This window comes from Stomoxys calcitrans, chromosome 1 (assembly GCF_963082655.1).
Source record: "Stomoxys calcitrans chromosome 1, idStoCalc2.1, whole genome shotgun sequence".
Lineage (NCBI taxonomy): Eukaryota > Metazoa > Arthropoda > Insecta > Diptera > Muscidae > Stomoxys > Stomoxys calcitrans.
In genome coordinates this window covers 156,933,614-157,221,971 of record NC_081552.1, presented here as the reverse complement: position 1 = coordinate 157,221,971, position 288,358 = coordinate 156,933,614, and the positions used below count along the sequence as shown (strand labels likewise).

At 39.1% G+C, this 288,358-nt stretch overlaps 2 protein-coding genes and 1 long non-coding RNA gene across 4 annotated transcripts; 1 reads left to right on the top strand and 2 right to left on the bottom strand.

Annotated features, from left to right (window-relative positions):
- Positions 1-27,923: 27,923 nt before the first annotated feature.
- LOC106082364 (uncharacterized) lies at positions 27,924-30,604 on the bottom strand. The gene is made up of 4 exons (XM_059367605.1): positions 30,539-30,604; positions 30,146-30,443; positions 28,667-30,070; positions 27,924-28,480 (listed from the first exon to the last, which is right to left on the bottom strand). The coding sequence occupies exons 1-4, from the start codon at positions 30,602-30,604 to the stop codon at positions 27,924-27,926; spliced, it is 2,325 nt and encodes a 774-aa protein (XP_059223588.1).
- Positions 30,605-55,816: 25,212 nt separating this feature from the next.
- On the top strand, positions 55,817-181,684 carry LOC131997640 (uncharacterized). 2 transcript variants are annotated; one of them, XR_009398358.1, is made up of 4 exons: positions 55,817-56,246; positions 72,065-72,187; positions 72,283-72,423; positions 181,522-181,684. It is a non-coding gene; the product is annotated as an uncharacterized LOC131997640 (long non-coding RNA). The 2 variants fall into 2 exon arrangements; XR_009398341.1 differs by lacking the exon at positions 181,522-181,684 and adding an exon at positions 73,104-73,176 and having other exon boundaries at positions 72,283-73,032.
- Positions 65,631-97,909, bottom strand: LOC106082365 (uncharacterized). Its single transcript, XM_059367729.1, has 3 exons — positions 97,559-97,909; positions 70,510-70,578; positions 65,631-70,380 (listed from the first exon to the last, which is right to left on the bottom strand). The coding sequence occupies exons 1-3, from the start codon at positions 97,559-97,561 to the stop codon at positions 66,121-66,123; spliced, it is 4,332 nt and encodes a 1,443-aa protein (XP_059223712.1). The 5' UTR covers positions 97,562-97,909; the 3' UTR covers positions 65,631-66,120.
- Positions 181,685-288,358: the final 106,674 nt, after the last annotated feature.

Genomic DNA, 288,358 nt, shown 5'->3' with positions numbered 1-288,358 from the left:
CCCGATATTCTCATGATGTCTGATTTAGGGGTGTTTTCGGTTGAGGTGGTCCCCCAGACACTTGGCCCTGAAAAAATATCAGCACCGTTCTAATCTCAAATACCTTTCATTTGAGCCACATATTGGCATGGGGGATGTTTTGGGGAATACCAAATACCTTTATTTGAGCCCCATATTGCGATGGTCAGTAAAAAATTGTTGTTTGTGGGGTATTTTGGGAAAAGACCACTTGGTCCCGAAAGTGGGTATCAATTCTTGCTCTACCCTCCAAAACCTTTCATTTAAGCCCCACATTGTCATGGTCGGTAAATATGCCCGATTTAGGGACGTTTTGGGCAGTGAGTTGGTGCCCCAAACACTAAGCCCTGAAAATATTTTAGCAACGTGCTCTTATTTCATATATCCATATACCATTTATTTGAACCCCATATTGCCATTTGCCTCAAAATTGGATATCAAATTCGTTTTCTAATCTCAAATACCATTCATTTAAACCCCTTATTGCAAAAGCCAGCAAATATGTCCGGTTTGGGGTATGGGCCCTAAAAACTATGAATATCGAGCTCCACTGTCTTGAGTGTCCACTGTCCTATTTGGGAGTTGTTATGGTGGTGGGACGTCATCAAGACAGTTGGTCCCGAATATTAATATCAGATTCATGGTCTACTTCCAAATAGCTTTCATTTGAGCCCCATTTGTTCATAGTCGGCAAACATGACAGTTTTGGTGATTTGGCTTTGAAAATGTATATCAGATTCGCGTTCTACTCTAATACTATTTGGGTGGTGTTATGGAGGTGAGGTGGCGCCATAGATACTTTTCCCGAGTATTAATATCAGATTCGTGCTTTACATCCAAAGACCTTTCATTTGAGCCCCATATTGCAATGGTCGCAACTTTGTCCTCTTTGGGGGATGTTCTCTGGGATGGGCGGCCCCCGAAACACTTGGCACACATCCGGATATCAAATTCGTATTCTACACTCAAATACCTTTCATTTAAGCCGCATATTGCCATGGTCAGTAAATAAGTCCTGTTTGGGGGGTGTTTTGGGGAAGGGGTGGACCTCCAGAGACTTGGTCCCACATTTAGATATCACATTCGTATTCTGCTCGCAAACACCTTTCATTTGAGTCCCATATTGCCTTGGTCGGTAAAAATGTCCGATTTAGGGGTGTTTTGGGGGTTGGGGTGGTCCCCCTAACACTTGGTCCGACAATTGGATATCAGATACGTTTTCTTATCCTAAATACCTTTCATTAGAGTCCCATATTGACGTGATTGGTGTATATATATATATTTGGTTTGTTTTGGGGGTGGGCGCCCCCCCTAGGTACCCCATCCGAAACTTGGATACCAAATTTTTGTTTGTAGGTTTCTATATGATAGCACACAAAAGTGCGCTTAAATCGCACCACCCATCTCCGAGATCTGGCGTTTCTGAAAATTGGGGTAAAGGGGAGGGTCCGCCCCCTTCAGATATCAAAAAATGTAGTACCCTATTTTCAGTTTTGGGGGTTGGGTCGTGTTGTGGGGGTGGGGTGGCCCCATAGACACTTTTCCCGAATATTGATATCAAATTCGTGCTTTACTCCCAAAGACCTTTCATTTGAGCCCCATATTGCTGTGGTCGTAAATTTGTCCCCTTTGGGGGATGTTTTTGGTGAGAGGTGGCCCCCAAACGCTTGGTCCGATATTTGGATATCAGATTCGTATTCTGCATTCAAATACCTTTTATTTAAACCCCATATTCCCATGGTCAGTAAATAAGTCCTATTTGGGGGGTGTTTAGGGAAAGGGGTGGACCCCCGGAAACGTGGTCCCACATTTGGATATCAGTTTCGCATTCTACTCGCAAATACCTTTCATTTGAGTCCCATATTGCCATGGTCGGTAAAAATGTCCGATTTAGGGGTGTTTTGGGGGTTAGGGTGGTCCCCCTAGCACTTGGTCCGACAATTGGCTATCAGATACGTTTTCTAATCTAAAATACCTTTCATTTGATTCCATATTGACGTGATTGGTGTATGTATATATTTGTTTGTAGGTTACTATATGAGAGCACACAAAATTTCGCTTAAATCGCACCACCCATCTCCGAGATCTGGCGTTTCTGAGAATTAGGGTAAGGGGGAGGGTCCGCTCACTTCAGATATAAAAAAATGTAATACCTTATTTTCACCACGGGATCATTATGCACAATCTGTGAAAATTTCAAGAAAATCGGTTCAGCCGTTTCTGAGTCTATGAGGATACAAAACAAACATACAAACAAACCTACAAACAAATACAAATTGATTTTTATATATAAGATATAGCAACCATATTAACCGATCTTGGGTCTTGACTTCTTGAGCTTCTAGAGTGCTCTATTCTTACCAAGTTTGCATATCTCGTTTTGGTATGACTTCCAACATCATTGCCATGTAAATCGGTTCATAAGCTGACATAGCTGCCATATAAATTGATCTCCCAATTTGACTTTCTGAGACTCTTGAAGGCGCAATTATTACTCGATTTGCCAGAAATTTTGGAGGTGATATTTTAATATGACTTATACGGCATGACAAATACGGTTAATATCGGTCAGTGACTTGATATAGCTCATACACACCAAACCAGCAAAGATTTAAGCTTCTACGAACCGAACAAGCATGATCGACAGACCGGTTTACATAGGTATCAGGTTATAGACTGACTTTGACCGTACTTGGCACAGTTGTTGAAAGTCATAACAAAGCACTACATGCTCAATTTCAACTAAATCGGATAAAAATTGTGGCTTGTAAGGGCTCAAGAAGTTAAAGCGGGATATCGGTTTTATGGGAGCTATACCAGGTTATAGACCGATTTGGACCGTAATTGGCACAGCCGTTGGAAATCATTACAGATAACCAGAAGCAAAATTTCAGTCAAATCGGACAAAAATTGCAGATTCCAAGGGCTCAGGAAGTCAAAGCGGGAGATGGGTTTATATGGGAGCTATATCTAAATCTGAACCGACATGGCCCATTTGCAATCCCCAACGACCTACATTAATATAAAGTATCTGTGCAAAATTTCATGCGGCTAGCTTTGCGCGTTTGATCTCTTTTGTGATTTCGACAGACGGAAGGGCGGAAGGACATTGCTAGATCGACTCAGAACGTCGAGACGACCAAGAAAATATATACTTTATGGGGTCTTAGACGAATATTTCGAGGTGTTTCAAACGGAATGACTAGATAATTATACCCCCATCCTATGGTGGTGGGTATAACAAGTGAAAGCGTGCTAAATACCACTGGGTTGAATCTTATATACCCTCCATCATGGATCGCATTTGTCAAGTTCTTTGAATGATTGATCCCTCCAGAGGCTCAGAAAGTCAAATTGGGGGATCGGTTTATATGGCAGCTATATCGGGTTATGAACCGATTTGAATAATACTTTGCATATATTGGACAAGAACTGTGCCCTCTAGAGGCTCAAGAAGTTAAATCGGGATCATTGGATAAAAATTGTGCCCTCTAGAGCATCAAGAAGTCAAATCGGGAGATCGGTTTATATGGCAGCTATATCAGGTTAAGAACAGACAAGAGTATGAATACATTTTGGGGTCTTAGCCGCATATTTCGAGGAGTACAAACAGAATGACGAAATTGGTATACCCCTATCCTATGGTGGAGGGTATTCAAATTGGAAAAACTTGTATATCATACGCTTGTAAAATTGAAAGACAAGATAGAGTTTTTATATTTTTTTAAATATTAATGACTATTTTGAACTTTTTTAACATTTTACCAATTGAGAACAGTAGAAAATGTGTGTTATTTTAGCAAAAAACTACTGCTATCTCATTTCCAGTTGACTTTCGGCTGTTACAGCTAAAATTTTTGTTGTTTTACCAACAAATTTCACTGAGTGTACCTTATACATTCCAGGTGAACTGGAATCTGTGGGAATGCCTCTAGCGACATGTAAACCTAGCTTACATGTCGCTAGTATCAGTATCAGGCCCGAAGGACAACAAATGATTGATGGTCACAAAGGTGGGGTTGTGAATACTTCAAAATTTTGTGGCCTTATCTAGACTTGAAGAGATCTACAGCTTTGCTGTCGCTGTCTAGAACGGACGTCTTAGTCATTGTGTCCGTCATGGCAGGTCACTGTCTGATCAGAAAACATTTGCCGAAGCTGTGAGGACGTCGATGAAAAAGAGAATATAGAATATCTGCTGTGTGTGTGTCCCGCACTGGCAGTTAGAAGGAGTTGCAATTTAGATTCTCATTTCTTTGAGAACTTGTCTGGTATAATGGATGTAAACATTAGCAAGTTGTTGGGTCTTTTACAGCGATCTGGATAGTTCAATGGTAGGAACTAGAAGGCATCTTCCTAGCCATGTCCGTCCGTCTATCCATTCGTCTATGGAAATCACGATAGCAGTCGAAAGCGTAAAGCTATTCTCTCGAAGGATAGGTTGCATCATTTACAGTCCAAATCGGCTTATAACCTGATATAGCTCTCGTATAAACTTATCTCCCAAATAGACACCTAAAGCCTCGTGGAATTCGCATGGAATTGTTGTCCGATTTGGCTGTAATTTTGCACGTAGTGTTTTGTTACGACTTGTACCAGCCATGGGGAGTATTGTCCCAATTGGTCTGGAACCATTTAAACCGATCTCACGGTTAGCCTTTTATGGCTCCAAGAAGTTTAAACTTTTGCCTGGTTTGGCCGAAATTTGGTTGCTAAACTTTGATTGCTTGCCAAAACTTTGCATGCTTTGCCGATTAGATTTATGGTGATTTGGATTCTAATAAAAATGTTTCACTAATGTTACACGTATACGGAACAACATTTTGCAAATGTGATCCCAATCCTCTTATAGTGTTGAACTTTTTGCCGATTTTTTCCAAACATTCAAACATTTTTGTCTTCTATAATAATTGCCTTCTAAAGAGTCATTTTCGAAGAGCTATAGGAAAGTTCTCAAAAAAAAAAACAAGTAAAAGCGTGCTAAGTTCGGCCGGGCCGAATCTTATATACCCTCCACCATGGATCGCATTTGTCGAGTTCTTTTCCCGGCATCTCTTCTTAGGCAAAAAAGGATATAAGAAAAGAGTTGCTCTGCTATTAAAACGATATCAAGATACGGTCCGGTTCGGACCACAATTAAATTATATGTTGGAGACCTGTGTAAAATTTCAGCCAATTCGTATAAGAATTGGGCCCATTGGGGCTCACGAAGTAAAATAGAGAGAACGATTTATATGGGATCTGTATCGGGCTATAGACAGATTCAGACCATAACAAACACGTTTGTTGATGGTCATGAGAGGATCCGTCGTACAAAATTTCAGGCAAATCGGATAATAATTGCGACCTCTAGGGGTCAAGAAGTCAAGATCCCAGATCGGTTTATATGGCAGCTATATCAGGTTATGAACCGATTTGAACCTTATTTGACACAGTTGTTGAAAGTAAAAATAAAGTACGTCATGCAAAATTTCAGCCAAATCGGATAGGAATTGCGCCCTCTAAAAGCTCAAGAAGTCAAATCCCCAGATCTGTTTATATGACAGGTATATCAGGTTATGGACCGATTTCAACCATACTTGGCACAGTTGTTGGATATTATAACAAAACACGTCGTGCGAAATTCCATTCCATTCGGATAAGAATTGCGCCCTCTAGAGGCTCAAGAAGTCAAGACCCAAGATCGGTTTATATGGCAGCTATATCAGGTTATGGGCCGATTTGAACCATACTTGGCACAGTTGTTGGATATCGTAACAAAACACGTCGTGCGAAATTTCATTTCAATCGGATAAGAATTGCGCACTCTAGAGGCTCAAGAAGTCAAGACCCAAGATCGGTTTATATGGCAGCTATATCAGGTTATGAACCGATTTGAACCATACTTGGCGCAGTTGTTGGATATCATAACAAAACACGTCGTGCAAAATTTCATTCCAATCGGATAAGAATTGCGCACTCTAGAGGCTCAAGAAGTCAAGACCCAAGATCGGTTTATATGGCAGCTATATCAAAACATGGACCGATATGGCCCATTTACAATACCAACCGACCTACACTAATAAGAAGTATTTTTGCAAAATTTCAAGCGGCTAGCTTTACTCCTTCGGAAGTTAGCGTGCTTTCGCAAGACAGACGGACGGACGGACCGACGGACGGACATGGCTAGATCGACATAAAATGTCACGAATATCAAGAATATATATACTTTATGGGGTCTCAGACGAATATTTCGAGTAGTTACAAACAGAATGACGAAATTAGTATACCCCCCATCTTATGGTGGAGGGTATAAAAACACCTTAAATTCAGAAAAATTTTAAAAATCTTGATTTGAATGGATAGTATCTTCCATATAATTTAATGTTTGAAGATTATTTCATTCAAATGTTGACAGTGACTGCGCCTCAAATGGTCCATCCGCTTAGTTCAGTTTTGGCATAATCTTTCCAAAATTTAAGCCGGTATCTCACGAATTAATGCACGATCTAGGCGGCCAATTGACCAATTGACGGTCCCGAACGTGTGTCACTGAACTCGCCTCTCAATAAGTCCATTGTTACGCGTGCTTGGTAGCATGTGGCAACGTCTTGTTGAAACCACATGTCATGCAAGTCTAGCTCTTGCATTTTGGGCAAAAAAAAGTTGGATATCATCTCACAGTAGCCCTCACCATTCACAGTTAGGTTACGATTCGCATCATCTTTGAAGAAGTAAGGTCCAATGATGCCACCAGCCCATTACCGCACCAAACTGTGACATTTTCTGGATTCATTGGTAGCTCTTGAATGTTTCTGGCTGATCTTCTCTCCAAAATCGACCATTCTGCTTATTTACGTATCCATTCAGCCAAAAATGAGCTTCGTCGCTCAATAAAAGAAGAAGCGCGTGATGAACTTTCTTAGCAGAGCGCACATTTTGATATACAATTCAATAATTTGCAAGTGTGGTTCGTTTGTAAGACGATTCATGGTTAAATGGAAGACCAAACTGAAGATGTTTGCACGAAACGTGCGTGGGCTGTTTAAACCAGTGTTGCCAAAATGATAATAGCAACAAAATCAGCCTTTATAATAATCGGTGAACACCGTTTTTTCGGTGTAGGTGCCTATGAAATGATAGCAGCTGATTTAAAGTGCGACACTCTACACCATAGATATGACACGGTGTAGGAAATGCAACGTTTTCCACTCTCTGTCGGCAACACCATTACGAACGAAAATTACACCCGGTGGTGGGGTTACATATTTTGGAGAAACAAACACAAAATTCCGATTTCATTGCGTCATGTCGAAAAATGTTACACTTTTTTGCGCAATCGAAAACAACATTAGTAATACACATACACCACTGAGTTACAGGCTATTATAACTTAGTGCATTTGTTTGTAACATCCAAGAGGAAGAGAAATAGACCCATTGATAAGTATACCGATCGACTAAGAATCGACTTTCTGATTGGAATTAGATTTTGCATGAGATGTTTTATTTACCGTCCCAACACGTGTGCAAAGTTTGATTAAAATCGGTTCAGATTAAGATATAGCTCCCATATACATTTCTAATACGATGTGGCCTTTTAATGCAACTTTTAATGCTGAAGAAAACACAATGTAGGTCCGATATTGATAAAATATATATAGGACACAACAAGCCGATTACTGGGTTAGGTGTATGTCCATAGTGGCATGGGGCGGATTAATATACGAAACCTCTTTTCAACCTAAGATGCTTTTGAAGAAAATATGTTATGACCTCTTAGAAAAAAGTTTGCTGCAAATAGTAAACACTGTCTGCTGAATATAAGTAGTTAATTTTGCTGCCAATATAGTAGTAGTTCTGCTATTACAGTAGTTGTGCTGCAATTGGCTGAAATTGAATGCTGCCTAGTTATGAATGGGATGTTAGAACAAACAAGTAAAAGCGTACTAAGTTCGCCCGTGCCGAATCTTATATACCCTCCATCATGGATCGAATTTTTTCGAGTTTTTTTCCCGATATTTCTTTTTAGGCAAACATATGATAAAAGGAAACAATTGCTATGATATTGGAGCTATTCGAATAAAAATTGCGCCCTTAATTGACTCAAATCCGATAATAATTGCGACCTCTAGATGCTCAAGAAGTCAAGATGGCAGCTATATCAGGTTATGGACCAATTAAAACCATATTTGGCACAGTTGTTGGAAGTTGTAACAAAACACCTCTTGAAAAATGTCAGCCAAATCTAGTGGCTCAAGAAGTCAAGTTTTAAGATCGGTTTATATCGCAGCTATATCAGGTTATGGACCGCTTTGATCCGTACTTTGTGCAAAATTTCAAGCGGCAAGCTTTACTCCTTCGAAAGTTTGCGTGCTTTCGACAATCAGACAGACGGACAGCCATGGCTAGATCGACTTAAAATGTTATGTGGATCAAGAATATATATAGTTTTTGGGGTTTTAGACGCATATTTCGAGGTGTTACAAACAGTATGACGAAATAAGTATATCCCCATCCTATGGTGGAGGGTATAAAAAAATCCACAAATCTACAAAAGACATATATATATATATAGAAATGTTATCTTTCTGCATAAAAGATACAAGATTTTTTAGATGCGAGGACAAGGTATACGAGCAACGCAAGGGAATGCCCATGGGATCTGGCATCACCTATCATCGCGGACATCGTTACGGAAGTATTTTTTAACTCTGTGATACAAAAGTTGACCCATAAGCAGAAATTTTTGACGAAATACATAGACGATTTGTTTTGCATTTCTGCATTTTGAAACGAGGAAAAATGCAAAATACATAGACAGATTTAAGCACATTTGACAAGCAGATACAATTCACAATGAAACAAGAAGTTGATAACCAACTGTCTTATTAAGACGCAATCATAATTAGAATCGATGGTAAAATAAGACTTAAATCGTCCCGGAAAACTACGGCTTTGGGGAGAGTAATAAACTTTAACGCAAAACATCCCAGGCGGGTCATTATTAACACGGCCAAATACAATATTTCATAAAACGGGCTATAGGGATCAGCGATGGGATGTTTCATGAATCAAACATGGGGAAAAGTTATGAAATTGTAGTGACTTCCCCAAAAGAATAACCGACGAGTTAAAACATCGAAAAGTTGATGATGCCAAAAAAGATCGAAAGTTTGATGTTTATTTCGGTTTTCTCAGAACGGTTAAAAAACTCAAAAGTGTTTAATAAAGAGAAGGTACAATTTTCCCTATGAACGGGTAACACTGTAAACAGGTTATTTAGTAAAACAAAATCTTAAATTAAGAAAGGGGATAAATCTACGTAGTATATAAAATGAAATGCAACGGAGACAAATCTAAAGTATGCCAGAGAGCATACGCGGCGACTACAAATTCTAAATTAAAAACTAGACTATCTGGACATAAATCAGACCAAAAAGCGATTGGAAAACCGATGTAGCAGAAAACAGAGTTGGTAGCACACTATACTGTGACGGGCCACAGTCAAAATGTTAGTGACGTGGAAATTTTGAGGCAGGAAAAGAACTGTAAATAAAGATACACCTTAGAAACGTTATAAAGGGTGATTTTTTTGAGGTTAGGATTTTCATGTATTAGTATTTGACAGATCACGTGGGATTTCAGACATGGTGTCAAAGAGAAAGATGCTCAGTATGCTTTGACATTTCATCATGAATAGACTTACTAACGAGCAACGCTTGCAAATCATTGAATTTTATTACCAAAATCAGTGTTCGGTTCGAAATGTGTTCATTCACCGTAACGTTGCGTCCAACAGCATCTTTGAAAAAATACGGTCCAATGATTCCACCAGCGTACAAACCACACCAAACAGTGCATTTTTCGGGATACATGGGCAGTTCTTGAACGGCTTCTGGTTGCTCTTCACTCCAAATGCGGCAATTTTGCTTATTTACGTAGCCATTCAACCAGAAATGAGCCTCATCGCTGAACGGTGAATGAACACATTTCGAACCGAACACTGATTTTGGTAATAAAATTCAATGATTTGCAAGCGTTGCTCGTTAGTAAGTCTATTCATGATGAAATGTCAAAGCATACTGAGCATCTTTCTCTTTGACACCGAGTCTGAAATCCCACGTGATCTGTCAAATACTAATGCATGAAAATCCTAACCTCAAAAAAATCACCCTTTACATCTTTAATGTACCAGGCAACAAAAGAATTAACTATAAAACGGATGCGGATCACTGTGTACATATCTACAGAACCACAATACAAAAATACAGACAAAAACCATCATGGCTTTAGTTGTAAAATAGCTCTTTGACAACCCTCCACCATAGGATGGAGGTATACTAATATCGTCATTCTGTTTGTAACTCCTCAAAATATTCGTCAAAGACGCCATAAAGTATATATTCGTGATCGTCATGACATTTTAAGTCGATCTAGTCATGTCCGCCTGTCTATCGAAAGCACGCCAACTTTCGAAGGAGTAAAGCTTGCCGCTTGAAAATTTGCACAAATACTTCTTAGTAGTGTAGGTCGGTTGGGATTGTAAATGGGCCATATCGGTCCATTTTTTTATACAGCTGCCATATAAATCGATCTTGGGTCTTGACTTTTTAAGAAACTAGGGGACGTAATTCTTATCCGATGAAATTTAGCATGAGTTTTTTTTATGACTTCCAACAACTGTGCAATGGTTGAAATCCATGCATAACCTGATATTGTTGTCTTATAAACAGATTTGGAGTCTTGATTTCTTCAGCTTTTAGAGGACGCAATTCCTATCCGGTCTGGCCGAAAATTTGCACGACGTGTTTGGCTATGACTTCCAACAACTTAATATGGTTTGAATCGGACCATAACCTGATAAAGCTGTCATATAAACCGATCTGAGATCTTAATTTCTTGATCCTCTAGAGGGCGCAATTATTATCCGATTTGGCTGAAATTGTATAACGGCTTCTTCCATGACCTTCAACATACGTGTCAAATATGGTCTGAAGCGGTCTACACATTAACCGATCTCCCAATTTTATATCTTAATCCCCAAAAAGCGCTCTTCTTATCCGAATTGATTTTACACAATGATATATTGTGTATATATAATTAATCGACTCGACATTATAAGTCGATCTAGTCATGTTTGTCCGTCCGCCCGTCTGTAAATTTTGTACAGATACTTAATATTGACGTAGGTTGTTGGGGATAACAAATGGGCCCTATCAGTTCAAATTTAGATATAGCTCCTGTATTAACCGATTTGCCGATTTGATTTCTTGAGCCCCTAGAAGCCTTAATTTTTGTCCGATTTGGCTGAAATTTTGCATGTAGTGTTTTATTATGACCGCCAAGTACGGTCTGTATCGGTCTACAACCTGATATAGCTCCCATATAAACCGACCTCCCGATTTGAATTCTTGAGCCCTTACCAGCTGTAATTTTTGTCCGATTTGGCTGAAATTTTCCATGTAGTGTTCTGTTATGACTTCCTACAACTGTGTTTAGTACGGTCCAAATCGGTTCGAAAATCGCCAAAATTCTTGTTACAGTGAAATTGGTAAAGATACCTCAATTTTTTGTTTTAATTGTGGTCGCTATTTGGTGCAGGAGCTGAATTTTGCACTGATTGCCAACACAGTGCAAATATCTTTTGGAAGTTGTATTAATGGCGATCGCTCAACAATGGCAACGGCTCCTGCTCCGTGTGCACAGGTTCGAATTTACGACGAAAAATACCCATGAATAGAGCTGCCTTAGAAAAATTCTAGCTCGAGTTAGGAAAGAGGTATGGTAATGACATTTTGATTGGCGTAAGTAGACGACTGAAATCAGTAACAATAATTTTTCCCGCCATGTTTTGGGGGGTAAATTGGATTGTCGAAAGTCAAAAAATTTTTATATCCCAAAAATCAAACAAAAAAATTTCTCAAAATTCTTAGGAGTGAGATTTCTGGAATTCATTTTAATTTCTAGTTGCATTTGATGGTTTCTATAAAAAAAATCATTAGCACTAATCCTATTTCTTTTGAAAACAGTTTCTATTTTATGCCAAAATCATAAATTCCAGCTTTCTTCGCTAAATTGTCGTAAAATATTCAGAAAGTGATTTTTTTTTTTTGTTGTAGGAGCTTGAGAATTAAAAAGATTTTTTGTCAAAAATTCTAGTCGGCCGATAAATACTGTCAGGGTGTAACGGTACCCAAATTTTGAGATCTTCAGCTCAATCCGTAAATAAAGTACCATTTTGTACGTTTCAGTACCTAAAAATTCAAATTTTGCCCATGAACATTCAATTCTCACATATCAATGAGTGCAGTCAGATTCAAATTTTAGCTCAATGATAAGGGGCCTCCTTTTTATAGCCGAGTCTGAACGGCGTGCAGCAGTGCGACACCTGTTTGGAGTGAAGTTTTACATGGCATAGTACCTCACAAATGTTGCCAGCATTAGGAGGGGAAAACCACCGCTGAAAAATTTTTCTGATGGTCTCGCCAGGATTCGAACCCAGGCTTTCAGTGTCATAGGCGGACATGCTAACCTCTGCGCTACGGTGGTCTTCAGTCATCCGTTACATACTGCCAAGATGTACCTGTATCCCTAATTTCACAGATGTAGCTCAGTTTGTAAATTAACGAATATCAATAAATCTTCTAGTCGCTCGGTACATAGTGCATAGATGTAACTGTATTCCATCTTTCAGAGCTGTGGCTCAATCCGTAAAAAAGGTGCCATATTTATTTTTCAGCAAACAAATATTTCTTGGTAGAATCTATATGTTAAATTTCAGAGCTCTAGTTAAATACTTAAAGAAAGTTTTAAAATGGTACCAAATACGGTACTAAATGTAGGTTTCTTCAGTTTCCATCACTATTTTTCATATTTTCTATCAACCACATTCATTTCGCTACAACAATCATTTAAGCCAAAATTCGAAGTTCTAGCTCTACCCGTTCGCCCTATGCAAAGTTCACCTATTTCGAACCTTTTTTCAATGTTCCTAAATGTTCAAAAGTAAAAAAAAGCTCTTTTGGCATTCCAATTAAGGTTGCCATAGTGTCAAAGCTCTAGCTCAATTAACAAACAAGGTACCAAAATGTACCAATTGCGGTACTATACGTACCGTTTATCCCACTTCCGGTACTATTTTGGGAAATTTATGTCATCAAATTTTATTTTTTCTTGACGTTTTTTATACCCACCACCGAAGGATGGGGATATATTAATTTTGTCATTCCGTTTGCAACACATCGAAATATCCATTTCCGACTCTATAAAGTATATAGGCAGGTTAAGTTCGAAGATGAGCTATTTTGGACTATATCTTGATATACATAGACCGATAACTCGATTTAAAGTCTTGGCCCCATAATATGCACATTTATAATCCGATTTTGTTAGGCACCATATACAAAATTTCAGCCAAAACTTGCGGCTTCCAGAGGTTCAAGAAATAAAATCGGGTGATCGGTTTATATTGGAGCTATATTATGTTCTTGACCAATTTGGAGCGTACTTAGCACAGTTGTTGGATGTCATAACAGAACACTATGTGCAAAATTTCAGCCAAATCCGATGTATCCAGGGGCTCAAAAAGTCAAATCGTTAGATCGGTTTATATGGGAGCTATATCAGGTTATGGACCGGTTTTAACCGGTGTCGAGGTAAACCGGGCATAACCCAAATTTTGCCTAAAGAGAATTTTACACTGAAATTTTATCTTAGAAAAAATTGCATTCAAATTTTGTCCAAATATTGTAGAAATAATTTTATTGAAATTTTGTCTTTAGAGATAATTTAACTTCATTCTGTGTTCAGAAACGAATCATTTAAATTGTGTATGCAGAGCAAATTTGATTACTATTTGGTCTTTAAAAAAAATCTCTAAATTGTATCTTTACAAAAAATTCATTAAAATAAGGTTATAAATAATTATTTTATTATTTTAACTTTCATTTAGATAAAATATTATTAAAGTTGTGTCCACACCAACATTTTCTTTATATACATGTCATTAAAAAATTTAAATTCTTTGTAATTTGAGCGAAAATTTCATGAAAAAAGTGTGCCTGGGAAATTTCGTCATTAAAAGAATATTAGTCTTGTCTTTAGAAAAATATTAAAAAAATCTCAAAATATTTTTATACGGGGCATAGTAAGCTGAAGTTCCAATCATCGGCTATGCCTTCTTCTAGCCATATTGTGCAGATAAGCTGATGCATACGCATTATCAGCGTTTCGCCTCCGGTCTTAAATAGTTCAGCGGGTAACTCGTCGGCTCTTGTTGTTCTTCAGTCGGGTCACTGCTACTTGCTACTGACTACGTTAGGTTGAAAAGAGGGTGCAAATATTAATTCGTCCCATGGCACTATGGACACCTAAGTAATCCCCTTGTTCTGCACTCTAAAACTATAAAGTAATCTTTAAAAAGAAAATGTTTACTTAGGAATTCCGTGCTACTTACAAAATCCTTAATTGTTTTCAATACAACTCCCCTAAGATGGTTTCATATCTGGTACTGTGTCTCCACCTAAGTGCCGGTATCCGTTAGAAGCGAAAGCCGAGCAATGACAGAAGAAATGCTTCAACGTCTCATCATCTTGCCGCATGCCCTACACATGCTATTACTTGCCCCACCGATTTCACATAAGTGAGCTCGTAGCTCCTTCTTGTTCGTAGCTCCTTCTTGCTTCATTTCAGTAATAGTATCGTCTTCTTACGATCTGGATCCAGCCATAGGATTTTCGCCGTCCTACCGACCGTTTCGCTGTTGCTCAATGTTGCATGGGCATTCGTCGCCCACTCCTTTAACTCGGACTGAGTCAACCCGAAAGGCTTCGGGTTAACCAAGTTTATTGACGCCAGTCCTCTGGCCTTCACCTCCAAATCGTTTGCCCTTTCATTTCCCCTTACTCCGTTATGGCCCGGCACCCAAACGATGCGGATTTTGCCATCCTCAGAGAAGACGTTAATCTCCTTCTTACACTGCTAGACTGTTCGCGACCTTACCGTCCTGGTTGTTATTGCCCTTATGGCAATTTTCTGTCGGTAAAGATGTTCAAACTCGACATATTCGCGTTAGCACATCACCACTTCATTCCGGGATCGCCCGGATCTCCGCCTGCAGGACCGTATTATGGTCAGGCAGTCTAAAACAGATCTCAGTCCTTGGGTTCTCAATGTAAACCCCAGGCCCACTCTGTCATCTAGCTTTGATCCATGCGTGTAACATAATTTTCCAGATGGCAATACTAGATTCCGTCAATCCAAGACTGTGCCGATGGCAGCAATGCCTCGCACTCGACTTCAAGGTTCATCTCAGGTATCCGACCAGAAACCTCTTCTCTTCCTTCCAGGTTTACTATCTTCGCCTCGATTATACCCCGATGGTATGAGCTGCTCCCATCCTCAAGTCATTCTCCCATCTCCTTAAGTCTCATAGCCGCAATGGCTGCCTCACACATAATCTCTATGTCAATGGGTCAGATATCTAGAATAGTCTCCAGTGTCTCAGTGGGCGTGGTTCTTATCGCTCCGCCTTTGCCAAGACAACATGTTCTCTGAACCTGTTGTATAGTCCTTATGTTGCACTTTTTCTCCATTGCAGTCCACCAAACTACTGAGGCGTGAAGTAAGTATTGGTCTAATCACGCTCCTGTAAAGCCAGTGGACTATCCTCTGATTCAGGCCCCATTTCGAGCCTACTGCCCGTCTACATAGTGCCCAACATCTGTGAGCCTTCTCAGTACGCTCCTGAATGTGACACTTCCAATTCAGTTTCCTGCCCAAGATTACACCTAAGTATTTGACCTTGTCAGATATCGAAATCGTCTTATTGAGGAAATTTGGTGCGTTAAATTGGCCCACCTTCGTCTTCCTCGTGAACAGGCATATTTCAGTCTTCTCTTCTTCTTCTCAAGACCCTTTCGGACCTTCTGCAAAGCTCGTTCGGATCCTTACCCCTTAGAAGTATTATAACATCGTCTGCGTAGCGTAGACGGGTCCAAATCCCTCCTCAGTCATCATCCGTAATAGGTCATTTATGGTGGTCACCCATAGGAGTGCCGATAAAATGGCCTCCTGTGGCGTGGCCTGTGCCACATTCTCCCTTATATTTATGCCATGGGACTCACCACCTGTTCCTTAGCATATGGTTTATCCAGTCTCCGTTCCTTAGCATATGGTTTACCCAGTCTCTAAGGACCGGGTCCACTCGGTGGTGGTCTAAGGATTGGATTAGTGTGTCGCTCCGCACATTGTTAAAAGCCCCCTCGATGTCAATACATACCGCCAGTGTGCACGTTTTGGCATCGAAGTATTCTTCTATTTTATGCACAACCTCGTGCAGGGCAGTCTACACCGAATTTCTCTTGACATAGGCATGCTGTTTGTATTTGAGCAGTTCGCTGGATGTCATACTCTTTATCATGATGTCCAGAATACGTTCCATGGTTTTGAATAGCAAGGATGTAAGGCTTATGAGTCTGTAGGCCTTTGGTGTCGCATAACTTGCCTTGCCGGGCTTGGGTATAAACACCACCCTTGCTTCCTGCCAGGTTTTCGGAGTATATGAAAGTCCTATGCACGCTGTGAAAATTTTGGCCAGACGAAGCGCCAGATAGTCTTCCTCTTTCTGTAGTAACGCCGGAAATATTCCATCAGGTCCGGGTGACTTAAATGGTTTGAAGCTCCTCAAGGATTCCTTCACCATAAATTTCGTAATTATAAACCTTCGATCAACGTCATAATTTCAAGATTCCGGTGTCTCCGTATCCTATTCTAAACCTAATGTAGTGATGGTCAGAGAAAGAGTGTACCATGGAGACCCTGCAATCCTGAACATCACCGATTAGATTTTGCGAACATATCGTCACATCTAATACCTCCTCCCTAATCCTATTAACAAAGGTAGCGGTGTTACCAATATTAAGTGTTATTAGGTCCTTAGTATTCAAGAACTTTGCCAGGGCTTGGCCCCGCTTATCAATGTTGGTGCTACCCCACGAAATGTGGTTAGAGTTCGCATTGCACCCTATTAGCACCAGCCATTGCAGCTCCGACGTTGATGGCAGTGACGGAGAGTCGAAAGGCACGTAAAGTGATGCCAGGTATGCTCCACCGTCTCCCTGTCTCACCACTGTTGCATCCGAAAATATATAATTCAAATTTCTATGACATAGAAATAATTAGTTGTTGATATGGTTAAGTCCAGAGACTATGTTCCGAGTCGTCCATGGCTCCTGAATTAAGGCAATATGAATCTTGCCCTTGCTGATTTTCTCCATCAGAGCGTGTGTAGCAGTCTCGATCCGGTGGAGATTTATCTGGATTACCTCAATCATTGGTCCTCCAGTAAATGGGCATCTTGGGAGTAGGTGATGATCTCATCGTCTGCTCCCTGTTCTTTAGACTGCATTGACTTTCCTGTCACTGCACCGCCTGATGTCATCGTTTTAGGTTCAATGTCTAGTCTAGTCTTCCGAATTTTTATAAAGTCGGTAATGGTTCCATCGTCTGGTCCCTGTTCGTTAAGCTTTACTGGGTTTCCATTCCCTGTCCTGCCTGTTGTTTCAATACTAGGATCTTTGCCTATCTTAGCCTTCCAAATCTTAAGTAAAGGGCGTCCTGGGAGTAGGTGATGGTACCATCATCGGCTCCCTGTTCGTTGGGTTGCATTGAGTCTCCTGTTGCTGCGCTGCCTAATGTTTCAATATTAGGATCTTTACCTATCCCAGTATTCCGAATCTTTAAGGCGGTGATGGGTCTGTCGTCGGGTTCCTGTTTGTTAGGCTGTGTTGGGTCTCTCGCCACTGCACTGCCTGATATTTTAGTATTAGGATCTTTGCTTCTCCAAATCTTTTCAATATTGAGAAATGCCGTGATTGTCTCGTTGTCGGCCCCCTGTTTGTTGGGAGGTGTTGAGTCACCTGCCACTGCATGGCCTGATGTCGCAGAATGAAAATGTATGCCTATCCTAGTCTTCTCAATCTTGAAAAAGACTGTTTGCTCCCGTAGTGCGACATGGCTTTAGTCTTAGCCAAACTTGTCACGGAGACTTGATCAGTGCCAACCACAAAGAGAGTTCATTCCTCCTTCTCTTCCCTGTGGAAGACCTCCCACTTCTCTGCGACCAAACCTTCATTTAGCTTGTCCAAGTATCCCAACTTGCGTTCCGTCGCAAATTTACTGCCCCATCCCTTAATGCAGACCGTAGCCTTCGTGATCTGGGGGATATCCATCTTTCTTACCTGGTCGAGCTTTGCGCCCTCCCGAGGAGCGTAAATACCTCTGACGAGCTTTTTGACGGTATCAATACATTCCGCCGACGCAAAACGCAGCGCAAATATGTCCCCTTTAAACTCGCACCATTTGTATGGGTGGACCCTCTACAGAGTTCCACACATGTTCATTCTGACTATGAGGTAAACATTCTATATTATCATCAGGGATTGGTTCTGCGGTATCCTCTTCGCCGCCATCATCTAACACTAGCAGTTGGGTAAAATGCTCTTTCCATATCCTCAGCACGCAATCTGTGTCAGTTACCAGATTTCCTTCATTGTCTCTGCCAAAGGATGTGCCTGTACCAAAGCCATCGGTATAACGTTTAAATCTTTGGTAGAATTTCCGGACTTCATTCTGACTCCTGTACATCTCAATTCACTCACACTCACGTCTTTCGATTTCCTTTTTCTTTCTGTGGAGTAGACGTTTCTCCTCGCTGCTTTTCTCCCGATACCTCTCCATAATCTGGCTCGTTGCTACTGATTGCGGGGTTGCTCTATATGCCGGATTCTTGGCTTCTGTAGCATCTCGACACTCTTGGTCGTACCATGGGTTTCTTGGGGGAGTCTTCCGGTAGCCAAGTTCTGATTTCGCTGCATTTTCCATGGAGTGGGAAATGGTTTGCCACTGCGCCATTATATCATCGGAACAGGTAGTGCTTTCATCAAGCAGTTGGGTCATTCGAGTGGAGTATGCCGTTGCCATCTGTTGTGTTTGCAGCTTTTCAATGTCCTGGTTCCGTGCAGATTCAGATAGTAGTCAAACAGGTGTGCAACTTTGCTGCAACAAGGTAATGATGCGAATCTATATTCGCCCCACTGATCGATCACATATCTAACACGCTGGATGAATGACTTCCATCTATCACAACGTGATCATTTTTGTTCCTCGTGTTTTGATCAGGTGACAGGCTTGTGGCTTTGTGAATTTTTTTATGTTGAAATCTGGTGCTACTTACTATCATGTTTTTTGCCGCGGCGAAAGCTATTAGTCGCAACCCATTATCGGACGCTATCTCGTGGAGGCTAGACTTTCCCAATGTTGAATCGAAGATGTCTCCTTCCCTATCTTCGTATTTAAATCTTCCAGAACGATTTTAATGCTATAGGCGGGGCAGCGGTCATATCCTCTCTCTAGGCGCTCGTAGAAAATATCCTTGGTCTGTTCGTTCTTGTATTCCGTCGGGCATGGGCTCAAATAAGGCTGATGTTAAAGAACTTGATTTTTATGCGGATTGTGGCTAGCTCTCATCCACCGGAGTATAGTATATTTCGTCACCGTTTGGTGTTGTAGTGACGCCATTCCCAGTCCATCGCACTTTCTGTAAAGCGGCATATCAGCGCGTATACTGCACCTCATGGTCCATTTTTTTCGTTTACATGGGTCGTCAACCTTTCTCCTTTGTTTCTCAGAGTGATTCTTATAGTTTTCCGAGGGCGGGTTAGTGGCCCAGCGCCCCAAACGCATGGGTAGCCAGCATTAGTAAGGGGATAACCACCGCTGATATAAACCCTCTGAAATACCGATACCCACATATGACTTCTTAAGAACATATTGTAGAAGTCGCAACCAATTCCTGATTTGATTGATGCTGAATAATTTAAATACTAACTGAGTATATATAGGTAAATTTTTAGCGGAATCCATGGTGATGGGTACCCAAGATTCGGCCCGGCCGAACTTTGCAAGTTTTTACTTGCGTTTAAGCTATCTGCTGTAGTAAGTATAAAATTATTTGTACTGCAAATGTAGCATACCTTAAGGCTGCTTACAAACATCAATAAAATTTTTAATATTAATAAGCAGTGGAACACGTGCAATAAAAGGGTGATACATGCAAAAAACTTTGGGAATAAATAATAAAACAAAACATTAGCATATATTTAGACTGATTGTTATTTATCCATTACACTAAACAACAAAGCACCTCGAAGCCCACAATAGCACTAAAGTTTCAAAATGCAATTTTGCTCATGAACATGGCATTAAGAAAGCAAATATCAATCAGAGCTGTCTGATTCAAGTTTAAGGTGAACGATAGGAGACCACCTCTTTATAGTCGAGTCCGAATGGGGAGCCATAGTGCGACACCTCTTTGGGGAGATGTTTGTCATGGCAAAGTAACTCACAAATGTCGCCAGCATTATGGGTTAATTTTTTTTTAATCAACGTTGAATCAAAATCGACAATTCTGCTTATTTACGTACCCATTGAGCCAAAAATGAGCTTCGTCGTAAAATGGAAGAAGCACGCGATGAACTTTCTTAAAAAAGCCCGCATTTTGATAATAAAATTCAAATGTTGTTCGTTTGTAAGACGATACATGATTAATTTATAGAACAAACTGAAGATGTTTGGCAGTGAAACAAAACACGAAACGTGCGTGGGCTGTTTAAGCCAGTGTTGCCAAAAAGATGATAAAAAATCACCATTTATAACGTAAAATGTTAGGATATTCTCTTTGGGAGAGGGACATCGTTGTACTTTAATTAAAGACACAGAAAAGTTTTTAATTTTATTTCAAAAAGTATTTATTTGTTCATCAATAACTATATAAGTAATATTAGCATTGTCCTTTCGTTTGTAACTCATCGAAGTAGTGATCTAAGACCCAACAAAGTACACAAGGTCTGATCATAAAATAACCTTTCAATTTTTTTAAAGTTATTATTTATTCATGAATAACTATCTTGTCCCCTTCAAAGCAGTTCGGCATTTTTTCCTTTTTTCCCAATCGTTGAAACACTTCTGAAACGAGCTTTTTCGTTACACAAAACTTAATACAGTATCATTGATCCGTTTTTTCGAATAGTAAAGAATCGAAAAACACACCAAAGCACGACTAATCTTTTATCTGTCAAAAACAAACTGACAATCTAAAATTGCTGATATAACCAACATATATTAATAACATTCATGTGTACCAACAAAACAGAAAACAGGTAAAAGCGTGCTAAGTTCGGCCGGGCCGAATCCTATATACCCTCCACCATAGATCGCATTTGTAAAGTTCTTTGGCCGATGCCTCTTTACTGGCAAACAAAGGATATTGGATAAGAATTGTTCTGCTATTTGAGCTATATAAGGCTATGAACCGATTTGGGCCATACTTGGCTTGGATGTTGGAGACCATAGTAGACACAACTCTGCAAAATTTCAATCAATTTGGATAAAAATTGTTAATTATTGAGGCTCAAGAATTAAAATCGGAAATCAGTTTATATGGGAGCTATATCCGATTATGGAGCGATTCAGACCGTATTTGGCACTGTTATTGAAAGTAAAAACAAAACACATCATGCTAAATTCCAACCAATTCGGATAAGTATTGCGCCCTCTAGCGGCTCTAAAATCAAGATCCCAGATCGGTTTATATGGCAGCTAGATCAGATTTTTACCATACTTAGCACAGTGGTTGAATGTCAAAACAGAACATGTCGTGCAAAATTTCATACAAATCGGATAAGAACTGCGCCCTCCAGAAGCCCAAGAAGCAAGTTCCAAGATCGGTTTATATGGCAGCTATATCAAAACGATATGGCCCATTTACAATTCCAACCGACCTTCACAAATAAGAAATATTTGTGCGAATCGAATAATAATTGCGTCCTCTAGTGGCTCAAGAAGTCAAGACCCCAGATCGGTTTATATAGCAGCTATATCAGGCTATGGACCGATTTGAACTATTCTTAACACAGTTGCTGGAAGTCATAACAAAACACTTCGTTCAAAATTTCAGCCAAATCGGATAATAGTTGCGTCCTGTAGTGGCTCAAGAAGTCAAGACCCCAGTTCGGTTTATATGACAGCTATATCAGGCTATGGACCGATTTGAACTATTCTTAGCACACTTGTTAAAAGTCATAACAAAACACCTCATGCCAACTTTCAGCCAATTCTGATAATAATTGCGTCCTCTAGTGGCTCAAGAAGCCAAGACCCCAGATAGGTTTATATGACAGCTATATCAGGTTATAGACCGATTTTAACCAGGTTATGGACAGATTTTAACCATTGTTGAAAGTCATAATAAAACACCTCATGCAAAATTTCAGCCAAATCGGATAAGAATTGTGCCCTCTAGCGACTCAAGAAGTCAAGATCCCAGATTGGTTTATTTGGCAGCTATATCAAAACGTGGAGCGAATATAGCCCATTTACAATCCCAACTGACCTTCACTAATAAGAAGCATTTGTGCAAAATTTCAAGCGGCTAGTTTTACTCCTCATCAACATACGTGTTTATTATGGTCTGAATCGGTCTATAGCCTGATACAGCTCCCATATAAGTCGACCTCTCTATTTTACTTCTTGAGCCTAAAGGGCACAATTCTTATTCGAATAAGATACACATTTCTCCAACATATAATTTATTTGTGGTCCGAACCGGACCATATCCGGCTCTAATAACAGTGCAAAGCTTTTCTTTTATCCTTTTTTTTTTGCCTAAGAAGAAATGCTGGGAAAAAAACTCCACAAACGCGATCGATGGTGGAGGGTATATAAGATTCGGCCCGGCCGAACTTAGCACGCTTTTACTGGTTTATATCCTACATCACAGGGTTTTATAACTTAGTACGTTTGTTTGATACACTCGGAAGGGAGAGTGATAGACAGGGATTCGGAGCGGAGCGGTTTTCAATCTCAAAATCAGCTCCGCTCCGATAAAATAAAAACCTTTTAAATACACATTTTTATACCCACCACCGAAGGATGGGGGTATATTCATTTTGTCATTCCGTTTGCAACCCATCGAAATATCCATTTCCGACCCTATAAAGTATATATATTCTTGATCAGCGTAAAAATCTAAGACGATCTAGCCATGTCCGTCCGTCTATCCGTCTGTCTGTTGAAATTACGCTACAGTCTTTAAAAATAGAGATATTGAGCTGAAATTTTGCACAGATTCTTTTTTTTCCATAAGCAGGTTAAGTTCGAAGATGGGCTATATCGGACTATATCTTGATATAGCCCCCATATAGACCGATCCTCCGATTTAGGGTCTTAGGTCCATAAAAGCCACATTTATTACCCGATTTTGCTGAAATTTTGAACAGAAAGTTATGTTTGACCACTCGACATCCTTCCTTAATTTGGCCCTGATCGGTTCAGATTTCGATATAGCTGCCATATAGACCGATCCGCCAATTTAGGGTCTAAGGCCTATAAAAGCCACATTTATTATCCGATTTTGCTGAAATTTAGGACAGAGAGTTATCTTAGGCCACCCAACATCCTTCCTCAATTTGGCCCAGATCGGTTCTGATTTCGATATAGCTGTCATATAGACCGATCCGCCAATTTGGGGTCTAAGGCCCATAAAAGCCACATTTATTATCCGATTTTGCTGAAATTTAGGACAGAGAGTTATGTTAGGCCACTCGACATCCTTCCTCAATTTGGCCCAGATCGGTTCAGATTTCGATATAGCTGCCATATAGACCGATCCGCCAATTTAAGGTCTAAGGCCCATAATAGCCACATTTATTATCCGATTTTGCTGAAATTTGGGTCAGAGAGTTATGTTAGGCCACTCGATATCCTTCCTCAATTTGGCGCATTTATTGTCCGATGTCGTCGAAATTTAGGACAGTGAGTTAAGTTAAGGCCCTTGACATACTTCTGCAATATGGCATAGATCGGTACAGATTTGGATATAGCTGCCATATAGACCGATCTCTCGATTTTAAATTTTGGGACATAAAAGGCGCATTTATTATCCCATGTCTCCGAAATTAGGGACAGTGAGTAGTGCTAGGACCTTCGACATCCTTCTTCAATTTGGCTCAAATCGGTCCAGATTTGAATATAGCTGCCATATAGACCGATCTCTAGATTTAAGGTTTTGGTTTAATAAAAGGCGCATTGATTGTCCGATGTCGCCCAAATTTCGGACAGTGAGTTGTGTTGGGCCCTTCGACGTTCTTTTTCAATTTGGCTTAGATCGATACAGATCTGGATGAACTTGCCATATAGACCGATATCTCGATTAAAGGTTTTGGGGTCCAAAAAAGTCGCATTTATAATCCGTTTTCATCGAAATTTGAGTTATGTTAGGCTCTTCGAGTTTTTTCTGCAACTTGGCCCAAAGCGGTGCAGATTTGGATTTAGCTGCCATATAGTCTTGGCCACATAAAAGGCGCATTTATAATCCGCTTTCACTGAAATTTAACACTGTGACTTATGTTAGGCTTTTCGACATCCGTGTCGTATATGGTTCAGATCGGTTTATTGAACAATGATTTGTACTTCCTAGTATTTGGTTCAAATCGGAACATATATCGATATAGCTGCTATGGGGCATAAGATATGCATTTTTCAACGAATTTTGACGAAAGGTGTTTTACATATATACCCGAGGTGGTGGGTATCCAAAGTTCGGCCCGGCCGAACTTAACGCCTTTTTACTTGTTTTGGTAACGAACTTGTTATTTTAGTGAATTGGAACAAAAATTTAAAATTATTAATTAACACGAAATAACTTAAGAGTTAACTTTGGTAAAATCGTTATCGAAAACATATAAGAGAACCTTTTTCAACCAATTTTAAATGGTTTCGTCTTAAAGTCAAAACATGTAAAAACGAGAACTGAACATGCTCCAGATCGGACTACATTTAGATATAGCTGCCATATAGCCCGACATGTTGATATAGGGTTTTAATCTCATAAAAAGCCGCATTTAGAACAGTGAGTTGAACTTAAATTCCTAACTGACCGAGCCAAATTTGTTCCAGATCAGACCATATTTTGCTATAAATTTGGAACATGCAGTTGCGATAGAGCATTCGGTATCCGAACCGATTACGGTCCATATCAGACCATATTTGCATAAAGCTACTAAATGAACCGATCTGTGATCATTAGCCATAAAGTGCTCATTTATAACCCGATATCCCTGAAATTTCAAACTGTGTCCTGTATAAGGCTTCTCGGCACCTGAACCGAATATGATCAAAATCGGCCTATACGTCGGATATTTATATAGATATAGTAGGTTTATAATGAAGTAGGATAATAAATAAATCCATGGTGGTAGGTATCCTAAGTTCAGCACTGCCGAACTTAATGCGGCTTTTGCAAATGCAAATTTTGCCCATGAACATTTCACTAAGGAACAGGGGCAAAATTCTCACATATCAATGAGTGCAGTCCGATTCAAGTTTAAGCTCAATGATAAGGGGCCTCCCTTTTATAGCCGAGTCCGAACGGCGTGCCGCAGTGCGACACCTCTTTGAAGAAAAGTTTTACATGGCATAGTACCTCACAAGTGTTGCCAGCATTAGGAGGGGAAAACGACCGCTGAAAATTTTTTTCTAATGGTCTCGTCAGGATTCGAACTTAGGCGTTCAGCGTCATAGGGGGACATGATAACCGCTGCGCTACGGTGGTCTGCGGCTTTTAATTGTTGTTTGTTATAAATTTGGTTACGAATTGCGTGTATATTGCAGCATATGCCTAAGAAGTAATGTCATAAGATCCGTTAATATGGGAGCAGTATAGGCGTTGGAGGTTAAAGGAGAAATATTTCAGTCAAATCGCATATTTTTGCGCCATCCATTGGCATAGAAGGTAAAATTGGGAGGTCGGATTATATGGCGTTACAAAGAGTACAATCGGGAGATCGGTTTATATGGACCAATTGAGACTATACTTAACAAGAATGTTGGAGGTCATTAAATAAATCGGTTTGCGAAATTTCAGCCAATTCAGATGACAATTGCATTCTCTAGAGGCTCAAAAAATCAATGCGCTAGACTAGTGGTTTATATGGGCGTTTTACAAAGATATTGTTCGATATAGACGTCGATCAAGTTGAAAATTGTTGGATGTTGTATATGTAAGACAAAATTAAAATATGGCTTGCCCTATGACAATGTAAACTAGGAAAATTGAAAAAAAAAACAGTAAAAGCGTGGTAAGTTCGGTCGAATCTTAGGAACCCACCACCATGGATTCTGCTAAAAATTTATGCAAAATAAATTTAGTTGAAGGGCATAATTTTTATCTACATAGCAAAGTTCAGTCAAACCAACAAAAATTAAAGGTTCTAGGAACCGAACAATAATGATCGAGAGAGAGGTTATAGGAGGTCATAGGCTGATGTGGACCGTATTTGCCACAGTTATTGGAAGTCGTAACGGAACACCGCATGCAAATTTCAGCCAAATTGGACAAACATTTCAGTCGGTTTATATGGGAGCTATGGCATGTTACAGGCCGATTTGGACCGTACTTGGCACAGTTCTTGAAATTCATACCAAACACTACGTGCAATATTTCAGCCAAATCGTACAAAAATTGCGGATTTTAAGGGCTCAAGAAGTAAAATCGGGAAATCGGTTTATATGGTAGCTAAATCAGGTTATGGGCCGGTTTGGACCGTACTTGGCACAGTTCTTGAAATTCATACCAAACACTACGTGCAATATTTCAGCCAAATCGTACAAAAATTGCGGCTTTTAAGGGCTCAAGAAGTAAAATCGGGAAATCGGTTTATATGGTAGCTAAATCAGGTTATAGACCGATTCGGACCGTACTTAGTCAGTTGTTGGAAGTTATAACAAATTTTTACATGAAAAATTTCAGCCAAATCGGACAAAAATTGCGGCTTGTAAGGGCTCAAGTAGTCAAATCGGGGGATTGGTTTATATGGGAGCTATATCTAAATCTGAACCGATATGGCCCATTTGCAATCCCCAACGGCGTACAGCAATAGTAAGTATCTGTGCAAAATTTCAAGCGGCTACTTTTACGCGTTCGACCGCTCATTGTGATTTCGACAGACAAACGGACGGTCGGACATGGATAGATCGAGTCAGGATGTCGAGACGATCAAGAATATATATACTCTATGGGGTCTTAGAGGAATATTTCGAGGTGTTACGAACGGAATGACTAGACTAGTATTCTATGGTGGTGGGTATAAAAATATTCAATTCAAATGCAAAGGAACGGGAGCGGGAGCGGTGCGGAAAAAGGTCGCTGATGACAGACCCATAATTATGCGGTTCGATTTAGCTATATCCGGCTGTCTGTCTGTCCACATTAATTTGTGCGCAATGTACGAATCGCAATGTTAATCCGATCGTCCTAAAATTTGGCACAGACGTTTGTATTGCCTACAACAAAGCTTGCAGCAATTAGAAGAGATTGGTTCGGTCTTCTCCAATGACTTTTACTATGTGTACCGACTTTGGTCGAAATCGGTTCAGCTTTAGTTATAGCTGCTATATAAATGTTCGTCCGATTTTGACTAATACTGCAATAATTTGATCATACGTTAAGCGATCCTTACAAAATTTGCCACAAAATTACCATTGTGAATATTCAGATCACAATTGGATTTCATAGTCCCAAAGGGACGGTTTTGTGCGACGGACGGTTATGTAGGAAATAACTCTGGTTCTAATTTAAAAGGTGAATTTACGAAATCTGGCAAGAAAATTAAATGAATAATACTTTTGGATTTTGTATTTATATTATATTTGGGCTTTTCACTTTTTTTGCAATGTACAAGCAAACAAAAACAATATTTCATAAAAATAATATGTTAAGTAAATATTTTTTGGTAAAGCTCTTATTCTAGAAAAACAAGATTATTATTGTGATTTCTTATGAGTGATTCCATGCCAAAGAGCAGTCAACTACATCGCATCGTGTACTTGGAACTGTATTAGATCTTCGACGGGAAATCGAAATAGGGAAGCGGTTCTTGCTTCTGAAGCCATTTGCTCTAGATTCTGGGTATTTGGAACTATGGGCTGTTTGTAGTTACTATTATCCGTGTCATGTGCGGCGACATTGGTGTGTGGATTATACGATGTCGCAAAAGACGCTTCGTTGTGTTTAGCACCAACTAAGGCGGCAGGTGTAGGTAAATCGGAAATATCATTAGCTGCCACTATCGGATGATCAAAGTCAACCAAGTCCCGTTGTTGATCATTGCTGCTGGGATCACTGCGTTCTATGGAGGTCTGAGAGGTGACGTTCAATGATTTGGCTTGATGTCGAGGCTCTATAATGTCAAGGGCGTTCCGCTTGCTATTCTCCTGGACCGTGGAGCGATGTATATCATTGGGCGTGTTTGTGTAAAAGGGATTGGTGGAAATTGGAGAAGTAGAGGGGGTTTTCTGTTTGGGAAACACATTCAAGTGCAGCATTATTGGACTGGTGTTTGAATTGTCCGATGTAGAGGCCCCAGCTGAGGATGGGGCCAATGTTTGGTCGCAATCGATGGGCAGAAAAGGTGTTTGATGGCCTTGGCCGTTTTGAAGATTGGCATATATATGCTGCTGCTGTTGTTGTTGTTGTTTATGGTGCTGTTGCTGTTGTTGCTGCTGTATGTATTTTTGCAATTGATCCGAATAGACAAATTGCATGTTATTACTTTGGGCTTGCTGCACCGCACCAGGGAAGCGTATTTGATTGTAGGGTCTCTGTGCTTGTTGGTTGTAGAATCCCAAGGCCGAGACCGTGGGTGTCACTGGCGTGGTGAAGTACTCCATGAAAGGATTACGAAGTACTGTAGGCGGTCTCATTGAAGAAACAATGCGAGCTTCATCCATTGTCAAGGGCGATGCGGGCTTTTGGTTCTTAGAAGGAGGTAGAACAGGAAATATGTCCAAATTTAACTTGAAGGGCACTCTCTTCGACAAAATCATCGGCGTTTGTGTTACATTAATGGCCATGAAGGGCGAATACAAGGTAGGATAGACCGTCTCCGGGATTGCAGTGGCATAAGGATACTGCGGCAGCAAAATATTGGAGTTAACCTGAGGATTTTTTCTGTTTTTATCTTTTTGCTTCTTCTTTTGTTTCTTCTGCTTAGAAGGTTGAGCCATAAAATTTTGTTGGTACTGCTGCTGCATGGCCAAAAGATTTATGTCATTCGGCGATCTTGGTTTGAAGGGATAGATTTGATCCATTGCTGCTATACGAGACTGATAGGCCTGCGGCACAGGACCTATTAAGGGGGCCTGATAGCCATTGAACATTTGCAGAGGAAAAGGGAACTGTAGCTGCATTTGCTTCTTGTGACGCTTTCCACGAAAGAAGTTAGCGATGCCGCTGGACTTAAGATTTTTATAGGATCCCGATATGTGCAGGCCAGTGGGCATCATCATAAGCGGAGGTGTTTTTGTGCTGGCCGTCATGCCTCCCAGATGTAGGTTCTTTAGAATATCCTGAATATTTTGTACATCACCATATGCCGCTACACTATCCCGTTCGCTATGTAGCTGTTTCTTAAATTCCTCTGGATGCGGTCCTTCAAAAGGAAAGTGAAAAGGTTTCGGTCTTTGCGAATCCTCTCTAGCTAGACCATTTGCCATGGGATTTTCACTAAATTGTCTTCTCAAAATCAGAGAGGGCTGTCGAGACGTTAAACGGGGAGGCCTTGGTATTTGGTCATGTAGTTCCCGCCTGACTGGTGTCATTGTCGAGGACCGTCTAGGTAAACGTTCGTAATGATGAGCTTGCATATTGTGATTGTAGTCGTTTGTGTGCTCATCAACTTCACCGATCAAAGTTTGCAGAGATGATGTTGCGATTGTTGAGGTACCCGCAGTCGTTGGTCTCGGATTCGGAGGCGCTTGAGGTCGTCTCGCTTTCGTATTCCATGTTCCATAAATAGGCTGTTCGTGGCCACCACCACCCGCCGCATGGCTGTCATCAATACGCTCCAGTAAATATGCATTTTCACTGGCCGATGTTGCGTGCTGAGAGTGGGCCTGTGGCTGCAACTGATGATGCCTTTGCTGTTCGCGATAGTGTTGTTGTTGTTGCTGCTTTTCTTCTTGCAAATTGAAATGTTGTTGCTGTTGGTCTTGTTGCAACTGCCTTTTCTCCTCGTCAATGTCTTTTTCACGCTGCAATAATTGTTGAAGTTTTGCACGCATTTTTTCTTGTGGCTCCTCCAAATCGCGCGAACCTCCTACAATGATGTTCGTCCGTATGATATGATTGGTGACTGTGTTATTTTCTTTCAGCTGTTGCTTGTATTTGGCGGCGTCTGGCGCTAACGTCTTTGGGTTTGTGGTAATAAAGTCGCTGGTGGTAGCTTGAAAGTGCGATGGAATGCGAGGTTGGTGCGGATTGCCAACTACTGTAGATGTTCTATTCTGATAAAGTGCTACTGCTGAGGTCTTGACAATAACAACTGACATCTGTAAACGAAAGAGCAAGTAAAACTGCATATTAATCTTTGGAAAATGACGTTGATTTAAACCTCGATTTAGGGAATACTTGACACACAGAAAACCCTGCTGATAATAGCAAACATTGTCAGCTGACTATTAGCAGTTAATGTTGCACCCTGAGAAATCATTGGTTGGAAATCGATTATAAAAACAAAAAATAATAATAATAATGTCAAATCAATTCCAATTGTTTGAACCACAGATTGAATATTTTCATTGTTCGGCAGCTATCTTAACTGCGATACAATGAAAACGATAACCGATATATCAGTTCCATCAATAATTTCTATAATAATGTTGTTCTAACTACCCTACCGGTACGTGTGCTAACTACACTACCGGTGTGATGCCTACCCCTTACGGGTAGTTGTGCTAACTACAGGTAGTTAGTATTGCATAAAAATCGTCACATACCAATGAAGAATTCGGAAACCTAGTCTCGAATCCCCCGGACTGCCAATTTTTTATACCCTCCACCATAAGATGGGGGGTATACTAATTTCGTCATTCTGATTGTAACTACTCGAAATATTCGTCTGAGACCCCATAAAGCATATATATTCTTGATCGTCGTGAAATTTTATATCGATCTAGCCATGTCCGTCCGTCTGTCCGTCCGTTCGTCCGTCCGTCCGTCTGTCTGTCGAAAGCACGCTAACTTCCGAAGGAGTAAAGCTAGCCGCTTGAAATTTTGCACAAATACTTCTTATTAGTGTAGGTCGGTTGGTATTGTAAATGGGCCATATCGGTCAATGTTTTGATATAGCTGCCATATAAACCGATCTTGGGTCTTGACTTCTTGAGCCTCTAGAGTGCGCAATTCTTATCCAATTGGAATGAAATTTTGCACCACGTGTTTCGTTATGATATCCAACAACTGATCCAGGTATGGTTCAAATCGGTCTATAACCTTATATAGCTGTCATATAAACCGATCTTGGGTCTTGACTTCTTGAGCCTCTCGAGTGCGCAATTCTTATCCGATTGGAATGAAATTTGGCACGACGTGTTTTGTTATGATATCCAACAACTGTGTCAAGTATGGTTGAAATCGGTCCATAACCTGATATAGCTGCCATATAAACCGATCTGGGGTCTTGACTTCTTGAGCCTCTAGAGTGGGCAATTCTTATCCGATTGGAATGAAATTTTGCACGACGTGTTTTGTTATGATGTCCAACAACTGTGCCAAATATGGTTCAAATTGGTTCATAACCTGATATAGCTGTCATATAAACAGATCTGGGGACTTGACTTCTTGAGCTTTTAGAGGGCGCAATTCCTATCCGATTTGGCTGAAATTTCGCAAGACGTGTTTTATTGTTACTTTCAACAACTATGTCAAATAAAGTACAAGTCGGTTCACAACCTGATTTAGCTGCCATATAAACCGATATGGGATCTTGACTTCTGGAGCCTCTAGAGATCGCAATTATTATCCGATTTGCCTGAAATTTTGTACGACGTATTCTCTTATAACCATTAACGTGTTTATTATGGTCTGAATCGGTCTATAGCCCGATACAGCTCCCATATAAATCGATCTCTCTATTTTACTTCTTGAGCCCACAAAGAGCGCAATTCTTATTCGAATTGGCTGACATTTTACACAGGTATCCAACATAAATATAATTTAATTGTGGTCCAAACCGGACCATATCTTAATATCGCTCTAATAGCAGAGCAAATCTTTTCTTATATCCTTTTTTTTTGCCTAAGAAGAGATGCCGGGAAAAGAACTCGACAAATGCGATCCATGGTGGAGGGTATATAAGATTCGGCCCGGCCGAACTTAGCACGCTTTTACTTGTTTTATTATTTTTTTCACAAATTTTTCGGAAATTCGGCTTAGGTTAGGATAGGTTGAAAAGAGGGTGCAGATATTAATCCGCCCCATGCCACTATGGACATACACTTAAGCCTGTAATCGGCTTGTTGTGCGCTCTAAATATTAAAAGTAATCTCGAAAAACAAAATCTATGTCAGAAATTTCGTGCTTCTCACAAAATCCATAATTGTTTTCCATACCACGTCCTAGTTGGTTCATGTCTGGTATGTGTCCCCACCTAAGTGTCGATGTCTGCTAGCTATGAAAGCCGGGCTGTGACATAGGAAATGCTCCTAAGTCGCATCATCTCTCAACATGATCTACACTGTAATGAACGTTTTGCGTTTTCAATCTTGTTTTTATATTTTTCTAAACATCATACACCGGACATTAAGATTGGTTACTTTTTTCGACTGCCTTGTTTGAAAAGCGACATCAAGTGATATCTAGCATTATTTCTTATACTATGGTCGGTGCGGTCTGGCAACACCCGACTAGAATAATTGATAGTCTATGTTACTCGCTTTTGATACGGTCCGAATAACTCTTGATTGCACGGTGTCAAAAGAACTTCCTTCTTGTTTCAATCGTCGACTTAAGCACATCATCGGTAAGAGATATCAAAAGCCAGTCATTGCATTATAGCGTACAGTGTTATTAGTACAAAGACATACGAAGTAGAATTTATGAAAGTGATCGGTCTGGAAAGGTGAATTTTGTGAACAAACCTAAATAGTTAGTGTGGATTTTAATTTGTGTCTTATTTAGATCTGCAACACTCACACTTGTTTTTTTTGCGAAAAAGAAGGGCTTGGGACAATCCCTCCCTCTCTGCATTCACTTCATCCACGTGATTGTAAATTCTTCTAAGAAGATTCCATTCTCCAAGTACTACCTGCTACCCTAAGAGAAATCGAGACATCCAGCAGGTCTGTTTTGGTGGAGCCCCGGTTGATTTCCGTGGTAAAGACATTTTCCTAGAAGTGCCGAACAAGATCTAAGGGGTAGTGACCAGCGAAGTTTTTTCCATTTATTGCCGCATTTTAATAGCAGCCCATTGGGCCACCGATGCCCTAAGCCTCGAGGGAGTTGCTAAGGCAAGCCTTTTAAAAAGCTTCCACAAATTATCTTCTGACACCTCATCGTCATAAATCAATAAAACCAGAATTTTTGCTTAATTCTACGAGCCACGAAATAATTGTTGTTGCGAAGAGCTGGTGTCTAACGGCCCCATCTCTCAGTATCAAGCCACCCACGCAGTTTCTGAATTCTCCAACAACAAATAGCAGGGCGCTACTCAACACCAAATGGTAATAATTGGCCCAGCAGTCGAGCGCTCGCAGTAATGTAACCTGATACCATCAAATACGTAGCCACGAAGAAGAACCCAGCTTGGTTATATGTAGAATTATGAAGCCTTAAAGAATTATAAAATTATGATCAGCCACCTTTCGGCAGAGTTACTCCTTTAGAGATAAGTACACGTTTAGATTAAAAACAAGGAAAAACCCAGCTAATTCAATATTTACTGCCACTAAGTAAGTAGAGTGCATATGGAAGTATTCCCAAAGTTGTGTAAATAATTTATAAAAATTTGGCACAAAATTATTTTTAATGCCAAATTCATAACCCTTTAGCGTTACAACGTTTGGTATCCAGCCCGCAGCGACCACTGAGAATGGAGGCATCTATCATCATTGTTCGATATGTGAGTACGTAAGTGAACGTTTTATAATTATTTTACATATTTACACCAACCAACTTTGCAAACACTTCCGAATCATATCAAACCTGTCTGATGTGGTTCCAACAACATTGCTTAGATCGTTTTTGGTTATCACGGCTAGTAAGCGTTTTCTATAAAGTGTTATACCCAGCTTGTTGTGCATCATCAGACATGTTCGATGTAAGTGTATGAAAGAGTTGTCATACGGGTTTTTTTTCTATATTTTTTTTGATATCTTGCACTTTTTTTTTTCTTTTGGTTGCTATGCTTTAATAATTGTTAGTGTTTGAATTGGTTGGGTGAACCCTACACTTGAATTAGAAGGCAGACTGCCTGTCTCATTGTTTACTTGCATTGGAAGTTTAAAATTATTTTGAATTAAATTTGATAGCAAGAGATTAATGATAATTAAAGATTCATTTAAAAATTGATTGGTAGGAGGACTGATCTATGGTTCTTCCTTTTAAAATAAAATAGTTTAGGATAGCCCTAATTTACATTGCATTATCTAAGAACTAGGGGATTTTGGTTATGCACTTTTTCTTATACATAGACTTTTGCTTTATATTTTTTTTATTTGATTAATTTGTAAGATATCCTCTTTATGCTAAGTTCTTTTTTTTTACGCTTAAGAAGAAATGCCATGAAGTATATTTTTATAAATAAAAGTCGTTTAACGATGATTTGGTGAATTTGGATTTTTCGGTTTTCCTAGATGAGTGAATTAGAGTAGTTGGTTTGTAAGTATTTTTAAAAAGGGGTTCTAGTAATGTATGCCAATAGAACCATAGGTAGGGAGGGTTTAGAGGCAGGGCACTCCAAATGACATCTGGAGATGCTTTCTTAATCAGAACTTTTTAAGACGATACCTTTTGTTTATTTTATAGTTTTTATAGCTCGGCGGATTGTGTGTTTTTTTTTTCTTTGTTTGGGGCAAATTTCTGGCAATTTTGGTTGCGATGGCAATCCGCAGAATTAGTCCTTATAACTGTTAACTTCATTTCTTATATAAATAGGGAGTCTAAATAAATTATTAGTGTAATGTCGTAACTGGGAATTGATAGGGTGGGACACGAACCCCCCCACCGGCTGATTAGTTAGCATATCAATGGCTCCCGCAGTCCTAGCCCAATCTTTCTCCTTAAATTTTTATAAAAGAGATATTTTCCAACGAAAATAATTATAAAACACAGACGTGTTCGTTACAACACATGCTATCACTTGCTGCACCGATATGAAATGTGTCCTGATATCATACCGAAAGTTTTGCTGACCTCCTGCTTACTTTCTTTCAGTAGGAGCCTCGTCTTCTCCCAATCCGGATCTCTTCATATGATTTTCGTCGTCTTGCCGATCGCTTCGCTGTTCCACAATGTTAAATTCGAGTTCGTAGCCCACGCGCTTTGCTCGGACTGCGTCGACCCGAAAGGCTTCGGATTAACCAAGTTTATTGACCGTAGTCCTCTGGCATTCATTGCCATTCATCGGCTTCTTTTTCATTCCCCCTTACTCCAATATGGGCAGGAAGCCAAACGATACGGATCATGTAATCCTCAAAGAAGGCGGAAATCTCCCTCTTACGCTCCAAGACTGTTCGTGTTCTTACCGTCCTGGTTGTTATTGCCCTTATGGCCTGTTTACTATCCGTAAAACTGTTCATATTCTAAATGATCGCCCGGATCTGCGCCTGCAGGTCCGTTTTATAATCAGGCAGTCTAAAACAGATCTCAGTTCTTGGTTTTTCAATGTAGACCCTCAGGCCCACTCTATCCTCTTGCTTTGATCCATCTCTGCAGTATGATCCTCCAGATGGCAATAGCAGGGTTCCTTTACCCATTCTCCCATCGTCTTAAGTCTCATAGCCGCATTGGCTGTCTCACACTTAATCTGTATGTCAATAGGTCGAATGTCTAGAATAGTCTCCAGTGCCCTAGCGAGCTCGGTCGTCATCGCTGAGCCTATGCCAAGACAACATGTTCTCTGAACCAGTTGTATTATCCTTACGTTGAACTTTTTCTCCATCGCAATCCACCAAACTACTGAGGCATAACTGAGTATTGGTCTTATCCTATAGAGACAGTGGACTATCACCGGATTCAGGCCCCATTTGAGTCTACGGCCCGTCTACATAATGCTCAACATCTGTGAGCCTTCTCAGTACACTCCTGAATGAGACACTTCCAATTCAGTTTCCTGTCAAAGATCACATCTAAGTATTTGACCTTGTCAAATATCGAAATCGGTCTAGTAAGGAAACGTGGTGCGTTAAATTGCCCCACCTTTGTCTTCCTCGTAAACCAGCAGATTTCGGTCTTTTCTGGGTTAGCATTAAGGCGCCCAGCTCAAGCCCAATCGTATGCCATCAGTAAGACCCATTCGGCTCCTCTCCATAGCTAGTTCGGATCCTTACCCTTTAGAAGTATTAATCGTCTGCGAACCAGACGGGTTCAAATCCCTCCTAATAGGGAGATACTAATTTTGTCATTCCGTTTGTAACAAAGCGTAATATTGATTGGAAACCCAAAAAAGTATATATATTCTTGATCGTCTTGACATTCTAAATTCATTTAGCCCTGCCCGTCCGTCTGTCGAAAGCACTCTTACTTGCGAAGCAATAAAGCTGGGCGCTAGAAATTTTGCATGAATTCTTCGTATTAGAGGAGGTCGATTGGGGTTGTAAAGGCACCATATGGGTCCATGTTTTGATATAGCAGCCATATAAACTGATCCTGGATCTTGACTTCTTAAACTTCTAAAGGTCGCAATTATTATCTGATTTGACTGACATTTTGTTGAACGACTTCAACTTTGGTCTCCAACAGCCAAACCAAGTATTGCCCCAATCGATTCGTAACTTGATATAGCTTCAATAGCATAGCAATTCTTATCCATTATCCTTTGTTTTCCTATAAAGAGATCTCGGGCAAAGAACTTGACAAATGCGATCCATGGTGGAATGTTTAAAAGATTCGGCCCTGCCGAACTTAGCCCGCGTTTAATTGTTTTGTTTGTGAAAATATTTCTATGCCCACAACCATAGGATGGGAGGTAATCTTATCTAGTCATTCCATTTGTAACACTTCAAAATATTGTTTCAAATAAGGATATCCGCTTGAAGTTTTAAACAGGTAGCTCTTATACGTAGGTCGTTGCAGCTTGTAAGGACTCAAGAAGTCAAATCGGGAGATCGGTTTATATAGGAGCTATATCAGGTTATAGACCGATTTGAACCGTACTTGGCACAGTTGAGGGAAGTCATAACGGATCAGCACATGCAAAATTTAAGCCAAATCGGACAAAAATTGCGGCTGGTAAGGGCTTAAGAAGTTAAATCAGGAGATCGGTTTGTATGGACTAAATCTGAACCGATATGGCCCGTTTGTAATCCTCTACGACCTACATCAAAAGTAAATATCTGTGCAAAATTTCAAGCGGCTTGCTCTATGCGTTCGACCTCTATCGTGATTTCGACAGGCAGACGGACGGACATGGCAAGATGGACTCAGAACATCGAGACGATCAAGAATATACATACTCTATGGGGTCTTAGACGAATATTTCGAGGTGTTACAAACGGAATGACTAAATTAGTATACCAACATCCTATGGTGGCGTATACCCCCCTGTATACCCCATCCTATGGTGGTGGGAGCGAGTATAACAATGTTTATGACCTTTTGAAACCGCTGTTGTTGTTCTCGTTTTTATACCCACCACCGAAGGATGGGAGTATATTTTTCATGTCATTCCGTTTGCAACACATCGAAATATCCATTTCCGACTCTATAAAGTATATACATATATTCTTGATCAGCGTAAAAATCTAAGACGATCTAGCCGTGTCCGTCCATTCGTCTGTCTGTTGAAATCATGCTGCAGACTTTAAAAATTAAGATAATTAGCTGAAACTTTCCATAGATTCATTTTTCGTCACTAGGTAGGTAAGGTTCGAAGATGGGTTATATGGAACCATATCTTGATATAGCTCTAATAAAAACCAATCTTCCGATTATAAGGTTTTGGGACCATTAATGACACATTTTTTATCTGATTTCGCTGAAATTAGGCACACTGTTGTGCGTTAGGCTCCTCGACATTCATACTGAGTATGGTCAAGATAGGGCTATATTTGGATACAGTTGCAATATATACCGATTTCCCTATTTAAGGTCTTGGGCCCATAAAAGGAGCATTTATTACCCGATTTCGCTGAAATTTTGTACATTAGGCTGTATTAGACCCTTCAACAACCGTGTTAAATATGGCCCCCGTCGGCCTATATTTCAACATAGCTGCCATGTAGACCGATCTCTCGATTTAAGGTCTTAGACCATTAAAATGCGCATTTATTATCCGATTTCGCTGCAATTTGGTCTTGCAATGGGTTGCTTTTCGACATCCGTGCCTTCTATGGTTCAGATCTATCTTAATTTGGATATAGCTGTCAATATGACAGCAATATTCTGTTTTAACAACTTGTATGGTTAGGTCAGGTTATGTTGAAAAGAAGGTGCAGATATTAATCCGCCCATGCCACTATGGCTTGTTGTGCGCTCTAAATATAATAAAAGTAATCTCGAAAAAGAAAATCTATGTTAGGAATTCCGTGCTACTTATAAAATCCTTAATTGTTTTCCATGCCACTCCCCTAAGTTGGGTTATGTCTGATGTAGTATCCCCGCCTAAGTGTCGGTATCTGTTAGGCGCAAAAGCCGGGCAATGACAAAGGAAATGCTCCATTGTCTCATCATCATCCCCAAATGCTCTACACATGCCATCACCTGCCGCACCGATTTTACATAAGTGATCTCGTTTGCCCTTTCACTGCCCCTTACTTCGTTATGGCCCGGACTCAAACGATGCGGATTTTGGCATCATCGGAGAAGGCCTTAATCTCGTTCTTACACTGCAAGACTATTTGTGATCTTACCATACTGGTTGCTATTCCAATGGCAATTTTACTGTCCTTAAGGTCCTTATGTTGCACTTTTTCTCCATAGCAGTCCACCAAACTACTGAGGCTTAAGTAAGTATTGGTCTAATCAGGCTCCTGTAGAGCCAGTGGACTATCCTCGGACTCAGGCCCCATTCCGAGCCTACGGCCCATCTACACAGTGCCCAACATCTGTGATCCTTCTCAGTACGCTCTTGAATGTGACACTTCCAATTCAATTTCCTGTCCTAGATCACAACTAAGTATTTGACCTTGTCAGATACCGAAATCGTCTTATTCAGAAAACGTGGCGCGTTAAATTGGCCTACCTTTTTCTTCCTCTGGGGCTAGCCCAGTCACATGCCATATGCAAGACCCTTTCGGCCCTTCTGCATAGCTCGTTCGGATTCTTAACCCTTAGAAGTATTATAACACCATCCTCAGTCAGCATCCGTAATAGGTCATTTATGATGGTCACCCATAGGAGTGACGATAAAATGCCCCCCTGTGGCGTGCCCTGTGCCACTTTCTCCCTCATATTTATGCCATGGGACACACAATTTATCCACCTGTATATCCAGTCTCTAAGGACCGGTACTGGTTTAAGGATTGGATCAGTGTGTCGGTCCGCACATTGTTAAAAGCCCCCTCGATATCAATGCATACCGCCAGTGTGAATGTTTTGACATCGAAGATTCTTCTATTTTAGGCACAACCTCGTGCAGGGCAGTCTTCACCGACATTCCCTTGACATAGGCATGCTGTTTGTATTTGAGCAGTTCGCTGGATGTCCTTTTACTTGTTCTTTTTCTCCTGTACATTTGGAGTCTGCCAATGAATATCATAAACAACTATATCAATGAAAGGTTTTCGGAAGTAGAATACAAGTATGGTGTCAAAAATTGGATCCAAATATCTAGGGCGTTGTCCCAAGAGTGGAACGATCGGGACAATATAGGATTTTAATGAAAAGTATTCGGGAGTAGAGTATTAATCTTATATTAGGCATGGAATCCAAGTATCTAGAGAGCCTTTCCAAGCCCAAAACCGCACCAAAAGTGCCGCACAAGGTCAAAAGTGGACCAAACGGAACAATATGGGTGTCTAATGAAAGGTATTCGAGAGTAGAGCACGAATATGATTATCGAATATTAAATTTGGGTGCAATTATTAATAGGTCGCCCCAAAATCAAAACCGGCCCAAGTGGGCATATAAGGCGATCATGATAATATGGGACTCAAATAAAAGGTGATCGGGAGTAGATTACGAATATAGTATTAACAAGTAAAAGCGTGCTAAGTTCGGCCGGGCCGAATCTTATATACCCTCCACCATGGATCGCATTTGTCGAGTTCTTTTCCCGGCATCTCTTCTTAGGCAAAAAAGGATATAAGAAAAGAGTTGCTCTGCTATTAAAACGATATCAAGATATGGTCCTTTTCGGACCACAATTAAATTATATGTTGGAGACTTGTGTAAAATTTCAGCCAATTCGTATAAGAATTGCGCCCATTGGGGCTCACGAAGTAAAATAGAGAGAACGATTTATATGGGATCTGTATCGGGCTATAGACCGATTCAGACCATAATAAACAACGTTTGTTGATGGTCATGAGAGGATCCATCGTACAAAATTTCAGGCATATCGGATAATAATTGCGACCTCTAGGGGCCAAGAAGTCAAGATCCCAGATCGGTTTATATGGCAGCTATATCAGGTTATGAACCGATTTGAACCTTATTTGACACAGTTGTTGAAAGTAAAAATAAAATACGTCATGCAAAATTTCAGCCAAATCGGATAGGAATTGCGCCCTCTAGAAGCTCAAGAAATCAAATCCCCAGATCTGTTTATATGACAGCTATATCAGGTTATGGACCGATTTGAACCATACTTGGCACAGTTGTTGGATATCATAACGGATAAGAATTGCGCACTCTAGAGGCTCAAGAAGTCAAGAACCAAGATCGGTTTATATGGTAGCTATATCAGGTTATGGACCGATTTAAACCATACTTGGCACAGTTGTTGGGTATCATAACAAAACACGTCGTGCGAAATTTAATTCCAATCGGATAAGAATTGCGCCCTCTAGAGGGTCAAGAAGTCAAGACCCAAGATCGGTTTATATGGTAGCTATATCAGGTTATGGACCGATTTGAACCATACTTGGCACTGTTGTTGGATATAATAAGAAAACACGTCGTGCAAAATTTCATTTCAATCGGATAAGAATTGCGCACTCTAGAGGCTCAAGAAGTCAAGACCCAAGATCGGTTTATATGGCAGCTATATCAGGTTATGAACCGATTTGAACCATACTTGGCACAGTTGTTGGATATCATAACGAAATACTTTGTGCAAAAATTTCATTTCAATCGGATAAGAATTGCGCACGCTAGAGGCTCAAGAAGTCAAGACCCAAGATCGGTTTATATGGCAGCTATATCAGGTTATGGACCGATTTGAACCATACTTGGCACAGTTGTTGGATATCATAGCAAAACACGTCATGCAAAATTTCATTTCAATCGGATTAGAATTGCGCACTCTACAGGCTCAAGAAGTCAAGACCCAAGATCGGTTTATATGGCAGCTATATCAAAACATGGACCGATATGGCCCATTTACAATACCAACCGACCTACACTAATAAGAAGTATTCGTGCAAAATTTCAAGCGGCTAGCTTTACTCCTTCTGAAGTTAGCGTGCTTTCGACAGACAGACGGACGGACGGACGGACAGACGGACGGACATGGCTAGATCGACATAAAATGTCACGACGATCAAGAATATATATACTTTATGGGGTCTCAGACGAATATTTCGAGTAGTTACAAACAGAATGACGAAATTAGTATACCCCCCATCTTATGGTGGAGGGTATAAAAATGAGGTTCAAGTGATAAGTGATTGCCTACCCCTCATAATACCTCCCAAATTGTGAATATTAGTCAATTATGCCTATATGGGGCTCAATAAAAGGTATTTGGTAGAAGAAAAACAAATTGTACCGGGGAGATACATCATATATATATAAAAATCATCATATGTTTGTAGGTTTATTTGTTTGTTTGTGTGTTCCTTATAGACTCAGAAATGGCTAAACCGATTTTCTTGAAATTTTCACCGATGGTGCATAATGATCCCGTGGTGTAATTTTCAGAAACGCCAAATCTCGAAGATGGATCATATGGGATTCAGATAAAGGCACTTATATTGTTAAACTGTTAGTCAAGCGATATACTATTCTCGTACATTGGAATTTCACTAAAAGCTCTTTAATTGTCGAAAATAAATATTCCAAGGAAAATTTCGTTCCATATAAAGTGAAAGTAGGCGTAGCGGAGCGGGCCCGGGTCAGCTAGTATGCTAATAAGTAAGAAACTTATTTTTCTCGTGGTGCTAATAATGGCGCAGCAGAGCGGGACGGGTACAGCTAGTAGTATCAATGCATATGTTTGCAACACTTGTCCAAAACAAGTTACAGGGATATTTACGGGCATATTTGGAAATCTGTCGGTTTCTGACGTTTCAAGAAATTATTATTTAACTAAATACAGAAAATGAAAGTCCAAGCTCTACTTTCGGTGCAGGTTTCAAGTAAATCGGCTCAGCCGTTTTTAAATCGCTACGACTTTGACTTTTATATTGTTTTAATAAGATGGCGATCAAATTTAACACATTGTTTCTTATATATGGGAGTTTAATTTTCCATTTATACACTTGATGCTTTCTTAGAATACTAAAATACTTTTACTAACACAGTATATAGTTGTTGAGGGAAATATACATAGTACTTGAGCTGTATATCCTGTATTTTTTTTTTTTTTGAAATTTTCTCTTTATTTTATTTAACACTATTTTGAGTTTTACCCTTAATGGAGAAATGTCCATTTACTTTCTCATCATTTGATATATTTTCCTATAAATAGGCTTACAATTTTCAACTGTATCACTGTTTTTGAACAACTAAATTTATCTTTCTCAAACACAAGGTTCGTCAATAGCATTTTGTGCAATACTGATGTACTACTTACAATCAAAATTAAGACATTGATTGAAGATTTCAAAAAACTCAAAATCCGTTTCCGCAGCGATGACAACTTAAGTCGTTTGTTAGTCTTGCATTTACGATAAGGCATCAACGATGTTCGACTTTTATAAAACATGTTTTTGCCAATCGAGGGAAATGTCCAATGAAGAATTTTGAAGAGAAGAAATGTTTTTTGGTTCCTTTTCCAATTGGGGCAACCGAATTGATTTAGTTTTGGAAATTGACAAAAAATGTCTTTGGGATGGATTTTTCACTTTTTACTCAAAACTCTGGCCAAACTTAGAAACGTCCCCGTACGACTTCTGCTTCATTGCGGACTCCGTTAGCGACTGCCAGAAATCTTTGCTAAATAATTGTATAAAAACTTATAGGCGTTCCTTTACTAAAAAGAAAGTTTCTTTCCACGCAAATGCTATTGAAATATGGCTAAAAGAAAAACACACGAATAGCCACAGAAATTAAGTAAAACACTTAAAGCGAGCAGAAACAAAAGAGAAAAAAAAAATTAAAAACTCAACTTAAACGCTGAGGAAAAGATACATTTCCACGATTAATGCAGGTATTAATAGCCAGCACAAGTTAATCAAGTAATTGCCGCGACGCGCTTCATATCACCAACGCCACCGACTGACAGTCTTGGTTGGTCGGTGGTTTCAACGGCATATTGCGTTTGTGTTTTTTGGCCGATGCATGGTATTAAAATAGTTAATCGATATGAAATTATAACATTGTTTGGACATAAGGAATCTAGTTTCGAAGTTGGCAGATTTGTCTAAACGGAAATGCTAGATATGCGCCACTCAAATAGATTCTTGCGCTGAGGGTCCACACTTTCGACGCAGTTGCTAGATGTCAATGTGTTCAGAGATTTATTTCCGTTTCTTGTTTCTGATTTTATTGCGTTATTGCGACTTATGAACAAGCATGGGATACCCATTCATAGTGAATGGCTTGACTTCCATGAGCGGAGATAACAGCAACCAGGTTCTTCAATTTGCAGACGTTTCAGCATTGAGAGCTATAGTTTTATTGACCTAAGAAGATTCAATTTCTTGCTCCAATTTAGTGCAAATCAATAGAGTGCGATAATTTATTGTAAAGGAAGTCTTAAGAAGCTTCCAACCATTTAAGTCACCCGTACCTGATAAAATATTTCCTGCGTTTCTAACGAAGGAGGCAAACTGTCTGGCGCCCCATTTGGCCGCTATATTCACAGCGTGCATATCACCGACATCAAACGTCTTCAGACCTATAAGCCTTACATCCTTTCCTCTCAAAACCATGGAACGTATTGTAGATATCATGATAAAGAGTAGGACATCCAACGAACTATTCAAGTACAAACAGCATGCCTATGTCAGGAAAAGGTCAATGGAGACTGCCCTGCAGGAGGTTGTGCACAAAATAGAAAATTCTTCGATGCCAGGACTGAGTAGGGATTTGAAACCGTCTGCTAGGCAGATAATTTCGATATCTGACAAGGTTAAATCCTTTAGAGTGATCTCGAAGGGAGCGTACTGAGAAGGCTTTCAGATTAAGGTAGCTCACTGGCTCTACAGAAACGTGATTAAACCAACACTTACGTAAGCCTCATTAGTTTGTTGGACTGAGATGGAGAAAAAGTGCAACATATTGATAATACAACAGGTTCATAGAACATACCTGGGCAAGGGGATGAGAACCATGCCCTCTAATGCATTGGAGACTCTTGTAGATATCCAACCCATAGACACAAAGATTAAGTGTGAGGTAGTCACTGCGTTTATGAGACTTAAGGCAATGTGAGCATGAATAGAGGGTAGGATCTGGTCATAATAACGCGGTATAATCGTGGCAACGATAAGCAACCTGGATGAAATAGAGAAAGTTTGATACCAGTAGTAGAGTGCGAGATTCTGCTGCCATAGGCATAGTCTAGTTCATATATGGATAAAATTTAGAGGGCATAGGGGTTTTGGAGGTTTACATAGAGAACTCAGGAACTTAGATCTGTTTGGGACTGCCTGACCATAATTCGGTCCTGAAGACGAAGATGCGGGCGACCACGGAATATGGAAGGGGATATGGTATTAACGCGAGGACGTTGAGTGTGAATACCACTATGGACTATAAACTGGCCATCAGGGCAATAACAAACAGGACGGTAAGATATCGAACAGTTTCAGAGTGTAACAAGTAAAAGCGCGCTAAGGTCGGTCGGGTTCCTACCACCATCGATTTCGCTTAAATTGTATTCTTATTAACTGAGCTTGTATTTAAATTATTTTGGTCTCAAGATATCGGTACTTAGGGGGCCTATATCATCATATTGACCGATTCGGGTAAAACTTAACAATAATGTCGTAAGTCATAAAACAGGGTGTTGGGCCAAATTTCAGCCAAATCAGATAAAAATTTAGACTTCTAAGGGCTCAAGAAGTCAAATCCGGGGATCGGATTATATGTGGGCTATATCTGTTTACAGATGGACCTGTTTACAACCGGCTGCCAATCCCATGGCAGCCGGTTGTACGTACCGGATTGACCCGATGGAATCTTCATCGGCAAGGGCTGCCGCCTCAGTGTACGTGTTCGTCTTTTTTCGTCATGGGAGAGGCACATCCCGGAGTGCCTTCTCCGTATGCTTTTGGTCCGTGCCGGGATTGAAAAGAACCCCGGACCCTGGTTCTGTTCCGTTTGCCAGAACCGCCTTCATCATCGGTCAGTGTCGGTGAGGTGTAACAGGTGCTTGGAGTGGGTACATTTCCGTTCTTGCTCTGGCCTAACTTCGCTACGGGAGTATAGTCATACTGGCTATGTCGCTAGGTGCTGTGCGAACTCAGCCAGCAGTGGGTCACAAGCGTCGCCGTCGTCGCCTTCGGCGTCCTCGTCGTCGGACTATGTGACCCCCCCGACCTCTCCCGTACGGCAATTTATGCAAAGACAGCACCCTAGCCCTACTATTGCCAGGCCAGTGTCGGGAAATGTATCGTTCCTGCAGTTAAACTGCAATGGACTGCGAGGCAAGATTGATGAGATTGTGGATTTTATGAGTCGGAAGAGCATATCGGTCGCAGCGATCCAGGAGACAAAGCTGACTAACACCTGCAGCTTGCACAGTTGTCACGGCTACAATGTGCTACGTAAGGATCGCTCAAGGAATGGAGGTGGGGGATTGGCCTTCGTTATACACCATTCCGTGCAGTATAGACCTATCTCGCCTGCGCTTGACGCTAGTGACCCATACATGGAATGTATGGGGGTAGCAGTCAAGTCTGGTACTGCCGAGATAGAGATATACAACGTGTATATACCGCCGGTTGGCAGCTGTGTCCCGATTAATGGCCAGGCCTACAGCCCCGACATAAGTGGGTTGCTATCTGGCCATAGTCGTCTGGTTCTGGGGGATTTCAATGCACATCACTCGTCACGGCATTCTCCCCTAGGCAACGACCAGCGTGGCATAGCTTTGGCAGAGCAGATAGATAGCTCCACGTTTTGCACGGTGAATGAGGATGCCCCCACTAGGATTACGAGGAGGTGCAGCAGCTCGCCAGACATCTCAATCGCATCCCCTGATCTCCTGAGTGACGTATCCTGGCAAGCCGTCATCTCTTTGGGGTCAGACCACCTCCCCATAATCCTCACCATCGACCGACCACCCGACTTCATAACCTCTGAGCGCCGAACGTTCATCAACTATAAGAAGGCCAATTGGACTGGCTTCAGAGAGTATACCAATCGCCGCTTCAATGAACTGCCACCCCCCTCTGATGTGCTTGTGGCCGAGAGGAAATTCCGAGACATCATCAACGCAGCAGCCGCTCGCTTTATTCCAGCCGGTCGAATACCGCAAGTGCGACCCAATTTCCCGGCGCAAGCAGTGGTACTCGCAGACGAGCGTGATGGGATTCGTGCTATGGACCCCGCTAACCCCAGAATCAGCGAGCTGAATCTGGAAATAAACAGGGTAGTCAACGAACATAAGCGGAATTTGTGGCTGGAACACTTGGAGCAATGTAACTTAGGCACCGGTGCAGGCAAATTGTGGGCCACTGTTAAGTCTCTCTCGAACCCCGGTAGACGGGACGACAGGACCTCAGTCACTTTTGGCGAGTTAACCGTGACTGATCCGAAGAGATGCGCCAGGTTGTTCAACCGTCAATTTATCGTGCATCCCGAGAGAGACAGGGCAAGGAGGAGAGCCATTCGCCGTATTCGTGGTCTCCGAGCCGATGAACAGCCATCACAATTTACCGTGGGCGAAGTTACGAATGTCATCCGTGGCGCCAAATCTTCCAAGGCGTTGGGCCCCGACGGAATCTCTACATTGATGTTGAAGAATCTGGATTTACCTGGAGTTGAGTACCTTACCACTGTCCTTAACCTGTCATTGAACACTCTTATAGTTCCCGATGTCTGGAAAATGGGCAGAGTGATCCCGCTACTGAAGCCTGGTAAAGACCCGAGTTTGGGGGAGTCGTACAGACCGATCTCCCTTCTCTCACCAGTGGCTAAGACGCTTGAGGCATTACTCCTCCCGAGCCTCGTAGGAGAATTTCCATTCGCCGAGCATCAACACGGATTTCGGAGACTGCACAGCACAACAACAGCTTTGCATGCCATCACCACACACATTTGCCGTGGCTTCAATCAACCCAGGCCATGTGATAGGACGGTCCTCGTGGCATTGGACCTATCGAAGGCATTCGACACGGTCAGCCATGCCAAATTATTTGAGGACATCGCCAACACGTCCCTCCAGCCAGGCCTTAAACGTTGGGTCGCGAATTATCTGTGTGGCCGCCAGTCATTTGTGGAATTTAGGGATAAGAAGTCAAAACACCGTAGAGTGAAACAGGGAGTTCCCCAAGGCGGGGTGATATCTCCGGCTCTGTTTAACCTCTACCTTTCCTCCATCCCACCTCCTCCAGACGGCATAGAGATCGTATCATATGCGGACGACTGTACGATCTTGGCATCAGGCCCCCCACCCATTGATGACATCTGCGATAGGCTGAACGTCTACCTCAACGAGCTTGCCTCATATTTCGCTGCAAGAAATCTGAAGATATCCGCCACCAAATCTTCAGCCACACTGTTCACTACAAATACGCGTGAGGTGAATTCTGAGCTGACTGTGATGGTCGATGGAGAATTGATTCCGACCATCAAGTGTCCCAAAATACTTGGCGTCACATTTGACAGCTCCTACACTTTCTCCCCACATGCCACAGCAATCTGCAATAAAGTCAAAAGTAGAAACAAGGTCCTCAAGTCACTCGCTGGCAGCACTTGGGGTGCAGACAAAGAAACCTTGTTGACCACGTACAAAGCAATTGGCCGGTCTGTGGTAAGTTATGCAGCGCCAGTGTGGTCACGTCAGCTTTGTGACACGCAGTGGAATAATATTCAGATCTGTCAGAATGCCGCCCTCCGAACTGCGACGGGCTGCCTCCTTAGTTCTCATGTGGACCACCTCCACCAGGAGACAAAGATCCTACCAGTGCGAAGACATAACTACATGCTGTCTAAGCAATACCTTTTGGGCTGTTATCGCAGAAATCATCCAAATCATCATCTTGTGGATAGATACCCACCGCCCAGAAGCCTTAAGGTAGATCTACATGATCTAGAGCGTGAGGTCCAGCGCTACAAGAGAGAACCTCTAGATCAAGCGGCATATCAAGCGGGTCTGAACAACATTCATGCAGACACGGTAGCAGACGCGTTAACTGGCTACCGGGTGAATGTAGTCCTTGGAGTACGACCGCCACCCATTGCACCCGAAGAAATCGACCTCCCCCGGCAAACCAGAGTGATTCTGGCTCAATTACGTTCCGGCAGATGCAGCCGCCTCAATTCCCACAGAGCTAGGATTGATGCCGACGTGCAAGATGTATGTCCCGACTGTAACCAGGGACCGCACGATACACGTCACCTGTTTAACTGCCCGGCCAGACCCACTCGACTCAGACCCAGATCCCTGTGGACGCACCCCATCTTAGTCGCGGAGTTCCTGGGTCTTGACACTCAACAGAATCAAGCAGACGAAAGATAGTACACAATAAACTGCTACAACAACAACAACAACAGATGGATTTATCATACTTAGCATTGATGTTGCAAGTCATAACTCATGTCTTTGTTCCCAATTGCACCCATATCGGATGAAAATTGAGCCTTCAAAAGGCTTAAGAAGTCAAATCCGGGGATTGGTTTATTTGGAGGCTATATCTGTTTATAGACCGATTCAGATCGTATTTGGCATGGATGTTGATAACAAAAGTTTCTGTTCCAAATCAGCTAAATCGGATGAAAATTGGGGTATGTAAAGACTAAAGAAGTCAAATCCGGGGACCGGTTTATATGGGGGCTATATCGTTTATAGACGAATTAGGATCATACTTTGCATGGATGTTGAAATTAAAAAAAAAGTCTTTGTTCCAAATTTCAGCCACGTCGGATAAAAAATGAGGCTTGTAAGGGCACAAGTAGTCAAATCCTGGTATCGCATTATAAAGGGGCTATATCTGTTTATAAACCGATTCGGATCATATATGGCATGATTGTTGAAAGTCATAACTCAAGTCTTTGTTCCAAATTTTAGCCAAATCTCCGGGATTCCTTCGGAAGTTAGCGTGCTTTCGACAGACAGACGGATGGACAGACGGACGGACATGGCCAGATCGACATAAAATGTCGCGACGATCAAGAATATATATACTTTATGGGGTCTCAGACGAATATTTCGAGTAGTTACAAACAGAATGACCCCATCCTGGTGAAGGGTATAAAAATGAATAAAAATATCTTAAAAATTATTTTGCAGACAAAAGTGTCTTCAAAAAACCAAAAATAAATAAAGGCCGATTTTTTTTTACAAAAATCCCCGAAATGGGCTTTGAAATTTTTGAAATCGAGGAGTTTTTCCAATCTCAAATCAATCCTAAAATTGCCTATTCTGAAGTACAAATATCACACGTTTAAGTTGACATGTCTTTTTCAAATTTCACTTAAAATCCATCTACAATATAAGACATATTCACACAGAAAGAGAAAAAGTTAGGGTATTAAGGCAAGTTTTTTTAGTGAAGACTAGTCAATGAAAATACTTCTTTTGACCAAAAAATGCAAATTATACTCATTTTCACATATTTTTAATTCCAAACTATATAATTTTTAACTGAATTATCAGATGTTGATACTTCTTGCGGCAAAGTCGTTGCAAATTTTGTCACAAGTCCAAATCATGCATAAAAATGAAATTCAACCACTAATGCCTTCGTAAATTGCAAAATATGAAGCATGCAAAATTGCAAAAAAAAAAAATAATAGTCGATTGTCCAGTGAAAATATGACTTTTTTGTAGAGATTTTTGAGCATTATCTAGCAAAAAAAAGTTTTGACCAACTTTAGGGACCTACCAAAAGGCGCCCGCACAACCTAGGGCCTTTGTATACGATCTTGCTAACATCTCAGCTCTAACCATTCCATTCAGAGAGATATCTCTACCCATTCTCACACTTCATACTTTTTACTAGTTTTTTTTCTGTTCTATCTTACTGTGCACTGTGTCAGCACGCATTATCTTTAACCGATCACTATAATCTTTCGTATATTGCTGGGATCAAAAGCATATTTTTGCGGTAAAAAAAAACCTTTTGTATGTTTGGGGCACTTAAATTCTTATAATTATGACAGTGGCGATTTTTTTGAGATTACCATTTAAATTAATGTGAAGAAAAATAAATAAGGTGCAACGTGAAGAATGGACTTCACTTCACAATCAAATGTACATTACCTTTAAGATCTTAGATTTTACTTGCGAGCCCCTTAGTCTGTCATCGTTTTCACTTAAAAAACACTGGAAAGACTGATAGACCCAAAAGTAAGCTAAGGACTGACATTGGAGAACTTCTGTAGGGCACTGCACCCATAAATCAATTATCATTGGTTGGTGGAGATGAAGTGGTATTAGTGGTCGAGTCGTCTCTCCGACGAAAACGTGAACGCCATAGCGGCTTACCTGCAGATCGAGGGACACTGCACATCCACTAGATAGGGTCGATAGTGGCCGCCATTTACTGCGGGGGTTTCGGTCCACTCAAATATCACTAAGTTGACGAACATGCGGTAGTATTACTATTATTAGAAGCCAGTTGACAAGGCCGACGACTCAAGAAAGGGTAGTCTCACAGCTTCTCTGGATCCTCATGATAAACGAATTCCTATTGGAACTCAACCGGAATTACACAAAATACTTCGCATATATATGCACGATGCCGTGGTTCGGCAAGATCAGGAAAAGGTCAGGTATAGATTGTCGGAATGGTTAAGCACTGATATAAGGAGCTGGTGCTGCTCATTCAGAGATATAAGATACCGGAATTTATTCTCCCGTATTTGGATGGGATCACTCTGCAGTTGTCAAAGGAGGTACAATTCCTAGGCCAAGTTTCCAATTCTAAGTTGTCCTAGAAAAGGAATAAAGAGGTTGAAATACACTGTGCACTAGAAGTCCTGCAGAAGTATGTTCCGTAGGAAGTAAGAAGTTAACCCAAGGGTGATTTACTGTATATACACTGCCCTTGTAAGATCAATGCTGACCTATGGGGCAATTGTATGGTAAAATAGTGGAGATGGGAATGTTTGAATCATGGAGTTCGAAAATGTGGTTGAGTGATGTTGGGTATATGGTCTCCTATGGACTATTTTCGAAATCGTGTCAACCAGGTTGCGCTTAGTAGGAGGCAGCTCCTCCTGCCATTATTCCATTCTGCACACTATTGATGCAGAGGTTAGACTGAGGAAGGTCGCAGACTACCTGACACCGAAGCCGTTCCAATAAGATCTTATGAATGCACTTTCCCGAAAAAGAAGATTATGAGGCGGATGCTGAGCTTGAGGACGAGGGCGAAGAGACATTGGTCTTCATTGATAGCTCCTAGATAGAGTCAAGAGCGGGATTGGGATCGATATGTCACTCAGACAGCCAGGCGAGTCTTTAAGGCGGAAGTCTGTACCATTATGATATGAAATTCTTAGGTGAAATCCTGAGTTAAACAAAAGAGGACGATAGATTTGCTGACATTTGTTAAGAGGTCCCTAAGCACACTTTCAGGAGTTATTACAGGGCGCTAAATCTAACCAAACCATCGCATATAAAGATTGCTGTAGAAGCAGTCTTGATGGGGATAAGAAAGAAATGATCGACCATTTGTTTTGTTCATGTGCGGGCTTGCAGCGCCACGGGCTTTTCATCCTAGGGAGGGGGTTTTTCTTAGATCTTGGCGATATTGGCAATGTGTCTCTAGGAGGTCTCCTCAAATACACAGATAAGCCACTGTCCGGGCCGTGATGAGATCCGATCATGTGTCCGTGAACCTTTAAAATAATTTGCATAAGTTTATGCAGCTCATTCTTGTGGTATGCCGCAACCAGAAATCCTTCTTTCGGTTTTTATACCCTCCACCATAAGATGGGGGGTATACTAATTTCGACATTCTGTTTGTAACTACTCGAAATATTCGTCTGAGACCCCATATAGTATATATATTCTTGATCGTCGCGACATTTTATGTCGATCTAGCCATGTCCGTCCGTCTGTCCGTCCGTCTGTCCGTCCGTCCGTCGGTCTGTCTGTCGAAAGCACGCTAACTTCCGAAGGAGTAAAGCTAGCCGCTTGAAATTTTGCACAAGTACTTCTTATTAGTGTAGGTCGGTTGGTATTGTAAATGGGCAATATCGGTCCATGTTTTGATATAGCTGCCATATAAACCGATCTTGGGTCTTGACTTCTTGAGCCTCTAGAGTGCGCAATTCTTATCCGATTGGAATGAAATTTTGCACGACGTGTTTTGCTATGATATCCAACAACTGTGCCAAGCATAGTTTAAATCGGTCCATAACCTGATATAGCTGCCATATAAACCGATCATGGGTCTTGACTTCTTGAGCCTCTAGTGTGCGCAATTCTTATCCGATTGAAATGAAATTTTTGCACGAAGTATTTCGTTATGATATCCAACAATTGTGCCAAGTATGGTTCAAATCGGTCCATAACCTGATATAGCTGCCATATAAACCGATCTTGAGTCTTGACTTCTTGAGCCTCTAGGGGGCGCAATTCTTATACGATTGGAATGGAATTTTTGCACGAAGTATTTCGTTATGATATCCAACAACTGTGTCAAGTATGGTTGAAATCGGTCCATAACCTGATATACCTGTCATATAAACAGATCTGGGGATTTGACTTCTTGAGCTTCTAGAGGGCGCAATTCCTATCCGATTTGGCTGAAATTTTGCATGACGTATTGTATTTTTACTTTCAACAACTATGTCAAATAAGGTTCAAATCGGTTCATAACCTGATATAGCTGCCATATAAACCGATCTGGGATCTTGACTTCTTGGCCCCTAGAGGTCGCAATTATTATCCGATATGCCTGAAATTTTGTACGATGGATCCTCTCATGACCATCAACAAACGTGTTTATTATGGTCTGAATCGGTCTATAGCCCGATACAGATCCCATATAAATCGTTCTCTCTATTTTACTTCGTTAGCGCCAATGGGCGCAATTCTTATACGAATTGGCTGAAATTTTACACAGGTCTCCAACATTTAATTTAATTGTGGTCCGAACCGGATCATATCTTGATATCGTTTTAATAGCAGAGCAACTCTTTTCTTATATCCTTTTTTGCCTAAGAAGAGATGCCGGGAAAAGAACTCGACAAATGCGATCCATGGTGGAGGGTATATAAGATTCGGCCCGGCCGAACTTAGCACGCTTTTACTTGTTTTTTTATTATAAGACCTATAGTTTCCTTTTTGGTTATAAAACCTTTAATGACCGTTTCACCAGTCGCTTGTTAAGAGTAGTAATCTTTAGCCAAATCAGTTCAGTTGTAGTGAAGACTTGGTGCGGCCTTCTCCGGTGAAATTTTTCAATGAATTTGCAATACTGTAACATTGACTGGCCAATAAATCATAAACAACCTGATGAATGTCGAGTACAAAACCACCAACCATGGGTAATTCAGAGACAACATAATTTTGTTAAACAGACACACAAACATAAATATCTGCCTGCATCTGTTAATTATTTAATTTGCGTTGTGCACTCATACAGCGTTACACTTGTATGCTATTGGGCATAAATTGTTGTTCTTTAAAACTTTTCTTTTGCACATAAAGTTTCAAAACTTCAGTAGAGAAGCTCTGCCTGCACGAACCTGTCAATATATGATTAAAGTTACAAGTAAGGAAGTCCCGAAAGTACTACCTACAATTCGATTAATAAGAATTGCCTGAACTTCATAATTGCTGCGTTATGTTTTCCTGTTTCCTGTTTATTTTTTTGTTATAGTTTTAATGCAAATGAGTGGAGTGGAAGTAGTTTCTTTCGTGCATCCATTTGCCTATTGCTATGCTAACATATGAAAATTCCTAATCGGTCGGGCAAAACATTTTTCCAAGCTTAGCAATAATACGCAACTTCCAGGGATGCCAACTAAGTGCTTTTCGCACTAGATTTAGTGCTTTTTATGTCAACCTACCATGTGAGGCAACCACTGCTGTTATGCGACTTAAGGCGATGGGAGAATGAATTGAGGATGGGAGCGGTATAATCAAGGCGACGATAGGAAACTTGGAAGGAATGGAAGAGGTTTCCGATCGGATCCCTGAGACGACACTTGAGGTCGAGTGCAAAGCACTGCTGCCAGTGGCACAGTCTTGGACTGACGGAACTCTAGTATTGCCATCTGGGCAAAGCTAGGGGACAGAGTGGGCCTGAGGGTCTACATTGAGAACACAGGGACTGAGATCGGTTTAGACCAAAATACGGTCATGCATGCAGAAATCCGGGCGATCACGGAATGCCTGAGGTGATGTGGTACTAACGCGAGGACGTCAAGTGTGAACATATTTACGGACAGTAAAATGGTCATAAAGGCAATAACGACCAGAATGGTAAGGAGTGTAAGAAGGGGATTAGCGCCTTCTCTGAGGATGGTACAATCCGCATCGTTTGGGTGCCGGGCCATAACGGAGTAAGGGGGAATGAAAGGGCAGACGATTTGGCAGTGAAGGCCAGAGAACTGCTGTCGTTAAACGCTGTTAACCCGAAGCCTTTCGGGTCGGCACAGTCCGACCTAAGGGCGTGGGCGACAACGCGCTTGTAACACTGTGGAACAGGAAAACAGTCGGTAGGACGGCGAAAGTCCTATGGGGTGATCCGGATCGTGAGAGTACTAGGCTATTAGGATGTAAGAAGGAGGTCAGCATAGATTTTGGTTTCATAACGGGACACATAGGACTATGAGCTCACTTATGCAAAATCGGCGCGGTAGGTGATGGCATGTGGGGAAGATGATGCGACGATGGAGCATTTCCTATGTCATTGCCCGGCTTACGCGGCTAACAGACACCGGTACTTAGGTGGGGACACGAAACCAGACTTGAACCAACTTAGGGGAGTGGTATGGAGAATACTTAAGGAATTTTTAAGTAGCACGAAATTAGTTAGGGTTGTTTATCATTTTTGTAAACTTGAGGTTCTTGCTTTCGCTTTTTGTCACGGATAGCATTAACTAGCCTATTTCATTTAACATCTACCATATTCAACTTTAAATGATTGTATCTGATGACATATATGCTGAAATATGTGTTAACAAATTAATATTTACTTGTATCGATCATTGTTATTATGTTACTAGGCAATGAATTTATGTATTTGTATATTCAAGAAATTATTTTTAAAAATGTACTTCCATAAAAAAAATTTCAAACAAATAGGTTATGAGTGCAGAAATTGAAAAAAAGAAAATTTAAAAAGAAGTAAATACTAAGATGGAGTTTGCAAAAACCTGAAGTCATTATGAGGTGAATCTCGATGGCCTATTTGGAAGCGAAAAGTCGAGGATCTTCTAGATTTCTACGAGGGAGTTTTCGATGTAATTGAACAGAGAATTACAAATCTCGGACCCGTGCAACAAGGAACAGCAGAAGTTTAAGTGAGGGAATACAAAAACTGTTGTGATATCTATCGAAAAGTTGTGAGATATATCGAAAAAGTTACGCCAAAAGTCTGATCAGAAGCCCAATTTTCATGAAGGGAATGGATAAAAAATCTGTTCCATTATGAAGCAATCAAAAGATCAAATGTTAATAGAGCTATTTTCTTTTGAATGGATAGCAGAAAAGGATAGTTTGACATATATGTATATCAAAGGTAAAGAGTAAGTAAGTGGAATGATATTAATTGTGGTTTGTTGAAAAAAGAAAAAAAGGAGCTTTCAGAGCTGCTTGAGATTTTCAAGATTTTTCACAAGTTGGATGATGTTAACAAGAGATGAAGACAAGTCTTTTTATTTTAATTGACCATTACTGTCTATTCCTGTAGCCGAACGTAGAATAGATGCCCAAGTGCCTCTATCTTTTGCGCTTAGCTCCAATTTGTGACACCCACTCTCGAGATGTCGCTCTCCACGTGGTCTCTTCATTGGAGTTTTGGTCCTTCGCTTTTGCGTTTTCTTTAACGGTCGCCTTCAAAAACTTCTCTGCTGGAGCTTCTTCATCCATTTTGACAACATGACCTAGCCAACGCAAACAAACGTTGTATTTTGATGCGTTTATTTATGCTATCGTCGTCATACAGCTCGTGGTTCAAACGTTGCCTTTATTCTCCATTAACGCAAACTGGTGCATATATTTTATGAGGATTTTTCTCTCAAACACTCTAAGTGCTCATCTGCTTTCGGAAGTACCCATGCTTCGGATCCGTATAACAGCACGGGTAATATCAGTGTCTTGTATAGTGTAATTTTTGTCTGTCGAGAGGAGGCTTTGCTCCTCATCAGCTTTCTCAGTCCAAAATAGCATCTGTTAGCCCATATTATCCTTCGTTTCAATTCAAAAGTGGTGTCACTTCTTTCGGTTATGTTTGTGCCGAGGTAAATAAAGTTGCTGACTATCTTAAAGTTGTACCTCCCAATTTTCACCATTTTCTTTAGCTGATCGAGCTTACAGGGCTTTGTTGAGGTTAATATCGTCCACTTTGTGTTGTCTCCATTTACTACCAAACCCTAATTCGTTGGTTCTCTTTCGATACTTTCAAAGGCTGCGATTGCTTCTTCCGGTGACCGGATGTCGATGTCGTCGGCATAAGCAAATAGCATGTTTTCCCTTGTGAGAAGTGTGCCATGCTTATCCAAGCAGGATATTAAAGAGATGGCACGATAGAGTGTCTGCCTATCTGAAATGTCGTTTGGTATTGAACGGCTTGGAGAGGTTCTTTACCATTTCAATTGGAGAGCGTGTCTCGGCAAGTGTCAACCTGCAAAATCGTGTCAGTTTTGCAGGGATACCAAACTCAGTCAGGGCTTAAAATACCTCTAAAATCACACTGATAGGGCCAAATTATTTCGTTGATTTTAAACTTTAATCTTTCACACAGTACGCTCGAGAGTATCTTGTACGCGATGGGGAGGAGACTTATTCCCCTGTAATTGGCACATACCATCTTGTCGCATTTCTTGTATACGGCTCATAGTGTACTGTGGTTTCAACCATCGGGTATGCGTTCTTCCAGCCAGATGGTGCAGACGAGATGATGCATACACCCAGAGAAAAGTTGATACCAAACGTGCTCATTTCAGTACCATACGGTATTGATGGTAAAGCATCGCCCAAATTACACTAGGCGGTATTGGCAACGTATCGTCAATTTTCTATCAGTGTACGCATTATCAGCTTGTAGCCTCCGGTCTTAAACAGTCAGCCGGCATCCTATCGCCTCCTTATTAGCAGCCGGGTTACTGCTACTTGGACCTTGTTTTGACTAGGTGGTACCATCATCAGCGATTGATTCTTTGCTATACAAATGGTAACCATTATCGCATACCAGCAGCTGGAAAAGCATTATTTCCATATCCTCAGCACCCTCGCTATATCATTTACCAGATTTCCTTCTTTATCTCTGCAGGAGGACTGTACTAAAGCGATCGGTTAGATTTTTAAATCTTTGGCAGAATTTTCGAACTTCATTCTGGCTCTTGAACATCTCGATTCGTTCACACTCAGGAGACGTTTCTCCTCCTTCCTTTTTCCCCGATACCTCTCCTTCATCTGGCGCGTTGCTACTGGCTGTAAGGTTGCGTTCTTGGCTTCAGTAGCTTTTTGTAACTCTTGGTCGTCCCATGGGTTCCTTGGGGGAGGATTTAGGTACCCAAGTACGGATGTAGCGGCTCTTTCCATGGAGTGGCGATAGTTTACCATTGCACTGCTATACTATCAGGACAGGGAGTGCTTTCTTGAAGCAATTCGGTCAGCCGAGTGGAGTGTGCCATTGCCACCTTTGTGTTCGCAGTTTTCCGACGTGCAGCTTCCGAGCAGTATCAGATCGTACTTTTCTCAACATACTAAGACGTGTGTGAACCTTTGCTGCAACAAGTTAACTATCCGAAACGATGTTCGCCCCTTGGATCGATCGTACAACTAACACGCTGTTTGAATTGCTTCCATCTATCACAACGTTATCCATTTGGTTTTGATCTGGTGACAGCCATGTGACCGTGTGAATCCTTTGATACTTGAATCTAGTGCTGCTAATTAATATGTTCTTTGCCGCGGCGAAGTCTATTGGCCTCAATCCATTATCGAACGTTTCTTCGATAAAAAACAAAATTGTTTGCTAAAACAAGTTTTTGTCGGCTAAAAATTGGGAAGCAGACATTAATGCTGTAGTAGCAAACATAAGCTACATCAGCAAACAAAATTTGCGGTTTTAAGGACAAAAATCGGTATTCGGTTTTTTTTGAAATTTTTTTGGAAGAGATGATATTAATTTGTGGAATATAACTGTAAAGAAGCTACCTGATATATCCATTGGTATACATTTTGAAATATGGCTGAGCTCGCTCGCATTTTTATACCCATTTCATATATTAATTTTGTCATTCCGTTTGCAACACTTCGTAATATCCGTATATATTCTTGATCGTCGCAAAAATCTAATCTAAATCCGTCTGTCTGTTGAAATCACGATACAGACTTTAAAAATACAGATATTGAGCTAAAACTTTCACAGATTAATTTTTCGCCGAACTCTGGATACCCTCCACCTCGGGTATATATGCAAACCACCTTTCGTCTTAATAGCAGCTATATGGAAACATGGTCCGATTTGCACCAAATTCGACATGGACATTGATACTGGTCTAATAAGTACAAGCCGTTTTTCAATTTTGTAGAACAAAATATTGGTTTTTTTTTGGTAGCTATATACAAATATGGACCGCCCTGAACCATATACGGCACGGATGTCGAAAAGCCTAACATAAGCCACTGTGTCAATTTTCAGCGAAATCGAATTACAGATGCACCTTTTAGGGGGCCAAGACTTTAAATCAAGAGATCGGTCTATATGGCAGCTATGTCCAAATCTGGGCCGATCTGGGCCAAATTGAAGAGGGATATCGAAGGCCCTAACACAACTCACTGTCCCAAATTTCGGGAAATCAAACAATAAATGCGCCTTATATGGGCGTAGAACCTTAAATGGAGAGATTGGTCTATATGGCAGCTATCGTGATTTCGACAGACGGACAGTTGCTGGAAGTGACAGAAAACAATATATTTAAAATTTCTGTCAAATCGGACGTAATCGGTTTTTACGGGAGCTATATCAGTTTATAAACCGATATGGACCGTACTAGGCACAGTGGTTGGTAAACATAACAGAACATTACGTGCAACATTTCAGCCAAATCGGACAAAAATTGCGGCTTGTTAGGGCTCAAGAATTAAAATCGAGAGATTGGTTTATATGGGAGCTATATCTAAATTTGAACCCATATGGCCCATTTGCAATCCCCAATGACCTATTTTAATGTTAAGTGTCAGTGCAAAATTTCAAAGGGCCAGCTTTACGCGCTCGACCGCTATCGTGATTATGACAGATGGACAGACATGGCTAGATCGACTCAAAATGTCAAAATGATCAAGAATGTATATACTTTATGGGGTCCTAGATCAACATTTCGAGGTGTTGCAAACGGAATGACTAGATTAGTGTACCCCCATCCCAAGGTGGTGCGTATAAAATAAAAACGCTTGCAAATTATTGAATTTTATTTATATCAAGTTACGAACCGATTTGAACCATACTTGGCTAAGAAGTTAGGACAAAACACTTCATGCAAATTTTCAATCAGGTTATGATAACTGTGCTATACTTGGCACAGTTGTTAATGGTCCAGCAAAACTTCAGCCAAATCGGATAATAATTGCGCCCTCTAGATACTCAAGAAGTGAAGAGTCCAGATAATCAGGTTGTGGACTGATTTAAACCATACTTGTCACAGTTTTGGGAAGTCATTTTTCATCGATATGTGCAAAAAAACGGGAGACGCCCTTGTACAAAATTTCAACCAAATCGGATAAGAATTGCGCCCTCTAGAGGCTTAAGAAGTATAATCAGGAGAGTGGTTTATATGGGAGCTATAACAGGTTATGAACTGATTTGGACCATTTTGGCACTGTTGTTGCGAGTCGAAAACAAAACACTACACCAAAATTCAGCCAGATCTGATAATGGCAACCTCTAGAGGCTTAAGAAGTCAATATTAAAGATCGGTTTACATGACAACTATATGAGGCTATAGACCGATTTGGGTCATACTTGGCAAAGTTGTTAGAAGTAAAACAAAACACCTCATGCATTCAGCCTAATCGTATAAGATGCGCCCCTAATGGCTCAAGAAATCACCTATATCATAACATGGACCGATGTGGCTCATTTACTATCCCAACCGACGTACATTAATAAGAGGTATTTGTGCAAAATTTCAAGCGCCTAGCTTTACTCCCTTAAAAGTTAGCGTGCTTTCAACAGACATGTCGGACATGGAAAGATCGACTTAAAATGTCATGACGATCAAAAATATGTGTATTTTGTGGGGTCTTAGACTAATAGTGTTTCAAACGGAGTGACGATATTAGTATACCCCCATTCTATGGTGGAGGGTATAACAACTAAAAACCTGCCAAGTTCGGTCGAGCTGTGTCTTGGGGACCCACCACCATGGATTCCGCTAAAAGTGTTCCTTCACTAATTCAGTTAGTATTTGAATAATTATTTTGAAACCACCAAATCGAGAGTTGAAGGCAACTTTTATGGCCTCAAGAAATCATATCGAGGTATCGATATTCAAGGAGGCCTATATCAGTATAAAAACAGATTCAGACCATATTTGGCACAGATGCTGGAAGTCGTTGTGCCAAATTTCAGTCAAATCAGGTGAAAATTGAGGCTTCTAGGAGCTCAAGAAATTAAGTCCGTTGATCGATTTATTTGGGGGCTATATCAGTATTTAGACCGGCGCAGAAGTCTTTGGGCCAAATTTCAGCCAAATCAGGTTAAAATTGGGACTCAAGAAGTCAAATCCGGGGGTCGGTTAATATGGAGGCTATATCAGTATATGGACCTACTCGGATCATACTTGGCACAGATATTGGAAGTCGAAACAGAGGTCTTTGTGCCAAATTTCAGCCAAATCGGTTGAAAATTTAGACCTCTTAGGGCGCAAATCTTCGCCCGATAAAAAGTATACGTTCGAACGCTATCGTGGTGTCGACAGACGGGCAAACGGACATAGTTATATCGAATGAGAAAGTGATTCGAAGCCGGTCGGTATACTCATCAATGGATCTAGCTCTTCTCCTTCTTATCGCTGCAGAAAATTACAAAAATGTATAATACCCTGTACCGCAGTGGTGGTGTAGGGTATATGAACAAACCTAAATAGATAAATTTATTACATCCATACATTGAGCCATATTCTGAGAAGTTGTTATGGAATGACTAGTGGCATTTTCATTGGTTATCAAAATGCCGTCTTTTAGGTCTTCTATAATGCAAGATGCGAGAAGTTGAGTGTGTATGTGTATGAGCTCTCTTGAAATGGTGTGAAGTTAAAGTTAAAGTGATTTGAGCCAAAACATGAACCAGGAATGGGTGAAATTGAAACAAAAAATTTAAATCAATAAATCTCTCGCAATTTTGGGAACAGAATCAATCAAATTTGGTTAAAATATTTAAAGGGAGCATTTCGGTGGTGACGCGATTTCTGGTTGGAACTTTTTTCAAAAACTTGGCATTGATGGAAAGCTAAGGGAAAGAGCAATTCCCTCGTATAATCCGATTTTTTGTAGCTTAAACTAAACTTTGATTCTTATTTGAACCGTTGAGTGGAGCGCATGTTTTGTTATTTCACTCCGCAAGAATTTACCTGTAAGTCGTAATAGGTGATTATTTTTAGAAGAAAAATTTAAGTCTCTCAAGAATTGCTGCAATCCATTAGGCGGTTGATGATCTGAGTCTGTTTCCAGTGGAGCGGCAGATTTAGAGCCCGGGAGTAGGCTAAGAATGGAATCCAAAGACCCAACAGCTGCGATTGCAGTATCAGGCAGTAGCATGTTGTCCGCTACTGAACCCTCGGCTGCTCCAGGCTCCACTAGCCGATAGACGACTGGTCAGCAGGGTCTTTTGACGAAGACACCTGGTTCGAGTCAGTAAGGACAAGACCGAAACTATCCTTTTTTCGCATGCCTACAATTTGCATAGGCTATCGTCCTTCCCCGACAAACCAACACGCTCTCTAAGAGGTTGGAATAATAGAAGACGCATCGCTCTCAGGTTTATTGAGAGGCTTGGTGCGAATGATCCTAAGACTCTCACTAATAGGAAGAGAAACTCCCTAAATTATGCTCGGGAGTTTGCTGCACAGGTTACCCCAAAGACTACACGTCTAGATTCGGAAACAGCAGTCACCTGGAGGGCATCCCCTGCCTAAAAGAACTAGGGCGAACAACAATAAGATGGGTCTAAGAACCTTTGCTAATGTCGGTAGGGACAGTTTGGTGATGGCAGTTGTCGAAAAGGGAGAAGAACAGGGCTGCATTCCTAGGAATAATTGGAGTGGGATAGTCAATGGATTGTCATCAGTATACTCCGATGTCCTTGCGGAATTTCCTGGGTCTCCTCCAGTTTGTGACGATGCAGTCTGGTATCGGGGTCGATACAGACAAATGGCCTTCGGGATCAACAAGAGGCCACCATAGCGCAGAGGTTAGCATGTCCGCCTATGACGCTGAACGCCTGGGTTCGAATCCTGGCGAGACCATCAGAAAAAATTTTCAGCGGTGTCTTTCCCCTCCTAATGCTGGCAACATTTGTGAGGTACTATGCCATGTAAAACTTCTCTCCAAAGAGGTGTCGCACTGCAGCACGTCGTTCGGACTCGACTATTAAAAGGAGAAACCTTATCATTGAGCTTAAACTTGAATCGAAATCCACTCATTGATATTTGAATGTTTGCCCCTGTTCCTTAGTGGAATGTTCATGGGCAAAATTTGCAATTTGCAAACTAATCAAGGGTATAGGGAATGGGAGGCACAGAGCCTGTTTTCTTGCAAAGAGTAGTCTAAATGTTTTCCTTTCAAGCACTGAAGATTTAGTAGTAGCCCGCCTTTAAATAAACAAGTCTCATTACTGGCTGGATTCCCTATATATGACACTCGATTCAGAGATGCTGCCTTCAAACCTTAAATCGCTGGTTGAAGCCGCTTCTGTAGGGAAGAAGAGCCTCAGCCAGATTTGTGGAAGTTTGGATGTCAACGAAAGGGGTGAGCTGCTTATTGAATATTTTATAAGTTGCAATCTGGCGATTTGTAATAAAGGGGATAAAGCGACCTTTATTACCAGGAACAGGCGGTAGGTTCAAGATATTACCCTTGTATCGGAAGATATAAGCGCAAGAATATGCGACTGGGATGTGTTGGATGACCACAGCTTCTCTGATCATCGTTACATTAGTTTTAGCCTTGGAGAAAATACTGGAGTAGTGGTCCCACGGCTAAATAGACAAAAGGCGGATTGGGATAACTTTCGGCACAAATTCTGCACGTCTATCCTTCTAGACCAGAAAATGAAGCGGAAACTAGAGAGAATATAGACATAGTGGTCAAGCGGATCACGAAGGCCCTGAATGACATGCTTGTGTCAGATGTCCTAGTGCCAAATCAAGCGGCAAACAGGGACCGCCATGGTGGACCCCAGAGCTGGTTGGTCTAAGGAAGGACTCCAGAACTCTTCAACAGAGCCAAAGCCACAAGAGCACCACACGATTGGGGCATCTATAAGGCTGAGCTGAGAAAATATATGGGCGAGAACAAATCCTGGGTTGACTTCTACAGCTCCGTGGAGAATATTTCTGAGGCCTCTAGACTAAGGAAGATTCTGTCCTCGAGACCTATTAGGGTCCAGCCTAATACGGTCTTGTGAGGAAACGCTAGAACTACTTGTTGATACACATTTCCCAGAAAATTCTCCAACGGACAACGTGGCGCCAGAAGGGGTTGTCACTAGTATGCATTCTTCGGAAGTTATTAGGGAAATTGTGTCTTAGCCGAAAATCCTTTGGGCGATAAGAAGTTTCGACACCTTTAAGTCGCCAGGCCCTGATGATGTTGTATTACAAGCTGTGTCTGATAGACTGGTTCCCTGACTTAGCGAGATATACTCTGCTTGTATCAGGATGTCATATATACCTATAGATGGAGGGACACGAAGGTCATTTTGATTCTGAAAGCAGGAAAACCCTACCACACGAAGGCGAAAGATTTTCGTCCTATTAGTCTGTCATCCTTTATGCTGAAGACTCTTGAGAGATTGATAGAATCATATCTTAGAGCAAAGATCCATGGAGACCGCTATCGCGGCAGCGGCATGCATATAGTAAAGGCAAGTTCACTGAGACTGCCCTTTACGACCTAGTCGTCTACATAGAGGGTTCTCTCGCTTTCAAAGAATATACAGTGGAAGCTTTTCTTGATATTGAAGGTGCTTTCAATAGTGTAAAACTGACGTCAATAATGAAGGAGTTGCAGTTTCTAGGCATCAACTAAGAAAGTTTATTAATAACTTACTTACTGAAAGATGCATAACGACAGGCGTGGGATCTGTGGATCTAAACAGATGGGTCAGCAGAGGAACACCTCAAGGAGGTGTACTGTCTCCTCTACTTTGGAATATAGCCGTTAACAATATATTATTGTCTCTGGAGGAAAAAGGCAAAAGGTAAAAGTGGTCGCGTATGCTGATGACGTGGCAATTGCGGTTAGGGGAAAGTTTCCCAGCACTCTAAGAGATATACTTCAGGAAGCTCAACGTGCAACAGCAAAGTGGGCTACCGAAAGTTGTATAAATCCGTGCAAGACAGAAGTAGTTCCTTTTAGCAGGAAATACAAGCTTCCTACCGGAAATTAAACTTCAAACAAACATTTTGGAAAGGACAAGAACGCCAACACTTGCCCTATACACCTGCAAGGGAGCCATTGGCAAAAGTTTACGGTTTAGACCGCGTTTCATCCATTGGGTATATACTGCAGTTGTCAGACCTATTATACTATATGGTGTGGTGGTCTGGTGGACGGCGCTTCAAAAGTCCACACATCAAATGATAAAAAAAACAGTTTTTTCGATTTATTAAAAAATTTTGCAACAAAATAGTTTTTATTCATAAAAAAGTCACAAGGTACAGTGCTTAGTACAGTGTTTAGATCAATTTCTATATAAACAAAAAAAAAAACAAGTATAACACAAACGGGATTTCTATAAATATTTAAAGAGGGGTAGTAGGCTCATGTGTAGAACTCGGGAAACCATGACGTCAATCGAGTACGCTTTCAAAATTATCTTCTCAGCTCATACACACACAAAAAATAACATAAGGTCGATGGGGGATTTTGGGGGAGGGAAGTACTTGGATTGTGGAAGGGAGGGATTGGAAAAAAACGTAAATATAAAAATTAATAATTATTTTAAAGTTGCTTTCTAAGAGTGCAATAAAAAAATTGCACCCTCATACAATTCGGTTTCTCCTTTTTCAAGAACTGACTAGATTCCTAGATTCATCTAGCCCTAGACAACTACTTCAACGATCTCAATTGTTTACAAGAATAATAAAACTTTGCTAAATTAGAAAAGGGCAGTGATGGTTTCTTATGAACGAAATTCACCAGACGCGACTGTAGCTGGTCTAGAGTTAGAAATTGAAGGGAACGCCTGGTTTGGGGTAGTCATAGCCCTTGAATTCAGTTGTTGTCTCGATCTTGCGCGTGGTAGGGGGTTGTGTGTAGGGTGGGCGCGTAGTTGGTCGTGGACCAGGGGTGGCCTTGGTTGTAGCGGGTGTAGGGGGCTTGTTTGTTGGTGGAGGTGTAGCCTTAGTTGGTGGTGGGGGTGGTCTTGTGGGAGTTTTAGTTGTCGGTCTGGGAGTAGTAGTTGCTGGGGGTAGATAAGTGGATGGAGGCTGTGTAACTCGTTGGGTTGGCTTAGTAGGAGGCTGGGTGGCGCGGGTTGTTACCACTCGGGGAGTTGTCCTAGGTGCTGGAGGTTTTGTTGTGGGTGGAAGATAAGTTGGTCCAGGTGTTGTGGCAGTGGGACGTGGAGTTGTCACTGGAGCACGTGGGGTGGTACGTGGGGCAGCGGTAGTGCCCTTAGTTGTAGCAGGAGTTGGGGGTTTGTTTGTTGGTGGAGGTGTAGCCTTGGTTGGTGGTGGGGGTGGTGGTCTTGTTGGAGTTTTGGTGGTTGGTCTGGGAGTAGTAGTTGCTGGGGGTAGATAGGTAGAGGGAGGCTGTGTAACTCGTTGCGTTGGCTTAGTAGGAGGCTGGGTTGGACGGGTTGTTACCACTCGGGGAGTTGTTCTAGGTGCTGGAGGTTTTGTTGTGGGTGGAAGATAAGTTGGTCCAGGTGTTGTGGCAGTGGGACGTGGAGTTGTCACTGGAGCACGTGGGGTGGTACGTGGGGCAGCGGTAGTGCCCTTAGTTGTAGCAGGAGTTGGGGGTTTGTTTGTTGGTGGAGGTGTAGCCTTGGTTGGTGGTGGGGGTGGTGGTCTTGTTGGAGTTTTGGTGGTTGGTCTGGGAGTAGTAGTTGCTGGGGGTAGATAGGTAGAGGGAGGCTGTGTAACTCGTTGCGTTGGCTTAGTAGGAGGCTGGGTAGGGCGGGTTGTTACCACTCGGGGAGTTGTTCTAGGTGCTGGAGGTTTTGTTGTGGGTGGAAGATAAGTTGGTCCAGGTGTTGTACCAGTAGGACGTGGAGTTGTCACTGGAGCACGTGGGGTGGTACGTGGGGCAGCGGTAGTGCCCTTAGTTGTAGCAGGAGTTGGAGGTTTGTTTGTTGGTGGTGGTGTAGCCTTAGTTGGTGGTGGGGGTGGTGGTCTTGTTGGAGTTTTAGTTGTTGGTCTGGGGGGCTGAGTAGCGCGGGTTGTTACCACTCGAGGAGTTGTTCTAGGTGCTGGAGGTTTTGTTGTGGGTGGAAGATAGGTTGGTCCAGGTGTTGTGGCAGTGGGACGTGGGGTTGTCACTGGCGAACGAGGGGTGGTGCGTGGAGCAGCGGTAGTGCCCTTAGTGGTAGCAGGAGTTGGTGGTCTATTTGTTGGTGGGGGAGTTGCCTTAGTGGGAGGTGGTGGTGGTGGCCTAGTTGGAGCCTTGGTAGTTGGTCTTGCAGTTGTGGTTGCTGGAGGGAGGTAGGTTGAGGGTGGTTGAGTAACGCGTTGGGTTGGTTTAGTGGGTGGTTGTGTAGCCCGAGTTGTTACAACGCGTGGAGTAGTCTTGGGAGCTGGAGGTTTAGTTGCTGCTTGAGTTGGAACGGTAACTTTGGTTACTGGAACATCCGGCGGCAAATATGTTGGCCCTGGAGTGCTGCGACTAACTGGCCTTGGAGTAGTTGCTGGAGCTTTGGTAGTAGCACGAGGAGTAGTGCGTGGAGCTGCAGTAGTGCCCTTCGTTGTTGCAGGTGTAGGAGGCTTATTAGTTGGAGGAGGAGTTGCCTTTGTTGGAGGTGGTGGGGGTGGTCTCGTTGGAGCCTTGGTAGTTGGTCTAGGAGTTGTGGTTGCTGGTGGGAGATAGGTGGAAGGTGGTTGTGTAACGCGCTGCGTTGGTTTAGTGGGTGGTTGAGTAGCCCTGGTTGTTACAACGCGGGGAGTAGTTTTGGGTGCAGGAGGTTTTGTTGTAGGTGGCAGGTAGGTTGGTCCAGGTGTTGTACCTGTTGGACGTGGTGTTGTAGCAGGAGCACGTGTAGTTGTACGTGGTGCGGCAGTGGTACCCTTAGTGGTGGCAGGGGTTGGGGGCTTATTTGTTGGTGGTGGAGTTGCCTTTGTTGGAGGAGGTGGTGGTGGACGAGTTGGAGCTCTAGTGGTTGGTCTAGGCGTTGTTGTTGCGGGTGGCAAGTAAGTGGAGGGAGGTTGAGTGACACGTTGTGTTGGCTTAGTGGGAGGTTGGGTAGCACGAGTTGTAACTACTCGTGGAGTTGTCCTGGGTGCGGAAGGTTTTGTTGTGGGTGGCAAATAAGTGGGTCCGGGTGTGGTTCCAGTTGGACGAGGTGTTGTAACTGGGGCGCGTGTTGTTGTCCTTGGAGCAGCAGTGGTACCTTTAGTAGTGGCAGGTGTTGGAGGCCTATTAGTAGGGGGTGGGGTTCCCTTTGTTGGTGGTGGTTGAGGTGGGCGAGTAACACGTTGTGTTGGCTTGGTGGGGGGCTGAGTAGCCCGAGTTGTTGGTGCCTTTGGAGTGGTGAATGGAAGTCGGGGAGTAGAGGTGGGTGGTAGATAAGTTGGTCCTGGGGTGGTTGTAGTGGTAGCGACACGTTGCGTAGTGCGTGGAGCAGCTGGAGTTGTTACAACTGGGCGACGGGTAGTTGCCCTTGTTGGGGGTTGTGTAGCCCGAGTTGTTACAACGCGTGGAGTAGTCTTGGGGGCTGGAGGTTTAGTTGCTGCTTGAGTTGGAACGGTAACTTTGGTTACTGGAACATCCGGCGGCAAATATGTTGGCCCTGGAGTGCTGCGACTAACTGGCCTTGGAGTAGTTGTTGGAGCTTTGGTAGTAGCACGAGGAGTAGTGCGTGGAGCAGCAGTAGTGCCCTTTGTTGTTGCAGGTGTCGGAGGCTTATTAGTTGGAGGTGGAGTTGCCTTTGTTGGAGGTGGTGGGGGTGGTCTCGTTGGAGTCTTGGTAGTTGGTCTGGGAGTTGTGGTTGCGGGTGGAAGATAGGTGGAAGGTGGTTGTGTAACGCGCTGGGTTGGTTTAGTTGGTGGTTGAGTAGCCCTGGTTGTTACAATGCGTGGTGTAGTTTTTGGTGCAGGAGGTTTTGTTGTAGGTGGCAAGTAGGTTGGTCCAGGTGTCGTACTAGTTGGACGTGGTGTTGTAGCAGGAGCACGTGTAGTTGTACGTGGTGCAGCAGTGGTACCCTTAGTGGTGGCAGGGGTTGGAGGCTTATTTGTTGGTGGTGGAGTTGCCTTTGTTGGAGGAGGTGGGGGAGGACGAGTTGGAGCCTTAGTGGTTGGTCTAGGTGTTGTTGTTGCGGGTGGCAAGTAAGTGGAGGGAGGTTGCGTGACACGTTGTGTTGGCTTAGTGGGGGGTTGGGTGGCACGAGTTGTCACTACTCGGGGAGTTGTTCTAGGTGCTGGAGGTTTCGTTGTGGGTGGCAAATAGGTGGGTCCAGGTGTCGTGCCAGTTGGACGTGGAGTTGTTACTGGAGACCTGGTAGTTGTACGTGGAGCAGGTGTGGTACCCTTAGTGGTAGCTGGCGTAGGAGGTTTATTTGTTGGTGGTGGAGTTGCCCTAGTTGGGGGAGGTGGTGGTGGTGGTCTTGTTGGCGCCTTTGTGGTTGGTCTGGGGGTGGTAGTTGCGGGAGGTAGATAGGTTGAAGGTGGTTGAGTTACACGTTGAGTTGGCTTAGTTGGTGGTTGGGTGGCCCTTGTTGTTACAACGCGGGGAGTAGTTTTGGGTGCTGGAGGCTGTGTTGTGGGTGGCAAATAGGTTGGCCCAGGAGTTGTAGCAGTTGGCCGGGGTGTAGTTACAGGAGCTCTTGGGGTAGTACGTGGAGCAGCAGTGGTGCCTTTTGTTGTGGCAGGTGTTGGGGGTTTGTTTGTGGGTGGTGGAGTTGCTTTTGTTGGAGGTGGTGGAGGTGGTCGTGTGGGAGCCTTAGTAGTGGGTCTAGGAGTAGTTGTTGCCGGTGGGAGATAAGTCGATGGTGGTTGAGTAGCTCTTGTTGGTGGCCTCGTAGGTGGTTGAGTAGCTCTTGTTGGTGGCCGAGTAGGTGGGCGAGTTGTTGCTGGTGGTGCGCGTGTTGGAGGCTTTGTAGTTGCCGGTGGCAAATACGTGGAAGGAGGTTGAGTTGCTCTTGTAGGAGGTTTAGTTGTTGCTGTTGGTGGTGGCCTGCTTGTGGGAGGGGGTGTTGTTCTCGTCGATGGGGGGTATGTAAAAGGATTATCTGGTGGTGGATAGTCGTAGCCGTTGAAAGCCCGGACCTTTCTCTATATACAAAAACAAATTATAAAGAAAAGAAGAAGAAAAGAAAAAAAAAACAACATATGTTTGGGTTACATTAAGCTCTGCAATCTGCAAAGAAATTTGAACTGTTCTTGTAGTTAATTTAAACATACCACAACACTATCATCACTGTCGGCATATACGCCGATGACGCATAGCGCCAATAATATAAATGTGCTCCTCTGGAAAGAAAACAAAAAAAAAAAACAAATGGATTTCATTACAACCGATTCAATGAAACAATAACAATATTCTTTATAAAAAATGATTTTTAACGGCCTTCATATGCGATGTATTACTTATGTTAATTTCCCTTAAATTATATGGTTTAGAGTTTGTACGTGCATTTGAAATATCAAAGGTTTAGCTTTTCTTCAAAATGGGGTAAAGTGTGATCACCTTCGGTTTTGTTACACCCAGTAAAATTAGTCTGCTGATATCAGCAAACACTGCTGATATTAAATTAAAATTTTCAAACTATAGAACAAATTCATTAAAAATTTTTAAACTTCAAAGCAACAATTGAGGCATTTGCTATATATTAATAAAAAAGTTTGCCTATTTTAGACGTTTTTTTTTTTGGTTTAAAATATATTTAATAGTAGTAGTTATTTTGTCTGCTGCTATTGAAATTCGATCAAAAATAAGCAAATTGAAGAAAACTTTAAAAAATTTTAAATCATATGCTTGTAAAATTTTGAAAAATGGTTTTAGATATTTATGACATTTTGGAGCTTTCTTAAACGTTTGTAAATTTGAAAACAGCAGAAAAAGTTTGCTGTTCTAGCAACAAATTACTGCTGTCCCATTTTTAGCAGATTTTCTGCCGTTTCAGCAAACATATTTGCTGTTTTTGCTAACAAATTTCTATGAGTGTACAGTTTTTTCTGGAATTTTCTAAAAACTTAGTTCAAATTCATTTTTCCCAAGCCAATAACAACTTTCTCATACACGAATATTTATGCTATTTGATAGAGCTTATCATAGCAACGCCAGGAGAAGTACTAACAAAATACGTCTCGCATTTCAAGTTCAACCAGCAATGTGTGTGGTGCCAATTATAATGAATTCATAAATTTTATGGCAAAGTTGCTTTTATTTGCATTAGAATTGCGTAACATCTCAAAGATATTCCATTTTTAAGATCGGGGCGACAGCATCGCCAAATAAAGACAGTATTGAGTTTTAACAACATTGTATTGGTTTCTTTTTCTGCAGAATTTTACTTCCTTCTAATTAGAATAATTTGCCAAATATTTAAGGAAACGAATAACCTGGGTTAGACTCTGCAAAAATTCCAATTTAAAATAGAATTTAGATAGAATGATGTCCGCATTCCTGCCATATTGAGAAGAAATTATAGGTTTTTGTTTAAATTGATGGCTATTCAAAAGCCTAATAGTTGGGACGTCTGTTTAGCACTCAGAACCCCTGCATTTAAGACAAGGGAGACTAGGTGAACAGACTTTCCGAACTATTCAAAAATGTAATGCGGTGACTGCTTACTTTTAAATTTAAAACGATTATTTCTAACTGCAAGATAACTCTTTACAAACATAAAAACTAAACTAAAGTGGTAGTCAAAATTCGACTCTATTTCAGTTTCTGATTTTGCGATTGAGAAATAAAATGACTTCAAAAATATACATATTTTCTTTTTTTAATTAGTTTCAAAACCCGATCTGAACAAGCTCTCAAATGCTGTAAATTGAAATCACCACCATTCAAGGAAAGATTCCAAAGTTTTGAAGCTGGCACAGCACGACCGCTTGACATGATAAAAGCTAACAGGTATACTCCACTAGATAACCACAGGCATATTTTACTCCACTTTTGCACAATGGCAAATCATTGAACTGAGTAAAACTGTATTGTTTGCCTTTAAGGAAGCCATTGTCTGAACTGAAGGACATTCAGAACCATGCCTCAAGAGGGAGATGGAAATGTATGACTAGTGAAGCAACATGCCGAAGTATTTAGTTCTTGGAAATCCTTATGCAATCTGGTGAGAGATTTATAGAGCTGCGGTAAGCAATCGCTACATATTATTGTCAATGTACACATAAACATGGGACCGCTATCTTGGCAAATGTGTAACTGTGCCCATCACTGATAGAATATAACTAGTATATACAAAATTTCACGGCAAAAACAAATCAGACCTAACCACTGACGAGTGTATGGCAAATACATGGCCAAACTAATATTAAGAGAAAATTGCAGTAACCCAGCTGAGCAATGGAGCCACGATACTATGTGCCAGTAACAGCAAATACGTGTTTTAACCATTGTATATACGATTTCTTGGGCTCATATAGTGAGATATAGCAGGAGAGATAGTTGGCCCTAACAATGCTTGTCACTGTTCATCAGATATTCGATTGAAAATTTCAAGGCAGTTTTCCACAGTCCGATATGTTGAAAGGTATTTCAAGTATAAGTATGAAACTGAACGCCTGGGTTCAAATCCTGGCGAGAATATGACATTTGTGAGGGACTATGTCATTTGAAAAAATGGTATGGCAGCCATGTAAAAACTGACGTATCGTACTGCGACACGCCATTTGGACTTGGCCCTAAACAGGAGGCCCCTTACCATTGGGATTAAACTTGAATCGGACAACACTCAGTGATAGGTGAGAAGTTTTTCACTGATCCTTAATAGAATGTTAATGGAAAAATTTTAATGTTTGGCGATGATTCTTAGTTTATTATAGAAATTCCAATAATAATGTCCAGTACCAATTTTATCAACGGAATTTGATTTAGTGCCGTAAAATTCAACAAAAACTTAGCTGCGTAAAACTAAAAGATATGATTGGGGAGCAGAGGTGATCTCTTAAGCAGAGTATTCTGTGCAGCTAAATAAATAATAATAATAAATGAATAAATAATAAATAAAAATCAAAATATTATTATTTTTTAAATATAATTATATGCATTTTTTTGGTACCAGTTCAATCTTACATTCGTATTATACGAGAACTAAATGTATTTAAGTGCTCCTTTAAGCCACTTATGGAGTGGTATGTAATTTGACAGTTGCTCACGTGAAAAGCCGAATAGAATACCAACCGTTAATTAGTAGTGCGCGAGTCCATTACAGATAATTTGCAGTCCATTTCATAACCACAATAACTACAGACCAAAGCCTGTTGCGGAAATAGAAACCATGACCTACGCGGTGGTTAGCCCAGCACATTCCCAACTCGTATAATGGCGTGCTCAAATATTCCTAAACTAGACCAAGGTTTTTATTGCGATGTAAGAGGTAATTACCCCTCTAGTGAGATAACTACCTTCTCTGTCAAGTGGTGCCGCTCTGCGGCACGCTGTTCGGAATTGTCAATAAAAAGAAACTCATTGATATGTGATAACTATCACCGCTGTTCACTAATGGAAATTCCATGGGTAAATTTGCATATACCGATTGACACTAGGGTATTTGCATATACCGATTGACACTAGGATGGGTACATTCTTTAATCTACAAAGCAGTTATCAAAAGCGCAAATTACGACTAATTCTACGAAAATTTGTCAAGAAACCGTGGGTTTCAAACCCATCATCAACCAAATACTACCTTCCGGTTTTAACGACAAAGTCCGTCCGTCAGGTTGTATATTTATATGGGAGCTATATTCAAATAAAAACCGATATAAATGAAATTAAGCAGAAGCTTTCAGATGGATAAAAAAATATACCATAAAAAGTTTCGTGCAAATCAGTTCAAGATTGTGGTCACTAAACCGATTTTTACGAAATTTCATAGCTTTAGATTAAAACAAGTAAAAAGGCGTTAAGTTCGGCCGGGCCGAACTTTGGATACTCACCACCTCGGGTATATACGTAAACCACCTTTCATTCCGAATCTCGATCGATCTGGTCCAAATTGACGAAGAATGTCGAAGGGCCTAACACAACTCACCGTCCCGAATTTCAGCAAAATCGGATAATAAACGTGGCTTTTATGGGCCTAAGACCCTAAATCGGAGGATCGGTCTATATGGCAGCTATATCCAAATCTGGACCGATCTGGACCAAATTGACGAAGAATGTCGAGTGGCCTAACACAACTCACCGTCCCAAATTTCAGCAAATCGGATAATGAATGTGTCTTTTATTGGCCTAAGACCCTAAATCGGAGGATCGGTCTATATGGCAGCTATATCCAAATCTGGACCGATCTGGGCCAAATTGACGAAGAATGTCAAAGGCCTAACACAAATCACTGTCCCAAATTTCAGCAAAATCGGATAATAAATATGGCTTTTATGAGCCTAAGACCCTAAATCGGCGGATCGGTTTGTATGGGGGCTATATCAAGATATAGTCCGATTTAGCCCATCTTCGAGCTTAACCTGCTTTTGGACAAAAAAAGAATCTGTGCAAAGTTTCAGCTCAATATCTCTATTTTTGAAGACTGTAGCGTGATTTCAACTGACAGACGGACAGACGGACGGACATGTCTAGATCGTCTTAGATTTTTATGCTGATCAAGAATATATATACTTTATAGGGTCGGAAATGGATATTTCGATGTGTTGCAAACGGAATGACAAAATGAATATACCCACATCCTTCGGTGGTGGGTATAAAAACTGATATGTGAAGACTGGATAACAAATGCTACTCCCACCTTGATTACAAAAAAGAGAGACATGCAACCCAGCGGGAAGAGGAAGCGACTTGGAGGCCTGATGTTATTCCTATTTTCTGCTCCCGCGAGTGCCCCATATATAAATATATGGGGCACTTCAGAAAGAATACAAAACAGGCGGTAGAGGCATCTCTTGTCAAACATTTAGAAGTTGCAACGTAATCCCCTTGCAAGCTTCATTTTAGGAGGCATACGGTCCTTCTATTAGAAGGCCTAGATGAGTTATTATCAGACCTGATTTTAGCAGGTCTTGCTAGTTTCGCCACTGGGAAATGATATGCAAAGAAGATATAGACAGAGGAACATAGCCATATCAACTAATTTATCGTCTAGGCATCGAAGATAAATTAGTGGCGGATAGCCATTTTTGTAAAAAAGTGGAAGCTCGATTTTCACTTTAGCCTCTTGGTTTCTTGGAAAAAACTTCTCAAAAATCTATGGAGATTTCGATAACCACTTGGAGGTTTTTTTGACCTATCCTAATGGACACAAGCTTCCGATTCGAATTTCGAAACCACAGTCTGATTATTATTTTACATCACAGACGACTCTCCTCCCAAAAAAGTTTAAAATTTAGAAGTAGAGATGTTACATTTAAATTTTGAAAATTTGAAGGCGCCCCCCTTTTTTAAGACATTTCCATTTCGTTAACTAAGGTACAAAGTTTTCCGTGTCCTAATGTCAATTTCCTAACATTCAACGATTTTTTGTCATTCATCAATGGTTTTCGCCTTTAGTAGTACTCTCAATGACCTTTTAGTTGAGTCCCATGCGGACTTATTGAATTTCATGTTCATTTCAAAGGTTTGGGGTAAAGTGTCTAAGGATTTTTGACACTCTACCCAAAATTTTAATTTTGATTCGATACCCATATTGTTGTTATCATGTGAGATGTCAGCTTGGGAGGTTTTGGGGATGGCGTTTTTCTCCCCAATCAGTTGAACCCAAAATTTTACTTTAGATTCGTGTTTTTGGGTTACCATAAGGGTGAAAACTAAATTATGCTTTAATAATGTAGGGTATGTCTTGGGTTCACCCCCTTCGGATGTCAAAAATGTAAGTCCTTTTCTAAAACGGTGGCCCAAAAATTTTCACGCCGTGAAGATTTTAGGAATATCGATTTAAACGTTTTTGATATTATTCAATATATTGACCTAGACCCTCGTTAGTATATACATACTTCATCGTTTTCACATTTTAAGTCAATCCAGCCATGTCCGACCATCCGTGGAAATCCCGATAGCGTTGGAACGAGTAAAGATATCTGCTTGAAATTTTATACAGATACTTTTTGTTGATGTAGTTCGTCGGGGATTGCAAATGGATCTTATCGGTTCAGATTTGGATATAGCTCCCATATATGGATGTCCTTCGATTTGACATCTTGAGCACCTGAAATCCGCTATAGCTATCCAATTTGGCTGAAATTTTGCACGTACAGGTTTATGATGACTTCCAACATACATGGTTAATTGTCCAATTCGCTCTGCAAGCTATTATAGCTCCCATAAAAACCAATCACCCGATTTGTCTTCTGAAACTACTGCAGCCTTATATTTTTGCCTGATTTGACAGAAATTCGGTATGTAAAATACATAATCCATGGTGATGGGCTGGCAAGATTCGGCCCTTCCGAACTTGGCACGTTTTTACTTGTTGAGTCTATGTTAAATTAACGAACAAGTTAAACAAACAAACCTAACACAAGTGGTGTAGAGCATACGAACCGCCCAAACACATGTTTTTAAACGCCAGAACCGATATGGCAACATCTTAATTAGCAGCGGGCTGTCCACCTTTATTATTTATTATAAACTTATTATAAACTTAATAAACAACAACTTGTTTGAAAGTCGCTCTTCATAAAAACAAACCACATTAAACCATGATGTCCGACATTGCAATTTTACAGCTGGGAAACTGTAAAAACATAAAAAAACGTTTGCATTGCCGTATGCCAATATTGGATTAATAAGGTAGATTCGTTCCCAGTTTATGTTCAATTATCGGCATTGAAATTGAGGCTGGAAAATGTTTCGAATCTACTTGGAGGGTTTTCACCCAAAAAGGTTTTCAGAATAGTTTCCGAAAAAAAAACACAAATGTTACATTAAAATTTAGGGTTGGGGGCTGCCCAACCATCAAAACCGCCCAAACAGAGATAATTGTTTGGGAAAAGGTATAAAACTTAGGTACCAATTCGGGATATGAGGATATGTAATGCGATCAGGACAAAAAGAAATTCAAATAAAAGACATCTTGGAAGTAAAAAAAGTAGAGTTGTGCAAAACACATATAAAACCAGTTAGGGAAAGCAAATGTTGAGCGGTACGGATTGTGTTATACCCTACACCTATCCTTTAAGTACAAAGTGGGAGCTAAATCTAATTCTGAACCAATTTTGATGGACCTCGGCGGATGTTTTCAGATGGGTTATTAAACAATGCGTATCAAATTTCGAGCAAATATGTTCAAACTGTAATAACTACGGTTGACAAATGACAACATTATTGTAAATCACCCAAAATCCGACGAACATATATATGGAAGCAATATCTAAACCTGAACCTATTTCGAGCAAACTTCTTAGATATAGTGGTAGTCGTTGTATTTTGGTAAGATTGGTCGATAAATGCGCTTTCAGAGGCTCTAGAAGTAAAAATCGGGCGATATACATATATGGCAGCTATATCTAAATCTGAACCGATTTCTATGACATTCACCAGTAACGTCGAGAGTTAAAAGCAACTCCTTCCTGTCCAATTTCGATAGAATCGGTCAACAAATGACCACATTTTTGCAACATTAGTCCAAATCGGACGAACCCATATATATGGGTGGTATCTCCTCATCTGAACCGATTTTTTCCAATTTCAATAGGCTGCGTCTCTACGCCAAAGAAAAATTATGTGCCAAATTTAAAGACGATCGGATGAATATTGCGACCTGTAGTTTGTACACAAATTAACATGGACAGACGGACGGACGGACAGAAGAAAGTAATTCTGAGTCGATTAGTACACTTATCAATGGGTCTATCTCTCTTCCTTCTGGGTGTTACAAACAAATGCATTAAACTATAATATCCTGTACCACAGTGTTGGTGTAGGCTATGAATATGATGAGAGTCCTTAAAACTTGGCATTTCTGTAATATGTTTTTTCATTATCATTTAACGACTATACATCTTTCAGAATGTGCTTGGAATAATTTCCTTCATACAATTAAAACTGATTAAAATCAAAAAGGACAAATTGTGATTAGAAAATGAACTAATGTTACCCAATGAAATTGAAAAAGTTCTCCAAATCGTTATTTCTGTAGAATTAGCTCGTTTTGCAATACATTGATTTGAAAAGCTGATTATTATACTTTGCTTAGAACCCGGTTTTTTTTAAACCAATCGGATCACCCTTAGATAGATACAGGCGCTGATTTGTTGCCTTTAGGCATGGCGTTGCTTGTATTCGACGATTTTACTGACTTAAAATTCATATCGAACAAAGAGTTGTTATCTGGTTTTTAATTTGCCTTTTTTAGAAAATTAAATGCTACCATTTCTATACACAGTATTCTAGCAATGCCAGATCTTTGTTTCATCAAGTTGGGAGAAAAACATGTTAAAATGCCATGAAAGAGCCACCCGGAAGTGTGGTGTCTTCAGATACCGGTTGTTGATTGGTGTTGCCCTACAACTTTCTGAAAATGTCGCAATATGAGAAGATGTCTGCTCCGCAGTTCTAGAACATACAAACAGATTCAAAACCAAAAAATAAAAAAAAAACAAATGAAATTTAATCCTAAAACTAACCAATACAGATTATCAGCGGTTATCTCTTCGCAGTCCGAAAGATACTAACCATTTTTTATTAATATATTCTAGAATTAATGAATGATGCCTATGGCTTTGTCCAAAGATGATCACAAGTATTTTACGATATTTTACTCGAGTGGCTAAGCATCTGGGGGAGCTCGAGTGTTCGTTCGTCTCCATAGTCCACACTATTTGTCTTGTGTGGCATTAAAAGCTACTAAGCTGTGGTGTGGTGATGCTAATTATTACGTTTTTACCTTGACTATTAATCAAAACGCTTTTTGATGGGTAGCTATCATGGAAACGAGTTTCTTTACGACAGAAATTCCCCCCTCTCAGTATGCGTTGCATACGAAATGTTTTTTCTTCTTCTTCAAATATTGTTTTGCATTTGGATATTCAAATGCTGGTGATATTGATATGCAGAAATGCCATATATTATTAATTATGTCATTTTAATTAGTTCAAGGACACAGGTCAACGAAGAATTGACGTGTATGCATTCCACAGAATTGAAAGAAAATTCGTTCGCATTGTACATGAAGAAGGCAGTACTGAGTCAGCCCATCAGTCAGTTTCACCCTTGCCCGAAGACTAATTATCGAATAATTTATGGTCGTCTGAAATTTGATGAGAAACAAGACAAAATAATATTCTTAGCAGTTTGACCCTTTAAATTGAGAATGCGGAAGTTTTTATGGGAACTTTTGAAAAATGCTGTTGATTTGCTGATCTCCGGTTTGAAGATTGTTTGTAATTATGTGTTTGCTTATAGATATAGAATGAAAAATTAACCAAATCTCAGAGCAAGTACAACATCCTCAATCTAAAACATATTATGATTTTAATTAAGCCATGACAGGTTTTGCAACTAACCCAGAACTCATTCTTGGTCTTTTGTTTGGTTCAAAAGCAAACGAGTTAAGTCATACTGCAAAGAATTTTTCCTGCAATATGGGGTCTTTATGACAATACAATGAAGCGAATTAAACATACGACACGAAAACCCATCTTCATTATAAAAGATTATGCAATGATATTAACAATAACCAAAAATTGGTTATAGTTAGAAGCAAAAGAAGATGAATGGTCTTGACAAAAGCAAAATAAGTGTCATTTGAAAAGGAAACTCAAGAGGTATGGAATAGATTTGCTTTAATGCAAATTTCGTTTGCTAATGAAGGCAATTTATGGGTTATGTGAAATAGGAGGGAACATTTCACCAATATTTCATTTCATCAAAATCACCGCCTGCGCTGTAGAATATGGGCATAGAAATGAGTGTTGGAAAATCCGAAAGTCCAGAATAAAAAAAAAAACAAGTATGTTAAGAACAGCAAATACACAATTCATGCCAAATTTTGTGGAGATTGGTTGAAAATTGAAGTAACTACGGCCATTTAAGCGCAAATCGGGCGATACATATATATGAGAGCTACAATATATCCAAATCTGAACTGATTTTAATGAAAACTTGCAGATATGTTAAGACCTGTATCAAAACTTTCCGTGCCATGTTTTGTGCAGATCGGTTGAAAATTGTAGCTACTACGGCCAATTAGAAGCAAATCGGGCGATACATATATATGAGAGGTATATCTAAATCTGAACCGATTTTGATGAAATCTTGCTCAAAACTGTAAATCGGGAGAACAGTCTGTATGGCTGCTATATCGAAATATAGTCCGATCGGGACGATATTCAACAGAAAGATGAAGAGGGGTACCAAAGCTCACTGTTTAAAATTTCATCAAAATCGGATGAAAAATGCACCTTTTATAGGCGCACTACTCTATATCGGGAGATCGTTCCATATGCCAGATATATCTAAAGATGGAACGATTTGGACGATATTTAACAGAAAGTTGTAGAGGAGTACCAAAACTCACTATATCAAATTTAATCAAAATCGGATGAAAAATTTTCATTTTATAGGTTCAATACATTATATCGTGAGATAGGTCTGTATGGCAGCTATATCCAAATATAGGTTGATCTAGACGACATTTGCTAAAAATGGATAGGGGTCTACCAGAACTCACTGTGCCAATTTTCATCGAAACCGGATGAAAAATTACCAATTTCTTGCCTTAAAACTGAAGATAGGTCTATTTAGCGACTATATATAACTAAATTCCGATTCTATGAGATAAAAAAATAAGTCAGATTTTTATACAAAAAATTCGAATTCACCAAAACATTTTTGGATTTTATTTTTATATTTAAGATATCAGCGAAATTAAAAATACACAGCTTTTGGGTATATATGGGTAAATACCCGGGTATTTACCCAATTTACCGGGTAAATACGTTTTGGGTATTTACGCATCTCTACCCATGAATATTCCACTAAGGAACAGGGTCAAACTTCTATCATATAAATGAGTGCTGTACAACTTTTTATAGCCGAGTCTTAACGGTATGCCGTAGTGCGTCACCTCTTTGTGAAGAAGTTTTTAAATGGCTGTCATACTAAATGGTACAGTTTCACAAATGTAGCCAGCATGAGGAGGGGAAAACCATCGCCGAAAATTTTTTTTCTGATGTTCTTGCCAGGATTTGAACCCAGGCATAGTCAGACACGCTAACCTTTGCTCTACGGTAGCCTCCAAGGTATATATGGCAGCTATATCCAAATACAGCCCGATCTCAATTATACTCGGTACAATCGTCAAGGGGCCAAAACAGGGTGATCAGTTAGGATTTTGAAAAACGGTTTTCAATTTTTTTGAGCTCAATATACCAATCGATTTCTTGAACCATTTCTTAGGTTTTTGATAAATCGGTTTCTTGCCCAAATTAACCGGTTTCAATGGTTCATTTTCAACCATATTTGGATTATTATCACCTCAATTCTCATCCGATTTGACTGAAATTTGGAACAAAGACTTGTGTTTTGAGTTTCAACATTCATGATACGAGTATGATACGAATCGGTCTATAAACAGATATAGCCCCCATATTAACCCATCTTCTGATTATACTTCTTGAGCCTATAGAGGGCGCAATTCTTATCGGATCTGGCTGAAATTTTGCGCAATGACTTCCACTTTGGTCTCCAACAGCCCAACTAAATATGAGCCCATTCGGTTCTTAACTTAACTTTCTTAACTTTTTATACGTCATTCTGTTTGCAACTCCAAGAAATATTCCCCTGAGACCTCTTAAAATATGTATATTCTTGATCGTCATGCCATTTAAAGTCGATCTATCCATGCCCGTCCGTCCGTCCATCCGTTTGTCTGTCGAAAGCACGCTAACTTTCGAAGGAGTAAGCTGGCCGCTTGAAATTTTGCACAAATACTTCTTATTAGTGTAGGTCGGTTTGGATTGTAAATGGGCCATATCGGTCCATGTTTCGATATAGCTGCCCTATAAACCGATCTTGAATCTTGACTTCTTGATCCACTAGAGAGCGCAATTCTTATCCGATTTGGCTGAAATTTTGCAAGAGGTGTTTTGTTATAACTTCCAACAACTGTGCCAAATATGGTTTATACTTGATACAGCTGCCCTATAAACCGAAACCTGAAATTTAGTACAACGAATTCTCTGATGAACTTCACATTACGTGTCAATTATGGTTTGAATCGGTCTATAACCTGATACAGCTCCCATATAAACCGATCTCCCTATTTTACTTCTTGAGCCCCTTAAGGAAGCAATTTTATTCGAATTGGCTGAAATTTTACACAACGACTTCTACTATGGTCTCCAATATTCGGTTCAATTATGGTCCGAATCGGACGATAACTTGATATTATAGCTCCAATGTCATAGCAATTGTTTCCTTGTATCATATGTTTGCCTAAAGATAGATTCCGGAAAGAGAGCCCGACAAATGCGATCCATGGTGGGGGGTATGTAAGATTCGGCTTGGCCGAACTTAGCGCACTTTTACTTGTTTTGTATAATGAGATATCAGGCAAAGAACTTGACAAATGCGTGCCATGGTGGAGGGTATATAAGATTCGCCTCGGCCGAACTTTGCACGCGTTTACTTGTTTTTTCTCTCATTTTCTTTCCAAAAATCTTCTCGTTCATTTAATTTTTTTTTTTACAACCCCAATATAAATTAAGCGGCAGTAATTTTCAGCAGACAACAGGCTTTTAAGCAGTCAGCCTGATGTTCTGAAATAGCAGAATTACTGCTGTAATAGCTGAACTATAGCTATTATAGCAGAACTACTACTTTATTAGTAAAAGTACTGCTGTAGTAGCAGCAATATGAACTACTAACAGTCAGCAGACAGTGTTTGCTATTTTCAGCAGACTTTTTTCTACGAGTGTAGTAGTTAGTTTGTCTGCTGTTATTTTTAATATTTAGAAAATTGGAAAAATTGTACGTTATGTGCTTGCAAAATTGAAAAATAAGATGAAATTTTTTTTTTTTTTTAATATTTTGTTAATTTCTCTTTCGAGATGAGCTTAATGATCGAAAAATTTATACAATGGAAAAATGAAAGCCACAGGAGATACACAACACCAACCATGATTTGACGCGTTTCGACCTCTTGGTAAGGAGGGGGGCTATCATCAGAAATCTTTAGGTGTGAGGGCTTCAAAAGTCGTATATTGGCAGCTAGTATTTATATCAAGAAATTGAGAAAGAAACTCTATGAAATGCTTGTAACACACTAACCAATCCTGACACTTTGTCCTACTGGCTGTGTCACTTTTTCAAATGTGTGTGTGTTTTGTTTTATTGCAGTATAGGCTTTTTTAATAGTTATGATGTTTTTGGGCTTCATTTACTTTTTACTATTTGAAAACAGCAGAAAATGTTTGCCGTTTTAGCAAAAAATTACTGCTGTCCAAATTTTTTTATATAAAACCAAATCAGTTGGACAACCATTGGTTTGGTAGTTACCCCTGTGGTAAATACCAGCCAAAAAAAGAATAATCTTGAATGCATAGACTACAAAAAGAACAATTTTTATTTCAAACACCGAAGGATGGGGGTATATTCATGTTGTCATTCCGTTTGCAAAACATCGAAATATCTATTTCCCATCCTTACACAGTGACTTATGTTAGGCTTTTTGGCATCCGTGTCCTAAATGGTTAAGATTAGTCTATATTTGGATATACCTACCAAAACAACCAATATTTTGTTCTACAAAATTGAACAATGACTTGTACTTATTAGACCTCTCAATATCCGTGTCAGATTTGGTCCAAATCGGATCATATTTCGATAACGCTGCTATGGGGGCATGAATTATGCATTTTTCACCGGATTATGACGCAAGGTGGTTTACATATATACCCGAGGTGGTGGGTATCCAAAGTTCGGCCCGGTCAATCTTAACCCCCTTTTTATTCTTGTTTATTATATCTTTATATGTTAATATATTTATTTTGTTTATTTTTTTTATTTTTTTTTTTTTCTTTGTTAACCTTGTTCTTCATTTCAGTGTTCCCTATTTTTATTTCTGTCTTGTTCTAATAAACTTCTCTAAGCTTTTGTTTCATTTTTTACTTTCCGTTTTACACTTTCACAGTTAATACCGTTTGAAAACCATACATTTATACAAAATATGAATTGCAAATGATGGCGAGGTCAAGGTCATTCGAACAGAGAAATATTTGCCATTAAGAATTAATAGGACCACTTTGGCAGCATTTTATTTAACGGAGAATATTGCTATAAATATTCATCAAGTCGTAAATTGGCTTAAGGCGAATGTAAAATGGATTATTTAGAATATTTAAGCTGCAATTTCTTTCTAAAACTGACTTAATCAGAGAAGCATATCGGAAAAGGAATGTCAACATTTGAATAAACATGTAGGCATAATATATATATATGTATATATACCATGGAATAACTTTCTGTCTGATATTGTAGGTATTACAAAATGCATAAAACCATGAGGGGTTTTTAAAATACTCTTTCTATTTCTTTTATCTAAGAAAGCACATTTTTTAATAATCTCTTTTGAGACATAAGAATAACGGTATATATTAGGTCATCATGTAATTTCAGCCCACTTTTGAATGTAAAACCAGTAAGGAAAGGCAAAAGTCGGGCGGTGCCGACTGTATTATACAGACTGGGAGCTTACTCTAAACCAATTTTGATGGACCTCGTTTTCAGATGGGTTATTAAACAATCCATATCAAATTTAGTGCAAATATGTTCGAACTGCAACTGAGATCATATTATTGAAAATTATCCAAAATCTGACGAACATATATATGGGAGCTATATTTAAAACTAGACCGATTTCTTTGAAATTCACAAGTAATATTAAGAGTCATAAGAATCCTTCCTGCCAAATTTCGAGAAATTCGAGAATATAGTCAAATGACCATTTTATTGCATTATTAATGCAAATCAGATAAACATATATATGGGAGCTTAATCCAGTTCTGAACCGATTTTTTCCAGTTTCAATATGCTTCGTCTGTAGGCCGAAAAACATGCATGCACCAAATTTTATGACGATCGAACGAAAATTGCGACCTGTACATTGTACACAAATTAACGTGGACAGACGGGTAGACAGACATAGCTATATCGAATCAGAAAGCAATTTTGAGTCGATCGGTATACTTATCAATAAGCGTTACAAACAAGGTCTAACGGTATAACAAGTAGAATGGCATTATGTTTGGCCTGGCCGAATTTTGGATATCCACCACATTTGGTATATATGTTAACCACCTTTCGTCATAATACAGTGAAAAGTGCATCATTTATGAACCCACTGCAGCTTTATTTAAGTATGGTCTGATTTGGACCAAAATCGAGGCATAATAAAACTTCGAGTGGTGTAATAAATACAATTCATTGTTGATAAAACAGAACATAGATTACTTTTCATAGGTAAAATTCAGACAAATCGGATAACATGTGCGCCTTTTAGGTACCCATGACCTTAAAACGGGAGCTCCCTCTATATGGCAGCTATATCCAAATATTGGTTGCCCAAAAAGTAATTGCGGATTTTTCATATAGTCGGCGTTGACAAATTTTTTCACAGCTTGTGACTCTGTAATTGCATTCATTCTTCTGTCAGTTATCAGCTGTTACTTTTAGCTTGCTTTAGAAAAAAAAGTGTTAAAAAAGTATATTTGATGAATGAACTTTAGTTCATTCTAAGTTTTATTAAAAATGAATTTACCTTCTTTTAAAAAATCCGCAATTACTTTTTGGGCAACCCAATATATACCGACGGGGGCCATTTTGAATGCGGATGTAGAAGGGCCTAACACACTCACTGTGCCTCATTTCAGCGAAATTGGGTAACAAACGCTGCTTTTATGGGTCCAAGGACACAAAACGGTAGATCGGTATATATGGCAGCTTTATCCAACTTTAGACCTATTCGAAGGTTCTGACACAGCCTACACTGCATAATTTCGACGAAATTAGGCAATAAATGCTCCTTTTATGGGTCCAAGTCATTAAATCAGAAGATCGGTATATATGGTAGCTGTATCCAAATATAGACCGATCGGAACCATATAGAGAACGGATATCGGAAAGCCTAATATAGATTCTTGTGCCAAATTTTAGCGAAATCGTCTAACGGAGAGTCTAACGGAAAACATTGTGCAAATTTCAGTGAGAAGTTTGCCCCTGTTCCTTAGTTAAATGTTCATGGGCAAATTTGTATTTTGCAATTGCAATGCTGGCCACATTTGTGGGGTACTATGCCATATAAAAACTATTCCCCAAATAGGCGTCGCACTGCGGCTACAAAGAGGTTGCGAGCGAAACCAAATATAACACATTGGTTAAGTGTCAAAGAATACACAATGATTGAATTTTTTGCATTGAGGGTGCTTTCAGTAATGTCATCATGTCAATCATGAGGTAGCTGGAGCTTTTTGGCTTCAATACTACCGCAAGGAAATTCATTAATAACTTACTTACTAAAATAAGTATTACGACAGACTTGACATCCGAAGATTTCCCAAGATGTGCCAGCAGAGGGACACCTCTATAGCCATTAACTATACATTATTGTCTCTGGGAAAGTTTGCCGGCACTCTTTGCAAAGTGAGCTACCAAAAGGAAGCTGTTCTTTTCCGCAGGATTTGCAAGTTACCCACAGTGAAATAATATCAGCAAATCGGATGTTCAATTCGGAATTTTAATACAGGCTTTTTGCGCCATGAACGGACATGCTAACCTCTGTTCCACGGTGGTCTATTGGCCGGTATGTATTGATATTACAAAACTAACACTCCATGTTAATTTAGTTCTAAATATCAATGTGCGAGTTGTCACTTGCCATGCGATATCTGCAAAGTTTTTTTCCCGCCATGATGCATATTTGTTGTGCTTATCTAAATATTCCATTAACAATTTTGCACAATGGTTTTTGTGCTCACTGTGTGTGTTGCTTTTATGCTATTAGCCGAAATAAAATATTGATGAACGCATTATCGATTTATTGTGCCCCTTCAGAATCAATGACCCTGTTGCTGATAAAATATTCAAAGTAAGCTTACTGCTAGCTTTTGCCATAAACAATCGATGTTTGCCAAAAGCCGAAAATAGCGAATTACAACATGCTATGTGTGGAAAACTGTGCACCGGAGAGACATGTATTTCGGTTTCGAGTTTATAGCTTCCTCTGCACAAACCAATGTCTACGCATCGTCCATTATTTTGTCTCTTTTTTTTTTTTTTTTTTTTGGTTAAATATTGCCCTCTTTTCTCTTTGATTGATGATTATAAAAGGTGGGATGGCAAATGTTGGCTTTTAAATATTTTGTTAACACTCAAAGGCTTTTTATCTGAGAGTATGAGTAATTTATGCAGTTTTCTGTGAACATTTTAAACGATTTAATTTGCGTGGTCACTCTCAATCAAATAATATATCCATATAACGTTCAGACCATTAAATTCAAACGTAGCTGAGTATCAATTTTTACCGAGAGCGCTAAAACACCGTGTAATATGTAAGACTTTTGTAATAAAATGACAAAGTTGCATTATACTACATGGGACAGGGCCCTTTGGTTGGTTGTTTTGCATTTATAGTTGATTACTCTCTGTGCAGAAGAGACTTGCAATTGATGTTCTGTGCATGAGTACAGATTCGGTGGCCTATACATACACATTTGTAAGTGCATGATTAAAAAACTTATAAATGCCATATGGAAGATTTTTAAATGACAAAAGTGTCGTAGCTTCATTCAAGTATTGCATTTTTATGTTTAAAAACAAATAATTAATTCCTTGTATTTATTTCGCAACGTTTGTTATTTTACAAATCTCGGAAACTTTTGAGTTTTATAATTAAAGTTTAAGAGATGTCGCCAATGTTGAAGCAATGTAATAAATAATTTGCAAATGGCATATTTTTTATTGCGATGAAATCAATTCTCATTTAATGGAAAATTTATGGAATAACTGAGATAAGTAGTCATATCTCGGATATCCTTAATTGAGATATTTTCATATCATTTTGAAAGGACAAAGACAAAACCTTCTAGTGGTAGCTTTAAATTTACATTATTTTTCAAGTGGTCAACATATTATTTAGCCCTTTTGACTTAAAAGAATTGACCTTTAAGGCCATGCATATATTTTGTTTGTACTATCTGGGTCTCTTTCAAGGATAGCAACAAAATCTGGTTTCAGACCATGGCATACCACACACTTACCACGCATTGATGATGTTGTCCAATCTGAATAGTTTGGGACACAATACAAACTTCAACAAATTCAATGAAGGACAATGAGACACAAGTAATTCATGCCAATGTTATAGCTATAGCCACACCCAGCGAATGAAATTGAAAATTAAAACAAAAGACTTAAGACACATACACACAGATAAATTCGCTATCACTCTGCTCTGCAGCAGCGCCATGCATTCAGTGCAGCGAATTTGTTTTTCTTGCACTCGCTGCCTCACTGGACATTTAAGGTAAACCGGGTATACATGAATTATTATCGATATGTTGGCGTATGTACATAAATACTTATAGAAACAACACCTCTTGACTAATTGCCTAAATCTGTCAATTAAATGTCAGTTTTAAGTAGAAATACAATATTTATTAGCAACTTTGTTAAAAACTATTTGACAAAATTCGTCGAATAATTAGAGAGAAGAATATGGGGATAAAACATAATTGGACATAATCGTACGCGAAATCGCCATTACAAGAAGAAGCGGCAAAGGTAACATTAACATTTATGACAAGTGCCATAAAAAAAATTAACAAGTGTCAAATGTGCTAGCGGAACTTGATGTTGGTTGGTATTGGTCTAGGGGATATATAAAAATCATAAAATTTCTAAGCAATGGAAAATACACCCTCAACTAAAGAAAAACGAAGAATTTAGTGAGCAGAACTATACACTCAGAGAAAAAAGTTGGTAAAAATGGCAAATATGTTTGCTGTTACAGCAGAAAGTCCGCTGAAATTGGGACAGCAGTAATTTTCTGCTGTTTTCCACTGACAAAAAGTAAAAAAGACTCAAAAATCTCATAAATATTTAAAAAAATTGTACAATATATTCCATCTTATTGTTAAATTTTGCAAGCATTAAACATAAACTTTTTCCAATTTTTCTACAATTTGCAAATTTTCGAACGCATTTAAATAGCAGCAGACAAAATAACTACTTATATTGTATTTATGCTTTACAACAAAAAATTAACGCCTAAAATTGGGATTGTTTTATTATTATTTTATTTCAAATGCCTGAAATGCTGTTAGGAGTTCACTAATTTGGTATGGATTCATTCAAAAGTATTCCAATTAAAGATAGGCAGCCATTTTTTGCTGACATCAGACCTATTTTTTTGGGTGTAAATAAGAAGTCAAAAATAAAAACTTTGTAGAATTTTGGCTGCTACACTCAACGAAGTTCGTTCTTCAAAATAGGAAAAAATTTTTGCTAAAGCAACAGTTTTTGTATGGTGAAGACGGGCTGCTTTTTTAGTAAACATTTCCGTCTGTTATTTCAACTAACATAAGCTGCTGTTTCAACTACAAAATCAGCAAAATTTTATTTTATTTATTTATTATTAGTAATTGCGGATTTTTTAAAAGAAAGTAAATGCATTTTTAATAAAACTTAGAATGAACTTTAATCAAATTTACTTTTTTTAGACTTTTTTTCTAAAGCAAGCTAAAAGAACAGCTGATAACTGACAGAAGAAAGAATGCAATTACAGAGTCACAAGCTGTGAAAAAATTTGTCAACGCCGACTATATGAAAAATCCGCAATTACTTTTTGGGCAACCAAATATTTTTTATTTATTTCATTTTTTATTCTCCCCCTAACAACTCCTTCATAAATGGGGCAGCAAACATTTTCAGCCAACAGTAGACTTTTTAGCGGGCAGCTTACTGAAGGCTGAAATTGAAAACATTTTGCTATGCCAGCAGAACTACTGCTGTAACATCAGCAAAATTGACTACTTACAGTCAGCAGACAGTGTCTACTATTATCAGCAGAAATTTACTATGAGTGTAAGGAACTGTTTTGATTTTCAGTTGAAAAGATGGAAATTAAAAAAAACAAGTAAAAGCGTGCTAAGTTCGGCCGGGCCGAATCTTATATACCCTCCACCATGGATCGCATTTGTCGAGTTCTTTTCCCGGCATCTCTTCTTAGGCAAAAAAGGATAAAAGAAAAGAGTTGCTCTGCTATTAAAACGATATCAAGATATGGTCCGGTTCGGACCACAATTAAATTATATATTGGAGACCTGTGTAAAATTTCAGCCAATTCGTATAAGAATTGCGCCCATTGGGGCTCACGAAGTAAAATAAAGAGAACGATTTATATGGGATCTGTATCGGGCTATATAATAATTGCGACCTCTAGGGGTCAAGAAGTCAAGATCCCAGATCGATTTATATGGCAGCTATATCAGGTTATGAACCGATTTGAACCTTATTTGACACAGTTGTTGAAAGTAAAAATAAAATACGTCATGCGAAATTTCAGCCAAATCGGATAGGAATTGCGCCCTCTAGAAGCTCAAGAAGTCAAATCCCCAGATCTGTTTATATCACAGCTATATCAGGTTATGAACCGATTTGAACCATACTTGGCACAGTTGTTGGATATCAAAACGAAATACTTCGTGCAAAAATTCATTCAAATCGGATAAGAATTGTGCCCTCTAGAGGGTCAAGAAGTCAAGACCCAAGATCAGTTTATATGGTAGCTATATCAGGTTATGGACCGATTTGAACCATACTTGGCACAGTTGTTGGGTATCATAACAAAACATGTCGTGCGAAATTCCATTCCAATCGGATAAGAATTGCGCACTCTAGAGGCTCAAGAAGTCAAGACACAAAATCGGTTTATATGGCAGCTATATCAGGTTATGGACCGATTTGAAGATCAAGGATTTTCTCAGATCATGAATCCACACTTGAGAGACTAAGGGACTGTAATAGCTGTTGTAAAACCACTGACTGATAGATTGGATGAGGCTGATGGCGACCGCAGACTTGCAGTATCCGTACTAAACAACTGTTGTATCCTACGGATTTAACAAGTTAAAACTGATGATCTATAGTAGCGGTGGGGTTGGGGAATGAGGAGACGACTTTTGCTGGTGGATTGCAGGAGACTGAAAATCCCCCTACCACGATCGAAGCAGAAGGGAAGAGTGGTTCCACTGAGGAAGAGTGATTCCACTTCTTTCTCAACTGCCCCTAGATGCGGAAGCAGAGTCTCCATGACAAAGTCGAATGAACTCCTGGCGCATTCAGAAGACGAGGCTAATGCAACAGAGGTAGAAGTTCAGAATCCTGACTACTATCGAGTTCCTGTAGATAAGTCTCCACTATTGTAAGGCTGCTTCGGCAGCACTAAGGGTCCTTCTGGTGGCAGGAGTATTTGGCGTTGTTCTAATCCAGGAACCATTGTTTGGCGTTTAGATATGTCAAATATTTGACCCAGCTTATTTTATCATTTTCTCCCAAAATATGTCAAAGTAAATTCTTGATTTTGTAATCACATTAGACACATTTACATGACACATTTTGTTTGTTTGTTCATCAATTAGCGTTGACCATAAAATTGTAATATCCCTTGACTAAATAGAAAAAAGGCGGATTGGGATAAATTTCGGCGCACATTCTGCACAATTATCTCCTGTAGACCTGAAAGCAAGTGGAAACTGCGGAGGACATAGACATAATGGTCAATCCAATCACGAAGGCCCTGAATGACTCGCTTATGTCAGCATGTCCTAAGCGAAGCCAAGGGGCAATCAGCGAACCCCGTGGTGGGCTCAAGAACTGGCTGATCTAAAAAATGGCTGCAGAAAACTCTATAACAGGGCGATGGCAACAAGCTTACCACACGATTGGGCCGTCTATAAGGATGAGTTTAGAAAATATACAAGAACGAACTGAGAAGGCTCAGAACAAATCCTGGGTGGAACTCTGCTGCTTGTGTCTGAATCGAAATTCATTTGAGTGACAAAAAGCATCGACTCCTTTAAGTCACCAGTCGCCTAATGATGTATCACCGGTTGAAGTACAAGCTATGCGCTATAGTTTGGCGTCTTGGCTTAGGGAAACATATTCTGCTTGAATCAGCATAACGTATATACCTGGGGAATGGAGGGACACAAGGGCCATTTCATACCAAAAACAGGACAACCTTACCACACCAAGTGTGTCATTCTTTTAGCTGAAGACTCTAGAGAGGTTGATAGAAACATATCTTGGCCAAAGCATATAGTAAGGGCAAGTCCATTGAAACAGCCCTTTACGAACTAGTCGTCTACATAGAGTGTTCTCTCGCTGTCAAGGAATATAAAATGATAGCATATCTTGATATTGCAGGTGCTAGCAATAATATAAAACCGACGTCAATCATGAAGGTGCTGGAGATTCTAAGCATCAGCAATACCAAAAGAAAATTTGTTAATAACTTTGCATTATGGCAGGCTTAGGATAGATGGGTCAGCAGAGGAACACCTCTAGGAGGTGTACTGTCCCCTCTACTTTGGAACATAACGATAAACAATATATTTTTGTCCCTGGAAGAAAAAGTTGTAAAAGTGATCGCATATTGTTGAGAACGTGGCTACTGCTGTTAGGGAAAAGTTCCCCAGCACTATTAAAGATAAACTTCAGGAAGCTGTAAGTACGATAGCGAAGTGGGCTAACGAAAGTCGTCTAGGTGTAAATAGGTAAAAGAGAGTCGCAGTTCTTTTCAGCAGGAGATACAAGCTACCTACAGTGGCACCTGTCTCGTTGGGAGGAGAGAATGTTCCATTTACTAAAAGCGCGAAATACCTGGGTGTTTTGCTAGATAGGAAATTGAACTTGAAATCCAACATTTTGGAAAGGGCAAGAAAGGCAACTCTTGCCCTATACACCTGCAAAAGAGCCATTGGTAAAAGTAGGAGGTTCAAATCGCATATCATACACTGGGTATATGCTGTAGTAGTCATATCTACAATGCTACGTGGTGTTTTGGTCTGGTGGACGGAGCTTTAAAAGTCCACCAACTGTTTAATACTCAGCCGGATCCAAAGAATGGCTTGTTTGTGCATCACAGCCGCACTGAGGACGACACCATCTGATGCATTGAATTTAATCGCCGTATAATCGAAGAGCTATCCTATCGGATACCTAAAACGACACTTGAGGTCGAGTGCGAGGCACTGCTGCCAGCGGCACAGTCTTGGATTGACGGAACCCTAACATTGCCATCTGGAAAATCATTTTACACGGATGGATCAAAGCTAGAGGACAGAGAGGGCATGCAAGTAAGGGGAAATGATAAAATAAATTAATTGACTGTGAAGGCCAGAGGACTGCCGTCAATAAACTTGGTTAACCCTAAGCCTTTCGGGTCGATGCAGTCCGAGTTAATATCGTCGGTAGGACAATGAAAATCCTATGGGGAAATCTGGATTGTGAGAAGACGAGGCTATTACTGAAAGGAAGTAAGCAGGAATTCAGTAAGGCTTTCGGTACACATAGGAGTACGAGCTCACTTATGTAAAATCGGTGCGGCAAGTGACAACATGTGTGTGGAAAGATGACTTAATCTAACACAACCTAAAGCCTCTGGAAATTGTGGCTTGATAAATTGCTGTGACCACTACTCTTATTGTGTTATCCTTGATTCAATGTCCGATATTGCAGGCTTGCAGGCGGTATGGATTACACAGTGCCTGCGTCGCTTTTTGACAAAAAGTACTGTTACACAATTCATGATAGAACTGATTTGAACTACCGATTTGGAATAAACTCAGAAGTACCAAAACAGGTCATATCAAAAAGTTTACTCCAACACTGTAGTGTGTATCAAGCGGTCATCCTTGCAATTAAATAAGTTGTAGAATAGCATATAGACTCCTTCTGGCAACCAGAAGGAGTTTTAGGTTCTCAGAAGGAGTTTTAGGTTCTCACTTCGGCCCATTGAGGACATCCAAATATGGTACGATTTAGTCATTCGCGATCGTCTTAGAATTTAACAACGATCACTAATATTTACTTTGTAGGGTCGCAAATTGATTTTCGATGTGTTGCAAATGAAACGATTAAATGGATAGTCCTATCCTAGGTCAAATTTTTTTTTATTTAAAATCAGCAATGTGTGTTGCAGATATCAGTAAACTTATTTTTCTCTACACAAATAGAGAAAGTTTGTTGATTATATATATTAATCGGATCGTCGTAAAATTCAAAGTCGATTTAACGATGTCCGTCTGTCCGTCCGTCTGTTGTAATCACTCTACAGCCTTCAAAAATTGAGATATTGAGCTGAAATTTGGCACAGATACGTCTTTTTGATGCACGCTAGCTAAGTTCTTGAAATGGGCCAAGTCAGATCATATTTGGATATATCTGCTATATGGACCGATTTTCCGATAAAGGTTCTAATGCCCATAAATGCTTTATTTTTTCATCTGATTTCGCTGAAATTTGAAACAGTGAGTAGTTTTAGGCCTCCCGACATCTCACCCAAATATGGTACATATCGGACTATATACAGCACATTGAAAGAACTGCAGACGGTCTTACAAGTAGGGATGGAAATAGTAGAGTGCCGACTATATATTAGGATACCGACCCTGATTGAATGCGTGATGACTGCAGCATTTTCCGTTGGCAGGGGTCTTTGCTATAACTAGGGTAGCAGAGATTGAAGGCTTCAGTTGGCACGATTATAAGATCTAAAGTTTTGGGGTCGCTGTCGAGAGGTCTTAAACTGTCTTCAGAGGAATCACAAACTGGCTTTATGCTGGGTTCCCGGACAAAAGGATACCATAGGAAATGAGAAGGCGGACATGCTATCGAGATCGGGTGCAAGCCATCAATATTGGATGTATACCCACCACTATCGAAATTTTCCATGGAATTAAGGAGCGTTATAAGGATACATGATTAAATCGCTGGAATTCAACAGCCGGTTGTTAACAAACATAGCTTCTGTGGGACGAACGCTCGAAATAGAACATAGATAGTCTGTTGTCAACGGAAAAGACACATCTGAGTAAGGTTATCGAAATTACAATATAACAGGACATAATGAGTTATGTAAACATATGTCTAGTATTGGCAACAGAAATGATGACATCTGTCGTTGTTGTCATGAGATCGACGCCTCGGTGTACACCTTTCACGTTCTTTGTCAATGCCCTGCTTCATGTCAAAGTAGAAACATGACACTGGGTTATGTTTTCTTTCAGGCACTAGAAGAACTGAAAGGCGTAAATTCGTACAGGATCAAGGCGTTTGCTTTTTCATCTAGGTGGCTCCAGAGAGTACATTAAAGGACGGTTTGCTTTGTGAAGTAAATTTACCGGAAGGAGAAGATGAGAAATCACAATGGGCCTTAATCTGGCCAACGTGGGTGTCTAGATGATAGGGTCTTGGCATCATCCTAACCCAACCTATCCGTCCGAAATGCATTGAGAGAAGATGCATCAGACATTTGACTTCCAGACTTTAGGGCAGGTGCACCCGACATTTGTCTTTCAGAATCAACAAAAAAAACTCAAATTTGGAATGTATTGATACGGGTCCTTTTTATATTGCGCCATCAAAATTTTGAGGGCAGGTTCATCCGACAACCCAAATTTGGAAGATACAAATTTGGGTCCTCTTTATATTAAGCCATCCATATATACATTATGGGATTGAAAATGTATATTTTGATGTGTTGCGAATGGAAAGACAAAATGGCCAATTTGGTGGCGGATATAGACAGGTTTTGATCACGTCTGAAAGGATTTTTCTTAAGTTTAAGCAGGAATTTTCTTGGGTGGCAACATTGATTGTGAGGTGTGTTCTTGGTTTCACTTTTCTTCGACTGTTTGAAACAACTCGAAATAATCACGCCAATAACGATTCAAAATCAACATTCCTTAGATTTAACTTCAAATTCTTGATATGAATGAAATTGTTTATCTCTTTTTTCGTTTGGTAATCGCAATTCGTAATGGAAGGCGAAAGCAAAAGTGAAACCAAATACACAGTCGAATATTCTATTCTAATGCGAATCCACTTAAAGATGATTTTCTTCGGTTTCGATATTTCAACTTATTTTATCTATAAGATAAAAGGAGTATGAAAGACTTGGAAATCAAATACACTGTAATATGGTATATTTTGGAAACAAAAATATTGTAGATCACATATTCAGAAATAAGAAACATTTGGCTTTGTTTAAGTGCGCAGTCTATTATTAAATTTGTTTCATACTCGTATTCGAATTCATAGAAAAATTAATAAAAAATCTATTATAACTCGGGTTTTAAAGTGATATCGAGTGGGTTTCTGATACCAGGTTTACACTTTGTCATAGCCATGATATGGTAATATGTCAAGCCATCACTCAATTCATAACCCTTATTTTTTAAATTGAGTTCTTAGAAGTGTTTATTTTCCACTGCTTGTTTTTGTAGTTTTTATTTTGTCTATATATAATGCCACAATCTTTTTTGTTTACATTATTCACATGTCCTTTAATTTTCACAGTTTATTTAGTTTTTAATTTTTCTTTTTTTTTAACAACTGACACATATTTCTTTGACAACAATAAATCTTGCAAATAGAGTTCATGATCAACAAGTTGTGGCATTTTATTAGAATTCATGTTTTCTATTTTCTAAATTTAGAGTTTCAATTTGGTGTTGCCAACACACAACCGGCTGCGAATTATGTGCACTTTTGTGTTATTTTCCAATTCAATTTCAATTGTTATCACAATTATCAACATTAGCACTGTTCATGGTCTGTGTGTGAGTTTTTGGTTTTTCGTTAGCGTTTTGGTAAATTACTACGATTGATTGATTTAATGTTTTTTTTTCAATTTTTTTGTTTTTTTTTTAGTTTCAATTGAAGATGTTTTGGCTTAATAGTTTTGCAAGCACTTTGAGTTGTTCATAAGTTTCGGCGTGATACAGGGTGCTTGATTTTATGCTAAATGTCAACATATGCTTGCACAATTGATAGCTAGGTAGGTATGTATGTGGATAAATGGATGTGTAAATATTTAAATGAATAAATATCCCATGGATGGCTGGGCAGCTGGCTGCACAGATGGTTAATGGTAATCAAAAAATCCACAAATACATTTATGATTTGTTTTTGAAAAAAATCAATTTTTTTTTATTTGCTCATTTTTAAATATTGGGGTTTCTTGCATCACTTGTAACAGTCACTTAATTTAAATTAAATCGTTTTTGGGTTATTCTCTTTGCGCATTATTATTACCATTATCGAGCACACTTGTTTGCAATGATTTATTTTTCTCTTTCTTTCGCTCTTTCTTGTTTCGTTGAGTAATCCTTTTATATGCTATGGTTGCTGCGAGGTAATCCTTGAGATGCACTGAATTCGTATCAGAATTCAATATTGCCAATTGAACTCGATCGATTCTGAACGTCCGCACAATCAAATTGGTCTTGGCTTTGTTTCTAGCTGGGCCAGAAATTTTTTGTGGGAAGAAGAACTCCTCTGTTGGTTTCACTTTTAAGGTTCGAGTGTGGGTTACCAACTAAACGCTAAAAACCTAGAGATTTTCTATATATACCCCAGTGGTTGGTGTGAGTGAGTTTTTGGCTATAAGCATGGGCGACAACTGGCTGTGATGGTGGTGGGTAACACTTTGACCGATTGAAGATCAACTTAAGCGCGCAAATTTTTAAGCGCTCGCTCTCTTTGATGCTCATCAGATCAGATTGTGCAAAGAGTAGCATCTTCTTCTTCTTCGAATATTGTTTTTGGCGTTGGCTGAATACCTTTGTTGTTGTCAGCTTCTAAATACAAGAACAACAACTACCAAAGGCAATAGCGTTCGAATGACTACCAGCCAACTAGCTAGCTGCTGGGCTGAGCGTCTTCACAAGCCAGCCAGGTTTGGTGGCTAAACATCGAGACAACTCGATTATCTCGTCTGGACACAACACACCAGTGGCATCTTTTTGTCTTTTTTTTTTTTGCTTTTGTTTTTACCCTTCATCAGCCAGACTGGAGCGTATATTTATTTTGTCAAAGCGTATGGGATAGCTGGTGGCTACAAACCACATCAATAGGCAACTAGCTGTTAAAATTTTGCAAATTTTTTAGTTTGTTATAATTTCGGGTGAGGTTGATTAGATCTTCTTTGAAAACAGTTTCAATTATAGAGCTAATTCGGAGCAATCTGGTTTTTCATTGTTAAACAAAATAACAAAACACAATTATTTTAATCATTAACTTTAGAATAACATTAGAAAACTGCGGTAACTTTTTTTGGGTTGCATAACATAGAACAGATTAAAGATATTCCTTTTTTTCTATAGTATGCGTAAAGAATATACCATACTAGCCGAATTGGGCCCTCTCTACTGTGCCTACTCTAGCTCTCTTATGCCTTTTATTTGATACCTTTATTGCCATGTGCCGCAGTGCGACACCTCTTTGGGGAGAAGTTTTAGCATGTCATCGTACCTCACAAATGTTGTCAATATTATTTACCGGTCATCGGGCAGCACTCCGTGATATGTGAGAAGTTTTACCAAGTTCCTTGGTAGAATGTTCATGGTCAAATTTACATTTGCAATATTACTACATTGTTCGAGAAACATATACCATCACTCATAGAAAAAAGTAAAAAGGCGTTGGGTACCCACCACCTCTGGTATATACGTAAACCCACTATCGTCAAAATCCGGTGAAAAATGCATACCTTATGCTCCATAGCAGCTATGTCGAAATATGGTCCGATTTGGACCAAAGACTAATAATTACAGGTCATTGCTCAATTGTGTATAACAAAATATTGGCCTTTTTAGTAGCTATATCTAAAAATAAACCGATTCGAACCATATGCGACACGGATGTTGAAAAGCCTAACATAAATTACTGTGTCAAATTTCAGTGAAATCGGATTATAATGCGCCTTTTTAGCGACCAAGAATTTAAATCGAGATATCGGTCTATATGGCAGCTATATCCAAATCTGAACCGATTTAGACCAAGTTGCAGAAAAATGTCGAATAGACTAACACAACTCACTGTCCCAAATTTCGGCGAACTCAGAAAATAAATGTGCCTTTTATGGCCCCAAAACATTAAATCGAGAGATCGGTCTATATGGCGGCTATATCCAAATCTGGACCGATCTGAGGCAAATCGAAGGCGAATGTCGAAAGGCCTAACAATACTCACTGTCCCAAATTTCGGCGACATCGGACAATAAATGCGCCTTTTATGGGCTCAAAGCCTGAAATCGAGAGGTCGGTTTATATGGCAGCTACATCCAAATCTGGACCGATCTGGGTCAAATTGGTGAAGGATGTCGAAGGACCTAACACAACTCGCTGTCCCAAATTTCAACGAAATCGGATAATAAATGCAGCTTTTATGGGCCTAAGACATTTCACTGCGAAAATTTCAGCAAAATCTTATCTTCTTATATATAACAAGTAAAAGCGTGCTAAGTTCGGCCGGGCCGAATCTTATATACCCTCCACCATGGATCGCATTTGTCGAGTTCTTTTCCCGGCGTCTCTTCTTAGGCAAAAAAAGGATATAAGAAAAGATTTGCTCTGCTATTAGAGCGATATCAAGATATGGTCCGGTTTGGACAACAATTAAATTATATATTGGAAACCTGTGTAAAATGTCAGCCAATTCGAATAAGAATTGAGCCCTTTATGGGCTCAAGAAGTAAAATAGAGAGATCGATTTATATGGGAGCTGTATCGGGCTATATACCGATTCAGACCATAATAAACACGTATGTTGATGGTCATGAGAGAATCCGTCGTACAAAATTTCAGGCAAATCGGATAATAATTGCGAACGGTTTATATGCGATCGGTTTATGTGGCAGCTATATCTGGTTATAAACCGATTTGAACCATACTTGGCACAATTGTTGGATATCATAACAAAACACGTCGTGCAAAATTTCATCCCAATCGGATAAGAATTGCACACTCTAGAGGCTCAAGAAGTCAAGACCCAAGATCGGTTTATATGGCAGCTATATCAAAACATGGACCGATATGGCCCATTTACAATACCAACCGACCTACACTAATAAGAAGTATTTGTGCAAAATTTCAAGCAAGGGGGGCCACCCCAACTCCTTCGGAAGTTAGCGTGCTTTCGACAGACAGACGGACGGATGGACGGACGGACGGACAGACGGACGGACATGGCTAGATCGACATAAAATGTCACGACGATCAAGAATATATATACTTTATGGGGTCTCAGACGAATATTTCGAGTAGTTACAATCAGAATGACGAAATTAGTATACCCCCATCTTATGGTGGAGGGTATAAAAATCAATTTGTGTTTGTTTGTAGGTTTGATTGTTTGTTCGTTTGTTTGTTTGTATGTTTGTGTGTTCCTTATAGACTCAGAAACGGCTGAACCGATTTTCTTGAAATTTTCACAGATGGTGCATAATGGCCCCGTGGTGAAAATAGGGTACTACGTTTTTTGATATCTGAAGGGGGCGGGTTGGGGGCGGACTCTCCCCCTTACCCTAATTTTCAGAAACGCTAGAACTCGGAGATGGGTGGTGCGATTTAGGCGAAATTTTGTGTGCTCGTATATAGTACCCTAAAAATGAAAATTTGGTATCCAAATTTCGGATGGGGTACCTAGGGGGGCTGCCCCACCCCAAAACCTACCAAACATATATTTAGACCAATCACGACAATATGGGATTCAAATGAAAGGTATTTAGTATAAGAAAACGTATCTGATATCCAATTGTTGGACGAAGTGCTAGGGGGACCACCCCAATCCCCAAAACACCCCTAAATCGGCCATATTTACCGACCATGTCAATGTGGAGCTTGAATGAAAGGTATTGGGGGGTAGAGCAAGAATTGATACCCACTTTCGGCAATATGAGGCTCAAATAAAGGCATTTGGGAGTAGAATACGAATTTGATATCCAGATTTAGGACAATGTATTTAGGGCATCATCCCTTTCCCAAAACACCCCCAAAGGGAAAACATTTTTCGACCATGCCAATTGTGGCTCAAATGAAAGGTATTTGAGATTAGAAAACTAATTTGATAACCTATTTTGGCGTCATGTGTTTGGGGGATGCCTCATCCTGTAAACTCCTCTTACGCCAATGGCAATATGGGGTTTAAATAAATGGTATTTGAGAGAAGAGCACGATAGTGTTTTCTCCCCTGAAAATACAACTAAATCAGACATCATATGAATATCGGGCTGAAATGAAATATTTTAAGAATAGAGTACATCTTACATCCAAACTTAAATTCGTAGACCAATAAAGATCTTGTGGCACTTATATTGTTAAACTGTTAGTAAAGTTTGCAAGGTATTTCACTAAAAGATCTTTAATTGTCGAAAATAATATTTCAAGGAAACTTTTGTTCCATATAAAGTAGAAGAAGGTCCGGGTCAGCTAGTCGTGTGATAAATGTGACTTTTATGGGCCTAAGATCCTAAATCGGCGGATAGGTTTATATGGAGGCTATATCAAGGTATGGTCCGATATAGCCCATCTTCAAACTTAACCTGCTTATGGACAAAAATCTGTGCAAAGTTTCAGCTCAATATCTCTAGTTTTAAAGACTGTAGCTTGATTTAAACAGACAGACGGACAGACGGACGGACGGACATGGCTAGATCGTCTTAGATTTTTGCGCTGATCAAGAATAATATTTACTTTGCAGGGTCGAAAATGGATATTTCGATGTGTTGCAAACGGAATGACAAACGGTGGTGGGAATACTAGGTTTGCTGAAAATAGCGAACACTCTCTGCCAAATATTAGTAGTTAATTTTGCAGCAATTGTAGCTGTAGTTCTGCTATTATAGCAGTAGTACTGCAATTTCAGAGTAGCAGGCTTACTGCTGAAAAGTCCTTTGTTTCCTGAAAATGACTGCTGCTTAATTATGAAGGGGATGATAGAAAAAACAAGTAAGAGCGTGCTTAGTTCGGCTTGGACGATTCTTATATACCCTCCACCATGGATCGCATTTGTCGAGTTCTTAGCACAGTATCTCCTTTTTAGGCAAACAAAGAATGATGAATAAGGACGGAGGAGGAGGAGCTGTATCAAGTTATAGTTCGATTCGGGGCTCAAGAAGCAAAATTTGTAAGGGAGCTGTATCAAGCTATAGATCGATTAAGGCCATATTGCACACGTATGTTGAAAACCATGGCAGAAGCCGTTGTAAAAAATTTGTGCCAAATCGAATGACAATTGCGCTCTCTAGAGGCTCAAGAAGTCAAGATCCCTGATCGGTTTATATGGCAGCTATATCAGGTTATAGACCGATTTGGACCATACTTAGCACAGTTGTTGGAAGTGATATCAAAACACTACGTGAAAAATTTCAGTAACAATATATCAAGTTATAGTCCGATATAGTCCAATCTCGAACTTAACCTGCCTATGGTCAAAAAAAAGAATCTGTTTTAGCCCAATATCTCTATTTTAAAAGACTGTAGCGTGATTTCAACAGACAGACGGACGGACATGGCTAGATCGTTTAAGATTTTTTCGACGATCAAGAATATATATATACTTTATAGGGTCGGAAATGGATATTTCGATGCGTTGCAAACGGAGTAACAAAACGAATATACCCCCATACTTCGGTGGTGGGTATAAAAAGATATGACTTTTTTGAAAATGAAGTCAATGGGGAGGAAGTGCTTTTTGGGGTGGGATGGCTTTTTTGCCCCAAACTCATGTTATACTCTCAAATTCATGCTCTACTCCTAAATGGATTTTCTACTACAAATTCCTTTCATTTGAACTCCAAATTGCTGTGTCGGTAAATATGTACGGGTTGGGGGAAGTGTTGGGGCTGGGGCGGCCACCCCGATACTTTGCCCTGAAAATTGATAAAACAAAAACGACTTTGATTCCCAAATACCTTTAATATGAACTTCATATTGCCGTGGCCGGAAAATAAGTTTAATTAAGGTGGTCTAGGTTAGGTTGAAAAAATATGTGTCCCCGCCTAAGTACCGGTGTCTTTTAGCCACGAAAGCCGGGTAATGACATGTCCAATCACTTGCCGTACCAATTTTGCATAAGTGAGCTCGTAGTCCTATGAGTCCCGTTTTGATACCAAAAGCTATATTGACCTTCTGCGCTTTAGTAGCCCACGTTCTTAACTCGGACTGCGTTGACCCGAAAGGCTTTGGGTTAACCAAGTTTATTGACGGCAGTCCTCTGGCTTTCACTGCCAAATCGTCAGTTTTCATTCCCCCAATACTCCGCTATTGCCCTCGCAACCAAACGATACGGACCGTGCCATTCTCAGCGAAGGCGTTTATCTCCTTCTTACATTCCAAGGCTGTTCGTGACTTAACCGTCCTGGCTGTTATTGCCCTTATAGCCACTCTACAGTCCGTAAAGATGTTCACACTCGACGTCTTCGTGTTAGCACCACACCACTTCACACATTCCGTGATCGCCCGGAACGTAGACGTAGCAACATGATCTTCCAAATGGCAAAACTAGGATTCCGTCGGTCCAAGACGGTTCCGCTGACAGTAGTGTCCCGCACTCGACCTCAAGTATCGTCTCAGGTATCCGATCGGAAACCTCTTCCCTTCCTTCCAGGTTTCTTATCATCGCCTCGATTATACCGCGATTGTATGAGCTGCCGTACACTTAATCTGTATATCAATGGGTCGGATATCAATGCCCTAGTGGGCGTGGTCCTCATGGCTCCACCTATACTTTGAGACCCCCGGGGGTTGGCCCAGTCGTATGCCATCTGCAAGACCCTTTCGGTTCTTCTGGTTAGCTGATTCGGATCCTTACCTCATAGAAGTATTATAACATCGTCAGCAGACGGGTTCAAATCCCTCCTTAGTCAGCATCCGTAATAGGTTATTTATGAGTGTCACCCAAAGGAGTGGTGATAAGATGCCTCCCTGTGGCGTGCCCTGTGCCACTTTCTCCCGTAATTTATCCAACTGTTCCTTAGCATATGGTTTATCCAGTCTCTAAGGACCTGATCCACCCGGTACTGGTCTAAGGATGGGATCAATGTGTCGGACCGCACATTGTTAAATGCCCCCTGGATGTAAATGCAACGCCACTGTGTACGTCTTGGCATCGAAGGATTCTTCTATTTTATGCACAACCTCGTGCAGGGCAGTCTCCACTGACCTTCCCTTGACATAAGCATGCTGTATGTATTTGAGCAGTTCGCTGGATGTCATACTTTTTATCATGGTGTCCACAATGAGTTCCGTGGTTCTGAGTTGAAAGGACGTAAGGTTTTTACGACTGTAGGCCTTTAGTGTCGCAAGTTATTGCCGTGCCGGGTTTGGGTATAAATACCACCATTGCCTTCTGCCAGACTTTCGGTCTATGTTTCGATAAAGCTGCCACATAAACCAATCTCGGATCTTGACTTCTTGAGCCACTAGAGAGCGGAATTTTTATCCGAATCGGCTGAAATTTCGCATGTGATGTTTTGTTTTGATTTCTTAGAATTTTGGCTCAGCACCCAGAACAGGAGAATTGCTCAGATTGCAGATTGAATTGCTCTGAGCATAGGCCAGTATAGGGGCCATTGTGACTAGTCAGTATCTTATAATTCTCGGTCATTGCAGTAATGGTTAAGAGATGAGACTTGTGAAAGTCAAGTTCTAACTATTTCAGCTTTATGGACGGTACTTATAAGATATCAATCTTTTTATTGTCCAGTACCAAAATTTTTTTATTGCTATAATTGCATGCTGGTCGATGAAATGATCGATGAAATTGATCTTTTGATCAATAATTTGCCATCTGGAGGATCACAGTTTTGTTGACTGGCAAAAATGTCGGTTTTGCCTATGCATGTGCTTCTAACAAATTTGTATCAATTTTGGCTTGACGCACCCCCATCGACATACGATGTTTCATATTTATGCTAATTTGGCATTCTTATTATCGTATGATTTACATACAAATGATTTGGTGTTTGCATTTCAAACTCATTTATGTTTTAACATTGTGTTTATCGAATCAGTTACTTGAGCACGCGATACAGCCAGCCATAGAACTATTTTACTGAAGGGTATATTTTTATCGTCTTTGCTCAAATTCTGTGGTTTTTATATCTTAGACGCTAACATTCTTCGATTTTTTAGTGTTAAGAGCAGCACCAAGTTAAAAGCAAAAGCCGGATAAACAACATTAGACAAATGTATACATGATGTTACATTATCAGCGACAACAAAAATCATTTTATTTAAAAATTTTAATATCGAATATAGAATTGTGGTTTTATTATGTTTTCTTTATATCAAATCATGATAATTTTTAACTGAAATTTCGAGTTCTTTATCAGGCCTGTTTCATTCTATTGTACATTACCCATTACCGGCAATACCGGTTTCGCCTTAGGGGATTTTTTTATTATATCTACAAATATCTACAATATTTGGTGATGTAGGCCTATCGTTGAATAGTTGGAGCATACGATATACGAAATTGTCCACAATAAAAAAGTAAAAGAATCATGAATTCTGACCTACCCAAATACAAAATAAACAAATTGACCCTTACTAAGTCGCATTTGACCAGATATGCGAAAAGAGGATTTTTCTTTATTTCTTTTTCTTTTTAACAAAAAATATCGAACAAATTGTGTGTATGGCGAGAAAATGCCACATCATAGGATGGTGGTATACTAATTTCGGTATCCCATTTGTAACCAGGGCTGCGGAGCCGTGCAATTTTTACTCGACTCCAACTCCACTCCAGTAAAATTGTTCGACTCCGAGCACTTAATATTTTTAAATTTTTGTAACAAAATGTTAAAAAAAAAAATTTTAAAAAAATTCTTTTCAATTCCTAAGCCAATATGCTTTTAAACAAAAAAAGTTGTTTCTTAATATTTTATGGCCATTTAGCGCAGAAATATTGATTGAAATAAAACCGCACCAAAAGTAGTAGGCTTATCGCCATTAATTTATTTTTATACCCTACACCACCACTGTGGTACAGGGTATTATAACTTAGTGAATTTGTTTATAACACCCAGAAGGAAGAGAGATAGACCCATTGATAAGTATACCGGTCGACTCAGAATCACTTTCTGACTCGATTTAGCTATGTCCGTCCGTCTGAGAATCCCACAAAGACAGCTGCTATCTGGATACCATATCGCAATGGCTTCCTTCCAATAAGCAGCGAAAATGGAAACGGATACACCTGGGTGCAGCTAGATCAATTCACGTTGTTTAGCTATTATTTCACCCCTAGTGATAGTATCGACGCCTTCGAGGCAAAACTTCATGAGATCGAATGCACAATGAAAGGATTAAACGGCCATCACATAGTAGCTGGCGATTTCAACTCTCGAGCGATAGAATGGGGCATGCCAACGACCAATTCAAGAGGAAGACAAGTTCTAGGTCATGGCCACAAGAACTGGTTTACTCGCTGTAAACACTCGCAACGATGCAATGACACTTTACCAGACATCACCATTGCGTCCGAGAAAATCATCGGAATTATAACAGAGTGGAGTGTACTAGAAAATTACACAGCAAGTGACCATCAGTGTATTATGTTCTCTCTTTATAATGGATGTAGAGAAAATGAGGTTTATGAAGAGCCCACTGACAACATAAGCCCGTTAAGGATAGGCCGAGGTCATCAGGCAGATAGCTGAGAACAGACCGGAATTTCTTCTGAAAGTGTTTAAGCCGTGTCTATTGGAAGGTGTTTTCCGAAGGTATGGAAGAGACAGAAGCTGACGCTCATAAGCAAGGGCAGAAGTGATCCAACATCCCCATCCTCATACAGATGACTATGTATGGTGGATACGGCCGGAAAGTTTTTGAAGCGACTTATAAAGCCACGGCCCAAGGATGTCATCATTGATGGAGCTGGACTCTCAATGAGACAACAAGGATTACGGGCAGGAATGTCCACGATCGGATAGTCTGATGACCACTACTCCAGATAGTCTGGCGACCTCCAAGCCCTCAGAGAGCACTTTAATATCCCAGCGTATCTAATGAGAATAATGAGAAGTTACTTGCGTGACATGGTATTTATATATAACTCTCAGGGTGGGTGAGGTCACATCAGGAACGGCGATAGGATTAATATTTGGACCGCCAGGTGACATGATGTAATAGTTGTCGCGTCCACGGATGTGGAGAGATGAGAAGCACGGCAACATCAACTACTACGCCACACAGCTGCTGACAGACCATGGTTACCTCCGGAAATACCTGCATTGAATGGGCAAATGCTCCTCCAGCAGGTGCATTTATGAGGAGCTAGAAGTTGCAGACGATGTGGAACACATATTCTTCAACTGCGAGCACTGGGTCGAAAGACGCAGGGAATTGGAAACAGCGATTGGTGACGTTTTTCTGGGACATTAGTCCAGAGGATGGTGGAGAGATACGCCAAACAAGTACTGCGCATGAACAAGGTAGAGCTGGACGCATCGGCGTAGAGGTCTGGACGCAGACACATGCGTTAGGCATTTTCCCATCCTAACCCGCAATAGAAAGACATGAACATTCCAGGGCCATTCGGGTTAAGTTTAAATGACTATTAAAATATTTTATGTAGACAAGCAGCTGTGGTGCCTGTGATACTCGGCGACACAAATACAGTTTTTCCAATCTTTGAAAAAAAGACTGTGAACAGTTGTGGAAATTTTCGAATGTTTCGATCACAAATAACTGTTTTTGATTTATAAAAATTTTTGGATTTGACAAGATCTGTGTGCTGATTCACTTTTGTGAATCGATGGGGTAGATTTGACAACAACGTGCTTAATATTTTCTGTGAGAATTAAAAGGTGTTCCACACGTGAAAGAAGCTCTATCAAAAAAACTTTAAAGGCTTCCGAGTCCTAGAATTTTACATATAATCTGAATAACACCTCAGCTATAACTATTTAAAATTCGCGAATAGCTCCCATATATATGACCTTTAAGGCATTTTCTAACCCATTTATCAATCGATCTACTCACAAATTTGCACAACGATTTACTCTATGACTCCTACAATATGTATACGGATTTTGATCGAAATTCTACATATATAATTTAAGCAAATTTTAAATTCGACAACTTAGCCTGCATATCCAATGTGGTGTAGAATATCAAAAGGTCTGCTTCGTACGACTTTAACCCGTCCTTACTTGTTTTGTGTAAAATAGAGTGAAATATGATTTAAGTTCTAGCTAAACTATAAGGAACATCCTTTTTGTGTACGAAATGCTAGCTACCCTGTACTATGTAGTGACACTTCATTTAACAAGGTAGCTAGCAGGAAGTGTTACCAATTCAAGCGACCACATTTTTTGCGATATGACCACCTTTTGCCTTGACTATTGCTCTGAGTAGGTCAAAGAATGGCCTCTACGCCACAGTGACCTCCTTTTGAACTATCTAAATCTTCTTGACATTTCCAGTCGATCGCCATTACCGTCCCTCTATAATGGCGCTTTAGCGTTCGAACGAGCAAATATATATATCAGCAAATTGTGCACAAATACTGTTAATTGCAAGATGTCATTGAGGTTGATATTAATATATAATTCGCATGTAATACGTGTACATATATGTTTGAAAATGTAACAAACTCAACATCAGATGTTCTAGTTAAATCTGATATGAATTGCGCCCTCATGGTCTTCAAGAAATCTAATTATAAGGTCGGGTTTTGTGGAAGTTTCATGAAGTTTAACTACTATTCGGTCCATACTTGGGATAGATGTTGAAATTTTTTATGGAAAATAGAGGAAGTTCCAGAACAATCGGAAAAGAAACTTCGGCTTATATGAAGTCAAGTCGGAACCTTAATGTTCTTCCATAAATATATAGATGGGTGAACAATGCTACATTGATATAACATGTCATGTAAATCGAGAGAATATATACTCGTACCTTATGAGAATTAAATACAATATTTTTTTAAGTGACTAATAATACCCTCAATTGTTGGAGGGTTTAATTATGAAGAGAAAGTTTTTCGTTAAAACATATTTAGCTGAAGTTCATAGGACTCTTGCTTTAGTTGGTATTATTTAAAATCTTTGCCATAGATTAATTTCTCCACTTCTCCACACTGGCCAGCCACAAAAAAGGCAAGTCATATTGTTTTGTTCACGTCTTAAAGAACTGCAAGCTATCCGCAATATCTCAAAACATTCTCATTAAAAATTTTAATGATATTGCTTCCAATAACGCTGAAACAGCTGCTGCAATTGAATGAATGAATTGCTGAAATTCTGGTTCTATATTTATTATTGTTTGCCAAAGTTAAAAACGCGTTACGAATTCCCAAATATTTCGCAATTCCAGTTTGAGCATTGCGGATCCCGAAGTGCAATTAACACCAGCAGTTCACCCAAACTAACTTGGCAAATATTTATGTTTTTTTTTTATAAAGAACATCGCCTTAGAATCTGCCTCTTTAATACAAATTAATGGTGGAATCTAAAATCGCAACAACGTCCCAATTGTTTTGTAAATAAATCAAATTGAAAGTGAAAACACATTTAATGTGGGTTGTTTGTCCTCTAAACTTCCTGGTTGGAATTTATAAAATTCCATTTATTAAATAGCGGATCAGGTCAGTGTTGCCATTATTTTAATTATTAAAATATGTTTGCATAGTCTGTGGCATGTCCGCCTATGACGCTGTATGTCTGAGTTCATATCCTGGTGAGAACATCAGAAAAAAAATCAGAGACTCCGACTCCGAGAAAATTGCTCGGCTGCGACACCGGAATCGAATCCGAAACCCCCACCATAGAATAGTGTGGGTAATACCTCGAGATTAACTACAGGAAATCTTTTTTTGGCTTATTGAAGTCTATGAAATTGGAAGAAATCAGTTCAGATTTGGATATAGCTCCCATATCTATGTTCTTCCGCTTTGGTCTAATGTAGCAATAATATCGATTCTCACGCAACTATAACTCTTGGTATTACTGGTGAATTCGATAGAAATTTATTCAGGTTTAGATAAGCTCCTAACCATAAATTATTTTTTCATAAATTTACTGTCATTGTATGACCGCTCATTATCAAAATAGTCCGAAAATTTGGAAATTTCTGAATTAAGGGCAAAACAATAGCAATGATAACTTCAACTAAACAAAACATTCAGATAACTTATTTTACCTATCTATTTTTGTATGAATGTCTTCAAATACACTAGTTCTTATTAATTATTATTTTACAAAATTCATTATATTCTTGAAATTTACATGATAGAATCATTTCAATATCCGCATATGAGAGAACAATATTTTGAAGTATTTCAATGTATTGGGATGATTCCATGATATTGCGGAACCAATATATAGGACCAACACCTTTTTTAGAGAGACATCCCCAAAGCACTACATTTGATCCATCATGCTTTCAGTTTTATTTTTATATCGAGGACTATGTTATTATTTTGTATGAACGTCTCACATATTTTCAGGACTCAGAACCACCCTACAAAACACTTTTTTTGGAGTTCTACACAATTTTTGATTCCTCCAATTACAGTGTGTTTCTCTATTTTTATACCCACCACCATAGAATGGGGGTATACTTATCTAGTCATTCCGTTTGTAACACCTCGAAATATTGATCTAGGGCCCCATAAAGTACATATATTTTTGATCGTCTCGATATTATGAGTCGAACTAGCCATGTCCGTCCGTCCGTCTGTCGAAATCACTATAGGGGTCGAACGCGTATTGCCAGCCGCTTGAAATTTTGCACAGATACTTTACTTGACTTCTTGAGCATCTGGAAGCCTCAAATTTGTGTCTTTTTTGTCTGAAATTTTGCACATGGTATAATAATTTTGCCAAGTACTGTCCAAATCGGTATATGATTTTCAACAACTGTGCCAAGTACGGTCCAAATCGGTCTATAAGCAGATATCGCTTCCATATTTTAGCAGAATCCATGGAATCCAAGATTCGGTCCGGCCGAACTTAGCACGCTTTTAGTTGTAATACCCACTACCGTAGGATAGGGGGTATATTCATTTAGTCATTCCGTTTGCAACACATCGAAATATCAATTTCCGACTCTACAAAGTATATATATGTCGGATCGTCGTTAAATTCTAAGACGATTTAACGATGTCCGTGTGTCTGTCCGTCTGTCAGTCCGACTGTTGTAATCACTCTACAGCCTTCAAAAATTGAGATATGGAGCTGAAATTTGGCACAAGATCTTGAACGACCCAAAGCAGACCATATTTGGATATATGTAGCTACTATATAGACCGATCTGCCGATAAAGGGTCTAATGCCCATAAATGCTTTTGTTTTATGCGATTTCGCTCGAATTTGAAACAGTGAGTAGCTTCAAGTTTTCCGACATCTGACCTAAATGTGGTTCAGATCGGACTATATTTAGATATAGCTGCCGTATACACCGATCTATAGATAAAACGGTCTTAAGCTCATTAAAGCTTTATTTATTACCCGATTTTGCTGAAATTTCAAACATTGAGTTGTTTTGCGCCTCCCGATTTCCGAGCTAAATATGGTTGATGTCGGACTATATTTAGATATAGCTGCCATATAGACCGATCTGCCGATAAAGGGTCTGAAGCCCATAAAAGCTTTATTTTTTATCCGATTTCGCTGAAATTTGAAAAAGTGGGTAGTTTTAAGTCTCCCGACATCCGTCCCAAATATGGTTCGGGTCGGACTGTATTAAGATATAGCTGTCATATAGACCAATATACCGATTAAGGGTCTGAAGCTCATAAAAGCTTTATTACTTACCCGATTTTGTTGAAATTTTAAATACAAAATTCAACAGTGACTTATTTAGTAGACCACTTAATGTTCGTGCCGAATTTGGGTGAATAATTTATCCAATTTTCTCCGGATTGCGACGAAAAGGGGTTTACGTATATATCCGAAGTGGTTAGTATCCAAAGTTCGGCTCGGCCGAACTTAATGCCTTTTTACTTGTTTCATATTTGTTTTATTCCCAACTATACCACTTTTCAGTGAATTATCGAATGTGGAAATTTTTTCAGAAAAGTCATTTAAAATTTTGCCACCAATCCAGATCATGCATCAAAATGAAAATCGAGCCACAAAAGCCTTCGGGAATCGCAAAATGCGAAGCAGGTCTCGGTCAAAATTGCAAAAAATAAAAATGAAAATTCGGATATTCCCGAAAGGGATTTTTGAGCACTATTCGGCAAGATTATTTTGGAAATTGGACCACAAATGAAGATTTGGCATCGCGAACAATGTTAAAATGCCCAGGTTAAGCGCCCTCACCGCCTGCAGAATTGAAATTTTGCACATAATCTCAGTAACACCTCAGTTTGAACCATTTATCTGTATCCATTTTCAAATTGCAGATTTCTTAGTAGCTTTTCGATTTTATCCCACTGTGCGACTTTTCTTTAATTCTTTCAATGGCATTTGCAAGGAACCTTATTACTCCAATGTATTGGGCGTGTTTCATCTCTGCAGTGCATTTCTTGTGAGGCCCGTAATATATATAGCGCAGTTTCGTCATTATATAGCTTTAAAGTGGTTCCAGCAGCGTACATTGAAGTTATTTGCCTAATTGAATTTGAATTTGTTGTATTTGTTATGATGCCCATGAGTCTTTTCACGGTTGAAGAGGCACCTTCAAAATTTTTCATTACCAGCTGAAGCTTCATACGTGAACGCGAAAGTTATTCGTGATGATGTTCAAGCGTAATAGTGTGATTTCGTTATATTTAGCTAGAAAACCACATCCCGCTATAATTGGCAAACTCAAATACCTCGTAAGTTGCAAAAAGCACACGATCCTATACCAATGCAGAAAAAGTAAGAATCGAAATAGCAAGGGATTTGCACCGCTTCCACGAACTTCGAGATTTACCCAATATTGTATTCTCTGACGAGAAAAATTTACCAATTGAGTAAATCGTGAACGCCCCAAATGATCGTATTTTCTTAACCGAGCGCAAGTACGAAAATGTAAGCCTACGAATGGCCACCCGAAGTAATTTTCCATCTCAAATGATGGTATGGGCCACTATGACTGCCCATGGCCGCTCTCCAATCGTTTTCACTGAGCCCAACGTCAAAGTGAATGCGTCTTATTATCGGGAAAATATTTTGGAAGCTGCTTCGGAGTCGTGCGCCAGCAAACATTTCGGTCGTAGAACATGGACGTACTAATAAGACTCGGCCTCGTCATATAAATCACACGTAAATCAAGAATGCCTAAAACAATATGATCCGCACTTCATTTAGTCCAGACAGCAGCTGTCCATTTCGCCAAATGACAATCCCAATTACTTTTCTATTAAGGCCGTTTTAGGTTTTAGGGAGCAAGATAAGAATTAAAAAATACGCCAGTATGAATACGCTGAAGCGAGCCATTGTACGGGAGTTGACAGAAATATTGTGCGGTTTGCAACTCGTTTTTTTTCCGACTCAAAGCAATGGCCAAAACAAAAGCTGGTAATAGAGAGCAAATGTGAATTGATTTTGAAATTTAGACTTCATCCACACATTTTTGTCATTTGAATCAATAAAAAATAGTTTCACACGACCATATGTGGATGTTTGAATTGGTAGCATTTCGCGCCAGCTACACTGTATATTCTTGATCGGCTTGGCAATCTATGTCAAGCAAACCTTGTCTGTTCTTCTGTCGATATCACGATATTGTTTGAACGAATGAGGCTATCCGCTTCAATTTTGACAGTTACTTTTTATTCATAATGGTCATTAGGGATGAGTCATATCGGTTCAGATCTGGATATCGCTTCCACATAAGATTCTCCTCCGCTTTGACTTTGGAACCCATAGAAGCCTCAATTTTGGCTGAATTTTGATTGGTGGAGTACATACATACCGTCCAATAATCATCTATCTATCTACATATATAAAAAAGAATTTGTGTTTGTTTGTTTATTCCGCATAGACTCAAAAACGGCTGAACCGTTTTTTTTTTTAACTCTACACAGTTTGTGGGGAGTGGTCCGGAAGGAGCAATAGGCTATATAATTTTTCGTTATCTCAAGAGGGGCGAACCCTCCCCCTTACCCGAAAAGTACCACACAAAAGTAAAAGGGGACTCGTCGGGGCAACAAGGAACTCAAATGAAAGGTATTCGAGAGTAGAATACAAATTTTATTGGGTTGCCTAAAAAGTAATTGCGGATTTTTTAAAAAAAAGTAAATGCATTTTTAATAAAACTTAGAATGAATTTTAATCAAATATATAATTACCATTTTGTTCGATAACCTTTTGCCATCTTCCTGGCAAATTTAGTATTCCTCGCTCATAGAACTTCTGGCCTTTATCTGCAAAAAATTGAACCAAGTGCGATTTTATAGCCGCATCATTGCCGAAAGTTTTACCATTTAAGGAGTTCTGCAAAGATCGAAATAAATGGTAGTCTGATGGTGCAAGGTCAGGGCTATATGGTGGATGCATCAAAAGTTCCCAGCCAAGCTCACTCAGTTTTTGGCGAGTGACCAAAGATGTGTGCGGTCTAGCGTTGTCCTGGTGGAATATGACACCTTTACGATTGACCAATTCTGGTCGCTTCTCCTTGATGGCTGTATTCAATTTGTCCAATTGTTGACAGTAAACATCCGAATTAATCGTTTGGTTCCTTGGAAGCAGCTCAAAATATACCACACCCTTCCAATCCCACCAAACAGACAGCATAACCTTCTTTTGGTGGATATCAGCCTTTGAAGTGGTTTGGGATGGTTCACCATGCTTGGACCATGATCGTTTTCGACCAACGTTGTTGTAAACAATTCATTTTTCATCTCCAGTTATGATTCGTTTCAAAAACGGATCGAATTCATTGCGTTTAAGGTGCATATCACAAGCGTTGATTCGGTTTGTTAAATAGTACATGTGGTACCCATATTAAAATTGACGCCAAACAAACAAATGTAACCAAAATTTCGCGCACTTATTTTCTAAAGCAAGCTAAAAGTAACAGCTGATAACTGACAGAAGAAAAAATTTAATTACAGAGTCAAAAGCCGTTGAAAAAATTTGGCAACGCCGACTATATTACTACTATATTACCGACAATTACTTTTTGGGCAACCCAATATATCAAAATTTGGGTCCATGTACATTAGGAGATGTCCCCTACCCCAAAATCCTTCAAATAGGTGTATTGGATGATAATGGCAATATGGGACTCGAATGAAGGGTATTCGGGAGAATATTACGAATATGGTCAGGAACGAGGAATTGGTTATATAACTTGTTGATATTAGAAGGGGCGGACCCTCCCCCTTTACCCCAGAAACACCAACCAAAAACAAGGTTAACATATCGGGACAGTATGGGTATCAAATAAAAGGTACTGGAGAGTGGAATATGGTATTAAAAGTTGAGTTCAAGAAACCCCGGGGCCACTCTAACCCCAAAAGTTCCCAAACGAACATATTGCACGTACATATCAATATGGGACTCTAATGAAAGGTATTCGGGAGAAGATTCCGAATATGACATAAAAATTATGCTTAAGTATTTGCACCCCCAAAAAGCCCCTAAAATGGAAATTTTACTCGATTATAGCTATATAAGACTCAAATAAAAGGTATTTGGGAGTTAATTACGAATATAACATTAAACTTTGTGTCCAAGAAACTAGGTGGCGATTTACCCCCAAAAATCGCCTCCAATAGATTATTTGACCAATTACAACAATGGGGGATCACGTCTTCCACCAAACGGCTGTATGCACCAATCAGGACAATATGGGGTTAAATTGAAGGTACACGGTTGTGAACTACAAATCTGATATCTTCATTCTGCTCATATATCTAGCGGACCACCTCACCTTAAAACAGTCGATCATTCATAATGACCTAACAGGGCACTGTGTGATTTAATTAATGTGTGGGGACACAAATAAATCTAGGCCTCTATACCCCAAAAATTATGACGTTCGCCGTGATTGCAACCATTTTTAGCTCATCGATAGACAAGACCAAACGAAGTGCTGCTGGGCAATACTTTTTTGTTAAAAAGTTTTACATGGTTTTGATATTAAGAACTATCGCCACCGCGCCAGAAAATAGCCATTAAATGGCGCTAATTTGGAGAAGCCAACATGAACAGAATGAGGGCAGAGCGGTCAAAATTGATCATACAGCATTTATTTTCGTTATGACTTCGTTGCGGCTGTTTGCGGTATTATTTTTTAATTTTCCCACTCTAAGACGGGCCTTAAAATAATATTCAAAAACACTAGATCTCGGAGATAGGTAGGGAGATTTAAGTGAAATTTTGTTGGAACACTTACATTAACCTAAAATCAAAAATTTGCTATCAGAATCTGATTTAGGATGCCTAGGAGGTGCGCCCACCCCCTAAGCCCGCCAAACGGATTTATAGACCAATCACTACAATGTGGGTATCAAATTAAAGGTATTTAAGACTAGAAAGCGAATCTGATATCCAATTGTAGGACTAAGTGTTTCGTGAGTCACCCTACCCCAGAAAATCCCCTCAAATCGGACATATTTACCGACCATTTCAATATGGATCTTAAACAACAGGTATTTGGGAGTAGAGCTCCAAACTGACTTCCACATTGAGACCAAGTCTCTGGGTATCCACCACACCCTTAAACAAGACTATTACTTATTGGGGTTTAAATAAGAGGTATTTGAGAGTAGAAAAATCCACAGGAAAATTTGAATACATTTACTACTGAAATAAGGCAGAAATGTCCAAATTAAGAGCACTTTTCTCCAATATAGCATTATCGGGCGCAGCAGAAGGGGCCGGGCTCAGCTAGTATTATTATACCCTCCACCATAAGATGGGGGGTATACTAATTTCGTCATTCTGTTTGTAACTACTCGAAATATTCGTCTGAGACCCCATAAAGTATATATATTCTTGATCGTCGCGACATTTTATGTCGATCTAGCCATTTCCGTCCGTCTGTCCGTCCGTCTGTCTGTCGAAATATGTAAATGGGCCATATCCGTTCATGTTTTGATATAGCTGCCATATAAACCGATCTTGGGTCTTGAATTCTTGAGCCTCTAGAGTGCGCAATTCTTATCCGATTGGCATGAAATTTTGTACGACGTGTTTTGTTATGATATTCAACAACTGTGCCAAGTATGGTTCAAATCGGTCCATAACCTGATATAGCTGTCATATAAGCCGATCTTGGGTCTTGACTTCTTGAGCCTCTAGAGTGCGCAATTCTTATCCGATCGGGATGAAATTTTGCACGACGTGTTTTGTTATGATATTCAACAACTGTGCCAAGTATGGTCCAAATCAGTCCACAACCTGATATAGCTGCCATATAAACCGATCTTGGGTCTTGACTTCTTGAGCCTCTAGAGTGCGCAATTCTTATCCGATTGGAATGAAATTTTGCACGACGTGTTTTGTTATGATATCCAACAACTGTGCCAAGTATGGTTCAAATCGGTCCATAACCTGATATAGCTGCCATATAAACCGATCTGGGTCTTGACTTCTTGAGCCTCTAGAGTGCGCAATTCTTATCCGATTTACCTGAAATTATGTACTACGGATCCTCTCATGACCATCAACATAAGTGTTTATTATGATCTGAATCGGTCTATAGCCCGATAAAGCTCCCATATAAATCGATCTCTCTATTTTACTTCTTGGGCCCCCAAAGGGCGCAATTCTTATTCGAATTGGCTGACATTTTACACAGGTCTGCAACATGTAATAATATAATAATAGCAGAGCAAATCTTTTCTTATATCCTTTTTTGCCTAGGAAGAGATGCCGAGAGAAGAACTCGGCAAATGCGATCCATAGTGGAGGGTATGTAAGATTCGGCCCGGCCGAACTTAGCACGCTTTTACTTGTTATAAATATAAGTTTGCGCGTTTCTTTTTTCTATATTTGAGTTAGAAGCAAACTTTTTTCTATTGCCACATTTCTTTAAATGTGAAATATATACTTTGAACAGTTCTGCCTGCATCGCAATGAATATTGCAGTTATTTTCCATTACAATAAATTCAGAAATAGCCTAAATCTTAATCATCAAATTTAATTAGCATATCTTTGAATAAGGCAGATTTGAATGCATTGTTGATTACTACTCACACACACTAGGCAACGTATTAGGTGCAATTGCTCTTTTAATATAAAAGAAATTGAAACAAGTGGTTATGCAATAATCTAAATGTCAATGGTGTCGTAAAACTTGAATTGTTTTTAAGAAATCAAAAATGGATATTTGCAGAGTGCCATCATCGAAACATTGGGTATTGGGTAGATTGTAATCAAACCCGGAACTGATTGAGGCTTCAATAATCTCAAGAAGTCATATCGGTATTAAGAGGGGTCTATATCACCATATTGGCAATGATGTTGTAGGTCACAAGATATATTTTAAGCTCCTAGGGGATCAAGAAGTCAAAATCGGGGATCGGTTTATATGGGGGCTATATCAGTTAATAGACCGACTAAGATCGTCCTTGACATGGATGTTGGAAGTCATAACACCAGTCTTTGTGTCAAATTTCGGCTAAATCGGATGAAAATTGTGGCTTCTAGAGGCTCACGAAGTCAAATGGTGGGATCGGTTTATATGGGGGCTATATCAGAAAAATTTTCAACGGTGGCTACTTAGAGAAGTACTTTGCCATGTAAAACCTTCACCCCAAAGATGTGTTGCACTGCGGTACGCCGTTCGGACTCGACTATAAAAAGAAGGCCCCTTATCATTGAGCTTAAAATAGAATCGGACAGCATTCATTGATATGTGAGAAGTTCGCCCCTGTTCCTTAGTGGAATGTTCATGGGCAAATTTGCATTGCATTGCCTATCAGTTTATAGACCGACTAGGATCGTACTTGGCATGGCTATATCCAAATCTGAACCGATATGAGCATTTGCAATCCCCTACGACCTACATCAATAAGAAGAATGTGTATAAAATTTCAAGCGGCTAGCTTTAAGCGTTCGACGGCTATCGTGATTTCGACAGACGGTCGGACATCGACACAGAATGTCGAGACGATCCTGAATATATATACTTTATGGGGTCCCAGATCAATATTTCGAGGTATTACTAGCGAAATGACTAGATTAAATGGTTTCTAAGTTGTCCAGACACATACATATAAACCATTAAGGAAGGGCCAAAGTCGGGTGGTGCCGACTGTACAATACCCTACACCTACCCTATAAGTACAATGTGGGAGCTATATCCAATTCTGAACCATTTTTGATGAACCTCGGCGAGCAAAAATATGTTCAAACTGTAATAACTATGGTTGACAAATGACAACATTATTGCAAACTACCCAAAATCTGACGAACATATATATGGGAGCTATAACTAACGCTGAACCGATTTCTATGAAAGTAATGTCGAAAGTCATTAGTACATCCTTCCTGCCAAATTTCGAGAGAATCGGGTAACAAATGACTATTTTATTGCATTATTACTGCAAATCGGACGAACATATATATGGCAGCTATATCCAAATCTGAACCAATTTCTATGAAATTCATCTGTAATGTCGGGAGTCATACGAAAATTCTTCGTGCCAAATTTAGAGAAAATCTGTTAACAAATGATCATTTTATTGCAGTATTACTGCAAATCTGAACCGACTTTTTTCGATTACAATGGGCTTCGTCTCTAGGCCGAAAAACACGCCCATACCAAATTTGAAGACGATCGGATGAAAATTGCGACCTGTAGTTTGTACACAAATTAAAATCGACAGACGGACAAACAGACAGACGGACATAGCTAAATCGAATCAGAAAGTGGATTTTGAGTCGATCGGTATACTTGGGTCTATCTCTCTTCCTTTTGGGTGTTACAAACTAATTCACTAAGTTATAATACCCTGTACCACAGTAGTGGTGTAGGGTATAAATATGGCTCTTAGTTTAGTATATTGATTTGAGCGTAACGATACAAAAAGGCATCAAAAGCAGGTTAGATTAGATTCAAGCGGCAGTCTGCCATCAGACTAACCTAGACGTTTTCGGTCATTGTGATACCATAGGAACAGGAGAAGAAAGATGCCCTCTAGTTTCTACAGTTCACCCATACAGATCGCTTTAAAACGCCTAACATCTTGCGAATATTCACATTTCCTAAATCTGCAAGTTCTCAATGAAATGAAAATCTGAGACGTCTGATCTAGCCAGTGACAGCAAAACGGTAGACCTCTTCATAATTTTGGAATGCTCACAAACCCCCTTTCTGGTAGATGGTTGCCTTTCGGGCCTGATCCACAAGACCAAGCTTACATTTCGTTAGAGGCGTACCCACAGATTCCAGTTCCCCTGGAATGCGAAGGTACTTCTTAGTCTCACAAGCTCGTCCGCTGCAAAATTTCCTGGCATATCTCTATGGCCCAGCACCTAGAACAATTGAATTTTGAACTGTTCCGCCATCTCTTTGAGAGAACTGCGACAGTCTAGGGCAATTTTCGAATTATGACATTATGACTTTCGTTGGGGCATTATATCTTAGCCATTCCATACCATTTCTTAAATTGCAAGGATTTCCGCATGATACACACTGTAATGGCCGAGTAACCTTCTTGATATGACCAGTCCAAGTTCTTCAGAGTACACCCCAAAGCCCACCTGGTCGTCTAGTTTGGAACCATCCGAATAGAAGTCTATGTAACTTCTATTACCAGGGATAGCGTAGTTCCAATCGGCCCTATCACGGCTCAGGCAATGAGCAATCCACACTGTCTGGATCATAGGACATTGTACCAAGGATAACACAGTGTCCGCAACCGCCACATGACCAAAGAGAAAGCTCCCTTAGCCTCACAGTAGTTGTCGCAGCAATTTGCCTCGCCACAATGTCCAGAGCCACAAGGTTTAACATTAAATTCAGTGCATCAGATGGTGTCGTCCTCAGTATGGCTGTGATGCACAAACAAGACATCCTTTGTATCCGGTTGAGTATTGAGAAGTAGATGGACTTTTGAAGCGCCGTACCCCAGAGCACAATACCCTATAACATTATAAGTCCGACAACTGCAGTATATATCCAGTGCATGACAAGTGGTTGAAACCCCCAAGTTTTGCCAATAGCCCTCTTGTAGGTGTATAGAGCATGAGTTGCCTTTATTGTCCTTTCCAAAATGGTGGATTTGAAGTTCAATTTCCTGTCCAGCAAGACACCCATTCTCTCCTCCCAAGGAGACAGGTGCCACTATAGGCAACTTGTATCTCCTGCTGAAAAGAACTACTTCTATATATCTCTAAGAGTGCTAGGGAACTTTTCCCTAACAGCAGGTGCCACGTTATTAACATATGCGATCACTTGTGCACCTTTTTCTTCCAAGTACAATAATATATTGTATATGGTTATGTTCCAAAGTGGAGGAGACAGTACACCTCCTTCCTCTGTTGACCCATCTTTTAGATCCACATATCCCAAGCCTGCCATAATGTATTAGTTATTAAAAAACTTTCTTACGGTATTGTTGATGTTTAGAAACTCCAACTCCTTCATGATTGATGTCGGTTTTACATTATTCAATGTCAAGAAATGCTACCATTGTATATTCCTTGACAGCGAGAGAACCCACTTGTAGGCTACTAGATCATGAAGGGCTGTTTCAGTGGACTTGCCCTTACTATAGGCATGTTGTTGACGAGACTTACGATCTCCGCGGATCTTTGCCCTGATATATGGCCTTCATGTGGTAAGATTTTCCTGCTTTCGGAATGAAAATTACATTCATGTCCCTCCATCCCACAGGTATATACGACATAATGATACATTCAGAGTATATCTACCGAAGCCAAGGAGCCAGTCTGTCAGACGCAACTTGTAATTCAACCGATGATATATCATCTGGGCCTGACGACTTAAGGGAGTTGAAACTTTTTATCGTCCAAAAGGATTTTCGACTCAGACATAATCTCCCCAATAATCTCAGACGAATGCATACCAGTGACAACCTCTTCTAGAACCAGGTTGTTCATTGGAGAGTTCCCCGTGTGTGTCAACGAGTAGTTCTAGTGTTTCCTCACTAGATATTTTCCATGAATTCTCTGATTTCTGGATATATCCCACAGTAATAGGTCTCGAGGGTAGAATCTTCTTTAGCTTAGAGGCCTCAGATGTTTCCTTCACGGAGCTGCAGAATTCCACCCAGGATTTGTTGTAAGCCTTTCTCAGCTCGCCCTTTTATTTGCTAAGCTCAGCCTTATAGCGGTCCCAGTAGTGCGATGCCCTTGTGGCTTTCATCCTGTTGAAGAGTTTTCTGCAGCCCCTACTTAGATCAACAGGTTCTGGGGTCCACCATGGCGGTTGCTGCCTATGTCATCCGAAGTTTCCACTTCCTTTTCAGGTCTAGAAGGGATAGTTGCGCAGAATATGTTCCGAAATTTATCCCAATCCGCCTTTCTTCTGTTTAGCCGAGGGACCCCTGGTCATCAAACACTTTCAGGCACATATCCTTCCACTTAGATCTTCGGATACAAAGGTAATATCTAGTAACTCCTGCCTGTTCCTGGTAATAAAGGTCGGTTTATTCCCTTTATTACAAATCGCCAGTGTGCAATTTATAATATATTCGATAAGCAGCTCACCTCTTTCGTTGATATGGTGATGTGCACTATCATCACTTTCTACAATGAGGCTCCTTTTCACTTCAGAAGCGGCTTCAACCAGCATCTTAGGGCTTGAAGACGACATCTCTGAATCGTATGTCATGTATAGGGAAGCCAGCCAGTAATGAGACTTTGTTAATTTTAAGGCTGGCTACAACTGAATCTTCAGTGCTTAGCGACGCACAGTGGGCCAAACGGCAAAGAAATTGGATATAAGTCTACGACTTTTTATCTGTTTTTTTATTGTTTCTCGTAGCGTTTCAGACGCGTTTGTAAAGGGAACGTAAGCTTTTAGGAAAGTTTTGCCGTGGGTCCATATCTCTAATACAGGGCGTCAAAGTTTATCACTTTTGACTTCTCCAACCTTCTGGGAGCCATAACTTTTGATCTACTGAATCGATTTCGATGGTTTAGTACTCTAGAGAAAGAGCTTCTAAGCCATGTACCATGCCACCGTGTACCGTTAACGATATTTAACCATATATCTTCTAATGCGTTTTATTTCGATGATGAACTTACAGAAGAAGCTCAGGAGTCCCAAAATAGAGGCGTTGAACAGTTCCGGCTTTTCAATATCCGAAAGAGTAGCAAATTTAATCAAAATTATGATTTGATTCGTTATTTATTGTTATCGAATGATCCGGTACTATGCAGCATCAGAACGAAATGGCTAACTAAAATATGTGAAGATAAAGATAAGGACGATCACGATGCCATTCTAATTAAAGATCTTTTAAATTTTGATACTACAGATTATATTGTAGAGAAAAATATAAAATAATACAAAACTAAAATGTTTTTTTTTTTTATTTTGGAAAAAACTAATTTACACGCCGATGCGAAGTGTTTTCGCTATATAATAAATAATTTTATTTCAATTTTTTTTAAACTTTTGCAGGAGACCTTTTTCTGGTCTAACGCATTTATATTGCAAACCATGGGCAAATTGATATATGTTTTAGTGTAGGCCCTTTATAAGGTTCCATTTCACAATATAGAGATTTTTACAAAGAGTTTAATGAAGTCTAGATGAAATTTATGGTACATAGAATTCGAGTTGAGGAACGTTGGAAAAGGTATGAAAATTTCGTTTTAAAAAAAGATATATTGCATAAATAAGGCGGTCGGTTTTTATTGCTAATGCTGACGACAACAACAAAATTTGGAATATTCAGCTTTTTTGAAAAATCAACTTTTAAGTTGCCGGTTACATAAATTTTACAGCATAGAGATATTTTCATGATTCTTTTTGTGTAGTAGAAGTGATACAGGACAAAAGTTTCTCACACACATGTGCAATAAAATGTGACGTAGCACTTGTTTTTTAACAGTGAATAAAGCACTTCTTGAAAATCGACTTCATATATGGCTAGGTTGTAGCAAGACATAACTTGAATTGTCGGCACAAAAAACTTAAAAAAAATCCCCGTGGAACTTTTTTGCCAGTGTGAAACTTTAGAAATTTAGTAAAGAATTTGGCCAACTTGGTCTTAAGACAACGGGGTGGTTTGATATCGAAATGGGTCAAATTAGCACTTAAGATTTTTCTTAACACCTCCACTTTGTGAAAATGGAACGAAATTATAATGCTTTCACTGCCAAAGTTTGCAAAAACTTGAAGGAAACGGGAGTATCTTTTATGAAAAATTTTGCAAATTTTTGATAAAAAAATATATTTCATATTGAAAATGATGCCTTTTTTAAACCGCTAAAGAAATTGACATGATTCCTCTTTTGTTTTGTCCATTCATATACTGGTACAAATTGTGTGAAATTTGAAGTTTATAGCTTAAAGACTGACGAAGTCAATAGAAAAACAATGAAGAAGACCACGTCCAAATTTTGATATTTTAATATTGAATAACTCATAACTCGTTAACGGTACACGATGGCATGGTACATTATTCGTTTTTAGATCTCGTCAAGCTCTTTCTCTAGAGTAGTAAATCACGCAAATCGATTCAGTAGACCAAAAGTTATGGCCCCAAAAGTTTGGAGAAGTCAAAAATGGTCAATTTTGACACCCTGTATCTCAGCCTGTATTAAAGATATGGACCCACAGCAGCTTATGTCCTCCTCTACAAATGTCTAGAACATTTTGAAACACTAAGATCAACAGATAAAAAGTTGTAGACTTATTTGCAATTTTTTGCAGTTTGGCCCACTGTGCGACGGAACCTAAAAACGACCTAAAACCTTTATCGGACTGCACTCATTTATATAAAGGAAGCATCTCTTGTTTCTTAAAGGAATATTCATGGGAAATTTATTAGTTGTAGTGCCCTTAAGAAGTTTAAATCCAAGAATTCTTAATCCATGAACCATTACACTCACACATCCATTCTCCTGTCATCAGGACCTTTAGTTCCGTCGAATTGGTTTTACAATGGTGGTCTGCAGAAACCGGACCAAAGTCAGGACTCAGAATTTCCACCACTGTTGTATGTATTCCAAAAAATATCATTTTAGAAATACACCGAAAGAAAATTGGTACCACACTTGCTATTATCTCTACCGTATTCATTCGGAAGAAGACCCACTTGGTTTCAAAATAATTCCATGTGGTACGTATGTAGCGTTTATAACTGTTTGGTATCAATAAAATAAACCGACACATGCAATGGTATAGACTGCAAAAAAATTGAGCCAAAATTTAAGATTTTTTTTTTTCGTAGGACTTTAGCAATGGAAACGAGCCAAAGAACCAAAAGTTTTAAATAAAGATGCTCTCTCTATGTTTATCTTTTTTACTAACAGACATTAACATCCGTTTCAAAATTTCATCGCTAATGGTTTCTTATTTTACTTCATAGATGACTGTTCAATTATAAATTTTTAAAAAATTCTTTTTTTAAACTTGGCATCTTAACCTAAAAAAAAAACAAGTAAAAGCGTGCTAAGTTCGGCCGGGCCGAATCTTATATACCTTCCACCATGGATCGCATCTGTCGAGTTCTTTTCCCGGCATCTCTTCTTAGGCAAAAACGGATATAAGAAAAGATTTGCTCTGCTATTAGAGCGATATCAAGATATGGGTCGGTTTTGACCACAATTAAATTATATGTTGGAGACCTGTGTAAAATGTCAGCCAATTTGAATAAGAATTGCACCTTTTGTGGGCTCAAAAAGTAAAATAGAAAGGTAGATTTATATGGGAGCTGTATCGGGCTATATACCGATTCAGACCATAATAAACACGTATGTTAATGGTCATGAGAGAATCGGATAATAATTGCGACCTCTAGAGGCTCAAGAAGTCAAGATCCCAGATCGGTTTATATGGCAGCTATATCAGGTTATGAACCGATTTGAACCATTTTTGGCACAGTTGTTCAATATCATAACAAAATACTTCGTGCCAAAATTCATTCAAATTGGATAAGAATTGCGCCCTCTAGAGGCTCAAGAAATCAAGACCCAAGATCGGTTTATTTGACAGCTATATAAGGTTATGGACTGATTTGAACCATACTTAGCACAGTTGTTGGATATCGTAACAAAACACGTCGTGCGAAATTTCATTCCAATCGGATAAGAATTGCGCACTCTAGAGGCTCAAGAAGTCAAAACCCCAGATCGGTGTATATGGCAGCTATATCAGGTTACGGACCGATTTGAACCATACTTGGCACAGTTGTTGGATAAAATAACAAAACACGTCGTGCAAAATTGCATTCCAATCGGATAAGAATTGCGCACTCTAGAGGCTCAAGAAGTCAAGACCCAAGATCGGTTTATATGGCAGCTATATCAGGTTACAAACCGATTTTATCCATACTTGGCACAGTTGTTGGATACAATAACAGAACACGTCGTGCAAAATTTCATCCCAATCGGATAAGAATTGCGCACTCTAGAGGCTCAAGAAGTTAAGACCCCAGATGGGTTTATATGGCAGCTATATCAAAACATGGACCGATATGGCCCATTTACAATACCAACCGATCTACACTAATAAGAAGTATTTGTGCAAAATTTCAAGCGGCTAGCTTTACTCCTTCGGAAGTTAGCGTGCTTTCGACAGACAGACGGACGGACGGACAGACGGACGGACATGGCTAGATCGACATAAAATTTCACGACGATCAAGAATATATACACTTTATGGGGTCTCAGACGAGTATTTCGAGTAGTTACAATCAGAATGACGAAATTAGTATACCCCCCATCTTATGGTGGAGGGTATAAAAATAAACATTCATAGACGTTCCTATTTGTAGGACTAGTTTGCGTCTTAACTTTCAACGATATTTTGACCTTTATTTTAGATGTTTGTATTGAATAACGCAAAGTTATATTTTTCACCAAAAGGTATGTTTCCTCAAATCTGTGGAAATTTTATCATCTTAAAATTGAGTTTGCTACTCTTTGGCTTGAATCAGACCTCTAAGCTTTTTTCTAGTGGTTAATACATTGTAGTAACCTCGTCCTCTTTATTTAGTTATTTGATTACCGCATTTGTTAACCACTTTCAAAATCATGTCATAAATATATCATATCCCAAATTTGGATGATCAATTTGAACTCTATTCTCAAATGCCTTCTTCTTCTTAATTGATCCCAATTAACCTGTAAGTTTGGACTGATTTTGGCGGTCGGCATCCATTAAACACTTCTATCATATTTAGATATCAGATTCGTGCACTACTCCAAGATCTTTTATTTGAGTACCTTATTGTCTACGTCGGTCTTTATATAATTAGTCTCTAAAATTAAAACCTCTCCTCCTCCTATCATTTGAGTCCCACATTGCTTTCATTGGTCTATATATCCATTTGGGGTTTAATGGGTGTTTTGCACAACATTTTTTTTATCAGATTCATACTTTAATTTTAAAAACCTTTATATACCCATGTTGTTCTAATCGTGTTACGTCTTAACTTGCGGGTTTTGTACGTGGGGCATTTCCCCTATCTTGTTTTTTCCAGAATCGTGTTTTTTTTCGGTTGCCATTAGAATGCAACCATAATATCACTTCGATCTAGCGCTGTTCCTATGCCCCAGGGACGTAAACAGGGAGGTGTGTTGAATTGATGCCAAATTTCGAACGAGTTAAGTCATCCGCTCCAAATTTTTTTTAACATTCTTTTTATATATTGTAGGTCAATTGAGATTGTAAATGACCTTAGTCTGTTTATGTGAGCCTTTGAGCGTCGATATTCTGTGCTCCTTCTAAAATCTCTGACACCAGAAAGTCTTTTACTTTCTTTTTGGTCGTCCTGTTTTGCGTGCGACCACAGGCTTACCTTCAAAAGACTTCTTCGATGTAGCTTCATCATTCATTCTGACAACATGCCGTAACGCAAAGGTTGTATTTTGATGCGTACAATAGCACAGTTCCATCGTCGTAATACAGTTCTTGGTTCTTACAACGCACAGGGTTGGCAAATTGAAACCTTGAAACTTGTTCGCCTGTGATTCATTCAGCAAGCAAGCGTTATCCTACAGAGTCTTATTAATTTTGTAGGGATACCAAACACAGACATGGCTTGAGATAACATTGAAGGTAAAGGGCTGTCAAAAGCGGCTTTGTAGTCAACGAAAATATGGTGACCGTTGACCTGTCCTTCTCTGGCCTTTTCCAGTATTTTGCGCAGAGTGAATATCTTCGTTTATGGTGGATTTACCACGACTATAGCTGCATCGATAGGGGCTATCTATCTTATAACTTAAGACTTTAATCTTTCAAACAGTACGCTCGAGACTATCCTGTATGCGATGGGGAGGAGATTTATTCCTCTGTAGTTGGCAATTTTGTCTTGTCTTCTATCTAGTGTACGAGAATTAGATTGCTGAGGTTTCAATCATCGGCAATGCGTATTTCTATCCAGATCGCGCTGCCGCTCCAGACCCATCGGCTTCTGTTGCCATGTTGTTTTTCAGTCGGATCACTACTACTGGGCCTCATTCTGCCGAGGGGGTTAACATTCTACACCACCATCCTCATCGCCGCTATTGTCGGACACTACCAGCGGGGAAAAATTATCTTTCCATATCCCAAACACACTATCTGTATCAGTTACCTAATTTCCATCTTTGTCTCGGTAGTGGGATGTGCCTGCACCAAACCCATCGGTTTGATGTTTGATTCTTTACTAAAATTTCTGGATTTCATTCTGACTCATGTACATCTCAATTCGCCCAACTCACGTCTTTTCATTTCCTTTTCATTATCTCGTGGAGGCTAAATTTCGACTGTTGGAACAAACATATTTTCCTTCTCTATCTTCGTATAAAAGCTCCCAGAACGATGTTAATACTATGTGTGTCAGCAGTCGTATTCTCTCTCTAGGCGATCGCAAAAAATATCCTTGGTCTGCTCGTCCTTGTCTTCCATCAGGGCATAAGCACAAATAATGCAGGTGTTGAAAATTTTTGCTTTTATGCAGATTATGACTAGCCTCCCATTCACCGGAGTTAAGCTTAAGACTAGGTGTTTCAGTCTTCGACTAACTACAAATTCACGCCTCGTGGCATGTCAGCTATAGTACAGTTCGTAATTTTTTATGTTATGTCTGCCTATACTGCACCTTCTCTATAAATTATCTAGACATTCCAGGTACAGATCCGCAGATCATGGTCCTTTTCCATTTGCGTAGGTCGTCAACGTTAGGGGAGTCCGTTTTTGAACCTTCCCTCATAGGATGGAGGCATACTATATTTTTTATCCTGTTGACATTCTGAGTCGATTTAGCCATGTCCGTCCGTCTATCTGTCTGTCGGAAACACGCAAACTTTCGTAGGAGTAAATCTATGCTCTTGAAATTTTGCACAAATTTTGCTGCCATATAAACCAATCTCGGATCTTGAATTCTTAATCCTCTAGGGGGCGCAATTCTTATCCGATTTCGTTGAAATTTCGCATTTTTGTTGTTACTTGCAATAACTGTATCATGATTGGTCCAAATCGGTTCATTACCTGATGTAGCTGTAAGATAAACCGATCTCTGATTTCGACTTTTTGAGCTTCTACAGGGCGCAATCCTTATCCGACTTGGATGAAATCTTGCATGTGGTGTTTTGTTTTGCCTTTCAATAACTGTGTCAAGAATGGTCCAAATCGGTTTATAACCTTATATAGCTGCCCTACAAATCAATCTCTGATTTGGGCGCAGATCAGAAACAATGGGTTTTGTTTTGATTTCCAATAACTGTGCCAAGTATGGTCTACACTCGTCATTACCTAATAAAGCTGCCATAATAATCGACTTCATAAGTCTCTAGAATGTGCAATTACCAACCGATTTGGCTTAAATTTTGAACGTAAAGTTTCTGTGGCTTTTTCTAACGTACAGCCGTGCCAAGTATTGTCTAAATTGGCTTATAAACTGATAAAGCTCCCATATAATTCGATCGCCCGATTTGACTTCATGAGCCTCCAGGGGGCGCAATAATTAAGCTAAAGTTTTAAACGTGTTATTTTTTTTATGACTTCTGATAGTCGTAACAAGTCGTAAGAGAGCACTACGTGCAAAATTTTGGATAGAAATTGATGCTTCCATGGGCTCAAGATGTCATATCGGAAGATCGGTTTACATGGGGCATTATCCGAACCTGAACCGATATGGCCCATTTACAATCCGCTACATCGATAAGAAGTATCTGCAAAAGCGGATATCTGTATTCGTTCGACCGCTATCATGATTTCGACAGACGGACGGACATGGCTTCATCGACTTCGTATGTCAAGTCGATTAAGAATATATATCTTATAAGATTGCACATCAAATTTCGAGGTGTTACAACATTATCCTAAGATGTTGGGTACACAAATTTCGCGTATATAACTTCTTATACAATGCTTAGTTCTATACCAAGCAATGATCAATCCTATAGCATTGAATAAAGATGAACAAGTAAAAAGGCTTTCAGTTCGGCTGGGTCTATCTTTAGATACCCACCACCTCGGATATATATGCAAACGACCTTTCGTCATAATCCGGTGAAAAAGCATAATTTATGCCGCCTTGGCAGCTTTATCGAAATATGGACCAAATTCGGCACGGACATTGAGTGGTCTAAGAAGTACAAGTAATTGTTCAATTTTGTAGGACAAAATATTAGGGGGCCAAAATTTTAAATCGAGAGATCGGTCTATATGGCAGTTAACCCAAATCAGAGCCGATCTGGGCCAAATTGAAGAGGGATGTCGAAGGCCCTAGCACATCTCACTGTCCCAAATTTCGGCAAAATCGAATTATAAATGTTGCTTTATGAGCCTAAGGCCTTTGATCGAGAGATCGGTCTATATGGCAGCTATATCCAAATCTAAACCAATCTGAGCCGAATTCAAGAGGGATGTCGAAAGCCCTAACAGAACTCATTGTCCGAAATTTCGAATTCGGACAATAAATACGTATTTTATGGGCCTAAGACCTTATACCGAGAGATCGGTCTATATGGCAGCTGTGTCAAAATCTGGACCGATCTGACCCAAATTGAAGAAGGATGTCGAAGGGCCTAATGCAACTCACTGTCCCAAATTTTGGCAAAATCGGATAACAAATGCGCCTTTTATGGACTCATGACCAAAAATCGGAGGATCGGTCTATATGGCAACTATATTCAAATCTGGACCGATCTGGGCCAAATTGAAGAATAATGTTGAAGGGCCTAACGCAACTCACTGTCCCAAATTTTGGCAAAATCGAATAATAAATGTTGCATTTATGGGCCAAAAGCCTTAAATCGGCGGATCCGTCTATAAAGTGGCTATATCAAGATATTGTCCGATATAGCGCATCTTCGAACTAAACCTGCTTATGGACGAAAAAATAATCTGTGCAAAGTTTCAGCTCAATATCTCTATTTGTATACCCACCACCGTAGGATAGGAAAATCGGTCTTTATAGCAGCTATATCTAAATACGGTACGATTTGGCCCGTTCAAGAACTTAACCAGCGTGCAAAAAGACGTATTTGTGCCAAACTTCAGCTCAATATCTCAATTTTTTGAAGGCTGTAGAGTGATTACAACAGACGGAAGAACAGACGGATAGACGGACAGACGGATAAATGGACAGACGGACAGACACACGTACATTGTTAAATCGCCTTAGATTTTTACGACGTTCAAGAATATATATACCTTATAGGGTCGGAAATGGATATTTGAATGTGTTGCAAACGGAATGACAAAATGAATATATCCCCATCCTTCGGTGGTGGGTATAAAAAGGAGTTAAATTTTTACTAATCTTTCTACGGAATTCAAATAAATTGTTTGCTTTCTTTTAAGAGGAATAATTTGCAATACATGTTTAACTAACTTCACACTGCTATTCAAAAAGTGCATCAAATGAAAAATAGTACTTCACCATGTATCAATTAGCACTTCTGTCGCCGCAAGATACATTACTTGATGTATGAAGAAGCAGACCTATAACTGGCATCAACTGGACACACGATAACAGCACTAAATTCACAGCCATCATCAATGAAGATCCAACCACTCAACTACCAACGCCAAGACGCCTTTGCTAAAGACCAAAAGGCCACTCATCAAAATGTTAAAACAAAAGTGCAGGCAATTCGTGAAGACGTTGACGCTGACAATTTCAAAGTTGAGTCAATGAAAGCAAAACTCAAAAAAAAAAAAAAAACATTGAGTTGTGATGTTGCATGATTTTCAATACAATGGACTCGTGTCAGCAGTCACCTTTCTGCTACTTTGCTCATGCCTGGCCTGCCAATTCATTCTTCTCTAAATATAGGCAAATTATTATAACAATGTCCAAATTCGAGCAGAGGTACATACTAAAACTTTTGATGTTAATATAAAAAAATTGGCGTTATGATTCTGGGAGTTTGCCTATTGCCGGAGTGCGACTGTTTTTAGTCCGTTTTGTGGTTATCGCTAGTGGGTAAATTTTTGTATGAAACTTGTTTGTGTCTTAAGTCTTTTGTTTTTATCAAAAGATAAAAATACAAACAACGATGATGTTGATATTGGTGATGATGACTTTGATGGTGATAAAAACAAACGTTCTAAATGAAAAAAACAAGTTTAAAAAAAAAAAAACACTAGCATGCCAAATTAAATTCTAAACAAATTCAAATATGTAAATTAAAGGCAAAAATTAGAATATTCATAACTTCTTCAAGCGAATTGGATATGATGTCCGCCTAAGACGATCGTTCGCTCGGACCTAAAACACTTGCGCTTTATTCTCACATGTTATGTAATTTTCCTTAGATTTTGGGAAACTATGTATTTAGTCGGCGTAATTAATGCAATTTTAAATAATTTAAGCAAAATAAAAATTGCTCGTTGTTTGTTGGTTGTTGTTGCTGATATTTGTCTAGATTTATTTTTGCCAACTTTTGTTTTCACCACAGATGCTTATTGAAACAAGTTAGGAGAAATAACTTGAATGCTATTCAACGAAGGAGTTATAAGTCCATCTATGGTATACTACCAATTAAAGGTTCTCATGCAGTAACACATTGTCATTGGAGTTATGATGATTTAGATGACAACACCAAACCTACTCTATGCGACCTATAACACATATAGTGTATTTTTTTAACTTTTTTTAAAGTGAATAAAAAAACTTTCAAGTGTTGTTTGAGCATAATAAAAATTTTCAACGATGCACAGTGGGAAGGGGTAATTAGTGGAAATAAGTCTGCCATTTTCGAATGGATTCTTTGTTCATGGATTGTTTTTCATCACAAAATTTTTGTTATAGCAGGGGTTCTAACCAGTTGATGTACAATCAGGGCTATGCAAGATCCGGGGGAAAGCTGGTCACCTCGGCCCTACAAAATTTTGTTCGGGCTGTCAAAAGCAAATTTATAGTCCGATTTTCAAAAATAATTTGAAAATCGCATAACTTTTGACTGATTAGACGGATATTGTAATATGATACAGCAAAATTGTTAAAAAATTTTGTAAGCTATCTAAATCAAAACTTTGTCTCAAAATTGGTTCACAAAGGTCTTTGCAAATTACAAAATACGAGATCAGCCTCTGTAAAAAATCAAAAAAAAATTGTTTGTAAGTCTAATATCTCCACAACAGTTATTTGACACAAAAATGCATTTGTTTTAAAAGGCTTAAGAAGCACTTTAGGAAATCGGACCACAAATGAACAACGAGCCACGCAAACAAAAATTAGTAAGGGAGGACTTAATCAGATGACCCAGGCTTTCTAGGGACCTGAAATTTAAAGATATTTCATATAAAAAATAAATTTTTTTGTCAGGACTAGTTTTACAATGCAATGTCCAAGCTGAAATCAAAATATAAAATTTTGGCCGCATTTTTTAAGTAAAACACAAAATGCGCCCAAAATGTACATACTTTTGAAAAGCAAAATTCAAATCGAGATTATCATAAAACCGAATCAAATAAAGATATAGTTCTAGTTTTTTAGTATTTTGTGTTTGGCAAAAATTGCGGCTTGTAATGCGTCAAGAAATCAAATCGGGAGATCGGTTTATATGAGAGCTATATCAGGTTATAGACCGATTTTGGCCGTAATTGACATGCAAAATTTCGGCCAAATCGGATGAAAATTGAGGCTTCCAGGGTCTCAAAAAGTTAAATCTGGAGATCGGTTTATATGGGACCTATATCCAAACCGATCTGACCTGAACCGATATAGCCCATTTACAATCCCGACAGACGGACGTGGGGACGGACTTTTTATTATCTTTTTGGAAACACTGGAATAAACAGCTCACGCAAGTTCCGTGTTTTGTTTTACATTCTAATATCTTCCGTTTGGTCTTAAATTTAACTATGAATCGTCTTACAAACGAAAAAAGCTTGCAAATTATAGAATTTTATTATCCAAATGCGTGCTCTGTTGAGAAAGTTCATCGCGCGCTTCTTCCATTTTAGGGTCAGTTTAATCGACCAACTCAATGGATACGTAAATAAGCAGAATTGTCGATTTTGGATTGAAGAAGCATTGCATTGAAGCAGAGCTACCAATGCATCCAGAAAAGTCAGAGTTTGATGCGGTCTATGGGCTGGTAGCATCATTGTACCGTACTTCTTCAAAGATGATGCGAATCGTAACGCAACTGTGAATGGAGAGCGCTACCGTGAGATGATATCCATCTTTTTTTGCCAAAAATGCAAGAGCTTGACTTGCATGGCATGTGGTTTCAACAAGCACACTTATCAATGGACTTTTTGAAGGGCGAGTTCAGTGAAAAATTTTTTTTTAACGTTCGGGAGCGGTCATTTGGACTATTTTTGTGGGGCTATGTTAAATTTCATGTATACACACAGAAAAAAAATAAAAATCGGGTTCAATCACGAAATTAATTGATCCAACTAATTTTCACTTTTTTTGAAAAAATATTTAAAGTTTTTCATTTAAAAAATTGCATATTCAATTAAAAAAATAATTGAATTTTTTAATTGATCCAATTTAAACAAATGATTGACATTTTTGAAATTTTTAATTAATATTTTCATTAATCCATTTAAAAAATTATTGAAATTTTTTGAAAATACCAATAAATTTCTATATTTGGTACACAAATGTTTCGCTCCTGGAACATGAACTTGAGGTGCGTTGTTCGGGCAAAGGTCCGTGAGGGTTCTCCAAAAAATTTCGGGTGTCGGGTAGGGTTGCCCTATAGATTTGTTATTGTCGTAGCAATCAGTGTGCTGTGACAGCCCTTGGCTGATAAAGAATTCCATCGGGTTAATCCGGAACGTAGAAACAGCTGCCATGGTATTACTATAGATCTGTCGAAATGTGGGATGTTTGGAGTCTCCTTCCCTTTATATCGTAGGGGACAAAATAGCCTTTAATTGAATTTACTTATGCACCATATTTGAATTCTTTTTAATAGAATTTTATTAAAAAGAAAATTGAATCAACTAATTTTTTGATTGATGATGGCAAAATTTTCAATCACCACTGTAATAAAAAAATTTATATTCAATTAAAAAATGATTGAAAAAATTAATTTTCGTGAGATACCGGCCGAAATGTTGGAAAGAGTTTGCGAAAATTGAACCAAACGGCCCATTTGAGGTGCAGTCACGGTCAACATGAAATAATCTTCAAACATTAATTTATATGAACCGTACTATCGATTCAAATAAAAATTTAATGAATTTTACTGAATCTTAAGTTTTATTTTTTCGAAAAAATAAAGAATCATCCTTTATATATATTTAGTCGTAAAATTGTACGACGATTTAACCATGCCCGTGTGTTTGTCCTTCAGTGTGTCCGTCAGTTGTAATCACGCTACAGTCTTGCGCAAACTCGTATTTCTTATAGGCGCAGGTTACATTCTTGAATGGGTCAAATCGGACTATATTTGGATATAGCTGCCGTATAGGACCGCGATAATCGACCCGAATATGAACCATATCGGGCAACTCTCATAGAAAAAAGTTTGCTGAAAATAGCAAGTACGGTCTGCTTAATATTTTTTATTTTTTTTTTATTTAAAGTATTCTTTATTTGCAATCTATTTACAAAGAAATAATAAGCAAAGTTTTATGAATTTATAACAATGACAGAAATATTAAGTTCTATTGAACTTAAAACAAAGATATATTATTCTTTTAACAGAATAAACTCATTTTAGTTTATAATAATATGATAGTTTACATCATTAACTTAAGATATGAGAATAACAAAAATTTAATTATTTTCTAAATGGGAGATCAAGAATATGCAGTCTTTTAAGTCTTTTAGTTTCATCGCTATCATCTAAAAGTGTTATAGCTAATACATTTGGATGGTTGCTGAGTCTACTTAGGTAATTTGTACTGTATTTTCTGATTTCTTCATGTACTGTTGGAATATTAAGATCCTTATGTATATTTAAATTTGTCATAAACCAGGGTGCGTTAACAAGTGATCTAAGTGTTTTTGATTGATATTTCTGCAAGATTTCAATATTTGAATTACTTGCTGTTCCCCAAATTACTTTTGCTGCTATTGTAGCAGTAGTTCTGCAATTTTAGAGTCGCAGGTTTACTGCTGAAAAGTCAGTTGTTTGCTGAAAATGACTGCTGCTTAATTATGATGGGGATGTAGGAGAAAAAATAAAATACAAATGTAAATGTATGTCTCAGTGGATATTTATAATCACCACTGAATGTATATCCATTTTTATACCCTCCACCCTAAGATGGGGTATACTAATTTCGTCATTCTGATTGTAACTACTCGAAATATTCGTCTTAGACCCCATAAAGTATATATATTCTTGGTCGTCGTGAAATTTTATGTCGATCTTGCCATGTCCGTCCGTCTGTCCGTCCGTCCGTCCGTCCGTCCGTCTGTCTGTCGAAAGCACGCTAACTTCCGAAGGAGTAGAGCTAGCCGCTTGAAATTTTGCACAAATGCTTCTTATTAGTGTAGGTCGGTTGGTATTGTAAATGGGCCATATCGGTCCATGTTTTGATATAGCTGCCATATAAAAAGATCTGGGGTCTTGACTTCTTGAGCCTCTAGAGTGCGCAATTCTTATCCGATTGGAATGAAATTTTGCACGACGTGTTTTGTTATGATATCCAACAACTGCGCCAAGTATGGTTCAAATCGGTCCATAACCTTATATAGCTGTCATATAAACCGATCTTGGGTCTTGACTTCTTAAGCCTCTAGAGGGCGCAATTCTTATCCAATTTGAATGAATTTTGGCACTTAGTATTTTGTTTTGATATCCAACAACTGTGCCAAATATGGTTCAAATCGGTTCATAACCTGATATAGCTGTCATATAAACAGATCTGGGGACTTGACTTCTTGAGCTTCTAGAGGGCTCAATTTTTATCCGATTTGGCTGAAATTTCGCAAGACGTTTTTTATTGTTACTTTCAACAACTTTGTCAAATAAAGTACAAGTCGGTTCATAACCTGATATAGCTGCCATATAAACCGATCTGGGATCTTGACTTCTTGAGCCTCTAGAGGTCGCAATTATTATCCGATTTGCCTGAAATTTTGTACGACGGATTCTCTCATGACCATTAACATACGTGTTTATCATGGTCTGAATGGGTCTATAGGCCGATACAGCTCCCATATAAATCGATCTCTCTATTTTATTTTCTTGAGCCCACAAAGGGCGCAATTCTTATTCGAATTGGCTGACATTTTACACAGGTCTCCAACATATAATTTAATAGTGGTCCAAACCGGACCATATCTTGATATCGCTCTAATAGCAGAGCAAATCGTTTCTTATATCCTTTTTTTTTGCCTAAGAAGAGATGCCGGGAAAAGAACTCGACAAATGTGATCCATGGTGGAGGGTATATAAGACTCGGCCCGGCCGAACTTAGCACGCTTTTTCTGCCAAATCGGATGAGAATTGCGCCCTCTAGAGGTTCGAGAAATCAAGATCCCAGATCGGTTTATATGGCAGCTATATCAGGTTCTATATCGATTTAGGCCATACTTAGCACAGTTATTGGAAGTCATAACAAAACACCTTATGCAAAATTTAAGCCAAATCGGATGAGAATTGCGCCATCACTTGGCTCAAGAAGTCAAGACCCAAGATCGGTTTATATGACAGCTATACCAGATTATGAACCGATTTGAACCATACTTGGCAAAATTGTTGGATATCATAGCAAAATACGTCGTGCAAAATTTCATTCCAATCGGATAAGATTTACGCCTTCTAGAGGTTCAATAAGTCAAGAACCAGATCGGTTTATATGGCAGCTATATCAGGTTATAGACCGATTTATACCATACTTTGCACAATTGTTGGATATCATACCAAAACACGTCGTGCAAAATTTCATTCAAATCGAATAAGAATTGCGCACTCTAGAGGCTCAAGAAGTCAAGACCCAAGATCGGTTTATATGGCAGCTATATCAGGTTATGGACCGATTTGAACCATACTTGGCACAATTGTTGGATATCATAACAAAACACGTCGTGCAAAATTTCATTCAAATCGGATAAGAATTGCGCACTCTAGAGGCTCAAGAAGTCAAGACCCAAGATCGGTTTATATGGCAGCTATATCAGGTTATAGACCGATTAGAACCATACTTGGCACAATTGTTGGATATTATAACAAAATACGTCGTGCAAAATTTCATTCAAATCGGATAAGAATTGCGCACTCTAGAGGCTCAAGAAGTCAAGACCCAAGATCAGTTTATATGGCAGCTATATCAAAACATGGACCGATATGGCCCATTTACAATACCAACCGACCTACATTAATAAGAAGTATTTGTGCAAAATTTCAAGCGGCTAGCTTTACTCCTTCGGAAGTTAGCGTGCTTTCGACAGACAGACGGACGGACGGACGGACGGACGGACATGGCTAGATCGACATAAAATTTCGCGACGATCAAGAATATATATACTTTATGGGGTCTCAGACGAATATTTCGAGTAGTTACAAACAGAATGACGAAATTAGTATACCCCCCATCCTATGGTGGAGGGTATAAAAACAGAACACTTATGTAAATGTGTGTCTCAGTGGATGTGTATAATCACTACTGAATGTATACGTTCCATAACAATAACAAACAATGCGAGCGAGCTCAGCCACATTTCGAAATGTATACCAATGGATGGATCAGGTAGCTTCTTTACAGTAATATGCCAAAAATTCAAATCATCTCTTCTAACAAAAATTCTAAAGAATGCCTAAAGTAATCAAAACAAGTAACAGGCAACCATAAAACGTAGCATACACATTTTTTTCACATTTTTTGGCTTGTGTACCCAAAACAGCAGATTTTGTTAGTCGAAAAAGTAGTAAGAAAAGTGTGCTAGCACAGCAGCCCTATGTTTGCTGAAACAGTAGTAATGTTTGCTTTCATATTTTCAGCAGAAAAAACTCCTTTTTTAGCAAACATTTTTGCTGTTTTGTATAACAAATTTGGTTGAGTATATGTTAGGCTTTCTGACATGCGTTCCCTATATGGTTCAGAACTGTCTATAGTTGGATGTAGCTGCCATATATACCGATCTCCCGCATTTTAGTCCTTGGACCTACAAAACCGATTTCGCTGAAATATGACACAGTGAGCTGTGTTGGGCCCTACGATATCCTCATTGGATGTGGCCCCCATCGGTCTATATTTGGATAAAACTGCCATATAGAGCGATGTCTCGTTTTAAGGTCTTGGGCCCATAAATGGCGCACTTGTTATCAGAATTCACTGAAATTTGGCATAGTGCCCTATGTAAGGATTTCCGTGCCCAATATGGTTCAGATCGGTCTATATTTTGATATAGCTGTCATATTGACCAATATTCTGTTCTAACAATTTGAACAGTGAATTATATTTATTGGTCCACTCGAGGTCCGTGTTGAGTTTGGTCCATATTTAAATGTAGCTGCAAATGGTTCATAAATTATGCATATTTCACCGGATTATGACGAAAGGTGATTAACACATATACCCGAGGTGGTGGGTATCCGAAGTTCGGCCGGTCCGAACTTAATGTATTTTTCATTGTTTAAATTACTTAATATTATTTAATGGTCAAAAAAAACATGTTGGAGGAAATATGTTATTTATGGCAGCTACAAATTGAGGCAACTGCAGCTTAAAAACGTTATATCTGATAAAAAATAAATATGGAATCTATATTTAAATCTGATACCATTTGGATGAAGTTGGAAAATGAACACATATTGCGTTATTAAATAGAATATTATGAATAGTACTTAAATCTGAACCGATTTTTTCGAAAATCATTTGTAAATTTTTTTTTTTTGATAATAAATACCAATTTACAATGTTTGGTAACGCTGGTTTGATTGTAAATAATTTTTTGAGCAAATATTCAACTTCCGCCCATAGTGCATTGCAGGGTTACCATAATCTAACTACGATTACTACTAAATTTCCCATGAACATTCCATTAAGGAACAGGGGATACCCATCTCATATCAATGAGTGTAGTCCGCTTAATATTAAGCTCAATGATTAGGAGCCTCCTTTTTTATGCCAAGTCCGAAAGGCGTGCCGCATAGCGACACCACTTTTTAGAGAAGTTTTAACATGGCAGGACACCTCAGAAATATAGCCAGCATTAGTAAGAGGACAACCACCGCTGAAATATCTGATGTTTACGCCTGGATTTAAATTCAGGCGTTCGGCATTAAAGGCGGACATCTTAGCGTGAATCTATGTGAGATCGAATCGTGAATCTATGCGTGTGAGATCGAAACAAAAGAAATATCAACCTTATGAGTCTTCCAAAATGGGCCATATCCAACGAGGGTTGATTGTGGAAGAAGCACTTCAAAACAAATGGTCGCCCGTTTCTTCGCAAAACTGGACATGAGGGGACTGTTCCGCTTGAGCAACGTAAGAACGTCAATTGTGAAAGGTACACCACAATTTGATTGACTGAAGTTTTGGGAGCAATTCGAAAAACGGTAATGCGAGCTCTCATAAATCGTCTCAAACCAGTGCCTTTTCGCCGTACAGCCTGGACTTGGCTCGAAAATACCATTTTTAATGATAAAAATTTGCATCGTTATGTGAGACTGAGACAACCTTAGGCATTAGTGGGACCAGCATACATTCAATATTGCATAAATCTTTTACCGTCAAAAAATTTGTTCGCCTTAGATCCCACACAAATTGTCAATCGCTCAAAAAAGGCTCATGTCGATTGGTCGAAAGACATGCTCCAAAAATACGAAACAACTGCATTTTTGAGCACTCAAAACATGAATTTGATGAGTCATCCGCATTTTTTGACGTCTTTTTATTCCCGTACGTAAAAAATAAAATGAAAGTTCAACGTTTTTCGACATCTGAACTAGCGGTTGATGCGTTTAGAATGCATGTTTTGGGGATACCTCAATAAGAGTGGCAAAAGTGCTTCGACAATTGGTTCAAACGCATGCAAAAGTGTATAGATCTTAATGGGGTATATTTTGAAAAACAATAAAGCGATTTTCCATTATTAATATTTGTTTTGTGTTCTCTGATCCCGAAATACAAAAGGCAATCCTCGTATATTCTTAATCGTCGAAAAAATCTAAAACCATCTAGCCATATTCGTCCGCCCGTCTGTCCGTTGAAATCGCACTACACTTTAAAAAGGAAAATAATTAGCCGAAACTTTGCACAGATTTTTTGTCCGTAGGCGGGTTAGGTTCGAAGATGGATTTTATCGGACTATATCGTGATAAAGCACCTATGTATACCGATCTTCCGATTTAAGGTTTTAGGCCCATTAAAGCCACATTTATTATCCGATTTCGTTGAAATTTGGCACAATATTTTGCTTTAGGCTTCTCGACATTTGTACTGAGTATGTTCAACATTGGGCTAAATTTGGATAAAGCTGTCATATAGATTGATTTCCCAATTTTAGGTCTTGGACCCACAAAAGGCGAATTTATTACCCGATTTCGCTGAAATTTTGCACAGTTGGCTGTGTTTTACCCTTCAACATCCGTGTTAAATATGTCCCCCATAGGCCTATATTATAGCTGTCATATAGACCAATCTCCTGATCTAAGTTCTTGAGCTCATAAAAAACGCATTTATTATCCGATTTCGTTGAAGTTTGGCACAGTGACCTATGTTAGGCTATATGACATCCATTCCCTATATTGTTCAGATCGGTCTATATTTTGATACTAGCTGCACAGGGCCCGCTCCGCTGAGACTTCTCTCACTCTCTTATTTTATCTGAGCCCTATACTGGCACTGTTAGGAAAATCCTGTTTGGGGGCACTGGTACCGCCTTTCAGATATTTCGCCCCAATGTGGATATCATATTGGTGCTCTACTCCCAAATACCTTTCATTTTAGCCTTATATTGTTATGGTCGGTAAATAAGTCCGGTATGGGGTTATATTTGGGAGTGAGATGGACCGTCATGAATCAGATTCGTTCTCTAGTCTCAAACACCTTTAATTTGAGCCCCATATTATCATTATTGGTTTGTATTTCCATTTAGAGGGCTTTGGAGGTAACGCTGGCCGCCTAGGTATCCCACCCTCAATAGGATACCAAATTTCTGTTTTTGAGTTATTATAAACAAAATAAATTTTAAGTTGCCCCACCCATCTCTGAGGTCTGGAGTTTTTGAAAATAAGATAAGGGGAAGTGCGCTCAATATAGTTTGGATGTTAGATCAACTTCATTCTCTTGGTTTTGGTGGTGGATTTGTGCAGCCAAACTCTTTGCTCCGAAAGTGGAAAGTGGATTTCAGATTCATACTCTACTCCAAAAAATCACATTTGAGCTACATTTTGCTATAGTCAGTATATATGTGTGGTTTACAGGGAGTTTAGGTTAGGCGTCCCTGAAACTCTTGGCCATAAAACTGGGATCAGATTTGTGCCCCTTATTGTCATAATCCACAAATAGGTCCACTTTAAGGAGTATCTAGGGTGGGGCGGCACCCACGCACTAAGCCCTGAAAAAATATCAGCATCGTGCTTTTCTCTCAAATTTCATTTATTTGAGCCCCAATAGCTATTGGTTTAGGGGGAGTTTATGGGATGAGATGACCCCCAAACACTTGTCATAGTAGGCAAACATGGCCGGTTTGAAGAAAATTTAGGAGGTGGACCCTAAAAGCATCGTGCTAGAGAATGATTTTGTTTGGCCGTATAATGTCAAGCACATTGAAGATGAAGATATTCTGGGCAACGGGTCTCGTTCAGATCCACACTAATTATTTTTTTTGTTTTGGTTATCTATATAGAAAAAATAGCTCTTACAAAAACCAACTACCAAATTTGTATGTGAAACTTTAAATTCTCAACGAATTTTAGCTTTGAATAGAAGACATTATTTGTTGAAGTACGTAAGTAAGTCTCTACTAGAGACTTGACAGACAAAATTATTGAAATTTTGTTGACTTTCAACAAATTATTTAGTTGAGGTAGTTGTTAAAATAGGCGTACATCTATGTAGCGCATAAAACTTCCATCCCATTCATGACTTGCAAACCCAGGTTCGAGTCCTCCGGTCGGTCAAAAAAAGTTTTTATTTTTTTGTTTATTAAATTTATTTTACAAAATTCGGCATAAAAAAATATGAATTTCGTATTAAGAAAAAAAATTTTTAGGGTGGTTTTTACGTTTTTTTTTTATTTTAATTAATTGAGACACTTATTACTGTGCAGCAGTACTTATTGATTTATTTCATCGTAAAGAGGTGATATCGGTAAGCTATAGGATGCGTGCAAGACTACCAAACATGTGATCATGAGCACCAAAATTATTAAGAGTGACAGAAAAACCCGAGAGCTGCTGTAAACCAAACGACGCAAAGCAACGCGAGCCGAACAAAAAAAATAACAAGTAAAAGCGTGCTAAGTTCGGCCGGGCCGAATCTTACATACCCTCCACCATGGATCGCATTTGCCGAGTTCTTCTCTCGGCATCTCTTCCTAGGCAAAAAAGGATATAAGAAAAGATTTGCTCTGCTATTATTACATTACTACATTTTGCAGACCTGTGTAAAATGTCAGCCAATTCGAATAAGAATTGCGCCCTTTGGGGGCTCAAGAAGTAAAATAGAGAGATCGATTTATATGGGAGCTTTATCGAGCTATAGACCGATTCAGATCATAATAAACACGTATGTTGATGGTCATGAGAGGATCCGTAGTACATAATTTCAGGCAAATCGGATAATAATTGCGACCTCTAGAGGCTCAAGAAGTCAAGATCCAAGATCGGTTTAAATGTCAGCTATATCAGGTTATGGACCGATTTGAGCCATATTTGGCACAGTTGTTGGATATCATAACAAAACACGTCGTGCAAAATTTCATTCCAATCGGATAAGAATTGCGCACTCTAGAGGCTCAAGAAGTCAAGACCCAAGATCGGTTTATATGGCAGCTATATTAGGTTATGGACCGATTTGAACCATACTTGGCACAGTTGTTGGATATCATAACAAAACACGTCGTGCAAAATTTCATTCCAATCGGATAAGAATTGCGCACTCTAGAGGCTCAAGAAGTCAAGACCCAAGATCGGTTTATATGGCAGCTATATCAGGTTGTGGACCGATTTGGACCATACTTGGCAAAGTTGTTGAACATCATAACGAAACACGTCGTGCAAAATTTCATCCCGATCGGATAAGAATTTCGCACTCTAGAGGCTCAAGAAGTCAAGACCCAAGATCGGTTTATATGGCAGCTGTATCAGGTTGTGGACCGATTTAAACAATACTTGGCAAAGTTGTTGGATATCATAACAAAACACGTCGTGCAAAATTTCATTCCAATCGGATAAGAATTGCGCACTCTAGGGGCTCAAGAAGTCAAGTCCCAAGATCGGCTTATATGACAGCTATATCAGGTTATGGACCGATTTGAACCACACTTGGCACAGTTGTTGAATATCATAACAAAACACGTCGTACAAAATTTCATGCCAATCAGATAAGAATTGCGCACTCTAGAGGCTCAAGAAGTCAAGACCCAAGATCGGACCGATATGGCCCATTTACAATACCAACCGACCTACACTGACAAGAAGTATTTGTGCAAAAATTTCAAGCGACTAGCTTTACTCCTTCGGAAGTTAGCGTGCTTTCGACAGACAGACGGACGGACGGACGGACGGACGGACAGACGGACAGACGGACGGACATGGCTAGATCGACATAAAATGTCGCGACGATCAAGAATATATATACTTTATGGGGTCTCAGACGAATATTTCGAGTAGTTACAAACAGAATGACGAAATTAGTATACCGCCCATCTTATGGTGGAGGGTATAAAAACACCACCACCCGAAGCAAAGCACATGCGGCGGGCTGGTAAGATGGTTTGTTGTCTTGCTTATGGATATATTGTTGTTGTTGTTATATGATGGCTTGCAAAGAGTGCCTTTCAACAACACATTTGTACTTTGGGTCGTTGAGATTGAAAATAAATTGTTGCAGGAAAATTAAAAACTTGCGTAGTTGTTTTTTCAACCAAAGTTGTTGTTTTTCAAAATTATGTTTATCTGTGTACTTTCAAAATCATTTTCAAAGCTACCGCTTGGAAAACCACATTTTTAAAGATCCGTAGGTCCTCCTGTGTCTATCCCAATTTGAGGTTAAACAAGTAAAAGCGTGCTAAGTTCGGCCGGGCCGAATCTTATATACCCTCCACCATGGATCGCATTTGTCGAGTTCTTTTCCCGGCATCTCTTCTTAGGCAAAAAAGGATATAAGAAAAGAGTTGCTCTACTATTAAAACGATATCAAGATATGGTCCGGTTCGGACCACAATTAAATTATATGTTGGAGACCTGTGTAAAATTTCAGCCAATTATTATAAGAATTGCGTCCATTGGGGCTAACGAAGTAAAATAGAGAGAACGATTTATATGGGATCTGTATCGGGCTATAGACCGATTCAGACCATAATAAACACGTTTGTTGATGGTCATGAGAGGATCCGTCGTACAAAATTTCAGGCATATCGGATAATAATTGCGACCTCTAGGGGTCAAGAAGTCAAGATCCCAGATCAGTTAATATGGCAGCTATATCAGGTTATGAACCGATTTGAACCTTATTTGACACAGTTGTTGGATATCATAACAAAACACGTCGTGCAAAATTTCATTCCAATCGGATAAGAATTGCGCACTATAGAGGCTCAAGAAGTCAAGACCCAGATCGGTTTATATGGCAGCTATATTAGGTTATGGACCGATTTGAACCATACTTGGCACAGTTGTTGGATATCATAACAAAACACGTCGTGCAAAATTTCATTCCAATCGGATAAGAATTGCGCACTCTAGAGGCTCAAGAAGTCAAGACCCAAGATCGGTTTATATGGCAGCTATATCAGGTTGTGGACCGATTTCGACCATACTTGGCACAGTTATTGGATATCATAACGAAATACTTCGTGCAAAAATTCATTCCATTCGGATAAGAATTGCGCCCTCTAGAGGCTCAAGAAGTCAAGACCCAAGATCAGTTTATATGGCAGCTATATCAGGTTATGAACCGACTTGTATTTTATTTGACATAGTGGTTGAAAGTAAAAATAAAATACGTCATGCAAAATTTCAGCCAAATCGGATAGGAATTGCGCCCTCTAGAGGCTCAAGAAGTCAAGACCCAAGATCGGTTTATATGGCAGCTATATCAGGTTATAGACCGATTTGATCCATACTTGGCACAGTTGTTGAATATAATAACAAAACACGTCGTGCAAAATTTCATTCTGATCGGATAAGAATTGCGCACGCTAGAGGCTCAAGAAGTCAAGACCCAAAATCGGTTTATATGGCAGCTATATCAAAACATGGACCGATATGGCCAATTTACAATACCAGCCGACCTACACTAATAAGAAGTATTTGTTCAAAATTTCAAGCGGCTAGCTTTACTCCTTCGGAAGTTAGCGTGCTTTCGACAGACAGACGGACGGACGGACGGACGGACAGACGGACGGACATGGCTAGATCGACATAAAATGTCACGACGATCAAGAATATATATACTTTATGGGGTCTCAGACGAATATTTCGAGTAGTTACAAACAGAATGACGAAATTAGTATACCCCCCATCTTATGGTGGAGGGTATAAAAGTATACTCTACTACCAAAGACCTTTTATTGCTGCCCTTTTCTAATCCGATCGGCCCTCATATACAATTTTTGTTCCATACATAAAAGATTTTTACTCTACTTTTAAATAGCTTTCATTTGATATCCATATTGCCCAAAGCGGTGAAAGAGTCCTGTTGGGGGGTTTTTGGGGTGGGGGGGTGGAGGACCCCCGAACACTTTGGGAGAATTTTGTATACCAAGTTCGTACTCTACTCCTAAATAGCTTTCATTTGATACCCATATTGTTAAAATTGGTGAACATGTCCGTGAAGGTGGGCGGAAGGCCCCTCAAACACCAAGGAATATAGTTTAATGTCATATTTGTACTCTACTTTTAAACACCTTTCATTTGATACCCATATTGCCCAAAGCGATGAGAGAGTGCTGCTGGGAGGTTTTTGAGGGATGGGGACCCCCAAATACTTTCGGCGAAATTTGTATACAAAGTTCATACTCTACTCTTAAATACCTTTGATTTGATACCCATATTGTCAAAATCGGTAAGCATGTCCGTCTGGGTGGGATTTGGGATGGGGCATCCCCCCAGGATAATTGACCAAAAAATTTTATACCAATTTCGTGTTTTTTGGGGTACCGTAAGGTGGCACACAAAATTTCGCTTAAATCTGCGTACGTTTTTGAACACTGGGGTATTGGGGTAATTCCTATCCGCCAAATCGGATAGGAATTACGCCCTCTAGAGGCCCAAGAAGTCAAGACCCCAGATCGGCTTATATGGCAGCTATATAAGGTTATAGACCGATTTCAACCATACTTAGCAAAGTTATTGGAAATCATAACAAAACACATCATACATAATTTCAGCCAAATCAGATAAGAACTGCGCTCTCTAGTGGCTCAGGAAGTCAAGATCCAAGATCGGTTTATATGGCAGCTATATCAAAACATGAACCGATATGGCCAATTTACAGTCAGAACGGACCTACACCTATAAGAAGTTGTTGTGCAAAATTTCAAGCGGCTAGCATTATTCCTTCGAAAGTTAGCGAGCTTTCGACAGACAGGCAGACGGTCGCGAGTACGGACGGACATGGCTAGATCGACATAAAATGTCATGACGATCAAGAATATATATACTTTATGACAGAGACGCAGCCATTTTTATACACACCACCAATGACGGGGATATATTCATTTTGTCATTCCGATTGCAATACATCGAAATTTCCATTTCCGACCCTATAAATTATATATATTCTTGATCGTCGTAAATATCTAAGACGATCTAGCCATTTCCGTTCGTCCGTCCGTCTGTCTATTGCAATCACGTTACACTCTTCAAAAGCTAAGATATTAAGCTGAAACTTTGTACAGCTTCTATGTTTGTCCATAAGCAGGTTACGTTCGAAGATGAGCTATATCCGACTATATCTTGATATAGCCCCCATATAGACCGATTCGCCGATTTACGGTCTTAGGCCAATAAAGGCCACATTTATAATCCGATTTTGCTTGCGCCCTTAAAAGCCGATTTTATTGTCCAATTTCGCTGAAATTTGGGACAGTGAGTTCTGTATGGCCACTCAACATCCTTCTTCAGTTTTGCACAGATCGTTCCATATTTGGGTATAGCTGCCATATAGACCGATCTGACGATTTAAGATCTTAGGCCCTTAAAAGCCCCATTTATTGTCCGATTTTGCTGAAATTTGGGACAGCGACTTATGTTAAGCTTTTCGACATCCGCGTTCCGATTTGACTGAAATTTTGCAGATAGTGTTCTGTTATGGCTTCCAACAACTGTGGCAAGTACGATCCGAATCGGTCAATAACCTGATATAGCTTCCATATGAATCGATCTCCCGATTTGACTTCTTGATCCACTGGAAGTTGCAATTTTTGTCCGATTTGGCTGAAATTCAGCATGTAGTATTTTGTTATGACTTCCAATAAGTCTGCCAAATACAGTCCGAATCGGTCTATAACCCGATATAGCACCCATATAAACCGATCTCCCGATTCGACTTCTTGAGCCCCAGGAAGTAACAGTTTTTTCCGATTTGGCTGAAAATTTGCATGTTGTGCTCAGTTACGACTTCCAACAATTGTGCCAAATACGGTCCAAATCAGTCTATAACCTATATAGCTCCCATGTAAATTGGTCTCTCGATCATCCTTGTTCGGATCCCAGAGCTGCTGGTTTGACAGAAATTTGGAATGATTAATAAAATTATGCCCTTTAACTAAATTTATTTTGTATAAATTTTAGGAGAATCTATGGTGGTGGGCTCCTAGGATTCGGCCCGAACTTAACACGCTTTTACTTGTTTCAAATGGCATAGTTCCTCACAAATGTCGCCAGCACTAGGGGGGGATAACCACTGCCGGAAATTGTTTTCTCTCCAGTATTCGAACCCAAGCGTTCAGCGTCCTAGGCGGACGTGATAACCTCTGCGCTACAGTAGCCTCCAATGCCACATTACATACTTATGTATATCTGCAAGCCGAAAGCACAAATATATACCGTGGCCAAATATTTACCGTTAGCCAATTCTTTATAAATATGAGTAGGTATTTTATAATAACAAATAACAAACTCTTTCACATAACATGATTGAATCTTTGTATTTCAAGGTTCTGCAGCCCATAATATGGGAGGGTAATTCAAATTAAATTCAATTTTAACACAAGCTCTAGTCTATGGTCTTTTAGCCAATAAAGAATAGAATTTATTGCTCCATTTAACTGTAAGCTTCTTCTACATATGCTTATTACTGACCATCTCCTCATGGGTTCCATCGAATATTTAATTATTTTTGTTTTTGCTGCTTTACTTGTTTCCTGCATGACTAATTTATGATTTCGCTTTAATATTCGGTGTGGCCGTTGTTGTGTAGTTTTCGGTTTCTGTCGAATAACAAATGTATCTGAAGGCTTTGTTTCGCCTGTCAACATCTAGTTCGATAGTATGGATACAGGAAAAAACAGGATTAAACGAAAAGTCTGCATATCTTAGGAAGATTTATGTGACCACCTTGAGTTATGATAATGTTTAATTACTACTCAAAAGAAACTTTCAGCATATACAACGAATATTTCTGAATTTCTAACAGCGTTTTTGCACACTAATTATGGAAGACCGATGTTTTTTCTCCAACCCTATTTAATTATAAATTAAATAACATACCCGATTAGATTAAATAATATACCAGATTGGTATTTTAATGCAATTCTTCTTAGAATTAGCTTCTTGGGACCAAGATATAGCGAGCCATCTGATTTATGATTAGATGTAAATATCAACAAACACGGGGGCACCGGAATCTTGAACCAATGAGAATAATCAAAGGTTTATCATTACAGAGACTTTAGAGTGCAACAAGCCTTGAAGCTATTGAAGTCACCCACGCCTGATGAAGTTTTTACAGCATTACTACAGTAGGAGGCGGACTACCTGACGCCCCTTGGGAAGTAAAGGTGGTTTTTATACTCAAGCCCGACAAGTCAGGCTATGCCACATCAAATGCCTACGGACTCATGAATCTTACGTCCTTTCTTTTAAAAACCATGGACACAGCATGTCTATGTCAAGGGAAGGTCGATGACCATTTCAGGATTGACACCCTGATCCACTCCTTAGACCAGTACCGTGTTGAACAGGTCCTTGGAGACTGGATGAACTATATGCTAAACAACAGGTGGATAAATTTTGAAATAAGGATGAGGCAGTCTTGATGACGCAGTCTTGTATTGATATATCAAAGCTAGAGGATAAAGTTTGCCTGTAGGCAACATTGAGGACCCAGGGACTAAGATTTGTTTCCGGCTGTCTGTCACGGAATACGTGAGAGGGTATGAAGTTAACACGAGGATGTCGAGTGTGAACTTGATTACTAAGAGTAAACAAGCAGAATGTAAGATCACGTACAGTCTTGGAGTATATGAAGGAGATGACACAAATCGTATCGTTTGGGTGCCAAGCTGTAGCGGAAAGGGAGAATGAGTCTTTCGGGGTGACGCAGTCCAAGTTAAAAGTCTGAACGACGAACGGTGAAACGGTCGGTAGAACGACGAAACCCGTATAGGGAGATCCGGATCGTATGAAAACGGGGCTATTACTGAATGGAAGTGAAGAAGAGATCAGTTTAGCTTTTGGTATCGTTGCGGGACGGATTGCGCGCAGCAAGTGATAGCATGTGTAGGACATGTGGGGAAGATGATAACAGAAAACTCCAGAATGAAGTTGTTGCCGGCACGGGATAGCTGTGAGCACCACACAGGCAGGAACATTGAGGTCCGATCTATGCTGTCACGAGAAGCTTACTTGCGAGCTACCAGGCGCGTCCACAGGCTGCGGATAGTGGAATGCTCCATACGGAGCAGCTGCAATGACAGCGGACACTCAGCGGTATCGAGCTGAGAGTTTCAGTAAGAGGCCAGGCGCACCGGCTCTTGCACAAATACTGAGTGACTATGATGCTTGAAATGACAAGGCGAGTTATTGGCGCCTTTAAATAACCAATGGCCACCCTGTTCCCACTGCGATCGGTTCTTTGGACCGGAACGAGCTTGCTCATCTACAGGAGCATGATGACGATCGCCACCTCCACATTCAAATGTGGTTACAACAACAACAACATGTAATTGTTGAAAATAAAGGCCTTTGATGAGTTCAAGACTTTAGTCACGAGATCCAACAGATCTCTCGATTTTGAACATATTAAGTTAGTCGGTAGTCAGGGGTCTACTGCAACGTACTCTTCAAAGTTTCATCAAAATCGAACAAAAAATGGAAGCATTCGCGGTTCGCTATTTACGATCATGTCATTGAAGACGATGACAGCTTTTCCTATCTTGGCAGCAAAATAACAAAGACGGAGGATCAGAAGCAGACAAACATGCCTAGAAGCGCCTTTCATAAACTCAACAAAGTTTGGAGATGCAGTGACATCCCACATAATACAAAAATCAGAATCTTCAACAGTAATGTGAACTCTATTTTATTATATGGCTGTACAGCTAGGAGCTTGATACTAGCGACTACTCGCAATATCCAGGTTTTTATAAATCGCTGCCTACGACAAATACTTCGAATTTTCTGGCCAAACTGTATTTCAAATGAAGAATTGCACATCCCCTGCCGTTGTAGAAATCCGGAAGGGAAAATGGACTTGGTTGGGCCATATCCTACTCCAACCGCGCGATGATATAGTGAGAAATGCTCTAGATTGGAACTTGCAAGGACAGTGAAGGAGGGGACACAATGGATCAGCTGTACAAAAAGATAGTTGGAATGAACTCATATATCGTGGAATCAGGCCAAGGCTTGGCCAGATGGAGAGAGCTTGTTGATGACCTATGTTCACACTGAGCAGTTTACAATTGGTCGTATTTTATTGTGATATATTTAATATACTCCAATTGTAAATGAAGGGCATTTATATATCCCATCTTTCGGTGGTGGGAAGAAATAGGATTTCATGTAAACGATGAACGTGACTGCGCTTCAAATGATTTTTACCGCTGGACTTAAGTTTTTTGCTCGCCGATAATTTGGGTTGACTCAGATGGAAGAACATCTCTTTCCTCGCTCTTCTTGTATTTGCCCATAAAATGAAACTTATTATTCCTTTTCGTCAGTACTTTTAAAAACAAAAAAAATAATTCAAAAATTTAATGTCATATTGCAAACAAATCCCTTATATTTTGTTCTTTCATTTATGACTTAAACTGCGTATCTAAAGATAGCGGGTATGCCATAAATACTGGTCATTCTGGTATCGCTGAGTCTCTTATATGCCACTCATACATTGAGCATATTAAATACAATGTCTATACGAGTCGCCTCCATACAGATTCTGGCTACAGCATCCAAAACCTTACTACATGGTGCACTCACGAATACCACAAGCCTGTATGACGAACTATACCAATCAAAGGTCACCCGGTCTGTTTATACTACATATGCGAATGATGTGTGTTTTGGAGCACAAACCCATGTGTAACTCATCTGGCCGGTACAGCCCTCCACACCACTGATCCCAAACTGTAATCTGTCCGAGTTAAGTGAGAAGCTGCCAAATTGTGAGCCTACCTTAACATTAAACTACAAAATTTAATACCAGCGTCTGCGAACGCGTTGTTGTTAGCAATGCCTGGGACCGGTGCAACCAGTCGGTGGCATCTTCTTCAATTTGTCGCTTTTGGTCACTCAAAATACCCCACCAAAGAAAAAAACACAAAATTTGCCCGAGGCGTTACACGTTTTATGCAATTAAATGTTTGATTTTTTCCAAAAGAATTTTGGAGTTGTTTATGGGCGGTGAGATGATTCTCTCTCACTCTTTGGTTCGATACACTTGCGTGTGGGAGCTGATGTTGCTGTCGCTGCTGAATGTCAATTGGCGCGGTGCGCACGGCGCAAATAAACAAAATTACAACCAGTCTGCGCAAGCGCAAACTTAATTTTAAAATATAAATTTAAAATATTAATAATTGCCAATAAGCATCATTAACTCGCCTTTGATGGATTTTAAATGTGAACATAGTTTTTGTCTGGTAAAAAAAAAAACAAACTATGAAGTCGATGTAACTATAACTGCATGTCTAAAGACCAAATCCAAAGGCTTTGTAGGCATTATATTTGATTTCACATTTGAAGCATTATTATTTTGCCATACGCCATCAGAAAAGGATTTGGAATTTTGGTGAGCAACATACCATTACCTTTTTTCATTTTTTTGTTACAACTGAGTCGCACTCATCCAGTAATTTTAGGTTAATAATTTACAAGACTTAATTGCTAATTAATAGATAGCATTATATAATTGTTGAGACGCAATTCAGATATGACACTCTATTTTAATTACGTGTGTTTTAGGGGACCCTTATAGCAGGTGTATAGTCTTCGAATAAGTTGTATATATCAGAGTTCACGTGTATCCTCAGTTTAATGGCGTGGCTCTGTGCGACGGAGGAGATCTCTTCCACTACGAGTATTGCTTTAACTTTCATGTGTCCGTGAAGATCGGCATTTCTAATATACCACGGTGAATTGACACTCGTGCGCAGGATTTTATTTCGCGTTATTTCACCCTCCATCATAAGATGGGGGTATACTAATTTCGTCATTCTGTTTGTAACTCCTCGAAATATTCGTCCAAGACCCCATAAAGTATGTATATTATTGATCACCATGACATTTTAAGCCGATATAGCCATGTCCGTCCGTCCGTCTGTCGAAAGCACGCTAACATTCGAAGGAGTAAAGCTAGCCCCTTGAAATTTTGTACAGATACTTCTTATTAGTGTAGTTCGATTGGGATTGTAAATGGGCCATGTTTTGATATAGCTGCCAAATAAACCGATCTTGGATCTTGACTTCTTGAGCCACTAGAGGGCTAAGTATGGATGAAATCGGTCAATAACCTGATATAGCTGACATATAATCCGATCTGGGGTCTTAATTTCTTAAGCATTTAGAGGGCGCAATTCCTATCCGATTTGGTTGAAATTTTGCATGACGTGTTGCGTTATGACATCAAGCAACTGTGCTAAGTATGGCTCAAATTGGTCTATAAACTCATATAGCTGCCATATAAACCGATCTTGAATATCGACTTCTTGAGCCATTAGGTCCATAACCTGATATAGCTACCATATGAACCGATCTGGGATCTTGACTTCTTGAGCCTCTAGAGGACGTAATTATTATCCCATTTGCCTAAAATTTAGTACAACGGCTTCTCCCGTGACCTTAAACATACATGTGAAATATGGTCTGAATCGGTCTTTAGCCTGATACAGCTCCTATATAAACCGATTTTCCAATTTTACTTGTTGAGCCCCTAAAGGGCGCAATTCTTTTTAGAATTGACTGAAATTTTACACAATTACTTCTACTATGTCTGCAACATTCATTTCAATTAGCATTGCAATTCTTTTCTTTTATCTTTTGTTTGCCTAAAAAAAGAAATCGGGCAAAGAACTCGACAAATACGATCCACCACTGTACCACAGTTTCTTCCTTTCAGTAATAGCCTCCTAACTACGCGAATTCGTCGCTCACTCCCTTAACTCGGACTGCGTCAATCCTTCGTCAACGGGAATATTTCTGTCTTTATTGGTTATATTGAGACTTCTGGGTCTAGCCCAGTCATATGCCATATGCAAGACCCTTTCGGCGCTTCTGCATAGCTGGTTCGGATCCTTACCCCTAAGAAGTATTCTAACATTGCCTGCATAGCTGACGGGTTCAAATTCCTCCTCAGTCAGCATCCTTAAAAGGTTATTTTTGGTGGTTACCCAAAGGAGTGGCGATGAAATGCTCCCCTGTGGCGTGCCTTGTGCCACTTTCTCCCTTATATTTGCAAATTTGGACCGCAATTTATCCACCTGTTCCTTAGCATATGGTTTATCCAGTCTCTAAGGACCCGGTCGACCCGGTACTGGTCTAACTATTGGATCAATGTGTCGGTCCGCACATTGTTAAACGCCCCCTCGATGTCAATGCAAACCGCCAGTGTGTACGTCCTGGCATCGAAGGATTCTTCTAATCTGTGCACAACCTCGTGCAAAGCAGTCTCCACCGACCTCCCTTGACATAGGCATGCTGTTTGTTCGCTGGATGTCCTACTCTTTATCACGGTATCAACAAAACGTTCCATTTATTTTGAGTAGAAAGGACGTAAGGCTTATAGGTCTGTAGGCCTTTGGTGTCGCATAGCTTGCCTTGTCTTTGGTGTCCTGCCAGGCTTTCGGGGTATATGCAAGCCGTAGACACGCTGTGAAAATACAGGCCAAAGGGGACGGCATATAGTCCGCCCTTGGAAGTATTCCATCAGGTCCGGGTGACTTTAATGATTGGGAGCTCCTCAAGGCTTCCTTGACCATAAATTCCTTTATTATAAGCCTTCGATCAACGTCATTACTCCAAGATAACGGTGTCTCCGTGAGTCCCGTCGTATCCTGTGGAAAATGCGTTTTCATCAAAAGCCTCAACATGCCCTCCGTTGTTTCTGCTCTCACTCCCATGTCTTCTACTAACGTTTCAGTTTGGACATGGGTTTTTAAGAGAATCCTTGTCATCTTGGCGGCGTCATTGACACTATCGACCTGTTCGCAGAAAAGCTTCCAGGAGGCACGTTTTGTTGCTCTAGTAATCTTATTGTATTCCTTGAACCTTGTGTAGTACACATCCGAGTAAATTTCCGCTTTTTTACGACCAGCTCTGCTACAAAGTCTGCGGACCTCATGTTGCGAATCTTCGCAGTCGTAATCCTGTTGACATTGTCGCCAATGTCTTCTATGCTTGGGCAATCTAAATTATATTGCCCAAATGTTATTCTGAGTAGTCTTCCGAAGTCTGACCAGTTGGTTTTCATCTTATTACGGAAGTTTATCTGATTCGGCGATGGCTGTGTTATTCTAAACCTAATGTAGCGATGGTCTGAGAAGGAATGCTTCATAGATACCCTCCATTCATCAACCTCATCGATCAGATTTTTCGAACATATTGTCACATCTAAAACCTCCTCCCTAACGCTATTAACAAAGATAGCAAGATTCAGATGTCAGCGTCATAGGCGGACATGCTAACCTCTGCGCTACGGTGGCTTCCAAGGTAGCGTGTTACCAATATTAGGTGTTATTAGGCAGTTAGCATTCAAGAATTCTGCAAGGGCTTGGCCCCGCTTATTAATGTTGGTACTACCTCACGAAATTCGGCGAGAGTTTGCATCGCATCGCATTAATTCCTCTTTTCCTGTCTGTTTTGGTTTCCCCACCAACCGTTGCAGCTCCGACGTAGGTGGCGGTGACGGAGAGTCTAAATGCAGATAAAGTGATGCCAGGTATGCTCCACAGTCTACCTGTCTCATCACTGCTGCAACCGACGTTGACAACTCTGGGGAAAATACATAATTTAAATTTTTATGACAACTAACGCAGGTCCTCGGCCGAGTACCAGTGCTAGCAGAGAATCATTGGTAGTTGATATTATTCAGTCCAGAAACCTTCTTCCGGGTCGTCCATGGCTCCCGAATTAAGGCAATATGAATCATGCCCTTGCTGATTTTTTCCATCAGAGCGTGTGTAGCTGTCTCGTTCCGTTGGAGATTTATTTGGATGATCTCAATCATTGGTCCTCCATCAGATGGGCTTCTTCTTTTCTTTCCTTTAGGTTGTATTGAGTTTCCCGTCATTGCATCCTGACGTTTTAATATTAGGATCTTTGTCTATCCTAGTCTTACGAATCTTGAGGAAGTTGATAATGGTATTGAGTCTACCGTCCTTGCATTGCCTGATGTTCCAATATTAGTATTGTTGTCTATGCTAGTCTTCCAAATCTTGAGTAAATGGGCTTCGTATGCTCCCTGTGCGTTAGGCGACATTGAGTTCTCTGCCACTTCACTACCTGATGTTTCAGCGTTAAGATCTTTATCCATCCTAGTCTTTCTAATCTCTAGAAAGTCGTTGATGGTTCCGTCGTTGGGTCCCTGTTCGTTAAGCTGTGTTGGGTCTCTCGCTCCTGCACTGCCTGATGTTTAAGTCGTTTGAGTTGGGCGATAATTAGTCAGTCACGCGTTTCTTTTATATATAGGGATACCTTTCATTTGAGTCCCATATTGTCGTGACTGGTCTATAATTCCATTTTTGAAAATTAGGGTAATGAATAGGTAATCCGTTTTTGAAAATTAGGGTAATGAAGAGTTTTTCTTGGGAATGGGATGTACCCTCAGACATTTTGCCCCAACTATGGATATCAAATTCGTGCTCTACTCCAAAATACCATTCATTTGAGCCCTATATTGCAATTGTCGGCTAGGTTAGTTTGAAAAGAAGGTGCGAATATTAATCCACCACATGCCACTGTGAACATACACATAAACCAGTAATCGGCTTGTTGTGCGCTCTCAAAACTAAAATGTAACTTCGAAAAAGATAATCTAAGTTAGGACACCTGTGGTATTACAAAATCTTTAATTGTTTTCCATACTACGCCCCTAAGTTGGTTCATGTCTGGTATTGTGTCCCCACCAAGTAACGGTTTTTGTTAGCCGCGAAAGCCGTGCAATGACGTAGGAAATGCTCCAAGGTCTCATCGTATTCCCCACATGCCCTACACATGCTATCCCTTGCCGCACCGATTTTGCATAAGTAAGCACGTAGTCCTATGTGTTACGTTCTGATACCGAAAGCTATACTGACATCCTTCTTACTTCCTTTCAGTAATAGCTTCGTCTTCTCACGATCCAGATCTCCCCATAGGATCGGTAAATATGACCTGTTTGGGTGTGTTTCGGGCGATCGCCAAGCACCTTTCATTTGAGTTTCATATTTTTATGATGGGTAAATTAACTTATTTAAGGTGATTTTAGGAGGTAAAGAGCTACAAATTTTAATGTCATATTTGTAATCTGGGATTAGATTACGAATATGACATTAAAATTTACCTTTATTACATTTCATTTGAGTCCAATAAAGCCTTGATCGATGTATATGCCCATTTGGGGGGATTTTTCGATGGTGGGGGTATACTAATCTATTCATTCCGTTTGCATAACCTCGAAATATTCGTCCAAGACCCCATAAGATCAGGTTTAGATGTAGCTCCCATATAAACCGATCTCCCAAATTGACTTCTTGAGCCAATGGAAGCCGCAATTTTTGTCCGATTTGCCTAAAAACTTAGTGTTCTTCCAACTACTTTCCAAGTACGATCCAAATCGGTCTACAACCTGATATATAACTCCCATTTAAACCGATCTCCCGATTTGAATTCTTTAGACCATACAAACCGCAATTTTTGTCCGATTTGGCTGAAATTTTGCACATAGTGTTCCGTTATGACTTCCAACAACTGTGCCAAGTACAGTCAGAATTGGAATATAACTTAATATAGCACCCATATAAACCGATATCCCGATTTGACTTTTTGAGCCCTTACAGACGCAATTTTTGTCCGTGGTGATCTGTTACGACTTCCAACAACTGTGCCAAATACTGTCCAAGTCAGTCTATTACCTGATATAGCTCCCATGTAAACCGGTCTCTCGATCATCCTTGATCGGTTCCTAGAAGCTTTAATTTTTGCAGATTTGGTATGTAGAATAAAATTATGCCCTTCAACAAGTGTATAGAGCAAGAGTTGCCTTTCTTGCCTTTTCTAAAAGGCAACTAACCGCAATAGCTACGACATCAGCATTCGCGACCACTTTTACACCTTCCAGAAACAATACCATATTGTTAATGGCTATATTCCAAAGTAGAGGAGACAGTGCACCTCCTTGAGGTGTTCCTCTGCTGACCTATATTTTTGGATCTACAGATCCAAGGCCTGTCGTAATGCATCTTTTAGTAAGTAAGTTATTAATAAATTTTCTTACGATAGTGTAGAAGATGGAAAAGTAAAGGATATTGTGGCGGTGCTGATATCGGGGGCGACGAGGAGTGCTGAATGCGATACTTAATCTGAGACCTTTGGAGGGCGTTGTGTTGAGTACAGTCTTCTGACTGAAAGGGTGAGGAACTCGCGCTCTTCGGATTTCGGGCATTCGTTTGTTCTGCGGTTTTTTACCAATATATCATGGTCTACCAGTTCAAAAGCCTTCGTGAAATCAAAAAATATTCCTGCCACTCTGCTGGCACCATCATCCAAACCCTTGCAAATAAAATGCACCACATTCAAAATTGCATCAGCCGCACCGCTACCTCTACGGAATCTACGTTGGAATTCATACAATATTTTGTTGCTCTCTTAATAGCAAGAAAGTTTTTCAAACAAAATTTTTCGTGTGTGCTTTACGATCTACTCTAGCTCGGATGGTTGTAAAGCACCACGATCCATTTGACATCACCCGCTGATGATATTTCTTGATCGAAATTGAAATGGCGATACGGCATAACCAGTCAACAACACACATTTGCTGTCTTTTAAATGTTTTTGCTTTGCTATTCTTTGAATAGAAAGCATTAAACAATGGTCTAAAGCCGCTCAATATCCTGCAATGGAATCTCAATTAGATTTTAAGATCGAAAAAAGAAAGCGCAAACAGACAAATTTTCTTAAATATGTTGTCTATTGTCGATACAATTGAAATTGGTCTATACCCAGCAAAAACTTGGTAAGTACATGTCATTACTTTTGGCATGTAAAATAATGAATAACTCATTATCCTTAGATTAACTAGCTGCTAAAATATAACGAGTTATCAACAGGAATACCATCTGCGTTACCGGCAGTACAAATGTCATTACATACAACATTCGATGAAGCTCTGGAATATGCACTTACATATAATAATAGAAAAAATCATTGTTATAACCTTGGCGTTGATAACAAGTAAGAGCGTGCTAAGCCGGCCGGGCCGAATCTTATATACCCGCCACCATGCCACTATGCGCGATATCTCTTTTTAGGAAAACAAAGAATCAAGTTATAGTCCGATTCGGACCATAAATGAATGCTGAACATTGAAGAAGTCATTGCGTAATATTTCAGACCATTCGGATAAGAATTGCATCTTGTAGGGGCTCAAGAAGCTAAATAGGGATATAGGTTTATATGGGAGCTGCATCAAGCTTTTGATCGATTTAGACCATATTATACACGTATGATGAAGGTCGTGAGAAAAGCTGTTGTATAAAATTTCTGCCAAATCGAATGACAATTGCGCCCCCTAGGGGCTCAAGAAGTCAAGATCCCTATACCAGATTATGAACCGATTTGAATCATACTTAGCACAGTTGTTGGAAGTTACCAAAACATTACGTAAAAAATTTTAGTTTAATTGGAAGAGAATTGCGTTCTCTAGAGGCTCAGGAAGTCAAGACCCAATATCGGCTAATATGGCAACTATATCAAAACATAGACCGATTTGGCCCATTTACAATCCCAACCGACCTACACTAATGAAAAGTATTTGGGCAAAATTTCAAGCGACTAGCTTTACTCCTTTGAAAGTTAGCGTGCTTTCGACAAACAGACAGACGGACGGACGTACAGACGGACGGACATGGCTAGATTGACTTAGAATGTCATGACGATCAAGAATATATATAATTTAAGGGGTCTCAGACGCATATTTCGAGGTGTTACAAACAGAATGACGAAATTAGTATACCCCCCTCCTATGCCATTAAGAAGTTGCGGGAAGGGAACCCCATTTTATTGGCGAGTCCGAATGGCTCGCCGTAAAGCGACACCAGTTAGTAACACTAGGAGGGAAATGCTGTGGCGTTATTAATATAAACTAGTAAAAGCATGCTAAGTTCGGCCGGGCCGAATCTTAGGATATAAGAAAAGATTTGCTCTGCTATTAGAGCGATATCAAAATACGGTCCGGTTTGGACCACAATTAAATTACATGTTGGAGAACTGTATAAAATGTCATCCAATTCGAATAAGAATTGCGCCCTTTGGAGGCTCAAGAAGTAAAATAGAGAAATCGATTTATATGGGAGCTGTATCGGGCTATAGACCGATTCAGATCATAATAAACACGTATGTTGATGGGCATAAGAGGAATCGTAGTACAAAATTTCAGGACAATCGGATAATAATTGCGACTCTTAGAGGCTCAAGAAGTCAAGATCCCAGATCGGTTTATATGGCAGCTATGAACCGATTTGAACCTTATTTGACACAATTGTTGAAAGTATGAATAAAATACTTCATGAAAAATTTCAGCCAAATCGGATAGGAATTGCGCCTTCTAGAGGCTCAAGAAGTCAAGTCCCCAGATCTGTGTATATGACAGCTATATCAGGTTATGAACCGAACTGAACCATACTTGGCACAGTTGTTGGATATCATAACAAAACACTTCGTGCAAAAGATGCATTCAAATCGGATAAGAATTGCGCCCTCTAGAGGCTCAAGAAATCAAGACCCAAGATCGGTTTATATGGCAGCTATATCAGGTTATGGACCGATTTGAACCATACTTGGCACAGTTGTTGGATATCAAAACAAAACACGTTGTGCAAAATTCCATTCCAATCGGATAAGAATTGCGCACTCTAGAGGCTCAAGAAGTCAAGACCCAAGATCGGTTTATGTGGCAGCTATATCAGGTTATGGACCGATTAGAACCATACTTGGCACAGTTTTTGGATATAATAACAGACCACGTCGTGCAAAATTTCATTCCAATTCAAGAAGTCCAGACCCAAGATCGGTTTATATGGCAGCTATATCAGGTTATGGACCGATTTAAACCATACTTGGCAAAGTTGTTGGATATCATAACAAAACACGTCGTGCAAAATTTCATTCCAATCGGATAAGAATTGCGCACTCTAGAGGCGCAAAAAGTCAAGACCCAAGATCGGTTTATATGGCAGCTATATCAAAGCATGGACCGATATGGCCCATTTACAATACCAACCGACCTACAATAATAAGAAGTATTTGTGCAAAATTTCAAGCGGCTAGCTTAACTCCTTCGGAAGTTAGCGTGCTTTCGACAGACAGACGGACGGACAGACGGACGGACATGGCTAGATCGACATAAAATGTCGCGACGATCAAGAATATATCGCCATGAAATGTAATTATAAACGATGCCTAAAAATGAGTAGTTATTACAATAGTTTTTGAATGAGCTAACGTTTCTGGTTATTTGATAATGAGAGTTTCTGCTGGGTACTTATATAAACTGGAATCCCCACATTCTTTTGTTATTGGGACTATTCCGTGAATAAAACTTTTGTGCAAAACTTTTTACATTTCCTTACACATACAGAGGTACATAGAAAACAACTTTTTTCGCGGTTTCGTACTGACCTCTTATATCAAGAAATTATCTCATTCTGACCCTTGTTTTGCTGCCATTTTGGAGTAACGATTGCATATGTCCTGACTAAGATAGTGAAATTCCAATGTCTTGTAGAGGAATGATTTGCTAATTGCGATGCATTTCCACAACAATGATCCGATCATTAAGCATTGATATAATTTAGTATTAATAGTAAAAAAGAAAATCTTGTTCGACCTTGCTAAATGTTTTGTTTGTAACCTGTACAGTTTACAGATGATGATTTAAGTCATGCAAGAGCAATGCTCAATTAATGACTTTTAACAGTTTTTGTATTTTGCATATTTGTTATTCGAAATGTTTGTTGCCACATGAGGACATGTTTGCGGGGATCGAGCGATAGGTAATTTTGTTTGAGAAGACCACAAGTGACCACCAACAAACATTGTTTACGAATCACATCGATGCGATGCTGTGGTTAGTGAGTGCAGTAAAATTAAATTCAATTGATACGAGTTGTATCTTTAAGCACTACTTAACTAGCCTCATAGAATATTTAATGTGACTTTGGCAAGTAAACAGAAACAAGTGACCTTTACATGAGATTCGCATCGAAGAGACTCTTCTTACCGAGTTTTACACTCACAAAAAAGCGATTGCAAAATGCTAACCAGAGGTTATTAACAAAACTTTTTTGGGCGTGATGGCAAATGGCAACGCATTCATATTTGCGATTCCATGTTTGATAGATATATTAATGCTACGCACTTTTTGTCTCTTAATCTGCCTACAAAAGTTGAAGCTATTGGAATAATTATACACAGAGAGACGGTTAATTAATGTTGTCTACCCAAATTGTAATCTAAGACATCATTTAGGAAATTTTGCCTTAAAAATTTCAGTCTCAAGTCAAAACAGATTTTCTGGGTTTTAATGATCTATTTTTTTGCTCTACATGTAAGGGAGAAGATGATTAGAAGCTAACTGACCATCAACGCCTAGGAGAAACGAGAGATTTGGATCCCTGGATTTGCATGGTAGAAAGACTTTGTATAAGACGGGATTTTTAGATATTCCTTTTGTCCAATTGGCGGCCACCGTGGCGCAGAGGTTAGCATGGCCGCCTATGACGCCGAACGTCTGGGTTCAAATCCCGGCGTGAACATCAAAAAAATGTTCAGCGTTGGTAATCCTCTTGCTAATGCTGGCTACATTTGTAAGGCATTCTGCCATGTCAAAACTTCTCTACCTCTGTTCCTTAATAGAATGTTCATAAGAAATTTAGTATTAGTATTGTCCAATTAGACCAAATTTTGTACGGGTGTCGAGGGGTCCAACACATCGTACTGTTCCGAAAAATCGGGTAGTAAATGAGTCTCTTTTCGGTTCAATACCTTTAATCGCAAGATCGCTTTATATGACAGCTATAACCAAATAGGGCTCGAGTGTGGTCCACTCTTGATGTAGAAAAGTTCCACTACAACTCACTGTGTCAAATTTCAGTGAAATTGGAGGAAATCTAAGCATTTTAGGAGTTTGATATATTAATATGGGCATATATTCCCATATTGCTCATTTGCGATCTTAATCTGCCTATGGTAAACAAAATTCGATGCTTCCCCCGATCCTTTGATTTTGATTATAAAAAAAAAACTAAACGCGTAAACAAAAGTAGTCTTCAATTCTCTCCTATTAATCAAAACAGTAAAGGACCGAGGTCCATTGTTGGTAACTTTGGCCCTACAAAAGCAAACATGGTCCGATTTTAAATGTTTTTTATTAGCTGAAAAGGGCTCAAAAAACTTTCAAACATGCTCTTGTGTATGGTTTATCTTTTACTTATTGTTCAAAAAAATCTACTGTCATTCCGTCATTCCGTTGCAACACATCCATTTTCCATCACGCTACAGTCTTTCAAAATAGAGATATTGAGCTGAAATTTTGCATAGATTCTTTTTTTGTCCATAAGCAGGTTAAGTTTGAAGATGGGCTATATCGGACTATATCTTGATATAGCCCCCATATAGACCAATCCGCCGATTTAGGGTCATTGGCCCATTAAAGCCACATTTATTATCCGATTTTGCTGAAGTTTGGGACAGTGAATTGTGTTAGGCCCTTCGACATCTTCCGTCAGTTTGGCTTAGATCGGTTCAGAATTGGATATAGCTGCCATATAGACCGATCCTCCGATTTAGGGTCTTAGGCCCATAAATGCCACATTTATTATCCGATTTCGCTGAAATTTGGGACAGTGAGTTGTGTTAGGCCCTTCGACTCCCTTCGTTAATTTGGTCCAGATCGGTTCCGATTTGGATATAGCTGCCATATAGACCGATCCTCTGATTTAGGGTCTTAGGCCTATAAAAGACACATTTTTTATCCGATTCTGCTGAAATTTGGGACAGTGAGTTGTGTTAGGCCCTTCGACATCCTTCGTTAATTTGGCCTAGATCGGTTCCGATTTGGATATAGCTGCCATATAGACCGATCCTCCGATTTAGTGTCTTAGGCCCATAAAAGCCACATTTGTTATCCGATTTAGCTGAAATTTGGGACAGTGAGTTGTGTTAGGCCCTTCGACTTCTTTCGTTAATTTGGCCCAGATCGGTTCCGATTTGGATATAGCTGCCATATAGACCGATCCTCCGATTTAGGGTCTTGGCCCACAAAAGCCACATTTATTATCCGAATTTGATGAAATTCGGGACAGTGAATTGTGTTAGGCCCTTCGACATTTTTCTTCAATTTGGCCCAGATCGGTTCAGATTTGGATATAGCTGCCATATAGACCGATTTCTTGATTTAAAGTTTTGGGCCCATAAAAAGCTCATTTATTGTCCGATGTCGCCGAAATTTGGGACAGTGTGTTATGTTAAGCCCCTTGACATACTTCTGCAATATCGCACAGATCGGTCCAGATTTGGATATAGCTGCCATGTAGACCGATATCTCGATTTAAAGTATTGGCCCCATAAAAGGCGCATTTATAATCCGATTTCACTGAAATTTGGCACAGTGTCTTATGTTAGGCTTTTCGACATCCGTGTCGTATATGGTTCGGATCGGTTTATTTTTAGATATAGCTACTGTACTTTGGTCCAAATCGGAACATATTTTGATATAACTGATATGGGACATAAGGTATGAAATTTCCACCGAATTTTGATGAAAGGTGGTTTACATATATACCCGAGGTGGTGGGTATCCAAAGTTCGGCCCGGCCGAACTTAACGCCTTTTTACTTGTTAGTCTTCCAAATGTGTGACTTGTTGATTGGCGAGGTGTCAACATAGGGTAGACATCTTCCCACATATTTTAAAATATTTCATATATGAAAACTATACTTTTGGAAAGTTCAGGGTTGGTTTCACAACAAAATGCAAAAGTTATACTTAATATAAAATTCTGGCCAAATTATTTGGCTTAAACCCGAAATTAACCCAAAATGTACACTTTTCTGGAAAGCAAGCTTCAAGCCGAGATCATCATTGAACCAAAACCAACAGAAATATCGCTTTATTTTTGTAGACAAATATCTTCTCAAAAAAATAAGTTAACATTTTGGCAAAATTTCTTTACGAAAAAACCCAACAACCCCCATACAGGAGAAATATATTTGCAAAATCAGCACATTTAGTAAAATGACTGTAGAGACCTGGAGTAATGACAAGTAAAAGCATGCTAAGCTCGGCTGGGCCGAATCTTTCGAACCAGAGAACTGAGATTGATTTGCGTTATACTCCAAAAAAAATGGATGTCAACACATAACGTAAACTGAAATCAACTCAGCAACAGCCCTCGGCACACTCTCATGAAGCATATGAATGAAAGCTATAACACTCATTTGCACGTTTGGATGTTTGTTCGTTTGAATGATTCGTCGTGTAACATCGTTTGCCTTTATCAATTTCGTCAAAGGCGTTATTACGTATAAAAGAATGAGAGCAGTAGAGGGAAAATAACACCTGAAAGGGCACAAAAAGCAAAAGCATTCAATCAAATCAGTGATGATGCTGCGGTGTTGCTTTAGAAACGATTAGGGATGGAAAATTATTATCTTGGTAGTTCTGTTGATAGTATAAAACAGGGTTACCGGTGAGATTTTTGAAAATGTCGCACGAAGATGCCATTAAAAAAACAAAAACTTTTCCTCAAAAAATAGTAGACAGGGTCTTGTAAGAATTTGTAAGTCGCACTTTTGCAGGAAGTATCGCAGAAAAGTTTTCAGTTTTAAAAGGCTAAACTAAATGTCATTTCACTCTAAAAAGGTTAGAAATTGCGTCATTAGTCGCACAACGGTAACACCTTCACCCTCTCACGTGTACATGCAAAATAAGATTTTATGACAATTTAGCGTTGGTTTGGATGTTTCATCATTTTTTTCAACTCGCACTCAAAATCATATACTCGACATCCAAAAAGGCAAAAAAGAACAAGTAAAAGCGTGCTAAGTTCGGCCGGGCCGAATCTTATATACCCTCCACCATGGATCGCATTTGTCGAGTTCTTTTCCCGGCATCTCTTCTTAGGCAAAACAGGATATAAGAAAAGATTTGCTCTGCTATTAGAGCGATATCAAGATATGGTCCGGTTTGGACCACAATTAAATTATATGTTGGAGACCTGTGTAAAATGTCAGCCAATTCGAATAAGAATTGCGCCCTTTGTGGGCTCAAGAAGTAAAATAGAGAGATCGATTTATATGGGAGCTGTATCGGCCTATAGACCAATTCAGACCATAATAAACACATATGTTAATAGTCATGAGAGAATCCGTCGTACAAAATTTCAGGCAAATCGGATTATAATTGCGACCTCTAGAGGCTCAATAAGTCAAGATCCCAGATCGGTTTATATGGCAGCTATATCAGGTTATGAACCGACTTGTACTTTATTTGACATAGTTGTTGAAAGTAACAATAAAAAACGTCTTGCGAAATTTCAGCCAAATCGGATAGAAATTGAGCCCTCTAGAAGCTCAAGAAGTCAAGTCCCCAGATCTGTTTATATGACAGCTATATCAGGTTATGAGCCGATTTGAACCATATTATGCACAGTTGTTGGATATCATAACAAAATACTATATGCCAAAATTCATTCAAATTGGATAAGAATTGCGCCCTCCAGAGGCTAAAGAAGTCAAGACCCAAGATCGGTTTATATGACAGCTATATAAGGTTATGAACCGATTTGAACCATACTTGGCACAGTTGTTGGATATCGTAACAAAACACGTCGTGCGAAATTCCATTCCAATCGGATAAGAATTGCGCACTCTAGAGGCTCAAGAAGTCAAGACCCAAGATCGGTTTATATGGCAGCTATATCAGGTTATGAACCGATTTGAACCATACTTGGCACAGTTGTTGGATATAATAACAAAACACGTCGTGCAAAATTTCATTCCAATCGGATAAGAATTGCGCACTCTAGAGGCTCAATGAGTCTAGACCCAAGATCGGTTTATATGGTAGCTATATCAGGTTATAAACCGATTTGAACCATACTTGACACAGTTGTTGGATATCATAACAAAACACGTCGTGCAAAATTTCATTCCAATCGGATACGAATTGCGCACTCTAAAGGCTCAAGAAGTCAAGACCCCAGATCGGTTTATATGCCAGCTATATCAGGTTATGAACCGATTTGAACCATGCTTGGCACAGTTGTTGGATATCATAACAAAACACGTCGTGCAAAATTTCATTCCAATCGGATAAGAATTGCGCACTCTAGAGGCTCAAGTAGTCAAGACCCAAGATCGGTTTATATGGCAGCTATATCAAAACATGGACCGATATGGCCCATTTACAATACCAACCGACCTACATTAATAAGAAGTATTTGTGCAAAATTTCAAGCGGCTAGCTTTACTCCTTCGGAAGTTAGCGTGCTTTCGACAGACAGACGGACGGACGAACGGACAGACGGACGGACATGGCTAGATCGACATACAATTTCACGACGATCAAGAATATATATATATACTTTATGGGGTCTCAGACGAATATTTCGAGTAGTTACAATCAGAATGACGAAATTAGTATACCCCCCATCTTATGGTGGAGGGTATAAAAATCAACGCTACTCACAAGCAATATACGGTTACATACAAAGAAAAAACCCACCACCTTTAACGTCATGTGTTTGTGTGTTCATTTAAGTAGCGTTGTTTTCAATACATAGAAATATTCTGTTTGAGTCATTACAAAATTAAAACATGATGCGTTGAGGCATGAGTTGCGTTCGATCGCTGCAGATCTCTGTTGCCCACCACCTTTGATTCTGCTAAAATATGGGTTCTATATCAGGTTATAGACCGATTTTGGACCGTACTCGGCACAGTTGTTGAAAGTCATAACCGAACACTATGTGCAAAATTTCAGTCAAATCGGACAAAAATGCCAGAGGATAAAGATGTCACATCGGGATATCGGTTAATATGGGAACTATTCCAGGTTATAGACCGATTCAAACCGTACTTGGCACAATTGTTGAGAATCATAACAGAACACAGCATGCCAAATTTCAGCCAAATCGGAAAAATTGGCGTATTGTAAGGACTCTAGGAGTCAAATCGTGAGATCGGTTTATATGGGTGCTATATCAGGTTATAGGCCGATTTGAACCGTACTGGGCACAGTTGTTGGAAGTTTTAACATAACACTTCATGTAACATTTCAGCCAAATCGAACAAATATTGCTGCTTCCAGGGACTCAAGAAATCAACGACCTACTTCAATATTAAGTTGCTGTGAAAAATTTCAAGCGGCTAGCTTTACGCTTTCGATCGCTATCGAGATTTCGACAGGCGGACGGAAGGACAGACATGGATAGATCGGCTCAGAACGTCGAGACGATCAAGAATATATACTTTATGGGGTCTTAGACGAATATTTCGAAGTGTTACAAACGGCATGACTAGATTAGTATACCCCCATCCTATGGTGGTGAGTATAAAAATACACAGCACGCATGCGTTATAACCATCATGTCCCGGCACGGGATAACTATGAGCTTCACACAGGCTGGAACTTTTAGCTCCAATTTGTGTAGCGTTCTTCATTACTACGAAAAGCTTAGCTGGGAGTTACTGAGAGCGTCCTCAGGATGGGCATGGTGGAGTGCTCCATGCGGCATGTCTGCAACTGCAGTCGCGGACAGTCAGCGGTATCGAGTGGAGAGTCTCAGTGTGAGGCCGGGTGGCACCGGCTACTGCTTAAATACTGAGCATCATAAGGCTCGATACGACAAGGCGATATATTGGCAACTTAAAATAACCAATGGCCAACATGTTACGACCGATCGTTCGTAAAGGTCGGAACGAGCTTACCCACCTATAAGAGCTTAACGAGGTTCTCCACCCCCACATGCAAATGTGGATACAACAACAACAACCAACCCATAGGTATGAAGGCTTCATAATGAGGAACCTATGCGGCATTTCTCTTTTCAAAATACCTTTGCACTGTTGTTGTTCTACTTTACTCAACACGACTGTTGTTGCGTTAAAAGGCAAAATTTCAGATATGCCAAACAAATGACTATCCTCGCAGAAATGGAAAGTAAGAAGGTCGTCCAAAAAAATGTTGACACAAGCAAATTTAAGGAAGTTGCTTGAATGAGATATTGAGCAGTAGGCAAAGGGAGATGTGAGTCTCAGTTGTTGTTAAAATTCCACATGGTTTTTATACCCTCCACCATAGGATGGGGGTATACTAATTTCTTCATTCCGTATGTAACACCTCAAAATATGCGTCTAAGATCCCATAAAGTATATATATTTGTGATCGTCATGACATTTTAAGTCGATCAAGCCATATCTGTCCATCTGTAGAGAGCCCGCTATCTTTCGAAGGAGTAAAGATAGGCGCTTGAAATTTTGCTCAAATACTTTCTATTAGTGTATTTTGATATATCTGCCATATAAACCGATCTTTGGTCTTGACTTTTTGAGCCTCTAGAGGGCGCAATTATTGTCCGATATGGCTAAAATTTTGCACGTGGTGGTTTGTTATCACTACCAACAACTGTGACAAGTATGTTTCAAATAGGTTCTTAACCTGATATAGCTGCCGTAAAAACCGATCTCCCGATTAGAATTCTTGAGGTTCTAGTAGGCGCAGTCCTTATCCGATTTTGCCGAAATTTTGCACATATGAGGAATGACTCCCAACAACTGTGCTAGGTATGGTATATATAAGTCCATAACCTGATATAGCCGCCATATAAACCGATCTCCCGATTAGACTTCTTGAGCTTCTAGAGGGCGCAATTCTTATCCGATTTGGGTGAAATTTTGCACATGGTGTTTTGGTGCCAACTGTGCCCAATGTGGTTCAAATCGGTTCATATTCTGATATTGGTGCCGTATAAACCGATCTCCCGATTAGACTTCTTGACCTTCTAGGGGGCGCAATTCTTATCCGATTTGACTTTCAATAAGTATGGTCTAAACCGGTTGATAGCCTGACATATAAACCGATATCGAATTTTGACACTCTGAGCCACTGGAAGGCAAAATTTTTACTTCATTTGCCTTGATGTTGCTCATATATACATTTAAAAAGTCATTCAAAGAACTTGACAAATGCGTCCATGGTGGAGGGTATATAAGATTCGGCCTGGCCGAGATCATGTTTGGTGTGGTGTATCTCCTTTGGCTTTCATTTTTCCATTGTATAAAAATGTTTGTCATTAGAAAAATGATCTTCTGACGGGTAAATAAAATTGGAAATTAAAAAATTTTAAGCTTTTGAGTAAATTCATTTAAATTTTTTTTTAGCTTCTAAACAACAATTGGAGCATTTTAAATATATTTACAAAAAAATTGTCATATTGAGGCGGCACGCCGTTCGGACTTGGCTATAAGAAGGAGGCCCGTTATCATTGAGCTTAAACTTGAATCGGACTGCACTCTTTGATAGGTAGAAGTTTGCCCCTGTTTCTTAATGGAATGTTCATGGGCAAATTTGCATTTGCAGTTATTTTGTTTGCTGTTATTTAAATTCGTTATACAATTAGCAAATTGTAGCATATTGAAAATATTTTACGTAAAATGCTAGTAAAATTGGAAGATTAGATGAAATATAAAAATTTTTGGAATATTTATAAAATCGTTGAGAATTTTTTAACTATTTGAAAAGAGCATAAAATGTCGATGATGATGTAAGGCTGAGCTAAGAAGCAACAAGGGCGAGCTGAAAAACAAATACTGTAATTCTGCAACTCCGTTAAGGGCATATTCAGAAGTCAGAGAATGAATAATTTTTTCAAAGGCAAAATTTTTATAAAATCTTAAATATAAAAATCAATTTGTGTTTTTTTGTAGGTTTGTTTGTTTGTATGTTTGTGTGTTCCTTTAGACTCAGAAACGGCTGAACCGATTTTCTTGAAATTTTCACAGATGGTGCATAATGACCCCGTGGTGAAAATAGGGTACTACATTTTTTGTTATCTGAAGGGGGGGCGGACCCTCCCCCTTACCCTAATTTTCAGAAACGCCAGCTCTCGGAGATGGGTAGTGCAATTTAAGCGAAATTTTGTGTGCTCTCATATAGTACCCTAAAAATAAAAATTTGGTATCCAAATTTCGGATGGGGTACCCAGGGGGGCTGCCCCACCCTAAAACCTTCCAAACATATATTTAGACCAATCACGACAATATGGGACTCAAATGAAAGGTATTTAGGATAAAAAAACGATATGCAATCGTCGGACCAAGTGCTAGGGGTACCAACCCAAGCCCCAAAACACCCCTAAATCGGACATATTTACCGACCATGGCAATATGGGACTCAAATGAAAGGTATTTGGGAGTAGAATACGAATCTGATATCCAAATGGGGGACCACGTTTCTGGGGGTCCACCCCTTCCCAAAACACCACCCCCAAACCGGTCATATTTGCCGACTATGGAAAAATGGGGCTCAAATTAAAGGTATGTGGGAGTAGACATCGTATCTGATATCAACATTAGGGGCCAACTGTCTAGCGGACGTCCCACCATAACAAAATAGGACGTATTTGCTCACCAAGACAATTTGTGTCTTAAAGAGAAGAGAACTAAATATTCATAGTTTTTAGGGCCTTTTGCAATAAGGAGTTTAAATGAGATTAGAAAACGAATTTGATATCCAATTTTGAGGCCAATGACAATATGGGGTTCAAATAAATGATATATAGATATATGAGAATAGAGCACGTTGCTGATATATTTTCCAAGCTTAGGGTTTGGGGGACCACCCCAATCCCCAAAACACCCCTAAATCGGGCATATTCCATGTCAATGTGGAGGTTAAATGAAATGTATTGGGGGTAGAGCAAGAATTGATACCCATTTTCGGAACCAATTTTCTGGCAATCCTTTACAGACTCAATTAGACAATTTTAAGTCCATTGTGATATCACAGTAGCAACAGACCAAAGCTTCTTGCGGAAATCGAACCCACGACCCCTGCACTGGTAATCCAAGCACGCTACCAACTCGGCTACCGGGGCGCCCAAATTCAGGCTCTGTTACTTTTAAACTGTTTCTGAACGCAGTTAAATTTTATCTAACGACAAAATTTCAATGAAATGAATTCTGAAGACAAAATTTTAATGAAATATTTTCCCTAGCCTAAAATTTCAATGAAAAATTCTCTACTGGCAAAATTTGGCCTATGCTCGGGCCCCTCTAAAATAATTTTCTAAAGGCAAAATTTCAAAATTAAATTTGTTTTTTTTTTTTGAGATTTTTGATAATGATTGTAATGACAAAAATAGCTACAGACAAACTTTAATGTAATTTTCTCTTAAAGGCTGGTACTAACTCGTTGTTCACCGTTGAAACTCCATTTTATTAAAATATTAACAAAAATAATGACGGGAGGCCACCTTTGCGCATAGGCTACTATGTCCGCCTATGACGCTGAACGCCTGGGTTCGAATCGTGGCGAAAACAACAACTATACCATGCAAAGATTTCTACCCAATGCGGGGTCATACTGCGGCTGTAAACAGGAGTCCCCATATCGTTGAACTTAAACTTGAATCGGACCACACAGCACCACACATTGATATGTGAAAAGTTTGCCCCTGTACGTTAATGGAATGTTCATGGGTAAATTTGCAATGACGGAAGAATCTATTTTATAAAACAAATTAGTCGGCAAAAAGCAGACGTAGCTTGCCTTAAGACGAAATTTCAGTAAAAATTTCTCAAAAAAAAAAAAATCTAAGGAAAATATTTCAAAACAGAAGTTCACTAAAGACCAAATTTCAAAAACGAAATTCACTAAAGCCAAAATTTAAAAAAGAAAGAAGAAATTTAAAAAAAAATCTAAGGACAAATTTCCGAAATTTTTTTTCAAAGTTAATATAAAAAAGACCCCCAATAAAATCATTCTATAGACAAAATAAAAAAAACTCCCCCATAACAAAATTTCATTGGAATTGCTTTTAGTATCAAAATTTAATGCAATTTTTCCAAAAGGTAAAGTTTCGATGAAAGTTTTTTGAAAAGAGTAAATTTCAGCGAAATTTTCTGCAAAGACATAATTAGACGGACCCTTAAAGTTTTTATTTTTAGACAATATATCAAAAAATAAATTTTAATGGATTTTTTAGGACAAAATCTCAATGAAATCTAAACTCAATGATATTCTTTCTGAAGACAATATTTTAATAACGTTTTTCTAATTTTGTTTTTTTTTTTAATTTCTTATTTTTTTATTGAAATTTCTCTAAAGAAAAACTATCAGTGAAAAATGCTCTATAGATAATATTTGGCCCGGCTGACCTCAAATTTTTTTAAAATTATTTTTAAACGTCAATGAATACAACATTTTGCACAGACTGGAGCCCCCAAAATTATTTTTCTAGCGATAACATTTTAATAAATTCTTCCATATAGACTAAATATAAAAAAAATTAAATTGCATTCATATTTTTTCTTAGACCAAGTTTCCATAAAAATATTCCTAAAGAAAAAATTAAAAAAATGGTGTTTAAAAACACTATTTGTATGAAATTTTTCTAAAAACAAATTTTGAATAAAATTTTTTCTGGAAACAAAATTTCAATATTTTTTTCCAAGAAACAATAATTCAATAACGTATTTTTAAAAACAAAATTTTAAAGAAACTTACTATGAAGACCAAAATGCAATATAAATTTTCTTAAAGAAAACATTTTTTGAAATTGTTTAAGTAAATTATTGTTAAAAATTTCTTTGAAGTTAATATTTTTATCAAATATTCTCATAAAAAGAACGTGTATATAAATATTTTAAAGAAAATTTTTCTATGTGGTGAAAATTGACAAAAAAATTTTTATATGTCCTAAATTGGGAAATGTTTTCAATCAGCACGCTTTTTTGGTGACATCTGACATCTTCTCCGCTTTTTCTTAAGAAACTAGCAAATATAGGAGCAATAGACTTATTGAGCAATAGTTGCATGCAATCAAAAAGCATTTTAATGAAATTCTAAGGAGTACTTAAGCACTCCATTTGCATTTGCACGTCATGCTCAAATGACGTTTTTCTTTCCAAAAATTGGTCATATTTTTATACTCTCCACCATAGGATGGGGGTATACTTATTTCTGAGAACCCATAAAGTATATATATTCTTGATCGTCATGTCATTTTAAGTCGATCAAGCCATGTCCGTCTGCCGTCCTTCCGTCTGTCTGTCGAAAGCACGCTAACTTTCGCAGGAGTAAAGCTATCCGCTTGAAATCTTGCACGAATACTTTTTATTAGTATAGGTCAGTTGGGATTGTAAATGGGCCAAATCGGTCCATGTTTTGATATAACTGCTATATAAACCGATCTTGAGTCTTGACTTCTTGAGCCTCTAGAGGGCGCAATTTTTATCCGATTTGCACGTGTTGTTTTGGTATCACTTCCAACAACTGTGTTAAGTATGATTCAAATCGGTTCATAATTTGATATAGCTGTCATATAAACCGATCTAGGATCATGACTTCTTGAGCCAATGGGACGCGCAATTCGCATCCGCTTTGGCTGAAATTTTGTACAACGGCTTCTCTCGTGACTTCCAACATACGTGTCTAATATGGTCTGAATCGATCAATACCTTGATACAGCTCCCATATAAATCTTTATCCCGATTTTGCTTCTTGAGCCCCTACAAGGCGCAATTCTCATCCGAATGAACTGAAATATTACACAATGACTTCTACAATGTTCAGCATTCATTTATGGTCCGAATCGGACTATAACTTGATATAGCTCCAATAGCATAACAGTTCTTATTCAATATTATTTGTTTGCCTAAAAAAAGATACCGCGCATAGAACTCGACAAATGCGGTCCATGGTGGCGGGTATATAGGATTCGGCCGGACCGAACTTAGCACGCTCTTACTTGATTTTCTTGAAATATCTAAAATGTTAATGTTTTTAGTGTGTGGGTAGCAGTTAAGCCCAGTGACAAAATGTCACCGCCGCTGAGTCAGTTCCTGTACATTCATCGACTACAATCTTCCATAAAAAATTGGAATAATTTTAGCCATTTCACAGTTACAGAAAGATTTTGAGAACTTTTCGATTTGAACCACAGTGAGGTGAGATTTTTGCACACGTGTTGAGACTTGATGTCAAATTTTGTAGAGATCTGATCAAAACTGTGGCTTCTACACCTTTAAAAGCACATATCGGATGAAAGGTATATATGGGAGCTATATCTTAATCTGAGCCGATTTTTTTCAAAATCAATAGCGTTCGTCAAATTTTGTGGAGATCTGATCAAAAATGTGGCTTCTACAACTTTAAAAGCACATATCGGATAAAAGATATATATGGGAGCTATATCCTAATCTGAACCGATTTTTTTCAAATTCAATAGCGTTCGTCCTTGGATCAAAAAACTGAATTGGGCAAAATTTAACGACATTAGGACAACAAGAATACATGGACAGATTGGGCATAGCTAAATCGAATCAGAGAGTGAGTCTAAGCCGATCGGTATACCCATCAATGGGCTCTTCTTTTTCTTAGCATTGCAAACAAATGCACAAAGTTATAATACTCGGTACTTCGGTAGTGGTGTAGGGGATAATAATAAGATAAGACACAACAGTCTGAAATATATCATCTCAAGCAAGCTGATGATTGCGGCTAAACTGGAAACCGTTCAAATGTGCTTAAAATATCTTTTGTTATATGCATTCGAATACAAACACTTTTGATTGATATCATAAAACAGTTTATTCACAATAGCATTATGATTATCAGAGGTAGCAATTCATTTATTTAAAGAAATATTCAGTCTTTGTTACGAGATGAATGGCTACATTATTGATTAATCGTTATTCATGTCTTCGATATGATCGACATCTTGAACCTTCACAAGCAAAATGTAAAATTATATTCTACGGTAGGGGATTGTTTCTTGCACCTTGGCTATTCCGGTTTTACCTTTTAAGTTCAAAACCTGTAAGGAAGGGCAAAAGTCGGGCGGTGCCGACTGTATAATACCCTACACCTACCCTATAAGTACAATGTGGGGCTATTTCCAATTCTAAACCTATTTTGATGGACCTCGGCGGATGTTTTCAGATGGGTTATTAAACAATCCGTATCACTTTTCGAGCATATGTTCCAACTTTTATAAACATTATTGCAAATTAGCAAAAATCTGACGAACATAAATACGGGAGCTATATCTAAATCTGTGCCGATTTTGAGCAAACTTCTCACATATTGTGGTAGTCGTCGAGGAAAGCGTTATGCAAAATGTTGGCAAGATTGGTCAATAAATGCGCTTGCAGTGGCTCTTGGAGTGAAAATCGGGCGATTTACATATATGACAGCTATACCTAAATCTAATTCACCATAAATATCGAGAGTCAAAAAAATCTTTTCTTCCAAATTTCAAGAGAATTGGTTAACAAATAAGCACTTTATTGCACTATTTCTCAAAATCGGACAAACATATATATGGGAGCTATATCTAAATCTGAACCGATTTCAAGCAAACTTCTCAAAGATTGTGGTAGTAGTCGAGCAGGGCGTTGTACAAAAGTTTGGGGAGATTGGTTAATAAATGTGCTTGCAATGGTTCTAGGAGTGAAAATCGGGCGACATATATATATATATGAGAGCTATATCTAAATCTGAACCGATTTGTATGAAATCCAGTAATGTCGAGAGTCATAAGAAAATCTTTTCTACCAAATTTCGAGAGAATCGGTTAACAAATGACCATTTTATTGCATTATTACTGCAAATCGGACGAACATATATATGGGAGCTATATCTAAATCTTAACCGAGATTTTAAGAGAACTTATATATTGTGATAGGCGTCGAGGAAGGCGTTGTACAAAATTTTGGGAAAATCGGTTAATAAATACGCTTGCAATGGTTCCATATATATATGAGAGCTATTTATATCTAAATCTGAACCGATTTCATTAAAATTTATCAAAAATGTCGAGAGCCATAAGGAAATCCTTTCTACCAAATTTCGAGAGAATCGTTAACAAATGACCTTTCATTGCATTATTACTGCAATGAAAGGAGCTATATCTAAATCTGAACCGATTTTTTCTAATTTCAATAGGCTTCGTCTCTAGGCTGAAAAACATGCCTGTACCAAATTTGAAGACGATCGGATGAAAATTGCGACCTGCAGTTTGTACACAAAATAACAAGGGCAGACGGACGGACAGACAGCAGACAGACGGACATAGCTAAATCGAATCAAAAGGTGATTCTGAGTCGATCGGTATGCTTATCAATGGGTCTATCTCTCTTCCTTTTGGGTGTTACAAACAATTGCACCAAGTTATAATATCCGGTACCACAGTAGTGGTGTAGGGTATAAAGATATAGATGTCCAAAATTCTTTAGTACTAACTCGAAAATTTATATTTTTGGTTGGGAAATATGGTATGAAAGATTTAGACGGGCAACTTTTGATACGTTTATGCCAGTGAGTGTATATAAATTCACATAAAAAAAAGTCGCCTAAAAATTTCACCACCATAGGATGGGGGTATACTTATTTAGTCATTCCGTTTGTAAGGCCTCGAAATATTCGTCTAAGACCCAATAAAGTGTATATATTCTTGATCGTCTCGACGTTCTGAGTCGATCTAGCCATGCCCGTCCGTCTGTCGAAATCACAATAGCGGTAGGACACGTAATGCTAGGCACTTGAAATTTTGCACAGTTACTAAGTGTTGATGTAAGTCGTTGGGGAATGCAAGTGGGCTATATCGGTTCAGATTTAGATATAGCTCCCATATAAACCGATCTTGAGCCCCTGGAAGCAGCAATTTTTATCAGATTTGGCTGAAATTTTGCATGTAGTGCTCTGTAATGACTTCCAATAACAATGCTTATTACGGTCCGAATCAGTATATAACCTGATATAGCTTCCATATAAATCGATCTCCCGATTTGACTTCTTAAGCGCTCACAAGCAACAGTTTTTATCCGATTTGGCTGAAGTTTTGCAGGTAGTGTTCTGTTAAGACTTCCAAAAGCTGTGCCCAATACGGTTCAAATCAGTTAATAACCTGGTATAGCTCCCATATAAACCGATCTGCTGATTTGTCTCTTGAGCCACTAGAGGGCGTAATTCTTATCCGATTTAGCTACAATTTAGCACAGTGACTTCTTCTATGCCCTCTAATGTATGTGCCAAATATGATCTGAATCAGTCCATAACCTGATATAGCTTCAATGCAAAACTGATCTCCCCATTTTACTTCTTGAGTCCTTAGCGTGCAATTCATATCCGATTTGCGTCTAATTTTACACAATTTGATCTACTATTGTCTTAAACATCCAAGCCATGTATGGCCCAAATCGGTTTATAAATTGACATAGTAGCTCTAATAGCATAACAATTCTTATCCATTGTCCTTTGTTTGACTATAAAGAGATACCGAGCATAGAACATGACAAATACGATCCATGATGGAGGATAAGATTTGGTCCGACTGAACTTAGCACGCTCTACCTTGTTATATTATAGTAATATTAATCTGGCAATTTTTAAGCAAAATTCAACATTTTGATAGGGCAGCTACTTCTTTTTCTGAGCAGATTACTGTATAGTGAAGGGATATGGCTGCAATATATGAGAGTGAGGCCAGACTAGGGCCACCCTAGCTCTAGGATTAGCATTTCTGCATTTGACGCTAAAAGCGGGAACATCAGCAAAAATATTCAGCGGTGGTTATCCCCACCTAGTGCTGGCGACACCCTGCGGCAATCCGCTCGGACTCAGAAATGCATAGGAGGTCCCCAATCATTGAGCCTAAACTTCTATTGGACTGCACTCATTGATATAAGAGAAGTATCCCCGCAGCACAGTGATTTCAGAATCGGTTTTTAATGGCCAAAAATCTGTAACTTTTGAACGGAAAGAGATTTTTAGTCATTCTTTATTATTCGACAGACAACACATGAAGCATGATTCAATCGGTTTTGTTGTTATTGAGAAATTTGGGGTCAAGTCCAGATTTTATTTTTTTTAAGCCCATGCAAAAGTTTTTTTTGCTTTTCTTCAAAGAAAGAAGGTCGTACATTAATATATAAACTAAAATAAAACCATAGAAAATAAATTTTTTATTTACCACTGTATGTCCTTATTTTAATAAATGTAGTTCATTCAAAAACTAGTAAAAGAGTGCTAAGTTCGGCCGGGCCGAATCTTATATACACTCCACCATCGATCGCTTTTGTCTATATCAAGTTAATGACCGATATGGACCGTACTTGTCATGACTGTTAGAAGTCATTAAAAAATTCCACCTTCAATATTTCAGGCGAATCGATCAATGCGCCTGCCAAAGGCTTAGAAAGTCAAAATAGGAAATCGAACCACCGTGCGGTGTTCCTAAATGGAATGATCATGGGCAAATTTACAAGAAGTGATGACCTACATCAATGGAAAGAATCCGCGTTATGTTTTAAATGCATAGCTTTACTCGCTCGAAAAATTTTGTCATCGCCATCATTGAATTTGCCCAGAGATCTATTTTTATGAGTGGCCCCTTTTTAACAGAAGGAAAAATCGTTCTCCAATACCTCTTTCCAATATAATCAATTCTTAAAACAGGATCTTGGGCTGAGAAACAAATACTCCGTATAAGTGAACTTAACGAAAAAAAAAATAATCCAATGTCAATAGCTCGAGTTAACACCATAGTGCGTTTACAAAATCAATACCAAATGTGACCCCTTATTGATGTGATAATTAAAACTAATCATTTTTGCCCCTTTTTTACGTAACTATCGTCGGCCTTGCCATAATTAAAATTTTATTATCACAACGTGAATGATGGGATATGATAATTGTTATTGATCTGAATATAAAATGTAATTTCGTTTTTTTTTTCAGAACTAATCGGCTCTTGCTGAATTTTGAGAAACTAGCAACAAAATCCAAAAGTCGAGGAACCACTAAAACGCTTTGATCCCTATAATTATAAATCATCACCCATTCATGTATTTTTCAAAACTTAATTTGTCATATTTCAATAAAAATCCTCATCACTAGTTAATAGCGGTTTAAAAATTTGTATGACAATGGAAGGCGGCGTTTGTCACAGTCCATTGACCGGACATTGAGTTGAGTGAAAGACGTAAGGTCGACTAGTGTTCTTTGTGGCGGTGGATATTTTTCGTCGAGTGTGAGTTTCGGCTGAATAAGTAGATGAATTTCTGAATTAAAGATGAAAATTATAGTTTTTTGATAATTTGCTATATAACGACTACATACTTCAGTTTCTCACACAGTTTACCTTATTTGAATAATCCAGCTCGACCAGTATTTATTTCATTCATCTTTAAGACTTGAAATTGTAATCAATATTAATTTGACAGCAACCATTATGTGGGAGAGACGTACAGCCGGGGATCGACTTTAGAACTAATAATACAGCCGATTAGGTAGCAGCCTTGATATTAATTCTCCGAATAATTGGCAAAAGTATTCACATAATTTTTCTGTCCCCCGTGTGGTTAAACGGTTGGAAGCGTGGGTGTTGGTCCGCCAGACGTCCCTTCCAGCCATGTTTGCAAAACATTTCTTTGTCTTCTTTTTTTAGTAATGCCATAAGCGTTCAGTGGCAAAGAAAATAATAAAATCTCTAACTAAATGAATAAACATTTAAGTTTGATAGTTTCAAAGATTATGATAGCTTAACTGCTGATGCTGCTTCCATCATTGCAGATGTTTGGTAGCTGACATCCAACAATAGGCGATACAGTGGTCTATTCGCAAAGAAATACTATTTATAATTAATAATAAGTCTCAGGTTCATTTGATTAATAACTTTTATGTAGTTATGATATAATAAATTTTAATGGGGCTTCATATTATCTTAAAATCAATACAGACATTTTTAAAGTTATTATGGTTAAAGTATCAATCCGTTAAAAAAATGCATAGTTTTAAATTAAAAACAAGTAAAAGCGTGCTAAGTTCGGCCGGGCCGAATCTTGGGAACCCACCATCATGGATTCTGTCAAAATTTTATACAAACAATATTTAGTTGAAAGGCATAAATTTGTTCTACATTCCAATCTCTTGTCAAAGCAGCAAAAATTAAAACTTCTAGGAACCGTAAAAGGATGATTAAGAGACCGGTTTACATGGAAGATATATCATGCTATAGACTGACTTGGACCTTACTTGGCACAGTTTTTGGAAGTCATAACAGGACACAATGGGCAAAATTTCAGCTAAATCGGACAAAAATTGCGGCTTCCAGGGGCTAAAAATTTCAAATTCGCAGTTCGGTTTACATTGGAGCTATACCAGGTTATAGACCAATTTGGAATTTACTTAGTACAGTTGTAGACAGTCATAGTGTTTACTACAGGGAAATCTCTTCTTCCTCGATGTCCTTACAGCTTCTGCAAAAGTTGTTGCTGGCAACTTTTAGTCTGTCAGCATGTTTTCCGATTAAACCTGTCCTGTGACCTGTCATGACGGACACAATGATTGAGACGTCTGTTCAAGCCAATGACAGTAAAGCAGTAGACCTCTTCAAGTCTAAATGAGGCCACATAGTTTTGGAATGCTCACAGCCCCCTGTGACCATCTATCATTAACTGCCCTTTAGGCCTGGTCATGAAAACTTAGCTTACATGTCGCTACAGGCATACCCACAGACTCCAGTTTCCCTGGAATGTTTAGGATAGTTCCTAGTCTCGCAAGCTCGTCCACTTTAGAATTCCCTGGGATATCTATGTGGCCCGGCCGTTGAATTTTGAACTGTTCAGCTATCTCGTTAAGAAATCTGAGGCAGTAGAGGGCGGTTTTTGTATTCAGAAATACGTTCTCTAGGGATTTAATGGCTGTCTGAGAAGATATTTATGCCAATCGTCGTTATGACATTATATCTTTCACCACTTCCTTAATTACAAGTATCTCCCCTTGATGCACACTGCAATGGTCGGGTGACCTTTTCGATATGACCACTTCTAGATCTTTGGAATACATCCCAAAGTATACTTGATTGTCTAGTTTGGAACTATCCATATAAAAGTGTATATAACTTCTGTTACCAGGGATATCGTAGTTCCTATCATGAATAGTGGTACAGTTCATTTTATCAAAGAGCGGCGCAGGTAGAGTGAAATCCACACTTAAATCCATATTAAATTCTGTGCATCAGATGTGTCGTCCTCAGTGCGGCTGTAATACACAAACAAGCCATCCTTTGGATTCGGTTGAGTATTAAATAGTAGGTGGACTGTTGGAGAGCCGTCCAACAGACCACAACACCATATAGCATTATAGGTCTGACAAATGCAGTATATACCCAATTCATGACACGCGGTCTAAACCCCCAACTTTTGTCGATGGCTCTCTTGCAGGTGTATAGGTCAAGAATTGCCTTTCTTGCCCTTTCGAAAATGTTGGATTTGAAGTTCAATTTCCTGTTCAACAAAACACCCACGTATTTTGCTCTTTCTGTAAACATTCTGGTAGGACAGCTGCCATAGAAGACATCTTGATTCCTTGTGTATTATGGACCGATATTTCTAGGTGATACAAACAAAGTGACTAGATTAGTATACCCCCATCTTATGGTGGTAGATATAATACATATGTGAAAAAATTGTTGGACAAAATGGATATAAAACTTTGTGCACGTTTCATTTCCATTTATGCTTTTATTCGACAAAGCCTACCGTTCTCGTTTTAATATGGATTTTAGCCAAAACTAGTGAGTACAGTCTTGATTGCATTTTTGAATCCGGACAGGGTTATTAATTGTTAGGTTAGGTTAGTGCAAAGTACAGATCACATAAAAAGGCGAGGAATAATACGAGTTTCAATAAATCTCAAATGGTTCAATTCGTCAATAACTTAAACAAGTAAAAGCGTGCTAAGCTCGACCGTGCATAATCTTGTGCACTCTCCGCCATGGATCGCATTTGTCGAGTTCTTTGTCCGGTCTTTTACGCAAACTAAGGATAATGGATTAGAATTGCACCCATACAAATGATGAGCTGCGAGTATAGAGGGGACATCTTTACGCTGCGCTTTGTGTCAGCAGAATGTATCAATGCAGGTGACTCAGTACCGCCTAACAAACAGGGAGCTGACGACGAGACCATCGCCGACTGTCCCAATAATCGGAAGACTAGAACAAGCGAAGTTCCTAATATTAAAATTTCTGGCAGTGCTGGGACGAGAGACTCAACACAGTCTAACGAGCAGGGAACCAACGATGGAACCATCACCGACTTTCTGAAGATTCATATGCAGGATATGCAAATATCCTAATATTGAAACATCAGGAGCAGCAGAAGAGCAGTGACATGAATCTTAATGCTGTGTAACGAAGAGGGAATCGACGATGAGCCCATTTACCGGAGGACCAATGATTGAGGTCATCCAGATAAACCGCCACCGGAGCGAGACCGCTACACATGGATGGGAAAAGTCAGCAAGGGCAAGATTCATATTGGCTTAATTCGAGAGCTATGGACAAACCATAAGGTTTTAGATGTGACAGTCTGTTCGGAAATCTAATCGATGAGGTTCAGGATTGGAGGGTGTCAATGAAGCACTCAATCTATGACGATCGCTACATTTGGTTCAAAATAGCACGGTCAGCTTCCGTAATAAGTTGTAAACTAATGGGACAAAATTCAGAAGACTAATCAGAATTGGAGGCCACCGTAGCGTAGATGTTATCATGTCCGTCAATGACGCTGAACGTCCGGGTTCCAATCCTGGCGAGACCATCAACAAATTTTTCAGTGGTCGTTACTGCAAATGGAAATTTTGCCCATGAACATTCCACTAAGGAACAGGGGCAAACTTCTCACATATCAATGACTGCAGTCCGATTCAAGTTTGAGCTCAATGATAAGGGGCCTCCTTTTTATAGCGCGACACCCCTTTGGAGAGAAGTTTTACGTGGCATAAGGAGGAATTTTAGCCCGTCTGCTGCGCAGATGATTTTATAATACTTCTGAGAGGTAATGATCCGAATCAGCTATGCAGAAGGGCCGAAAGGGTTTCTCGGAGGGCATACGACTGGGCTAGACCCAGGGATCTCAATGTTAACCCAGAGAAGACTGAAATCAACCTGTTCACGAGAAAGACGAAAGTGGGACAATATGACGCACCATGTTTCCTCAATAAAACTATTTCGATACCTGACAAGGGCAAATACTTCGGTGTGATCTTGCACAGGAAACTGAATTGGAAGTGTCACATTCAGGAGCGTACCGAGAAGACTCATCGATATTTGACACTATGTAGACGGCCCGTAAGCTCGAAATTGGGCTTGAAGCCGAGGATAGGCAACTAGCTCTACAAGGGCGCGATTAGACTAATACTTACTTAAGTCTCAATAGTTTGGTGGATGGCAATGGAGAAAACGTGCAACGTTGCGACGTTGTCTTGGCATAGGCCGAGCGATGAGGACTTCGCCCACTAGGGCACTGGAGTCTATTCTAGATATCCGACCCATTGACACAGATTAAGTGTGAGGCAGCCAATGCGGCTATGAGACTTAAGGCGATGGGAGAATTGATAGAGGATAGGGGCAAGTCATACCATCGTGGTATAATCGAGGCGAAGATAGGAAACCCTGTTAGATTAGAAAAGGTTTCCGATCGAATACCTAAGATGAAAATTGAGGTCAAGTGTGAGACACTACTGCCGGAGGCACAGTTGTGGATTGACGGAATTCTGATATTGCCATCTGGGAGAACATGCTATACAGATGGATCAAAGCTAGAGAACAGAATGGACCTGGGGTCTACATTGAGAACCCAGGGACTGAGTTTTGTTTTCGACTACTTGACCATAGAACGATCCTGCAGGCAGAGACCGGGCGATCACTTAATGCGTGAGGTGTGGTGTTAACGCGAGGACGTCGAGTGTGAACATCTTTACGGACAGTTAACTGGTGAAAAGGACAATAACAACTAGGACGGTAAAATTACGAACAGTCTTGGAGTGTAAGATGGAGATTAACGCCTTCACTGAGGATGGCACGATCTACATAGTTTGGGTGCCGGATCATAGCGGAATAAGGGGGAATGAAAGAGCGGACGATTTGGGAGTAAAGACCAGAGGACTGCCTTCAATAAACTTGGTTAACCTGAAGCCTTTCGGGTTGACGCAGTCCGAGTTAAGGGCTGTGGAATAGCGAAACGGTCGGTAGGACGACCAAAATCCTATGGGGAGATCCAGATCGTGAAAATACGAGGCTATTACTGAAAAGAACTAAGAATGAGGTCAGTATAGCTGTATCATACCGGGACACACAAAGGACTACGAGCTCACCTATGCAAAATCGGTCTAGCAAGTGACATCATGTGTAAGGCATGTGGGGAAGATTTTCAACCTAACCTAACCCTAACCTAGATGGGAGCTATCAGACGGTTGCAGCTGGACAAAGCAGCTGGAACTGCAGTCGCGGACAATCAGCGTTTTCGAGTGGAGAGTCTCAGCAGGAAGCCAGGGGACACCGGCTTAAATACTGGTGCCCATGATAGCCATAATGTTCTCGCTGCAATCGGTCCTATGGACCGGAACGAGCTCACGCACCATTAGGAGCTTGACGAGAATAGCTACCTCCACATGAAAATGAGGCTACTACAACAACAACATTGGTGCATACAGTTGCAACTTCTTTTTTCTATGAGTAAAGTCCATCAATGTTTTGAAAGTTTACCTACAATGAAAGGGAAATATTCCTCCTTTCTGAAAATGTTAGCAGACCTCAAAGCCAATAAATTAAGCTTTTTTGAAACCTGGCGAGAACAACAGAAAGTTTTTCAGTGGCGGTTATCCCCTCCTAGTGCTGGCGATATTTGTGAGGTATTAAGGAAGGAAGGGAGAATATCTATGGTCTAACGGTAGAAACATATGTTCTTTACTAGGGAACGTCCAATAATAGATTTGAGGCTTAGTTAGTAGCAAAAGATTTCAACGTCGTGATATTCACAAGGCCATTTGATTGTTCCGCGATCAGACAACGAGACACCAAATTGATCACCTTGTGACAGATATAAGGCTTGCATCAAGTATATTGGACATACGATCAATCCGACGAGCGGTCATCGAATCATTACCTTGTTACAACAGAGGTACGCAACCACCGAAACGTATCTAGAAACATACGATCTGACACTCGAGTAACCCAATTGTTTAAAGAAAAGGCAACGTATCGTCGATTTTCTGCGCTTCTTCTTCAATCTCTGACACCCAGTTTTGAGATATCGATCTCCACTTGGTCACTTCATCGAAGTTTTGGTCTTCCTCTTCTTGCTGTAGCTTCTTCATCCAATCTGACAACACGACTTAGTCAACGCAAACGTTGTATTTTGATACGGTAAGCTATGCCATCGTCGTCACACAGCTCGTGGTTCATACCACAACTATACTCTCCATTTACGCAGGCTGGTCCATATATTTTACGAAAGATATTTCTCTCAAACACTCCAAGTATTATCTTATCTACTTTCGCAAGTACCCATGCTTCGTACCAAATACCACAAAGAGTAGTTTGATTTTCGTCTGTCGAGAGGTGCTTTGATCCTCTACTGTTTGCTTAATCCTGAGTAGCTACTGTTAGCCACTTTTATTCTTCGTTTTATTTCAAAACTGGAGACATTTGTTTCGGCAGTGCTGAGGTAGATAATATTGCTGCCTATCTCAAAGTTGTAATTCTTAACTTTCTCTATTTTTATACCCTCCACCATTGGATGGGGGTATACTAATTTCGTCATTCTGTTTGTAACTACTCGAAATATTCGTCTGAGACCCCATAAAGTATATATATTCTTGATCGTCGCGATTGGAATGAAATTTTGCACAACGTGTTTTGTTATGATATCCAACAACTGTGTCAAGTATGGTTCAAATCGATCCATAACCTGATATAGCTGTCATATAAACCGATATTGGGTCTTGACTTCTTGAGCTTCTAGAGGGCGCAATTCTTATCCGGTTTGAATGAATTTTTGCAGGAAGTATTTTGTTATGATATCCAACAACTGCGCCAAGTATCGTTGAAATCTTATATCCTTTTTTGCCTAAGAAGAGATACCGGGAAAAGAACTCGACAAATGCGATCCATAGTGGAGGGTATATAAGATTCGGCCCGGCCGAACTAAGCACTTTTACTTGTTATACTTTTACTTGTTATACCATACACCGCCACTGTGGTACAGGGTATTATAACTTAATGCATTTGTTTGCAATGCTTAGAACGAGAAGAGCTAGACCCATTGATAACTATACCGATTAGCTTAGACTTACTCCCTGATTCGATATAGCTATGCCCGTCTCTGTCTGTCTGTCAGTTTGTCCATGTATTCCTGTAATAAAGGAACAGGTTGTATTTGTTGTCCGTCTGTCGTAAAATTTAGAACACGTCACTTTTTTGGACCAAGTACGAACGCTACCGATTTAAAAAAAATCAGTTCTGATTTCAATATGCATGAAGTGCTTTTTTTGACGACCCAATACATGTGTTAAATTTCATCAAAACCGGATCAGATTGAGATATAGTTTCCATATAATGAACAAGTAAGAGCGTACTAAGTTCGGCCTGGTCAAATTTTATCCTAAGTCATATCCACCATGGATAGCATTTGTCGAGTTCTTTGCGCGGTATCTCTTTTTAGGCAAACAATAATGAATAACGACTGTTATGCTATTAGAGCTATATTAAGTTATAGTCCGACTCGGACCTCGTAATATTTCAGTCCATTCGGATAAGAATTGCGCCTTGTAGGGGCTCAAGAAGCAAAATCAGTAAATCGGTATATATGAAAGCTGTATGAAGTTATAGATCGATTCCGACCATACTGCACACGTATGTAGAGGGCCATGGGAGAAGCCGTTGTACAAAATTTGTGCTTAATCGGATGAGAATTGCTCTCTCTAGAGCCTCAAGATGTCAAGGACCCAGATCGGTTTATATGGCAGCTATATCAGATTATGTACCAATTTGCGCCATACTCATAACAGTTTTTGGAAGTCATATCAAAACACCTCACGTAAAATTTTAGCCAAATCGGAATGAAATTGCCCGCCCTAGCGCCTCGAGAAGTCAAGGTCCCATAAAGGTTTATATGGCACCTAAACCAGGTTATAGACCGATTTGGACCATCCTTAGTAAAAAGGTTGGAAGTGATACCAAAACACCACGTGCAAAATTCTTACCAAATCCGATAAGAATTGCGCCATCTAAAAGCTCAAAAGGTTAAGACCCAAGATCGAATTATATGGCATCTATATCAAAATATGGACCGATTTGGCCCATTTACAATCCCAACCGACCTACACTAATAAAAAGTATTTGTGAGCGTTTCAAGCGCCTAGCCTTATTCCGTTGAAAGTTTGCGTTCTTTCGACAGACAGACGGACGGACATGGCTAGATCAAATTAAAATGTCATAACGATCAAGAATATAATTGCTTTATGGGGTATTAGACGCATATTTCGAGGAGTTACAAACAGAATGACGAAATTAGTATACCCCCATACTATGGTGGAGGGTATAAAAAACAGTTTTTGTTTCTCTATTTGTTTCTCAGCTGGACAATATCCGATTGTGAGAAAAATCCAAATATTAACCAACAACAAGTAAAAGCGTGTTAAGTTGGTCCGGTCGAAATCTTGGGAACCCACCACCTGCTAAAATATGGGAGCTATAGCTGATTATAGACCGATTTGGACCATACTTGGCACAGTTGTTGAGAGTCATAACATAAAATTTCAGCCAAATCGGATAAAAATCGTGGCTTGTAAGGGCTCAAGAAGTCAAATCGGGCGATCGGTTTATATGGGTGCTATAACATGTTCTTGATCGACTAGGACCGTTATTGGGAGTTATAACAGAACACTATGTGTTAAGTTAAATCAGAATATCCGATTATATGGGAGCTATATCAGGTTATAGACCGATTTGGACCCTACTTGGCACAGTTGTTAGATGTTATAACACTAACATTTGGCTGAAATTTTGCACATAGTGTTCTGTTATGACTCTTTAGAACTGTACAACCAAGTACCGTCCAAATCGGTCTAAAACCAGATAGTGCTCCGATATTTTAGCTGAATCCACGGTGGTGGGTTCCCAAGATTCGGCCCGGCCGAACTTAGCACTTTTTACTTGTTTCAAAATTTCTTCATCCCAATCGGCATGAGCTTTTTTGAGGCATGGTCAGATTGTGCGAAATCCAACGAGAACAAACCTTTTTTAAGGCGAGGTGAACATGCAATATCGAATGTATGCTGCTGGGAAAAATACCCAAGGTTTATCACATGACGATGTTGCAAGTTCACTCACGCCGTCAATGTTCTCTGGTATAACTGCCGATTTTTGACAACCTTCACAGTATTCACTATTGAATTCATGAAACCTGTATTTCACAGTGCTACAGGATGGTGTTTTATCGCCATACAAGGATTGAAGCTCATCAATGCGCTCTTGTAGTAATAATCCACATCGAATGATGTCAAAAATGTTCACTAGTTACTTAATTTTTTTTGACAAGTACATTTTTTCAATTCACTGTCAACGGCATAAATGATAGTCGTACTTCAAAACGTTCTAAGTACGATTATGAAAGAAAATGTCAAACTTTTCAATGTAAACGTCAGATTGCACCCGGCAACACTCAGTGTTGCCTAAGCCAAAAGAGATTATCATGAACAAGCATTGTTGAGAATGTTGCCAACATACGGGATTGGTTTTGTGTGAACCGGTGTTGTTGATTTTATGCACCGACCGCTACAAAATGTGGATGTATACCAATCATAAGTTAAAATACGTAGATGGGCGGCTGTGGCGTAATATGTTTCGTTTCTAAATGAGATGGATAGTACACAGTTTCGATTCTAGGGAGCACACAAAAACTTTTGCAATCTAAAACCAGTAAGGAAATGCAAAAGTCGGGTGATGCCGACTGTATAATACCGTACACCTATCCTATAAGTACAAAGTGGAAGCTATATCTAATTCTGAACCAATTTTGATGGACTTAGGCGGATGTTTTCAGTAGGTTGGCAATATAAGTCCAAATCGGAAGAGCATATATATATGAGGTATATCCACATCTGAAAGTATTTTTCCAATTTCAATAAGCTTTGTCTCTGGGCCTAAAAACATGCCTGTACCAAAGTTTAAGACGACTGGACGAAAATTGCGACCTGTACTTTGTACATAAATTAACATGGACAGACAGTCAGACATAGTTACGGTATACTATATCAATGGGTATATCCCTCTTCCTTTTGGGTGTTGCAAACAAATGCACTTAGTTATAATATCCTGTACCACAGTGGTGCTGCAGAGTACAAAAAGACCAACTTTGCATAATCCGTGATCAGAATAAGAAAAGATGTGAACAAATTCGTTCACAAAAAAATGTTGTTTGTATATGAACATTTGTGGTTGATCTAGGTTAACCGAGCTTGCTTCTCTACGCCTTCTTTCGATCCATTAACTAATATTAATTTGAAACCTATATTGCCATGGTCGGTAACTATATTACGGGGTTTTTTGGCTATATTTTTTTTAGCTTGGCCAACTTTGCCATGGTCGGTAAATATGTCCGGTATGGGGGTTGTTTTGTGTGTGTGGCCCCACCACCATTCTTGTCCCTGATAAAAGGTATAAGGTTAAGGTTTTACTCACAAATAACTTGTATTTGAGCCCGATATTGTCATGCTGCCCAAAACACTTGGCCCAAAAATTTTATACCAAATTCGTTTTCTACTCTCAAATACGTTTCATTTGATTTTCATATTGTCCTTATTGTTCTATCTATCCAAATTATCTTATATATAAAAATCAATTTGGCGGACCCTCCCCCTTACCCTAATTTTCAGAAACGCCAGATCTCGGGGATGGGTGGTGCGATTTAAGCGAACTTTTGTGTGCTCTCATATAATACCCTAAAAATAAAAACTTGGTATCCAAATTGCGGGTGGGGTACCTAGGGGGGCTGCCCCACCCTAAAACCTATCAAACATATATTTAGGCCAATCACGGCAATATGGGACTCAAATTAAAGGTATTTAGGATAAGAAAACGTATCTGATATCCAAATGTCGGGCCAAGTGCTAGGGGGACCACCCCAAGCCCCAAAACACCCTTAAATCGGACATATTTACCGACCATGGCAATATGGGACTCAAATGAAAGGGATTTGCGAGTAGAATACGAATCTGATATCAAAATGTGGGACCACGTTTCTGGGGGTCCACCCCTTCCTCAAAACACCACCCAACTGGACTTAAATACTGACCATGGGAATAAGGGTCTTAAATAAAAGGTATTTGAATGAGGAATACGAATCTGATATCCAAATATGGGACCAAGTGTTTGGGGCCACCTCTCACGACTTTGATATCAATATTCGGGAAAAGTGTCTATGGGGCCACGCTACCCCCACAACACCACCCAAATAGTAAATATTTCCTGACTATTGCAATATGAGGCTCAAATAAGAGGGTTTTTAAAGTGTAACACAAATCCGATATATATTTTCAAGGGCATCACCGCTTTCCCAAAACACCCCCAAAGGGAAAAATTTTTTCGACGATGCCAATATGTGGCTCAAATGAAAGGTATTTGAGATTAGAAAACGAATTTGATAACCAATTTTGGGGCCATGTGTTTGGGGGACGCCTCATCCTGTAAACTCCTCTTAAGCCAATGGCAATATGGGGTTTAAATAAATGGTATTTGAGAGAAGAGCACGATGCTGATATTTTTTCATGCCCAAGTATCTGGGGGACCACCTCTCCCCCGTAAACACCACTAAATCTGAAATCATGAGTAGGCGGGCTAAAATGAAGTACATTAAGAATGGAGTACACCTTACATCCATACTTAAATTAGTAGACCAATAAAGATCATATGGGATTCAGATAAAGGCACTTATATTAGTAAACTCTTAGTCAAGTAAGCAGCTAGTTATATATATAGACCAACTAGCTGACCCGGGCCCGCTCCGCTGAATTTAAGTTTGGATGTAAGGTGTACTCCATTCTTAAAATACTTTATTTCAGACCGATATTCTCATGATATCTGATTTAGTGGTGTTTTCGGGGGTGAGGTGGTCCCCCAGGCACTTGGCCGTGAAACAATATCAACATCGTGTCCTTCTTTCAAAAACTACAATATTTATTTAAACCCCATATTGCCATTGGTTTAGGGGAGTTTACACGATGAGGCGTCCCCCAAACACACGGCCCAAATAGGTTATCAAATTCGTTTTCTAGTCTTAAATACCACATATTGGCATGGTCGAAAATTTTTTACCCTTTGCGGTGTGTTGGGGAAGGGGTGATTCCCTAAATACATGGTCCTACATTTGGATATCAAATTCGTATTCTACTCCCAAATACCTTTATTTGAGCCCCATTTTGCGATGGTCACTAAAAAATTGCCGTTTGTGGGGTATTTTGGGAAAGGGGTTTACCGCCAGAAAATTTGTCCCGAAAGTGGGTATCAATTCTTGCTCTACCCCCAATACCTTTCATTTAAGCTCCACATTGACATGGTCCGTATATATGGCCGATTTAGGGGTGTTTTGGGGATTATGGTGGTCGCCCAAACACTTAGCGCGGAAAATATATCAGTAACGTGCTCTATTCTCATATATCTATATATTATTTATTTGAACCCCATATTGCCATTGCCCTTAAAATTGGATATTAAATTCGTTTTCAAATCTCATTTAAACTCCTTATTGCAAAAGTCAGCAAATATGTCCGGTTTGGGGTACTGGCCCTTAAATCTATAAATATTTAGTTCCTAAATATTTATTTGAGCCTCATATTGCAAAAGTCAACAAATACTTACTATTTGGGTGGTGTTGTGGGGGTGGGCTGGCCCCATAGACACTTTTCCCGAATATTATATCAGATTCGTTCTTTACTCCCAAAGACCTTTCATTTGAGCTCCATATGGCTATGGTCGTAAATTTGTCCCCTTTGGGGCATGTTTTTGGGGAGAGGCGGCCCCCCAAACACTTGGTCTCATATTTGGATATCAGATTCTAATTCTACACTCAAATACCTTTTATTCCCATGGTCAGTAAATGAGTCCTGTTTGGGGGGGTGTTTTGGGGAAGGGGTCCACCCCCAGACACGTGGTCGCACATTTGGATATCAGATTCGAATTCTACTCGCAATTACCTATCATTTATGTCCCATATTGCCATGATCGGTAAATATGTCCGATTTAAGGGTGTTTTGGGGGTTGGGTGGTGTTGTGGGGGTGGGGTGGCCCCATAGACACTTTTCCCGAATATTGATATCAAATTTGTTCTTTACTCCCAAAGATCTTTCATTTGAGCCCCATGTGGCTATGGTCGTAAATGTGCCCCTTTGGGGGAGGTTTTCGGGCAGAGGCGGCCCCCCAAACACCCGGTCTCATATTTGGATATCAGATTCGAATTCTACACTCAAATACCTTTTATTTAAGCCCCATATTCCCATGGTCAGTAAATAAGTCCTGTTTGGGGGGGGTTTTGGGGAAGGGGTGGACCCCTAAAAACGTGGTCCCACATTTGGATATCAGATTCGTATTCTGCTTGGTTGGGGTGGTACAAACAAACAAACTTACAAACAAACACAAATTGATTTTTATATATAAGATAAGCAATAGACAATAAGCTTCAGTCATTCTTGTGTGATGTAAGAAATAAGTTCACTTGTTTTAAAATGTAATTTCTGTTTCAAACGTTAAATTTTAATCAAATTCATTTTGACTGAAATTTTGCCCGTAGTGTTTTGGTATCACTTTCAACAACTGTGCTGAGTATGATTCAAATCGGTTCATAATCTGGTATAGCTGTCATATAAACCGATCTTGGATCTTGACTTCTTGAGCCTCTAGAGCGCGCAATTCTCATCCGATTTGGCTGAAATTTGGCATGAGGTGTTTTGTTATGTCTTCCAATAACTGTGCTAAGTATGGCGTAAATCGCTGCATAACCTGATATAGCTGCCATATAACCGGTCTAGGATCTTGACTTTTTGAACCTCTAGTGGGCGCAATTATCATCCGATTTGGCAGAAATTTTGTACAACGACTTCTCTCATGACCTTTATTATACGTGGCTAATTTGATCTGAATCGATCAGTAGCTTGATACAGCTCCCATATAAACCTATCTCCCGATTTTGCTTCTTGAGCCCCTTTAAGGCGCAATTCTTATCCAAATGAACTGAAATATAACACAATGACTTCTACCATGTTCAGCATTCATTTATGGTCAGAATCTGACTATAACTTTATATAGCTCCAATTGCAAAACAGTTCTTATTCAATATTCTTTGTTTGCCTAAAAAGAGATACCGCGCATAGAACTCGACACATGCGATCAATGGTGGAGGGTATATAATATTCGGCCCGGCCGAACTTAGCACGCTCTTACTTGTTTTTTATTAAATTGTGGACAAATTATGTTTTGTCGAAACTGAATCGAGTAATGATTGAGACATGTAGGAGTCTGGATATCAGTGGACGGACATGTACATGCCAAAACTATCAAATTTGTATATGAATGTTTACTTTAAAGTGTCATAGATGGATACACGTATTTCGAGGTGTACCAATCCCATGATGATGGATATAATGAACCTGACGCAAACGCAGTACTGGAAGACAAAAATCCAATGGAAAGACCGGTTAGACAACGAAATCACAAGACTAGGTTTCACAAAATGGAAAAGGAGCGATGAAGATCGAGGCGTTTGGAAATCTTTACTTAGTTCGGTTCAAACACTGTGTGGCGGGCAAAGGTATGCATCTTTAAATTGTTGATTACAAAGGTTATCTAAAGCGTAGACAAATCACATTCAATATTTCACAAAATGTATATAGATGTTTTATACTGCCTTCATAATATGATACAATAAGTCCATTCAAACCACTGTCGCCCCTCAGAAAGAATTCCACAGACAATTATTTTATCAGCAATAATGGCTTTCGGCAGAAGTCGTGATTGTGTTGGTTTCATATTCGCTGTTTCTTCAGCTCAGATATTTAGTAGGTATTAACCACGTTCATAATGTTTTTTATCTTTTTGTTTGTTTTTTTTTGTTTTTGTTCTTAGTTTTTAATATTTTTAATTCAGTTTTATTTTTTGTTTGAGCGCATATGCCATGGACGTCAAGTGCGTTAAACTAAGAATCAGGTTTTAGAAAAAAATTATCACATATTTAACAATTGGTTGGTGTTAACATCGGATTTTGTTGCTTTTCAAGATCAAAGACAATATTATCAGCATGACAACATAATATTGTAGATGGCGGTTTGATAGGCCTCAATAGTTTTTCATTTGCTGTAGAATTGTTTGAAAAAAAAACTGTAAACCTTTAAAACACAAATATTTATGAACATAACAAATGACAAATATCTCAATTAAAGATTTGAAGGAAAGTAAATGGATATTGAAGATATAATGCACATGACGACATACTGACCTCTCAACAATATGCAGGCAAAAAGATAATCATATTTTAGAAAAATTAAACTGACTCATTAAGCCTTTTACAAGAGCTTGATTAATTGCTTTAAGTTATTAGTCTATGCAATTTCATTAACTTAATTTATCACGAAAAGGACTGCAAGGACCCAATTCCTACAAACCCAAAGGCTCCGAATTGTGTTGATCGTTGCTGCACAGAGTACTAAAATTGACAATTTTACGATTCAACAAGTAGGGAAAGGCAAAAGTACAAATTGGAAGCTCTATCTTAATCTGAACCAATGTTGATGGACCTCTGGGGAGGTTCTCAGACGGGTTAGAAAAAACATTGTAGCAAATATGTTCAAAGTGCAATAACTACGGCTCTGCAAGTGCAAATAGGGCGATGTATGTATATGTAGGCTAAATATTCATCTGAACCGATTTTTTTAAAATTTAACAACAATGTCAACAGTAATAAGAGAATTATATATGACTATTTTCGAGAGAATCGCTTAACAAAAGACCAATAATTGCAATATTTTATGTTTTTTCTTGCATTTTGTATTTTTTTTATGACAATTGCAAGAGACAATGTCTTATATAATGCATGGGTTGGTAAATAAACAAATACTATGAGCTAAACAAATTTTATTTAAATAGAACAATAATTGGAATAAAAAAAATTAACAATTTAAACAAAGTTACTGATGCAATAAATAAACAAGTAAAAGCGTGCTAAGTTCGTCCGGGCCGAATCTTATATACCCTCCACCATGGATCGTATTTGTCGTGTTCTTTTCCCGGCATCTCTTCTTAGGGAAAAAAAGGATATTAGAAAAGATTTTCTCTGCTATTAGAGCGATATCAAGATAGGGTCCGGTTTGGACCACAATTAAATTACATGTTGGAGACCTGTGTAAAATGTCAGCCAATTCGAATAAGAATTGCGCCCTTTGAAGGGCTCAAGATGTAAAATAGAGAGATCGATTTTTATGGGAGCTGTATCGAGATATAGACCGATTAAGACCATAATAAACACGTATGTTGATGGTCTTGAGAGGATCCGTCGTACAAAATTTCAGGCAAATCGGATAATAATTGCGACCTCTAGAGGCTCAAGAAGTCATGATCCCAAATCGGTTTATATGGCAGCTATATCAGGTTATGAACCGATTTGAACCTTATTGGACACAGTTGTTAAAAGTAAGAATAAAATACGTCATGCAAAATTTCAACCAAATCGGATAGGAATTGTGCCCTCTAGAAGCTCAGGAAGTCAAGTCCCAAGAACTGTTAATATGACAGCTATATCAGGTTATGAACCGATTTAAACAATACTTGGCACAGTTGTTGAATATAATAACGAAATACTTCGTGCAAAAATTCATTCAAATCAGATAAGAATTGCGCCCTCTAGAGGCTCAAGAAGTCAAGACCCAAGATCGGTTTATATGGCAGCTATATCAGGTTATGAACCGATTTAAACCATACTTAGCACAGTTGTTGGATATCACAAGAAAACACGTCGTGCAAAATTTCATTCCAATCGAATAAGAATTGCGCACTCTAGAGGCTCAAGAAGTCAAGACCCAACATCGGTTTATATGGCAGCTATATCAGGTTATAAACCGATTTGAACCATACTTGCCACAGTTGTTGGATATCATAACAAAACACGTCGTGCTAAATTTCATCCTAATCGGATTAGAATTGCGCACTCTAGAGGCTCAAGAAGTCAAGACCCAAGATCGGTTTATATGGCATATCAAAACATGGACCGATTTGGCCCATTTACAATACCAACCGACCTACACTAATAAGAAGTATTTGTGCAAAATTTCAAGCGGCTAGCTTTACTCCTTCGAAAATTAGCGTGCTTTTGACAGACAGACGGACGGACATGGCTAGATCGACACAAAATGTCGCGACGATCAAGAATATATATACTTTATGGGGTCTCAGATGAATATTTCGAGTAGTTACAAACAAAATGACGAAATTAGTATACCCCCATTTTATGGTGGAGGTGCTAAGTTCGGCCGGGCCGAATCCTATTTACCCTCAACCATGGATCGCATTCGTCAAGTTCCTTGAATGAATTTTGCGAACATATATGATCAATATCAAGTTATTTACCGATATGGAACATACTTGTCATGCCGAACAAGTCATAGAAAAATAGCACCAACGAAATTTCAGGCAGATTGAGTACTCAATTCGCCCTCAAGAGGCTCAAAAAGGCAAATTTGAAGATCGGTTTATATGAAGCTATATCAGGTTATAATCTGATTCAGACCATACTTGGCACAGTTCTTGAAAGTGATACCAAATAGACTTATGCATTTTAGCCAAATTTGATAAGAATTGCGACGTCTAGGACTCAAGAAGTCAAATAGGAGATCATATTATATAACACCTTTTTTTGGATATGTACTGGTTTAGACCATACTCAACAAAACCAACATTTTAACCAAATTGAGTAACAATTGCGCCCTCTAGAAGCTCAAGAAGTCACATCGGAAGAACGGTTTGTACCATACTAAGCACAGTTGTTGGAAGTCATTAACATTTACATTTTCACATGTCGTTTACATGTGAAAATTTCAACCAGATTGAATAACAATTGCGCCCTCAAGAAGGCTAAGAAGTCAGATCGGGAGATTGGTTTATATGATAGCTATATCAGGATATGCAATGAAATAGACCACCTTTAACACAATTGTTGGAAGTCATACCAGAACGACATGTGCAAAATTTCAGCACATAGGATAAGAATTGCGCCCCCTTGAAGCTCAAGAAGTCTAAGCGGGAAGTCGGTTGATATGGCAGCTTTAACAGATTATGGACAGAGTAAGACCATACCAAGTTGGAAGTCATAACAAAACACCTCATGCAAAATTTCAGCCAAGTCGGATTAGAATTGCGCCCTCTACAAGCTCAAGAAGTCAAGACCCAAGTTCGGTTTATATGGCAGCTATATCAAAACATCAACCGATTTGGCCCATTTGCAATCCCAACCGACCTACAATAATAAGAAATAATTGTGCAAAATTTCAAGTGCCTAGATATACTCTTTCGAAAGTTAGCGTTCTTTTGACAGACAGACGGACGGACATGGCTAGATCGATTTAAAATGTCATGACGATCGGACTATATATATACCTTATGGGGTCTTGCACATTTCGAGATGATACAAACGGAATGACGAAATTAGTATACTTCCATCCTATGGTGGAGGTTATAACAAAAAAAAAAAAAAAAGCAATTATCTAAATTAAAGAATTGAACGAAGATTTCAACTGTCTTTCATTATTAGCCTAACAAGTTTTATTTTAAATAGAACAATAATTGATATAGAAATATCTAACAATTTAAACAAAGTTACGAATACAATAAATAAAAACGTGAAAAACAAGTAAAAGCATGCCAAGTTCGGCAGAGCCGAATCTTGAGAACCCACCACTATGGATTTAGCTAAAAATGTATACAAAATAAATTTAGTTGAAGGGCATTATTTTATTCTACATACCAAAATTTTTTTCAAACCAGCAAAAATTAAAGCTTCTAAGAACCGAACAAGGACAATCGAGAGACCAGTTTATATGGGAGCTATATCAGGTAATAGGCCGATTTGGACCCTACTTGGCACAGTTTCTGGAAGTCATAACAAAACACAATGCGTTAAATTTTAGCTAAACCGGAAAAAATTGTGGTTTCCAGGGGCTAAAGATGTCTAATCGGGAAATCGATTTGTATGGGAGCTATATCAGGTTATTAACGAATTTGAAGCGTACTAGGCACAGTTGTTGAAAGTCATAACAGAACACTACATGCAAAATTTCAGCCTTATCGCACAAAAATTGCGGCTTGTAAGGGCGTCAAATCGGGCGATCGAGAAGTCAAATCTGGAGATCGGTTTATATGGGGCTATATCAGGTTATAGACCGATTTGGACCGCTCATTGGCACAGTTGTTGAATGTCATAATAGATCACCACGTGCAAAGTTTCAACCAAATCGGATAAAAATTGCGCCTCCCAGGGAGTTCGGTTAAAATAGGAGCTATATTAGGTTATAGACCGATTCAGACCGTCCGTGTTGGAAGTAATATCAGAACATAAGAGAACAAATTTTCATGAAAATCGGACAAAAATTGCGTCTCTCAGGTGGTCAGGAAGTCAAATCGGGAGATCGGTTTATATGGGAGCTATATCAGGTTAAAAGCTGATTTAAACCGTACCTGGCACATTTATTAGAAGTTATAACAGAACACTATCTGAAAAATTGCAGCCGAATCGGACAAAAATTGCGGCTTCCAGGGGCCCAAGAAATCAAATCGGGAGATCAAATTGATCTATATCAGTTTTTAGACCGATTTGGGCCGAACTTGGCACAGTTGTTAAAAGTCTTAACAAAACACTACGTGTCAAAATTGTAGCCACAAATTTGGGCTTCCAGAGGCTCAAGAATTCAAATCGGGAGATCGGTTTATATGAAAGCTATATCAGGATTTAGACCGAGTTGGACCGTACTCGCCACTATTGCTGGAAGTCAACGGAATACCACATGCAAATTTATAGCCAAATCGGACAAAAATTGCGGCTTGTAATTGCTCAAGAAGTCAAATCAAGAAATCGGATTATATGGCAGCTATATCAGGTTATAGACCGATTTGGACCGTACTAAGCACGCTTGTTGAAAGTCATAACAGAACACTATGTGGTGCCACATTTACTTTATGGGGTCTTAGACGAATATTTCTAGGTGTTACAAACGGAATGACTAGATTAGTATACCCCAATCCTATGGTGGTGACTATAAAAAAATGAACCCATAGTTCAGTTAAAATTAACTAATGTTCAATAAAATTTAACTTCATATAGCGCTAAAGACATATTTAATTAATTTAAGTTTATGTTGTTGTTAAAAAAGCGAAATCATATGAAATTCCGTATATTTTAACGATAACTTGGCCAGATTAATTTTTTCTTCATTCTCTACATATGGTTAACAATCGTGTATGAAAATATTAACTCATATAAAATTAATTGCTGAAATAAAATGTTTGAAATTTCTACTATGGGTAAATATAAAATGTACCAATATTTTTCAAAATCTGGTTTTCTATTTTGGCCAGCTTTAACTAAATCCGAAGAAATAACTCGTTATTTCGAGCATATGAAAGTAATTGTTTGAATAATTTTTTTTTTTAATCTTCACTGCAGATAAATCTTAACGAACATATTGCAAAACCTGTGCTTAAATAAATATAAAGTTGCTTATTTTCATTTATCACTTTATTTGTATATTGGGATTTAACAATACAATACATAATATGTTGATTGCGATTCAATTCTCTTTGGATTTAGACAAATGTTTGCAATTTGCAGATAATGATTAGTAATATTTTCGCTTTTCGCGAAATTATTTTCTTGGTTACTTATTATGGTTAAAGATTTTGAAGCAAACAATTTTGCAGATTTCACTAAGTAGGACATTCCCTTATAACATATGAAACAATCTTAATAAAAGTATTATGTTATCATTAAAATTTTTGTAGTGTTTCAAAAAAAGTAACAAAGAAAAACGAACGTGGTACTAGCCTTAAGTCGTAAGGATAATAACCGTTACCGCCATTTTAAGAAGTTTCATGGATTCGGTTCTTCTCACAACATCAAGACACTTTTCTCAAGATGCAAAATTTTATTACCATAATTAATTCTCAGTTGAATACATACTTACCGACAAAATAGGCTTTCGACTTTTATTACTACTAAATATCCCATTAACATTCCATAAAGGAACAGGGGATAGTTATCTCATCAGATCAATGGTAAGGGGGCTCTTTTTAATGCCGAGTCCAAACGGCATGCCACACTTGGTAGAGAAGAAAGCAATAATAGAGCCATCATTAATAATGGAATAACCACCGCTCAAAATTTTCTTTCGCGCCGGGACTCGAACCCATGCGTTCGGCGCCATAGACGGGCATGCAAACCTCTGCGCCATGGTGGCATTCAAATATACAATGCTTAACATTTTTTTGCTATTGAATTCTCTTTGAATTTAGAGAAATGTAGCAATTTGTATACAAGTCGTAAAGCATTATAACCGTCACCGCCATATTAAGAAGTTCCATAGATTCGCTGCTTCTCACAGTATCAATTTGATTTAGATTTTCCATTATCATTTCCCAACTCTATTTATAAAATTTCTGAAACCACAGATAAATAAAGACAAATAAAATTGCTGCAAATACTACGTATATCAAGTTTTAATGCTTACCGGACCACGTCAATGAACTGAGAAATTGTGATGCACTTGTACTTATAATGGAAAAATGTACGTCCGTTCACTTCCACTATAAGTAGTCCGATTCTCTAAATCCTTACTGACAGATTTAACGATATTGAAATTTTACCAACATTTACCGGTTTGAACTTTCGGTAACCACCGAAAATTATCGGTAAGTTAACAATAAAAAAACAAGTAAAAAGGCGTTAAGTTCGGCCGGGCCGAACTTTGGATACCCACCACCTCGGGTACATATGTAAACCATCTTTCATCAAAATTCAGTGAAAATTTCATACCTTATACTCATATACCTCATACCGATCTGAACTATATACGACACGGATGTCGAACATAAGTCACTGTGTCAAATTTCAGTGAAATCGGATTATAAATGCGCCTTTTATGGGGCCAAGACTTTAAATCGAGATATCGGTCTACATGGCAGCTATATCCAAATCTGGACCGATTTGGGCCAAATTGCAAAAACATGTCGAAAAGCCTAACACAGTGCACTGTCCCAAATTTCGGCGAAATTGGACAATAAATGCCTCTTTTATGGAACCTAAACCTTAAATCGAGAGATCGGTCTAAATGGCAGCTATATGCAAATCTGGACCGATCTGGGCAAAATTGAAGAAGGACGTCGAAGAGCCTAACCAAACTCACTGTCTCAAATTTCAGCGACATCGGACAATAAATGCGTCTTTTATGACCCCAAACCCTAAAACCTAGATATCGGTCTATATGGCAGCTATATCCAAATCTGGACCGATCTGTGCGATATTGCAGAAGTATGTCAATGGGCTTAACTTAACTCACTGTTTCAAATTTCGGCGACATCGGACAATAAATGAGCATTTTATGGGCCCAAAACCATAAATCAAGAAATCGGTCTATATGGCAGCTATATCCAAATCTGAACCGATCTGGGCAAAACTGACGAAGGATGTCGAAGGGCCTAACATAACTCACTGTCCATAATTTCAGCAAAATCGGATAATAAATGTGGCTTTTGTGGGCCTAAGACCCTAAACCGGAGGATCGGTCTATATGGCAGCTATATCCAAATCTGAACCGATCTGGACCAAATTGAAGAAACATGTCAAAGGGCCTAAGACAACTCACTGTCCCAAATTTCAGCGAAATCGGATAATAAATGTGGCTTTTATGGGCCTTAGACCCTAAATCGGAGGATCGGTCTATATGGCAGTTATATCCAAATCTGGACCGATCTGAGCCAAATTGACGAAGGATATCGAGGGGCCTAACACAACTCACTGCCCCAAATTTCAACAAAATCGGATAATAAATGTGGCTTTTATTGGCCTAAGACCCTAAATCGGCGGATCGGTCTATATGGGGGCTATATCAAGATATAGTCCGATATAGCCCATCTTCGAACTTAACCTAGACAAAAAAAGAATCTGTGCAAAATTTCAGCTCAATATCTCTATTTTTAAAGACTGTAGCGTGATTTTAACAGACAGACGGACAGACGGACGGACATGGCTAGATCGTCTTAGATTTTTACGCTGATCAAGAATATATATACTTTATAGGGTCGGAAATGGATATTTCGATGTGTTGCAAACGGAATGACAAAATGAATATACCCCCATCCTTCGGTGGTGGGTATAATAATAGTCGTCCGACAATAATGGAACACTTTAAAAATTCAAAATTCGAAACGTTAAGTTAAGTTAAGTTCGGCCCGGCCGAAACTTATATATTGTTACTGGGCAGAACCACATACGTCATCAGCATTAGAAGGGGATACCACCGTTGAAAATTTGTGTGACGTTCCCGCCAGGATTCGAAGCCAATCGTTCAGCGTCATTGGATATACTCGGCACCATGGCGGTCTCCATCGTTATGGGTATATTTACAACAAGTAAAAGCGTCCTAAGTTCGGCCGGGCGGAATCTTAAATACCCTACACCATGGATCGCATTTGTCAAGTTCTTTCAATTATTTTTTCAAAACCGTTATGGACCGTACTTGTCATGCCGTACAAGTCTTAGAAAATTATCATCTAGAAAGTTTCAGGCAAATTGAATAATAATTGCGCCCTCAAGAGGTTCAGAAAGATAAATTGGGGGATCGGTTTATATGGCAGCTATATCAGGTTATGATCAGGTTAGATCATACTTGGTTGGATGTCATACCAAAACCACACATTTCAGCCAAATTGGATAAGAATTGCGACGTCTAGGACTCAAGAAGACAAATCAGGAGATCGATTTATATGGCAGCTATATAAGGATATGGACTGATTTAGACCATACTTAGCACATTTGTTGGAAATCATACTATCGTTTTGGTATGACTTCCAACAAATGTGCAAAATTTTAGCCAAATCGGATAAGAATTGGGTCCTCTAGAAGCTCAAGTAGACCATCCTTAGCGCAGTTGTTGGAAGTCATGACAAACATTTCATGAAAAATTTCAGCCAAATCGGATAAGAATCGCTCAAGAAGTCAAGACCCAAGATCTTTTTATATGGCAGCTATATCAAAACATGAACCGATTTGCTCCATTCACAATACCAAGTGACCTACAATAATAAGAAGTATTTGTGCAAAATTCAAAGCGCCTAACATTACTCTTTCGAAAGTTAGCGTGATTTCGATAGACAGACATGGCTAGATCGACTTAAAATGTCATGACGGTCAAGAATATATATGCTTTATGGCGTCTAAGACAAATATTTCGAGGTGTTAAAAACGGAATGACGAAATTATTTTATCCCTATCCTATGGTGGAGGGTATAAAAAGTAATTTAAAAGAGATAAGGGCATTTTTGTCGGCCGACAGGTTCGCTGATAGATATAAAACGTGCTACGGAATCAATGAGATTTCCCCTGCGCGAGTTTCTAGGTAGAGGTGACGCCTTCTACGATAGCCTCCCAAGTGAGTGACAAATGTCCTGTGGCCGAATATTTCGCGAAATCGAATATCCCTTACCCTAGGGTTGAGGAACCATGACTTCGTATTGCTGATAGAAGTCCTAGACTGGTCGTGCAACGACAGGTTGCGTCGCGCGGGACTCGGGGAGAAACACTCTTATTCAGGATGTGCGATGCTCCAAGGCACGTTATAAAGGCAATCAGCCCTGGAGCCGTTCTAGTGCATCGAATTTTCTTCCTGAATAATAACAAGTAAAAGCGTGTTAAAATCGGCCTGGCCGAATCTTTGGAACCGACATTCCGTCTGTCGAAATCACGATAGTGGTCGAACATAAAAAGCTATCCACTTGAAAATTTGCACAAATACCTAACATTGATGTAATAGGTCGTTGGGGATTGCAAATGGGCTATATCGGTTCAGATTTAGATATAGAGCCCATATAAACCGATTTCCCGATTTGACTTCTAGAGCCCCTGGAAGCCGCAATTTTTGTCCGAACTGGCTGAAGTTTTGCTATGACTTTCAACAACTGTGGTAAGTGCGGTCCATCTCTGTGTATAGCCTGAATTAGCTCCCATATAAACCGATCTTCCGATTTGACTTCCTGAGCCTCTGGAAGCCGCAATTTTTGTCCGAATTGGCTGAACTCTTGCTATGACTTTCATGACTGTGAATTTTGGTATGTAGTATAAAATTATGTTCTTCAACTAAATTAACTTTGTATAAATTTTTAGCAGAATCCGTGGTGGTGGGTTCCCAAGATTCGGCTCGGCCTAACATAGCAAGCTTTTACTTGTACTTTTTTTCAACCATACGATAGGAGATATATTCATTAAGTCATTCCGTTTGCAACACATCGAAATATCAATTTCCGACCCCACAAAGCATATATATTTCTGATCGTCGTAAAATTCTAAGGCGATTTAACTATGTCCGTGTGTCTGTCCGCCTTTACGTCCATGTCTCCTTCAGTTGTAATCACTCACAGTCTTTAAAAATTTAAATATTGAGTTGAAATTTCGCACAGACTTGTATTTCTTCTATATAGACCGATCTGGCGTTTTAGGGTCTTAAGCCCGTAAAAGCCGCTTTTTTTTGTCCGATTTCGCTGAAATTTGAAACAGAAATTTAAAACAGAAAATATGCCCCATATTGGACCATATTTACATATAGCTGCGATATTGAATGGTATGACGGTTTAGTGCCTTAAGCCCGTAACTGGCGCATTTATTATCTGATTTCGATGAAATTAAAATAGTGAGTTTGTTTAAGCCTCCCGACATGCGACTCAAATATGGTTCAGATGGACCATATTTGGATATAGCTGTCATATTGAGCGATCTGCCGATTTAGGATCTTAAGCCCATAAAAGTTTCATTTGTAACCCGATTTTTTAAGCCTTTCCTCATCACATCTTAATATGGTCCATATCGGAAAGTATTTAGATATAGCCGTCATATGGACCAATCTGTCGATTTGGGGTCTTAAGCACATAAAAGCCGCAATTATAATCCGATATCGCTAAAATTTTAATCACCGAGTTGTTTTAAGCCTCCCGACATTCGACTCAAATATGGTTCAGATCAAACCTTGTTTAGATATAGCTGTCCTATGTACCGTTCTGCTGATTTAGGTTCTTAAGCCCATAAAGCAGCAATTATTATCCGAATTCGCTGAATTTTAAAATGGTGAGATGATTTAAGCCTACCGATATCTTACTCAAATTTGGTTCAGATCAGTCTATATTCATATATAGAGCGATCTGCCTATTAAGGGTCTTGAGCCCATAAAAGTTGCATTTGTAACCCGTTTTAGCTGAAACTTGAAACAGTAAGTTGTTCTAAGCCTTCCGTTATCACACCTAGACATGGTACAGATTGGATTATATTTAGATATAGCTGCCTAATAGACTGACCTGCCGATTAAGCGTCCTAAGCCCATTAAGCTGGAATTTGACACAGTGGCTTTTTATCCAACATTTGGTCCCGACTATGATTAGATATGGCTGTCAAATAGACCGATCTTCCAATTTAGAGCCTTAATCCCATAAAAAGCGGATCTGTTGCCCGATTTCGCTGAAACAGTGACTTGTATGATAGTTCTCGGGACCTGAATGAAATATTATCCATACCAGCCCTCAATTGCATATTATTATGGATATGGTAGAGGAGTTATAAAAGAGGTTGGTTAATTTATCTTGGTGGTGGGTATCCAAAGTTCAGCACGGCGGAAGTTAACACATTTTTACTTATTTTAATCCATTTAAATATGACGGCAATGGAAAAGGGAAAAACCTTTCCAAATTTTAAGTACAAACAAGTCTTTAAAAAACTTAGTCTGACCAAACGTTTTATTAAATTTCGTTTCTATCAACATATTATTTTGTATAAGCAAATCTCCATTTGCCGATTTTAAGCCCAAATAAATAGTTTTTAATTAAGTTTTTAATAAAACCGTAATAGGTACTTTATCGCCGATGCACAATTGAGTTGTTGTCAGTATTACTAGTTTTTGATGAATCTCGACTCAATCTTCCGCTTCCGAAATGATATATAATTGCTCGCGTACTATATGAGTTCTGGTAGTTGACGATAACAGTATTGCCACAAACCCCAAATATATATGTGACGATTTGATATCCACTAAAATTTTTTTCGCAATACAGGTAAACCTTTTTCATCATTTTAAAATATAAACAAACCGATTTTGCTTTGTAAATGAGAACTCGTTTTAGAAGGAGTATATAAATATCAATTCTCCTCCATAATTTCAAATCATAAACCAAACTTTCGAGTTTTTTTAAATTTTAAAATTTTATTCGACAGATAATTCTATCAATGATATAAAAATGTTCATATGTATGTGAAAAATACTAGATGACATGTTCTTATCAAATTAAACATCGTTTTTAATATTTTATATGAATAAATGAGCTTAACAAATTAAGAAAAAAAACATTTTTATATACTTATGACGATTTAATTAAGAAATTGGTTATTACATTAAGCGAATATTGGTATTCCTAGAAAGTTAGTGGTTTCGCTTAGTTCAGTTAAAAAATCTCTCAAACCAGTTGCATCTTAACAAAATTTTATGTAAAAACTTTATCTTTTTTAAGTTGCACAAAATTTAGGAAATTTTTTTTAACTAAAACTAGTTGAATAGAATTTTGGTTTAGTATAATGAACTATTTGCAACTAACTAATGATATGTAAAATTTATTTAACACCTGTAATTTTTTCTTGTTTTATGCAAAATTCAACCAAATTATATAAAAATTTACTAACTTACTCGGAATAAGGAATTCTCCATAATTTCAAATCATAAACCAAACTTTGGAATTTCTTTCAAACTTGAAGACTTTAATCGAGAGATAATTGCATGAATGATTTAAAAAAATGGAAATGTGTGAAAAATACTAGATGACATATTGAAATTAAGCATCGTCTTCAACATTTGATGTTAATAAATGCCTATGTGGGCGCTCTGATAGCCGAGCTGGTAGCGTGCTTGGATTGCCTGTGCAGAGGTCGTGGGTTCGATTCCCGCCAAAAACCTTGGTCTGTTGCTACTGTGCTATCACAATAGACTTAAAATTGTCTAAGTGAGTCTATAAAGGACTGAAACTCTTACCTAACCTAACCTAAATGTGCCTAAGAAGTTAAGAAAAAAATTTTCTAGTTCATATGACGATTTTATTTAGAAATTTGTTTTCGTCGAACTCTTTTTTAGATAGTATAGATAGATAGATTTTAATGCAAACAAACTTCCTGATTTCATTCTGTAGGACATTCCATGATTACTTAATGGTAAAATTTTAATAAAACTCTTGTTATATGATTGTTTGTGTAGTGTTCCAAAAAAGTAATCGCGAAGAACGGTGAAAAACGAACACAAAACAGCCACTAATAAGATTTTATACCCACCACCATTGGATGGGGGTATACATTGTCATTCCGTTTGTAACACCTTAAAAATTCGCCTAAGACCCGATAAAGAATATATGTATATTCTTGATCGTCTCGACGTTCTGAATCGATCTAGCCATGGCCGTCTGTCGAAATCACGATAGCGGTTGAACTCGTGAAGTAAGCAGCTTAAAATTTTGCACAGATACATAATATTGAAGTAGGTGGTTGGAGATCGGTTCAGATTTAGGTGAGGTTAGGTTGAAAAGAGGGTGCAGATATTAATCCGCCCCATGTCACTATGAACATACATCTAAGCCAGTAATCGGCTTGTTGTGCACTCCAAAAACTATAAAGTAACCTCTAAATAGAAAATTTTAAGTTAGGAATTCCGTGCTACTTACAAAATCCTTAATTGGTTTTAATACCACTCCCCAAAGTTGGTTCATATAAGGTATTGTGTCTCCACCAAAGTGCCGGTATCTGTTAGACGCGAAAGCCGGGCAAAGGAAATACTCCAACGTCTCATCATCTTCCCCGTATGCCCTACACATGCTATCACTTGCCACATCGATTTTACATAAGTGAGCTCGTAGTCCTATGTGTTCTGTTATGATACCAATAGCTATACTGACCTCCTTCTTGCTTCCATTCAGTAATAGCTTCGTTTTCTCATGATCTGAATACTCCCATAGCCCCATACCCCTGAATACCGCCGTCCTACCTACCCTTTCGCTGTTCCACAATGTTGCATGCGCATTCGTCGTCCACTCCCTTAACATGGTCTGCGTCGACCAGAAAGGTCGGCCCCCAAACGATGCGGATTTTGTCATCCTCAGAGAAGGCGTTATTCTCCTTCTTACACTGCGAGACTGTTAGTTACCCAACCGTCCTGGTTGTTATTGTATTTATGGCATTTTTACTCTCGGTAAAGATGTTCACACTCGACGCATTCCGTGATCGCCCGGATCTCCGCCTGCAGGACCGTATTGTGGTCATGCAGTCTAAAACAAATCTCAGTCCCTGGGTTCTAAATGTAGACCCCCAGGCCCACTCTGTCCTCTAGCTTTGATCCATCCGTGTAACATGATCTTCCAGATGGCAATACTACGGTTCCGTCGTTCCACTCGACTTCAAGGTTCATCTCTCTGCTTCCATCCTCAATCCATTCTCCCATCACCTTAAGTCTCATAGCCGCAGTGGTTGCCTCACACTTAATCTGTATGTCAATGGGTCGGATATCTAGAATAGTCTCCAGTGTCTCAGTGGGCGTGGTCCTCATCGCTCCGCCTTTGCCAAGACAACATATTCTCTGAACCTGTTGTATGGTCCTTACGTTGCACTTTTTTTCAAAAGCAGTCCACCAAACTACTGAAGCGTAAGTAAGCATTGGTCCAATCACGCTCCAGTAGAGCCAGTGGACTATCCTCGGATTCAGGCCCCATTTCGAGCCTACGGCCCGTCTACATAGTGTCCAACATCTGTGAGCCTTCTCAATACGCTCCTGAGTGTGACACTTCCAATTCAGTTTCCTATCCAAGATCACACTTAAGTATTTGACCTTGTCAGATATCGAAGTCGTCTTATTGAGGAGACGTGATGCATTAAATTGGCCCACCTTCGTCTTCCTCGTGAACAGGCATATTTCAGTCTTCTCTGGGTTAACATTGAGACCTCTGGGTCTAGCCCAGTCAAATGCCATATGCAAGATCCTTTCGGCCTTTCTGCAAAGCTCGTTCGGATCCTTGCCCCTTAGAAGTATTATAACATCGTCTGCGTAGCAAACGGGTTCAAATCCCTCCTCAGTCAGCATCCGTAATAGGTCATTTATGGTGGCGTTTTGGCATCGAAGTATTCTTCTATTTTATGCACAACCTCGTGCAGGGCAGTCTTCACCGATCTTTCCTTAACATAGGCATGCTGTTTGTATTTAAGCAGTTCGCTAGTTCATGGTTCGCTCTTTTTCATGGTGTCCACAATACGTTCCATGTTTTTGAGTTGAAATGACGTAAGGCTTATGGGTCTGTAGGCCTTTGGTGTCGCATAACTTGCCTCGCCGGGCTTGAGTATAAACACCACCCTTGCCTCCTGCCAGGCTTTCCGAATGTATGTAAGTCCTACGCACGCTGTGAAAACTTTGGCCAGACGAGGGGCCAGAAAGTCTGTGGATCTTTTTCCCATAATTGCGAAGTCATCCAGGATTTATCTTGGGTTGATTTCCTTTCCCGAAGGGGACAACTATCTTCGAAGAACCCCACCAGTGAAGTCGTAATCTTGTTGACGTTTTCGTCAATGTCTTCTATGCTTGGACAATCTAAATTATCTTGCCCAAGTCTTCTTCTGAGTAGCCTTTCGAATTTTTTCCAGTTGGTTTTCAACTTATTCCGAAAGCTTATCGGATTCGGCGCTGGCTGTTCTATTCTAAACCTAATGTAGTGATGGTCAGAGAAAAAGTGTTCCATGGAGACCTTCAAATCCTGAACCTCATCGATTAGATTTTCCGAACATATCGTCACATCTAATACCTTCTCCCTAATCCTATTAACAAAGGTAGCGGGGTTACCAATATTAAGTGTTATGAGGTCGTCAGTATTCAAGAACTCTGCCAGGTCTTGGTCGCGCTTATTTGTTTTAGTACTACCCAACGAAATGTGGTGAGAGTTCGCATCGCACCCTATTAGTACCTCGTTTCCTGTCTGTTTTGCTTTCCTCACCAGCCGTTGCTGCTCCGACGTGGGTGGCGGTGTGGGAGAGTCGAAAGGTAGATAAAATTATCCCAGGTATGCTCCACCGTCTCCCTGTCTCACCCCTGTTGCATCCGACGCTGACAACTCTGGGGAAAATATATAATTCAAATTTTTATGACAAATAACGCTCTGGCGGAGGTTTATCTGGATTAGCTCAATCATTGGTCCCCCAGTAAATAGGAATATTGGGAGTAGGTGATGATCCCATTATCTGCTCCCTGTTCTTTAGACTGCATTGACTTTTCTGTGACTGTACTGTCTGATGTCATCGTTTTAGGTTCTTGGCCTAGTCTAGTCATCCGACTCTTTATAAAGTCGGTAATGGTTCCATCATCGGGTCCCTGTTCGTTAAGCTGTATTGGGTTGCCATTCCCTGTACCGCCTGTTGCTTCAATACTAGGATCTTTGCCTATCTTAGGCTTCCAAATCTTAAGTAAATGGACTTCTTGGGAATAGGTGATGGTACCATCATCGGCTTCCTGTTCTTTGTGTAGCATTTAGACTTCTGTCGCTGCGCTGCCTAAGTTTCAATATTAGGATCTTTACCTATCCCATTATTCCGAATCTGTAAGTCGGTGAAGGGTCCGTCGTCGGGTTTCTGTTTGTTAGGATGTGTTGGGTCTCTCGCCACTGCACTGCTTGATATTTTAGTATTATGATCTTTGCTTCTCTTAGTCTTTCCAATATTGAGAGATGCCGTGATTGCCTCGTTGTTGGTCCCCTGTTTGTTGGGCGGTGTTGAGTCACCTGCCGCTGCACGGCCTGATGTCGCAGAATGAAAATTTCTGCCTAGCCTAGTCTTCCCAATCTTGAAAAAGACAGCTTTGCTCCCATAGTGCGCCATGCCTTTAGTCTTAGCCAAACTTGTCACAGAGACTTGATCAATGTCAACCACAAAGAGAGTTCCTACCTCCTTCTCTTCCCTGTGGAAGACCTCCCACTTCTCTGCGACCAAACCTTGGTTTTGCTTGCCCAAGAATCCCAACATGCGTTCCGTCCCAAATTTACTGCCACATTCCTTGATGAAGACCGTCGCCTTTGTGAGCTGGATAACCATCTTTCTTACCAAGTCGAGATTTGCGCCCTCCCAGTGAGCGCTCCAGAGTTCCACACATGTTCAAAAATCCGATTGTTAACCAGATCCTCCATTTGGGACGGATGATCTGGTGGAATCCTACCGGATGCACAGCCGATATTGATGACTGCATAAGTTAGCTCATCTCTCTTGTGCTTCCTTGCCACTCTGGCGTAAGAGGGCGGCTCCTTAACAATCTCAGCGACCATCTTCCCCTTCCGTGATGGCTGTGGCCTCCTATTGGAAGTCACAGTCCTCCATTACGGAACGGCTGGCTTGGTTTTCTCAGAGTACTTGAAAGCGGGAAGCTCTTTTTCTTCTTCAGTATTTTAGCAGTGTAATGCTCTTCGGAAGATCTGATTATTTTTCCAGCTTCCCTAGAAGTGCTTGGTATGTCAGTTCTATCCCTTCCAGCATCCTGCATTTTCGCCCGTTTACGCTGTCGGTACATACTCCTCTGGCTCCTTCGTCGTGCACCGGATCGCTTTCTCGGTCTGCTTGTGAGCTTAGCAAAGCCACCGCTCACTTCTGCCGTCATCCCGATGCCCTCATCTCTCGATCCGGCTGCGATGACTATTTCATTGACACAGTCGCTATCTGAATCCGAGTCAGAAACACCACCTTTACTTAAAGGCTGGAGACAAACTGTGCATCCCTCTCGTTTATCCGTCCCGTTCTCATTAATTAGTCTGACGACTAGTGCGCTTGAAGCATTGCACTCGACTACAGGTTCCAAGGCACGCACACCTATAGGAGGGGAAGACAATACGCTACAGTCTGACGCCACCACCGCAGATGTTGAGTCTTTGGAGTCCATTTTTAGCCTACTCCAAAGGCTTAAAATTTTTTTTTTTCGTAATAGGTAGTACCTATTCCTACATACGGATATATTTTTTTTTCTTTAAGGAGCGAAATAAAAACACATCCGCTTCGCTCAACGGCTACAATTAATGCTTTGGTTCAGATTTTGATATAGCTCCCTTGAGCCCCTGGAAACTGCATTTTTTGTCCGATTTAGCTGAAATGTTGCATGTAGTGTTCTGTTATGACTTCCAACAACTGTGATAAATACGGTCTGAATCGATCTAAAACCTGATAAAGATTCCACATAAACCGATCTCTCGATTAGACTTCTTGAGCCCTTGGAAGCCGCAATTTGTATCCCATTTGGCTGAAATTGTGCACGTAGTGTATTGTTATGAATTTCAGTAACTGCGCCAAGTACGGTCCAAATCGGTCTATAACCTGATATAGCACCCATGTAAACTGGTCTCTTGCTGGTTTGACAGAAGTTTGGTATGTAGAATAAAATTATGCCCTTCAACTCAATTTATTTTGTTTAAATTTTTAGCAGATTTAGCAGATCCATGGTGGTGGGCACTCAAGATTCGGCCCGGCCGAACCACTTTTTCTGAGTGTAGTCAAAAATTGAATAAACGTTCTTTAAGATCATTCAAATTGTTACTTGTTCCTATCTTTTTTAACATGAAGATTGATTAATCCAATATATCTTGGTTTGCTGAGATTTCTAAGAAATTGGTTTTATTATCCTCCACCCTCCACCATTGGATAGGGGTTATACTAGTTTCGTCATTCCGTTTGTAACACCTCGAAATATGCGTCTAAGACCCCATAAAGTGTATATATTCTTGATCGTCATGACACCCACCCCACATTTTTTCAAAATTGAAAATTGCCAAAATTTCCTTTGTTAATGTGGAGATGATAAAGATACCTCAAACTTTTTTTAAAAATTGTGGTTCTTACGGGATGCAGGAACTGGCCCATCGGCGGTGAAATTTGGTCAAAGTCAGAGCTGAATTTTGTACTGCTTGCCAACACACTCTTTATAGGCCGATTCTTATCTTTCAAAGCCTTCAAAATGTGGTTGTCTTTGTGAATATCTTAGTTTGATAGTGATAGTTGTGGAGAATCCGCTTCAGTATTTTGGTAAAATTTTTCCCTTGTTCCTTTTTAATTCGCTCTCAAACTAGTTTTACTGTTTGTGTCGATCAATTTGTTTTAAATGACTTTTATTTCCATAAAATTTCACTCAAATAAATTGAAAAATTAAGCAACTATAAATGTTAAATATTTCAAAACAAATAAATTTTTACCAATTTTTACGACAAGGTATTTTCGTTCTGCCTTAATGATGCCGCTAATTTCTCCTACGAACTTTATTAAAATCGATCGAAAATCTGTTTTTGATGGGAAAGATACCCGGTAAAAATTGCATCCAACTGTCTTTATAAGTCCTAGAGATTTCCTAGTTTGGTGGAGATAAAATAAGAAAAGGTGGTAGAACTAGAAATCAGAAATACGAAGAGCTTTCCACGCTTGTGCAGTTGTAAACTTTTAGCTTTCTTTGCCCAGTAATTTTTCTTTGTAGATGAAATAAATAAACAATTGATTTCAAATGACATAGCAACAACCGTAATAAAATATTAAACTTGCTCTCATAAATTAAAGTCTGCCTACCTGTATTATTTGAACAAATTTCCTTACTAAAGATGGGTATTAAGATATTTTCATTGTAAAACGATTTTTTTTTGTGGAAAAAAACATTAACTTAAAAAATTAAATTTAATATTTTTTTGAAAAATATTTCACTGTGTTCAACACTACGGTCAGAGCCTATAAAATTAATAATTTGTACTAGAATCAACGCTGCTTGCTATTGGCTGATAGATTTCGATCCCAACTCACTATGAGCTCCGAATCAATTGCCCTAAATACAAATACAAATGCAAAATTTGCCCATGAACATTCCACTTAGGAACAGGGCCAAACTTCTCACATATCAATGAGTGCAGTCCGATTCAAGTTTAAGCTCAATGATAAAAAGGAGGTTTATAGCCGAGTCCGAAGAGCTTGCCGCAGTGCGACACCTCTTTGGAGAGAAGTTTTATATGGCATAATACCTCACAAATGTTGCCAGCATTGAGAGGGAAAAACCACCGCTGAAAATTTTTCTGAAGGTCTCGCCAGGATTCGTTTGCCCTAAATTAATTTAATTTATGAAATTTCAAGAAAAAAACGAAATGGTTTCATTACAAAAAATTATTTTAAAATGTAAACTAATCTGGGTGTTTCGCTCTTTAAAGAAAACTAACTGACCCGGGCCCGCTCCGCTGCGCCTTCTTTTACTTTATATGGAACAAAAGTTTCCTTGGAATATTATTTTCGACAATTAAAGATCTTTTAGTGAAATACCATGCACACTTCACTAACAGATTACCAATATAAGTGCCTTTATCTGAATCCCAAATGATCTTTATTGGTCTACGAATTTAGGTTTGGATGTAAGGTGTACTCCATTCTTAAAATATATCATTTCAGCCCGATTTCTGATTTAGTGGTGTTTTCGGAGGATAGGGTGTCCCCCAGATTCTTGGCCCTGAGCAAATATCACCATCGTGCTCTTCTCTCAAATACCATTTTTTTAAACCCCATGTTGGCATTGGCTTAAGCGGAGTTTACAGGATGAGGCGTCCCCCAAACACATGGTCCCAAAATAGGTTTTCAAATTCGTTTTTTAATCTCAAATGTCCAGTTTGGGGTATTGGCCCTAAAAACTATGAATATTTAGTTCCACTCTCTTTAAGACCCAAATTGTCTTGGTGAGCAAATACGTCCTATTTGGGGGTTGTAATGCTGTTGGGATGTCCGCTAGACAGTTGGCCCCTAATGTTGATATCAGATACGTGGTCTACTCCCAAAAACCTTTAATTTGAGCCCCATATTTCCATAGTCGGCAAACATGACCAGCTTGAGGGGTGTTTTGTGGGATGAGCGGCCACTCAGTGAGTTGGCATTGAAAATATATATCGGATTCGTGTTCCACTTTAAAAATCCTCTAATTTGAGCCTCATATTGCAATAGTCAGAAAATACTTACTATATGGGTGGTGTTGTGTGGGTGGGGTGGCCCCATAGACAATTTTCCCGAATATTGATATCAAATTCGTGCTTTTCTCCCAAAGACCTTTCATTTGAGCCCCATATTGCTATGGTCGTAAATTTGTCCCTTTTGGGGGATGTATTTGGTGAGAAGCGGCCCCCGAAACACTTGGTCCCATATTTGGATATCAGATTCGATTTCTACATTCAAATACCTTTTATTTAAGCCCCATATTCCCTTGGTCAGTAAATAAGTACTGTTTGGGGGTGTTTTGGGAAAGGGGTGGACCCCCACAAACGAGGTCCCACATTTGGAAGTCAGATTCGTATTCTACTCGCAAATACCTTTCATTTGAGTGCCATATTGCCATGGTCGGTAAATATGTCCGATTTAGGGGTGTTTTGGGGCTTGGGGTGGTCCCCCTAGCACTTGGTCAGACAATTGGATATCAGATACGTTTTTTATCCAAAATACCTTTCATTTGAGTCCCATATTGTCGTGATTGGTCTTAATATATGTTTGGTAGGTTTTAGGATGGAGCAGCCCTCCTAGGTACCCCATCCGAAATTTGGATACCAAATTTTTATTTTTAGGGTACTATATGAGAGCACACAAAATTTCGCTTAAATCGCACCACCCATCTCCGAGATCTGGCGTTTCTGAAAATTAGGGTAATGGGGAGGATAAGATCGAGGGTCAAACGTAATGGGTTAAAACCTTGTCTTTAAAAATATTTTCTGAAAATTGTCTGTAGAAAATTTTAGGAAAATGTTTTTGTATAAATAGATGTTTATGAAATTTATCGAAATAATTTCCCGGATGCCAGGGCCTGAGCAAACTTTTGACTTTAGACAATATTTCATTGAAATTTTGCCTTTAGAAAAAAGTTTTATCTTTACATAGGTAAGATTAGGTTAGGTTGCAAAGAGGGTACAGATATTAACCTGCAACATGCCATATACCCAAGCCAGTAATCGGCTTGTTGTGCGCTCTAAAAACTAAAAAGTAATCTCGAAAAAGATAATCTATGTTAGGAATTCCGTGCTAATTCCATAATCCTTAATTGTTTTCCATGCCACGCCCCTAAGTTGGTTCATATGTGGCATTGTGTCCCCGCCTAAGTGCCGGTATCTGTTAGACGCGAAAGCCGAGCGATGACATAGTTAACGATGACAACGTTAAAGTATTTCTTAACGCCTCATCATATTCCCCGCCTGCCCTACGCATGCTATCACTTGCCGCACCGATTTTGTATAAATGAGCTCGTAGTGCTGTGTGTCTCGTTATGATACCTATAACTTTACAATCTTTACATAGAAAAAATTTCATTTTGTACTTGTGATTTTTCTTTCATTTTGTTTACGTCTGGGACAGAAAAGCATAATAAAATTAAAAAGTAAAAAGACGTTAAGTTCGGCCGGGCGGAACTTTAGATACCCACCACCTCGGGTATATATGTAAACCACCTATCATCAAAATCCGGTGAAAATTGCATATCTTATGTCCCATAGCAGTTATATCGAAATATGATCCGATTTGGACCAAATACTAATAGGTACAAGGCATTGTTCAATTATGTATAACAAAAATATTGGTCTTTTTAGTAGCTACATCTAAAAATAAACCGATCTAAACCATATACAATATGGATGTCGAAAAGCCTAACATAAGTCAAAGTGTCAACTGGAGCCAAGACTTTAAATCGAGTTATCGGTCTATATGGCAGCTATATGGAAATCTTGATTGATCTAGGCCAAATCAAGACCAATCTGTGCCATATTGCAGAAGAACATCAAGGGGCTTAACTTAACTCACTGTCCCAAATTTCGGCGACATCGGACAATAAATGCGACTTTTATGGGCCCAAAACCTTAAATCGAGGGATGGGTCTATATGGCAGCTGTAGCCAAATCTGATCCGATCCGTGCCATATTGCAGAAGTATGTCAAGGAGCTTAACTTAACTCACTGTCCCAAATTTCGGCGACATCAACCAATAAATTCGCCTTTTATGGCCCGAAACCCTAAATCCGGGAGATCGGTCTATATGGCAGCTATATCCAAATCTGGACCGATCTGTGCCATATTCCAGAAGTATGTCAAGGGGCTTAACTTAACTCACTGTCCCAAATTTCGGCGGCATAAATGCCAAATTAAAGAAAGATTTTGAAGGGCTTAACACAACTAATTGTCCCAAATTTCAGCAAAATCGGATAATAAATGGGGCCGTTATGGGCCTAGGACCCTAATCGGAGGATCGGTCTATATGGTAGCTATATCCAAATCTGAACCGATCTGAACCAAATTATGAAGGATGTCGGAGGGCCTAACACAACTAATTGTCCCAAATTTCAGCAAAATCGGATAATAAATGTGGGCTTTATGGGCCTAAGACCCTAAATCAGAGGATCGGTCTATATGGCAGCCATAACAAAATCTGGACAGCTCAGGGCCAAATTGATGAAGGATGTCGAAGGGCCTAACACAACTCACTGTCCTAAATTTCAGCAAAATCGGATAATAAATGTGGCTTTTATGGGCCTAAGACCCTAAATCGGAGAATTGGTCTATATGACAGCTATATCCAAATCTGGACCGATCTGGGCCAAATTGACGAAGGATGTCGAAGGGCCTAACACAACTCACTGTTCTAAATTTCAGCAAAATCGGATAATAAATGTGGCCTTTATGGGCCTAAGACCCTAAATCGGAGGATTGGTCTATATGGCAGCTATATCCAAATCTGGACCGATCTGGGCCAAATTGACGAAGGATGTCGAAGGGGCTAACACAACCCACTGTCCCGAATTTCAGCAAAATCGGATAATAAATGTGGCTTTTATTGGCCTTAGATCGGAGAATCGGTCTATATGGGGACTATATCAAGACATAGTCCGATATAGCCCATCTTCGAACTTAACCTGCTGATGGACAAAAAAAAAGAATCTGTGCAAAGTTTCAGCTCAATATCTCTATTTTTGAAGACTGTAGCGTGATTTCAACAGACCGGCGGGAAGACGGACAGAGATGTCTAGATCGTCTTAGATTTTTACGCTGATCAAGAATATATATACTTTAAAGGGTCGGAAATGGATATTTCGATGTGTTGCAAACGGAATGACAATATGAATATACCCCCATCCTTCGGTGGTGGGTATAAAAATGTAGTGTCGCAAAATACATTGAGCAGGTACAAAAAATGTTTAATGAAATTTTGGATTTATAAAATAATCTCGAGATGAGCTGGGCAAAAGTTTGTCTTTAGAACATTTTTGCTGAAATATAGTTTTAAGAAAAAAAGTCATTAAAATGTAGTTTTTAGAAAAATTGTTATTGAATTTTGTCTTTAGGAAAAATTGTAATGACATTTTGTTTTTAAAAAAATAATTTCAAGGGGGATCCGGCCCGTGCTGGAGAGAATGTTGCGCTGAATTATTACAATTTTGTCTTTAGAAAAATTGTGGTGAAGTTATGTCCTTAAAAATATTATGCTGAAATTTTGTCTTTGCCTTAAAAAATTTCACAAAAATTTGTTTGGAAAAAAATTCATTAAGATTTTGTACCTATGAAAAATAATTTTAAGGTGGTCCTGGTCTGATCCAAATGTTCTCTCTATAGAATATTATAAATACCAATTTTGTCGTTTTAAAAAGTCTTACTAAAATTTTGTGTTTAGAATAAATTTAATTTAAATATTTTCCCCACAGTGTATTTGATGCTGTCAAAACAGACAACGGTCGACGAAGATGGTCGCATAGCTTTTAGTTTTTTGTTTGAATTTTTATTACTCACCATTTTTATTTTTTTGAAAATGCCCACCAAAGAATGGGCGAAATATTGAAAGACAAATGAAAATTTTAATAAAACACAACGACCATGGGCTTGAAGTAAAATAACAATTTGAATTAAATATTTTTCTATAGACAAAAGCATTTTACGTCACTGGCTGCCATATAAACCGACCTCGGGTCTTGGCTTCAAGAGCTTTTAGAGGGAGAAATTCTTATCCGATTTGGATTCGATTCTTATCCGATTTGGCACGAAGTGTTCATAACCTAATATAGCCGCCATATAAACTGATCTCCCGATTAGACTTCTTGGGCTTCAAGAGGGAACAATTCCTATCCAATATGGTTGAAATTTTACATATGGCGTATGACTTCCAACAACTGTTTCAAGTATGATCTAAATCGGATGATAACGTGATATAGCTGCCATATACACCGATCTTGGGTCTTGAATTCTTGAGCTTCTAAAGAACACAACTCTTATCCGATTTGCTCGAAATTTTAAATGAAGTGTTTTATTTTGACTTCCAACAACTGTGTGAAGTATGGTATAAATCAGTCCATATCCTGATATAGCCGCCATATAAACCTGGCTACGTCACTGGCTGCCATATAAACCAACTCGGTTCTTGACTTCTAGAGCTTTTAGAGAGCGCAATTCTTATCCAATATTGTAGAAATTTTGAATATGTTGTTTTGGTATATAAACCGATCTCCCAGTTTGACTTTTTGAGCCTCTGGAGGGCGCAATTTGTCTGAAATTTTGGAGTCTGTGTTTTTTATGGCTCTTTACAGCCTAGGCAAATGCGGTCAATAACTTGAAATAACTCATATATATTTGAAAAAGTCATTCAAAGAACTTATCTAATGCAATCCATGGTGGAGGATATATAAGATTCGGCCCGACCGAACTTGGCACGCTTTTACTTATCTTTTACTAACTTTGGTACATTTTAATCAAAACATTAGTAATGAATGTTGCTCTTTTGTAATGGAGAACATCATCGTAGGACAGAGGTAAGCATGTCCGCCTAAAACGCTGAACGCCTGGGTTCGATTCCTTCCAAGAACATCAGAACAAAATTTTCATCGGTGATTATCCCCACCTAATGCTGGCGACATTTGTGAAGTACTATGCCATGCATAGAAGCCATGTAAAAACTTCTCCCCAAGGAGGTGTGGCACTGTGACACGCCGTTCGGACTCGGCTATAAAAAAGGACGTCCCTTATCATTGAGACTTGTATCGGAAAGCACTCATTGATATGTGTTATCCAATTTGCATACATATATCTTTCATGAGATGTAAGTGTGAATGGTTGCCGTAGCCACAGTTTAGGTTCGATTTTTACCAAATTTGGCATAAGGTGTTTTAGTGCATTGTCTCAACATCAAAATCCGTTCAGATTTAGATATAGTTAAAATGTATATAACTCTTTCGATACGTGATTTTATGGTGTATGTCTTCCATCCAATATCCTTACCTATTTATTTAGTAAAAGATACATCGAAAATGTCATAGTCGGTTCGCTTCTTTTGTTCAGAATAATACATCGTTGGAAGGCAATATATTCTGTTATGTAACCCCATCATTTTTTTTGTTGAAATGGCCGAGAAATCCCTTTGATGTCCATCGAAAAAGAGATGACCGGTACCTGCCTTGAAAATTCTGCTTGACATTGTTTTTCTCTAAATGACTTTGCATTTTATGAAATGCAAATGAAGTTAACATGCCTTAAACTTTACCTCTAGCTAAAAACAATATGAATCTCAAATGGAATATAATGTGAGAGCTATATGTTTTTTATTACTGGTAAACTTAAAGTCTTCAGTGTCTCAAGGAAATGTTTCGCAATCGTCTTTAGTGCATAATGCTACTCGTGCTGATGGAAGTGTCATTTAATAACCCACTACATAATGGCGCTGATGTCATTGACTTGACTGGCGGCAGTTTTGACCCGATTTCTCACAACTTCTGCTGCAAAATATACAACAGCTGCTGCTGCATGGTGGTGGCATACATTTTGAAAATGCAAAATCATTTTTTCTGCCAATGGTATGTTGCAGATTAAAAATAAAAACACCCAAGAACATTAGAATTATTGACATAAAACAGAATGCTGTATGGTACGTGGCTAGACAGAAGTAAAATATAGTAAAATATATATATATATATATTTGCTGGCATCCATTCACAGCAGTACTCAATATGGTTCGAAGACTACACCGAATGCTGTTAATAGAAGGTAGGATTCCTAATATAATACTTCATAGCTTCGTTGTGGCTATGAATACTTGTACGCTTCGATTCGAATCCTGGCGAGAACATCGAGAGATTGCTTAGCTGTGGCGTCAGTTATACGAATTATAAGCTTGTAAATTTGTACAAAACAGAGATATCGCTCTGCGATTAAGCATTCAGACTTAGCTTTAAATTGGAGCTCCATGACATTGAGCCAAATCTTGAAGAATTCATCCATGTGAAATTACCGTTTATTTAAGGCTCTATTACACGGTATGTAGGTGTCTTAGGACATATTAAATTGAGCACATGTAGAATTGTACATGTCCTGTGATACAAATGAAACTAACATATGAAAATCACTTTTCAAAATAGCACATGTAATACTCATACCAGTTTTTGGAAGTCATATCAAGACACCTCATGCAAAATTTCAGCCAATTCGGGTGAGAATTGCGCCCTCCAGCGGCTCAAGAAGTCAAGATCCCAGATCGGTTCACCAGGATATGGACCGAGTTGGACCATACTTCGCACAAATGTTGGAAATGATAAAACAAAACACCACGTGCAAAATTACAGCCAAATCGGATAAGAATTGCGCCTTCTACAATAAAGCTCAAGAAGTCAAGACCCAAGATCGGTTTATATGATTATAAACCGATTTGAACCATACTTGGTGATATCAAAACACTACGTGCAAAATGCTAGTCAAATCGAACGAGAATTCTAGAGGCTCAAGAAGTCAAGACCCAAGATCGGTTTATATGGCAGCTATATCAAAGCATGGACCGATTTGGCCCATTTACAGTCCCCAAACGACCTATTCTAATAAGAAGTATTTGTGCAAAATTTCAAGTGGCTAGCTTTACTCCTTCGAAAGTTAGCGTGCTTTCGACAGACAGACGGACGAATGGACAGACGGACGGACATGGTTAGTTTGACTTAAAATGTCACGAAGATCAAGAATATATATACTTAATGGGGTCTTAAACGCATATTTCGAGGTGTTACAAACAGAATGACGAAATTAGTATACCCCCATCCTATGGTGGAGGGTAAAAAAATGATGACGAAGATAATGCGAACATATTCCGTACAAGTGGTACTGAGTTCTATGAGCAAAATAGTAGCGACATTTCGCTGCATCAGTATAATTTTCGCACAATTTTAGTTGCAAATGTAATTAAATGCCTACGAAATGGACCGAATCAACTCTGCTTAAATACTGTTGCCTTGTTGTGGGTTGTTGTTTGACTTTTTTTTTGTGTTCTGACAAAGAAGAAGAGTCCGTCGGATTTCGCAATAATTTAATAGGCATTTTCGTTGTCAATGAAGTCAGTACTAGGCTTTAGAGAGTGCTTTATTCCTTCTGACAAAAACATAAAGTCAGCTGTTTTTGTTGTCAGTCGAATGAAAGCAACTCCAAATTGAATTGACGTCACTTTAACAGTTTTTACGAATAACAAGTAAAAGCATGCTAAGATCGGCCGGGCCGAATCCTATATACCCTCCACCATGGATAGCATTTGTCAAGTTCTTTGACTTTTTGGAATAAAGATATTTGGACAGACGAGTCAAAATATGAAACAAAAATTGAAAAAATCGGAAACGAGTGTGGTGTGAACCAACTTTAAAATCGAAAAATGTTATACATACTGTAAAACATGGTGGAGGAAGCCCCATGGTGTGGGTATGTTTTTCTTCTTCTGGAGTTGGTAGGCTCGTAAAAATGTACTCTAAAATGATTGGAGCGCATTATGTAAATATTTTGGAAGAAAATCTTTATAGCAGAGCGGAGGAAATGGGCTTGGGGGAGTTCATCTTTCCACAAGACAACGACCCCAAGCACACGAGTATGGTCGCTGAATAATATTTTGAAGAAAATAACATTGACAAATTAGAATCGCCTCCTCAAAGCCCTGTTCTAAACCCCATTTAGCATCTTTGGGCCATCCTAGATGACAAAATCCCGATGGAATCCAGATCAACTCTTCCAAAATGTTGAGAAAGAAAACATGTTGAAGAACCATGCTTTAAGTATGCCAAAAAGATTGAGAGAAGTCATAACTTCTTACTCCATTTTATAGTTATTTAATTTTTTATTGTATTTATTGGAGTAGTGTTACTTCATTTTGTCATATCAAATTCCTTATGTGCCATATAGTTTGTATTAAAATTGGAAAATATAAAGTAAGAATTCGATGTTAAGTCCATTATTTGATAAAATATTAACCGAATTAAAAAAAACAAGTAAAAGCGTGCTAAGTTCGGCCGGGCCGAATCTTATATACCCTCCACCATGGATCGCATTTGTCGAGTTCTTTTCACGGCATCTCTTCTTAGGCAAAAAAGGATATAAGAAAAGATTTGCTTTGCTATTAGAGCGATATCAAGATATGGTCCGGTTTGGACCACAATTAAATTATATGTCGGAGACCTGTGTAAAATGTCAGTCAATTCGAATAAGAATTGCGCCCTTTGGGGTCTCAAGAAGTAAAATAGAGAGATCGATTTATATGGGAGCTGTATCGGGCTATAGACCGATTCAGACCATAATAAACACGTATTTTGACGGTCATGAGAGAATCCGTCGTACAATTTTTCAGGCAAATCGTATAATAATTGCGACCTCTATAGGTCAAGATCCCAGATCGGTTTATATGACAGCTATATCAGGTTATGAACCGATTTGAACCATACTTGGCACAGTTGTTGGATATCATAACAAAACACGTCGGACCAAAATTCATTCATATCGGATAAGAATTGCGCCCTCTAGAGGCTCAAGAAGTCAAGACCCAAGATCGGTTTATATGGCAGCTATATCAGGTTATGAACCGATTTGAACCATTCTTGGCACAGATGTTGGATATCATGACAAAACACGTCGTGCGAAATTTCATTCAAATCGTATAAGAATTGCGCACTCTAGAGGCTCAAGAAGTCAAGACCCAAGATCGGTTTATATGACAGCTATATAAGGTTATGGACCGATTTGAACCATACTTGGCACAGTTTTTGGATATCATAACAAAACACGTCGGGCCAAAATTCATTCAAATCGGATAAGAATTGCGCCCTCCAGAGGCTCAAGAAGTCAAGACCCAAGATCGGTTTATATGGCAGCTATATCAGGTTATGAACCGATTTGAACCATACTTGGCACAGTTGTTGGATATTATAACAAAACACGTCCTGCCAAAATTCATTCAAATCGGATAAGAATTGCGCCCTCTAGAGGCTCAAGAAGTCAAGACCCAAGATCGGTTTATATGACAGCTATATCAAAACATTGACCGATATGGCCCATTTACAATACCAACCGACCTACACTAATAAGAAGTATTTGTGCAAAATTTCAAGCGGCTAGCTTTACTCCTTCGGAAGTTAGCGTGCTTTCGACAGACAGACGGACGGACGGACGGACAGACGGACGGACATGGCTAGATCGACATAAAATGTCACGACGATCAAGAATTTATATACTTTATGGGGTCTCAGACGAATATTTCGAGTAGTTACAAACAGAATGACGAAATTAGTATACCCCCCATCTTATGGTGGAGGGTATAAAAAAAACTATAATTTATAAATCAAATCCAAATCAAAAAATTAAAAATATTTAAAACCACACTTTATTTTGTCCGACAGTGTATATCAGGTTGTCAACCTATTTACATACCATACTTGGCACAGTTGTTGGAAGTCATTTCTCAACGATATGTGCGAAATTTCAGCCAAATTGGATAAAAATTGCCTCAAGAAGTCAAGATCCAAGATCGGGTCATATGGCAGATATATCAAAGCATGGAGCGTAAGGCCCATTTACAATCCCAACCGACCTGCGCCGATAAGAAGTATTTGTGCAAAATTTCAAGCAGCTAGCTTTACTCCTTCGAAAGTTAGCGTGCTTTGGGATTTGGCTACATCGACTTAAAATTTCATGACAATCAAGTACATATATACATTATGGGGTTTTAGACGCATATTTCGAGGTGTTACAAACTGAATGACGAAATTATGTCCATGCGATGATGGAGGGTATAAAAACATCAGATTTGCTCACAGTTTTAAGTTATGTCATACGAAAATAACATACAGGTGTGATAACAAAAAATGATGAATCGTCTGTAAACTGACAATTTTGACAAACATTTTAAATTACATGTGAAAACAACCAGTTACATGTCATAAGACAACTATATGCCGTCTAAAAGCGGCTTTAGTTCCAACGAGGGACTTGAACAAGTCTGCAACGCAGGCGATGTTATAATAATACTAAGGGGTAGGGATTCGAACCAGCCATGTTGAAAAGTCCAAGGGGTCTTGCAGATAGCATATGACTACGCTAGACCTAGGGGCTTCAATGTTAACCCAGAGAAGACTGAAATCTGCCTCTTCACAAGGAAGACGAAGATCGGCCAATTAAACTCACCACATTTTCTCAATAGAATGATTTCGATATCTGACAAGGTCAAACAATTAGGTGTGATCTTGGACAGAAAACTAAATTGGATATGTCGCATTCTGAAGCGTACCGAGATGGGTCATAGATGTTGGGCACTATGTAAACTGGCCGTAGGCTCGAAATGGGGCCTGAATCTGAGGATAGGTTACTGGCTTTACAGGAGCGTGATTAGACCAATTGGACGCCTCAGTTATTTGGTGGACTGCGATGGAGAAAAAGTGCAACGTAGGGATAACATAACAGGTTAAGAGAACATGTTGTCTTGGCATGGGCGGAGCGATGAGAATCACAGACATACAGATTATATGTGAGGCAACCACTTCGGCTATGGACTTAAGCCAATGGGAGGCTGGATTGGTGATGAGAGCAGCTCATACCATCGCGGTATAATCAAGGCGACGATAGGAAACCTGGATGGAAGGGAAGAGCTTTCCGATCGAATACGTAAGACGACACTTGAGGCGAGGCTGGCAGCGCCATAGTCTTGGATTGACGGAGCTCTGGTATTGCCATCTGGAAATTCACGCTACACAAATGGATTAGAGTTAGAGGATAGAGTGGGCCTGGGTCTACATTGGTCGTGGGCGACCCTCCCTATGGGGAGATCCAGATCGTGAGAAGACGAGGATCTTACTGAAAGGAAGTGAGAAATAGATCAGTATAGCTTTCGATACCATAACGGGATACATAGGGCTACGAGCTCTATTATGCAAAATAGGTGAGGCAAGTGATAGCATGTGTAGGGTATGCGGGAATTGATGAAAAGTTGGAGCATTTCCTATGCCAATGCCCGTCCTTCGCGGCTAATAGACACTGACATTTAGGTAGGGAGACAATATCAGATATAAACCAACTTAGAGGCGTGGTAAGCAAAACAATTAAGGATTTTGTTAATAGCGCTGATTCCTGACCTGGATTTCTTTTTCGAGGTTATTTTTCATACCCACCACCGAAGGATGAAGGTATATTTATTCTGTCATTCCGTTTGCAACACATCGAAATATCCATTTCCGATCCTATAAAGTTTACAGTGCAGGTCAAAATACAATAATAGCACCCTTAAGGTTACCTTCATACTTATGTGTAATATACACATTAAAATATTTCTTATTGCGTTCAGTATTTTATGGAAAATAGATAATTGTGTTATCTTTTGAAACCGTATGCACTTGTCCATCATATTATATTTGTTTATTTATTCTTATAGATTTTCCATGTTTGAGTCAATATTACCGCAGTCAAAATAATAGCACCACGTGACGCTTCTCTCCCAAATGTGATCATTTGAGAAAATGATCAAAAATCTGGTATCTGATGGAAAATCTTATTCGGATATAAAAAAATTAATTGACTGTTGCAAAGAAAATGATCTTCTGGTAAAGAATCGTTGAGTTTTAATATCCAACGATCGAGGAACTAAGAAAATTTCTTAAATACACCAGAAAGTGTGGAAGTTATACGCTGTTTACTGCAGAGCAACAATTTGAATGAGTATAGTCTAATAAAGTTTTTTTTCTTTAAGCTAAACACATAGCTAGAAAATTGACTTTTGCTAAGCCTTATGTAGAGTGGCTCCAGTAAAATGGCGAAAAGTTTTTCGCACGGATGAATTCAAATTTGAGCTATGATGATAAAAAATCATCCTAAACAAAAACAAAAACCGCATTTCATAACAAAACCTGAATAGCATGGGGGTTTCAGCATAATGCAATGGCGTTAGTTTTCAAACCAAGATATTGGAATATCATGGATGCAACCCAACATGTCATCATTCTTGAGGAAATTGTACTACCATATGCCTCCTGTGAAATGCCGCTGGTTTGAGTCTTCCAACATGATAGTTGACCCAAACACACTAGCAAAAAAACACGTAAGAGTGCTAAGTTCGGCCAGACCGAATCTTATATATCCTCCACCATGGATCGCATTTTCGAGTTCTTTTCGCGGTATCTCATTTTAGGTAAACAATGCTTCAGGCAAACAATTGAATGCTGAACATTGTGTTATATTGCAGTCCATTCGGATAAGAATTGGGCCTTGTAGGGGCTCAAGAAGCAAAATCGGGAGATCGGTTTATAAGGGAGCTGTATCAAGCTATAGATAGATTCAGATCATACTGGACATGTATGTTGAAGGTCACGGGAGAAGCCGTTGTACAAATTTTCATCGGATGAGAAATGCGCCCTCTAGAGACTCAAGAAGTCAAGATCCCAGATCGGTTTATATGGCAGCTATTTCAGGATATGTACCGATTTGTGCCATACTTAGCACAGTTGTTGAAAGTCATAACAACACACATCATGCTAAATTTCAGACAAATCGAATGAGAATTGCGCCCTCTAGCGACTCAAGAAGTCAAGACCCAAGATCGGTTTATGTGGCAGCTATACCAGGTTTTAGACCGATTTAAACCATACTTAGCACAGTTGTTAGAAGTGATACCAAAACACCACGTGCAAAACTACGGCCAAATCGGATAACAAGTGCGCCCTCTTAAAGCAGAAAATGTCAAGACCCAAGATCGGTTTATATGGCAGATTTATCAGGTTATGAACCGATTTGAACCATACTTGGTAAAGTTATTGGATGTGATCCCGAAACACCACGTGCAAAGTATTAGTCAAATCGGGTGAGAATTGCGCCCTTTAGAGGCTCAAGAAGTCAAGACCCAAGATCGGTTTATATGGCAGCTATATCAAAACATAGACCGATTTGGCCCATTTACAATCCCAACCGAACTTCACTAATAAAAACTATCTGTGCAAAATTTCAAGCGTCTAGCTTTACTCCTTCGAAAGTTAGTGTGCTTTCGGCAGACAGACGGACGGACATGGCCATTCACCTAACCCGCTTATTGAATAAGCCAGCAAATATGTCCGGTTTGGGGTATGGGCCCTAAAAACTATGAATATCGAGCTCCACAGCCTTGAAGACCCAAATTGTCTTGGTGAGCAAATAAGTGTTACTTGGGGGTTGTTATGGTGGTGGGACGTCCCCTAGACAGTTGGTCCCGAATGTTGATGTCAGATTTATGGTTTACTCCCAAATACCGAATATTTGAGCTCCATTTTTACATAGTCGGCAAACATGACCTGTTTGGGGAGAGTTTTGGTGAATGGGGCGGACCCATAGATACTTTTCCCGAATATTGATATCAGATTCGTGCTTTACATCCAAAGACCTTTCATTTGAGTCCCATATTGCAATGGTCGTAAATTTGTCTTCTTTGGGAGATGTTCTCGGGGATGGGCGGGCCCTCAAACACATGGTCCCACATTTGGATATCAGATTCGTATTCTACACTCAAATACCTTTCATGTAAGTCCCATATTGCCATGGTCACTAAATAAGTCCTGTTTGGAGGGCGTGTTTTGGGGAAGGGGTGGACCCCCAGAAACTTCGTCCCAAATTTGGATATCAGATTCGTACTTTATTCTCAAATACCTTTCATTTGAGTCCCATTTTGTCATGGTCGGTAAATATATCCAATTTCGGGATGTTTTGAGGGTTGTGGTGGTCCCCCTAACACTTGGTCCGACAATTGGATATCAGATACGTTTTCTAATCTTAAATAACTTTCATTTGAGTTCCATATTGCCGTGATTGGTGTATATATAAATATTGTAGGTTTTGGGGGTGGGGCACCCACCGTAGATACCCCATCCGAAATATGGATACCAAATTTTTGTTTGTAGGTTACTATAAGAGAGCACGCAAAATTTCGCTTAAATCGCACCACCCATCTCCGAAATCTGGCGTTTCTGAAAATTAGGGTAAGGGGGAGTGACCGCTCCCCCTTCAGATACCAAAAATGTAGTACCCTATTTTCACCACCGGATCATTATGCACCATCTGTGAAAATTTCAAGAAAATCGGTCCAGCCGTTTCTGAGTCTATAAGGAACACACAAACAAACCTACAAACAAACACAAATTCATTTTTATATATTGTATATAAGACTAGCGTAACCCGGCCCGCTTCGCTGCGTTTCCTTTTACACCATACGAATTATAACTTCTTTTCAATTACTCTTCTTTGCATTCGTTAAGTTACGTATATGTTTTGCGGCCATGTTTTTATGGAACTTTTAGACTATTGTGGTAGCTTGTCCCAGGGTAAGAGGGTTAAAAAAATAATGCCGAAAACCGTTAAAGGTTAGTTCCTATATTTTATTTATTTGAAGGACATACAACATGTCAATACAGTAGTGAAAAGCATATGATCAACTTTGAACACACTCTCCTGTACCTCTCGCTTTCTTTTTCTTTGATCGGGTTTGATTGGCTATTCAAATAATTTCTATCTCCCAATAGATGGCGCTGAAGTTGTTGTTGGTGATGCTCACTATTTTTCCCATCATTTTGTTTATTTTTGAATTCCATCGAATTTCCAGTTTTGTTGGCCTATCTAATGTCACCGTTGCGCATGGGTGAGCATCTTCGGCTTACCCATGCCAAAAATATCAGAAAACAAGTAAAAGCGTGCTAAGTTCGGCCGGGCCGAATCTTATATACCCTCCACCATGGATCGCATTTGTCGAGTTCTTTTCCCGGCATCTCTTCTTATGCAAAAAAAAAGGATATAAGAAAAGATTTGCTCTGCTATTAGAGCGAGACCTGGAGACCTGTGTAAAATGTCTGCCAATTCGAATAAGAATTGCGCTCTTTGTGAGCTCAAAAAGTAAAATATGGAGATCGATTTATATGGGAGCTGTATCGGGCTATGGACCGATTCAGACCATAATAAACACGTATGTTGATGGTCATGAAAGAATCCGTCGTATAAAATTTCAGGCAAATCTGATAATAATTGCGACCTCTAGAGGCTCAAGAAGTCAAGATCCCAGATCGGTTTATATGGCAGCTATATCAGGTTATGAACCGACTTGTACTTTATTTGACACAGTTGTTGAAAGTAACAATAAAAAAACGTCTTGCGAAATTTCAGCCAAATTGGATAAGAATTGCGCCCTCTAGAGGCTCAAGAAGTCAAGACCCAAGATCGGTTTATATGGCAGCTATATCAGGTTATGGGCCGATTTGAACCATACTTGGCACAGTTGTTGGATATCATAACAAAACACGTCGTGCCAAATTTCATCCCAATCGGATAAGAATTGCGCACTCTAGAGGCTCAAGAAGTCAAGACCCAAGATCGGTTTATATGGCAGCTATATCAGGTTATCTGCCGATTTGAACCATACTTGGCACAGTACCAACCCACCTACACTAATAAGAAGTATTTGTGCAAAATTTCAAGCGGCTAGCTTTACTCCTTCGGAAGTTAGCGTGCTTTCGACAGACAGACGGACGGACGGACAGACGGACGGACATGGCTAGATCGACATAAAATTTCACGACGATCAAGAATATATATACTTTATGGGGTCTCAGACGAATATTTCGAGTAGTTACAATCAGAATGACGAAATTAGTATACCCCCCATCTTATGGTGGAGGGTATAAAAATTTGATCACTGGATATTCCTTCAATAATAGTTGCGACATAATCATTATCCATTTATGACTTCAGTACAAAAACTGACGTCCTAGACCACTAAATTAGTTTTTTCTTTTTGTACTCTCCATCATAAACTAATTTCGTCTTCCGTTTGATCGTCTTGACATTCGTAGTCGATTTAGCCATGTCGGTCCGTCCGTCCGTCAAAAGAACGCTAACTTTCGAAGGGATAAAGCTAGGCGCATACCATTTTGCACAAATACTTCTTATTAGTGTAGGTCAGTTGGGATTGTAAATGGGTATTATTGGTCTATGTTTTGATATAGCTGCCATATAAACCGATCTTGGATCTTGACCTCTTGAGCCCCTAAACGCCGCAATTCTTATCCGATTTGTCTCAAATGCTATATAAGATATATTGTTATGACTTCTAACATCTGTGCTAAGTATGTTTCAAACCGGTTTAAAACTTGGCGTAGCTCCCACATAAACCGATCTCCTAATTTTACTCTCTGAGGCTCTATAGGGCGCAATTCTTATGCGATTTGGCTAGACATTATTTTAACGACTTCTCCTATGACCTTCCACATACGTGCCAAATATGGTCTAAATGGGTCCATCACCTGATATAGCTCCCATATGAACCGATCTCCCGATTTTAATTCTTAAGCCACTATAGGGTTCAATTCTAATCCAATTTTTGCTGACATTTTGCGCAATGACATCTACTATGGTCTCCAACAGCCAAACCAAGCATGTTCAACCAATTCGATAACCTGAAATAGCTCCAATAGCTTTGCAATTTATATCTATTATCCTTTGTTTGCCAATAAAGAGATATCGGGCAAAAAAATGACAAATGAGATCCATGGTATGTATGATTTGGGCCGGCCGAACTATTCACGCTTTTGCTGTTGTCACTCGTTCTCCAAGTCATTGAAAACAGCTATTTTTATACCCTCCACCATAAGATGGGGGGTATACTAATTTCGTCATTCTGTTTGTAACTAATAGAAATATTCGTCTGAGACCCCATAAAGTATATATATTCTTGATCGTCGTGACATTTTATGTCGATCTAGCCATGTCCGTCCGTCTGTCCGTCCGTCCGTCTGTCTGTCGAAAGCACGCTAACTTCCGAAGGAGTAAAGCTAGCCGCTTGAAATTTTGCACAAATACTTCTTATTATTGTAGGTCGGTTGGTATTGTAAATGGGCCATATCGGTCAATGTTTTGATATAGCTGCCATATAAACCGATCTTGGGTCTTGACTTCTTGAGCCTCTAGAGTACGCAATTCTTATCCGATTGGAATGAAATTTTGTACGGCGTGTTTTTTTATGATATCCAACAACTGCGCCAAGTATGGTTCAAATCGGTCCATAACCTGATATAGCTGCCATATAAACCGATCTTGGGTCTTGACTTCTTGAGCCTCTAGAGGGCGCAATTCTTATCCGATTGAAATGGAATTTCGCACGACGTGTTTTGTTATGATATCCAACAACCGTGTTAAGTATGGTTCAAATCGGTCCATAACCTGATATAGCTGCCATATAAACCGATCTTGGGTCTTGACTTCTTGAGCCTCTAGAGGGCACAATTCTTATCCGATTGAAATGGAATTTCGCACGACATGTTTTGTTATGATATCCAACAACTGTGCCAAGTATGGTTTAAATCGGTGCATAACCTGATATAGCTGCCATATAAACCGATCTTGGGTCTTGACTTCTTGAGCCTCTAGAGTGCGCAATTCTTATCCGATTGGAATGAATTTTTGGCACCAAGTATTTCGTTATGATATCCAACAACTGTGCCAAGTATGGTTGAAATCGGTCCATAACCTGATATAGCTGTCATATAAACAGATCTGGGGATTTGACTTCTTGAGCTTCTCGAGGGCGCAATTCCTATCCGATTTGGCTGAAATTTTGCATGACGTATTTTATTTTTACTTTCAACAACTGTGTCAAATAAGGTTGAAATCGGTTCATAACCTGATATAGCTGCCATATAAACCGATCTGGGATCTTGACTTTTTGACCCCTAGAAGTCGCAATTATTATCCGTTATGCCTGAAATTTTGTACGACGGATCCTCTCATGACCATCAACAAACGTGTTTATTATGGTCTGAATCGGTCTATAGCCCGATACAGATCCCATATAAATCGTTCTCTCTATTTTACTTCGTGAGCACCAATGGGCGCAATTCTTATACGAATTGGCTGAAATTTTACACAGGTCTCCAACATATAATTTAATTGTGGTCCGAACCGGACCATATCTTGATATCGTTTTAATAGCAGAGCAACTCTTTTCTTATATCCTTTTTTGCCTAAGAAGAGATGCCGGGAAAAGAACTCGACAAATGCGATCCATGGTGGAGGGTATATAAGATTCGGCCCGGCCGAACTTAGCACGCTTTTACTTGTTCCTTTATAAAATCATCTGTTTTAAATGACATGGCGAACGAATCGAGTGGCAAAACGAAAAAAATTGCTCATTGGTATGCCACTTGGGCTAGGCTATAAAAAGGAGGCTTCTTATCTTTCAGCTAACTTTTCAATCAAACCCGCTCCACTGAGCTTTCGCCTTCAAGATGTAGAAAAATGTGACCTGCTTACGTACTCTTCAACAAACTTGGATATTCGCACTCTAGTAAATAAATTGTTATCTATGGCAAAGATAGCTAGATAAACTACCTGAATTATCTATCTTAGGGTGGGAAATTTGCAAAAAATAGTACAGCAAACAACCGCAACGAAATTCCTAGACTTTATTTTACGGACCGATAGGTTGCCATAACAAAGATAAATGCTGCATGATCAATTTTTACCAATCTGCCCTCTCTCTGTTCGTGGTGGCGTCTCCATTCAGTTGATCCATTCGCAAACAGATGACGCTTTTCTAAATGTTAGCGCTGCCATCTATAAGAGAAAGGTTTATACTTTAATACCCAATACCTTTCATTTTAATCCCATATTAATATTTACCTCCAATATGTTTGTTTGTTTTTTTTTTGGGGTTGGACTACGCATACTTCATCCCAATTTTTAATACCATTTTCAAATTCTACTTCCCAATACCTTTCATTTGATGTCCATATTGTTCCTATTGGTCCACTTTTGTTTTAGGTGGTGTTTTCGGGGTAACGGGGGAGGGTCCAGGTGGAACATAAGGTTCTCTTGGCTTTAAGTTCTCATTTCTTTGAGAACCTGTCTGATTGACGCGGATGTGAACATTCTTAAGTTGTTGGGCTTTTAAAGCGATCTGGATGGTTCAATGGTAGGAACTAGAAGGCATCTTCTTTCTTCTGTTCCTGTGGTATCACAATGGACGAAAACGTCTAAGTGAGTCTGATGGTAGACTGCCGCTTAAACCTAGTCTAACCTTACCATGGTCAAGATCGGGCTATATTTACGATATAGGTGACTGATCTCGCCATTTAAGTTCTTGGGGACATAAAAGCACGTTATTACCCGAATTCGCTGATATTTGACACAGCGGGCTGTGTTAGGATAATCATGTTCAATGTGGCCCATATCGGTCCATATTTATATATAACTGAGATATAGACCGATCTTCCGTTTTATGGCCTCGGATCCATAAAAGGCGCAATTATTGTCCGTTTTCGCTAAGATTGTCACTGCGAGCTTGCCCTATAAGGTGCAGATCGGTCTAATTTTGGATATAGCTTCCATTTACATACACCGATCTCCCCATTTAAGTTCTTAATTCGGTACAACGAGATGTGTTAGACCCTTATGTAGCCTTCCTGTATATGGTGGCGATCGAACTATATTTAGATATTGCTGCTATGGGTTCATAAATGATGGAATTTTCACCGTACTAAGACGAAAGGTGGTTAATATTTATGTGTATGGGTGGAGGGTATTCAAGACCATGACTTTTTATTTATTAACTTTTGAGTTAATTAACGAAAATGCTTGCAATGAAAAAGGAAAGCCACAGGATACCATCATCCAGCCATAGCATACGCGTTTTGACCCTTGGCAGAGGTCTTATCCGATATTTGTGTTGTGTGTGCATGGGCATGTCATAAATTCTTGTAGTTTACACTTGAAATGAAAAATTGTTTGTTTTTAAATGCATCTCTTCTATACAAACCCAATTTTATTTTTTATTGAAACTATGGTTCTTATTTTGCATATACTAAGCATTGGAATAATCCAAACAGGGGAAAAAGTGTTCATGAATAAAGATTTCATATTTACTTGCGTTCAGTACTATCTAATGTTGATGCATATTAAAGAGCTTAGCATGATTTTTCGGAATATGGAACTCATATAATGAATAAGGCGAAAACCTATCGCTAGAAGACTGGCTTTTAATTGCCTCGCAAAACTTGCCATGGTCTGTTAATTGCTTCTTTGCTGTTAAATGTAGGAGTGGGAAGAGATGTATAAGATCATAAGATTTATATATATTCTGTCCGATATTTAAGCTAAACTAATTGGAAGATACTAATAAATATAAAGCTGTGTTGTTGAGTGTGTGAAATTAAAATAAAGTGAAAGTGGTATTTGTGGGCATATTTATTATTAAGAACCCCGAATGTTCGTGCGAACAAAAAAAAAAAAACTGATAGATACAAACTAAGAAGTGATAGTAATATTGACCTTCAACAGTGTCATGTATTCCAATGAGATAATCAATTTCTTTTTTCCCTTTTAAATATATTGACATAATAGCATTGCTGTTGAATGGTGATTAGGTGAGGTTAGGCTGAAAAGGGGGTGCGGATATTATCTGCCCCAAGCCACTATAGACATTCGTACCGAGTATGATCAAGATCGGTCTTTATTTTGATATAACTGCATAATGATTAAAGGTCTTAGGCCCATAATAGGCGCATTAAATTTAGGATTTGGATGCAATTTGGGACAGTGAGTTATTTTAGGCAATTTGGGACAGTGAGTTATTAATTTAGGTTATTTAGGGCAATAAATACGCCCTATACAGGTTCAAGACCGATTTCGTTAAAATTTACACAGCGCGCCCTTTTAAGCTCTTCGACATTCTTGCTCTATATCGTTCAAGTCGGTCTATATTTGGCCATATACATACTATAGACCGATGTTACGATTTAAGTTTTAGGCCGATAAAAGATGCCTTCCCACTTGTTAGTATTGAGAGCGCACAATTAGCCGATTAAAAGCTTAGGTGTTTGTACTAGTGACATGGGGGCGGATTAATATCGGCACCTTCTTTTCAACCTAAACTTACGTAGCATACCATCCTTTGCTGTACGATATGAAACTACAAAACTTTCGGAAATAATTCAAAAGAAGCTACAGCTTTGTGAAACGAAAACCAAACTCCAAGCGCCTTTTCAGAGAAAACAAGTAAAAGCGTGCTAAGTTCGGCCGGGCCGAATCTTATATACCCTCCACCATGGATCGCATTTGTCGAGTTCTTTTCCCGGCATCTCTTCTTAGGCAAAAAAGGATATAAGAAAAGAGTTGCTCTGCTATTAAAACGATATCAAGATATGGTCCGGTTCGGACCACAATTAAATTATATGTTGGAGACCTGTGTAAAATTTCAGCCAATTCGTATAAGAATTGCGCCCATTGGGGCTCACGAAGTAAAATAGAGAGAACGATTTACATGGGATCTGTATCGGGCTATAGACCGATTCAGACCATAATAAACAACGTTTGTTGATGGTCATGAGAGGATCCATCGTACAAAATTTCAGGCATATCGGATAATAATTGCGACCTCTAGGGGTCAAGAAGTCAAGATCCCAGATCGGTTTATATGGCAGCTATATCAGGTTATGAACCGATTTGAACCTTATTTGACAGAGTTGTTGAAAGTAAAAATAAAATACGTCATGCAAAATTTCAGCCAAATCGGATAGGAATTGCGCCCTCTAGAAGCTCAAGAAATCAAATCCCCAGATCTGTTTATATGACAGCTATATCAGGTTATGAACCGATTTAAACCATACTTGGCACAGTTGTTGGATATCATAACGAAATACTTCATGCGAAATTTCATTCCAATCGGATAAGAATTGCGCACTCTACTGGCTCAAGAAGTCAAGACCCAAGATCGGTTTATATGGCAGCTATATCAGGTTATGGACCGATTTGAACCATACTTGGCACAGTTGTTGGATATCATAACAAAACACGTCGTGCAAAATTTCATTCTGATCGGATAAGAATTGCGCACGCTAGAAGCTCAAGAAGTCAAGACCCCAGATCGGTTTATATGGCAGCTATATCAGGTTATGGACCGATTTAAACCATACTTGGCACAGTTGTTGGATATCATAGCAAAACAAGTCATGCTAAATTTCATTCCAATCGGATAAGAATTGCGCACTCTACAGGCTCAAGAAGTCAAGACCCAAGATCGGTTTATATGGCAGCTATATCAAAACATGGACCGATATGGCCCATTTACAATACCTACCGACCTACACTAATAAGAAGTATTTGTGCAAAATTTCAAGCGGCTAGCTTTACTCCTTCGGAAGTTAGCGTGCTTTCGACAGACAGACGGACGGACGGACGGACGGACGGACGGACGGACAGACGGACAGACGGACAGACGGACGGACATGGCTAGATCGACATAAAATGTCGCGACGATCAAGAATATATATACTTTATGGGGTCTCAGACGAATATTTCGAGTAGTTACAAACAGAATGACGAAATTAGTATACCCCCCATCTTATGGTGGAGGGTATAAAAAGAAAAGCTTATAATTTTCAATAATGGATATTCCTTCATTATTCCTACATTTCTTGTATTTGAGCTTACTAAGCCTCCTGTATTTCAAGCCGGTATCTGAATATATTAGGCGGCTCGTTGACAGGGGAGCAGTTTTCCTTTCAACTCTTGGACGAATATTACTTTACTTATATTAGCTGCGACAGAATATTTGTTCCACTATCCGAACGTAGAATAGCGTTCCAAGCGCCTCGATCTTCTGCGCTCATTCTAAAATCTCTGACACCAAGTTTCGAGGTGTCTTCCACAACTTGATCTTTCCATCGGGCTTTTGGTCTTCCCGGTTTGCGTGTACCACTGTGTTTGCCTTCAAAAGACTTGTTTGCTGGAGCTTCTTCATTCATTCTGACAACATGACCTAGCCAACGCAGCCGTTGTATTTTGATGCAAGTAACTGTTCAATTATCGTCATACAGCTCATACAGCTCGTGGTTCATACGTCGCCTATATTCTCCATTAACGCAAACTTGTCCATATATTTTACGGAGAATCTTTATCTCAAATACTCCAAGCACTGCCTCATCTACTTTCACAAGTACCCATGCTTCAGAACCATACAACAGCACGGGTAGTATCAGTGTCTTGTATAGTGCGATCTTCGTCTGTCGAGAGGTGGCCTTGTTTGCGTACTTAGTCCAAAGTAGCATCTGTTTGCCAGTATTATTCTTCGCTTAATCTCAAAACTGGTCTCATTCGTTTCGGTTACGGCGGTGCCGAGGTAGATAAGGGTACAGTCAAAGTTGTGGTTCCCAACTTTCTCCATTTTCTTTATCTGCTCGGTTGTGCAAGGGGTTTTGGGAGCTGAAATCATCCATTTCGTCTTATCTCCATTTACTGCCAGACCCATTTTCACTGATTCTCTTCAAATTCCTTCAAAGGCTGCAGTTACTACTTCCCGTGACCGAGCCATGATATCGATGTCGTCAGCATAGACGAGTTGCATGTGTTCTCTTGTGATTAGTGTGCTATATCTATTCACATATGCATCTCGTATAATCTTCTCCAACAGGATATTAAAGAGATCACACGATAGGCTGTCTCTTTGTTTGAAACCTCGTTTGGTATTAAACGGTTCGGAAAGATTATTTCCTACACATAATAATACAATAGTGTACAGCTGGAAGTTTATGACACGTGAAGGTTAGGTTGTAAAGAGGGTGCGGATATTAATCCGCCCATGCCACTATGGACATACACCTAAGCCAGTAATCGGCATGTTGTGCGCTCTAAATACTTGAAAATAACATAAAAAAAATAAGTTAAGAATTCCGTGCTACTTACAAACTCCTTAATTATTTTCCATACCACTCCTCAAAGTTGGTTCATGTCTGGTTTAGTGCCCCCACCTAAGTACCGGTGTCTGTTAGACGCGAAAGGCAACGTCTCATGATCTTCCCCACATGCCCTACACATGATATCACTTGCCGCACCGATTTTATTTAAGTGAGCTCGTAGTCCTATGTGTCCCGTTATGATACCAAAAGCTATACTGACTTCCTTCTAACTTCCTTTCAGTAATAGCTTCGTCCTTTCACGATTTGGATCACCCCATAGGATTTTCGCCGTCCTACCGACCGTTTCGGTGTTCCACAGTGTAACATGCGCGTTCATCTCAATGTAGACCCCCAGGCCCACTCTGTGCCCTACATTTGATCCATCCGTGTCAAGTGATCTTCCAGATGGTAATACCAGAGTTCCGTCAGTCCAAGACTGTGCCTTGCACTCGACCACAAGTGTTCTCTGAACATGTTGTACGGCCCTAAAGTTGCACTTTTTCTCCATAGCTGTCCACCAAACTGCTGAGCCGCAAGTAAGTATTGGTCTAATTACACTCCTTTAGAGCCAGTGGACTATTCTCTGATTCAGGCCCCATTTCGGGCCTACGGCCCGTCTTTGGGCCCTTCTGCATAGCTGGTTCAGATCCTTACCACTTAGAAGTATTATAACATCATTAGCATAACCGACGGGTTCAATTCCTGCCTCAGTCAGCATCCGTAATAGGTCACCCAAAGGAGTGGCTATAAAATGCCCCCAGTGGCGTGGCCTGTGCCACTTTCTCCCTTATATTTATGTCATGGGACCCACAATTTTTCCACCTGTTCCTTAGCATATGGTTTAACTAGTCTCAAAGCACACGGTCGACCCGGTACTGGTCTAAGGATTGGATCAATGTGTTGGTCCGCACATTGTTAAGCGCCCCCTCGATGTCAATGCATACCGCCAGTGTGTATGTCTTGGCATCGCAGGATTCTATTTTATGCACAACCCATATGCAAGTTCGAGGAACGCTGTGAAAATAATGGCCAGATAGTCGGCCTCTTTTTGTAGTAACGCTTGAAATATTCCATCCGGTCCGGGTGACTTAAGTGGTTAGAAGCTCCTTAAGGCTTCCTTGACCATAAATTCCGTGAGTCCCGTTGTATCCAGTGGAAAATGCGTTTTCATCAAAAACCTCGACATGTCCACCGTTGTTTCTGCTCTTACTCCCATATCGTCTACTATTTCAGTTTGGGCATGGATTTTTAAGAGAAAATTTCTCATCTTCGCGGCGTCATTAACGCTATCGACTTGGTCGCAGAACAGCTTCCAGGAGGCATGATTTGCCGCTCTGATAATCTTATTGTATTCCTTGAGCGGTGTGTGAGACACATCCTAATATACTTCCACGAATTTTTCCGGTCATCCAGGTTTTTTCTTGGGCTGGTTTCCTTTCCCTTCGAAAGTCCACCACCAGTGCAGTCGTAATTCTGTTGATATTGTCGTCAATCTCTTCTATGCTTGGACAATCTAAATTATCTTGCCCAAGTCTTTTTCTTAGTGGTCTTTCAAATTTTGGCCAGTTAGTTTTCAACTTATGGTGGCCCCCGTAGCGCAGAGGTTAGCATGTCCGCTTATGACGCTGAACGCCTGGGTTCGAATCCTGGCGAGACCATCAGAAAAAATTTTCAGCGGTGGTTATCCCCTTCTAATGTTGGCAATATTTGTGAGGTGTGGCACTGCGGCACGCCGTTCGGACTCGGCTATAAAAAGGAGGCCCCTTATCATTGAGCTTAAACTTGAATCGGATATCACTCATTGATATATGAGAAGTTTGCCCCTGTTCCTTAGTGGAATGTTCATGGGCAAAATTTGCATTTGCAGTTTTCAACTTATAACGGAAGCTTATCCGATTTGGCGCTATTCTAAACCTAATGTAGCGATGGTCTGAGAAGGAATGCTCTATGAAGACCTTCCACAAGACATCTAAAATCTGCTACCTAATCCTATTAACAAAGGTAGCGATGTTACTAATATTAAGTGTTATTAGATCGTTAGTATTCAGTATTAGGATCTTTGCTTATCCCAGTCTTTCTAATATTGTCGCCGTTAGGCGCTATCGAGTGTCCCGCCACTGCACCGCCTTATGGCTCAATATGAGGATATTTGCCTATCGTAGTCTTCCCAATCTTGAATAAGACGGCCATGGCGCCGCAGTACGCCATGCCTTTACTCGTAGCCAAACTTGTCACCGAGACTTGATCAGTGCCCACCAGTCCTTCCTCGATGTAGACCGTCGCCTTTGTGAGCTGTGGGATGTCCATCTTTCTCACAAGATTGAGCTTTGCGCCCCTGGGAGTTTGGATACTTTCAACGAGATTTTTGACGGTATCAATACATTCCGTTGACGCAAAGTGCAGCTTTAAGATGTCACCTTTATATTCGCAGCTCATAATTCGTATGTGTGGACCCCCTACAGAGTTCAACAGCTGTTCGATAACCCTATCGTTTACCAAATACCTCACCGACAATCTGGTGGAATCCTACCGGATATACAGCCGATATCGATAACTGCATAAGTCATCTCATCGTTGTTGTGCTTCTTGCAACTACGGCGTAAGAGGGTGGCTCCATACCTTTCTCAGCAACCATCTTCCCCTTCCGTTATGGCTGTGGCATCCTTTTGGAAGTCACAGTCCTTCATGAAGACTCAGGAGCCGTGTGCGTTTCCTTCGTTCCTGTTCCGACTTTTTCTTCCTTTTCTTCCGTCATCCCCCTATCCTCATCTCTCGATTCATATGAATGAACTGTGCTTCCCTCTGGTTTATCCGTCTCTTCCTCATCTGTTAGTCTGACGACTGTTTGTAATCTTGAAATATACTACGGTCTGATGGGTCTTTGGAGTCCATTTTGATCCTACTTCTGAAAGGCTTCAAAATTTTTCGTAATAGGTACCTATTCCGAGATACGGATTTTTTTTCTTCGAGGAGCGAAATGAATACACGTCCGCTCCACTCAACGGTTACTATGTGATGAAATGTCAAAAGTTCATATTTTTAAAAGTGTTCGTTTATTGTCAATGCCCAAATTTTAGAAGCTGTAAATAATCGTCCAAGAGATTCATTAGACAATTTGAAGGTAGTTTTAGTTAATTTCCCAGCAAAATAAATTGGAAGCTATTCTAAAAGAACAGCATTTTATATACTTCCAATATGACAAAGTTTGTTCTTTTCCTAGATCTTGGGAAGTCGTGAAAAATATCATCAGTTTAACTGCTCCTGTGATATATAATTTGGGGGAGATGCTGGCATATGCTTGGATGAGGGCTAACGCTATTTTTGACTATTTGAGCTGTGCTTTAAAAGAGGTTTCGTCACACTGTTGCAGAATTTTTGATCAATTTTCCACCTGAACATTTTATGGCAAATTTCTTATATATCGATTTAACGTTGCGTTTTACTTTCTGTTTCCCACGATCTTTTTTAAATCCTATTTTGTAAACCAATTTAAAGAACAATATTGAAAATATTGAACCTAAACAGCAATAAAAGAAGAGAAATAATAGGCTAACGCTGTATAGGTTCCCGATTGGATACCTGAGTTGATACTTAAGGTCGAGTGCAAGACAATGCTGCCAGAAGTACAGTCTTGGATTGACAGAGCTCTGGAGACTATGCTACAAGAAGTATTAAAACTAAAGGATAGAGTGCGCTTGGGCGACTACATTGAGATCAGGGATTGAGATCTATTTACGTCTGCCTGACCAACAACTGTGCTAAGTTTGATTCAAATCGGTTCATAATCTGGTATAGCTGTCATATAAACCGATCTTGGAACTTGACTTCGTGAGCCAATAGAGCGCGCAATTCTCATCCAATTTGGCTGAAATTTTGCATGAGGTGTTTTGTTATGACTTCAAATAACTGTGCTAAGTATGGCGTAAATCGGTATAGAACCTGATATAGCTGTCATAAAGGGTGATTTTTTTGAGGTTAGGATTTTCATGCATTAGTATTTGACAGATCACATGGGATTTCAGACATGGTGTCAAAGAGAAAGATGCTCAGTATGCTTTGACATTTCATCATGAATAGACTTACTAACGAGCAACGCTTGCAAATCATTGAATTTTATTACCAAAATCAGTGTTCGGTTCGAAATGTGTTCAAATTTTGACAAATTTTGTTCAGCGATGAGGCTCATTTCTGGTTGAATGGCTACGTAAATAAGCAAAATTGCCGCATTTGGAGTGAAGAGCAACCAGAAGCCGTTCAATAACTGCCCATGTATCCCGAAAAATGCACTGTTTGGTGTGGTTTGTACGCTGGTGGAATCATTGGACCGTATTTTTTCAAAGATGCTGTTGGACGCAGCGTTACGGTGAATGAACACATTTCGAACCGAACACTGATTTTGGTAATAAAATGCAATGATTTGCAAGCGTTGCTCGTTAGTAAGTCTATTCATGATGAAATGTCAAAGCATACTGAGAATCTTTCTCTTTGACACCATGTCTGAAATCCCACGTGATCTGTCAAATACTAATGCATGAAAATCCTAACCTCAAAAAAATCACCCTTTATAAACCGATCTGGGATTTTGACTTCTTGAGCCTCTAGAGGGCGCAATTCTCACCCGATTTGGCAGAAATTTTGTACAACGGCTTCTCTCATGACCTCTCTCAACGTGTCTAATATGGTAGGAAGACAGAGGAATACGATGCTGGTAGATTAGGGTGATGACTTTTTAGCAACCACATATCCCTATATCATATTTTGATGGGTTTTATTTAAGATTAGATAAAATCTTTAATTAGAGATTATTTGATAAAAAAAAACTCACGTACAAAATGATTTTAAAATGTTTATTTCAGCATTGTGGTCAATGTTTTGAAGTCACTGTAGGTAGTTGTAAACAAGTAAAAGCATGCTAAGTTCGGCCGGGCCGAATCTTATATACCCTCCACCATGGATCGCATTTGTCGAGCTCTTTCCACGGCATCTCTTTTTAGGCAAACAAAGGATAAAAGAATATTGAATATTGGAGACCATAGTAGAAGTCATTGTGTAATATTTCAGCCAAATCTAGTAAGCATTGCGCACTTAAGAGGCTGAAGTAGTAAATAAGGAGATCCGTTTATAAGGGAGCTGTATTAGGCTATAAACCGATTCATGCCATATTCGACATGTATGTTAAAGGTCATGGGAGAAGCCGTTGTGCAAAAGTTCAGCCAAATCGGATAATACTTGCGCCTTTTAGAGGCTCAAGAAGTCAAGATCCCATATCAGTTTATATGGCAGCTATATCAGGTTATGGACCGATTTGAACTATTCTTAGCACATTTGTTGAATATCGTAAAAAACACCTCATGCAAAATTTTATCTAAGTCGGATAATAATTGCGCCCTGTAGTGGCTCAAGAAGTCAAGACCCCAGATTGGTTTATATGGCAGCTATATCAGGTTATGGACCTATTTAAACCATTCTTTATACAGTTGTTGGAAGTCGTAACGAAACACGTTGTGCAAAATTTCAGCCAAACCGGATAGGAATTGCTCCCTGTAGAGGCTCAAGAAGTCAAGACCCCAGATCAGTTTATGTGGTAGCTATATTAGGTTATGGATCGATTTAAACTATTCTTAGCACAGTTGTTAAAAGTCATAACAAAGCATCTCATGCTAAATTTCAGCCAAATCGGATAATAATTGCATACTCTAGTGGCTCAAGAAGTCAAGACCCCAGATCGGTTTATATGACAGCTATATCAGGTTATGGACCGATTTGAACCATTCTTAACACAGTTGTTAGTTGTTAGAAAGTTAGCGTGATTTCGACAGACAGACGGACGGACGAACATGGTTGGTTCGACTTAGAATGTCATGACGATCAAGAATATATATACTTTATGGGGTCTTAGACGAATGATTCAGAGCTACAGATAGTTCTTCAAAATCTTTAGCGCGAAACAATTGACTACTAAACCAAATTAATTACAAAATAAACTAGTAAACTAATGTCCATGAGTAAGAAATGAGTGAAGAGATTTTACGCAAGAAGAGCTGGAATGGGACGAGAGTTCCAGCGTGCATTGCAGATGTATGGGATCTGGATAAACTTAACAAAGAGAATTCACACCCCTCAGTGAAGTGACGGAAGTTTCGAGTGAGGTGGAAGAAAAACTTCATGTCGTCTTACCAGCCGCCCTTAACCTGAGTTTTACCATTTCTGAAGGCTGCTTCCAATTCATCATAATTACTCATCAATTCTTGCACAAGGAAATACGCGATGTTTGATGTAGTCGATCCATAGAGCTTATCGCCCATGACAATCCTTGAACGCAATACAGCACATGGTGCTGGCAATTATTGAACTTGGTTGTGGGGTGACCTTTCTCTTCGAACATTTGCTACAGTCGAACTAAAACTCCTGTCTTTTTACGGTATTCTCGGTTGTTGTATTAGCAACAATCATCTCAACTGATCCCCACAGGTTGAACTCATCTAACACATTCTGGAGCCCTTCTGCGATTGTTTAAACATTCCCATCTTTTTATTTGAACCCAGTCAACTTTATTTCTTAGGATTCATTCTTGAGGACCAAGCCCTGACATTCAACGCTCTCAAGGTGTTTGCCGTTAAAGTACATGCTTCACTTCTCCAGATAAAGCATCCTTACAAAGTACTTCTTCACCCGACTAGCTTTCTTGTATATAGCCTTGTGGATTCCTGACTGACATGGGGTTGAGATTTCAGTGCCCACAGCGAAAAGCTGGTGACAGACCGTTGCTACTCCGTGGGACGATAACTTTGAGCTTGTAACAAGGCGTTTTGCAATGCCTGTTGGGTTATGCTTTCTTTTTATACCCTCCACCATAAGATGGGGGTATACTAATTTCGTCATTCTGTTTGTAACTACTCGAAATATTCGTCTGGGACCCCATAAAGTATATATATTCTTGATCGTCGTGATATTTTATGTCGATCTAGCCATGTCCGTCCGTCTGTCCGTCCGTCCGTCTGTCTGTCGAAAGCACGCTAACTTCCGAAAGAGTAAAGCTAGCCGCTTGAAATTTTGCACAAATACTTCTTATTAGTGTAGGTCGGTTGGTATTGTAAATGGGCCATATCGGTCCATGTTTTGATATAGCTGTCATATAAACCGATCTTGGGTCTTGACTTCTTGAGCCTCTAGTGGCCGCAATTCTTATCAGATTTTAATGAATTTTGGCACTACGTGTTTTGTTATGATATCCAACAACTGTGCCAAGTATGGTTCAAATCGGTCCATAACCTGATATAGCTGCCATATAAATCGATCTTGGGTCTTGACTTCTTGAGCCTCTAGTGGGCGCAATTCTCATCCGATTTTAATGAATTTTGGCACTACGTGTTTTGTTATGATATCCAACAACCGTGCCAAGTATGGTTCAAATCGGTCCATAACCTGATATAGCTGCCATATAAACCGATCTTGGGTCTTGACTTCTAGAGCCTCTAGAGAGCGCAATTCTTGCCCGATTGGAATGGAATTTTGCACGACGTGTTTTGTCATGATATCCAACAACTATGCCAAGAATGGTTTAAATCGGTCTATGACCTGATATAGCTGTCATATAAACCGATCTTGGGTCTTGACTTCTTGAGCCTCTAGAGGGCGCAATTCTTATCCGATTTGAATGAATTTTGGCACAACGTGTTTTGTTATATTATCCAACAACTGTGCCAAGTATGGTTCAAATCGGTCCATAACCTGATATAGCTGCCATATAAACCGATCTTGGGTCTTGACTTCTTGAGCCTCTAGAGTGTGCAATTCTTGTCCGATTGGAATGAAATTTTGCACGACGTGTTCTGTCATAAAATCCAACAACTATGCCAAGTATGGTTCAAATCGGTCCATAACCTGATATAGCTGCCATATAAACCGATCGTGGGTCTTGACTTCTTGAGCCTCTAGAGTGTGCAATTCTTGTCCGATTGAAATGAAATTTTGCACGACGTGTTTTGTCATGATATAAAACAACTGTGCCAAGAATGGTTCAAATCGGTTCATAACCTGATATAGCTGTCATATAAACCGATCTGGGATCTTGACTTCTTGAGCCTCTAGAGGTCGCAATTATTATCCGATTTGCCTGAAATTTTGTGCGACGGATTCTCTCATGACCTTCAACATACGTGTTTGTTATGGTCTGAATCGGTCTATAGGCCGATGCAGCTCCCATATAAATCGATCTCTCTATTTTACTTCTTGAGCCCACAAAGGGCGCAATTCTTATTCGAATTAGCTGACATTTTACACAGGCCTTTAACATATAATTTAATTGTGGTCCAAACCCTACCATATCTTAATATCGCTCTAATAGCAGAGGAAATCTTTTCTTATATCCTTTTTTCCCAAAGAAGAGATGCCCGGAAAAGAACTCGACAAATGCGATCCATGGTGGAGGGTATATAAGATTCGGCCCGGCCGAACTTAGCACGCTTTTACTTGTTCTTCTTGATGTTGCATTGTAATCCATCCAAGGACTATCTGAACTGTTGTCGAATAAGTCCGTGCTACTCAAGTATCGCTGAGTTGGTTAATTTGAAAATAATAATCGCTTCCGTTGTCCTCTTTTGCTTGAATGGGTGGATGGTGTTGGCACCAGCAGGTTTGCCGCTGAAATAGCCAACGCGGCCTTTGCTCTCAACTTGTAGTTTGTAGAAGTTCTTATCTTATTTGAACATTCATGCGCCTTTTACCTTGGTTATATCAAAAATTTCCTTCAATAAATCAAAGTTTTGTTTTCATATATGGGGGTTTATTCATTTTGTCATTCCGCTTGCAACACATGGAAATATCCATTTCCGTCCCTATAAAGTATACATAATCTAGCCGTGTCTGTTGTCTGTCTGTCTGTTGAAATTTCGCTAAAGTCTTTAAAAATGAAGATATTGAGCTGAAACTTTCACAGATTCTTTTTTTTTTTTTTTGTCTATAGGCAGGTTAAGTTCGAAGATAGGCTATATCGGACTATATCTTGATATAGCCCCATATAGACCGATCCGCCGATTTAGGGTCATAGGCCCATACGATTTAGTATAAATTTGATACAGTGAGTTGCGTTAGGACCTTCGACATCCTTCTTCAATTTGACCCAGATCGGTCCAGATTTGGATATAGCTGCCATATAGGTCGATCTCTCGTTTTATGGTCTTGGCCCCATAAAAACAATTTATTATCCGATTTCCGTAGCAGAGTTAAGAAATTCGAAGCTTCCATTGACGTGTTTTTTCAGGGGCATGTGATTCCGTTCCATCAACGATTGCCACGTTTTATCTTTTTGATGGGGCTTGCAACTGGGCTAGGTTCATTGCCCAGGGTTCCATGTTCTTCGCCATGTTGAAAAAGCTCTTCTTGAATAACACATTGTATTCTTTTCAATAACATGAATGAAAAATGCCTTGCCTTTATTCAGGTTTGTCTGAAATGACACAAACCGATCAATGAACACTTATCTATAGTACGTACTTATCTATAAGTATCTATGGGGCCACCTCAACCCCATAACACCACCCAAATAGGAAGTATTTGCTGACCGTTACAATATGAGGCTCAAATAAAAGGTATTTTAGAGTAGAACGCAAATCTGATATACATTGTCAAAGCCAAGTACCCAAAACACCCCCCAATATGATCATGTTTGCCGACTATGAACAAATGGGGCTCAAATGAAAGGTATTTGGGAGTAGACCATGAATCTGATATCAACATTCGGGACCAACTGTCTAGGTGACGTCCCACCACCATTACAACCCCCAAATAGGACGGTGGACACTCAAGACAGTGGAGCTCGATATTCATAGTTTTTAGGGCCCCTACCCCAAACCGGACATATTTGCTGGCGTTTGCAATAAGGGGTTTAAAGGAATGGTAATTTTGATTAGAAAACGAATTTGATATCCAATTTTGAGGCCAATGGCGATATGGGGTTCAAATAAATGATATATGGATATATGAGATTAGAGCACGTTGCTAATATATTTTCAGGGCTTAGTGTTTGGGGGGCCACCCCACTCCCCAAAACACCCCTAAAGCGGGAATATTTACCGACCATGACAATGTGGGGCTTAAATGAAGGGTATTGGAGGGTAGAGCAAGAATTGATACCCACTTTCGGGACCAAGTGGTCTACCCCTTTTCCCAAAATATCCCACAAACCAAAATTTTTTACTGATAATTGCAATATGGGGCTCAAATAAAGGTATTTGTGTATTCCCCAAAACATCCCCCATGCCAATATGTGGCTCAAATGAAAGGTATTTGAGATTAGAAAACGAATTTGATAACCAATTTTGGGGCCATGTGTTTGGGGGACGCCTCCTCCTGTCAACTCCCCTTAAACCAATGTCAATATAGGGTTTAAATAAATGGTATTTGAGGGAAGAGCACGATGCTGATATTTTTTCGGGGCCAAGTGTCTGGGGGACCACCTCAACCGAAAACACCCCTAAATCAGACATCATGAGAATATCGGGCAGAAATAAAGTCTTTTAAGAATGGAGTACACCTTATATCCAAACTTTAACATATATTGTTAAACTGTTAGTCAAGCGATATACTATTTTCGTAGCATGGTATTTCACTAAAAATTCTTTAACTGTCGGAAATTAATATTCAAAGGAAAATTTTGTTCCATATAAAGTAAAAGAAGGCTCAGCGGAGCGGGCCTGGGTCAGCTTGTTGTTAATAAAGCGAAGAATGTGAACCGATTAATTTTGTATACCTACCACCATGGGTTGGACTAGATTAGTATACCCAATCTAGTCATTCCGTTTGTAACACCTCGAAATATTCGTCTAAGACCCCATAAAGTATATATATTCTTGATCGTCTCGACGTTCTGAGTCAATCGCGCCATGTCCGTCTGTCCATCTGTCGAAATCATGATAGCGGTCGAACGCGTAAAGCTAGCCGCATGAAATTTTGCACAGATGCTCAATATTGATGTAGGTCGTTGGGGATTCGGATTTATATATAGCTTCCATACGAGTATAAACCGATCTCCCGATTAGAATTCGTTAGCCTCTGGCAATTTTTATCCGATTTGGCTGAAATTTTGGACTTTTTTTCTGTTAAGACTTCCAACAACTGTGCCTAGTACGGTTCAAATCGGTTATAACCTGGTATATATAAACCCACATAAACCGATCTCCCGTTTTGACTTCTTGAGTCTTTGCAAGCCGCAGCTGTTGTCTGATTTGGCTGAAATCCTGCATGCGATGTTCTGTTATAACTTCCAACAACTGTGCCAAGTACAGTCTAAATCAGTCTATAACCTGATATAGCTCACATATATACCGGTCTCTCGATTATCCCTGTTCGGTTCGTAGAAGCTTTAATTGTTTATGGTTTGTGCAGAAGTTTGGTATGTAGAATAAATTTGTGCCTTTCAACTAAATTTATTTTGTATAAATTCTTAGCACAATCCATGGTGGGTTCCCAAGATTCAGCCCGGCGGAACTTAGCAATCTTTTACTTGTTTTTTCCTTGAATAAATTTTGATTAGACTACTGAAATATAAAACCAAAACTCTCTTAGAAAAAATCACAAATTTCAATTTGCTTAACTTCAGTTATCTTTTTGGAACAATCGCAATAAAGTGTATAAATGGGTTTGTTTTGCACAATTTCGAGGACCATTAAAAAACAGCTCAAAATTGATTGTGAAATAAAATTTCTTTTATGATCTTCATTGAATTGCATTTTCGGCCTTACCAGACCAAGCAATCAACCAAATTGCTGCCGAACGGTACATTTAAATTTAAACCATATGTCCTACCAAAATATATTCCTCAAATGTATGTTTTTGTATTTATTGGTTTAAAAGTGTTAATACAAGGAGGTCATCGGGACGCTTAAGCGCATCGGTTCGAATCCTGGATAGAGTATTAAAAACAAGTAAAAGTGTGCTAAGATCGGCCGGGCCGAATCTTGGGAACCCACTACCATGGATTCTGTGAAAAATTTATACAAAATAAATTAAGTTGCAGGGCATAATTTTATTCTACATACCAAACTTCTGTCAAACCAGCAAAAATTAAAACTTCCAGAAGCCAAACAAGGATGATCGAGACACCGATTTACATGGGAGCTAAATCAGGTTATAGACAGATTTTGGCCGTACTTGGCACAGTTGTTGGAAATCATAATAAAACACTACTTGTGGCTTGTAAGTACTCAAGAAGTCAAATTGGGCGTTGGGTTTATATTGGAACTAAATCAGGTTATAGACCGATTTTTGACGATTTGGCTTCTCCCATGACCTTCAACATACATGTCCAATATGGTCATAATCGATCTTTAGACTGTTACAGCTCCGATATAAACCGATCTCCCGGTTATGCTTCTTGAGCCCCATCAAGGCCCATAGATAAATATACCGATCGACTCAGAATCATTTTGTGATTCAATTCAGCTATGTCCGTCTGTCTGTCCGTCTATTTGTCTGCCATCTGTCCATGTTAATTTGTGTCTACAGTACAGGTCGCAGCTTTAGTCCGATCTTCTCAAAATTTGGTACAGGCATGTTTTTTGGTCTAGAGACAAAGCCTGTCGAAATTGGAAAAAATCGGTTCAGATTTGGATATTGCTCCCATATATGTGTTCGTCCGATTTGCAGTAATAATGCAATAAAGTGGTCATTTGTAAACTGATTCTCTCGAAATTTGGCAGGAGGGATTTTTTTTCTTTCGAATTTCGACAGTACTGGTGAATTTGATGGAAATCGGTTAAGATTAAGATATAGCTGTCATATATTCATATCGTCCTATTTTCGCTCCAAGCGCCACTGCCATCGCTTTTATTGATAAATCTTGCCAAAATTTTTCACAACGATTTCCTCGACGACTACCACAATATCTGAGAAGTTTGCTCGAAATCGGTTCAGAATTATATATAGCTCCCAAATATATGTTCGTCGAATTTTGGGTATTTTGCATTAATGTTGTCATTTGTCAACTGTAGTTATTACAGTTTGAACATATTTGCTCGAAATTTGATACGGATTGTTTAATAACCCATCTGGAAACATCCGCCAAGGTCCATCCAAATTAGTTGAGAATTGGATATAACTTCCACATTGTACTTATAGGGTAGGTGTAGGGTATTATACAGTCGGCTCCGCCCGACTTTTGCCCTTCCTTACTGGGCTTAGTTTTAGCATTTCCATATAAGGAAAATTAAGTAAAATCGTGCTAAGTTCGACCGGGCCGAATGTTATATACCCTCCGTCATGAATCGCATTTTTCAAGCTATGCTATTGGAGCTATACCAAATTATGAACCGATTGGGGCCATACTTATTTCGCCGTGAGAGACCAAAATTGAAGTCATGTAAAATTTCAGCCAAATCGGATAACAATTGCGCCCTATAGTGGCACAGGAAATAAAATCGGGAGATCGGTTGAGAATTGGATATAGCTTCCACATTGTACTTATAGGGTAGGTGTAGGGTATTATACAGTTGGCTCCGCCCGACTTTTGCCCTTTTTTACTGGGTTTAGTTTTAGCATTTCCATATAAGGAAAATTAAGTAAAATCGTGCTAAGTTCGACCGGGCCGAATGTTATATACCCTCCGTCATGGATCGCATTTGTTAAGCTATGCTATTGGAGCTATACCAAATTATGAACCGATTGCGGCCATACTTATTTCGCCGTGAGAGACCAAAATTGAAGTCATGTAAAATTTCAGCCAAATCGGATAACAATTGCGCCCTATAGTGGCACAGGAAATAAAATCGGGAGATCGGTTTCTATGGGAGCTATATCAGTTTACGGACCGATTCGGACCATATTTTACACGTATATTTAAGGTCATACATTACACAGTTGTTGAAAGTAAGAGTGAAACCCTTTAAGCAAAATTGCAGCCAAATCGGATAATAATTCTGCCCGCTACCAGATCAAGAATTTAAGATCCGAGATTGGTTCAGGTTATGAACCGAGTCAAGATCAAGGATTGGTTTATAAGGCAGCTATATAAAAACATGGACCGATATAGCTCATTTACATTCCCAACTGATCTACACTAATTGAAAGTATTCGTGCAAAATTTCAAGCGCCTTGCTTTATCCCTTCAAAACTAAGCGTGCTTTCGACAGACGGACGGACATCGCTAAATCGACTTAGAATGTCAAGATATATGTAAATGAAGTCGGACCGTGAAAGGAAGTCGGTTGGTCCAAACAACCAAGTTTGTAAATTTCGTCGACGTCGGATATAAAATAGCCTTGTATTGACTTAAAGCCTGTAGTCGGAGGACTGGTCAATATGACAGTTATATCCAAATATAGTCCTTTTAAGAACATATTGGATGGATCGCCCTGGTAGCAACTTAGAAGCGTACCCGGACTATCAGTATAATGGTCGTGGATTCGATTCCCACCAGGTCTGTTGCTACTGTGGTGTCACAATGGACTAGAATTGTCTAATTGTGATTTTGTTAAGAAAATAGAATCTACTCTAGCCTAACTTAAGACCAAATTGAAAAGGATTTTAAATATTTCAAAGCAACTCAAAGTTAAAATTTCTTCGCAATCTAGATACTACAATAAGACTACGTGTTGCCACTGAATAAGATGCGTCCTAAATGCCGTATACTTTGCTTCAATAGCAATACAACACTGTGGATTGTATCTAGGCCCATCTTGGATATTATCTGCGAGTTACAGTTTTACAAATGTTGCAGTTTACAACCTGCTATGAACGTCTGCATATCAATTCCGGGCCCTACTCTGCCAAACATAATTTGTTCATGATTTGGTTATTTTCCTCTCGAGTTGCTCAAAATCCAATTATTTTTTACAATGAATTTTCTGGTCGTATTTAGTATTTAGAGATTATTTGCGAGTTACACAAGTAAACCATTGACTGTACATTTGAACAGTTTTACAAATCTTGCCAACCTACGCATCATCGATCAGGTGAATCGTTTTGAACTTTTATTGAAGAAGCCTTGCGTATGAATCAGGAATCTTATTTTAATTAGAAACAAGTTTTGGGAAAACAACAAAAACAGTTTTGAAAAAGTTTTGCTAATTTCGCTACATTTTAAGTGTTATGAATTTGTATAGCGTTTTAAATGTTTCTGCGAAAATTTATAATATTAGTTATTTAGTTGGTAGCCCAATAGAATATGCATACAAATTCTAATCGGGAACCGCTCTCATAAATTGCTGAGGTTTCATAGTTCAGTTGTGTTTTTCCTTTCACCAGCCTCTGCGAAATTGCAACGAAGAGTGGTAAGAGCATCAGCAAACTAAAACAAGCTAGCGGTATTTATTCAAAATGTATATATCGCACTGTCTAAATTCGTTTGAAAGTTGTTAAATATTTCACAAACAATGTCGTTGCTTGGCAATGAAGGTGGTAAATTTAATCAAATCAAACGCTTTGCATTGAAATGAGCCATAAAACAGAATTGGTTCAATCATTTGAGTTAACCAAAGCAATTAACATGAAAACAGGTTCATCCTGGTATAGCCATAGAGCAGCACCTAGCAGTAATGTTTGTCACCTACTAAATAGATGGCATCTACTTCCAAAAAGCCTTGTATAACCGAGCAGATAAAGGAAATGTAGAAAGTTGGGAACCACAACGTTGAGATAGTCATCAACATTATCTACATCGATACCGCCATAACCAAAACGAATGACAATAGTTTAAAACAAGTGAAAGTGTGCTAAAATCGGCCGGGCAGAATCTTGGGAACCCACCAACAAGGATGTTGCTAAAAGTTTATACAAAATGAATTTGGTTGAAGGACAAAATTTTATTCTGCATACAAAACTTATGTCAAACCAGCAAAAATTAAAGCTTCTAGGAACCGAATAGCGATGATCGAGAGACCGGTTTACATGGGAGCTATATCAAGTTATAGACTGATTTGGACCGTATTTGGCAGAGTTGTTGGAAGTCATAATAGGACACCGCATGCAAAATTTCAGCCAAATCGGACAAAAATGGACTCAAGAAGTCAAATCTGGAGATCGGTTTACATGGGAGCTATGTCAGGTTATAGACCGGTTCGGACCGTACTTGACACTGTTGTTAATAGTCATAAAAAAGCACTACATATACAATTTCAGCCATTCCCGATAAAAATTGTGGCTTGTAAAAGCTCAAGAAGTCAAATTGGTAGATCGGTTTATATGGCAGCTATATAAGGTTATAGACCGATTCGGACCTTACTTAACGCAGTTGTTGGGAATCATAATGGAACACCACATGAAAAATTATAGCCAAATCAGATAAAAATTGCGGCTTGTAAGGATTCAAGAATTCAAATCAGGAAATCGGTATATGTATGGGAGCTACATCAAGTTTTAGACCTGGCACATTTGTTGGAAGTCATAGCAGAACGCTGTGTGCAAATTTTCAGTCAAATCGGACAAAGATTGCGGCTTCCAGGGTCTCAAGAAGTCAAATCGGAAAATCGGTTTATATGGAAGCTATATCAAGTAATAGACTGATTTGGAACGTACTTAATATAGTTGTTGGAAGTCATAACGGAACACCACATGCAAAATTACAGCCAAATTCGACAAAAATTGCGGCTTGTAAGAACGCAAGAATTCAAATTGGGAAATCGGTTTATATGGGATCTACAACAGGTTGCGGACCGATTTGGATCATTCTTGGCGCACTTGTTAAAAGTAATAGCAGAAAACTACATGCAAATTTTCAGTCAAATCGGATAAAAATTGCGGCTTGTAAGGGCTCAAGAAATCGAATCGAGAGATCGGTTTATATGGGAGCTATATCAGGTAATAAACCGATTTAGACCGTACTTGGCACAGTTATTGGAAGTCATAACATGGCTAGATCGACTCAGAACGTCAAGACGATCAAAAATATATATAGATATACTTTATGGGGTCCTTTGACGAATATTTCGAGGTGTTATAAACATAATGACTAGATTAGGATACCCTCATCCTATGGTGGTGGGTATAAAAAAACGAGAATAATAATACTGGCAAACATACGCTACTTTGGATTGAGTGGCCACTTCTCGACAGATGAAGTTTACACTATATAAGATACTGATACTAACCGTGTTGTCATATGGTTCCAAGGCATGGGTACTTGTGAAAGCAGACGAGGCGGTGCTTGGAGTGTACGAGAGAAAGATTCTTCTTAAAATATATGGACCAGTTTGGGTTAATGGAGAATTTCGCGACGTATGAACCACGAGATGTATGAGCTGTATGACGACAATAGTATAGTTGGCAAGCGAAGAAATCTTTTAAAGGCGATCATGATGGTATACACGAACCGGGATGACCCAAAAGCTCATGGAAAGATCAAGTGGTGAGAGACACCTCCAAACTTCAGAGATTTTAGAAGGAGCACAGAATTTCGCGGCGCTTGGAACGCTATTCTAAGTTTGGCTAATGGGACAAATCTTCTGTCATACCCAATTAAAGTAAAAAAGATAATTTAATTTAAAACAAGTAAAAGCGTGCTAAGTTCGGCCTGGCCGAATCTTATATACCCTCCACCATGGATCGCATTTGACGAGTTCTTTTCCCGGCATCTCTTCTTAGGCAAAAAAAAGGATATAAGAAAAGATTTGCTCTGCTATTAGAGCGATATCAAGATATGGTCCGGTTTGGACCACAATTAAATTATATGTTGGAGACCTGTGTAAAATGTCAGCCAATTCGAATAAGAATTGCGCCCTTTGTGGGCTCAAGAAGTCAAATAGAGAGATCGATTTATATGGGAGCTGTATCGGCCTATAGACCGATTCAGACCATAATAAACACGTATGTTAATGGTCATGAGAGAATCCGTCGTACAAAATTCCAGGCAAATCGGATAATAATTGCGACCTCTAGAGGCTCAAGAAGTCAAGATCCCAGATCGGTTTATATGGCAGCTATATCAGGTTATGAACCGACTTGTACTTTATTTGACATAGTTGTTGAAAGTAACAATAAAAAAAGTCTTGCGAAATTTCAGCCAAATCGGATAGAAATTGAGCCCCCTAGAAGCTCAAGAAGTCAAGTCCCCAGATCTGTTTATATAGCAGCTATATCAGGTAATGAACCGATTTGAACCATATTTGGCACAGTTGTTGGATATCATAACAAAATACTACATGCCAAAATTCATTCAAATTGGATAAGAATTGCGCCCTCTAAAGGCTCAAGAAGTCAAGACCCAAGATCGGTTTATATGACAGCTATATAAGGTTATAGACCGATTTGAACCATACTTGGCACAGTTGTTGGATATCGTAACAAAACACGTCGTGCAAAATTTCATTCCAATCGGATAAGAATTGCGCACTCTAGAGGCTCAAGAAGTCAAGACCCCAGATCGGTTTATATGGCAGCTATATCAGGTTATAAACCGATTTGAACCATACTTGGCACAAATGTTGGATTTAATAACAAAACACGTCGTGCAAAATTTCATTCCAATCGGATAAGAATTGCGCACTCTAGAGGCTCAAGAAGTCAAGACCCAAGATCGGTTTATATGGCAGCTATATCAGGTTATAAACCGATTTGAATCATTCTTGGCACAGTTATTGAATATCATAACAAAACACGGCGTGCAAAATTTTATCCCAATCGGATAAGAATTGCGCACTCTAGAGGCTCAAGAAGTCAAGACCCAAGATCGGTTTATATGGCAGCTATATCAAAACATGGACCGATATGGCCCATTTACAATACCAACCGACCTACACTAATTAGAAGTATTTGGGTAAAATTTCAAGCGGCTAGCTTTACTCCTTCGGAAGTTAGCGTGCTTTCGACAGACAGACGGACGGACATGGCTAGATCGACATAAAATTTCACGACGATCAAGAATGTATATACTTTATGGGGTCTCAGACGAATATTTCAAGTAGTTACAAACAGAATGACGAAATTAGTATACCCCCCATCCTATGGTGGAGGGTATAACAAGTAAAAGCGACTTGACTTTTTCGAACAGAAAAACACCAGTCATGGAAAAACTACACATTCAGGCAAATCGAATAACAATTGCGCCCTCCAGAGGTTCAAAACGTCAAACTGGGAGATCGGTTTATATGGCAGCTATATCAGGTTATTTACTGATTTAGACCATACTTAGAACAGTTGTTGGAAGTCATACCAAATCGACATATGCAAAATTTAAACCATATTGGATAAGAATTTCGCCCTCTAGAAGCCCAAGAAGTCTAACCGGAAAATTGGTTTTTATGGTGGCTATATGAGGATATAGACTAATTTAAACCATACTTGACACAGTTATTGGAAGTCAAAATAAAACACTTCATGCTAAATTTCGGCCTCTAAAGGCTCGGGAGATCGGTTTATATGGCAGCTATATCAGGTTATGGACTGGTATAGACTATACTTAGCACAGTTATTGAAAGACATACCAGAACACTTCAAGCTAAATTTTAGCCAAATCGGATAAGAATTGCGCCCTCTAGAAGCTTTAGAAGTCAAGATACAAGGTCGGTTTATATGGCAGCTATATCAAAACATAGACCGATTTGGCCCATTTACAATCCCAACCGACCTACACTAATAAGAAGTACATTTGCTAAATTTCAAGAGCCTAGCTTTACTCCTTCGAAAGTTAGCGTGCATTCGACGGACGAACGGCAACGGCTACATCGACTTAAAATGTCATGACGATAAAGAATATATATACTTTATGGGGTCTTAGGGGCATATTTCGAGGTGTTACAAACGGAATGACGAAATTAGAATATCCCCCATCCTATGGAGAGGGTATAAAAAAATGATTCAGGGGTTCTACTGTACCAATTCTATACTTTTGGAGTCCATGGAATACGAAAAATCCTTTGGTTATTTGGTAACTTCATAAAGTGATTTTACAACGGAAAAACGGGTTTTCGTTGATTTATAGGAAAATTTCTTTGATTCATAACGGATTTTTATTAAATCAGGTTAAAAATTTATAGAGGTGAAGTGTGAAAAAACGTATTAAAAAATAAAACAAAAAATTTCTTTAGCTTTTTGTTAACCGATTTAAAAAAAGGTCTTGTTTGAAAGATATGCCATCCTTCCAAATAGAGAAAACATCATAGAAATCCATTGTAAAACAAAGATGTTATGCCTTAATATCTACGAAAAATCGTTTTTCACCGCACTTACCGTTAAAAATCAATTAATGAGGTAACATAACAAATTAAAGACACTTTCGTTTTCCATGGACTCCAACAACATGCAGTTGGTACATCGGTACTAAAAGGCTGCGCAAGCCGAATTGAACGAACAGCTGTGGCAACATGTCATTGCCCTATTAAGCCATGCCGTACACATAAACTACAATAACAGACAATAGGCCATCATAACTGCATACTACACACATAAATGCATGCAACCAAACCCAAGAGCGGCGTGGCATGCGATAACGGCGACATGTAGGTCACAATCATCTCAGGTAGATCAAAAACAGCCAAATCTGATGAAAATTGCGGCTTCCAGGGGCGGCATCCAAGAAGTCTAATCGGGAAATCGGTTTATATGGGAGCTATATCAGGTTCTTGACCGATTTGGACCGTACTTAGCACAATTGATGGAAGTCATAACAGAACACTTTGTGCAAAATTTCAGCCAAAAATTGTGGCTTCCATGGGCTCAAGAAGTCAAATCAAGAGACTGGTTTTTATGGGAGCTATATCCCATTCTGAACCCATGTAATCACTAACGACCTACGTCAATATAAAGTATCTGTGCAAAATTTCAAGCGGCTAGCTCTACGCGTTCGATCGCTATCGTGATTTCGACAGACGGACGGACAGACGTGGGTAGTTCGAATCAAAATTTCGAGACTACCAAGAATATATATACTTTATGGGGTCGTACATCAATATTTCGAGGTGTTACAAACGAAATGACTAAATTATTATACCCCCATCCTATGGTCGTGGGTATAACAAAACAGCATGTCGCCAAGCGTGATTTGTTGATATGAGCTATTTCCTTCGCGAGTGAGCTCTGCAAAGAAACAGTTGCATGGAAGTGTGAAATATGGATTCCATATGTAATATAATGTAACTATGTAAATGAATGGTGGAAAAATACATTTTGAACATTTCAGAGAATTTCTAAGTGAAGCTAGTCAAAAATCACTAATTTTATTATTTAATTTTAAAAATTTAACAAAAGTGGCTTTAAAAAGCTTCGTAAATGCAATTTGTGTAAACCCTTTCAGTGTACAGTAGCATTTAATGCTGCCTTTTTAAAAAGTATTTTAATGGCGATTAACCATGTCATAAGCCTTAAATCCAATTTCCGGGATCAATGGTAATATAATACTAAACAATATTTTTTGCATTTAAAACTTAGTAAAAGATTTTCTCGATTTTTTCAATAAATTTAAAATAAAAGTAAAAAAATGTTTGTTAAGAAAATTAAAAAAATACTACGCCACTATAAGTGCTGTAAATAGCAAATACCTTAAAAATCATAAAAGTTCTTAATTTCAAAAAAAGGATAAAGGTTCTTTGATCATAACCCGTTTTGTCAAATATTCGTTTGACGCCATCATATAATAAGTAAAAAAATTTCTTCGGGTTTATCTTTTCCCAAATATTTTCAAAATGCATGCTATTGAGTGATGCATTGCAGGTATGCCGTGTTGCTGCCTAAACAGTTTACGTCATCGTGCTTGCCTCCGCATAGCAATCTCTATCAGTCCTTGTGTTTTTGTTGTCGTTGCGATGACGATCGCATATCATAGTAATACATTTGTTTTCGACAGATGGCATTAATAGAGGAAAATGTGACATTTGCATTCCTTTAATCAGTACCCCTGAAATATTTTGATGTATCTCAGTGTTATTAATAAAGAAAACATACGTATATACATTTGAAATGTGCGCGAAGAAAATCATTCTCTATCTCATTCTACTCAAATTCTGTACAATACTGAGAGAAAAACTCACTTATTGAGCCCTGTTTCAGAACAAAAACGTACTCTATTGAGTACGGTACTCAATAGTCGTTGGGAATGTAGAGCACTATAATCAATTTGAACAAAAGCGTGCTAAGTTTGGCCGGGCCGAATCTTGGGAACCCACCTCCAGGGGTTCTGCTAAAAAAATTATACAAAATAAATTTCTGTGAAACCAGCTAAAATTAAAGCTTCTAGGAACCGAACAAGGATGATCGAGAGACCGGTTTACATGGGAGCAATATCAGGTTATAGACTGATTTGGACCGTATTTGGCACAGTTATGGAAGTCGTAACAGAAAACTGCATGCAAAATTTCAGGAAAATCGGACAAAAATTGCGGCTTGTAAGGACTCAAGAAGCCAAATTGGGAGATCGGTTTATATGGGAGCTATAGCCGGTTATAGACCGATTTTCACCGTACTTGGCACAGTTGTTGAAAGTCATAACAAAACATTACAAGCTCAATTTCAGCCAAGTCGGTCAAAAATTGCGGCTTGTAAGGACTCAAGAAGCCAAATCGGGAGATCGGTTTATATGGGAGCTATATCAGGATATAGACGATTCGGACCGTACTTGGTACAGTTGTTGGAATTCAAAACATCACATGCAAAATTTCACCCAAATCGGACATGGGAGCTATATCTAAATCCGAAATTATAGCCCATTTGCAATCCCCAACGACATACATCAATATTATGTAACTGTGAAAAATTCCAAGCGGTCTTATTTTGAGGTGTTACAAACGGAATGACTTGATTAGTGTACCCTCATCCTATGGTGGTTGGTATAAAAGGTGTTTATGAAGATACATGGCGTATCAGAAATCGCAATTCACCATACCAGTCAAAGTGTTTTCGATAACAGCACACCCTTGCCTTACTTGTATAAGTTCTCTGCTATGTTATTCTCTGAATGGAATGCATTGAATTTAAATGATCTTGAGCTGGAAGATGTTCGAAAAATCACTGAAGGTCTATAAAAATTTGGGATCAATCTAACTAAGCCTTAATTTTGTCAATAACTATTATAATAGTCCCAATTTAAAAAAAGTCAACATTAGAATCTTTAAGATAAACTGGACTGTTAAGGTAACTTGTATGAAAATATTGAGCCGTTTAATTGACGTGTATTTTTCTTAACAATTGCCTATTCTAATACATACTAATATAGTGTATAAATCTTTTTCGCCAATAATTTTACGGCATAATTCGTTCGAGAAGGTATTCACTCTAATTTGTTACATGTTAAAAAGTATTGTGATTTCTTTTAATTCTTCGCTCCAAATCACTTTTTAATGTATGCGGTCAATGAACTCATTATCATTAAACTTCCAAATATCTGCAAAAGTGTTCACTCTGCCCTGTACACACAATAAAACAATGAATACGTTACTGATGTGGAGCGCCTTCGTAGGTGCCTACTCTGCCTTATGAATTGTCAAAGGTTTTTTGTTTGTGCCCCTTTCTTAATAAAAACTAATAAAAAATTGAATTCGCATTGAATATTTAAGGCAACAGCTCAAAAGTTAAAAAAAGTGTAATAACTCGGGTATTAATGAGCATCCATAATCCGCGATAAAAATATACATTATACACACTGATGTGCTTAAACATTTAAAATTTAATCTCTATTCAGCACAAAAAACCTCATCAATTCAGAACACTAAACACAAAACATTTAATTAATCATCTGTTATAGTGTCAAACGAAGTGATATGACAACAACAGCCATTGCAGACATCCGTAGATGCTCCTCTATTTTCAACCATTCTGGTTTAAGGCCAAAAACACTGCATTAAAAGTCATTTGTCGTCTTAAAATCCTAATTAAAGACTTCCACGATTTTAGATAAGAAATAATGCCCAAAGAATGTTTTATAAATTCCCAAAACTAGCTGTCCAGTAGGCCTATCTAATTAAATGAATTTATGCGAAACATTCTTTCTTTCGTATTCGCATTCGTATCTTCTGCCCTTTTCATTTGTGATGATCGAAATTAATTCAATTGGAAAACTTGTTTTTAAAAACTTAATTCAATTCTTCACACTTCAAATGGAACACGGCTGCTCTCTTCTTTCTACCCCATGGATACAGACGACAAAGTCAAATATTACGTGAAATTATTTATGTCGACCTTGAGCTGAGATAATCATCCTAAGTTTTTGAAACCACATACAATTTATATGCAGGATGTCACCCAAAGCAAGCTACTGTCACTATTCGAATTGATGGCGTTTCATAATTCTGGTGTGTGTGTGTGTGTGTATGTGAGGTGGCTCTTATGTCACTCTGTCATCAAGAATTTATAGACAACCAAATGACCCAATCATATTGTGAGAAAATGGGGAGACTTGATTATGGTATTGGACTCCATTTGAACAAAACATATATTTATAGTATGAATATAAATTTTAAATAAATATAAATGTTATTCCCTTCACCAAATGTTGGGGGGAGGTTGTTTACACATTTGGTCATGCCACTTGCAACTCATCGAAACCGATATAGTTAGGACCATTCATCTGTCGATAGCACGATAAAATTCTAAGTAGAGAAGGTTGGCAATGATATTTTGTTCCGTTAACTCTCAAAAATGGCTGAAGCAATTTTATCGAAATTTTCGCGGGTGTCATCCTGTTGAGGATGAATCCTCCCCCTTGTCCTAATTTTTAAAAAACCCTGATAACAGAGATGGCTGGTGCGATTCAATCGAAATTTTGTTTGATCTCTTATGGCAACCAAAAAACAAAAATTTGGTAGTCAAATTTGGGGTTAGGAGTCAAACCAGGCCAACCCGTGGGGCTCTAATGAAAGGTATATGACAGTAAAACCCGAAACTGATATCAAGTTTTCGGGCCAAATATTTGGGGTCATTCTCAAAATACTCCCCAAACCGGACATATTAATTTAAAGGGCTGCACAAACCGAATTAAGCTGTGCAGCATGTCATTGTCTTGTTAGGCCATGTCGTACAAAGTAAGACCACAGCCCATCACAACTGCATACTTCACTCACAAATGCATGCAACACCCAAGAGCGGCATGACATTTAATAACAGCGACATTTAGCTGACGATCATCTCAGGTAAATCAAAAACAAAACAGCATGACGTCAGCGTGAGTTGTTGCCATGGGCTACTTCATACACGAGTGAGTTCAGCAAAAAAAAAAAAACGATTGCATGGAAGTAAGAAATATGGAGTACATATTTCAAACACTATGTAAAACAAGTAAAAGCGTGCTAAGTTCGGCCGGGCCGAATCTTATATACCCTCCACCATGGATCGCATTTAACGAGTTCTTTTCCCGGCATCTCTTCTTAGGCAAAAAAAGGATATAAGAAAAGATTTGCTCTGCTATTAGAGCGATATCAAGATATGATCCGGTTTGGACCACAATTAAATTATATGTTGGAGACCTGTGTAAAATGTCAGCCAATTCGAATAAGAATTGCGCCCTTTGTGGGCTCAAGAAGTCAAATAGAGAGATCGATTTATATGGGAGCTGTATCAGCCTATAGACCGATTCAGACCATAATAAACACGTATGTTAATGGTCATGAGAGAATCCTTCGTACAAAATTTCAGGCAAATCGGATAATAATTGCGACCTCTAGAGGCTCAAGAAGTCAAGATCCCAGATCGGTTTATATGGCAGCTAAATCAGGTTATAAACCGATTTGAACCATACTTAGCACAGTTGTTGGATATTATAACAAAATACGGCGTGCAAAATTTCATCCCAATCGGATAAGAATTGCGCACTCTAGAGGCTCAAGAATCAAGACCCAAGATCGATTTATATGCCAGCTATATCAAAACATGGACCGATATGGCCCATTTAGAATACCAACCGACCTACACTAATTAGAAGTATTTGTGCAAAATTTCAAGCGGCTAGCTTTACTCCTTCGGAAGTTAGGAAGACAGACAGACGGACGGACGGACGGACAGACGGACGGACATGGCTAGATCGACATAAAATTTCACGACGATCAAGAATATATATACTTTATGGGGTCTCAGACGAGTATTTCGAGTAGTTACAATCAGAATGACGAAATTAGTATACCCCCCATCTTATGGTGGAGGGTATAAAAATGATTCTCATTCAATAAAAACTAACAAAATATGTTTCTACCATATAATGTCATGTCATAATTTAAAAAATTAAACAAAAATGGTTTTGTTAATGTTCGGAAGTGAAAGTTCTGTTAACCATTGCTGTGCCCAGCACCATTTCCTGCTGTCTTAAAAAAAAATATTGGTATAGCGTAAGCCTTGTAAGGCCGCTTCGGCGGCACTAAAGGCCCTCCTAGTGGCTGAGGGATTTAAAGTGGTTCTTATCCAAGAACCATGGGTGTGTGGACGAATGGTACGTCGACTAAGAGTTCCGGGATTTAAACTTCTCTATGTACGGGGAATGGGAGACACAGAGCCTGTATTCTTGCAAAGGGTATTCTAAATGTTTTTCTTCTTCCGTCGCTAAGCACTAAGGTCTTAGTAGTAGCCAGGCTTGAAATAAACAAATCTCATTTATGGCTGGCCTCTCTATATATGGAACACGATTCAGAGATGCCGCCTTCAAACATTAAGTCGCTGGTTGAAGCCGCTTCTGTAGGGAAGAAGAGCCTCATTGTAGGAAGTGATGCTAATGCACATCACCAGATATGGGGGAGGTTCGAATGTCAACGAAAGGGGTGAGCTGCTTATTGAATATATTATAAGTTGCAATCTGCCGATTTGTAATAAAGGGGATAAACCGACCTTTATTACCAGGAACAGGCAGGAGGTACTAGATATTACCTTTGTATCGGAAGATAAAAGTGGAAGAATATGCGACTGGGAAGTGTTGGATGACCACAGCTTCTCTGATCCTCGTTATAGTAGTTTCAGCCCTGTAGAAAATACTGGAGTAGTGGTCCCTCGGCTTAACAGAAGAAAGACGGATTGGGATAAATTTCGGCACAAATTCTGCACCACTATCCCTTCTAGACTAGAAAAGGAAGTGGAAACTACGGAGGATATAGACATTGTGGTCAAGCGGATCACAAAGGCCCTGAATGACTCGCTTGTGTCAGCATGCGCTAGTGCCAAGCCAGGGGCAAACAGCGACCGCCATGGTGGACCTCAGAAGAGGTTGTCACCAGAAGAGGTTGTCACTGATATACATTCGTCGGAAGCCATTAGGGAAATTGTGTCTGAGCCGAAAATCCTTTGGGGGATAAGAAGTTTCGACTCCTTTAAGTGGCTAGGCCCTGATGATGTATCACCGGTTGAATTACAAGCTGTGTCTGATAGACTGGTTCCCTGGCTTAACGAGATATACTCTGTTTGTATCAGAATGTCATATATACCTGTGGGATGGAGGGACACGAAAGTCATTTTCATTCCGAAAGCAGGAAAACCCTACCACACGAAGGCGAAAGATTTTCGTTCTATTAGTCTGTCATCCTTTATGCTGAAGACTCTTGAGAGGTTGATAGAAATATATCTTAGGGCAAAGAGGGAGATGGCCTGTCGCGGCAGCAGCATGCATATAGTAAAGGCAAAACACTGAAACAAAGACTTTTTATTAGTGTAGGTCGGTTGGTATTGCAAATTGGCCAAATCGGTCAATGTTTTGATATAGCTGCCATATAAACCGATCTTGGGTCTTGACTTCTTGAGCCTCTAAAGGGCGCAATTCTCGTTCGATGCTAGTGTTTTGGTAGCACTTCCAACAACTACGCTAAGTATGGTTTAGATCGGTCCATGTTTTGATATAGCTGCCATATAAACCGATCTTGCGGCTTGACTTCTTGAGCCTCAAGAGGGCGCAATTCTCATGAAATTTTGCACATAGTGTTTTGGTATCACTTTCAACAATTGTGCTGATTTTGAGAACCTGATATAGCTGCCATACAAACCGATTTGGGACCTTGACTTTTTGAACCTCTAGAGGGCGCAATGCCCATCCGATTTGGCTGACGTACAACGGCTTCTCTCATGACCTCTCTCAACATACGTGTCTAATATGGCCTGAATCGATCAATAGCTTGATACAGCTCTCATATAAACCTATCTCCCGATTTTGCTTCTTGAGCCCCTACAAGGAGCAATTCATATCCGAATGAACTGAAATATTACACACAATGACTTCTACAATGTTCAGCATTCATTTGTGGTTGGAATCGGACTGTAACTTGATATAGCTCCAATAGCATAACAGTTCTTATTCAATAGAACTCGACAAATGCGATCAATGGTGGAGGGTATATAAGATTCGTCCCAGCCGAACTTAGACTTAGAACATGTTAAAAAATACAATTACAAAATTAAAAAGTTACTACCGGTTTTAAAAATACATGGCTAGTTGCAATAGATGAAAAATACTCACACATTCGATATCAATGTGGACCATAATATAGTATCATAAAAACCTCGGGGCCAATTGTCTATGTAGGTGGAAACGCAACCCTCAAATTTCTCCAAACCGAAAGTATTTACCCACTAAACAATATGGAGGTCAAAAGAAAGGTATTTGAGAGATGATCACAAATTTGAAATGCACAGTCGGTGGGAAATATTTTACGGTCCGTCCAAAACCCAAAACCCAATAATATTTCTTGAAACTTTATTTTTCTAAACTTTTGTCCACGTTGTTAAAATGTTTCGCTTGGGTCTTTGACCACTTTAAGTTTAAATAACAATGAATCTTTTTAATTGAACGTCAAATCCGCAAAGTTTTGTTTTATTCCATATTCGTTCTTAGAATAATCATATTTACTAAATAACAATGAATCTTTTTAATTGAACGTCAAATCCGCTTTAACACTTTGAGGACGAAGAATTAACCGCTCGACAAAGTTTTGATTTTATTCCATATTCGTTCTTAGAATAATCATATTTACTATATAAAGTGTCGCCAAACTGACACAAATGTAGCTCCGTTTATAAAAAAAAACAAGTATAAGCGTGCTAAGCCGAATCTTATATACCCTCCACCATGGATCGCATTTGTCGAGTTCTTTTCCAGGCATCTCTTCCTAGGCAAAACAGGATGCTCTGCTATTATAATTAAATTATATGTTGGAGACCTGTGTAAAATGTCAGCCAATTAGAATAAGAATTGTGCCCTTTGGGGGCTCAAGAAGTAAAATAGATAGATCGATTTATATGGGAGCTGTATCGGGCTATAGACCCATTCAGACCATAATAAACACGTATGTTGATGGTCATGAGGGAATCCGTTGTACAAAATTTAAGGCAAATCGGATAATAATTGCGACCTCTAGAGGCTCAAGAAGTCAAGACCCAAGATCGGTTTATATGACAGCTATATTATGGACCGATTTGAACCATACTTGGCACAGTTATTGTATATCATAACAAAACACGCCGTGCTAAATTTCATTCTGATCGGATAAGAATTGCGCACTCTAGAGGTTCAAGAAGTCAAGACCCAAGATCGGTTTATATAGCAGCTATATCAGGTTATGGACCGATTTGAACCGAACTTGGCATTGTTGATGAATATCATAACAAAAGACGTCGTGCAAAATTCCATTCCAATCGGATAAGAATTGCGCCCTCTAGAGGCTCAAGAAGTCAAGACCCAAGATCGGTTTATATGCAGCTATATCAGGTTATGGACCGATTTGAACCGAACTTGGCATTGTTGTTGAATATCATAACAAAACACGTCGTGCAAAATTCCATTCCAATCGGATGAGAATTGCGCCCTCTAGAGGCTCAAGAAATCTAGACCCATGATCGGTTTATATGGCAGCTATATCAAAACATGGACCTATATGGCCCATTTACAATACCAACCGACCTACTCTAATAAGAAGTATTTGTGCAAAATTTCAAGCGGCCAGCTTGACTCCTTCGGAAGTTAGCGTGCTTTCGACAGACAGGCGGACGGACGGACGCACATGGCTAGATCCACATAAAATGTCGCGACGATCAAGAATATATATACTTTATGGGGTCTCAGACGAATATTTCGAATAGTTACAAACAGAATGACGAATTTAGTAAACCCCCCATCCTATGGTGAAGGGTATAACAAGTAAAAGCGTGCTAAGTTCGGCCATACCGAATCTTGGAAACCCACCACCATGGATTCTGCTAAAAATTTATACAAGCTAAATTAAGCTGAAGGGCATCATTTTATTCTACATACCAAACTTCTGTTAAACCAGCAAAAATTAAAACTTCTAGGAACCGAGGAACCGGTTTATGTGGGAGCTATGTCAGGTTATAGACTGAATTGGACCGCACTCGGTACTGTTACTGGAAGTTGTAATAAAACACTATAAATTGCGGCTTGTAAGGGCTCATCAGTTTATATTGGAGCTATATCCAGTTTTAGACCGATTTGGACCGTAATCGGCACAGTTGTTAAAAATCGTAACGGAACACCGCATGCAAAAGTTCAGCCAAATCAGACAAAAATTTCGGATTGTAAGGGCTCAAGAAGTCAAATCAGGAGAACGGTTTACATGGGAGCTACATCCAAATCTGAACCGATATGGCCCATTCGCAATCCCCAACGACCTACATCAATATTAAGTATCTGTACAAAATTTCAAGATGTCGACAAACGGACGGTCGAACATGGCTATATGGACTCAGAATGTCGAGACGATCCAGAATATATGTACTTTATGAGTTCGCAGATCAATTTTTCGCAATATTTGGAGGTGTTACAAACGGAATGACTAGATTAGTATACCCCCGTCCTATGGTGGTGGGTATAAAAAGTCATGGGACATATATGTTCCATTGTCTTCATAGGTTAATATTTGGGTGGAAAAGTGTTTTCAAAAATTGCTTAGAATTTAAACTACACAGGAAAATAAACATCGGTTTTAATCAAGAAATTAATTGATCCAAATAATTTTTTAATTAAAACTACTTCTATCACGAAAATGATAATATCAATCACAGTTCTTGAGAAATGTGATTGAAATAAAAAAATAATTGAAAATTTTTGAAATTTCCAATTAATTTTTTAGTTGATCCAATTAAAAAAAATATAGAATTTTTCAAATTTTCAATTGATTAAAGAAAAAATTATTGTATTTTTCTAAGTATCCATTTAATTTTTTAATTTGATCAATTAAACATTGTCATATTATTTTTTTGCGAAAACCGCGCTTCGATTTCGATGGAACATGGTTCACATTTGTAAAACTCCTGGAACACAAATTTGAAGTTTATGTTTGGTTCCATGATCACTCCTTAGAAACAAAACACCTGTGGGGGTTTTTTCAAAAATGAAACGGAAAATGTTATTTTCCGAATTTATAAAAGAAAGAATAGCGGAGCAGTAACTTTATGAAGTACATGCATTGGGGAAGTAAACCAACAGAAAAACTTTTAATACTTTGAGCGACTAGACTTTTTCAAAAACGGACAGTCAAAACAGTGCCGTCGGGTCTAAAAAAAGTGTCCGATTCCATTCAAAAATTATTAAAGGATCTTGCTGCCTAAACCACTAAAATTTTTCATTTCTCACTCGATTCGTTCGCCAATTCAATGAAAACAGCTGTAATGGTAATGGTCTTGGTGGTTATTGTTTAATTGAAAAAGATAAAATTTTCAATTACACGTTATATATATAACGTTTTTAAGATTCACAAAAAAAAATTTTGAATTAATTAATTTTTTAGTTGAAAATGACAAAAATTTCAATCACGTCGTAATACAAAAAGGTTCAGATTCAATAAAACAAGTTCAAAGGCGTTAAGTTTGGCCGGGACGAACTTTGGATATCCACCACCTCGGGTGTATATGCAAACCATCCTTTCGTCATAATACGGTGAAAAATGCATAAATTATGCCCCCGTAGCAGCTATATCGAAATATCGTCCGATTTGGACCAAATTCTGCACGGACATTGGGTGGTCTAATAAGTAAGTCATTGTTCAATTTTGTAAATCAAAATATTGTTTTTTTCGGTAGCTATATACAAATATAGACCGATCTGAACCAAATACGACACGGATGTCGAAAAGCCTAACATAAGTTTATGTGTCAAATTTCAGCGACTTCGGACAATAAAAGCGCCTTTTATGGGTCCAAAACCATAAATCGAGAGATGGGTCAACATGGCAGCTATATCCAAATCTGATATGATCTGGGTCAAATTGCAGAAAGATGTCGAGGAGCCTAGCACAACTCACTGTCCCAAATTTCGGCGAAATCGGACATTATATGAGCCTTTTATGGGTCCAAAACCTTATATCGAGAGATCGATCTATATGACAGCTATATCCAAATCGGGAGCGATCTGGCGCATATTGAAGAATGATGTCGCCGATGTCGATGTCGCCGACATCGGAAAATAAATGCGCCTTTTTTATGGACCCAAAACTTTAAATCGAGAGATCGGTCAATATGGCAGATATATCCAAATCTGGACCGATCTGGGCCAAATTGAAGATAGATGTCGAAGAGCCTAACACAACTTACTGCCCCAAATTTCAGAGGCACTGGACAATAAATGCGCCTTTTATGGACCCTAAACCATAAAACAACTCACTGTCCAAAATTTCAGAGAAATCGAACAATAAATGCGACTTTTAAGGCCCCAAAACCTTAACTCGAGAGATGGGTGTATATGGCAGCTATATCTTAATCTGGACCGATCTTGGCCAAACTGGAGAAAGATATCGAAGAGCCTAAAACAACTTACTGTGCCCGCAAAGGCCCTTACACAATTCACTGTCCCAAATCGGAAAAAATGTGACTTTAATGGGCCTAAGACCCTAAATCCGGTCTATATGGAGGCTATATAAAGATATAGTCCGATATAGCCCATCTTCGAATTTAACCTGCTTATGGACAAAAAAAAATCTGTGCAAAGTTTCAGCTCTATTGAGCTCTATTTTTAAGACTGTAGCATGATTTCAATAGACAGACGGTCAGACGGATGGAAATGGCTAGATCGTCTTAGATTTTTACGACTATCAAGAATATATATACTTTATAGGGTCGGACATGGATATTTCAATGTGTTGCAAACGGAATGACATTCTTCGGTGGTGGGTATTAAAATGGCGACTGGGCTACAGCTACGTCGAGCTAAATTTTTCCTACAGATCTATGATACTACAAACAAATTAAGACGTGCTTAGTTCGACCGAATCTTATATACCCTTCACCATAGATAGCATTTGTCAAGTTCTTTGTCCACTATTTCTTTATATTAAAACAAAGCATTATGAATAAAAATTGCCATGCTTTTAGGGCCATATCAGATTATAGACCGACGCGGACTATACTTTCTTTGGACCATAGTAGAAATATTTGTGCAAAATTTCAGCCAAATCGGATGACCGGAGCGACCTATAGGTGCTCAAGAAGTAATATCGAGAGATTGATTTATATTAGGGCTATATCCGCTTATAGACGTATTCAGACCATATTTCACGCATGTTGAAGGTTATAGAAGAAGTCGTTGTGTAAAATTTCACCCAAATCGGATAAGAATTGCGCCCCCTATAGGCTCAAGAAGTATATGCAATTTTAAGAAAATAGGATAATAATTGCGCTCTCTAGAGACTCAAGAAGTCAAGATCCAAGATCGGTTTTTATGGCAGCTATATCAAAACATGGACCGATATGGCCCATTTACAATTCAAACCGACCTACACAAATAAGAAGTACTTGTGCAAAGTTTCAAGTGCCTATTTTTAATCCTTCGAAAGTTAGCGTACATGGCTAAATCGACCCTGAATGTCAAGACGATCAATAATGTATATACTTTTTTGGGTCTCAGTTCAATATTTCGATGTGTTACAAACGAAATGAAATTAGTATACCCCCATTCTATAGTACAGGGTATAAAACTAATACAAATTTTTGTGTTTGACATCTTACAAAACGATACGGAATAATATATATTCAACATTTGGATCAGAATTTCATACCCTCTTTTGTTATCTATCGATTAAATACAAATTTTCCAAAATCTATTAATGAATGTGGATTTTAGGGAAAATTACAAAATAGGACATATATGTCACATTCGTTCTCAAAGGGTTAAGGAAGTTATAACGCCTGTCAAAAAATTTGGCGTTATATTCCCAGCAAAGGGAACCAAACTACTAAAATTGTGAGCTTTAAGTAACTTAGGCTTCATCACAGTTATCTATAAGCGATATCTTCACCAAAATTTCTGATTTCTACGTGAATCCAAACATCCAAAAGTAAATATTTCTACCGATTAGTTTCATAAACCTATTCATTTCCACATTTGTTTTGTAAGCGGCCCATTGTCGCCATTTTCCCCTTGTCTTATTCATCACATAATTATGTTGCATGCTTTAAGTTGTATAATAAAAAAGAAAACTTAATTGACAGCTATCGGAGTTAGCATCAGCTTTTTTCTTCAAATTAAATGGACTGAGGATGTTCGTTTGTCAATTTTTGTCATTGTACTTAGCAATAAAATACGAGTGAAAATGCTAAAATTAGATTCCCGCAGTCTCGGACCTAAGCTTATTTTAAGAATAACAAAACAAAGAAGTGTCGATATGAACTGCAAATTTAGTCATCATAAAATAAGCATACTTGATAGTTTGAATGAATATGCATCCTGAATCCAATGAATTAAAAACATATTCTTTTATTAAAATGTCTCTTATTGTCTTTATAATCAAAAATAAATTATAAGTTGTATTGTGTTATACACTGGAGTTCACATAGATATGGCTGAATGTTTCACTTCCTTAAGCATATGAGCGAATTTCAATTAAAAAATTTAATTAAGGTGGAAATTAAAATAATTTTTTTTTCTAACAATTCCAGTATGTGAACCGATTCGGATTCGCAAAACAACAGATTAGAACTTGGCCCTGTAGGTGCTCAGCAATCATTCCCAATTTCAGAATCAATTCGCTTTAGCTCGATATGACTACCTTTTGCCTTGACTTTTGCTTTGAGTTGGTCAAAAAACGAGTAACAAGCTGCATGAATGTAACCTGTCGGTATTTAAGTCAATGCCCGCACAATAGCTTTCTTCAGCGCCTCCTACTAACTTTCATAGCTAACTAAATTTCATAGCTAAGGACCAGGGGATATTTGGCATTTACACTGGCATATTTTTATACCCACCAACATACACTCAGAGAAACTTGTTTGTAGAAAAGGCAGTTTCAAAATTTTAAAATTTTGAAAAGTTAAAAAAACCTCAAAAATGACATAAGTATTGTCATAAATATTTTCAAAATTTTTATATATAATTTTTTTTTTCCAATTTTTTAGAATTTGCTTATTTTTGATTGAATTTAAAAAACAGCAAACAAAATAACTTATCCTATTACATAGCTCTTTTTGTAGTTTTGTATTATATTTATGCTTTTAAACAAGTAAACGTCTGCTTTCGCTTTTTTATTGGTCTTAAAATCTTATTGAGATTCCATTGCATGATATTGTCCGGCGTTAGACCATTGAAACCAGTCAAATACTTCTAACAACAAAACACTTTTTGCTGACTTTTCAATTGTTTTTTGCTATACTATTCTTCGAATAGAAAGCATTTAACTATGGTCTAAAGCCGGACAATATCCTGCAATGGAATTTGAACAAAACATAAACCCCTAAAATTGCCAAATTTGATTAAATGTATAACAAATGCTTCAATTATTGTTTAGAAATTTAACAGGTAAAAGCGTGCTAAGTTCGGCCGGGCAAAATCTTGGGAACCCACCACCATGGATTCTGCTTCTTGTTTGAAGTCATAACAGAACACTATGTGCAAAATTTCAGCCAAATCGGATGAAACTTGAGGTCTTTAAGGACTCAAGAATTCAAATCGAGAGATCGGTTTATATGGGAGCTGTATCAGGTTATAGACCTATTCGGACCGTACTTGGCACAGTTGTTGGAAGTCATAACAGAACACCACGTGCAAATTTCAGCCAAGAATATATATACTTTGTGGTTTCCAGGGGCTCAAGAAGTCAAATCGGGAGATCAGAGGTATATCAGAGCTATATCAAGTTTTAGACCGATTTGGACCGTATTTAACACAGTTGTTGGATGTCATAAGAGAACACTATATTCTAAACTGCAGCCAAATCGGACGAAATCGGACTGTTATTGTAAGTCATAAGAGAACACTATATGCAAAATTTCAGCCAAGTCTGACTAAATTTGTTGCTTTCAGGGGCTCAAAATGTCAAATCGGAAGATCGGTTTATGTGGGAGTTGTATCAGGTTATAGACCGACTTGGACCGTACTTGTCACAGTTATTGAAAGTCATAGGGGAACACCACATGCAAAATTGCAGTCAAATCGGATGAAAATTGCGGGTTATAAGGGATCAACAATTCAAATCGGAAGACCGGTTTATATAGGAGCTATATTAGGTTATTGACCGATTTGGACCGTAGTTATCACAGTTGTTGGAAGTCATAAGAGAATACTATATGCAAAATTTCAGCCAAGTCTGACTAAATTTTTTGCTGTCAGGGGTTCATGAAGTCAAATCGGGAGATCGGTTTATGTGGGAGCTGTATCAGGTTATAGACCGATTTGAACCGTACTTGGCACGGTTATTGAACGTCATTGCGGAGTACTACGTGCAAAATTTAGTCAAATCGGATAACAAATTGCGGGTTGTAAGGGATCAACAATTCAAATCGGGAGATCGGTTCGTATAGATCGATTTGGACCGTACTTGGCATAGTTATTGGAAGTCAAATTAGAACACTATGCGCAAAATTTCAGCTAAACCGGACTAAAATTGCAGCTTCCAGGGGCTCAAGAAGACAAATCGGGAGATCGGTTTATATGGAAGCTATATCAGTTTCTACACCGATGTGGACCGTACTTGGCACAGTTGTTGAAAGTCATAACAAAACATCACGTACAAAATCTCAGCGAAATCGGATGGAAATTTCGGCTTTCAAATCCAAATGAGAACTATATCAGGTTCTTGACCGATACGGACTGTTATTGGCTCAGTTGTTGAAAGTCATAGCAAAAGACTATGTGCAAAATTTTAGCTAAATCGGATGAAATTGCGGCTTCCGGGGGCTCAAGACGTCAAATCGGGAGATCAGTTTATATGGGTGCTATATACAAATCTGAACCAATGTGGCCCACTTGCAATCCCCAACAACCTACATCAATATAAAGTATCTGTACAAAATTTTAAGCGGCTTGTTTTAAGTGTTCGACCGATATCGTGGGCGGACATGACTAGATCGAATCAAAATGTCGAGACGTTCCAGAATATATATATACTTTATGGGTTCGCAGATCATTATTTCGAGGTGTTACAAACGGAATGACTAGTTTAGTATACCCCCATCCTATGGTGGTGGGTATAAAAACAGGTACTTTTATCGGAAACAAAGTCCAACGCTTTTCAGAAAAAAAGTTAACTCGGCGAAAATTTCCTTTATTTATTTTTTTTTTTTTTTTGCTTATAATTCCTCAAATTTATTTGCTCTACAAAAACCCATTTCATAAAAAAATATGCGAACAGTTTGACAATTATACATTCTTGTCCTCAACTCTATAGAATATTTTTCTGGATAGTAATTTTTTGTTATCTGCTTTGTTGCTCTCCTATTCTATCGCTTCAAATAGTGGTACTAAGCCATAAATTAATACAACTCAACCGTTTTTTATAAAACTAGATTTTCGAATATGCAAACTATGTTCTTTTTCTTTTCTCTAATCACATGAGTTTAAGTTTTATACATGCTTATCGCCTACCTAAGGTGTAGAGGGAAAAGTAAAAGTGGAGAACATCCATTAATAAATGACAGAATGAACTGTTTCTGGACATTTTCCGGTTTCTACGGTGACTAGGTGAACGATTATAGGAGGGAAAGATAATGAACCTTTTGTGGTTTCTATAAAACTAAAGGTGGCGTAAGATTGTATTTTTATACAGAATGAAAGACATACTAAATACGTATAGCAATCGGCAAGTGAGGTGTATTGAAATCATCTGTGCTTATGCTGGCAGGAATTACACTTCCATTACCCAAATATTGTCTACACGCAAAAGAACTTTTTCGTTTCACATTAAGGAAATTTTCGACAAGTCAACTTCGTGACAAATATAAATTTTTTTTTACTCTGACAATACCTTTCGTACTTGATATACAAAGCATATTATTCCGGGGTTTCTTCTAGCTTTTGCTTATTTACACATTAATTTAATGTCATGTTATGTCTATGTACCTCAGACAAATAAAGATATGTGCATTGCGTAAAATTACGCAAAACAATCAAAATTATTATACCCTCCACCATAGGATGGGGGTATACTAATTTCATCATTCCGTTTGTAACACATCGAAATATTGATCTGAGACCCACCATAGTGTATATATTCTTAATCGTCTTGACATTCGAAGTCGATTTAGCCATGTCCGTCTGTCGAAAGCACGCTAAATTTCGAAGGAATAAAGCTAGGCGCTTTTGCAGAAATACTTCTTATTAATGTGGGTCGGTAGGGATTGTTAATGGACTATATCGGTCCATATTTGAATATGGCTGCCATATAAACCGAACTTGGATCTTGACTTCTTGAGCCTCTAGACGGCATCTTCCAAGGCGTCAATTGAAGCGATACAGATAAGCTCTGTATAGATAGGAGCTTTAACATAGCCCCACAAAAAAAAAATAGTCTAAAGGCGTTAAATCCCACGATCTAGACGGCCAATTGCCCGGTGCCGAAAGTGAAATGAAATGTTCACCGAAGTCGCCTCTCAATAAGTCCGTTATTACGCGTGGTGTGTGGCATGTGGCACTGTCTTATTGAAACCACATGTCATGCAAATCAAGTTCTTTCATTTTGGGCGAAAAACAAAATTTGGATATCATCTCACGGTAGCGCTCACCATTCACAGTTACGTTACGATTTGCATCATCTTTGAAGAAGTACGGTCCAATGATGCCACCAGCCCATAAACTGGACCAAACTGTGACTTTTTATACCCTCCACCATAAGATGGGGGGTATACTAATTTCGTCATTCTGTTTGTAACTACTCGAAATATTCGTCTGAGACCCCATAAAGTATATATATTCTTGATCGTCGTGATATTTTATGTCGATCTAGCCATGTCCGTCCGTCTGTCCGTCCGTCCGTCCGTCCGTCTGTCTGTCGAAAGCACGCTAACTTCCGAAGGAGTAAAGCTAGCCGCTTGAAATTTTGCACAAATACTTCTTATTAGTGTAGGTCGGTTGGTATTGTAAATGGGCCATATCGGTCCATGTTTTGATATAGCTGTCATATAAACCGATCTTGGGTCTTGACTTCTTGAGCCTCTAGTGGCCGCAATTCTTATCAGATTTTAATGAATTTTGGCACTACGTGTTTTGTTATGATATCCAACAACTGTGCCAAGTATGGTTCAAATCGGTCCATAACCTGATATAGCTGCCATATAAACCGATCTTGGGTCTTGACTTCTTGAGCCTCTAGTGGGCGCAATTCTCATCCGATTTTAATGAATTTTGGCAGATTTTAGATTTTCTTTTTCTACCCTCCACCATCGGATGGGAGTATACTAATTTCGTCATTCTGTTTGTAACTCTTCGAAATATTCGTCTAAGACCACATAAAGTATATATATTCTTGATTGTCATGACATTTTCAGTCGATCTAGTCATGTCCGTCCGTCTGTCTGTCGAAAGCACGCTAATATTGGAAGGAATGAAGCTAGCCGTTTGAAATTTAGCACAAATACTTCTTCTTAGTGTAGATCTGTTGGGATTGAAAATGGGTCGAATCGGTCATTGATTTTATATAGCTGCCACATAAACCGATCTTGACTTCTTGAGCCACTAGAGGGCGCAATTCTTATACGATTTCGCTGAAATTTTGCATGAGGTGTTCTGTAATGATTTCCAACAAATGTTTTAAGTGTGGTTGAAATCAGTCCACAATCTGACTTTATGAGCCTCTGGAGGGCGCAATTACTATCCGATATGGATTCTGAAAATGTGTACAACGTCTTCTCTCATTACCTTCAACTAACTTGTCAAATATGGTCTGAATCGGTCTAAAGCCTAATACAGCTCCCATATAATCTCCCAATTTTACTTATTGAGTCTTTAAAGGGTTCAATTCTTATTCGAATTGACTGAACACAATGACTTCTACTATGGTCTCCAACATTCAATTCAATTAATGTCCGAATCGGACCATAACTAGATATACCTCTATTAGCATATCAATTCTTTTATTTTATCCTTTGTTTGCCTAAAAAGAGATACCGGGAAAAGAATTCGACAAATGCGATCCATGGTGGGGGGTAAATATGATTCGGCTCGGCCGAACTTAGCACGCTTTTACTTGTTCGAGATTGTTCGAAACACATTGCAAAAATATTCATTCTATGTCTTGCGTCTACCGAATAAATAAATAGTATGTAGTAGAAAAACGAATATTTCTAGAGATGGGCGATGGGTAAATACCCAAAAGGTATTTACCCGGTAAGTTGGGTAAATATCCGGGTGTTTAACCGTTTATACCCAAAAGCTGGGTATTTATAATTTTGCAGATATCTTGGGTATAAAAACATTTTTCAACAAACTTTTGATGATTTCCTGTTCTTTATATATAAACCCGATCTTCGGATCTCATAAAGTCGGATTTTAGTTGTATATAACCGCTTTATAGACTTAGAGTTTTGATGCAATAAATTGGTCACAGTGAGTTCTGGTAGACACCTATTAATTTCTGTGAAGTGCTGTTCAGGTCGGACTATATTTGGATATGGCTGCCCTTAGACCGACCAACCGATCTCCCGATATAGGGTATTGAGGCCAAAAAAGATCCATTTATTGCCCGAATTGGATGAAATATGCCACAGCGTGTTCTGGTAGACCCCTACCCATTCCTATCAAATGTGGTACAGATCGGATCATGGAAATCGGATAAAAAATTACCACTCAAGACTTTAAGTCTGGAGATCGGTCTATATAGCGGCTATATAAAACTAAAATCCGATTTTATGAGATCAGAAGTTCAGGATTATATACAAAAATACGAAATCATCAAAAATTGTTTGGAAAATTTTTTATACCCAAGATATCTGCAATATTACAAATACCCAAATAAGTGCTGAGTTTTTTCCCGGTAGAAATCCATCTCTAGATATTTGCTGTGGGAACTTTGGCAAGTGACTATCATAAGTCAACATTATAATTCTAGTTCACTAAATTATAATACCTAATGGTTTTGACCCTGACTACTATATTTGTATATAATAATGGACTGGGTCCGCTCCGCTGCGCCTTCTTTTACTTTATATGGAACAAAAATTTCCTTGGAATATTTATTTTCGATAATTTAAGATCTTTTAGTGAAATACCATGCAAACTTGACTAACAGTTTAACAATATAAGTGCCTTTATCTGAATCCCATATGATCTTTATTGGTCTACGAATTAAGTTTGGATGTAAGGTGTACTCTATTCTTGAAATACTTCATTTCAGCCCGATGTTCTCATGATGTCTGATTTAGTGGTGTTTTCGGGGAAGATGTGGTCCACCAGATACTTGGCCCTGAAAAAATATCACCATCGTGCTCTTCTCTCAAATACCATTTATTTAAACCCCATATTGCCATTGGTTTAAGAGGAGTTTACAGGATGAGGCGTCCCCCAAACACATGGCCCCAAAATAGGTTATCAAATTCGTTTTCTAATCTCAAATACCTTTCATTTGAGCCACATATTGGCATGGTCAAAATATTTTTTCCCTTTGGGGATGTTTTGGGAAAGGGGTGATGACCAAAAATACATGGTCCTACATTTGGATATCAAATTCGTATTCTACTCCCAAATACCTTTATTTGAGCCCCATATTGCGATGGTCACTAAAAAATTGCTGTTTGTGGGGAATTTTGGGAAAGGAGTAGACCCCCAGAATATTGGTCCCGAAAATGGGTATGAATACTTGCTCTATCCCCCAATTAACATGGTCGGTAAATATGCCCGATTTAGGGGTGTTTTGGGGATTAGAGTGGTGCCGAAACACTAAACCCGCAAAATATATCAGCAACTTGCTCTATTCTCATATATAATTTTTTTGAACCCCATATTGGCATTGCCCTCAAAATTGTATATCAAATTCGTTTTCTAATCTCATTAAAACTCCTTATTGCAAAAGCCAGCAAATATGTCCGGTTTGGGGTATTGGCCTTAAAAACTATGAATATAAGGTTACACTCTTTTTAAGACCCAAATTGTCTTGGTGAAAAAATACGTCCTATTTGGGGGTTGTTATGGTGGTGGGACATCCGCTAGACAGTTGGCCCCTAATGTTGATATCAGATACGTGGTCTACTCCCACATACCTTTAATTTGAGCCCCTATTTTTCCATAGTCGGCAAACATGACCGGCTTGGGGGGTGTTTTGGGGAATGGGCGGCCACTCAGTGAGTTGGCCTTGAAAATATATATCGGATTCGTGTTCCACTTTAAAACCCTCTTATTTGAGCCTCATATTGCTATAGTCAGAAAATACTTACTATTTGGGTGGTGTTGTGGGGGTGGGGTGGCCCCATAGACACTTTTCCGAAATATTGATATCAAATTCGTGCTTTACTGCCAAAGACCTTTCATTTGAGCCCCATACTGCTATGGTCGTAAATTTGTCCCCTTTGGGGGATGTTTTTGGCGAGAGGCGGCCCCCCAAACACTTGGTCCCATATTTGGATATCAGATTCGAATTCTACATTCAAATACCTTTTATTGAAGCCCCATATTCCCATGGTCAGTAAATAAATCCAGTCTGGGTGGTGTTTTGGGGAAGGGGTGGACCCCCCAGAAACGTTCTATCTCATTTGGATATCAGATTCGCATTCGTTCTACTTTCATTTGAGTCCCATATTGTCGTGATTGGTCTAAATATATGTTTGGTAGGTTTTAGGGTGGGGCAACCCCATCCGAAATTTGGATACCAAATTTTTATTTTTAGGGTACTATATGAGAGCACACAAAATTTCGCTTAAATCGCATCACCCATCTACGAGATCTGGCGTTTCTGAAAATTTGGGTAAGTGGGAGGGTCCGCCCCCTTCAGATATCAAAAAATGTAGTAACCTACTTTCACCACGGGGTCATTATGCACCATCTGTGCAAATTTCAAGAAAATCGGTTCAGCCGTTTCTGAGTCTATAAGGAACACACAAACATACAAACAAACAAACAAATCTGCAAACAAACACAAATTGATTTTTATATATAGAAGATTATATTAATAAGAATAATTCCTATCCTCTATAAAATTAGAAATTTAGAATTTTTTGAAAATAAAAGTAGAAGTCTAGCTACATGCCTTAAATTTTTGATTGAAATTTTTACGAGGCCTCAGTGATTAAAGCCTCCTAAACCGCAAAGTGGTATAATTACCATGATTTTAAATAACAAACTGTCTGCCGTTTAATTCCAGTTTTCCTTTGTTTATACAACACAAAGACTAGGTTTCTTTTTTTGGCAATTTCGTATGCAATATTTAATGAAATTTTTGTAATGCAAAATAATAACTGTTGTTTAACAACCAAGCTATACCAGATTTAGAACAAAAATGTACACAACAAAATTGCAAGGGAAAAAACGCCGTTAAACTTGTTTGCAATTATCTGTTATTCTGATTAGACGTCTTACGAAAATAAAACCAAAACTTTCTTGTTTATAACTCATCCATTTTGTGAATAATTTGGCTCTCTTCAAAGGTATACAACTATAATACTTTTAATAAGACAAGATTATTTACACATCGTTATTGATATTTTTAATCCAGCTGGATTAGCTGCACTGGACGAGCCAATCAATTAAAACCATGCTGAAATATCACTTGGCAAATAATCAGATACATATTCCCCAAATATTTCAGAAGTTATTATTTACAGTTTCCCATACATTCAATTCACATTGACTTGTCTACCTGTCTTGCTACATTTGATTTGACGGCAATAAACGATGTATAATTAATTATTATTCGATCAAAGTCACTAGCGCATCGTCTAATTGACATCAGAACCGGACATCAATGTTTCTTTTTTAAAATACAAGCTACCAGAAACTCCGGATCGACGGTGCTCAATTGTGGAATGCATTTCGATCGATTTCCTGGTTTTATTCTGTTAGGATATAAAAAGGGTATAATTCAGCCAATTTCGTTGAAATTCGGAATAGGCAGTTGTATTAGCCCCTTTATACTATACCAATTATGGTACACATCGGTCCAATTTTCGAATGGAAATATACTCTCATAAGATGGAAGTATATTCATTTCGAGTTTCCAATTGGTCTAATAAATACATCTTTTTGGCAGCTATATCTAATCTGAACCATATAGGACACGTATGTCGAAAAGCCTAACATTAGTCACTGTGTCGAATTTCAGCCAAATCGGATAATAAATGCCCCTTTTACGGGGCCAAGACCTTAAGTCGAGAGATCGGTCTATATACATCTGAACCGATCTGGGCTAAATTGAAAAAAGTAAAATCGTGAAAAGTTCGGCCGGGCCGAATCCAGGGAGCCCACCACCATGGGAACCCACCACCAGCGAAATTTAAAGCTTCTAGGAACCGAACTTGTGTGGGCTCACGAAATTAAATCGGGAGATCGGTTTATTTGGCAGCTATATCTAAATCTGAACCGATATAGCCCATTTGCAATCCCCAATGACCTACATCAATATTATGTATCTGTGCAAAATTTCATATGGCTAGCTTTACGCGTTCGACCTCTATCGTGATTTCGACAGACGGACGGACATGGCTAGATCGACTCAGAACGTCGAGACGATCAACAATATATATACTTTATGGAATCTTAGACGAATATTTCGAGATATTACAAACGGAATGACTGGATTAGTATACCCCCATCCTATGGTGGTGGATATAAAAGTAACCTCGAAAAGGAAAATCTAAGTCTAAGCGCTTCTTACAAAATCTCTATTTGTTTTTCATACTACGCCACTAAGTTGGTTTATGTCTGGTATTTGTGTTCCCACCTAAGTGCCGGTGTATGTTTACCGCGAAGACAGGCATTGATATAGAAATGCTCCAGCGTCTCATCATCTTCAAAATATGCCTTACAAGTGAGGTCGTAGTCCTATGTGTAACATTATGATACCGAAAACTTACTGACCTCTTTCTTACTTACTTTTAGCAATAGCCTCGTCTTCTCATAATCCGGATCTCCTCATAAGATTTTTCGTCCTCTTATCGACCTTTTCGTTGTTTCACACGCCCTTAACTCGGAATCGAGCCTGTCTGTATAGTTGTTGTTATCGTTGTAGTAATGTGTTGCGTTTTATTTATCGTCTGCTTAATTCTGTTGAGTATACAGATCCATGAACCCTGCGACTAAGATGGGGTGCGTCCAGAGGGATCTAGGTCCGAGACGAGTGGGTCTGGCTGGGCAGTTAAACAGATGACGTGTGTCTTGTGGCCCCTGGATATACATCCTGACGTTGGCCTTAATCCTTGCGCAGTAGGAATTGAGACGGCTGCATCTGACGGATCGTAATTGATCCAGAACTACTCTGGTTTGCCGGGGGAGGTCAATTTCTTCAGGTGCAATGGGAGGCGGTCGTTATCCAAGGACAACATTCATATGTTGCCTAGACCCACTTAAGGCTTCTGGGCGGTGGATACCTATCCACATGATGATGATTTGGAAGGTCTGCGATAACAGCCCACAAAAGGTATTGCTTAGACCGCATGTAAAGGGTGATTTTTTACATATTATCTTTATGGCAACACTGGTTTTAACAGCTCACTCACGTTGCGTGTTTTGTTTCACTGTCAAACATCTTCAGTTTGGTATGTAATTTAACTATGAATCGTCTTACAAGCGAACAACGCCTGCAAATTATTGAATTTTATTATTAAAATGCATGTTCTATTAAAAAAGTTCATCGTGTTCAGCGACGAAGCTCATTTTTGGCTCAATGGGTACGAAAATAAGCAGAATTGTCGAATTTGGAGTGAAGATCAGCCAGGAGCATTGCAAGAGCTGCCAATGCATCCAGAAAAAGTCACAATTTGGTGCGGTTTATGGGCTGGTGGCATCATTGGACCGTATTTCTTCAAAGATGATGCGAATCGTAACGTAACTGTGAATAGTGAGCACTACCGTGAGATGTTATCCAACTTTTTTTACAAAATGCAAGAGGCTGACTTGCATGAGATGTGGTTTCAACAAAACGATGCCACATGCCGCACAGCACTCGTAACAATGGACTTATTGAGAGGCCGGTCAATTGGCCGCCTAGATCGTGCAATTTAACGCCTTTGGACTATTTTTTGTGGGGCTATGTTAAGGCTCATATCTATACAGACAAGTCCACTTCAATTGACGCATTGGAAGACAACGTTGAAGCATTTATTCGTGAGATACTGGCCGATAATGTTTGAAGATATAATCTTCAAACATTAAATTACACGGACAATTCAAACATTTTTTTTG

What these genes read in the sequence shown, in the direction of transcription:
- LOC106082364 (XM_059367605.1), bottom strand. Translation starts at nt 30,604, where the DNA reads ATGATTTCTCAGGGTGCAACATTAACTGCTAATAGTCAGCTGACAATG. An exon ending in TGTTTGCTATTATCAGCAGG is followed by an intron (nt 30,444 to 30,538) that starts GTTTTCTGTGTG and finishes TTTCGTTTACAG; the next exon opens with ATGTCAGTTGTTATTGTCAA. An exon ending in ACTTCAACAATTATTGCAGC is followed by an intron (nt 30,071 to 30,145) that starts GTGAAAAAGACA and finishes ATTTGCAAGAAG; the next exon opens with AAAAGCAGCAACAACAACAA.
- LOC106082365 (XM_059367729.1), bottom strand. An exon ending in ACAGTGATGATAGTGTTGTG is followed by an intron (nt 70,381 to 70,509) that starts GTATGTTTAAAT and finishes TTTTGTATATAG; the next exon opens with AGAAAGGTCCGGGCTTTCAA.